Consider the following 288,358-nt stretch of genomic DNA (forward strand, 5'->3'; position numbering starts at 1 on the left):
GCATCGGAAACTACTACTGGTCTTGCAGGGAACGATCAAAGCGTAGACTGTTAGAGACATTACTCCCATGGAGGAAAGTGCGCATGGTGACTATTGTATTTAATCCCGAGGCAATTTCTGTGTTTGAACAACACTCTGACAGTTTACAGTTTCCAGAATGACTCCAGATGTGCATCGGAAACTACTACTGGTCTTGCAGGGAACGATCAAAGCGTAGACTGTTTGAGACCTTACTCCCATTGAGGAAACTGGGCATGGGGACTGTTGTATTCAATCCCGATGCTATTTCTGTGATTCATCAACACTCTGATAGTCCACAGATTACAGAATGCCCCCACATGTGCATCGGAAACTATACTGGTCCTCCAGGGAACGATAAAAATGTAAACTGTTTTAGACATTACTCCCATGGAGGAAAGTGCGCATGGTGACTGTTGTATTCATTCCCGATGCACTTTCTGTGTTTCACCAACACTCTGATAGTCCACACATTACAGAATTCACCCAGATGTGCATCGGAAACTACTACTTTTCCTCCAGGGAACAATCAAAGCGTAAACTGTTTGAGGCATTACTCCCATGGAGGAAAGTGCACATGGTGACTGTTGTATTCAATCCCGATGCAATTTCTGTGTTTGAACAACACTCTAATAGTTTACAGATATCAGAATGCCTCCAGATGTGCATCAGAAACTACTACTGGTCTTAAAGAGAATGTCAAAGCGTAGACTCTTTGAGACATTATTCCCATGAAGGAAAGTGCGCATGGTAACTGTTGATTTCAATCTCAATGCAATTTCTGTGTTTTATCAACACTCTGATAGTCCACAGATTACTGAATACCCCCAGATGTTCATCGGAAACAACTACTGGTCTTCCGGGGAACGATCGAAGCGTAAACTGTTTGGAACATTACTCCCATGGAGGAAAGTGCACTTGGAGACTGTTGTATTCAATCCCGATGCAATTTCTGTGTTTCATCAACACTCTGATAGTCCACAGATTACAGAATGACACCAGATGTGCATCAGAAACTACTACTGGTCTTCCAGGGAACGACCAAAGCGTAGACTCTTTCAGACATTACTCCCATGGAGGAAAGTGCGCATGGTGACTGTTGATTTCAATCCCAATGCAATTTCTGTGTTTCATCAACACTCTGATAGTCCACAGATTACAGAATGTCCCCAGATGTGCATCGGAAAATACACTGGTCTTCCAGGGAACGATAAAAGCGTAGACTGTTTGAGACATTACTCCCATGGAGGAAAGTGCGCATGGTGACTGTTGTATTCACTCCCGATGCAATTTCCGTGTTTCATCAACACTTTGAAGGTCCACAGATTACAGAATGCCTCCAGATGTGCATCAGAAACTACTACTGGTCTTCCAGGGAACGATCAAATCGTAGACTGTTTGAGACATTACTCCCATGGAGGAAAGTCCGCATGGTGACTGTTGTATTCAATCCCGATGCAATTTCTGTGTTTGAACGACACTCTGATAGTTTACAGATTACAGAATGTCTCCAGATGTGCATCGGAAACGACTACTGGTCTTCCAGGGCACGACCAAAGCGTAGACTGATTGAGACATTACTCATATGGAGGAAAATGCGCATGATGACTGTTGTATTCAATCCCGAGGCAATTTCTGTGTTTCTTCAACACTTTGAAGGTAAACAGATTACAGAATGCCTCCAGATGTGCATCGGGAGCTACTATTGGTCTTGCATTGAACTGTCAAAGCGTAGACTGTATGAGACATTACTCCCATTGAGGAGAGTGCGCATGGTGACTGTTGTATTCAATCCCGATGCAATATCTATGTTTCATCAACATTCTGATAGTCCACAGATTACAGAATGCCCCCAGATGTGCATCGGAAACTACACTGGTCTTCCAGGGAACGAAAAAAGCGTAAACTGTTTGAGACATTAATCATATGGAGTAAAGTGCGCATGGTGACTGTTGTATTCACTCCCGATGCAATTTCTGTGTTTCATCAACACTTTGAAGGACCACAGATTACAGAATGCCTCCAGATGTGCATCGGAAACTACCACTGGTCTTCCAGGAAACGATCAAATCGTAGACGGTTTGAGACGTTACTCCCTTGGAGGAAAGTGCGCATGGTGACTGTTGTATTCAATCCCGAGACAATTTATGTGTTTCTTCAACACTTTAATGGTCCACAGATTACAGAATGCCTCCAGATGTGCATCGGAAACTACAACTGGTCTTGCAGGGAACGATCAAAGCGTAAACTGTTTGAGACATTACTCCCATGGAGGAAAGTGAACATGGTGACTGTTGTATTCAATCCCGATGCAATTTCTGTGTTTCATCAACACTCTGATAGTCCCCAGATTACAGAAAGCCCCCATATGTGCATCGGAAACTATACTGGTCTTCCAGGGTACGATCAAAGCGTAAACTGTTTAAGACATTACTCCCATGGAGGAAAGTGCGCATGATGACTGTTGTATTCAATCCCGATGCAATCTCTGTGTTTCATCAACACTTTGAAGGTCTACAGATTACAGAATGCATCCAGATGTGCATCGGAAACTACTACTGGTCTTGCAGGGAACGATCAAAGCGTAGACTGTTTGAGACGTTAGTCCCATGGAGGAAAGTGCGCATGGGGTCTGTTGTATTCTATCCCAATGCAATTTCTGTGTTTCGTCAACACTCTGATAGTCCACACATTACAGAATGCCCCCAAATGTGCATCGGAAACTATAACTGGTTTTCCAGGGAACGATCAAAGTGTAAACTGTTTAAGACATTACTCCCATGGAGGAAAGTGCGCATGGTAACTGTTGTATTCAATCCCAAGGCAATTTCTGTGTTTCATCAACACTTTGAAGGTAAACAGTTTGCAGAATGCCTCCAGATGTGCATCGGAAACTACTACTGGTCTTGGATTGAAAGATCAAATCGTAGACTGTTTGAGACATTACTCCCATGGAGGAAAGTGCGAATGGTGACTATTGTATTCAATTCCGATGCAATTTCTGTGTTTCATCAACACTCTGATAGTCCACAGATTACTGAATGACACCAGATGTGAGTCTGAACTACTACTTGTCTTCCAGGGAACGATGAAAGCGTAGACTGTTTGAGACATTACTCCCATGGATTAAAGTGCGCATAGTGACTGTTGTATTCAATCCCGATTCAATTTCTGTGTTTCATCAACACTTTCAAGGTCCACAGATTACAGAATGACACCAGATGTGCATCGGAAACTACTACATATCTTCCAGGGAACGATCAAAACGTAAACGGTTTGAGACATTACTCCCATGGAGGAAAGTGCGCATGATGACTGTTGTATTCAATCCCGATGCAATCTCTGTGTTTCATCAACACTTTGAAGGTCTACAGATTACAGAATGCCTCCAGATGTGCATCGGAAACTATACTGGGCTTGCAGGGAACGATAAAAGCGTAAACTGTTTGAGTCATTACTCACAAGGAGGAAAGTGAGCATGGTGACTGTTGTATTCAATCCCGAGGCAATTCCTGTGTCTCATCAACACTTTGAAGGTCCACAGATTACAGAATTCCTCCATTTGTGCATCGGAAACTACTACTGGTCTTGCTGGGAACGATCAAAGCGTAGACAGTTAGAGACATTATTCCCATGGAGGAAAGTGCGCATCGTGACTGTTGTATTCAATCCGGATGCAATATCTGTTTTTCATCAACACTTCGAAGGTCCAACGATTACAGAATGCCTCCAGATGTGCATCGGCAACTACTACTGGTCTTCCAGGAAATGATCAAACCGTAGACTGTTTGAGACATTACTCCCATGGAGGAAAGTGCGCATGGTGAATGTTGTATTCAATCCCGAGGCAATATCTGTGTTTCATCAACACTTTGAAGGTCAGCAGATTACAGAATGCCTCCTGATGTGCATTGGAAACTACTACTGGTCTTGCAGGGAACGATCAAAGTGTAAACTGTTTGAGACATTACTCCCATGGAGGAAAGTGCGCATGGTGACGGTTGTATTCCATCCCGATGCAATTTCTGTGTTTGAACAACACTCTGATAGTTTACAGATTACAGAATGCCTCCAGATGTGCATCGGAAACTACTACTGGTCTTCCAGGGTACGATCAAAGCGTAAACTGTTTGAGACATTACTCCCATGGAAGAAAGTGCGCATGGTGACTGTTGTATTCAATCCCGATGCACTTTCTGTGTTTCGTCAACACTCTGATAGTCCACACATTACAGAATGCACCCAGATGTGCATCGGAATCTACTACTGGTGTTTCCAGTGAACGATCAAAGTGTAAACTGATTGTGACATTACTCCCATGGAGGAAAGTGCTCATGGTGACTGTTGTATTCAATCCCGATGGAATTTCTGTGTTTGAACAACACTCTGATAGTTTACAGATTACAGAATACCTCCAGATGTGCGTCGGAAACTACTACTAGTCTTCCAGGGCACGATCAAAGCGTAGACTGATTGAGACATTACTTCCATGGAGGAAAATGCGCATGATGACTGTTGTATTCAATCCCGAGTCAATTTCTGTGTTTCATCAACACTTTGAAGGTCCACAGATTACAGAATGACACCAGATGTGCATCGGAAACTACTACATGTCTTCCAGGGAACGATCAAAACGTAGACGGTTTGAGACATTACTCCCATGGAGGAAAGTGCGCATGGTGACTGTTTTATTCAATCCCGCGGCAATTTATGTGTTTCATCAACACCTTGAAGGTCCACAGATTACAGAATGCCTCCAGATGTGCGTCGGAAACTACTACTTGTCTTGCAGGGAACGATGAAAGCGTAGACCGTTTGAGACATTACTCCCATGGAGGAAAGTGCACATGGTGACTGTTGAATTCAATCCTGATGCAATTTCTGTGTTTCATCAACACTCTGATAGTTTACACATTACAGAATGCCCCCATATGTGCATCGGAAACTACTACTGGTCTTCCAGGGAACGATCAAAACGTAAACTGTTTGAGACATTACTCCCATGGAGGAAAGTGCGCATGGTGACTGTTGTATTCAATCCCGATGCAATTTCTGTGATTTAACAACACTCTGATAGTTTACAGATTGCAGAATGCCTCCAGACGTGCATCGGAAACTACTACTGGTCTTAAAGGGAGCGATCAAAGCGTAGACTCTTTGAGACATTAATAACATGTATGAAAGTGCGCATAGTGACTGTTGTATTCACTCCCAATGCAATTTCTGTGTTTCATCAACACTTTGAAGGTCCATAGATTACAGAATTCCTCCAGATGTGCATCGGAAACTACTACTGGTATTCCAGGAAACGATCAAAGCGTAGACTGTTTGAGACATTACTCCAATGGAGGAAAGTGCACATGGTGACTGTTGTATTCAATCCCGATGCAATTTCTGTATTTCATCAACACTTTAAAGGTCCACAGATTACAGAATGCCTCCAGATGTGCATCGGAAACTACTACTGGTCCTGCAGGGAACGATCAAATCGTAGACTGTTTGAGACATTACTCCCATGGAGGAAAGTGCGCATGGTGACTGTTGTATTCAATCCCGCGGCAATTCCTGTGTCTCATCAACACTCTGATAGTCCACAGATTACAGAATTCCTCCATTTGTGCATCGGAAACTACTACTGGTCTTGCTGGGAACGATCAAAGCGTAGACTGTTAGAGACATTATTCCCATGGAGGAAAGTGCGCATGGTGACTGTTGTATTCAATCCGGATGCAATTTCTGTGTTTCATCAACACTTCGAAGGTTTAAAGATTACAGAATGCCTCCAGATGTGCATCGGCAACTACTACTGGTCTTCCAGGAAATGTTCAAACCGTACTGTTTGAGACATTACTCCCATGGAGGAAAGTGCGCATGGTGACTGTTGTATTCAATCCCGAGGCAATATCTGTGTTTCATCAACACTTTGAAGGTCAGTAGATTACAGAATGCCTCCAGATGTGCATTGGAAACTACTACTGGTCTTGCAGGGAACGATCAAAGCGTAAACTGTTTGAGACATTACTCCCATCTAGGAAAGTTCGCATGGTGACTGTTGTATTTAATCCCCATGCAATATCTATGTTTCATCAACATTCTGATAGTCTTCAGATTACAGAATGCCCCCAGATGTGCATCGGAAACTACACTGGTCTTCCAGGGAACGATAAAAGCGTAAACTGCTCTAGACATTAATCCCATGGAGTAAAGTGCGCATGAGGACTGTTGTATTCACTCCCGAATCAATTTCTGTGTTTCATCAACTTTTTGAAGGTCCACAGATTACAGAATGCCTCCAGATGTGCATCGGAAACTACTATTGGTCTTATAGGAAACGATCAAACGCTAGACTGTTTGAGACATTACTCCCATGGAGGAAAGTGCACATGGTTACTGTTGTATTCAATCCCGAGGCAATTTCTGTGTTTCATCAACACTTTAAAGGTCCACAGATTACAGAATGCCTCCAGATGTGCATCGGAAACTACTACTGGTCTTGCAGGGAACGATCAAAGCGTAGACTGTTTGAGACATTACTCCCATGGAGGAAAGTGCGCATGGTGACTGTTGTATTCAATCCCGATGCAATTTCTGAGTGTCATCAACACTCTGATAGTCCACAGATAACAGAATGCACCCATATGTGCATCGGAAACTATACTGGTCTTCCAGGGAACGATAAAAGCGTAAACTGTTTGATACATTATTCCCATGGAGGATAGTGAGCATGGTGACTGTTGTATTCAATCCCGAGGCAATTTTTGTGTTTCATCAACACCTTAAAGGTCCAAACATTACAGAATGCCTGCAGATGTGCATCGGAAACTACTACTGGTCTTGCAGGGAGCGATCAAAGCGTAGACTGTTTGAGACGTTACTCCCATGGAGGAAAGTGCGCATGGGGTCTGTTGTATTCGATCCCGATGCAATTTCAGTGTTTCGTCAACACTCTGATAGTCCACACATTACAGAATGCCCCCAGATGTGCATCGGAAACTACTACTGGTCTTCTAGGGAACGATCAAAGCGTAAACTGTTTGACACATTACTCCCATGGAGGAAAGTGCGGATGTTGCCTGTTGTATTCAATCCCGAGGCAATTTCTGTGTTTCATCAACACTTTGAAGGTAAACAGATTACAGAATGCCTCCTGATGTGCATCGGAAACTACTACTGGCCTTAAAGGGAGCGGTCAAAGCGTAGACTGTTTGAGACATTAATCCCATGTATGAAAGTGCGCATAGTGACTGTTGTATTCAATCCCGCGGCAATTCCAGTGTTTCATCAACACTTTGAAGGTCCACAGAATACAGAATTCCTCCAGATGTGCATCGGAAACTACTACCGGTCTTGCGGGGAACGATCACAGCGTAGATTGTTAGAGACATTATTCCCATGGAGGAAAGTGCGCATGGTGACTGTTGTATTCAATCCCGATGCAATTTCTGTGTTTCATCAACACTTTGACGGTCCAAAGATTACAGAATGCCTCCAGATGTGCATCGGAAACTACTACTGGTCTTCTAGGAAACGATCAAACTGTAGACTGCTTGAGACATTACTCCCTTGTAGGAAAATGCGCATGACGACTGTTGTATTCAATCGGGAGGCAATTTCTATGTTTCGTCAACACTTTGAAGGTCCACAAATTACAGAATGCCTCCACATGTGCATCGGAAACTGTACTGGTCTTCCAGGAAACGATCAAAGCGAAGACTGTTTGAGACATTACTCAAATGGAGGAAAGTGCGCACGGTGACTGTTGTATTCAATCCCGCGGCAATTCCTGTGTTTCATCAACACTTTGAAGGTCCACAGATTACAGAATTCCTCCATTTGTGCATCGGAAACTACTACTGGTCTTGCTGGGAACGATCAAAGCGTAGACTGTTAGAGACATTATTCCCATGGAGGAAAGTGCGCATCGTGACTGTTGTATTCAATCCGGATGCAATTTTTGTGTTTCATCAACACTTCGAAGGTCCTAAGATTACAGAATGCCTCCAGATGTGCATCGGAAACTACTACTGGTCTTCCAGGAAATGATCAAACCGTAGACTGTTTGAAACATTACTCCCATGGAGGAAAGTGCGCATGGTGACTGTTGAATTCAATCCCGAGGCAATTTCTGTGTTTCATCAACACTTTGAAGGTCCGCAGATTACAGAATGCTTCCAGATGGGCATTGGAAACTACTACTGGTCTTGCAGCGAACGATCAAAGCGTAAACTGTTTGAGACTTCACTCCCATGGAGGAAAGTGCGCATGGGGACTGTTGTATTCAATCACGATGCAATTTCTGTGTTTGATCAACACTCTGATAGTTTACAAATTCCAGAATGCCTCCAGATGTGCATCGGAAACTACTACTGGCCTTAAAGGGAGCGGTCAAAGCGTAGACTGTTTGAGACATTAATCCCACGTATGAAAGTGCGCAATGTGACTGTTGTATTCACTCCCGATGCAATTTCTGTCTTTCATCAACACTTTGAAGGTCCACAGATTACAGAATGCCTCCAGATGTGCATCGGATACTACTACTGGTCTTCCAGGAAACGATCAAAGCGTAGACTGTTTGAGACATTACTCCCATGGAGGAAAGTGGGCATGGTGACTGTTGTATTCAATCCCGATGCAATTTCTGAGTTTCATCAACACTCTGATAGTCCACAGATTACAGAATGCACCCATATGTGCATCGGAAACTATACTGGTCTTTTAGGGAACGATAAAAGCGTAAACTGATGGAGACATTACTCCCATGGAGGAAAGTGAGCATGGTGACTGTTGTATTCAATCACGAGGCAATTTTTGTGTTTCATAAACACCTTAAAGGTCCACAGATTACAGAATGCCTCCAGATGTGCATCGGAAATTACTACTGGTCTTGCAGGGAACGATAAAAGCGTAAACTGTTTGAGACATTACTCCCAAGGAAGAAAGTGCGCATGGTGACTTTTGTATTCAATCCCGATGCAATTTCTGTGTTTCATCAACACTCTGATAGTCCACAGATTACAGAATGACACCAGATGTGCATCGTTAACTATACTGGTCTTCCAGGGAACGATAAAAGCGTAAACTGTTTGAGACATTACTCCCATGGAGGAAAGAGCGCATGGTGACTGTTGTATTCAATCCCGATGCACTTTCTGTGTTTCGTCAACACTCTGATAGTCCACACATTACAGAATGCACCCAGATGTGCATCGGAATCTACTACTGGTGTTTCCAGGGAACGATCAAAGTGTAAACTGTTTGAGACATTACTCCCATGGAGGAAAGTGCTCATAGTGACTGTTGTATTCAATCCCGATGCAATTTCTGTGTTTGAACAACACTCTGATAGTTTACAGATTACAGAATGCCTCCAGATGTGCATCGGAAACTACTAGTGGTCTTAAGTAGACTGTTTGATTCATTACTCCCATGGAGGAAAGTGCGCATGGTGACTGTTGTATTCGATCGCGATGCAATTTCTGTGTTTCATCAACACTCTGTTAGTCCACAGAATACAGTGTGCCCCCAGATGTGCATCGGAAACTATACTGGACTTCCAGGAAACGATCAAAGCGTAGACTGTTTGAGACATTTCTCCCATGGAGGTAAGAGCGCATGGTGACTGTGGTATTCAATCCCGCGGCATTTCCTGTGTTTAATCAACACTTTGAAGGTCCACAGATTACAGAATTCCTCCAGATGTGCATCGGAAACTACTACTGGCCTTGCGGGGAACGATCAAAGCGTAGACTGTTAGAGACATTATTCCCATGGAGGAAAGTGCGCATGGTGACTGTTGTATTCAATCACGATGCAATTTCTGTGTTTCATCAACACTTTGAAGGTCCAAAGATTACAGAATGCCTCCAGATGTGCATCGGAAACTACTACTGGTCTTCTAGGAAACGATCAAACCGTAGACTATTTGAGACATTACTCCAATGTAGGAAAATGCGCATGACGACTGTTGTATTCAATCACTAGGCAATTTCTATGTTTCGTCAACACTTTTAAGGTCAACAGATTACAGAATGCTTCCAGATGTGCATCGGAAACTGTACTGGTCTTCCAGGAAACGATCAAAGCTAAGGCTGTTTGAGACATTACTCCCATGGAGGAAAGGGCGCACGGTGACTGTTGTATTCAATCCCGCGGCAATTCCTGTGTTTCATCAACACTTTGAAACTCCACATATTACAGAACTCCTCCATTTGTGCATCGGAAACTACTACTGGTCTTGCTGGGAACGATCAAAGCGTAGACTGTTAGAGACATTATTCCCATGGAGGAAAGTGCGCATCGTGACTGTTGTATTCAATCCGGATGCAATTTCTGTGTTTCATCAACACTTCGAAGGTCCTAAGATTACAGAATGCCTCCAGATGTGCATCGGAAACTACTACTGGTCTTCCAGGAAATGATCAAACCGTAGACTGTTTGAGACATTACTCCCATGGAGGAAAGTGCGCATGGTGACTGTTGAATTCAATCCCGAGGCAATTTCTGTGTTTCATCAACACTTTGAAGGTCCGCAGATTACAGAATGCTTCCAGATGGGCATTGGAAACTACTACTGGTCTTGCAGCGAACGATCAAAGCGTAAACTGTTTGAGACTTCACTCCCATGGAGGAAAGTGCGCATGGTGACTGTTGTATTCAATCACGATGCAATTTCTGTGTTTGATCAACACTCTGATAGTTTACAAATTCCAGAATGCATCCAGATGTGCATCGGAAACTACTACTGGCCTTAAAGGGAGCGGTCAATGCGTAGACTGTTTGAGACATTAATCCCATGTATGAAAGTGCGCAATGTGACTGTTGTATTCACTCCCGATGCAATTTCTGTGTTTCATCAACACTTTGAAGGTCCACAGATTACAGAATGCCTCCAGATGTGCATCGGAAACTACTACTGGTCTTCCAGGAAACGATCAAAGCGTAGACTGTTTGAGACATTACTCCCATGGAGGAAAGTGAACATGGTGACTGTTGTATTCAATCCCGATGCAATTTCTGAGTTTCATCAACACTCTGATAGTCCACAGATTACAGAATGCACCCATATGTGCATCGGAAACTATACTGGTCTTCCAGGGAACGATAAAAGCGTAATCTGATGGAGACATTACTCCCATGGATGAAAGTGAGCATGGTGACTGTTGTATTCAATCACGAGGCAATTTTTGTGTTTAATAAACACCTTAAAGGTCCACAGATTACAGAATTCCTCCAGATGTGCATCAGAAACTACTACTGGTCTTGCAGGGAACGATCAAAGCGTAGACTGTTTGAGACATTACTCCCAAGGAAGAAAGTGAGCATGGTGACTGTTGTATTCAATCCCGATGCACTTTCTGTGTTTCGTCAACACTCTGATAGTCCACACATTACAGAATGCACCCAGATGTGCATCGGAATCTACTACTGGTGTGTCCAGGGAACGATCAAAGTGTAAACTGTTTTAGACATTACTCCCATGGAGGAAAGTGCTCATGGTGACTGTTGTATTCAATACCGTTGCAATTTCTGTGTTTGAACAACACTCTGATAGTTTACAGATTACAGAATGCCTCCAGATGTGCATCGGAAACTACTAGTGGTCTTAGGTAGACTGTTTGAGGCATTACTCCCATGGAGGAAAGTGCGCATGGTGACTGTTGTATTCGATCGCGATGCAATTTCTGTGTTTCATCAACACTCTGTTAGTCCACAGAATACAGTGTGCCCCCAGATGTGCATCGGAAACTATACTGGACTTCCAGGAAACGATCAAAGCGTAGACTGTTTGAGACATTCCTCCCATGGAGGTAAGAGCGCATGGTGACTGTGGTATTCAATCCCGCGGCATTTCCTGTGTTTAATCAACACTTTGAAGGTCCACAGATTACAGAATTCCTCCAGATGTGCATCGGAAACTACTACTGGCCTTGCGGGGAACGATCAAAGCGTAGACTGTTAGAGACATTATTCCCATGGAGGAAAGTGCGCATGGTGACTGTTGTATTCAATCACGATGCAATTTCTGTGTTTCATCAACACTTTGAAGGTCCAAAGATTACAGAATGCCTCCAGATGTGCATCGGAAACTACTACTGGTCTTCTAGGAAACGATCAAACCGTAGACTGCTTGAGACATTACTCCAATGTAGGAAAATGCGCATGACGACTGTTGTATTCAATCACTAGGCAATTTCTATGTTTCGTCAACACTTTTAAGGTCCACAGATTACAGAATGCCTCCAGATGTGCATCGGAAACTGTACTGGTCTTCCAGGAAACGATCAAAGCTAAGACTGTTTGAGACATTACTCCCATGGAGGAAAGGGCGCACGGTGACTGTTGTATTCAATCCCGCGGCAATTCCTGTGTTTCATCAACACTTTGAAGGTCCACATATTACAGAACTCCTCCATTTGTGCATCGGAAACTACTACTGGTCTTGCTGGGAACGATCAAAGCGTAGACTGTTAGAGACATTATTCCCATGGAGGAAAGTGCGCATCGTGACTGTTGTATTCAATCCGGATGCAATTTCTGTGTTTCATTAACACTTCGAAGGTCCTAAGATTACAGAATGCCTCCAGATGTGCATCGGAAACTACTACTGGTCTTCCAGGAAATGATCAAACCGTAGACTGTTTGAGACATTACTCCCATGGAGGAAAGTGCGCATGGTGACTGTTGAATTCAATCCCGAGGCAATTTCTGTGTTTCATCAACACTTTGAAGGTCCGCAGATTACAGAATGCTTCCAGATGGGCATTGGAAACTACTACTGGTCTTGCAGCGAACGATCAAAGCGTAAACTGTTTGAGACTTCACTCCCATGGAGGAAAGTGCGCATGGTGACTGTTGTATTCAATCACGATGCAATTTCTGTGTTTGATCAACACTCTGATAGTTTACAAATTCCAGAATGCCTCCAGATGTGCATCGGAAACTACTACTGGCCTTAAAGGGAGCGGTCAATGCGTAGACTGTTTGAGACATTAATCCCATGTATGAAAGTGCGCAATGTGACTGTTGTATTCACTCCCGATGCAATTTCTGTGTTTCATCAACACTTTGAAGGTCCACAGATTACAGAATGCCTCCAGATGTGCATCGGAAACTACTACTGGTCTTCCAGGAAACGATCAAAGCGTAGACTGTTTGAGACATTACTCCCATGGAGGAAAGTGAACATGGTGACTATTGTATTCAATCCCGATGCAATTTCTGAGTTTCATCAACACTCTGATAGTCCACAGATTACAGAATGCACCCATATGTGCATCGGAAACTATACTGGTCTTCCAGGGAACGATAAAAGCGTAAACTGATGGAGACATTACTCCCATGGAGGAAAGTGAGCATGGTGACTGTTGTATTCAATCACGAGGCAATTTTTGTGTTTAATAAACACCTTAAAGGTCCACAGATTACAGAATGCCTCCAGATGTGCATCAGAAACTACTACTGGTCTTGCAGGGAACGATCAAAGCGTAGACTGTTTGAGACATTACTCCCAAGGAAGAAAGTGCGCATGGTGACAGTTGTATTCAATCCCGATGCAATTTCTGTGTTTCATCAAAACTCTGATAGTCCCCAGATTACAGAATGACACCAGATGTGCATCGTAAACTATACTGGTCTTCCAGGGAACGATAAAAGCGTAAACTGTTTGAGACATTACTCCCATGGAGGAAAGTGCGCATGGTGACTGTTGTATTCAATCCCGATGCACTTTCTGTGTTTCGTCAACACTCTGATAGTCCACACATTACAGAATGCACCCAGATGTGCATCGGAATCTACTACTGGTGTGTCCAGAGAACGATCAAAGTGTAAACTGTTTTAGACATTACTCCCATGGAGGAAAGTGCTCATGGTGACTGTTGTATTCAATCCCGTTGCAATTTCTGTGTTTGAACAACACTCTGATAGTTTACAGATTACAGAATGCCTCCAGATGTGCATCGGAAACTACTAGTGGTCTTAGGTAGACTGTTTGAGGCATTACTCCCAAGGAGGAAAGTGCGCATGGTGACTGTTGTATTCGATCGCGATGCAATTTCTGTGTTTCATCAACACTCTGTTAGTCCACAGATTACAGTGTGCCCCCAGATGTGCATCGGAAACTATACTGGTCTTCCAGGAAACGATCAAAGCGTAGACTGTTTGACATTTCTCCCATGGAGGTAAGAGCGCATGGTGACTGTTGTATTCAATCCCGCGGCATTTCCTGTGTTTAATCAACACTTTGAAGGTCCACAGATTACAGAATTCCTCCAGATGTGCATCGGAAACTACTACTGGCCTTGCGGGGAACGATCAAAGCGTAGACTGTTAGAGACATTATTCCCATGGAGGAAAGTGCGCATGGTGACTGTTGTATTCAATCACGATGCAATTTCTGTGTTTCATCAACACTTTGAAGGTCCAAAGATTACAGAATGCCTCCAGATGTGCATCGGAAACTACTACTGGTCTTCTAGGAAACGATCAAACCGTAGACTGCTTGAGACATTACTCCAATGTAGGAAAATGCGCATGACGACTGTTGTATTCAATCACTATTCAATTTCTATGTTTCGTCAACACTTTTAAGGTCCACAGATTACAGAATGCCTCCAGATGTGCATCGGAAACTGTACTGGTCTTCCAGGAAACGATCAAAGCTAAGACTGTTTGAGACATTACTCCCATGGAGGAAAGGGAGCACGGTGACTGTTGTATTCAATCCCGCGGCAATTCCTGTGTTTCATCAACACTTTGAAGGTCCACATATTACAGAATTCCTCCATTTGTGCATCGGAAACTAATACTGGTCTTGCTGGGAACGATCAAAGCGTAGACTGTTAGAGACATTATTCCCATGGAGGAAAGTGCGCATCGTGACTGTTGTATTCAATCCGGATGCAATTTCTGTGTTTCATGAACACTTCGAAGGTCCTAAGATTACAGAATGCCTCCAGATGTGCATCGGAAACTACTACTGGTCTTCCAGGAAATGATCAAACCGTAGACTGTTTGAGACATTACTCCCATGGAGGGAAGTGCGCATGGTGACTGTTGTATTAAATCCCGATGCAAATTCTGTGTTTGATCAACCCTCTGTTAGTTTACAGATTCCAGAATGCCTCCAGATGTGCATCGGAAACTACTACTGGTCTTGCGGGGAACGATCAAAGCGTAGACTGTTAGAGGCACTATTCCCATGGAGGAAAGTGCGCATGGTGACTGTTGAATTCAATCCCGATGCAATTTCTGTGTTTCATCAACACTTTGAAGGTCCGCAGATTACAGAATGCTTCCAGATGTACATCGGAAACTACTACTGGGCTTGCAGGGAACGATTAAAGCGTAGACTGTTTGAGACATTACTCCCATGGAGGAAAGTGCGCATGGTGACTGTTGTATTCAATCCCGATGCAATATCTGTGTTTCATCAACACTGTGATAGTCCAGAGATTACAGAATGTCCCCAGATGTGCATCGGAAACTACACTGGTCTTCCAGGGAACGATAAAAGCGTAAACTGTTTGAGACATTACTCCCAAGTAGTAGAGTGCGCATGGTGACTGTTGTATTCACTCCCGATGCTATTTCTGTGTTTCATCAACACTTTGAACGTCCACAGATTACAGAATGCCTCAGGATGTGCATCAGAAACTTCTACTGGTCTTGCAGGGAACGATCAAAGCGTAGACTGTTTGAGACATTACTCCCATGGAGGAAAGTGCGCATGGTGACTGTTGTATTCAATCCCGATGCAATTTCTGTGTTTGAACAACACTCTGATAGTTTACAGATTACAGAATGCCTCCAGATGTGCGTCTGAAACTACTACTGGTTTTAAAGGGAACGAACAAAGCGTAGACTGTTTGAGACATTAATCCCATGGAGGAAAATGCGCATGATGACTGTTGTATTCAATCCAGAGGCACTTTCTATGTTTCACCAACACTTTGAAGGTCCATAGGTTACTGAATGCCTCCAGATGTGCATCGGAAACTACTAGTGGTCTTAAGTAGACTGATTGAGTCATTACTCCCATGGAGGAAAGTGCGCATGGTGACTGTTGTATTCACTCCCGATGCTATTTCTGTGTTTCATCAACACTTTGAAGGTCCACAGTTTACAGAATGACACCAGATGTGCATCGGAAACTACTACTGGTCTTCCATGGAACTATCAAAGCGTAAACTGTTTGAGACATTACTCCCATGGAGAAAAGTGCGCATGGTGACTGTTGTATTCAATCCCGATGCAATTTCTGTGTTTCGTCAACACTCTGATAGACCACACATTACAGAATGCACCCAGATGTTCATCAGAAACAAATACTGGTCTTCCAGGGAACGATCAAAGCGTAAACTGTTTGAGACATTACTCCCATGGAGGAAAGTGCACATGGTGACTGTTGTATTCAATCCCGATGCAATTTCTGCGTTTCATCAACACTGTGCTAGTCCACAGATTACAGAATGACACCAGATGTGCATCGGAAACTACTACTGGTCTTCCAGAGAATGATCAAAGCGTAGACTCTTTGAGACATCACTCCCATGGAGGAAAGTGCGCATGGTGACTGTTGTATTCAATCCCGATGCATTTTCTGTGTTTGATCAACACTCTGATAGTTTACAGATTCCAGAATGCCTCCAGATGTGCATCGGAAACTACTACTGGCCTTAAAGGGAGCGGTCAAAGCGTAGACTGTTTGAGACATTAATCCCATGTATGAAAGTGCGCATTGTGACTGTTGTATTCACTGCCGATGCAATTTCTGTGTTTCATCAACACTTTGAAGGTCCACAGATTACAGAATGCCTCCAGATGTGCATCGGAAACTACTACTGGTCTTCCAGGAAACGATCAAAGCGTAGACTGTTTGAGACATTACTCCCATGGAGGAAAGTGCACATGGTGACTGTTGTATTCAATCCCGATGCAATTTCTGTGTTTCATCAACACTTTAAAGGTCCACAGATTACAGAATGCCTCCAGATGTGCATCGGAAACTACTACTGGTCTTGCAGGGAACGATCAAAGCGTAGACTGTTTGAGACATTACTCCCATGGAGGAAAGTGCGCATGGTGACTGTTGTATTCAATCCCGATGCAATTTCTGAGTTTCATCAACACTCTGATAGTACACAGATTACAGAATGCACCCATATGTGCATCGGAAACTATACTGGTCTTCCAGGGAACGATAAAAGCGTAAACTGATGGAGACATTACTCCCATGGAGGAAAGTGAGCATGGTGACTGTTGTATTCAATCACGAGGCAATTTTTGTGTTTTATAAACACCTTAAAGGTATACAGATTACAGAATGCCTCCAGATGTGCATCGGAAACTACTACTGGTCTTGCAGGGAACGATCAAAGCGTAGACTGTTTGAGACATTACTCCCAAGGAAGAAAGTGCGCATGGTGACTGTTGTATTCAATCCCGATGCAATTTCTGTGTTTCATCAACACTCTGATAGTCCACAGATTACAGAATGACACCAGACGTGCATCGGAAAGTATACTGGTCTTGCATTAAACGATCAAAGCGTAGACTGTTTGAGACATTACTCCCAAGAATGAAAGTGTGAATGGTGACTGTTGTATTCAATCCCGATGCAATTTCTGTGTTTCATCAACACTCTGATAGTCCACAGATTACAGAATGACACCAGGTGTGAGTCCGAAACTACTACTTGTCTTCCAGGGAACGATCAAAGCGTAGACTGTTTGAGACATTACTCTCATGGAGAAAAGTGCACAAGGGGATTGTTGTATTCAATCCTGATGCAATTTCTGTGTTTCATCAACACTCTGATAGTCCACAGATTACAGAATGACACCAGATGTGCATCGTAAACTATACTGGTCTTCCAGGGAACGATAAAAGCGTAAACTGTTTGAGACATTACTCCCATGGAGGAAAGTGCGCACGGTGACTGTTGTATTCAATCCCGCGGCAATTCCTGTGTTTCATCAACACTTTGAAGGTCCGCAGATTACAGAATGCTTCCAGATGGGCATTGGAAACTACTACTGGTCTTGCGGCGAACGATCAAAGCGTAAACTGTTTGAGACATCACTCCCATGGAGGAAAGTGCGCATGGTGACTGTTGTATTCTATCCCGATGCAATTTCTGTGTTTGATCAACACTCTGATAGTTTACAGATTCCAGAATGCCTCCAGATGTGCATCGGAAACTACTACTGGCCTTAAAGGGAGCGTTTAAAGCGTAGACTGTTTGTGACATTAATCCCATGTATGAAAGTGCGCATTGTGACTGTTGTATTCACTGCCGATGCAATTTCAGTGTTTCATCAACACTTTGAAGGTCCACAGATTACAGAATGCCTCCAGATGTGCATCGGAAACTACTACTGGTCTTCCAGGAATCGATCAAAGCGTAGACTGTTTGAGACATAACTCCCATGGAGGAAAGTGCACATGGTGACTGTTGTATTCAATCCCGATGCAATTTCTGTGTTTCATCAACACTTTAAAGGTCCACAGATTACAGAATGCCTCCAGATGTGCATCGGAAACTACTACTGGTCTTGCAGATAACGATCAAAGCGTAGACTGTTTGAGACATTACTCCCATGGAGGAAAGTGCGCATGGTGACTGTTGTATTCAATCCCGATGCAATTTCTGAGTTTCATCAACACTCTGATAGTACACAGATTACAGAATGCACCCATATGTGCATCGGAAACTATACTGGTCATCCAGTAAACGATAAAAGCGTAAACTGATGGAGACATTACTCCCATGGAGGAAAGTGAGCATGGTGACTGTTGTATTCAATCACGAGGCAATTTTTGTGTTTCATAAACACTTTAAAGGTCCACAGATTACAGAATGCCTCCAGATGTGCATCGGAAACTACTACTGGTCTTGCAGGGAACGATCAAAGAGTAGACTGTTTGAGACATTACTCCCAAGGAAGAAAGTGCGCATGGTGACTGTTGTATTCAATCCCGATGCAAATTCTGTGTTTCATCAACACTCTGATAGTCCACAGATTACAGAATGACACCAGATGCGCATCTTAAACTATACTGGTCTTCCAGGGAACGATAAAAGCGTAAAATGTTTGAGACATTACTCCCATGGAGGAAAGTGCGCATGGTGACTGTTGTATTCAATCCCGATGCAATTTCTGTGTTTGATCAACACTCTGATAGTTTACAGATTCCAGAATGCCTCCAGATGTGCATCGGAAACTACTACTGGCCTTAAAGGGAGCGGTCAAAGCGTAGACTGTTTGAGACATTAATCCCATGTATGAAAGTGCGCATTGTGACTGTTGTATTCACTCCCGTTGCAATTTCTGTGTTTCATCAACACTTTGAAGGTCCACAGATTACAGAATGCCTCCAGATGTGCATCGGAAACTACTACTGGTCTTCCAGGAAACGATCAAAGCGTAGACTGTTTGAGACATTACTCCCATGGAGGAAAGTGCACATGGTGACTGTTGTATTCAATCCCGATGCAATTTCTGTGTTTCATCAACACTTTAAAGGTCCACAGATTACAGAATGCCTCCAGATGTGCATCGGAAACTACTACTGGTCTTGCAGGGAACGATTAAAGCGTAGACTGTTTGAGACATTACTCCCATGGAGGAAAGTGCGCATGGTGACTGTTGTATTCAATCCCGATGCAATTTCTGAGTTTCATCAACACTCTGATAGTCCACAGATTACAGAATGTCCCCAGATGTGCATCGGAAACTACACTGGTCTTCCAGGGAACGATAAAAGCGTAAACTGTTTGAGACATTACTCCCATGTAGGAGAGTGCGCATGGTGACTGTTGTATTCACTCCCGATGCAATTTCTGTGTTTCATCAACACTCTGATAGTCCACAGATTACAGAATGACACCAGATGTGCATCGTAAACTATACTGGTCTTCCAGGGAACGATAAAAGCGTAAACTGTTTGAGACATTACTCCCATGGAGGAAAGTGCGCATGGTGACTGTTGTATTCAATCCCGATGCACTTTCTGTGTTTCGTCAACACTCTGATAGTCCACACATTACAGAATGCACCCAGATGTGCATCGGAATCTACTACTGGTGTTTCCAGGGAACGATCAAAGTGTAAACTGTTTGAGACATTACTCCATGGAGGAAACTGCGCATGGTGAATGTTGTATTCAATCCCTATGCAATTTCTGTGTTTGATTAACACTCCGTTAGTACACAGATTACAGAATGCCCCCAGATGAGCATCGAAAACTATACTGGTCTTCCAGGGAACGATAAAAGCGTAAACTGTTTGGGACATTACTCCCATGGAGGAAAGTGCGCATGGTGACTTTTATATTCAATCCCGATTCAATTTCTGAGTTTCATCAACACTTAAAAGGTCCACAGATTACAGAATGAATCCAGATGTGCATCGGAAACTACTACTGGTCTTGCAGGGAACGATCAAATCGTACACTGTTTGAGACATTACTCCCAAGGAGGAAAGTGCGCATAGTGACTGTTGTATTCAATCCCGATGCAATTTCTGTGTTTGATCAACACTCTGATAGTCCACAGATTACAGAATGACACCAGGTGTGAGTCCGAAACTACTACTTGCCTTCCAGGGAACGATCAAAGCGTAGACTGTTTGAGACATTACTCCCATGGAGGAAAGTGCGCATGGTGACTGTTGTATTCAATCCCGATGCAATTTCTGTGTTTGATCAACACTCTGATAGTTTACAGAATCCAGAATGCCTCCAGATGTGCATCGGAAACTACTACTGGCCTTAAAGGGAGCGGTCAAAGCGTAGACTGTTTGAGACATTACTCCCATGGAGGAAAGTGCGCATGGTGACTGTTGTATTCAATCCCGATGCAATTTCTGAGTTTCATCAACACTCTGATAGTACACAGATTACAGAATGCACCCATATGTGCATCGGAAACTATACTGGTCTTCCAGGGAACGATAAAAGCGTAAACTGATGGAGACATTACTCCCATGGAGGAAAGTGAGCATGGTGACTGTTGTATTCAATCACGAGGCAATTTTTGTGTTTCATAAACACCTTAAAGGTCCACAGATTACAGAATGCCTCCAGATGTGCATCGGAAACTACTACTGGTCTTGCAGGGAACGATCAAAGCGTAGACTGTTTGAGACATTACTCCCAAGGAAGAAAGTGCGCATGGTGACTGTTGTATTCAATCCCGATGCAATTTCTGTGTTTCATCAACACTCTGATAGTCCACAGATTACAGAATGACACCAGATGTGCATCGTAAACTATACTGGTCTTCCAGGGAACGATAAAAGCGTAAACTGTTTGAGACATTACTCCCATGGAGGAAAGTGCGCATGGTGACTGTTGTATTCAATCCCGATGCACTTTCTGTGTTTCGTCAACACTCTGATAGTCCACACATTACAGAATGCACCCAGATGTGCATCGGAATCTACTACTGGTGTTTCCAGGGAACGATCAAAGTGTAAACTGTTTGAGACATTACTCCATGGAGGAAAGTTGCTCATGGTGACTGTTGTATTCAATCCCGATGCAATTTCTGTTTTTGAACAACACTCTGATAGTTTACAGATTACAGAATGCCCCAGATGTGCATCGGAAACTATACTGGTCTTCCAGGAAACGATCAAAGCGTAGACTGACATTTCTCCCATGGAGGTAAGAGCGCATGGTGACTGTTGTATTCAATCCCGCGGCATTTCCTGTGTTTAATCAACACTTTGAAGGTCCACAGATTACAGAATTCCTCCAGATGTGCATCGGAAACTACTACTGGTCTTGCAGCGAACGATCAAAGCGTAGACTGTTAGAGACATTATTCCCATGGAGGAAAGTGCGCATGGTGAATGTTGTATTCAATCCCGATGCAATGTCTGTGTTTGATTAACACTCCGTTAGTACACAGATTACAGAATGCCCCCAGATGAGCATCGAAAACTATACTGGTCTTCCAGGGAACGATAAAAGCGTAAACTGTTTGGGACATTACTCCCATGGAGGAAAGTGCGCATGGTGACTTTTATATTCAATCCCGATTCAATTTCTGAGTTTCATCAACACTTAAAAGGTCCACAGATTACAGAATGCCTCCAGATGTACATCGGAAACTACTACTGGTCTTGCAGGGAACGATCAAAGCGTACACTGTTTGAGACATTACCCCCAAGGAGGAAAGTGCGCATAGTGACTGTTGTATTCAATCCCGATGCAATTTCTGTGTTTGATCAACACTCTGATAGTTTACAGATTCCAGAATGCCTCCAGATGTGCATCGGAAACTACTACTGGCCTTAAAGGGAGCGGTCAAAGCGTAGACTGTTTGAGACATTAATCCCATGTATGAAAGTGCGCATTGTGACTGTTGTATTCACTCCCGATGCAATTTCTGTGTTTCATCAACACTTTGAAGGTCCACAGATTACAGAATGCCTCCAGATGTGCATCGGAAACTACTACTGGTCTTCCAGGAAACGATCAAAGCGTAGACTGTTTGAGACATTACTCCCATGGAGGAAAGTGCACATGGTGACTGTTGTATTCAATCCCGATGCAATTTCTGTGTTTCATCAACACTTTAAAGGTCCACAGATTACAGAATGCCTCCAGATGTGCATCGGAAACTACTACTGGTCTTGCAGGGAACGATTAAAGCGTAGACTGTTTGAGACATTACTCCCATGGAGGAAAGTGCGCATGGTGACTGTTGTATTCAATCCCGATGCAATTTCTGAGTTTCATCAACACTCTGATAGTCCACAGATTACAGAATGTCCCCAGATGGGCATCGGAAACTACACTGGTCTTCCAGGGAACGATAAAAGCGTAAACTGTTTGAGACATTACTCCCATGTAGGAGAGTGCGCATGGTGACTGTTGTATTCACTCCCGATGCAATTTCTGTGTTTCATCAACACTCTGATAGTCCACAGATTACAGGTTGACACCAGATGTGCATCGTAAACTATACTGGTCTTCCAGGGAACGATAAAAGCGTAAACTGTTTGAGACATTACTCCCATGGAGGAAAGTGCGCATGGTGACTGTTGTATTCAATCCCGATGCACTTTCTGTGTTTCGTCAACACTCTGATAGTCCACACATTACAGAATGCACCCAGATGTGCCTCGGAATCTACTACTGGTGTTTCCAGGGAACGATCAAAGTGTAAACTGTTTGAGACATTACTCCATGGAGGAAAGTGCGCATGGTGAATGTTGTATTCAATCCCTATGCAATTTCTGTGTTTGATTAACACTCCGTTAGTACACAGATTACAGAATGCCCCCAGATGAGCATCGAAAACTATACTGGTCTTCCAGGGAACGATAAAAGCGTAAACTGTTTGGGACATTACTCCCATGGAGGAAAGTGCGCATGGTGACTTTTATATTCAATCCCGATTCAATTTCTGAGTTTCATCAACACTTAAAAGGTCCACAGATTACAGAATGCCTCCAGATGTGCATCGGAAACTACTACTGGTCTTGCAGGGAACGATCAAATCGTACACTGTTTGAGACATTACTCCCAAGGAGGAAAGTGCGCATAGTGACTGTTGTATTCAATCCCGATGCAATTTCTGTGTTTGATCAACACTCTGATAGTCCACAGATTGCAGAATGCCCCCAGATGTCCATCGGAAACTATACTGGTCTTGCATTGAACGATCAAAGCGTAGACTGTTTGAGACATTACTCCCATGAAGGAAAGTGTGAATGGTGACTGTTGTATTCAATCCCGATGCAATTTCTGTGTTTCATCAACACTCTGATAGTCCACAGATTACAGAATGACACCAGGTGTGAGTCCGAAACTACTACTTGTCTTCCAGGGAACGATCAAAGCGTAGACTGTTTGAGACATTACTCCCATGGAGGAAAGTGCGCATGGTGACTGTTGTATTCAATCCCGATGCAATTTCTGTGTTTGATCAACACTCTGATAGTTTACAGAATCCAGAATGCCTCCAGATGTGCATCGGAAACTACTACTGGCCTTAAAGGGAGCGGTCAAAGCGTAGACTGTTTGAGACATTACTCCCATGGAGGAAAGTGCGCATGGTGACTGTTGTATTCAATCCCGATGCAATTTCTGAGTTTCATCAACACTCTGATAGTACACAGATTACAGAATGCACCCATATGTGCATCGGAAACTATACTGGTCTTCCAGGGAACGATAAAAGCGTAAACTGATGGAGACATTACTCCCATGGAGGAAAGTGAGCATGGTGACTGTTGTATTCAATCACGAGGCAATTTTTGTGTTTCATAAACACCTTAAAGGTCCACAGATTACAGAATGCCTCCAGATGTGCATCGGAAACTACTACTGGTCTTGCAGGGAACGATCAAAGCGTAGACTGTTTGAGACATTACTCCCAAGGAAGAAAGTGCGCATGGTGACTGTTGTATTCAATCCCGATGCAATTTCTGTGTTTCATCAACACTCTGATAGTCCACAGATTACAGAATGACACCAGATGTGCATCGTAAACTATACTGGTCTTCCAGGGAACGATAAAAGCGTAAACTGTTTGAGACATTACTCCCATGGAGGAAAGTGCGCATGGTGACTGTTGTATTCAATCCCGATGCACTTTCTGTGTTTCGTCAACACTCTGATAGTCCACACATTACAGAATGCACCCAGATGTGCATCGGAATCTACTACTGGTGTTTCCAGGGAACGATCAAAGTGTAAACTGTTTGAGACATTACTCCATGGAGGAAAGTTGCTCATGGTGACTGTTGTATTCAATCCCGATGCAATTTCTGTTTTTGAACAACACTCTGATAGTTTACAGATTACAGAATGCCCCAGATGTGCATCGGAAACTATACTGGTCTTCCAGGAAACGATCAAAGCGTAGACTGTTTGAGACATTTCTCCCATGGAGGTAAGAGCGCATGGTGACTGTTGTATTCAATCCCGCGGCATTTCCTGTGTTTAATCAACACTTTGAAGGTCCACAGATTACAGAATTCCTCCAGATGTGCATCGGAAACTACTACTGGTCTTGCGGGGAACGATCAAAGCGTAGACTGTTAGAGACATTATTCCCATGGAGGAAAGTGCGCATGGTGAATGTTGTATTCAATCCCGATGCAATGTCTGTGTTTGATTAACACTCCGTTAGTACACAGATTACAGAATGCCCCCAGATGAGCATCGAAAACTATACTGGTCTTCCAGGGAACGATAAAAGCGTAAACTGTTTGGGACATTACTCCCATGGAGGAAAGTGCGCATGGTGACTTTTATATTCAATCCCGATTCAATTTCTGAGTTTCATCAACACTTAAAAGGTCCACAGATTACAGAATGCCTCCAGATGTACATCGGAAACTACTACTGGTCTTGCAGGGAACGATCAAAGCGTACACTGTTTGAGACATTACCCCCAAGGAGGAAAGTGCGCATAGTGACTGTTGTATTCAATCCCGATGCAATTTCTGTGTTTGATCAACACTCTGATAGTCCACAGATTGCAGAATGCCCCCAGATGTGGATCGGAAACTATACTGGTCTTGCATTGAACGATCAAAGCGTAGACTGTTTGAGACATTACTCCCATGAAGGAAAGTGTGAATGGTGACTATTGTATTCAATCGCGATGCAATTTCTGTGTTTCATCAACACTCTGATGGTCCACAGATTACAGAATGACACCAGGTGTGAGTCCGAAACTACTACTTGTCTTCCACTGAACGTTCAAAGCGTAGACTGTTTGAGACATTACTCTCATGGAGAAAAGTGCACAAGGGGATTGTTGTATTCAATCCTGATGCAATTTCTGTGTTTCATCAACACTCTGTTAGTCCACAGATTACAGAATGTCACCAGATGTGCATCGTAAACTATACTGGTCTTCCAGGGAACGATAAAAGCGTAAACTGTTTGAGACATTACTCCCATGGAGGAAAGTGCGCACGGTAACTGTTGTATTCAATCCCGCGGCAATTCCTGTGTTTCATCAACACTTTGAAGGTCCGCAGATTACAGAATGCTTCCAGATGGGCATTGGTAACTACTACTGGTCTTGCAGCGAACGATCAAAGCGTAAACTGTTTGAGACATCACTCCCATGGAGGAAAGTGCGCATGGTGACTGTTGTATTCAATCCCGATGCAATTTCTGTGTTTGATCAACACTCTGATAGTTTACAGATTCCAGAATGCCTCCAGATGTGCATCGGAAACTACTACTGGCCTTAAAGGGAGCGGTCAAAGCGTAGACTGTTTGAGACATTAATCCCATGTATGAAAGTGCGCATTGTGACTGTTGTATTCACTGCCGATGCAATTTCTGTGTTTCATCAACACTTTGAAGGTCCACAGATTACAGAATGCCTCCAGATGTGCATCGGAAAGTACTACTGGTCTTCCAGGAAACGATCAAAGCGTAGACTGTTTGAGACATTACTCCCATGGAGGAAAGTGCACATGGTGACTGTTGTATTCAATCCCGATGCAAATTCTGTGTTTCATCAACACTTTAAAGGTCCACAGATTACAGAATGCCTCCAGATGTGCATCGGAAACTACTACTGGTCTTGCAGGGAACGATCAAAGCGTAGACTGTTTGAGACATTACTCCCATGGAGGAAAGTGCGCATGGTGACTGTTGTATTCAATCCCGATGCAATTTCTGAGTTTCATCAACACTCTGATAGTCCACAGATTACAGAATGTCCCCAGATGTGCATCGGAAACTACACTGGTCTTCCAGGGAACGATAAAAGCGTAAACTGTTTGAGACATTACTCCCATGTAGGAGAGTGCGCATGGTGACTGTTGTATTCACTCCCGATGCAATTTCTGTGTTTCATCAACACTCTGATAGTCCACAGATTACAGAATGACACCAGATGTGCATCGTAAACTATACTGGTCTTCCAGGGAACGATAAAAGCGTAAACTGTTTGAGACATTACTGTTGTATTCAATCCCGATGCACTTTCTGTGTTTCGTCAACTCTCTGATAGTCCACACATTACAGAATGCAACCAGATGTGCATCGGAATCTACTACTGGTGTTTCCAGGGAACGATCAAAGTGTAAACTGTTTGAGACATTACTCCATGGAGGAAAGTGCGCATGGTGAATGTTGTATTCAATCCCTATGCAATTTCTGTGTTTGATTAACACTCCGTTAGTACACAGATTACAGAATGCCCCCAGATGAGCATCGAAAACTATACTGGTCTTCCAGGGAACGATAAAAGCATAAACTGTTTGGGACATTACTCCCATGGAGGAAAATGCGCATGGTGACTTTTATATTCAATCCCGATTCAATTTCTGAGTTTCATCAACACTTAAAAGGTCCACAGATTACAGAATGCCTCCAGATGTACATCGGAAACTACTACTGGTCTTGCAGGGAACGATCAAAGCGTACACTGTTTGAGACATTACCCCCAAGGAGGAAAGTGCGCATAGTGACTGTTGTATTCAATCCCGATGCAATTTCTGTGTTTCATCAACACTCTGATAGTCCACAGATTACAGAATGACACCAGGTGTGAGTCCGAAACTACTACTTGTCTTCGAGGGAACGATCAAAGCGTAGACTGTTTGAGACATTACTCTCATGGAGAAAAGTGCACAAGGGGATTTTTGTATTCAATCCTGATGCAATTTCTGTGTTTCATCAACACTCTGATAGTCCACAGATTACAGAATGACACCAGATGTGCATCGTAAACTATACTGGTCTTCCAGGGAACGATAAAAGCGTAAACTGTTTGAGACATTACTCCCATGGAGGAAAGTGCGCACGGTGACTGTTGTATTCAATCCCGCGGCAATTCCTGTGTTTCATCAACACTTTGAAGGTCCGCAGATTACAGAATGCTTCCAGATGGGCATTGGTAACTACTACTGGTCTTGCAGCGAACGATCAAAACGTAAACTGTTTGAAACATCACTCCCATGGAGGAAAGTGCGCATGGTGACTGTTGTATTCAATCCCGATGCAATTTCTGTGTTTGATCAACACTCTGATAGTTTACAGATTCCAGAATGCCTCCAGATGTGCATCGGAAACTACTACTGGCCTTAAAGGGAGCGGTCAAAGCGTAGACTGTTTGAGACATTACTCCCATGGAGGAAAGTGCACATGGTGTCTGTTGTATTCAATCCCGATGCAAATTCTGTGTTTCATCAACACTTTAAAGGTCCACAGATTACAGAATGCCTCCAGATGTGCATCGGAAACTACTACTGGTCTTGCAGGGAACGATCAAAGCGTAGACTGTTTGAGACATTACTCCCATGGAGAATAGTGCGCATGGTGACTGTTGTATTCAATCCCGATGCAATTTCTGAGTTTCATCAACACTCTGATAGTACACAGATTACAGAATGCACCCATATGTGCATCGGAAACTATACTGGTCTTCCAGGGAACGATAAAAGCGTAAACTGATGGAGACATTACTCCCATGGAGGAAAGTGAGCATGGTGACTGTTGTATTCAATCACGAGGCAATTTTTGTGTTTCATAAACACCTTAAAGGTCCACAGATTACAGAATGCCTCCAGATGTGCATCGGAAACTACTACTGGACTTGCAGGGAACGATCAAAGCGTAGACTGTTTGAGACATTACTCCCAAGGAAGAAAGTGCGCATGGTGACTGTTGTATTCAATCCCGATGCAATTTCTGTGTTTCATCAACACTCTGATAGTCCACAGATTACAGAATGACACTAGATGTGCATCGTAAACCATACTGGTCTTCCAGGGAACGATAAAAGCGTAAACTGTTTGAGACATTACTCCCATGGAGGAAAGTGCGCATGGTGACTGTTGTATTCAATCCCGATGCACTTTCTGTGTTTCGTCAACACTCTGATAGTCCACACATTACAGAATGCACCCAGATGTGCATCGGAATCTACTACTGGTGTTTCCAGGGAACGATCAAAGTGTAAACTGTTTGAGACATTACTCCATGGAGGAAAGTGCTCATGGTGACTGTTGTATTCAATCCCAATGCAATTTCTGTGTTTGAACAACACTCTGATAGTTTACAGATTACAGAATGCCCCCAGATGTGCATCGGAAACTATACTGGTCTTCCAGGAAACGATCAAAGCGTAGACTGTTTGAGACATTTCTCCCATGGAGGTAAGAGCGCATGGTGACTGTTGTATTCAATCCCGCGGCATTTCCTGTGTTTAATCAACACTTTGAAAGTCCACAGATTACAGAATTCCTCCAGATGTGCATCGGAAACTACTACTGGTCTTGCGGGGAACGATCAAAGCGTAGACTGTTAGAGACATTATTCCCATGGAGGAAAGTGCGCATGGTGAATGTTGTATTCAATCCCGATGCAATTTCTGTGTTTGATTAACACTCCGTTAGTACACAGATTACAGAATGCCCCCAGATGAGCATCGAAAACTATACTGGTCTTCCAGGGAACGATAAAAGCGTAAACTGTTTGGGACATTACTCCCATGGAGGAAAGTGCGCATGGTGACTTTTATATTCCATCCCGATTCAATTTCTGAGTTTCATCAACACTTAAAAGGTCCACAGATTACAGAATGCCTCCAGATGTGCATCGGAAACTACTACTGGTCTTGCAGGGAACGATCAAAGCGTACACTGTTTGAGACATTACCCCCAAGGAGGAAAGTGCGCATAGTGACTGTTGTATTCAATACCGAAGCAATTTCTGTGTTTGATCAACACTCTGATAGTCCACAGATTGCAGAATGCCCCCAGATGTGCATCGGAAACTATACTGGTCTTGCATTGAACGATCAAAGCGTAGACTGTTTGAGACATTACTCCCATGAAGGAAAGTGTGAATGGTGACTGTTGTATTCAATCGCGATGCAATTTCTGTGTTTCATCAACACTCTGATAGTCCACAGATTACAGAATGACACCAGGTGTGAGTCCGAAACTACTACTTGTCTTCCAGGGAACGTTCAAAACGTAGACTGTTTGAGACATTACTCTCATGGAGAAAAGTGCACAAGGGGATTGTTGTATTCAATCCTGATGCAATTTCTGTGTTTCATCAACACTCTGTTAGTCCACAGATTACAGAATGTCACCAGATGTGCATCGTAAACTATACTGGTCTTCCAGGGAACGATAAAAGCGTAAACTGTTTGAGACATTACTCCCATGGAGGAAAGTGCGCACGGTGACTGTTGTATTCAATCCCGCGGCAATTCCTGTGTTTCATCAACACTTTGAAGGTCCGCAGATTACAGAATGCTTCCAGATGAGCATTGGTAACTACTACTGGTCTTGCAGCGAACGATCAAAGCGTAAACTGTTTGAGACATCACTCCCATGGAGGAAAGTGCGCATGGTGACTGTTGTATTCAATCCCGATGCAATTTCTGTGTTTGATCAACACTCTGATAGTTTACAGATTCCAGAATGCCTCCAGATGTGCATCGGAAACTACTACTGGCCTTAAAGGGAGCGGTCAAAACGTAGACTGTTTGAGACATTAATCCCATGTATGAAAGTGCGCATTGTGACTGTTGTATTCACTCCCGATGCAATTTCTGTGTTTCATCAACACTTTGAAGGTCCACAGATTACAGAATGCCTCCAGATGTGCATCGGAAACTACTACTGGTCTTCCAGGAAACGATCAAAGCGTAGACTGTTTGAGACATTACTCCCATGGAGGAAAGTGCATATGGTGACTGTTGTATTCAATCCCGATGCAATTTCTGTGTTTCATCAACACTTTAAAGGTCCACAGATTACAGAATGCCTCCAGATATGCATCGGAAACTACTACTGGTCTTGCAGGGAACGATCAAAGCGTAGACTGTTTGAGACATTACTCCCATGGAGGAAAGTGCGCATGGTGACTGTTGTATTCAATCCCGATGCAATTTCTGAGTTTCATCAAAACTCTGATAGTCCACAGATTACAGAATGTCCCCAGATGTGCATCGGAAACTACACTGGTCTTCCAGGGAACGATAAAAGCGTAAACTGTTTGAGACATTACTCCCATGTAGGAGAGTGCGCATGGTGACTGTTGTATTCACTCCCGATGCTATTTCTGTGTTTCATCAACACTTTGAAGGTCCACAGATTACAGAATGCCTCAGGATGTGCATCAGAAACTACTACTGGTCTTGCTGGGAACGATCAAAGCGTAGACTGTTTGAGACATTACTCCCATGGAGGAAAGTGCGCATGGTGACCGTTGTCTTCAATCCCGATGCAATTTCTGTGTTTGAACAACACTCTGATAGTTTACAGATTACAGAATGCCTCCAGATGTGCGTCTGAAACTACTACTGGTTTTAAAGGGAACGAACAAAGCGTAGACTGTTTGAGACATTACTCCCATGGAGGAAAATGCGCATGATGACTGTTGTAATCAATCCAGAGGCACTTTCTATGTTTCATCAACACTTCGAAGGTCCAGAGGTTACTGAATGCCTCCAGATGTGCATTGGAAACTACTACTGGTCTTGCAGCGAACGATCAAAGCGTAAACTGTTTGAGACATCACTCCCATGGAGGAAAGTGCGCATGGTGACTGTTGTATTCAATCACGATGCAATTTCTGTGTTTTATCAACACTCTGATAGTTTACAGATTCCAGAATGCCTCCAGATGTGCATCGGAAACTACTACTGGTCTTGCAGGAAACGATTAAAGCGTAGACTGTTTGAGACATTACTCCCATGGAGGAAAGTGCGCATGGTGACTGTTGTATTCAATCCCGATGCAATTTCTGTGTTTCATCAACACTGTGATAGTCCAGAGATTACAAAATGTCCCCAGATGTGCATCGGAAACTACACGGGTCTTCCAGGTAACGATAAAAGCGTAAACTGTTTGAGACATTACTCCCATGTAGGAGAGTGCGCATGGTGACTGTTGTATTCACTCCCGATACTATTTCTGTGTTTCATCAACACTTTGAAGGTCCACAGATTACAGAATGCCTCAGGATGTGCATCAGAATCTACTACTGGTCTTGCAGGGAACGATCAAAGCGTAGACTGTTTGAGACATTACTCCCATGGAGGAAAGTGCGCATGGTGACTGTTGTATTCAATCCCGATGCAATTTCTGTGTTTCATCAACACTCTGATAGTCCACAGATTACAGAGTGTCCCCAGATGTGCATCGGAAACTACACTGGTCTTCCAGGGAACGATAAAAGCGTAAACTGTTTGAGACATTACTCCCATGGAGGAAAGTGCGCTTGGTGACTGTTGTATTCAGTCCCGATGCAATTTCTGTGTTTCATCAACACTTTGAACGTCCACAGATTACAGAATGCCTCCAGATGTACATCAGAAACTACTACTGGTCTTCCAGGGAACGATCAAAGCGTAAACTGTTTGAGATATTACTCCCATGGAGGAAAGTTCTCATGGTGACCGTTGTATTCAATCCCGATGCAATTTCTGTGTTTGAACAACACTCTGATAGTTTACAGATTACAGAATGCCTCCAGATGTTACTGGTCTTAAAGGGAACGAACAAAGCGTAGACTGTTTGAGACATTACTCCCATGGAGGAAAATGCGCATGATGACTGTTGTATTCAATCCAGAGGCACTTTCTATGTTTCATCAACACATTGAAGGTCCACAGATTACTGAATGCCTCCAGATGTGCATCGGAAACTACTAGTGGACTTAAGTAGACTGATTGAGACATTACTCCCATGGAGGAAAGTGCACATGGTGACTGTTGTATTCAATCCCGATGTAATTTCTGTGTTTCATCAACACTCTGATAGTCCACAGTTTACAGAATGACACCAGATGTGCATCGGAAACTACTACTGGTCTTCCTGGGAACTATCAAAGCGTAAACTGATTGAGACATTACTCCCATGGAGGAAAGTGCGCATGGTGACTGTTGTATTTAATCCCGATGCAATTTTTTGTGTTTCGTCAACACTCTGATAGACCACACATTACAGAATGCACCCAGATGTTCATCAGAAACAACTACTGGTCTTCCAGGGAACGATCAAAGCGTAAACTGTTTGAGACATTACTCCCATGGAGGAAAGTGCACATGGTGACTGTTGTATTCAATCCCGATGCATTTTCTGCGTTTCATCAACACTGTGCTAGTCCACAGATTACAGAATGACACCGGATGTGCATCGGAAACTACTACTGGTCTTCCAGAGAATGATCAAATCGTAGACTCTTTGAGACATTACTCCCATGTAGGAAAGTGCGCATGGTGACTGTTGTATTCTATCCCGATGCAATTTCTGTTTTTCATCAACACTCTGATAGTCCACAGATTACAGAATGTCCCCAGATGTGCATCGGAAACTACACTGGTCTTCCAGGGAACGATAAAAGCGTAAACTGTTTGAGACATTACTCCCATGGAGGAAAGTGCGCATGGTGACTGTTGTATTCACTCCCGATGCAATTTCCGTGTTTCATCAACACTTTGAAGGTCCACAGATTACAGAATGCCTCCAGTTGTGCATCAGAAACTACTACTGGTCTCCCAGGAAACGATCAAAGCGTAGACTGTTTGAGACATTACTCCCATGGAGGAAAGTGCGCATGGTGACTTTTATATTCAATCCCGAGGCAATTTCTGAGTTTCATCAACACTTCAAAGGTCCACAGATTACAGAATGCCTACAGATGTGCGTCGGAAACTACTACTGGTCTTGCAGGGAACGATCAAAGCGTAGACTGTTTTAGACATTACTCCCAAAGAGGAAAGTTCGCATGGTGACTGTTGTATTCAATCCCGAGGCAATTTCTGTGTTTCATCAACAAATTAAAGGTCCACAGATTACAGAATGGCTCCAGATGTGCATTAGTAACTACTACTGGTTTGCAGGGAACGATCAAAGCGTAGACTGTTTGAGATATTACTCCTATGGAGGAAAGTGCGCATGGTGACTGTTGTATTCAATCCCGATGCAATTTCTGTGTTTCATCAACACTCTGTTAGTACACAGATTACAGAATGCCCATATGTGCATCGGAAACCATACTGGTCTTCCAGGGAACGATAAAAGCGTAGACTGTTTGAGACATTACTCTCATGGAGGATAGAGCACATGGTGAATGTTGTATTCAATCCCGATGCAATTTCTGTGTTTCATCAACACTCTGCTAGTCCACAGATTACAGAATGACACCAGATGTGCAACGGAAACTACTACTGGTCTACCAGGGAACGATCAAAGCGAAAACTGTATGAGACATTACTCCCATGGAAGAAAGTGCACATAGTGACTGTTGTATTCAATCCCGATGCAATTTCTGTGTTTAATCAACACTTTGAAAGTCCACAGATTACAGAATGCCCATATGTGCATCGGAAACTACTACTGGTCTTTCATTGAACGATCAAAGCGTAGACTGTTTGAGACATTACTCCCATGGAGGAAAGTGCGCATGGTGACTGTTGTATTCAATCCCGATGCAATTTCTGTGTTTGAACAACACTCTGATAGTTTACAGATTCCAGAATGCCTCCAGATGTGCATCGGAAACTACTACTGGTCTTGCAGGGAACGATCAAAGCGTACACTGTTTGAGACATTACTCCCATGGAGGAAAGTGCACATGGTGACTGTTGTATTCAATCGCGATGCAATTTCTGTGTTTCATCAACACTCTGATAGTCCACAGATTGCAGAATGCCCCCAGATGTGCATCGGAAACTATACTGGTTTACCAGGGAACGATAAAAGAGTAAACAGTTTAGGACATTACTCCCATGGAGGAAAGTGCGCATGGTGACTGTTGTAATCAATCCCGATGCAATTTCTGTGTTTGAACAACACTCTGACAGTTTACAGATTCCAGAATGCCTCCAGATGTGCATCGGAAACAACTACTGGTCTTAAAGGGAACGATCAAAGCGTAGACTGTTTGAGACATTACTCCCATGGAGGAAAATGCGCATGATGACTGTTGTATTCAATCCCGAGGCAATTTCTGTGTTTCATCAACACTTTGAAAGTCCGCAGATTACAGAATGCCTCCAGATGTACATCGGACACTACTAGTGGTCTTGCAGGGAACGATCCAAGCGTAGACTGTTAGAGACATTACTCCCATGGAGGAAAGTGCGCATGGTGACAGTTGTATTGAATCCCGATGCAATTTCTGTGTCTCATCAACACTTTGAAGGTCCACAGATTAGAGAATGCCTCCAGATGTGCATCGGAAACTTCTACTTGTCTCGCAGGGAACGATCAAAGCGTAGAGTGTTTGAGACATTACTCCCATGGAGAAAAGTGCACAAGGGGATTGTTGTATTCAATCCTGATGCAATTTCTGTGTTTCGTCAACACTCTGATAGTCCACAAATTACAGAATGCCCCCAGATGTGCATCGGAACCTACTACTTGTCTTCCAGGGAACGATCAAAGCGTAGACTGATTGAGACATTGCTCCCATGGAGGAAAATGCGCATGATGACTGTTGTATTCAATCCCGAGGCAATTTCTGTGTTTCATCAACACTTTGAAAGTCCACATATTACAGAATGCCTCCAGATGTACATCGGACACTACTAGTGGTCTTGCAGGGAACGATCCAAGCGTAGACTGTTAGAGACATTACTCCCATGGAGGAAAGTGCGCATGGTGACAGTTGTATTGAATCCCGATGCAATTTCTGTGTCTCATCAACACTTTGAAGGTCCACAGATTAGAGAATGCCTCCAGATGTGCATCGGAAACTTCTACTTGTCTTGCAGGGAACGATCAAAGCGTAGAGTGTTTGAGACATTACTCCCATGGAGAAAAGTGCACAAGGGGATTGTTGTATTCAATCCTGATGCAATTTCTGTGTTTCGTCAACACTCTGATAGTCCACAAATTACAGAATGCCCCCAGATGTGCATCGGAACCTACTACTTGTCTTCCAGGGAACGATCAAAGCGTAGACTGTTTGAGACATTACTCCCATGGAGAAAAGTGCACAAGGGGATTGTTGTATTAAATCCTGATGCAATTTCTGTGTTTCATCAACACTCTGATAGTCCAGACATTACAGAATGCCCCCAGATGAGCATCGGAAACTACTACTGGTCTTCCAGGGAACGATCAAAGCGTAAGCTGTTTGAGACATTACTACCATGGAGGAAAGTGCACATTGTGACTGTTGTATTCAATCCCTATGCAATTTCTGTGTTTCATTAACACTCTGATAGTCCACAGATTACAGAATGACACTAGATGTGCATCGGAAACTACTACTGGTCTTCCAGGGAATGATCAAAGCGTAGACTCTTTGAGACATTACTCCCATGGAGGAAAGTGCGCATGGTGAATGTTGTATTCAATACCGATGCTATTTCTGTGTTTCATCAACACTCTGATAGACCACACATTACAGAATGCCCCCAGATGTTCATCGGAAACAACTACTGTTCTTCCAGGGAACGATCAAAGCCTAAACTGTTTGAGACATTACTCCCATGGAGGAAAGTGCACATGGTGACTGTTGTATTCAATACCAAGGCTATATCTGTGTTTCATCAACACTCTGATAGTTCACAGATTACAGAATGCCCCCAGATGTGCATCGAAAACTATACTGGTCTTCCAGGGAACGATAAAAGCGTAAACTGTTTGGGACATTACTCCCATGGAGGAAAGTGCGCATGGTGACTTTGATATTCAATCCCGATTCAATTTCTGAGATTCATCAACACGTAAAAGGTCCACAGATTACAGAATGCCTCCAGATGTGCATCGGAAACTACTACTGGTCTTGCAGGGAACGATCAAAGCGTACACTGTTTGAGACATTACTCCCATGGAGGCAAGTGCACATGGTGACTGTTGTATTCAATCCCGAGGCAATTTCTGTGTTTCATCAACACTTTGAAAGTCCACAGATTACAGAATGCCTCCAGATGTGCATAGGAAACTACAACTGGTCTTTCATTGAACGATCGAAGCGTAGACTGTTTGAGACATTACTCCCATGGAGGAAAGTGTGAATGGTGACTGTTGTCTTCAATCCCGATGCAATTTCTGTGTTTCATCAACACTCTGATTGTCCACAGATTACAGAATGACACCAGGTGTGAGTCCGAAACTACTACTTGTCTTCCAGGGAACGATCAAAGCGTAGACTGTTTGAGACATTACTCTCATGGAGAAAAGTGCACAAGGGGATTGTTGTATTCAATCCCGAGGCAATTTCTGTGTTTCATCAACACTCTGCTAGTCCACAGGTTACACAATGACACCAGATGTGGATCGGAAACTACTACTGGTCTTCCAGGGAACGATCAAAGCGAAAACTGTATGAGACATTACTCCCATGGAGGAAAGTGCGCATGGTGACTGTTGTATTCAATCCCGGTGCAATTACTGTGTTTCATTAAAACCCTGATAGACCACACATTCCAGAATGCCAACAGATGTTCATCGGAAACAACTACTGGTCTTCCAGGGAACGATGAAAGCGTAAACTGTTTATGACATTACTCCCATGGAGGAAAGTGCATATGGTGACTGTTGTATTCAATCCCGATGCAATTTCTGTGTTTCATCAACACTCTGATAGTCCACAGATTACAGAACGCCCCCAGATGTTCATCGGAAACAACTACTGGTCTTCCAGGGAACGATCAAAGCGTAGACTGTTTGAGACATTACTCCCATGGAGGAAAATGCGCATGATGACTGTTGTATTCAATCCCGAGGCAATTTCTGTGTTTCATCAACACTTTGAAAGTCCACAGATTACAGAATGCCTCCAGATGTACATCGGACACTACTAGTGGTCTTGCAGGGAACGATCCAAGCGTAGACTGTTAGAGACATTACTCCCATGGAGGAAAGTGCGCATGGTGACAGTTGTATTGAATCCCGATGCAATTTCTGTGTCTCATCAACACTTTGAAGGTCCACAGATTAGAGAATGCCTCCAGATGTGCATCGGAAACTTCTACTTGTCTTGCAGGGAACGATCAAAGCGTAGAGTGTTTGAGACATTACTCCCATGGAGAAAAGTGCACAAGGGGATTGTTGTATTCTATCCTGATGCAATTTCTGTGTTTCGTCAACACTCTGATAGTCCACAAATTACAGAATGCCCCCAGATGTGCATCGGAACCTACTACTTGTCTTCCAGGGAACGATCAAAGCGTAGACTGATTGAGACATTGCTCCCATGGAGGAAAATGCGCATGATGACTGTTAAATTCAATCCCGAGGCAATTTCTGTGTTTCATCAACACTTTGGAGGTAAACAGATTATAGAATGCCTCCAGATGTGCTTCGGAAACTACTACTGGTCTTGCATTGAACGATCAAAGCGTAGACTGTTTGAGACATTACTCCCATGGAGGAAAGTGTGAATGGCGACTGTTGTATTCAATCCCGATGCAATTTCTGTGTTTCATCAACACTCTGATAGTCCACAGATTACAGAATGCCCCCAGATGTTCATCGGAAACAACTACTGGTCTTCCAGGGAACGATCAAAGCGTAAACTGTTTGAGACATTACTCCCATGAAGGAAAGTGCACATGGTGACTGTTGTATTCAATCGCGATGCAATTTCTGTGTTTCATCAACACTCTGATAGTCCACAGATTGCAGAATGCCCCCAGATGTGCATCGGAAACTATACTGGTCTACCAGGGAACGATAAAAGAGTAAACAGTTTAGGACATTACTCCCATGGAGGAAAGTGCGCATGGTGACTGTTGTAATCAATCCCGATGCAATTTCTGTGTTTGAACAACACTCTGACAGTTTACAGATTCCAGAATGCCTCCAGATGTGCATCGGAAACAACTACTGGTCTTAAAGGGAACGATCAAAGCATAGACTGTTTGAGACATTACTCCCATGGAGGAAAATGCGCATGATGACTGTTGTATTCAATCCCGAGGCAATTTCTGTGTTTCATCAACACTTTGAAAGTCCACAGATTACAGAATGCCTCCAGATGTACATCGGACACTACTAGTGGTCTTGCAGGGAACAATCCAAGCGTAGACTGTTAGAGACATTACTCCCATGGAGGAAAGTGCGCATGGTGACAGTTGTATTGAATCCCGATGCAATTTCTGTGTCTCATCAACACTTTGAAGGTCCACAGATTAGAGAATGCCTCCAGATGTGCATCGGAAACTTCTACTTGTCTTGCAGGGAACGATCAAAGCGTAGAGTGTTTGAGACATTACTCCCATGGAGAAAAGTGCACAAGGGGATTGTTGTATTCAATCCTGATGCAATTTCTGTGTTTCGTCAACACTCTGATAGTCCACAAATTACAGAATGCCCCCAGATGTGCATCGGAACCTACTACTTGTCTTCCAGGGAACGATCAAAGCGTAGACTGTTTGAGACATTACTCCCATGGAGAAAAGTGCACAAGGGGATTGTTGTATTCAATCCTGATGCAATTTCTGTGTTTCATCAACACTCTGATAGTCCAAACATTACAGAATGCCCCCAGATGAGCATCGGAAACTACTACTGGTCTTCCAGGGAACGATCAAAGTGTAAACTGTTTGAGACATTACTCCCATGGAGGAAAGTGCACATTGTGACTGTTGTATTCAATCCCTATGCAATTTCTGTGTTTCATTAACACTCTGATAGTCCACAGATTACAGAATGACACTAGATGTGCATCGGAAACTACTACTGGTCTTCTGGGAATGATCAAAGCGTAGACTCTTTGAGACATCACTCCCATGTAGGAATGTGCGCATGGTGAATGTTGTATTCAATACCGATGCTATTTCTGTGTTTCATCAACACTCTGATAGACCACACATTACAGAATGCCCCCAGATGTTCATCGGAAACAACTACTGGTCCTCCAGGGAACGATCAAAGCGCAAACTGTTTGAGACATTACTCCCATGGAGGAAAGTGCGCATGGTGACAGTTGTATTCAATCCCGATGCAATTTCTGTGTTTCATCAACACTCTGATAGACCACACATTACAGAATGCCCCCAGATGTTCATCGGAAACAACTACTGGTCTTCCAGGGAACGATCAAAGCGTAAACTGTTTGAGACATTACTCCCATGTAGGAAAGTACACATGGTGACTGTTGTATTAAATCCCGATGCCATTTCTGTGTTTCATCAACACTCTGATAGTCCACAGATTACAGAATGAAGACAGATGTTCATCGGAAACAACTACTGGTCTTCCAGGGAACGATCAAAGCGTATACTGTTTGAGACATTACTCCCATGGAGGAAAGTGCACATTGTGACTGTTGTATTCAATCCCTATGCAATTTCTGTGTTTCATTAACACTCTGATAGTCCACACATTACAGAATGACACCAGATGTGCATCGGAAACTACTACTGGTCTTCCAGGGACTGATCAAAGCGTAGACTCTTTGAGACATTACTCCCATGGAGGAAAGTGCGCATGGTGAATGTTGTATTCAATCCCGATGCAATTTCTGTGTTTCATCAACACTCTGATAGTCCACAGATTACAGAATGTCCCCAGATGTGCATCGGACACTACACTGGTCTTCCAGGGAACGATAAAAGCGTAAACTGCTTGGGACATTACTCCCAAGGAGGAAAGTGCGCATGGTGACTGTTGTATTCAATCACGATGCAATTTCTGTGTTTCATCAACACTCTGAAAGTCTAAACATTACAGAATTCCCCCAGACGTGCATCGGAAACTACTACTGGTCTTCCAGGGAACGATCAAAGCGTAAACTGTTTGAGACATTACTCCCATGGAGGAAAATGCGCATGATGACTCTTGTATTCAATCCCGAGGCAATTTCCGTGATTCATTAACACTTTGAAGATCCACAGATTACAGAATGCCTCCAGATGTGCATCAGAAACTACTACGGGTCTTCCAGGAAAAGATCAAGGCGTAGACCGTTTGAGACATTACTCCCATGGAGGAAAGTGCGCATGGTGACTTTTATATTCAATACCGAGGCAATTTCTGAGTTTCATCAACACTTTAAAGGTCCACAGATTACAGAATGCCTCCAGATGTGATTCGGAAACTACTACTGCTCTTGCAGGGAACGATCAAAGCGTAGACTGTTTGAGACATTACTCCCAAGGAGGAAAGTGCGCATGGTGAATGTTGTATTCAATCCCGATGCAATTTCTGTGTTTCATCAACACTCTGATAGTCAACAGATTACAGAATTCCCCCAGATGTGCATCGGAAACTATACTGGTCTTCCAAGGAACGATAAAAGCGTAAACTGTTTGGGACATTACTCCCATGGAGGAAAGTGCGCATGGTGACTGTTGTAATCAATCCCGATTCAAATTCTGTGTTTGAACAACACTCAGATAGTTTACAGATTCCAGAATGCCTCCAGATGTGCATCGGAAACTACTACTGGTATTAAAGGGAACGATCAAAGCGTAGACTGTTTGAGACATTACTCCCATGGAGGAAAATGTGCATGATGACTGTTGTATTCAATCGCGAGGCAATTTCTGTGTTTCATCAACACTCTGATAGTCCACACAATACAGAATGCACCCAGATGTGCTTCGGAAACTACTACTGGTCTTCCAGGGAACGATCAATGCGTAGACTGTTTGAGACATTACTCGCATGGAGGAAAGTGCACATGGTGACTGTTGTATTCAATCCTGATGCAATTTCTGTGTTTCATCAACACTCTGATAGTCCAAACATTACAGAATGCCCCCATACGTGCATCGGAAACTACTACTGGTCTTCCAGGAAACGATCAAAGCGTAAACTGTTTGAGACATTACTCCCATGGAGGAAAGTGCGCATGGTGACTGTTGTATTCAATCCCGATGCAATTTCTGTGTTTGAACAACACTCTGATAGTTTACAGATTACAGAATGCCTCCAGATGTGCATCGGAAACTACTAGTGGCCTTAAAGGGAACGATCAACGCGTAGATTGTTTGAGACATTACTCCCAAGGAGGAAAGTGCGCATGGTGACTGTTGTAGTCACTCCCGATGCAATTTCTGTGTTTCATCAACACTTTTAAGGTCCACAAATTACAGAATGCCTCCAGATGTGCATCGGAAACTACTACTGGTCTTCCAGGAAACGATGAAAGCGTAGACTGTTTGAGACATTACTCCCATGGAGGAAAGTGCGCATGGTGACTGTTGTATTCAATTCCGAAGCCATATCTGTGTTTCGTCAACACTTTAAAGGTCCACTGATAACAGAATGCCTCCAGATGTGCATCGGAAACTACTACTGGTCTTCCAGGGAACGATCAAAGCATAGACTGTTTGAGACATTACTCCCATGGAGGAAAGTGCGAATGGTGATTGTTGTATTCAATCTCGATGCAATTTCAATGTTTCATCAACACTCTGATATTCCACACATTACAGAATGCATCCAGATGTTTATCGGAAACTACTACTGGTCATCCAGGGAACGATCAAAGCGTAAACTGTTTGAGACATTACCCCCATTGAGAAAAGTGCGCATAATGATTGTTGTATTCAATCCCGATGCAATTTCTGTTTTTGAACAAGACGCTGATAGTTTACAGATTCCAGAATGCCTTCAGATGTGCATCGGAAACTACTACTGGTCTTCCAGGGAACGATCAAAACGTAGACTGTTTGAGACATTACTCCCATGGAGGAAAGTGCCCATGGTGACTGTTGTATTCAATCCCGAGGCAATTTCTGTGTTTCATCAACACCTCAAAGGTCCACAGATTACAGAATGCCTCCAGATGTGCATGGGAAACTACTACTCCCATTCCAGGGAACGATCAAATCGTAAACTGTTTGAGACATTACTCCCATAGAGTTAAGTGCACATGGTGGCTGTTGTATTCAATCACGTTGCAATTTCTGTGTTTGAACAACACTCTGACAGTTTACAGATTACAGAATGCCTCCAGATGTGCATCGGAAACTACTACTGGTCTTCCAGGGAACGATCAAAGCGTAGACTGATTGAGACATTACTCCCATGGAGGAAAATGCGCATGATGACTGTTGTTATCAATCCCGAGGCAATTTCTGTGTTTCATCTACACTTTGAAGGTAAACAGATTACAGAATGTCTCCAGATGTGCATCGGAAACTACTACTGGTCTTGCATTGAACGATCAAAGCGTAGACTGTTTGAGACAAAACTCCCATGGGGGAGAGTGCGCATGGTGACTGTTGTATTCAATCCCGATTCAATTTCTGTGTTTCATCAACACTTTGAAGGTCCACAGATTACAGAATGACACCAGATATGCATTTTAAACTACTACTTGTCTTGCAGGGAACGATCAAAGCGTAGACTGTTTGAGACATTACTCCCATGGAGGAAAATGCGCATGATGACTGTTGTATTCAATCGCGAGTCAATTTCTGTGTTTCATCAACACTTTGAAGGTCCACAGATTACAGAATGCCTCTAGATGTGCATCGGAAACTACTACCGGTCTTCCAGGAAACGATCAAAGCGTATACTGTTTGAGACATTACTCCCATGGAGAAAAGTGCGCATGGTGACTGTTGTATTCAATTCCGAGACCACATCTGTGTTTCATCAACACTTTAAAGGTCCACAAATTACAGAATGCCTCCAGATGTGCATCGGAAACTACTACTGGTCTTGCAGGGAACGATCAAAGAGTAGACTGTTTGAGACATTACTCCCATGGAGGAAAGTGCGCATGGTGACTGATGTATTCAATGCCGATGCAATTTCTGTGTTTCATCAACACTCTGATATTCCACACAATACAGAATGCACCCAGATGTGCATCGGAAACTACTACTGGTCATCCAGGGAACGATCAAAGCGTACACAGTTTGAGACATTACTCACATGGAGGAAAGTGTGCATGGTGACTGTTGTATTCAATCCCGATGCAATTTCTGTTTTTGAACAACACGCTGATAGTTTACAGATTCCAGAATGCCTCCAGATGTGCATCAGAAACTATTACTGGTCTTAAAGGGAACGATCAAAGCGTAGACTGTTTGAGACATTACTCCCATAGAGGAAAATGCGCATGATGACTGTTGTATTCATTCCCGATGCAATTTCTGTGTTTCTTCAACACTTTAAAGGTCCACAGATTACAGAATGTCTCCAGATGTGCTTCGGAATCTATTACTGGTCTGGCAGGGAACGATCAAAGCGTAGACTGTGTGAGACGTTACTCCCATGGAGGAAAGTGCGCATGGTGACTGTTGTATTCAATCCCGATGCAATTTCTGTGTTTCATCAACACTCTGATAGTCCACAGATTACAGAATGCCCCCATATGTGCATCGGAAATTATACGGGTCTTCCAGGGAACGATCAAAGCGTAGACTGTTTGAGACATTACTCCCATGGAGGAAAGTGTTTATGGTGACTGTTATATTCAATCCTGATGCAATTTCTGTGTTTCATCAACACTCTGATAGTCCACACATTACAGAATGCCGCCAGATGTGCATCGGAAACCACTACGGGTCTTCCAGAGAACGATCAAAGCGTAAACTCTTTGAGACATTACTCCCATGGAGGAAAGTGCGCATGGTGACTGTTGTATTCAATCCCGATGCACTTTCTGTGTTTCATCAACACTCTGATAGTCCACAGTTTACATAATGCCCCCATATGTGCATCGGAAACTATACGGGTCTTCCAGGGAACGATCAAATCGTAGACTGTTTGAGACATACCTCCCGTGGAGGAAACGGCGCGATATTGACTGTTGTATTCAATCCCAATGCACTTTCTGTGTTTCATCAACACACTGATGGTCCACACATTACAGAATGCCGCCAGATGTGCATCGGAAACCACTACGGGTCTTCCAGGGAACGATCAAAGCGTAGAATGTTTGAGACATTACTCCCACGGCGGAAAATGCGCATGATGACTGTTGTATTAAAGCCCGATTCAATTTCTGTGATTCATCAACACTTTGAAGGTCCACAGATTACAGAATGCCTCTAGATGTGCATCGGAAACTGTTAGTGGTCTTGCAGGGAGCAATCCAAGCGTAGACTGTTTGAGACATTACTCCCATGGAGGAAAGTGCGCATGGTGACTGTTGTATTCAATCCCGATGCAATTTCTGTTTTTGAACAACACGCTGATAGTTTACAGATTCCAGAATGCCTCCAGATGTGCATCAGAAACTATTACTGGTCTTAAAGGGAACGATCAAAGCGTAGACTGTTTGAGACATTACTCCCATGGAGGAAAATGCGCATGATGACTGTTGTATTCAATCGCGAGTCAATTTCTGTGTTTCATCAACACTTTGAAGGTCCACAGATTACAGAATGCCTCTAGATGTGCATCGGAAACTACTAGTGGTCTTGCAGGGAACGATCCAAGCGTAGACTGTTTGAGACATTGCTCCCATGGAGGAAAGTGCGCATGGTGACTGTTGTATTCAATCCCGATGCAATTTCTCTTTTTGAACAACACTCTGGTAGTTTACAGATTCTAGAATGTCCCCAGATGTGCATCGGAAACTACTACTGGACTTAAAGGGAACGATCAAAGCGTAGACTGTTTGAGACATTACTCCCACGGCGGAAAATGCGCATGATGACTGTTGTATTAAAGCCCGATTCAATTTCTGTGATTCATCAACACTTTGAAGGTCCACAGATTACAGAATGCCTCTAGATGTGCATCGGAAACTCTTAGTGGTCTTGCAGGGAACGATCCAAGCGTAGACTGTTTGAGACATTACTCCCATGGAGGAAAGTGCGCATGGTGACTGTTGTATTCAATCCCGATGCAATTTCTGTTTTTGAACAACACGCTGATAGTTTACAGATTCCAGAATGCCTCCAGATGTGCATCAGAAACTATTACTGGTCTTAAAGGGAACGATCAAAGCGTAGACTGTTTGAGACATTAATCCCAAGGAATAAAGTGCGCATGGTGACTGTTGTATTCACTCCCGGTGCAATTTCTGTGTTTCATCAACACTTTGAAGATCCACAGATTACAGAATGCCTCCAGATGTGCATCGGAAACTACTACCGGTCTTCCAGGAAACGATCAAAGCGTATACTGTTTGAGACATTACTCCAATGGAGGAAAGTGCGCATGGTGACTGTTGTATTCAATTCCGAGACCACATCTGTGTTTCATCAACACTTTAAAGGTCCACAAATTACAGAATGCCTCCAGATGTGCATCGGAACCTACTACTGGTCTTGCAGGGAACGATCAAAGAGTAGACTGTTTGAGACATTACTCCCATGGAGGAAAGTGCGCATGGTGACTGTTGTATTCAATGCCGATGCAATTTCTGTGTTTCATCAACACTCTGATATTCCACACATTACAGAATGCACCCAGATGTGCATCGGAAACTACTACTGGTCATCCAGGGAACGATCAAAGCGTACACAGTTTGAGACATTACTCCCATGGAGGAAAGTGCGCATGGTGACTGTTGTATTCAATCCCGATGCAATTTCTGTTTTTGAACAACACGCTGATAGTTTACAGAATCCAGAATGCCTCCAGATGTGCATCAGAAACTATTACTGGTCTTAAAGGGAACGATCAAAGCGTAGACTGTTTGAGACATTACTCCCATAGAGGAAAATGCGCATGATGACTGTTGTATTCATTCCCGATGCAATTTGTGTGTTTCATCAACACTCTGATAGTCCACAGATTACAGAATGCCCCCATATGTGCATCGGAAACTACTACTGGTCTTGCAGGGAACGATCAAAGCGTAGACTGTTTGAGACATTACTCCCATGGAGGAAAGCGCGCATGGTGAATGTTGTATTCCATCCCGGTGCAATTTCTGTATTTCATCAACACTCTGATAGTCCACAGTTTACATAATGCCCCCATATGTGCATCGGAAACTATACGGGTCTTCCAGGGAACGATCAAATCGTAGACTGTTTGAGACATACCTCCCGTGGAGGAAACGGCGCGATATTGACTGTTGTATTCAATCCCGATGCACTTTCTGTGTTTCATCAACACACTGATGGTCCACACATTACAGGATGCACCCAGATGTGCATCGGAAACTACTACTGGTCTTTAAAGAAACGATCAAATCGTAGACAGTTTGAGACATTACTCCCATGGAGGAAAGTGCGCATGGTGACTGTTGTATTCAATTCCGAGGCCATATCTGTGTTTCCTCAACACTTTAAAGGTCCACAGATTACAGAATGCCTCCAGATGTGATTCGGGAACTATTACTGGTCTTGCAGGGATCGATCAAAGCGTAGACTGTTTGAGACATTACTCCATGGAGGAAAGCGCGCATGGTGACTGTTGTATTCAATCCAGATGCAATTTCTCTGTTTCATCAACACTCCGATAGTCGACAGATTACAGAATGCCCCCATATGTGCATCGGAAACTATACGGGTCTTCCAGGGAACGATCAAAGCGTAGACTGTTTGAGACATACCTCTCGTGGAGGAAAGTGCGCATGGTGACTGTTGTATTCAATCCCGATGTACTTTCTGTCTTTCATCAACACACTGATAGTCCGCACATTACAGAATGCATCCAGATGTGCATCGGAAACAACTACTGGTCTTCCAGGAAACGATCAAAGCGTAGACTGTTTGAGAGATTACTCCCATGGAGGAAAGTGCGCATGGTGACTGTTGTATTCAATCCCGATGCAATTTCTGTGTTTCATCAACACTCTGATAGTCCACAGATTACAGAATGCCCCCAGATGCGCATCGGAAACTATACTGGTCTTGCAGGGAACGACGAAAGCGTAGACTGTTTAAGACATTACTCCCATGGAGGAAAGTGTTCATCGTGACTGTTATATTCAATCCTGATGCAATTTCTGTGTTTCATCAACATTCTGATGGTCCACACATTATAGAATGCCCCCAGATGTGCATCGGAAACCACTACTGGTCTTCCAGAGAACGATCAAAGCGTAAACTCTTTGAGACATTACTCCCATGGAGGAAAGTGCGCATGGTGACTGTTGTATTCCATCCCGATGCACTTTCTGTGTTTCATCAACACTCTGATAGTCTGCACATTACAGAATGCACCCAGATGTGCATCGGAAGCTACTACTGGTCTTCCAGGGAACGATCAAAGCGTAAACTGTTTGAGACATTACTCCCATGGAGGAAAGTGCGCATGGTGACTGTTGTATTCAATCCCGATGCAATTTCTGTGTTTGAACAACACTCTGATAATTTACAGATTACAGAATGCCTACAGATGTGCATCGGAAACTACTACTGGTCTTAAAGGGAACGATCAAAGCGTAGACTGTTCTAGACATTACTCCCATGGAGGAAAATGCGCATGATGATTGTTGTATTCAATCCCGAGGCTATGCTGTGTTTCAACAACACTTTGAAGGTCAACAGATTACAGAATGCCTCTAGATGTGCATCGGATACTACTAGTGGTCTTTCAGGGAACGATCCAAGCGTAGACTGTTTGAGACATTACCCCCATTGAGGTAAGTGCGAATGGGGTCTGTTGTATTCAATCCCGATGCAATTTCTCTGTTTCATCAACACTCTGATAGTCCACACATTACAGATTGCCCCCAAATGTGCATCGGAAACTACTACTCCCCTTCCAGGGAACGATCAAATCGTAGACTGATTGAGACATTACTCCCATGGAGGAAAATGCGCATGATGACTGTTGTTATCTATCCCGAGGCAATTTCTGTGTTTCATCAACACTTTGAAGGTAAACAGATTACAGAATGTCTCCAGATTTGCATCGGAAACTACAACTGGGCTTGCATTGAACGATCAAAGCGTAGACTGTTTGAGACATTACTCCCATGGAGGAAAGTGCGAATGGTGACTATTGTATTCAATCCCGATGCAATTTCTGTGTTTCATCAACACTCTGATAGTCCACAGACTACAGAACGACACCAGATGTGAGTCGGAAACTACTACTTGTCTTCCAGGGAACGATAAAAGCGTAGACTGTTTGAGACAAAACTCCCATGGAGGAAAGTGCGCACGGTGACTGTTGTATTCAATCCCGATTCAATTTCTGTGTTTCATCAACACTTTGAAGGTCCACAGATCACAGAATGACACCAGATGTTCTTTTTAAACTACTCTTTGTCTTCCAGGGAACGATCAAAGCGTAGACTGTTTGAGATATTACTCCCATGGAGGAAAATGCGCATGATGACTGTTGTATTCAATCGCGAGGCAATTTCTGTGTTTCATCAACACTTTGAAGGTCCACAGATTACAGAATGCCTCTAGATGTGCATCGGAAACTCTTAGTGGTCTTGCAGGGAACGATCCAAGCGTAGACTGTTTGAGACATTACTCCCATGGAGGAAAGTGCGTATGGTGACTGTTGTATTCAATCCCGATGCAATATCTATGTTTCATCAACATTCTGATAGTCCACAGATTACAGAATGCCCCAGATGTGCATCGGAAACCACACTGTTCTTCCAGGGAACGATAAAAGCGTAAACTGTTTGAGACATTAATCCCAAGTAATAAAGTGCGCATGGAGACTGTTGTATTCACTCCCGGTGCAATTTCTGTGTTTCATCAACACTTTGAAGGTCCACAGATTACAGAATGCCTCTAGATGTGCATCGGAAACTCTTAGTGGTCTTGCAGGGAACGATCCAAGCGTGGACTGTTTGAGACATTACTCCCATGGAGGAAAGTGCGCATGGTGACTGTTGTATTCAATTCCGAGACCACATCTGTGTTTCATCAACACTTTAAAGGTCCACAGATTACAGAATGCCTCCAGATGTGCATCGGAAACTACTACTGGTCTTGCAGGGAACGATCAAAGAGTAGACTGACGGAGACATTACTCCCTTGGAGGAAAGTGCGCATGGTGACTGATGTATTCAATGCCGATGCAATTTCTGTGTTTCATCAACACTCTGATATTCCACACAATACAGAATGCACCCAGATGTGCATCGGAAACTACTACTGGTCATCCAGGGAAGGATCAAAGCGTTAACAGTTTGAGACATTACTCCCATGGAGGAAAGTGAGCATGGTGACTGTTGTATTCAATCCCGATGCACTTTCTGTGTTTCATCAACACTCTGATAGTCTGCACATTACAGAATGCACCCAGATGTGCATCGGAAGCTACTACTGGTCTTCCAGGGAACGATCAAAGCGTAAACTGTTTGAGACATTACTCCCATGGAGGAAAGTGCGCATGGTGACTTATGTATTCAATCCCGATCCAATTTCTGTGTTTGAACAACACTCTGATAATTTACAGATTACAGAATGCCTACAGATGTGCATCGCAAACTACTACTGGTCTTAAAGGGAACGATCAAAGCGTAGGCTGTTCTAGACATTACTCCCATGGAGGAAAATGCGCATGATGACTGTTGTATTCAATTCCGAGGCAATTTCTGTGTTTCAACAACACTTTGAAGGTCAACAGATTACTGAATGCCTCCAGATGTGCAACGGATACTACTAGTGGTCTTTCAGGGAACGATCCAAGCGTAGACTGTTTGACACATTACTCCCATGGAGGAAAGTGCGCATGGTGACTGTTGTATTCAATTCCAAGACCACATCTGCGTTTCATCAACACTTTAGAGGTCCACAGATTACAGAATGCCTCTAGATGTGCAGCGGAAACTACTACTGGTCTTCCAGGGAACCATCAAATCGTAAACTGTTTGAGACATTACTCCCATAGAGTTAAGTGCACGTGGTGACTGTTGTATTCAATCACGATGCAATTTCTGTGTTTGAACAACACTTTGAAGGTAAACAGATTACAGAATGTCTCCAGATGTGCATCGGAATTTACTACTGGTCTTCCATTGAACGATCAAAGCGTAGACTGATTGAGACATTACTCCCATGGAGGAAAATGCGCATGATGACTGCTGTTATCAATCCCGAGGCAATTTCTGTGTTTCATTAACACTTTGAAGGTAAACAGATTACAGAATGTCTCCAGATGTGCATCGGACACTACTACTGGTCTTGCATTGAACGATCAAAGCGTAGACTATTTGTGACATTACTCCCATGGAGGAAAGTGAGAATGGTGACTGTTGTATTCAATGCCGATGCAATTTCTGTGTTTCATCTACACTCTGATAGTCCACAGATTACAGAAAGACACCAGAAGTGCATCGGAAACTACTACTTGTCTTCCAGGGAACGATCAAAGCGTAGACTGTTTGAGACATTACTCCCATGGAGGAAAATGCGCATGATGACTGTTGTATTCAATACCGACGCAATTTCTGTGTTTCATCAACACTTTGAAGGTCTACAGATTACAGAATGCCTCTAGATGTGCATCGGAAACTACTAGTGGTCTTGCAGGGGACGATCCAAGCATAGACTCTTTGAGACATTACTCCCATGGAGGAAATTGCGCATGAGGACTGTTGTATTCAATCCCGATGCAATATCTATGATTCATCAACATTCCGATAGTCCACAGATTACAGAATTCCCCCGGATGTGCATCGGAAACTACTACTGGTCTTGCAGGGAACGATCAAAACGTAGACTCTTTGAGACATAACTCCCATGGATTAAAGTTCGCATGGTGACTGTTGTATTCAATCCAAATGCAATTTCTGTGTTTCATCAACACTCTGATAGTCCACAGATTACAGAATGCCCCCATATGTGCATCGGAAACTATACTGGTCTTCCAGGGAACGATAAAAGCGTAAACTGTTTGAGACATTACTCCCATTGAGGAAAGTACGCATGGTGACTGTTGTATTCAATCCCGATGCACTTTCCGTGTTTCATCAACACTCTGATAGTCCACACATTACAGAATGCACCCAGATGTGCATCGGAAACTACTACTGGTCTTAAAGGGAACGATCAAAGCGTAGACTGTTTGATACATAACTCCCATGGAGGAAAGTGCGCATGGTGACAGTTGTATTCAATCCCGATGCACTTTCTGTGTTTCATCAACAATATGATAGTCCACGTATTACAGAATGCCCCCAGATGTGCATGGGAAACTACACTGGTCATCCAGGGAACGATAAAAGCGTAAACTGTTTGAGACATTAATCCCATATAGGAAAGTGCGCATGGTGACAGTTGTATTCACTCCCGATGCAATTTCTGTGTTTCATCAACACTTTGAAGGTCCACAGATTACAGAATGCCTCCATATGTGCATCGGAAACTACTACTGGTCTTCCAGGGAACGATCAAAACGTAAACTGTTTGAGACATTACTTCCATGGATGAAAATGCGCATGATGATTGTTGTATTCAATCCTGAGGCAATTTCTGTGTTTCATCAACACTTTGAAGGTCCACAGATTACTGAATGCGTCTAGATGTGCATCGGAAACTACTAGTGGTCTTGCAGGGTACGATCAAAGCGTAGACTGTTTGAGACATTACTCCCATGGAGGAAGTGCGAATGGTGACTGTTGTATTCAATCCCGATGCAATATCTATGTTTCATCAACGTTCTGATAGTCCACAGACTACAGAATGCCCCCAGATGTGCATCGGAAACTACACTGGTCTTCCAGGGAACGATAAAAGCGTAAACTGTTTGAGACATTAATCCCATGGAGGAAAGTGCGCATGGTGTCTGTTGTATTGAATCCAAATGCAATTTCTGTGTTTCATCTACACTTTGAGGGTCCAAAGATTACAGAATGCCTCCAGATGAGCATCGGAAACTACTACTGGTCTTCCAGGAAACGATCAAACAGTAGAATGTTTGAGACATTACTCCCATGGAGGAAAGTGCGCATGGTGACTGTTGTATTCAATCCCGATGCAATATCTATGTTTCATCAACATTCTGATAGTCCCCAGATTACAGAATGCCCCCAGATGTGCATCGGAAACTACACTGGTCTTCCAGGGAACGATAAAAGCGTAAACAGTTTGAGACATTAATCATATGGAGGAAAGTGCGCATGGTGACTGTTGTATTCACTCCCGACGCAATTTCTGTGTTTCATCAACTCTTTGTAGTTCCACAGATTACAGACTGCCTCTATATGTGCATCGGAAACTACTACTGGTCTTCCAGGGAACGATCAAAGCGTAAACTCTTTGAGACATTACTCCCATGGATGAAAATGCGCATGATGATTGTTGTATTCAATCCCGAGGCAATTTCTGTGATTCATCAACACTTTGAAGGTCCACAGATTACAGAATGCCTCTAGATGTGTATCGGAAACTACTAGTGGTCTTGCAGGGTACGATCAAAGCGTAGATTGTTTGAGACATTACTCCCATGGAGGAAACTGCGCATGGTGACTGTTGTCTTCAATCCCGATGCAATATCTATGTTTCATCAACGTTCTGATAGTCCACAGATTACAGAATGCCCCCAGATGTGCATCGGAAACTACACTGGTCTTCCAGGGAACGATAAAAGCGTAAACTGTTTGAGACATTAATCCCATGGAGGAAAGTGCGCATGGTGACTATTGTATTGAATCCCAATACAATTTCTGTGTTTCATCAACACTCTGATAGTCCACACATTACAGAATGTCCCCAAATGTGTATCGGAAACTACTACTCCTCTTCCAGGGAACGATCAAATCGTAAACTGTTTGAGACATTACTCCCATAGACTTAGGTGCACATTGTGACTGTTGTATTCAATCACGATGCAATTTCTGTGTTTGAACAACACTCTGACAGTTTACAGATTACAGAATGCCTCCAGATGTGCATCGGAAACCACTACTGGTCTTCCAGGGAACGATCAAACCGTAGACTGATTGAGACATTACTCCCATGGAGGAAAATGCGCATGATGACTGTTGTTATCAATCCCGAGGCAATTTCTGTGTTTCAACAACACTTTGAAGGTCAACAGATTACTGAATGCCTCCAGATGTGCAACGGATACTACTAGTGGTCTTTCAGGGAACGATCCAAGCGTAGACTGTTTGACACATTACTCCCATGGAGGAAAGTGCGCATGGTGACTGTTGTATTCAATTCCGAGACCACATCTGCGTTTCATCAACACTTTAGAGGTCCACAGATTACAGAATGCCTCTAGATGTGCAGCGGAAACTACTACTGGTCTTCCAGGGAACGATGAAAGCGTAAATTGTTTGAGACATTTCTCCCATGGAGTAAAGTGCGCATTGTGAATGTTGTATTCAATGCCGATGCAATTTCTGTTTTTGAACAACACTCTGATAGTTTACATATTCCAGAATGCCTCCAGATGTGCATCGGAAACTACTACTGGTCTTGCAGGGAACGATCAAAGCGTAGACTGTTTGAGACATTACTCCCATGTAGGAAAGTGCGCTTGGGGTCTGTTGTATTCAATCCCGATGCAATTTCTGTGTTTCATCAACACTCTGATAGTCCACACATTACAGAATGCCCCCAAATGTGCATCGGAAACTACTACTCCTCTTCCAGGGAACCATCAAATCGTAAACTGTTTGAGACATTACTCCCATAGAGTTAAGTGCACGTGGTGACTGTTGTATTCAATCACGATGCAATTTCTGTGTTTGAACAACACTTTGTAGGTAAACAGATTACAGAATGTCTCCAGATGTGCATCGGAAACTACTACTGGTCTTCCAGGGAACGATCAAAGCGTAGACTGATTGAGACATTACTCCCATGGAGGAAAATGCGCATGATGACTGTTGTTATCGATCCCGAGGCAATTTCTGTTTTTCATTAACACTTTGAAGGTAAACAGATTACAGAATGTCTCCAGATGTGCATCGGACACTACTACTGGTCTTGCATTGAACGATCAAAGCGTAGACTATTTGTGACATTACTCCCATGGAGGAAAGTGAGAATGGTGACTGTTGTATTCAATGCCGATGCAATTTCTGTGTTTCATCTACACTCTGATAGTCCACAGATTACAGAATGACACCAGAAGTGCATCGGAAACTACTACTTGTCTTCCAGGGAACGATCAAAGCGTAGACTGTTTGAGACATTACTCCCATGGAGGAAAATGCGCATGATGACTGTTGTATTCAATACCGACGCAATTTCTGTGTTTCATCAACACTTTGAAGGTCTACAGATTACAGAATGCCTCTAGATGTGCATCGGAAACTACTAGTGGTCTTGCAGGGGACGATCCAAGCATAGACTCTTTGAGACATTACTCCCATGGAGGAAATTGCGCATGAGGACTGTTGTATTCAATCCCGATGCAATATCTATGATTCATCAACATTCTGATAGTCCACAGATTACATAATTCCCCCAGATGTGCATCGGAAACTACTACTGGTCTTGCAGGGAACGATCAAAGCGTAGACTCTTTGAGACATAACTCCCATGGATTAAAGTTCGCATGGTGACTGTTGTATTCAATCCAAATGCAATTTCTGTGTTTCATCAACACTCTGATAGTCCACAGATTACAGAATGCCCCCATATGTGCATCGGAAACTATACTGGTCTTCCAGGGAACGATAAAAGCGTAAACAGTTTGAGACATTACTCCCATTGAGGAAAGTACGCATGGTGACTGTTGTATTCAATCCCGATGCACTTTCCGTGTTTCATCAACACTCTGATAGTCCACACATTACAGAATGCACCCAGATGTGCATCGGAAACTACTACTGGTCTTAAAGGGAACGATCAAAGCGTAGACTGTTTGATACATAACTCCCATGGAGGAAAGTGCGCATGGTGACAGTTGTATTCAATCCCGATGCACTTTCTGTGTTTCATCAACAATATGATAGTCCACGTATTACAGAATGCCCCCAGATGTGCATGGGAAACTACACTGGTCATCCAGGGAACGATAAAAGCGTAAACTGTTTGAGACATTAATCCCATATAGGAAAGTGCGCATGGTGACAGTTGTATTCACTCCCGATGCAATTTCTGTGTTTCATCAACACTTTGAAGGTCCACAGATTACAGAATGCCTCCATATGTGCATCGGAAACTACTACTGGTCTTCCAGGGAACGATCAAAACGTAAACTGTTTGAGACATTACTTCCATGGATGAAAATGCGCATGATGATTGTTGTATTCAATCCTGAGGCAATTTCTGTGTTTCATCAACACTTTGAAGGTCCACAGATTACTGAATGCGTCTAGATGTGCATCGGAAACTACTAGTGGTCTTGCAGGGTACGATCAAAGCGTAGACTGTTTGAGACATTACTCCCATGGAGGAAAGTGCGAATGGTGACTGTTGTATTCAATCCCGATGCAATATCTATGTTTCATCAACGTTCTGATAGTCCACAGACTACAGAATGCCCCCAGATGTGCATCGGAAACTACACTGGTCTTCCAGGGAACGATAAAAGCGTAAACTGTTTGAGACATTAATCCCATGGAGGAAAGTGCGCATGGTGTCTGTTGTATTGAATCCAAATGCAATTTCTGTGTTTCATCTACACTTTGAGGGTCCAAAGATTACAGAATGCCTCCAGATGAGCATCGGAAACTACTACTGGTCTTCCAGGAAACGATCAAACAGTAGAATATTTGAGACATTACTCCCATGGAGGAAAGTGCGCATGGTGACTGTTGTATTCAATCCCGATGCAATATCTATGTTTCATCAACATTCTGATAGTCCCCAGATTACAGAATGCCCCCAGATGTGCATCGGAAACTACACTGGTCTTCCAGGGAACGATAAAAGCGTAAACAGTTTGAGACATTAATCATATGGAGGAAAGTGCGCATGGTGACTGTTGTATTCACTCCCGACGCAATTTCTGTGTTTCATCAACTCTTTGTAGGTCCACAGATTACAGACTGCCTCTATATGTGCATCGGAAACTACTACTGGTCTTCCAGGGAACGATCAAAGCGTAAACTCTTTGAGACATTACTCCCATGGATGAAAATGCGCATGATGATTGTTGTATTCAATCCCGAGGCAATTTCTGTGATTCATCAACACTTTGAAGGTCCACAGATTACAGAATGCCTCTAGATGTGTATCGGAAACTACTAGTGGTCTTGCAGGGTACGATCAAAGCGTAGATTGTTTGAGACATTACTCCCATGGAGGAAAGTGCGCATGGTGACTGTTGTCTTCAATCCCGATGCAATATCTATGTTTCATCAACGTTCTGATAGTCCACAGATTACAGAATGCCCCCAGATGTGCATCGGAAACTACACTGGTCTTCCAGGGAACGATAAAAGCGTAAACTGTTTGAGACATTAATCCCATGGAGGAAAGTGCGCATGGTGACTATTGTATTGAATCCCAATGCAATAGTCCACAGATTACAGAATGACACCAGATGTGCATCGGAAACTACTACTTGTCTTCCTGGGAACGATCAAAGCCTAGACTGTTTGAGACTTTACTCCCATGGAGGAAAGTGCACATGGTGAATGTTGTATTTAATCCCGATGAAATATCTATGTTTCATCAAAATTCTGATAGTCCACAGATTACAGAATGCCCCCATATGTGCATCGGAAACTAGACTGGACTTCCAGGGAACGATAAAAGCGTAAACTGTTTGAGACATTAATCCCATGGCGGAAAGTGCACATGGTGACTGTTGTATTCAATCCCGATGCACTTTCTGTGTTTCATCAACACTCAGATAGTCCGCACATTACAGAATGCACCCAGATGTGCATCGGAAGCTACTACTGGTCTTCCAGGGAACGATCAAAGCGTAAACAGTTTGAGACATTACTCCCATGGAGAAAAGTGCGTATGGTGACTGTTGTATTCAATCCTGATGCAATTTCTGTGTTTCATCAACACTCTGGTAGTCCACACATTACAGAACACCCCCAGATGTGCATCGGAAACTACTACTGGTCTTCCAGGGAACGATCAAAGCGTAAACATTACTCCCATGGAGGAAAGTGCTCATGGTGACTGTTGTATTCAATCCCGATGCACTTTCTGTGTTTCATCAACACTCAGATAGTCCGCACATTACAGAATGCACCCAGATGTGCATCGGAAGCTACTACTGGTCTTCCAGGGAATGATCAAAGCGTAAACTGTTTGAGACATTACTCCCATGGAGGATAGTGCGTATGGTGACTGTTGTATTCAATCCTGATGCAATTTCTGTGTTTCATCAACACTCTGATAGTCCACACTTTATAGAATACCCCCAGATGTGCATCGGAAACTACTACTGGTCTTCCAGGGAACGATCAAAGCGTAACCTGTTTGAGACATTACTCCCATGGAGGAAAGTGCGCATGGTGACTGTTGTATTCAATCCCGATGCAATTTCTGTGTTTGAACAACACTCTGATACTTAACAGATTACAGAATGCCTACAGATGTGCATCGGAAACTACTACTGGTCTTAAAGGGGACGATCAAAGCGTAGACTGTTTGAGACATAACTCCCATGGAGGAAAATGCGCATGATGACTGTTGTATTCAATCCAAACGAATTTTCAATGTTTCATCAACTCTTTGAAGGTCCACAGATTACAGAATGCCTCCAGATGTGCATCGGAAACTACTACTGGTCTTCCAGGGAACGATCAAAGCGTAAACTGTTTGAGACATTACTCCCATAGAGGAAAGTGCGCATTGTGACTGTTGTATTCAATCCCAATGCAATTTCTGTGTTTGAACAACACTCTGATAATTTACAGATTACAGAATGTCTCCAGATGTGCATCGGACACTACTACTGGTCTTGCATTGAACGATCAAAGCGTAGACTATTTGTGACATTACTCCCATGGAGGAAAGTGAGAATGGTGACTGTTGTATTCAATGCCGATGCAATTTCTGTGTTTCATCTACACTCTGATAGTCCACAGATTACAGAATGACACCAGAAGTGCATCGGAAACTACTACTTGTCTTCCAGGGAACGATCAAAGCGTAGACTGTTTGAGACATTACTCCCATGGAGGAAAATGCGCATGATGACTGTTGTATTCAATACCGACGCAATTTCTGTGTTTCATCAACACTTTGAAGGTCTACAGATTACAGAATGCCTCTAGATGTGCATCGGAAACTACTAGTGGTCTTGCAGGGGACGATCCAAGCATAGACTCTTTGAGACATTACTCCCATGGAGGAAATTGCGCATGAGGACTGTTGTATTCAATCCCGATGCAATATCTATGATTCATCAACATTCTGATAGTCCACAGATTACAGAATTCCCCCAGATGTGCATCGGAAACTACTACTGGTCTTGCAGGGAACGATCAAAGCGTAGACTCTTTGAGACATAACTCCCATGGATTAAAGTTCGCATGGTGACTGTTGTATTCAATCCAAATGCAATTTCTGTGTTTCATCAACACTCTGATAGTCCACAGATTACAGAATGCCCCCATATGTGCATCGGAAACTATACTGGTCTTCCAGGGAACGATAAAAGCGTAAACTGTTTGAGACATTACTCCCATTGAGGAAAGTACGCATGGTGACTGTTGTATTCAATCCCGATGCACTTTCCGTGTTTCATCAACACTCTGATAGTCCACACATTACAGAATGCACCCAGATGTGCATCGGAAACTACTACTGGTCTTAAAGGGAACGATCAAAGCGTAGACTGTTTGATACATAACTCCCATGGAGGAAAGTGCGCATGGTGACAGTTGTATTCAATCCCGATGCACTTTCTGTGTTTCATCAACAATATGATAGTCCACGTATTACAGAATGCCCCCAGATGTGCATGGGAAACTACACTGGTCATCCAGGGAACGATAAAAGCGTAAACTGTTTGAGACATTAATCCCATATAGGAAAGTGCGCATGGTGACAGTTGTATTCACTCCCGATGCAATTTCTGTGTTTCATCAACACTTTGAAGGTCCACAGATTACAGAATGCCTCCATATGTGCATCGGAAACTACTACTGGTCTTCCAGGGAACGATCAAAACGTAAACTGTTTGAGACATTACTTCCATGGATGAAAATGCGCATGATGATTGTTGTATTCAATCCTGAGGCAATTTCTGTGTTTCATCAACACTTTGAAGGTCCACAGATTACTGAATGCGTCTAGATGTGCATCGGAAACTACTAGTGGTCTTGCAGGGTACGATCAAAGCGTAGACTGTTTGAGACATTACTCCCATGGAGGAAAGTGCGAATGGTGACTGTTGTATTCAATCCCGATGCAATATCTATGTTTCATCAACGTTCTGATAGTCCACAGACTACAGAATGCCCCCAGATGTGCATCGGAAACTACACTGGTCTTCCAGGGAACGATAAAAGCGTAAAATGTTTGAGACATTAATCCCATGGAGGAAAGTGCGCATGGTGTCTGTTGTATTGAATCCAAATGCAATTTCTGTGTTTCATCTACACTTTGAGGGTCCAAAGATTACAGAATGCCTCCAGATGAGCATCGGAAACTACTACTGGTCTTCCAGGAAACGATCAAACAGTAGAATGTTTGAGACATTACTCCCATGGAGGAAAGTGCGCATGGTGACTGTTGTATTCAATCCCGATGCAATATCTATGTTTCATCAACATTCTGATAGTCCCCAGATTACAGAATGCCCCCAGATGTGCATCGGAAACTACACTGGTCTTCCAGGGAACGATAAAAGCGTAAACAGTTTGAGACATTAATCATATGGAGGAAAGTGCGCATGGTGACTGTTGTATTCACTCCCGACGCAATTTCTGTGTTTCATCAACTCTTTGTAGGTCCACAGATTACAGACTGCCTCTATATGTGCATCGGAAACTACTACTGGTCTTCCAGGGAACGATCAAAGCGTAAACTCTTTGAGACATTACTCCCATGGATGAAAATGCGCATGATGATTGTTGTATTCAATCCCGAGGCAATTTCTGTGATTCATCAACACTTTGAAGGTCCACAGATTACAGAATGCCTCTAGATGTGTATCGGAAACTACTAGTGGTCTTGCAGGGTACGATCAAAGCGTAGATTGTTTGAGACATTACTCCCATGGAGGAAAGTGCGCATGGTGACTGTTGTCTTCAATCCCGATGCAATATCTATGTTTCATCAACGTTCTGATAGTCCACAGATTACAGAATGCCCCCAGATGTGCATCGGAAACTACACTGGTCTTCCAGGGAACGATAAAAGCGTAAACTGTTTGAGACATTAATCCCATGGAGGAAAGTGCGCATGGTGACTATTGTATTGAATCCCAATGCAATTTCTGTGTTTCATCAACACTCTGATAGTCCACACATTACAGAATGTCCCCAAATGTGTATCGGAAACTACTACTCCTCTTCCAGGGAACGATCAAATCGTAAACTGTTTGAGACATTACTCCCATAGACTTAGGTGCACATTGTCACTGTTGTATTCAATCACGATGCAATTTCTGTGTTTGAACAACACTCTGACAGTTTACAGATTACAGAATGCCTCCAGATGTGCATCGGAAACCGCTACTGGTCTTCCAGGGAACGATCAAACCGTAGACTGATTGAGACATTACTCCCATGGAGGAAAATGCGCATGATGACTGTTGTTATCAATCCCGAGGCAATTTCTATGTTTCATCAACACTTTGAAGGTAAACAGATTACAGAATGTCTCCAGATGTGCATCGGAAACTACTATTGGTCTTGCATTGAACGATCAAAGCGTAGACTGTTTGAGACATTACTCCCATGGAGGAAAGTGCGAATGGTGACTGTTGTATTCTATCCCGATGCAATTTCTCTATTTCATCAACACATTGAAGGTCTACAGATTAAAGAATGCCTTTAGATGTGCATCGGAAGCTACTAGTGGTCTTGCAGGGGACGATCCAAGCATAGACTGTTTGAGACATTACTCCCATGGAGGAAAGTGCGCATGGTGACTGTTGTATTCAATCCCGATGCAATATCTATGATTCATCAACATTCTGATAGTCCACAGATTACAGAATGCCCCCAGATGTGCATCGGAAACTACTACTGGTCTTGCAGGGAACGATCTAAGCGTAGACTGTTTGAGACATTACTCCCATGGAGGAAATTACACATGGTGACTGTTGTATTCAATCCCGATGCACTTTCCGTGTTTCATCAACACTCTGATAGTCCACACATTACAGAATGCTCCCAGATGTGCATCGGAAACTACTACTGGTCTTAAAGGGAACGATCAAAGCGTAAACTGTTTGAGACATTACTCCCATGGAGGAAAGTGCGCATGGTGACTGTTGTATTCAATCCCGATGCAATTTCTGTTTTTGATTACTCTCTGATAGTTTACAGTTTCCAGAATGTCTCCAGATGTGCATCGGAAACTACTACTGGTCTTAAAGGGAACGATGAAAGCGTAGACTGTTTGAGACATAACTCCCATGGAGGAAAATGCGCATGATGACTGTTGTATGCAATCCAGAGGAATTTTCTATGTTTCATCAACACTTTGAAGGTCCACAGATTACAGAATGCCTCCAGATGTGCATCGGAAACTACTACTGGTTTGCAGGGAACGATCAAAGCGTAGACTGTTTGAGACATTACTCCAATGGAGGAGAGTGCGAATGGTGACTGTTGTATTCAATCCCGATGCAATATCTGTGTTTCATCATCACTCTAATAGTCCACAGATTACAGAATGACACCAGATGTGCATCGGAAACTACTACTTGTCTTCCTGGGAACGATCAAAGCGTAGACTGTTTGAGACTTTACTCCCATGGAGGAAAGTGCACATGGTGAATGTTGTATTTAATCCCGATGAAATATCTATGTTTCATCAAAATTCTGATAGTCCACAGATTACAGAATGCCCCCATATGTGCATCGGAAACTAGACTGGACTTCCAGGGAACGATAAAAGCGTAAACTGTTTGAGACATTAATCCCATGGCGGAAAGTACACATGGTGACTGTTGTATTCAATCCCAATGCACTTTCTGTGTTTCATCAACACTCAGATAGTCCGCACATTACAGAATGCACCCAGATGTGCATCGGAAGCTACTACTGGTCTTCCAGGGAACGATCAAAGCGTAAACAGTTTGATACATTACTCCCATGGAGAAAAGTGCGTATGGTGACTGTTGTATTCAATCCTGATGCAATTTCTGTGTTTCATCAACACTCTGGTAGTCCACACATTACAGAACACCCCCAGATGTGCATCGGAAACTACTACTGGTCTTCCAGGGAACGATCAAAGCGTAAACATTACTCCCATGGAGGAAAGTGCTCATGGTGACTGTTGTATTCAATCCCGATGCACTTTCTGTGTTTCATCAACACTCAGATAGTCCGCACATTACAGAATGCACCCAGATGTGCATCGGAAGCTACTACTGGTCTTCCAGGGAACGATCAAAGCGTAAACTGTTTGAGACATTACTCCCATGGAGGATAGTGCGTATGGTGACTGTTGTATTCAATCCTGATGCAATTTCTGTGTTTCATCAACACTCTGATAGTCCACACTTTATAGAATACCCCCAGATGTGCATCGGAAACTACTACTGGTCTTCCAGGGAACGATCAAAGCGTAACCTGTTTGAGACATTACTCCCATGGAGGAAAGTGCGCATGGTGACTGTTGTATTCAATCCCGATGCAATTTCTGTGTTTGAACAACACTCTGATACTTAACAGATTACAGAATGCCTACAGATGTGCATCGGAAACTACTACTGGTCTTAAAGGGGACGATCAAAGCGTAGACTGTTTGAGACATAACTCCCATGGAGGAAAATGCGCATGATGACTGTTGTATTCAATCCAAACGAATTTTCAATGTTTCATCAACTCTTTGAAGGTCCACAGATTACAGAATGCCTCCAGATGTGCATCGGAAACTACTACTGGTCTTCCAGGGAACGATCAAAGCGTAAACTGTTTGAGACATTACTCCCATAGAGGAAAGTGCGCATTGTGACTGTTGTATTCAATCCCGATGCAATTTCTGTGTTTGAACAACACTCTGATAATTTACAGATTACAGAATGCCTACAGATGTGCATCGGAAACTACAACTGGTCTTAAAGGGAACGATCAAAGCGTAGACTCTTTGAGACATTACTCCCATGGAGGAAAATGCGCATGATAACTGTTGTATTCAATCCCGAGGCAATTTCTGTGTTTCATCAACACTTTGAAGGTCCACAGATTACAGAATGAATCTAGATGTGCATCGGAAACTACTAGTGGTCTTGCAGGGAACGATCCAAGCGTAGACTGTTTGAGACATTACTCCCATGGAGGAAAGTGCGCATGGTGACTGTTGTATTCAATCCCGATGCAACATCTATGTTTCATCAACATTCTGATAGTCCACAGATTACAGAATGCCCCCAGATGTGCATCGGAAACTACACTGGTCTTCCAGGGAACGATAAAAGCGTAAACTGTTTGAGACATTAATCCCATGGAGGAAAGTGCACATGGTGCCTGTTGTATTCACTCCCGATGCAATTTCTGTGTTTCATCAACACTTTGAAGTTCCACAGATTACAGAATGCCTCCATATGTGCATCCAGGGAACGATCAAAGCGTAAACTGTTTGAGACATTACTCCCATGGATGAAAATCCGCATGATGACTGTTGTATTCAATCCCGAGGCAATTTCTGTGTTTCATCAACACTTTGAAGGTTCACAGATTACAGAATGCCTCTAGATGTGCATCGGAAACTACTAGGGGTCTTGCAGGGTACGATCCAAGCGTAGACTGTTTGAGACATTACTCCCATGGAGGAAAGTTCTCATGGTGACTGTTGTATTCAATCCCGATGCAATATCTATGTTTCATCAACGTTCAGATAGTCCACAGATTGCAGAATGCCCCCAGATGTGCATCGGAAACTACACTGGTCTTCCAGGGAACGATAAAAGCGTAAACTGTTTGAGACATTAATCCCATGAAGGAAAGTGCGCATGGTGACTGTTGTATTGAATCTTAATGCAATTTCTGTGTTTCATCTACACTTTGAGGGTCCAAAGATTACAGAATGCCTCCAGATGAGCATCGGAAACTACTACTGGTCTTCCGGGAAACGATCAAACCGTAGACTGTTTGAGACATTACTCCCATGGAGGAAAGTACGCATGGTGACTGTTGTATTCAATCCCGATGCACTTTCCCTGTTTCATCAACACTCTGATAGTCCACACATTACAGAATGCACCCAGATGTGCATCGGAAACTACTTCTGGTCTTGCAGGGAACGATCTAAGCGTAGACTGTTTGAGACATTACTCCCATGTAGGAAAGTGCGCATGGGGTCCGTTGTATTCAATCCCGATGGAATTTCTGTGTTTCATCAACACTCTGATACTCCACACATTACAGAATGCCCCCAAATGTGCATCGGAAACTACTTCTCCTCTTCCAGGGAACGATCAAATCGTAAACTGTTTGAGACATTACTCCCATAGAGTTAGGTGCACATGGTGGCTGTTGTATTCAATCCCGATTCAATTTCTGTGTTTCATCAACACTTTGAAGGTCCACAGAGTACAGAATGACACCAGATGTGCATCGGAAACTACTACTTGTCTTCCAGGGAACGATCAAAGCGTAGACTGTTTGAGACATTACTCCCATGGAGGAAAATGTGCAAGATGACTGTTGTATTCAATCCCGAGGCAATTTCTGTGTTTCATCAACACTTTGAAGGTCTACAGATTACAGAATGCCTCTAGATGTGCATCGGAAACTACTAGTGGTCTTGAAGGGAACGATCCAAGCGTAGACTGTTTGTGACATAACTCCATGGGGGGAAGTGCGCATGGTGACTGTTGTATTCAATCCCGATGCAATTTCTTTGTTTCATCAACACTCTGAAAGTCCACAGATTACAGAATGCCCCCATATGTGCATCGGAAACTATACTGGTCTTCCAGGGAGCGATAAAAGCGTAAACTGTTTGAGACATTACTCCCATGGAGGAAAGTACGCACGGTGACTGTTGTATTCAATCCCGATGCACTTTCCGTGTTTCATCAACACTCTGATAGTCCACAAATTACAGAATGCGCCCAGATGTGCATCGGAAACTGCTACTGGTCTTCCAGGGAATGATCAAAGCGTAAACTGTTTGAGGCATTACTCCCATGGAGGAAAGTGCGCATGGTGACTGTTGTATTCAATCCTGTGGCAATTTCTGTGTTTCTTCAACACTTTGACGGTCCACAGATTACAGAATGCCTCCAGATATGCCTCGGAAACTACTACTGGTCTTCCAGGGAACGATCAAAGCCTAGACTGTTTGAGACATTACTCCCATGGAGGAAAGTGCGCATGGTGACTGTTGTATTCAATCCCGACGCAATTTCTGTTTTTTAACAACACTCTGATCGTTTACAGATTCCAGAATGTTTCCAGATGTGCATCGGAAACTACTACTGTTCTTAAAGGGAACGATCACAGCGTAGACTGTTTGAGACATAACTCCCATGAAGGAAAATGCGCATGATAACTGTTGTATTCAATCCAGAGGAAGTTTCTGTGTTTCATCAACACTTTGAAGGTCTACTAATTACAGAATGCCTCCAGATGTGCATCGGAAACTACTACTGGTCTTGCAGGGAACGATCAAAGCGTAGACTGTTTGAGACATTACTCCCATGGAGGAAAGTGCGAATGGTGACTGTTGTATTCAATCCCGATGCAAATTCTGTGTTTCATCATCACTCTGATAGTCCACAGATTACAGAATGACACCAGATGTACATCGGAAACTACTACTTATCTTCCCGGGAACGATCAAAGCGTAGACTGTTTGAGACATCACTCCCATGGAGGAAAGTGCGCATGGTGAATGTTGTATTCAATCCAGATGAAATATCTATGTTTCATCAACATTCTGATAGTCCACAAATTACAGAATGCCCCCAGATGTGCATCGGAAACTACACTGGCATTCCAGGGAACGATAAAAGCGTAAACTGTTTGAGACATTAATCCAATGGAGGAAAGTGGGCATGGTGGCTGTTGTATTCCATCCCGAGGCAATTTCTGTGTTTCATCAACACTTTAAAGGTCCGCAGTTTACAGAATGCCTCGCGATGTGCATCGGAAACTACTACTGGTCTTGCAGGGAACGATCAAAGCGTAGACTGTTTGAGACATTACTCCCAAGGAGGAAAGTGCGCAAGGTGACTGTTGTATTCAATCCCGATGCAATTTCTGTGTTTCATCAACACTCTGATAGTCCACAGATTACAGAATGCCCCCATATGTGCATCGGAAACTATACTGGTCTTCCAGGGAACGATAGAAGCGTAAACTGTTTGAGACATTACTCCCATGGAGCAAAGTGCGCATGGTGAATGTTGTATTCAATCCCGATGCAATTTCTGTGTTTGAACAACACTCTGATAGTTTACAGATTACAGAATGCCTCCAGATGTGCATCGGAAACTACTACTGGTCTTCCAGGGAACGATCAAAGCGTAGACTGATTGAGACATTACTCCTATGAAGGAAAATGCGCATGATGACTGTTGTATTCAATCCCGATGCAATTTCTGTGTTTCATCAACACTCTGAAAGTCCACAGATATCAGAATGGCACCAGATGTGAGTCGTAAACTACTACTTGTCTTCCAGGGAACGATCAAAGCGTAAAATATTTGAGACATTACTCCCATGGAGGAAAGTGCGCATGGTGACTGTTGTATACACTCAAGATGCAATTTCTGTGTTTCATCAACACTTTGAAGGTCCACATATTACAGAATGCCTCCAGATGTGCATCGGAAGCTACTACTGGTCTTCGAGGAAACGATCAAAGCGTAGACTGTTTGAGACTATACTCCCATTGAGGAAAGTGCGCATGTTGACTGTTGTATTCAATCCCGAGGCAATTTCTGTGTTTCATCAACACTTTAAAGGTCCACAGAATACAGAATGCCTCCAGATGTGCATCGGAAACTATTAATGGTATTGCAGGGAACGACCAAATAGTAGACTGTTTGAGACATTACTCCCATGGAGGAAAGTGCTCATGGTGACTCTTGCATTCAATCCCGATGCACTTTCTGTGTTTCGTCAACACTCTGATAGTCCACACATTACAGAATGCCTCCAGATGTGCATCGGAAACTACTACTGATCTTAAAGGGAACGATCAAAGCGTAGACTGTTTGAGACATTACTCACATGGAGGAAGATGCGCATGATGACTGTTGTATTCAATCCCGAGGCAATTTCTGTGTTTCATCAACAATCTGATAGTCCACACATTACAGAATGCACCCAGATATGCATCGGAAACTACTACTGGTCTTCCAGGGAAAGATCAAAGCGTAAACTGTTTGAGACATTACTCCCATGGAGGAAAGTGCGCATGGTGACTGTTGTATTCAATCCCGATGCAATTTCTGTTTTTGAATAACACTCTGATAATTTACAGATTCCAGAATGCCTCCAGATGTGCATCGGAAACTACTACTGGTCTTAAAGGGAACGATCAAAGCATAGACTGTTTGAGACATTACTCCCATGGAGGAAATTGCGCATGATGACTGTTGTATTCAATCCCGAGGCAATTTCTGTGTTTCATCAACACTTTGATGGTCCACAAATTACGGAGTGCTTCCAGATGTCCATCGGAAGCTACTACACTTATTGCAGGGAACGATCAAAGCGTAGACTGTTTGAGACATTACTCCCATGGAGGAAAGAGCGCATGGGGTCTGTTGTATTCAATACCAATGCAATTTCTATTTTTCATAAACACTCTGATAGTCCACACATTACAGAATGCCCCAAGTTGTGCATCGGAAACTATACTGGTCTTCCAGGGAACGATAGAAGCGTAAACTGTTTGAGACATTAATCCAATGGAGGTAAGTGCGCATGGTGGCAGTTGTATTCATTCCCGAGGCAATTTCTGTGTTTCATCAACACTTTAAAGGTCCACAGTTTACAGAATGCCTCGCAATGTGCGTCGGAAACTACTACTGGTCTTGCAGGGAACGATCAAAGCGTAGACCGTTTGAGACATTACTCCCATGGAGGAAAGTGCGCATGGTGACTGTTGTATTCAATCCCGATGCAATTTGTGTGTTTCATCAACACTCTGATAGTCCACAGATTACAGAATGCCACATATGTGCATCGGAAACTATACTGGTCTTCCAGGGAACGATAGAAGCGTAAACTGTTTGAGACATTACTCCCATGGAGCAAAGTGCGCATGGTGAATGTTGTATTCATTCCCGATGCACTTTCTGTGTTTCATATACAATCTGATAGTCCACACATTACAGAATGCACCCAGATGTGCATCGGAAACTACTACTGGTCTTCCAGGGAAAGATCAAAGCGTAAACTGTCTGAGACATTACTCCCATGGAGGAAAATGCGCATGATGACTGTTGTATTCAATCCCGATGCAATTTCTGTGTTTCATCAACACTCGGATAGTCCACACATTACAGAATGCCCCCAGATGTGCATCGGAAACTACTACTGATCTTAAAGGGAACGATCAAAGCGTAGACTGTTTGAGACATTACTCACATGGAGGAAAATGCGCATGATGACTGTTGTATTCAATCCCGAGGCAATTTCTGTGTATCATCAACACTTTGAAGGTCCACAGATATCAGAATGACACCAGATGTGAGTCGTAAACTACTACTTGTCTTCCAGGGAACGATCAAAGCGTAGACAGTTTGAGACATTACTCCCATGGTGGAAAGTGCGCATGGTGACTGTAGTATTCACTCCCGATGCAATATCTGTGTTTCATCAACACTTTGAAGGTGTACAGATTTCAGAATGCCTCCAGATGTGCATCGGAAACTACTACTGGTCTTCGAGGAAACGATCAAAGCGTAGACTGTTTGAGACATTACTCCCATGGAGGAAAGTGCGCATGGTGACTGGTGTATTCAATCCCGAGGCAATTTCTGTGTTTCATCAACACTTTAAAGGTCCACAGAATACAGAATGCCTCCAGATGTGCATCGGAAACTACTACTGGTCTTGCAGGGAACGATCAAAGCGTAGACTGTTTGAGACATTACTCCCATGGAGGAAAGTGCTCATGGTGACCGTTGTATTCAATCCCGATGCAATTTCTGTGTTTCATCAACACTCTGATAGACCACAGATTTCTGAATGCCCCCATATGTGCATCGGAAACTATACAGGTCTTCCAGGGAACGATAAAAGCGTAAACTGTTTGAGAAATTACTCCCATGCAAGGGAAGTGCGCATGGTGACTTTTGTATTCAATCCCTATGCACTTTCTGTGTTTCATCAACACTCTGATAGTCCACACAGTACAGAATGCCTCCAGATGTGCATCGGAAACTACTACTTATCATAAAGGGAACGATCAAAGCGTAGACTGTTTGAGACATTACTCACATGGAGGAAAATGCGCATGATGACTCTTGTATTCAATCCCGAGGCAATTTCTGTGTTTCATCAACACTTTGATGGTCCACAGATTACGGAATGCTTCCAGATGTTCATCGGCAGCTACTACTGGTATTGCAGGGAACGATCAAAGCGTAGACTGTTTGAGACATTACTCCCATGGAGGAAAGAGCGCATGGCGGTCTGTTGTATTCAATACCGATGCAATTTCTGTTTTTCATAAACAATCTGATAGTCCACACATTACAGAATGCCCCCAGATGTGCATCGGAAACTACTACTGGTCTTCCTTTGAACGATCAAATCGTAAACTGTTTGAGACATTACTCCCATGTAGGAAAGTGCGCATGGTGACTGTTGTATTCAATCCCGATGCAATTTCTGTGTTTGAACAACACTCTGATAGTTTACAGATTACAGAATGCCTCCAGATGTGCATCGGAAACTACTACTGGTCGTCCAGGGAACGATCAAAGCGTAGACTGATTGAGACATTACTCCCATGGAGGAAAGTGCGCATGGTGACTGTTGTATTCACTCCCGATGCCATTTCTGTGTTTCATCAACACTTTGAAGGTCCACATATTACAGAATGAGTCCAGAAGTGCATCGGAAACTACTACTGGTCTTCGAGGAAACGATCAAAGCTTAGACTGTTTGAGACATTACTCCCATGGAGGAAAGTGCGCATGGTGACTGTTGTATTCTATCCCGAGGCAATTTCTGTGTTTCATCAACACTTTAAAGGTCCACAGAATACAGTATGCCTACAGATGTGCATCGGAAACTACTACTGGTATTGCAGGGAACGATCAAAGAGTAGACTGTTTGAGACATTACTCCCATGGAGGAAAGTGCGAATGATGACTGTTGTATTCAATCCCGATGCAAATTCTGTGTTTCATCATCACTCTGATAGTAAACAGATTACAGAATGACACCAGATGTGCATCGGAAACTACTACTTGTCTGCCAGGGAACGATCAAAGCGTAGACTGTTTGAGACATTACTCCCATGGAGGAAAGTGCGCATGGTGAATGTTGTATTCAATCCCGATGAAGTATCTATGTTTCATCAACATTCTGATAGTCCACAGATTACAGAATGCCCCCAGATGTGCATCGGAAACTACACTGGCCTTCCAGGGAATGATAAAAGCGTAAACTGTTTGAGACATTAATCCAATGGAGGAAAGTGCGCATGGTGGCTGTTGTATTCAATCCCGAGGCAATTTCTGTGTTTCATCAACACTTTAATGGTACACAGTTTACAGAATGCCTCGCGATGTGCATCGGAAACTACTACTGGTCTTGCAGGGAACGATCAAAGCGTAGACTGTTTGAGACATTACTCCCATGGAGGAAAGTGCGCATGGTGACTGTTGAATTCAATCCCGATGCAATTTCTGTGTTTCATCAACACTCTGATAGTCCACAGATTACAGAATGCCCCCATATGTGCATCGGAAACTATACTGGTCTTCCAGGGAACGATAGAAGCGTAAACTGTTTGAGACATTACTCCCATGGAGCAAAGTGCGCATGGTGAATGTTGTATTCATTCCCGATGCACTTTCTGTGTTTCATCAACAATCTGATAGTCCACACATTACAGAATGCACCCAGATGTGCATCGGAAACTACTACTGGTCTTCCAGGGAACGATCAAAGCGTAAACTGTTTGAGACATTACTCCCATGGAGGAAAGTGCGCATGGTGACTGTTGTATTCAATCCCGATGCAATTTCCGTGTTTGAACAACACTCTGATAGTTTACAGATTACAGAATGCCTCCAGATTTGCATCGGAAACTACTACTGGTCTTCCACGGAGCGATCAAAGCGTAGACTGATTGAGACATTACTCCCATGGAGGAAAGTGCGCATGATGACTGTTGGCAATATCTGTGTTTCATCAACACTTTGAAGGTAAACAGATTACAGAATGCCTCCAGATGTGCATCGGAAACTACTACTGGTCTTGCATTGAACGATCAAAGCGTAGACTGTTTGAGACATTACTCCCATGGAGGAAAATGCGAATGGTGACTGTTGTATTCAATCCCGATGCAATTTCTGTGTTTCATCAACACTCTGATAGTCCACAGATTACAGAATGACACCAGATGTGAGTCGGAAACTACTACTTGTCTTCCAATGAACGATCAAAGCCTAGACTCTTTGAGACATTACTCCCATGGAGGAAAGTGCGCATGGTGCCTGTTGTATTCAATCCCGATTCAATTTCTGTGTTTCATCAACACTTAGAAGGTCCACAGATTACAGAATGACACCAGATGTTCATCGGAAACTACTACTGGTCTTGCAGGGAACGATCAAAGCGTAGACTGTTTGAGACATTACTCCCGTGGAGGAAAGTGCGCATGGTGACTGTTGTATTCAATCCCGATGCAATTTCTGTGTTTCATCAACACTCTGATAGTCCACAGATTACAGAATGCCCCCATATGTGCATCGGAAACTATACTGGTCTTCCAGGGAACGATAGTAGCCTAAACTGTTTGAGACATTACTCCCATGGAGCAAAGTGCGCATGGTGAATGTTGTATTCATTCCCGATGCACTTTCTGTGTTTCATCAACAATCTGATAGTCCACACATTACAGAATGCACCCAGATGTGCATCGGAAACTACTACTGGTCTTCCAGGGAAAGATCAAAGCGTAAACTGTTTGAGACATTACTCCCATGGAGGAAAGTGCGCATGGTGACTGTTGTATTCAATCCCGATGCAATCTCTGTGTTTGAACAACACTCTGATAGTCTACAGATTACAGAATGCCTCCAGATGTGCATCGGAAACTACTACTGGTCTTCCAGGGAACGATCAAAACGTAGACTGATTGAGACATTACTCCCATGGAGGAAAATGCGCATGATGACTGTTGTATTCCATTCCGAGGCCATTTCTGTGTTTCATCAACACTTTGAAGGTAAACAGATTACAGAATGCCTCCAGATGTGCATCGGAAACTACTACTGGTCTTGCATTGAACGATCAAAGCGTAGACTGTTTGAGACATTAGTCCCATGGAGGAAACTGCGAATGGTGACTGTTGTATTCAATCCCGATGCAATTTCTGTGTTTCATCAACACTCTGAAAGTCCACAGATATCAGAATGACACCAGATGGGAGCCGAAAACTACTACTTGTTTTCCAGGGAACGATCAGAGCGTAGACAGTTTGAGACATTACTCCCATGGAGGGAAGTGCGCATGGTGACTGTTGTATCCAATCCCGCGGCAATTTCTGTGTTTCATCAACACTTTGAAGGTAAACAGATTACAGAATGCCTCCAGATGTGCATCGGAAACTACTACTGGTCTTGCAGGCAACGATCAAAGCGTAGACTGTTTGAGACATTACTCCCATGGAGGAAAGTGCGCATGGTGACTGTTGTATTCAATCCCGATTCAATTTCTGTGTTTCATCAACACTCTGATAGTCCACAGATTACAGAATGACACCAGATGTGCATCGGAAACTACTACTTGCCTTCCAGGAAACGATCAAGAGGTAGACTGATTGAGACATTACTCTAATGGAGGAATGTGCGCATGGTGACTGTTGTATTCAATTCCGATTCAATTTCTGTGTTTCATCAACACTTTGAAGGTCCACAGATTACATAATGCCTCCAGGTGTGCATCGGAAACTACTACTGGTCCTCCAGGAAACGATCAAAGCGTAGACTGTTTGAGACATTACTCCCATGAAGGAAAGTGCGCATGGTGACTGTTGTATTCAATCCCGCGGCAATTTCTGTGTTTCATCAACACTTTGAAGGTAAACAGATTACAGAATGCCTCCAGATGTGCATCGGAAACTACTACTGGTCTTGCAGGGAATGATGAAAGCGTAGATTGTTTGAGACATTACTCCCATGGAGGAAAGTGAACACGGTGACTGTTGTATTCAATCCTGATGCAATTTCTGTGTTCCATCAACACTCTGATAGTCCACAGATTACAGAATGCCCCCAGATGTGCATTGGAAACTGCTACTGGTCTTCCAGGGAACGATCAAATAGTAAGCATTTTGAATCATTACTCCCAAGGAGGAAAGTGCGCATGGTGACTGTTGTATTCAATCCCGATGCATTTTCTGTGTTTCATCAACACTCTGATAGTCCACAGATTATAGAATGTCCACAGATGTGCATCGGAAAATTTTACTGGTCTTCCAGGGAACGATCAAAGCGTAAACTGTTTGAGACATTACTCCCATGGAAGAAAGTGCGCATGGTGACTGTTGCATTCAATCCCGATGCAATTTCTGTGTTTGAACAATACACTGATAGTTTACAGATTACAGAATGCCTCCTGATGTGAATCGGAAACGACTACTGGTCTTCCAGGGAACGATCAAAGCGTAGACTGATTGAGACATTACTCCCATGGAGGAAAATGCGCATGACGACTGTTTTATTCAATCCCGAGGCAATTTCTGTGTTTCATCAACACTTTGAAGGTCCACAGATTACAGAATGCCTCCAGATGTGCATCGGAAACTTCTAGTGGTCTTGCAGGGAACGATCCAAGAGTAGACTGTTAGAGACATTACTCCCATGGAGGAAAGTGTGCATGGTGACTGTTGTTCTGAATCCCGATGCAATTTCTGTGTTTCATAAACATTTTGAAGGTCCACAGATTACAGAATGCCTCCAGATGTGCGTCGGAAACTACTACTGGTCTTCCAGGGAACGATCAAAGCGTAGACTGATTGAGACATTACTCCCATGGAGAAAAATGCGCATGATGACTGTTGTATTCAATTCCGAGACAATTTCTGTGTTTCATCAACACTTTGAAGGTAAACAGATTACAGAATGCCTCCAGATGTGCATCGGATACTACCACTAGTCTTGCATTGAACGATCAAAGCGTAGACTGTTTGAGACATTACTCCCATGGAGGAAACTGCGAATGGTGACAGTTGTATTCAATCCCGATGCAATTTCTGTGTTTCATCAACACTCTGAAAGTCCACAGATATCAGAATGACACCAGATGTGAGTCGTAAACTACTACTTGTCTTCCAGGGAACGATCAAAGCGTAGACAGTTTGAGGCATTACTCCCATGGAGGAAAGTGCACATGGTGACTGTTGTATTCACTCCCGATGGAATTTCTGTGTTTCATCAACACTCTGATAGACCACAGATTACTGAATGCCCCCATATGTGCATCGGAAGCAATACAGGTCTTCCAGGGAACGATAGAAGCGTAAACTGTTTGAGAAATTACTCCCATGCTGGGAAGTGCGCATGGTGACTGTTGTATTCAATCCCGATGCACTTTCTGTGTTTCATCAACACTCTGATAGTCCACACATTACAGAATGCCTCCAGATGTGCATCGGAAACTACTACTGATCTTAAAGGGAACGATCAAAGCGTAGACTGTTTGAGACATTACTCACATGGAGGAGAATGCGCATGATGAGTGTTGTATTCAATCCTGAGGCAATTTCTGTGTTTCATCAACACTTTAAGGTCCACAGATTACAGAATGCCTCCATATGTGCATCGGAAACTACTACTGGTCTTCCAGGGGACGATCAAAGCGTAGACTGATTGAAAGGTTACTCCCATGGAGGAAAGTGCACATGGGGTGTGTTGTATTCAATCCCGATGCAATTTCTGTGTTTGAACAACACTCTGATAGTTTACAGATTAGAGAATGCCTCCAGATGTGCATCGGAAACTACTACTGGACTTCCAGGGAACGATCAAAGCGTAGACTGATTGAGACATTACTCCCATGGTGGAAAATGCGCATTATGACTGTTGTATTCAATCCCGAGGCAATTTCTGTGTTTCATCAACACTTTGAAGGTAGACACATTACAGAATGCCTCCAGATGTGCATCGGAAACTACTACTGGTCTTGCATTGAACGATCAAAGCGTAGACTGTTTGAGACATTACTCCCATGGAGGAAAATGCGAATGGTGACTGTTGTATTCAATCCCGATGCAATTTCTGTGTTTCATCAACACTCTGATAGTCCACAGATTACAGAATGACACCAGATGTGAGTCGGAAACTACTACTTGTCTTCCAATGAACGATCAAAGCGTTGACTCTTTGAGACATTACTCCCATGGAGGAAAGTGCGCATGGTGACTGTTGTATTCAATCCCGATTCAATTTCTGTGTTTCATCAACACTTAGAAGGTCCACAGATTACAGAATGACACCAGATGTTCATCGGAAACTACTACTGGTCTTGCATTGAACGATCAAAGCGTAGACTGTTTGAGACATTACTCCCATGGAGGAAAGTGCGCATGGTGACTGTTGTATTCAATCCCGATGCAATTTCTGTGTTTCATCAACACTCAGATAGTCCACAGATTACAGAATGCCCCCATATGTGCATCGGAAACTATACTGGTCTTCCAGGGAACGATAGTAGCCTAAACTGTTTGAGACATTACTCCCATGGAGCAAAGTGCGCATGGTGAATGTTGTATTCATTCCCGATGCACTTTCTGTGTTTCATCAACAATCTGATAGTCCACACATTACAGAATGAGCCCAGATGTGCATCGGAAACTACTACTGGTCTTCCAGGGAAAGATCAAAGCGTAAACTGTTTGAGACCTTACTCATATGGAGGAAAATGCGCATGATGACTGTTGTATTCAATCCCGAGGCAATTTCTGTGTATCATCAACACTTTGAAGGTCCACAGATTACAGATCGCCTCCAGATGTGCATCGGAAACTATTACTGGTTTTGCAGTGAACGTTCAAAGCGTAGACTGTTTGAGACATTACCCCCATGGAGGAAAGTGCGAATGGTGACTGTTGTATTCAATCGCGATGCAATTTCTGTGTTACATCAACACTCTGATAGTCCACAGATTACAGAATGAAACCAGATGTGCATCGAAAACTACTACTTGTCTTCCAGGGAACGATCAAAGCGTAGACTGTTTGAGACATTACTCTCATGCAAGAAAGTGCGCATGGTGACTGTTGTATTCAATCCCGATTCAATTTCTGAGTTTCATCAACACTTTGAAAGTCCACAGTTTACAGAATGCCTCCAGATGTGCATCGGAAACTACTACTGGTCTTGCAGGGAACGATCAAAGCGTAGACTGTATGAGACATTACTCCCATGGAGGAAAGTGCGCATGGTGACTGTTGTATTCAATCCCGATGCAGTTTCAGTGTTTCATCAACACTCTGATGGTCCACACATTACAGAATGTCCCCAGATGTGCATCGGAAACTACTACTCGTCTTCAAGGGAACGATCAAAGCGTAAACTGTTTGAGACATTACTCCCATGGAGGAAAGTGCGCATGGTGACTGTTGTACTCAATCATTATACAATTTCTGTGTTTCATCAGCACTCTGATGGTCCACACATTACAGAATGCCCCCAGATGTTCGGCGGAAACTACTACTGGTCTTCCAGGGAATGATCAAAGCGTAAACTGTTTGAGACATTAGTCCCATGGAGGAAAGTGCGCATGGTGACTGTTGTATTCAATTTCGATGCAATTTCTGTGTTTCATCAACACTCTGATAGTCCACAGATTACAGAATGACACCAGATGTGCGTCGGAAACTACTACTTGCCTTCCAGGGAACGATCAAGACGTAGACTGATTGAGACATTACTCCCATGGAGGAATGTGCGCATGGTGACTGTTGTATTCAATCCCGATTCAATTTCTGTGTTTCATCAACACTTTGAAGGTCCACAGATTACAAAATGCCTCCAGATGTGCATCGGAAACTACTACTTGCCTTCCAGGAAACGATCAAGAGGTAGACTGATTGAGACATTACTCTAATGGAGGAATGTGCGCATGGTGACTGTTGTATTCAATTCCGATTCAATTTCTGTGTTTCATCAACACATTGAAGGTCCACAGATTACATAATGCCTCCAGGTGTGCATCGGAAACTACTACTGGTCCTCCAGGAAACGATCAAAGCGTAGACTGTTTGAGACATTACTCCCATGAAGGAAAGTGCGCATTGTGACTGTTGTATTCAATCCCGCGGCAATTTCTGTGTTTCATCAACACTTTGAAGGTAAACAGATTACAGAATGCCTCCAGATGTGCATCGGAAACTACTACTGGTCTTGCAGGGAATGATGAAAGCGTAGATTGTTTGAGACATTACTCCCATGGAGGAAAGTGAACACGGTGACTGTTGTATTCAATCCTGATGCAATTTCTGTGTTCCATCAACACTCTGATAGTCCACAGATTACAGAATGCCCCCAGATGTGCATTGGAAACTGCTACTGGTCTTCCAGGGAACGATCAAATAGTAAGCATTTTGAATCATTACTCCCAAGGAGGAAAGTGCGCATGGTGACTGTTGTATTCAATCCCGATGCATTTTCTGTGTTTCATCAACACTCTGATAGTCCACAGATTATAGAATGTCCACAGATGTGCATCGGAAAATACTACTGGTCTTCCAGGGAACGATCAAAGCGTAAACTGTTTGAGACATTACTCCCATGGAAGAAAGTGCGCATGGTGACTGTTGCATTCAATCCCGATGCAATTTCTGTGTTTGAACAATACTCTGATAGTTTACAGATTACAGAATGCCTCCTGATGTGAATCGGAAACGACTACTGGCCTTCCAGGGAACGATCAAAGCGTAGACTGTTTGAGACATTACTCCCATGGAGGAAAATGCGCATGACGACTGTTTTATTCAACCCCGAGGCAATTTCTGTGTTTCATCAACACTTTGATGGTCCACAGATTACAGAATGCCTCCAGATGTGCATCGGAAACTTCTAGTGGTCTTGCAGGGAACGATCCAAGAGTAGACTGTTAGAGACATTACTCCCATGGAGGAAAGTGTGCATGGTGACTGTTGTTCTGAATCCCGATGCAATTTCTGTGTTTCATAAACATTTTGAAGGTCCACAGATTACAGAATGCCTCCAGATGTGCATCGGAAACTACTACTGGTCTTCCAGGGAACGATCAAAGCGTAGACTGATTGAGACATTACTCCCATGGAGGAAAATGCGCATGATGACTGTTGTATTCAATTCCGAGACAATTTCTGTGTTTCATCAACACTTTGAAGGTAAACAGATTACAGAATGCCTCCAGATGTGCATCGGAAACTACCACTAGTCTTGCATTGAACGATCAAAGCGTAGACTGTTTGAGACATTTCTCCCATGGAGGAAACTGCGAATGGTGACTGTTGTATTCAATCCCGATGCAATTTCTGTGTTTCATCAACACTCTGAAAGTCCACAGATATGAGAATGACACCAGATGTGAGTCGTAAACTACTACTTGTCTTCCAGGGAACGATCAAAGCGTAGATAGTTTGAGGCATTACTCCCATGGAGGAAAGTGCACATGGTGACTGTTGTATTCACTCCCGATGGAATTTCTGTGTTTCATCAACACTCTGATAGACCACAGATTACTGAATGCCCCCATATGTGCATCGGAAACTATACAGGTCTTCCAGGGAACGATGAAAGCGTAAACTGTTTGAGAAAGTACTCCCATGCAGGGAGGTGCGCATGGTGACTTTTGTATTCAATCCCGAAGCACATTCTGTGTTTCATCAACACTCTGATAGTCCACACATTACAGAATGCCTCCAGATGTGCATCGGAAACTACTACTGATCTTAAAGGGAACGATCAAAGCGTAGACTGTTTGAGACATTACTCACATGGAGGAAAATGCGCATGATGACTGTTGTATTCAATCCCGAGGCAATTTCTGTGTATCATCAACACTTTGAAGATCCACAGATTACAGACTTCCTCCAGATGTGCATCGGAAACTACTACTGGTCTTCCAGGGAACGATCAAAGCGTAGACTGTATGAGACATTACTCCCATGGAGGAAAGTGCGCATGGTGACTGTTGTATTCAATCCCGATGCAATTTCAGTGTTTCATCAACACTCTGATAGTCCACACATTACAGAATGTCCCCAGATGTGCATCGGAAACTACTACTCGTCTTCAAGGGAACGATCAAAGCGTAAACTGTTTGAGACATTACTCCCATGGAGGAAAGTGCGCATGGTGACTGTTGTACTCAATCATTATACAATTTCTGTGTTTCATCAGCACTCTGATGGTCCACACATTACAGAATGCCCCCAGATGTTCGTCGGAAACTACTACTGGTCTTCCAGGGAATGATCAAAGCGTAAACTGTTTGAGACATTAGTCCCATGGAGGAAAGTGCGCATGGTGACTGTTGTATTCAATTTCGATGCAATTTCTGTGTTTCATCAACACTCTGATAGTCCACAGATTACAGAATGACACTAGATGTGCGTCGGAAACTACAACTTGCCTTCCAGGGAACGATCAAGACGTAGACTGATTGAGACATTACTCCCATGGAGGAATGTGCGCATGGTGACTGTTGTATTCAATCCCGATTCAATTTCTGTGTTTCATCAACACTTTGAAGGTCCACAGATTACAAAATGCCTCCAGATGTGCATCGGAAACTACTACTGGTCCTCCAGGAAACGATCAAAGCGTAGACTGTTTGAGACATTACTCCCATGGAGGAAAGTGCGCATGGTGACTGTTGTATCCAATCCCGCGGCAATTTCTGTGTTTCATCAACACTTTGAAGGTAAACAGATTACAGAATGCCTCCAGATGTGCATCGGAAACTACTACTGGTCTTGCAGGGAATGATGAAAGCGTAGATTGTTTGAGACATTACTCCCATGGAGGAAAGTGAACACGGTGACTGTTGTATTCAATCCTGATGCAATTTCTGTGTTCCATCAACACTCTGATAGTCCACAGATTACAGAATGCCCCCAGATGTGCATTGGAAACTGCTACTGGTCTTCCAGGGAACGATCAAATAGTAAGCATTTTGAATCATTACTCCCAAGGAGGAAAGTGCGCATGGTGACTGTTGTATTCAATCCCGATGCATTTTCTGTGTTTCATCAACACTCTGATAGTCCACAGATTATAGAATGTCCACAGATGTGCATCGGAAAATACTACTGGTCTTCCAGGGAACGATCAAAGCGTAAACTGTTTGAGACATTACTCCCATGGAAGAAAGTGCGCATGGTGACTGTTGCATTCAATCCCGATGCAATTTCTGTGTTTGAACAATACTCTGATAGTTTACAGATTACAGAATGCCTCCTGATGTGAATCGGAAACGACTACTGGCCTTCCAGGGAACGATCAAAGCGTAGACTGTTTGAGACATTACTCCCATGGAGGAAAATGCGCATGACGACTGTTTTATTCAATCCCGAGGCAATTTCTGTGTTTCATCAACACTTTGAAGGTCCACAGATTACAGAATGCCTCCAGATGTGCATCGGAAACTTCTAGTGGTCTTGCAGGGAACGATCCAAGAGTAGACTGTTAGAGACATTACTCCCATGGAGGAAAGTGTGCATGGTGACTGTTGTTCTGAATCCCGATGCAATTTCTGTGTTTCATATACATTTTGAAGGTCCACAGATTACAGAATGCCTCCAGATGTGCATCGGAAACTACTACTGGTCTTCCAGGGAACGATCAAAGCGTAGACTGATTGAGACATTACTCCCATGGAGGAAAATGCGCATGATGACTGTTGTATTCAATTCCGAGACAATTTCTGTGTTTCATCAACACTTTGAAGGTAAACAGATTACAGAATGCCTCCAGATGTGCATCGGAAACTACCACTAGTCTTGCATTGAACGATCAAAGCGTAGACTGTTTGAGACATTACTCCCATGGTGGAAACTGCGAATGGTGACTGTTGTATTCAATCCCGATGCAATTACTGTGTTTCATCAACACTCTGAAAGTCCACAGATATGAGAATGACACCAGATGTGAGTCGTAAACTACTACTTGTCTTCCAGGGAACTATCAAAGCGTAGATAGTTTGAGGCATTACTCCCATGGAGGAAAGTGCACATGGTGACTGTTGTATTCACTCCCGATGGAATTTCTGTGTTTCATCAACACTCTGATAGACCACAGATTACTGAATGCCCCCATATGTGCATCGGAAACTATACAGGTCTTCCAGGGAACGATGAAAGCGTAAACTGTTTGAGAAAGTACTCCCATGCAGGGAGGTGCGCATGGTGACTTTTGTATTCAGTCCAGAAGCACTTTCTGTGTTTCATCAACACTCTGATAGTCCACACATTACAGAATGCCTCCAGATGTGCATCGGAAACTACTACTGATCTTAAAGGGAACGATCAAAGCGTAGACTGTTTGAGACATTACTCACATGGAGGAAAATGCGCATGATGACTGTTGTATTCAATCCCGAGGCAATTTCTGTGTATCATCAACACTTTGAAGATCCACAGATTACAGACTGCCTCCAGATGTGCATCGGAAACTACTACTGGTCTTCCAGGGAACGATCAAATCGTAGACTGTATGAGACATTACTCCCATGGAGGAAAGTGCGCATGGTGACTATTGTATTCAATCCCGATGCAATTTCAGTGTTTCATCAACACTCTGATAGTCCACACATTACAGAATGTCCCCAGATGTGCATCGGAAACTACTACTCGTCTTCAAGGGAACGATCAAAGCGTAAACTGTTTGAGACATTACTCCCATGGAGGAAAGTGCGCATGGTGACTGTTGTACTCAATCATTATACAATTTCTGTGTTTCATCAGCACTCTGATGGTCCACACATTACAGAATGCCCCCAGATGTTCGTCGGAAACTACTACTGGTCTTCCAGGGAATGATCAAAGCGTAAACTGTTTGAGACATTAGTCCCATGGAGGAAAGTGCGCATGGTGACTGTTGTATTCAATTTCGATGCAATTTCTGTGTTTCATCAACACTCCGATTGTCCACAGATTACAGAATGACACCAGATGTGCGTCGGAAACTACTACTTGCCTTCCAGGGAACGATCAAGACGTAGACTGATTGAGACATTACTCCCATGGAGGAATGTGCGCATGGTGACTGTTGTATTCAATCCCGATTCAATTTCTGTGTTTCATCAACACTTTGAAGGTCCACAGATTACAAAATGCCTCCAGATGTGCATCGGAAACTACTACTGGTCCTCCAGGAAACGATCAAAGCGTAGACTGTTTGAGACATTACTCCCATGGAGGAAAGTGCGCATGGTGACTGTTGTATCCAATCCCGCGGCAATTTCTGTGTTTCATCAACACTTTGAAGGTAAACAGATTACAGAATGCCTCCAGATGTGCATCGGAAACTACTACTGGTCTTGCAGGCAACGATCAAAGCGTAGACTGTTTGAGACATTACTCCCATGGAGGAAAGTGCGCATGGTGACTGTTGTATTCAATCCCGATTCAATTTTTGTGTTTCATCAACACTCTGATAGTCCACAGATTACAGAATGACACCAGATGTGCATCGGAAACTACTACTTGCCTTCCAGGAAACGATCAAGAGGTAGACTGATTGAGACATTACTCTAATGGAGGAATGTGCGCATGGTGACTGTTGTATTCAATTCCGATTCAATTTCTGTGTTTCATCAACACTTTGAAGGTCCACAGATTACATAATGCCTCCAGGTGTGCATCGGAAACTACTACTGGTCCTCCAGGAAACCATCAAAGCGTAGACTGTTTGAGACATTACTCCCATGAAGGAAAGTGCGCATGGTGACTGTTGTATTCAATCCCGCGGTAATTTCTGTGTTTCATCAACACTTTGAAGGTAAACAGATTACAGAATGCCTCCAGATGTGCATCGGAAACTACTACTGGTCTTGCAGGGAATGATGAAAGCGTAGATTGTTTGAGACATTACTCCCATGGAGGAAAGTGAACACGGTGACTGTTGTATTCAATCCTGATGCAATTTCTGTGTTCCATCAACACTCTGATAGTCCACAGATTACAGAATGCCCCCAGATGTGCATTGGAAACTGCTACTGGTCTTCCAGGGAACGATCAAATAGTAAGCATTTTGAATCATTACTCCCAAGGAGGAAAGTGCGCATGGTGACTGTTGTATTCAATCCCGATGCATTTTCTGTGTTTCATCATCACTCTGATAGTCCACAGATTATAGAATGTCCACAGATGTTCATCGGAAAATACTACTGGTCTTCCAGGGAACGATCAAAGCGTAAACTGTTTGAGACATTACTCCCATGGAAGAAAGTGCGCATGGTGACTGTTGCATTCAATCCCGATGCAATTTCTGTGTTTGAACAATACTCTGATAGTTTACAGATTACAGAATGCCTCCTGATGTGAATCGGAAACGACTACTGGCCTTCCAGGAACGATCAAAGCGTAGACTGTTTGAGACATTACTCCCATGGAGGAAAATGCGCATGACGACTGTTTTATTCAATCCCGAGGCAATTTCTGTGTTTCATCAACACTCTGATGGTCCACACATTGCAGAATGCCCCCAGGTGTTCGTCGGAAACTACTACTGGTCTTCCAGGCAACGATCAAGACATAGACTGATTGAGACATTACTCCCATGGAGGAATGTGCGCATGGTGACTGTTGTATTCAATCCCGATTCAATTTCTGTGTTTCATCAACACTTTGAAGGTCCACAGATTACAAAATGCCTCCAGATGTGCATCGGAAACTACTACTGGTCCTCCAGGAAACGATCAAAGCGTAGACTGTTTGAGACATTACTCCCATGGAGGAAAGTGCGCATGTTGACTGTTGTATTCAATCCCGCGGCAATTTCTGTGTTTCATCAACACTTTGAAGGTAAACAGATTACAGAATGCCTCCAGATGAGGATCGGAAACTACTACTGGTCTTGAAGGCAACGATCAAATCGTAGACTGTTTGAGACATTACTCCCATGGAGGAAAGTGCGCATGGAGACTGTTGTATTCAATCCCTATTCAATTTCTGTGTTTCATCAATACTTGGAAGGTCCACAGATTACAGAATGCCTCCAGATGTGCATTGAAAACTACTACTGGTCTTGCAGGGAATGATGAAATCGTAGATTGTTTGAGACATTACTCGGATGGATGAAAGTGAACACGGTGACTGTTGTATTCAATCCTGATGCAATTTCTGTGTTTCATCAACACTCTGATAGTCCACAGATTACAGAATGCCCCCAGATGTGCATCGGAAACTGCTACTGGTCTTCCAGGGAACGATCAAAGCGTAAACTGTTTGAGACATTACTCCCATGGAAGAAAGTGCGCATGGTGACTGTTGCATTAAATCCCGAAGCAATTTCTGTGTTTCTTCAACACTCTGATAGTCCACAGATTATAGAATGCCTGCAGATGTGCATCGGAAGCTACTATTGGTCTTCCAGGGAACGATCAAAGCGTAGACTGTTTGAGAAATTTCTCCGATGGAGGAAAGTGCGAATGGTGACTGTTGTATTTAATCCCTATGCAATTTCTGTGTTTCATCACACATTGAAGGTCCACAGATTACAGAATGCCTCCAGATGTGCATCGGAAACTACTACTGGTCTTGCAGGGAACGATCAATACGTAGACTGTTTGAGACTTTACTCCCATGGAGGAAAGTGCGCATGGTGACTGTTGTATTCAATCCCGATCCAATTTCTGTGTTTCATCAACACTCTGATAGTCCACAAATTACAGGATGCCCACAGATGTGCATCGGAAACTACTACTGGTCTTCCAGGGAACGATCAAAGCGAAGACTGTTTGAGACACTATTCCCATGGAAGAAAGTGCGCATGGTGACTGTTGCATTCAATCCCGATGCAATTTCTGTGTTTGAACAATACTCTGATAGTTTACAGATTACAGAATACCTCGAGATGTGAATCGGAAACTACTACTGGTCTTAAAGGGAACGATCAAAGCGTAGACTGTTTGAGACATTACTCCCATGGAGGAAAATGCGCATGATGACTGTTTTATTCAATCCCGAGGCAATCTCTGTGTTTCATCAACACTTTGAAGGTCCACAGATTACAGAATGCCTCCAGATGTGCATCGGAAACTTCTAGTGGTCTTGCAGGGAACGATCCAAGAGTAGACTGTTAGAGACATTACTCCCATGGAGGAATGTGTGCATGGTGACTGTTGTACTGAATCCCGATGCAATTTCTGCGTTTCATAACAATTTGAAGGTCCACAGATTACAGAATGCCTCCAGATGTGCATCGGAAACTACTACTGGTCTTGCAGGGAACGATCAAAGCGTAGACTGTTTGAGACATTACTCGCATGGAGGAAAGAGCGAATGGTGACTGTTGTATTCAATTCCGAAGCAATTTCTGTGTTTCTTCAACACTCTGATAGTCCACAGATTACAGAATGATACCAGATGTGCATCGGAAACTACTACTTGTCTTCCAGGGAACGATCAAAGCGTAGACTGTTTGAGACATTACTCCCATAGGGGAAAATGCGCATGGTGACTGTTGTATTAAATCCCGATTCAATTTCTGTGTATCATCAACACTTTGAAGGTCCACAGATTACAGAATGCCTCCAGATGTGCATCGGAAACTACTACTGGTCTTCCAGGGAATGATCAAAGCGTAAACTGTTTGAGACATTACTCCCTTGGAGTAAAGTGCGGATGGTGACTGTTGTACTCAATCCTGATGAAATTTCTGTGTTTCATCAACACTCTGATAGTCCACACATTACAGAATGCCCCCAGATGTTCATCGGAGACTGCTACTGGTCTTCCAGGGAATGATCAAAGCGTAAACCCTTTGAGGTATTACTCCCATGGACGAAAGTGCGCATGGTGACTGTTGTATTCAATCCCGATGCATTTACTGTGTTTCATCAACACTTTAAAGGTCCACAGTTTACAGAATGCCTCGCGATGTGCATCGGAAACTACTACTGGTCTTGCAGGGAACGATCAAAGCGTAGACTGTTTGAGACATTACCCCCATGGAGGAAAGTGCGCATGGTGACTGTTGTATTCAATCGCGATGCAATTTCTGTGTTTCATCAATACTTTGAAGGTCCACAGATTACAGAATGCCTCCAGATGCGCATCGGAAACCACTACTGGTCTTGCAGGGAACGATCAAAGCGTAGACTGTTTGAGGTATTACCTCCATGGAGGAAAGTGCGCATGGCGACTGTTGTATTCAATCCTGATGCAATTTCTGTGTTTCTTCAACACTCTGATAGTCCACAGATTACAGAATGCCTCCAGATGTGCATCGGAAACCACTACTGGTCTTGCAGGGAACGATCAAAGCGGAGACTGTTTGAGGCATTACCTCCATGGAGGAAAGTGCACATGGCGACTGTTGTATTCAATCCTGATGCAATTTCTGTGTTTCATCAACACTCTGATAGTCCACAGATTACAGAATGACACCAGATGTGCATCGAAAACTACTACTTGTCTTCCAGGGAACGATCAAACCGTAGACTGTTTGAGACATTACTCCCAAGGTGGAAAGTGCGCATGGTGACTGTTGTTTTCAATTCCGATTCAATTTCTATGTTTCATCGACACTTTGAAGGTCCACAGATTACAGAATCCCTCCAGTTGTGTATCGGAAACTAAACTGGTCTTCCAGGGAACGATCAAAGCGTAAACTCTTTGAGACATTACTCCTATGGAGGAAAGTGCGCATGGTGAATGTTGTATTCAATCCCGATGCAATTACTGTGTTTCATCAACACTCTGATAGTCCACAGATTACAGAATGACACCAGATGTGCATCGGAAACTACTACTGGTCTTCCAGGGAACGATCAAAGCGTAAACTCTTTGAGACATTACTCCTATGGAGGAAAGTGCGCATGGTGAATGTTGTATTCAATCCCGATGCAATTACTGTGTTTCATCAACACTCTGATAGTCCACAGATTACAGAATGACACCAGATGTGCATCGGAAACTACTACTTGTCTTCGAGGGAACAATTAAAGCCTAGACTGTTTGAGACATTACTCCCATAGAGGAAAATGCGCATGGTGACTGTTATATTCAATCCCGATTCAATTTCTGTGTTTCATCAACACTTTGAAGGTCCACAGATTACAGACTGCCTCCAGATGTGCATCGGAAGCTACTACTGGTATTCCAGGAAACGATTAAAGCGTAGACTGTTGAGACATTACTCCCATGGAGGAAAGTGCGCATGGTGACTGTTGAAATCAATCCCGCGGCAATTTCTCTGTTTCATCAACACTTTGAAGGTCCACAGATAACAGAATGCCTCCAGATGTGCATCGGAAACTGCTACTGGTCTTGCAGGGAACGATCAAAGCGTAGACTGTTTGAGACATTACTCCCATGGGGGAAAGTGCGCATGGTGACTGTTGTATTCAATCCTGATGCAATTTCTGTGTTTCATCAACACTCTGATAGTCCACACATTACAGAATGCCCCCAGATGTGCATCGGAAACTACTACTGGTCTTCCAGGGAATGATCAAAATGTAAACTGTTTAAGACATTACTCCCATGGAGGAAAGTGCCCATGGTAACTGTTGTCCTCAATCCTGATGAAATTTCTGTGTTTCATCAACACTCTGATAGTCCAGACATTACAGAATGCCCTCAGATGTGCATCGCAAACTGCTACTGGTCTTCCAGGGAACGATCAAAGCGTAAACTCTTTGAGGTTTTACTCCCATTGACGAAAGTGCGCATGGTGACTGATGTATTCAACCCCGATGCAATTTCTGTGTTTCATCAACACTCTGATTGTCCACAGATTACAGAATGACACCAGATGTCCATCAGAAACTACTACTGATCTTCCAGGGAAACATCGAAGCGCAAACTGTTTGAGACATTACTCCCATGGTGGAAAGTGCGCATGGTGACTGTTGTATTCAATCCCGATTCAATTTCTGTGTTTCATCAACACTCTGACAGTCCACACATTACAGAATGTCCCCAGATGTGTATCGGAAACTACTACTGGTCTTCCAGGGAACGATCAAAGCGTAAACTGTTTCAGACACTACTCCCATGGAGGAAAGTGCGCATGATGACTGTTGTATTCAATCCCGATGCAATTACTGTGTTTCATCAACACTCTGATAGTCCACAGATTACAGAATGACACCAGATGTGCATGGGAAACACCTACTTGTCTTCGAGGGAACATTCAAAGCGTAGACTGTTTGAGACATTACTCAAATAGAGGAAAATGCGCATGGTGACTGTTATATTCAATCCAGATTCAATTTCTGTGTTTCATCAATACTTTGAAGGTCCACAGATTACAGACTGTCTCCAGATGTGCATCGGAAGCTACTACTGGTCCTCCAGGAAACGATTAAAGCGTAGACTGTTTGAGACATTACTCCCATGGAGAAAAGTGCGCATGGTGACTGTTGAAATCAATCCCGCGGCTATTTCTCTGTTTCATCAACACTTTGAAGGTCCACAGATAACAGAATGCCTCCAGATGTGCATCGGAAACTGCTACTGGTCTTGCAGGGAACGATCAAAGTGTAGACTGTTTGAGACATTACTCCCATGGGGGAAAGTGAGCATGGTGACTGTTGTATTCAATCCTGATGCAATTTCTGTGTTTCATCAACACTCTGATAGTCCACACATTACAGAATGCCCCCAGATGTGCATCGGAAACTACTACTGGTCTTCCAGGGAATGATCAAAATGTAAACTGTTTGAGACATTACCCCCATGGAGTAAAGTGCCCATGGTGACTGTTGTACTCAATCCTGATGAAATGTCTGTGTTTCAACAACACTCTGATAGTCCAGACATTACAGAATGCCCCCAGATGTGCATCGGAAACTGCTACTGGTCTTCCAGGGAACGATCAAAGCGTAAACTCATTGAGGTTTTACTCCCATGGACGAAAGTGCGCATGGTGACTGTTGTATTCAATCCCGATGCAATTACTGTGTTTCATCAATACTCTGATAGTCCACAGATTACAGAATGGCTCCAGAAGTGCATCGGAAACCACTACTGGTCTTGCAGTGAACGATCAAAGCGTAGACTGTTTGAGACATTACTCCCATGGAGGAAAGTGCGCATGGTGACTGTTGTATTCAATACCGATGCAATTACTGTGTTTCATCAACACTCTGATAGTCCACAGATTACAGAATGCCTCCAGATGTGCCTCGGAAACCACTACTGGTCTTCCAGGGAACGATCAAAGCGTAGACTGTTTGTGACATTACTCCCATGGAGGAATGTGCGCATGGTGACTGTTGTTTTCAATCCTGATGCAATTTCTGTGTTTCATCAACACTCTGATGGTCCACACATTACAGAATGCACCCAGATGTGCGTCGGAAACTACTACTGGTCTTCCAGGGAACGATCAAAGCGTAAACTGTTTGAGACATTACTCCCATGGAGGAAAATGCGCATGATGACTGTTGTATTCAATCCCAATGCAATTACTGTGTTTCATCAACACTCTGATAGACCACAGATGACAGAATGCCTCCAGATGTGCCTCGGAAACTACTACTAGTCTTCCAGGGAACGATCAAAGCGTAGAATGTTTAAGACATTATTCCCATGGAGGAAAGTGCGCATGGTGACTGTTGTACTCAATTCTAATTCAATTTCTGTGTTTCATCAACACTCTGATGGTCCACACATTACAGAATGCCCCCAGAGGTTCGTCAGAAACTACTACGTGTCTTCCAGGGAACGATCAAAGCGTAAACTGTTTGAGACATTACTCCCATGGAGGAAAGTGCGCATGGTGACTGTTGTATTCAATCCCGATGCAATTTCTTTGTTTCATCAACACTCTGATAGTCCACAGATTACAGAATGCCTCCATATGTGCATCCGAAACTACTACTGGACTTTCAGGGAACGATCAGAGCGTAGACTGTTTGAGACTTTACTGCCATGGAGGAATATGTCCATGATGACTGTTTTATTCAATCCCAAGGTAATTTCAGTGTTTCATGAACACTTTGAAGATAAACGGATTACAGAATGCCTCCAGATGTGCATCGGAAACTACTACTGGTCTTGCAGGCAACGATCAAAGCGTAAACTGTTTGAGACATTACTCCCATGGAGGAAAGTGCGAATGGTGACTGTTGTATTCAATCCCGATGCAATTTCTGTGTTTCATCAACACTCTGATTGTCCACAGATTACAGAATGACACCAGATGTGCATCGGAAACTACTACTGGTCTTCGAGGGAACGATCAAAGCGTAGACTGTTTGAGACATTACTCCCGTGGAGGAAAGTGCGCATGGTGACTGTTGTATTTAATCCCGATGCGATTTCTGTGTTTCATCAACACTCTGATAGTCCACAAATTACAGAATGCACACAGATGTGCATCGGAAATTACTACTGGTCTTGCAGGGAACGATCAAAGCGTAGACTGCTTGAGACATTACTCCCATGGAGGAAAGTGCGCATGGGGTCTGTTGTATTCAATCCCGATGCAATTCCTGTGTTTGAACAACACTCTGATGGTTTACAGACTACAGAATGCCTCCAGATGTGAATCGGAAACTACTTCTGGTCTTCCAGGGAACGATCAAGGCGTAGACTGTTTGAGACATTACTCCCATGGAGGAAAATGCGCGTGATGACTGTTGTATTGAATCCCGAGGCAATTTCTGTGTTTCATCAACACTTTGAAGGTAAACAGATTACAGAATGCCTCCAGATGTGCATCGGAAACTATTACTGGTGTTGCAGGGAGCGATCAAAGCGAAGACAGTTTGAGACAATACTCCCATGGAGGAAAGTGCGCATGGTGACTGTTGTATTTAATCCCGATGCAATTTCTGTGTTTCATCAACACTCTGATAGTCCACACATTAGAGAATGCACTCAGATGTGCATCGGAAACTGCTACTGGTTTTCCAGGGAACGATCAAAGCGTAAACTCTTTGAGGTTTTACTCCCATGGACGAAAATGCGCATGGTGACTGTTGTATTCAATCCCTATGCAATTACTGTGTTTCATCAACACTCTGATAGTCCACAGATTACAGAATGGCTCCAGATGTGCATCGGAAACTACTACTGGTCTTCCATTGAACGACCAAAACGTAGACTATTTGAGACATTGTTCCCATGGAGGAAAGTGCGCATCGAGACTGTTGTACTCAATCCCGATTCAATTTCTGTGTTTCATCAACACTTTGAAGGTCCACAGATTACAGAATGTCCCCAGATGTGCATCGGAAACCACTACTGGTCTTGCAGGGAACGATCAAAGCGTAGACTGTTTGAGACATTACTCCCCTGGAGGAAAGTGCGCATGGTGGCTGTTGTATTCAATACCGATGCAATTACTGTGTTTCATCAACACTCTGATAGTCCACAGATTACAGAATGCCTCCAGATGTGCCTCGGAAACTACTACTGGTCTTCCAGGGAACGATCAAACCATAGACTGTTCGTGACATTACTCCCATGGAGGAAAGTGCGCATGGTGACTGTTGTATTCAATCCTGATGCAATTTCTGTGTTTCATCAGCACTCTGATGGTCCACACATTACAGAATGCCCCCAGATGCGCGTCGGAAACTACTACTAGTCTTCCAGGGAACGATCAAAGCGTAGAATGTTTAAGACATTATTCCCATGGAGGAAAGTGCGCATGGTGACTGTTGTACTCAATTCTGATTCAATTTCTGTGTTTCATCAACACTCTGATGGTCCACACATTACAGAATGCCCCCAGAGGTTCGTCAGAAACTACTACTGGTCTTCCAGGGAACGATCAAAGCGTAAACTGTTTGAGACATTACTCCCATGGAGGAAAGTGCGCATGGTGACTGTTGTATTCAATCCCGATGCAATTTCTGTGTTTCATCACCACTCTGATAGTCCACAGATTACAGAATGCCTCCAGATGTGCATCCGAAACTACTACTGGTCTTCCAGGGAACGATCAGAGCGTAGACTGTTTGAGACATTACTGCCATGGAGGAATATGCGCATGATAACTGTTTTATTCAATCCCGAGGCAATTTCTGTGTTTCATGAACACTTTGAAGGTAAACAGATTACAGAATGCCTCTAGATGTGCATCGGAAACTACTACTGGTCTTGCAGGCAACGATCAAAGCGAACACTCTTTGAGACATTACTCCCATGGAGGAAAGTGCGAATGGTGACTGTTGTATTCAATCCCGATGCTATTTCTGTGTTTCATCAACACTCTGATAGTCCACAGATTACAGAATGACACCAGATGTGCATCGGAAACTAGTACTTGCCTTCCAGTGAACGATCAAGACGTAGACTGATTGAGACATTACTCCCATGGAGGAATGTGCGCATGGTGACTGTTGTATTCAATCCCGATTCAATTTCTGTGTTTCATCAACACTTTGAAGGTCCACAGATTACAGAATGCCTCCAGATGTGCATCGGGAACTACTATTGGTCATCCAGGAAACGATCAAAGCGTAGACTGTTTGAGACATTACTCCCATGGAGGAAAGTGCGCATGGTGACTGTTGTATTCAATCTCGCGGCAATTTCTGTGTTTAATCAACACTTTGAAGGTAAACAGGTTACAGAATGCCTCCAGATGTGCATCGGAAACTACTACTGGTCTTGCAGGCAACGATCAAAGCGTAGACTATTTGAGACATTACTCCCATGGGGGAAAGTGCGCATAGTGACTGTTGTATTCAATCCCGATTCAGTTTCTGTGTTTCATCAACACTTTGAATGTCCACAGATTACAGAATGCCTCCAGATGTGCATCGAAAACTACTACTGGTCTTGCAGGGAACTATGAAATCGTAGATTGCTTGAGACATTGATCCCATGGAGGAAAGTGCACACGGTGACTGTTGTATTCAATCCTGATGCAATTTCTGTGTTTCATCAACACTCTGATAGTCCACAGATTACAGAATGCCCCCAGATGTGTATCGGAAACTACTACTGGTCTTTCAGGGAACGTTCAAAGCGTAAACTCTTTTAGACATTACTCCTATAGAGGAAAGTGCGCATGGTGACTGTTGTATTCAATCCTGATGCAATTTCTGTGTTTCATCAACACTCAGATAGTCCACACATTACAGAATGCCCCCAGATGTGCATCGGAAACTGCTACTGGTCTTCCAGGGAACGATCAAATAGTAAGCATTTTGAATCATTACTCCCAAGGAGGAAAGTGCGCATGGTGGATGATGTATTCAATCCCGATGCAATTTCTGTGCTTCATCAACACTCTGATAGTCCACAGATTATAGAATGCCTGCAGATGAGCATCGGAAACTACTACTGGTCTTCCAGGGAACGATCAAAGCGTAGACTGTTCGAGACATTACTCCCATGGAGGAAAGTGCGCATGGTGACTGTTGTATTCAATGCCGATGCAACTTCTGTGTTTCATCAACACTCTGATAGTCCACAGATTACAGAATGACCACTTATGTGCATCGGAAACGACAACTGGTCTTTCAGGGAACGATCAAAGCGTAAACTGTTTGAGACATTACTCTAATGGAGGAAAGTGTGAATGGTGACTGTTGTATTCAATCCTGATGCAATTTCTGTGTTTCATCAACACTCTGACAGTCCACACATTACAGAATGTCCCCAGATGTGCATCGGAAACAACTACTGGTCTTCCAGGGAACGATCAAAGCGTAAACTGTTTCAGACATTGCTCCCATGGAGGAAAGTGCGCATGGTGACTGTTGTATTCAATCCCGATGCAATTTCTGTGTTTCATCAACACTTTGAAGGTAAACAGATTACAGAATGCCTCCAGATATTCATCGGAAAATACTACTGGTCCTCCAGGAAACGATCAAAGCGTACACTGTTTGAGACATTACTCCCATGGAGGAAAGTGCGGATGGTGAATGTTGTATTCAATCCCGATGCAATTTCTGTGTTTCATCAACACTCTGATATACCACAGATTACAGAATGCCTCCAGATGTGCATCGGAAACTACTACTGGTCTTGCAGGGAACGATCAAAGCGTAGACTGTTTGAGACATAACTCCCATGGAGGAAAGTGCGAATGGTGACTGTTGTATTCAATCCCGATGCAATTTCTGTGTTTCATCAACACTCTGTTAGTCCACAGATTACAGAATGGCACCAGATGTGCATCAAAAACTACTACTTGTCTTCCAGGGAACGATCAAAACGTAGACTGTTTGAGACATTACTCCCATGGAGGAAAGTGCGCATGGTGACTGTTGTATTCAATCCCGATGCAATTTCTGTGTTTCATCAACACTCTGATATACCACAGATTACAGAATGCCTCCAGATGTGCATCGGAAACTCTTACTGGTCTTCTAGGGAACGATCAAAACGTAGACTGTTTGAGATATTACTCCCATGGAGGAAAATGCGCATGATGACTGTTGTATTCAATCCCGAGGCAATTTAAGTGTTTCATGAACACTTTGAAGCTAAACAGATTACAGAATGCCTCCAGATGTGCATCGGAAACTACTACTGGTCTTGCAGGGAACGATCAAAGCGTAGACTGTTTGAGACATTACTCCCATGGAGGGGAAGTGCGCATGGTGACTGTTGTATTCAATCACAAAGCAATTTCTGTGTTACATCAACACTCTGATAGTCCACACATTACAGAATGACCGCATATGTGCATCGGAAACTACTACTGGTCTTGCAGGCAACGATCAAAGCGTAGACTATTTGAGACATTACTCCCATGGGGCAAAGTGCGCATAGTGACTGTTGCATTCAATCCCGATTCAGTTTCTGTGTTTCATCAACACTTTGAATGTCCACAGATTACAGAATGCCTCCAGATGTGCATCGAAAACTACTACTGGTCTTGCAGGGAACTATGAAATCGTAGATTGCTTGAGACATTGATCCCATGGAGGAAAGTGCACACGGTGACTGTTGTATTCAATCCTGATGCAATTTCTGTGTTTCATCAACACTCTGATAGTCCACAGATTACAGAATGCCCCCAGATGTGTATGGGAAACTACTACTGGTCTTTCAGGGAACGTTCAAAGCGTAAACTCTTTTAGACATTACTCCTATAGAGGAAAGTGCGCATGGTGACTGTTGTATTCAATCCTGATGCAATTTCTGTGTTTCATCAACACTCAGATAGTCCACACATTACAGAATGCCCCCAGATGTGCATCGGAAACTGCTACTGGTCTTCCAGGGAACGATCAAATAGTAAGCATTTTGAATCATTACTCCCAAGGAGGAAAGTGCGCATGGTGGATGATGTATTCAATCCCGATGCAATTTCTGTGCTTCATCAACACTCTGATAGTCCACAGATTATAGAATGCCTGCAGATGAGCATCGGAAACTACTACTGGTCTTCCAGGGAACGATCAAAGCGTAGACTGTTCGAGACATTACTCCCATGGAGGAAAGTGCGCATGGTGACTGTTGTATTCAATCCCGATGCAACTTCTGTGTTTCACCAACACTCTGATAGTCCACAGATTACAGAATGCCTCCAGATGTGCATCGGAAACTACTACTGGTCTTCCAGGAACGATCAAAGCGTAGACTGTTTGAGACATTACTCCCATGGAGGGAAGTGCGCATGGTGACTGTTGTATTCAATCACGAAGCAATTTCTGTGTTACATCAACACTCTGATAGTCCACACTTTACAGAATGACCACTTATGTGCATCGGAAACGACAACTGGTCTTTCAGGGAACGATCAAAGCGTAAACTGTTTGAGACATTACTCTAATGGAGGAAAGTGTGAATGGTGACTGTTGTATTCAATCCTGATGCAATTTCTGTGTTTCATCAACACTCTGACAGTCCACACATTACAGAATGTCCCCAGATGTGCATCGGAAACAACTACTGGTCTTCCAGGGAACGATCAAAGCGTAAACTGTTTCAGACATTGCTCCCATGGAGGAAAGTGCGCATGGTGACTGTTGTATTCAATCCCGATGCAATTTCTGTGTTTCATCAACACTTTGAAGGTCAACAGATTACAGAATGCCTCCAGATATTCATCGGAAAATACTACTGGTCCTCCAGGAAACGATCAAAGCGCAGACTGTTGGAGACATTACTCCCATGGAGGAAAGTGAACATGGTGACTGTTGTATTCAATCCCGTGGCAATTCATGTGTTTCATCAACACTTTGAAGGTCCACAGATTACAGAATGCCTCCAGATGTGCATCGCAAACTACTACTGGTCTTGCAGGGAACGATCAAAGCGTAGACTGTTTGAGACATTTCTCCCATGGAGGAAAGTGGGCATGGTGACTGTTGTATTCAATTCTGATGCAATTTCTGTGTTTCATCAACCCTCTGATGGTCCACACATTACAGAATGCCCCCAGATGTGCGTCGGAAACTACTAATGGTCTTCCTGGAAACGATCAAAGCGTAAACTGTTTGAGACATTACTCCCATGGAGGAAAGTGCGCATGGTGACTGTTGTATTCAATCCCGATGGAATTTCTGTGTTTCATCAACACTCTGATATACCACAGATTACAGAATGCCTCCAGATGTGCATCGGAAACTACTACTGGTCTTGCAGGGAACGATCAAAGCGTAGACTGTTTGAGACATAACTCCCATGGAGGAAAGTGCGAATGGTGACTGTTGTATTCAATCCCGATGCAATTTCTGTGTTTCATCAACACTCCGTTAGTCCACAGATTACAGAATGGCACCAGATGTGCATCAAAAACTACTACTTGTCTTCCAGGGAACGATCAAAACGTAGACTGTTTGAGACATTACTCCCATGGAGGAAAGTGCGCATGGTGACTGTTGTATTCAATCCCGATGCAATTTCTGTGTTTCATCATCACTCTGATAAACCACAGATTACAGAATGCCTCCAGATGTGCATCGGAAACTCTTACTGGTCTTCCAGGGAACGATCAAAACGTAGACTGTTTGAGATATTACTCCCATGGAGGAAAATGCGCATGATGACTGTTGTATTCAATCCCGAGGCAATTTAAGTGTTTCATGAACACTTTGAAGCTAAACAGATTACAGAATGCCTCCAGATGTGCATCGGAAACTACTACTGGTCTTGCAGGGAACGATCAAAGCGTAGACTGTTTGAGACATTACTCCCATGGAGGGGAAGTGCGCATGGTGACTGTTGTATTCAATCACAAAGCAATTTCTGTGTTACATCAACACTCTGATAGTCCACACATTACAGAATGACCGCATATGTGCATCGGAAACTACTACTGGTCTTCCAGGGAACGATCGAAGCATAAACTGTTTGAGACATTACTCTAATGGAGGAAAGTGCGCATGGCGACTGTTGTATTTAATCCTGATGCAATTTCTGTGTTTCATCAACACTCTGATAGTCCACACATTACAGAACGTCTCCAGATGTGCATCGGAAACAACTACTGTTCTTCCAGGGAAGACATTACTCCCATGGAGGAAAGTGTGCATGGTGACTGTTGTATTCAATCCTGATGCAATTTCTGTGTTTCATCAACACTCTGATGGTCCACACATTTCAGAATGGCCCCAGTTGTGCGTCGGAAACTACTACTGGTCTTCCAGGGAACGATCAAGGCGTAGACTGTTTGTGACATTACTCCCATGGAGGAAAGTGCGCATGGTGACTGTTGTATTCAATCCCGATGCAATTTCTGTGTTTCATCAACACTCTGATAGTCCACAGATTACAGAATGCCCACAGATGTGCATCGGAAGCTACTACTGGTCTTCCAGGGAACGGTCAAAGCGTAAACTATTTGAGACATTACTCCGATGGTTTAAAGTGCGCATGGTGACTGTTGTATTCAATCCTGATGCAATTTCTGTGTTTCATCAACACTCTGATAGTCCACACATTACAGAATGTCCCCAGATGTGCATCGGAAACTACTACTGGTCTTCCAGGGAACGATCAAAGCGTACACTGTTTGAGACATTACTCCCATGGAGGAAAGTGCGGATGGTGAATGTTGTATTCAATCCCGATGCAATTACTGTGTTTCATCAACACTCTGATAGTCCACAGATTACAGAATGCCTCCAGATGTGCATCGGAAACTCTTACTGGTCTTCTAGGGAACGATCAAAACGTAGACTGTTTGAGATATTACTCCCATGGAGGAAAATGCGCATGATGACTGTTGTATTCAATCCCGAGGCAATTTAAGTGTTTCATGAACACTTTGAAGCTAAACAGATTACAGAATGCCTCCAGATATTCATCGGAAAATACTACTGGTCCTCCAGGAAACGATCAAAGCGTACACTGTTTGAGACATTACTCCCATGGAGGAAAGTGCGGATGGTGAATGTTGTATTCAATCCCGATGCAATTTCTGTGTTTCATCAACACTCTGATATACCACAGATTACAGAATGCCTCCAGATGTGCATCGGAAACTACTACTGGTCTTGCAGGGAACGATCAAAGCGTAGACTGTTTGAGACATAACTCCCATGGAGGAAAGTGCGAATGGTGACTGTTGTATTCAATCCCGATGCAATTTCTGTGTTTCATCAACACTCTGTTAGTCCACAGATTACAGAATGGCACCAGATGTGCATCAAAAACTACTACTTGTCTTCCAGGGAACGATCAAAACGTAGACTGTTTGAGACATTACTCCCATGGAGGAAAGTGCGCATGGTGACTGTTGTATTCAATCCCGATGCAATTTCTGTGTTTCATCAACACTCTGATATACCACAGATTACAGAATGCCTCCAGATGTGCATCGGAAACTCTTACTGGTCTTCTAGGGAACGATCAAAACGTAGACTGTTTGAGATATTACTCCCATGGAGGAAAATGCGCATGATGACTGTTGTATTCAATCCCGAGGCAATTTAAGTGTTTCATGAACACTTTGAAGCTAAACAGATTACAGAATGCCTCCAGATGTGCATCGGAAACTACTACTGGTCTTGCAGGGAACGATCAAAGCGTAGACTGTTTGAGACATTACTCCCATGGAGGGGAAGTGCGCATGGTGACTGTTGTATTCAATCACAAAGCAATTTCTGTGTTACATCAACACTCTGATAGTCCACACATTACAGAATGACCGCATATGTGCATCGGAAACTACTACTGGTCTTGCAGGCAACGATCAAAGCGTAGACTATTTGAGACATTACTCCCATGGGGGAAAGTGCGCATAGTGACTGTTGTATTCAATCCCGATTCAGTTTCTGTGTTTCATCAACACTTTGAATGTCCACAGATTACAGAATGCCTCCAGATGTGCATCGAAAACTACTACTGGTCTTGCAGGGAACTATGAAATCGTAGATTGCTTGAGACATTGATCCCATGGAGGAAAGTGCACACGGTGACTGTTGTATTCAATCCTGATGCAATTTCTGTGTTTCATCAACACTCTGATAGTCCACAGATTACAGAATGCCCCCAGATGTGTATGGGAAACTACTACTGGTCTTTCAGGGAACGTTCAAAGCGTAAACTCTTTTAGACATTACTCCTATAGAGGAAAGTGCGCATGGTGACTGTTGTATTCAATCCTGATGCAATTTCTGTGTTTCATCAACACTCAGATAGTCCACACATTACAGAATGCCCCCAGATGTGCATCGGAAACTGCTACTGGTCTTCCAGGGAACGATCAAATAGTAAGCATTTTGAATCATTACTCCCAAGGAGGAAAGTGCGCATGGTGGATGATGTATTCAATCCCGATGCAATTTCTGTGCTTCATCAACACTCTGATAGTCCACAGATTATAGAATGCCTGCAGATGAGCATCGGAAACTACTACTGGTCTTCCAGGGAACGATCAAAGCGTAGACTGTTCGAGACATTACTCCCATGGAGGAAAGTGCGCATGGTGACTGTTGTATTCAATCCCGATGCAACTTCTGTGTTTCACCAACACTCTGATAGTCCACAGATTACAGAATGCCTCCAGATGTGCATCGGAAACTACTACTGGTCTTCCAGGAACGATCAAAGCGTAGACTGTTTGAGACATTACTCCCATGGAGGGAAGTGCGCATGGTGACTGTTGTATTCAATCACGAAGCAATTTCTGTGTTACATCAACACTCTGATAGTCCACACTTTACAGAATGACCACTTATGTGCATCGGAAACGACAACTGGTCTTTCAGGGAACGATCAAAGCGTAAACTGTTTGAGACATTACTCTAATGGAGGAAAGTGTGAATGGTGACTGTTGTATTCAATCCTGATGCAATTTCTGTGTTTCATCAACACTCTGACAGTCCACACATTACAGAATGTCCCCAGATGTGCATCGGAAACAACTACTGGTCTTCCAGGGAACGATCAAAGCGTAAACTGTTTCAGACATTGCTCCCATGGAGGAAAGTGCGCATGGTGACTGTTGTATTCAATCCCGATGCAATTTCTGTGTTTCATCAACACTTTGAAGGTCAACAGATTACAGAATGCCTCCAGATATTCATCGGAAAATACTACTGGTCCTCCAGGAAACGATCAAAGCGCAGACTGTTGGAGACATTACTCCCATGGAGGAAAGTGAACATGGTGACTGTTGTATTCAATCCCGTGGCAATTCATGTGTTTCATCAACACTTTGAAGGTCCACAGATTACAGAATGCCTCCAGATGTGCATCGCAAACTACTACTGGTCTTGCAGGGAACGATCAAAGCGTAGACTGTTTGAGACATTTCTCCCATGGAGGAAAGTGGGCATGGTGACTGTTGTATTCAATTCTGATGCAATTTCTGTGTTTCATCAACCCTCTGATGGTCCACACATTACAGAATGCCCCCAGATGTGCGTCGGAAACTACTAATGGTCTTCCTGGAAACGATCAAAGCGTAAACTGTTTGAGACATTACTCCCATGGAGGAAAGTGCGCATGGTGACTGTTGTATTCAATCCCGATGGAATTTCTGTGTTTCATCAACACTCTGATATACCACAGATTACAGAATGCCTCCAGATGTGCATCGGAAACTACTACTGGTCTTGCAGGGAACGATCAAAGCGTAGACTGTTTGAGACATAACTCCCATGGAGGAAAGTGCGAATGGTGACTGTTGTATTCAATCCCGATGCAATTTCTGTGTTTCATCAACACTCCGTTAGTCCACAGATTACAGAATGGCACCAGATGTGCATCAAAAACTACTACTTGTCTTCCAGGGAACGATCAAAACGTAGACTGTTTGAGACATTACTCCCATGGAGGAAAGTGCGCATGGTGACTGTTGTATTCAATCCCGATGCAATTTCTGTGTTTCATCATCACTCTGATAAACCACAGATTACAGAATGCCTCCAGATGTGCATCGGAAACTCTTACTGGTCTTCCAGGGAACGATCAAAACGTAGACTGTTTGAGATATTACTCCCATGGAGGAAAATGCGCATGATGACTGTTGTATTCAATCCCGAGGCAATTTAAGTGTTTCATGAACACTTTGAAGCTAAACAGATTACAGAATGCCTCCAGATGTGCATCGGAAACTACTACTGGTCTTGCAGGGAACGATCAAAGCGTAGACTGTTTGAGACATTACTCCCATGGAGGGGAAGTGCGCATGGTGACTGTTGTATTCAATCACAAAGCAATTTCTGTGTTACATCAACACTCTGATAGTCCACACATTACAGAATGACCGCATATGTGCATCGGAAACTACTACTGGTCTTCCAGGGAACGATCGAAGCATAAACTGTTTGAGACATTACTCTAATGGAGGAAAGTGCGCATGGTGACTGTTGTATTTAATCCTGATGCAATTTCTGTGTTTCATCAACACTCTGATAGTCCACACATTACAGAACGTCTCCAGATGTGCATCGGAAACAACTACTGTTCTTCCAGGGAAGACATTACTCCCATGGAGGAAAGTGTGCATGGTGACTGTTGTATTCAATCCTGATGCAATTTCTGTGTTTCATCAACACTCTGATGGTCCACACATTTCAGAATGGCCCCAGTTGTGCGTCGGAAACTACTACTGGTCTTCCAGGGAACGATCAAGGCGTAGACTGTTTGTGACATTACTCCCATGGAGGAAAGTGCGCATGGTGACTGTTGTATTCAATCCCGATGCAATTTCTGTGTTTCATCAACACTCTGATAGTCCACAGATTACAGAATGCCCACAGATGTGCATCGGAAGCTACTACTGGTCTTCCAGGGAACGGTCAAAGCGTAAACTATTTGAGACATTACTCCGATGGTTTAAAGTGCGCATGGTGACTGTTGTATTCAATCCTGATGCAATTTCTGTGTTTCATCAACACTCTGACAGTCCACACATTACAGAATGTCCCCAGATGTGCATCGGAAACTACTACTGGTCTTCCAGGGAACGATCAAAGCGTACACTGTTTGAGACATTACTCCCATGGAGGAAAGTGCGGATGGTGAATGTTGTATTCAATCCCGATGCAATTACTGTGTTTCATCAACACTCTGATAGTCCACAGATTACAGAATGCCTCCAGATGTGCATCGGAAACTCTTACTGGTCTTCTAGGGAACGATCAAAACGTAGACTGTTTGAGATATTACTCCCATGGAGGAAAATGCGCATGATGACTGTTGTATTCAATCCCGAGGCAATTTAAGTGTTTCATGAACACTTTGAAGCTAAACAGATTACAGAATGCCTCCAGATGTGCATCGGAAACTACTACTGGTCTTGCAGGGAACGATCAAAGCGTAGACTGTTTGAGACATTACTCCCATGGAGGGGAAGTGCGCATGGTGACTGTTGTATTCAATCACAAAGCAATTTCTGTGTTACATCAACACTCTGATAGTCCACACATTACAGAATGACCGCATATGTGCATCGGAAACTACTACTGGTCTTGCAGGCAACGATCAAAGCGTAGACTATTTGAGACATTACTCCCATGGGGGAAAGTGCGCATAGTGACTGTTGTATTCAATCCCGATTCAGTTTCTGTGTTTCATCAACACTTTGAATGTCCACAGATTACAGAATGCCTCCAGATGTGCATCGAAAACTACTACTGGTCTTGCAGGGAACTATGAAATCGTAGATTGCTTGAGACATTGATCCCATGGAGGAAAGTGCACACGGTGACTGTTGTATTCAATCCTGATGCAATTTCTGTGTTTCATCAACACTCTGATAGTCCACAGATTACAGAATGCCCCCAGATGTGTATGGGAAACTACTACTGGTCTTTCAGGGAACGTTCAAAGCGTAAACTCTTTTAGACATTACTCCTATAGAGGAAAGTGCGCATGGTGACTGTTGTATTCAATCCTGATGCAATTTCTGTGTTTCATCAACACTCAGATAGTCCACACATTACAGAATGCCCCCAGATGTGCATCGGAAACTGCTACTGGTCTTCCAGGGAACGATCAAATAGTAAGCATTTTGAATCATTACTCCCAAGGAGGAAAGTGCGCATGGTGGATGATGTATTCAATCCCGATGCAATTTCTGTGCTTCATCAACACTCTGATAGTCCACAGATTATAGAATGCCTGCAGATGAGCATCGGAAACTACTACTGGTCTTCCAGGGAACGATCAAAGCGTAGACTGTTCGAGACATTACTCCCATGGAGGAAAGTGCGCATGGTGACTGTTGTATTCAATCCCGATGCAACTTCTGTGTTTCATCAACACTCTGATAGTCCACAGATTACAGAATGCCTCCAGATGTGCATCGGAAACTACTACTGGTCTTCCAGGAACGATCAAAGCGTAGACTGTTTGAGACATTACTCCCATGGAGGGAAGTGCGCATGGTGACTGTTGTATTCAATCACGAAGCAATTTCTGTGTTACATCAACACTCTGATAGTCCACACTTTACAGAATGACCACTTATGTGCATCGGAAACGACAACTGGTCTTTCAGGGAACGATCAAAGCGTAAACTGTTTGAGACATTACTCTAATGGAGGAAAGTGTGAATGGTGACTGTTGTATTCAATCCTGATGCAATTTCTGTGTTTCATCAACACTCTGACAGTCCACACATTACAGAATGTCCCCAGATGTGCATCGGAAACAACTACTGGTCTTCCAGGGAACGATCAAAGCGTAAACTGTTTCAGACATTGCTCCCATGGAGGAAAGTGCGCATGGTGACTGTTGTATTCAATCCCGATGCAATTTCTGTGTTTCATCAACACTTTGAAGGTCCACAGATTACAGAATGCCTCCAGATATTCATCGGAAAATACTACTGGTCCTCCAGGAAACGATCAAAGCGCAGACTGTTGGAGACATTACTCCCATGGAGGAAAGTGAACATGGTGACTGTTGTATTCAATCCCGTGGCAATTCATGTGTTTCATCAACACTTTGAAGGTCCACAGATTAAAGAATGCCTCCAGATGTGCATCGCAAACTACTACTGGTCTTGCAGGGAACGATCAAAGCGTAGACTGTTTGAGACATTTCTCCCATGGAGGAAAGTGGGCATGGTGACTGTTGTATTCAATTCTGATGCAATTTCTGTGTTTCATCAACCCTCTGATGGTCCACACATTACAGAATGCCCCCAGATGTGCGTCGGAAACTACTAATGGTCTTCCTGGAAACGATCAAAGCGTAAACTGTTTGAGACATTACTCCCATGGAGGAAAGTGCGCATGGTGACTGTTGTATTCAATCCCGATGCAATTTCTGTGTTTCATCAACACTCTGATATACCACAGATTACAGAATGCCTCCAGATGTGCATCGGAAACTACTACTGGTCTTGCAGGGAACGATCAAAGCGTAGACTGTTTGAGACATAACTCCCATGGAGGAAAGTGCGAATGGTGACTGTTGTATTCAATCCCGATGCAATTTCTGTGTTTCATCAACACTCCGTTAGTCCACAGATTACAGAATGGCACCAGATGTGCATCAAAAACTACTACTTGTCTTCCAGGGAACGATCAAAACGTAGACTGTTTGAGACATTACTCCCATGGAGGAAAGTGCGCATGGTGACTGTTGTATTCAATCCCGATGCAATTTCTGTGTTTCATCATCACTCTGATATACCACAGATTACAGAATGCCTCCAGATGTGCATCGGAAACTCTTACTGGTCTTCCAGGGAACGATCAAAACGTAGACTGTTTGAGATATTACTCCCATGGAGGAAAATGCGCATGATGACTGTTGTATTCAATCCCGAGGCAATTTAAGTGTTTCATGAACACTTTGAAGCTAAACAGATTACAGAATGCCTCCAGATGTGCATCGGAAACTACTACTGGTCTTGCAGGGAACGATCAAAGCGTAGACTGTTTGAGACATTACTCCCATGGAGGGGAAGTGCGCATGGTGACTGTTGTATTCAATCACAAAGCAATTTCTGTGTTACATCAACACTCTGATAGTCCACACATTACAGAATGACCGCATATGTGCATCGGAAACTACTACTGGTCTTCCAGGGAACGATCGAAGCATAAACTGTTTGAGACATTACTCTAATGGAGGAAAGTGCGCATGGTGACTGTTGTATTTAATCCTGATGCAATTTCTGTGTTTCATCAACACTCTGATAGTCCACACATTACAGAATGTCTCCAGATGTGCATCGGAAACAACTACTGTTCTTCCAGGGAAGACATTACTCCCATGGAGGAAAGTGTGCATGGTGACTGTTGTATTCAATCCTGATGCAATTTCTGTGTTTCATCAACACTCTGATAGTCCACAGATTACAGAATGCCCCAGATGTGTATGGGAAACTACTACTGGTCTTTCAGGGAACGTTCAAAGCGTAAACTCTTTTAGACATTACTCCTATAGAGGAAAGTGCGCATGGTGACTGTTGTATTCAATCCTGATGCAATTTCTGTGTTTCATCAACACTCAGATAGTCCACACATTACAGAATGCCCCCAGATGTGCATCGGAAACTGCTACTGGTCTTCCAGGGAACGATCAAATAGTAAGCATTTTGAATCATTACTCCCAAGGAGGAAAGTGCGCATGGTGGATGATGTATTCAATCCCGATGCAATTTCTGTGCTTCATCAACACTCTGATAGTCCACAGATTATAGAATGCCTGCAGATGAGCATCGGAAACTACTACTGGTCTTCCAGGGAACGATCAAAGCGTAGACTGTTCGAGACATTACTCCCATGGAGGAAAGTGCGCATGGTGACTGTTGTATTCAATCCCGATGCAACTTCTGTGTTTCATCAACACTCTGATAGTCCACAGATTACAGAATGCCTCCAGATGTGCATCGGAAACTACTACTGGTCTTCCAGGAACGATCAAAGCGTAGACTGTTTGAGACATTACTCCCATGGAGGGAAGTGCGCATGGTGACTGTTGTATTCAATCACGAAGCAATTTCTGTGTTACATCAACACTCTGATAGTCCACACTTTACAGAATGACCACTTATGTGCATCGGAAACGACAACTGGTCTTTCAGGGAACGATCAAAGCGTAAACTGTTTGAGACATTACTCTAATGGAGGAAAGTGTGAATGGTGACTGTTGTATTCAATCCTGATGCAATTTCTGTGTTTCATCAACACTCTGACAGTCCACACATTACAGAATGTCCCCAGATGTGCATCGGAAACAACTACTGGTCTTCCAGGGAACGATCAAAGCGTAAACTGTTTCAGACATTGCTCCCATGGAGGAAAGTGCGCATGGTGACTGTTGTATTCAATCCCGATGCAATTTCTGTGTTTCATCAACACTTTGAAGGTCCACAGATTACAGAATGCCTCCAGATATTCATCGGAAAATACTACTGGTCCTCCAGGAAACGATCAAAGCGCAGACTGTTGGAGACATTACTCCCATGGAGGAAAGTGAACATGGTGACTGTTGTATTCAATCCCGTGGCAATTCATGTGTTTCATCAACACTTTGAAGGTCCACAGATTAAAGAATGCCTCCAGATGTGCATCGCAAACTACTACTGGTCTTGCAGGGAACGATCCAAGCGTAGACTGTTTGAGACATTTCTCCCATGGAGGAAAGTGGGCATGGTGACTGTTGTATTCAATTCTGATGCAATTTCTGTGTTTCATCAACCCTCTGATGGTCCACACATTACAGAATGCCCCCAGATGTGCGTCGGAAACTACTAATGGTCTTCCTGGAAACGATCAAAGCGTAAACTGTTTGAGACATTACTCCCATGGAGGAAAGTGCGCATGGTGACTGTTGTATTCAATCCCGATGCAATATCTGTGTTTCATCAACACTCTGATATACCACAGATTACAGAATGCCTCCAGATGTGCATCGGAAACTACTACTGGTCTTGCAGGGAACGATCAAAGCGTAGACTGTTTGAGACATAACTCCCATGGAGGAAAGTGCGAATGGTGACTGTTGTATTCAATCCCGATGCAATTTCTGTGTTTCATCAACACTCCGTTAGTCCACAGATTACAGAATGGCACCAGATGTGCATCAAAAACTACTACTTGTCTTCCAGGGAACGATCAAAACGTAGACTGTTTGAGACATTACTCCCATGGAGGAAAGTGCGCATGGTGACTGTTGTATTCAATCCCGATGCAATTTCTGTGTTTCATCATCACTCTGATATACCACAGATTACAGAATGCCTCCAGATGTGCATCGGAAACTCTTACTGGTCTTCCAGGGAACGATCAAAACGTAGACTGTTTGAGATATTACTCCCATGGAGGAAAATGCGCATGATGACTGTTGTATTCAATCCCGAGGCAATGTAAGTGTTTCATGAACACTTTGAAGCTAAACAGATTACAGAATGCCTCCAGATGTGCTTCGGAAACTACTACTGGTCTTGCAGGGAACGATCAAAGCGTAGACTGTTTGAGACATTACTCCCATGGAGGGGAAGTGCGCATGGTGACTGTTGTATTCAATCACAAAGCAATTTCTGTGTTACATCAACACTCTGATAGTCCACACATTACAGAATGACCGCATATGTGCATCGGAAACTACTACTGGTCTTCCAGGGAACGATCGAAGCATAAACTGTTTGAGACATTACTCTAATGGAGGAAAGTGCGCATGGTGACTGTTGTATTTAATCCTGATGCAATTTCTGTGTTTCATCAACACTCTGATAGTCCACACATTACAGAATGTCTCCAGATGTGCATCGGAAACAACTACTGTTCTTCCAGGGAAGACATTACTCCCATGGAGGAAAGTGTGCATGGTGACTGTTGTATTCAATCCTGATGCAATTTCTGTGTTTCATCAACACTCTGATGGTCCACACATTACAGAATGGCCCCAGTTGTGCGTCGGAAACTACTACTGGTCTTCCAGGGAACGATCAAGGCGTAGACTGTTTGTGACATTACTCCCATGGAGGAAAGTGCGCATGGTGACTGTTGTATTCAATCCCGATGCAATTTCTGTGTTTCATCAACACTCTGATAGTCCACACATTACAGAATGCCCACAGATGTGCATCGGAAGCTACTACTGGTCTTCCAGGGAACGGTCAAAGCGTAAACTGTTTGAGACATTACTCCGATGGTGGAAAGTGCGCATGGTGACTGTTGTATTCAATCCTGATGCAATTTCTGTGTTTCATCAACACTCTGATAGTCCACACATTACAGAATGTCCCCAGATGTGCATCGGAAACTACTACTGGTCTTCCAGGGAACGATCAAAGCGTACACTGTTTGAGACATTACTCCCATGGAGGAAAGTGCGGATGGTGAATGTTGTATTCAATCCCGATGCAATTACTGTGTTTCATCAACACTCTGATAGTCCACAGATTACAGAATGCCTCCAGATGTGCCTCGGAAACTACTACTGGTCTTCCAGGGAACGATCAAAGCGTAGACTGTTTGTGACATTATTCCCATGGAGGAAAGTGCGCATGGTGACTTGTGTACTCAATGCAGATGCAATTACTGTATTTCATCAACACTATGATGGTCCACACATTACAGAATGCCCCCAGATGTTCGTCGGAAACTACTACTGGTCTTCCAGGGAAAGATCAAAGCGTACACTGTTTCAGACATTACTCCCATGGAGGAAAGTGCGCATGGAGACTGTTGTATTCAATTTCGATGCAATTACTGTGTTTCATCAACACTCTGATAGTCCACAGATTACAGAATGACACCAGATGTGCATCGGAAGCTACTACTTGTCTTCCTGGGAACGATCAAAGCGTAGACTGTTTGAGACATTACTCCCATAGAGGAAAATGCGCATGGTGACTGTTGTATTCAATCCCGATTCAATATCTGTGTTTCATCAACACTTTGATGGTCCACAGATTACAGAATGCCTCCAGATGTGCATCGGAAACTACTACTGGTCCTCCAGGAAACGATTAAAGCGTAGACTGTTTGAGACATTACCCCCATGGAGGAAAGTGCGCATGGTGACTGTTGTATTCAATCCCGCGGCAATTTCTGTGTTTCGTCAACACTTTGAAGGTCCACAGATCATAGAATGCCTCCAGATGTGCATCGGAAACTACTGCTGGTCTTGCAGGGAACGATCAAAGCGTAGACTCTTTCAGACATTACTCCAATGGAGGAAAGTGCGCATGGTGACTGTTCTATTCAATCCTGATGCAATTTCTGTGTTTCATCAACACTCTGATAGTCCACAGATTACAGAATGCCTCCAGATGTGCATCGGAAACTACTACTGGTCTTCCAGGGAACGATCAAAGCGTAGACTGTTTTAGACATTACTCCCATGGAGGAAAGTGCACATGGTGACTGTTGTATTCAATCCCGATTCAAATTTTATGTTTCATCAACACTTTGAAGGTCCACAGATTACAGAATCCTTCCAGATGTGCATCGGAAACTATACTGCTCTTGCAGGGAACGATCAAAGCGTAGACTGTTTGAGACATTACTCCCATGGAGGAAAGTGCGCATGGTGACTGTTGTATTCAATCCCGATGCAATTTCTGTGTTTCATCAACACTCTGATAGTCCACACATTACAGAATGCCCCCAGATGTGCATCGGAAACTACTACTGGTCTTCCAGGGAACGATCAAAGCGTAAACTGTTTGAGACATTATTCCCATGGAGGAAAGTGCGGTTGGTGAATGTTGTATTCAATCCCGATGCAATTACTGTGTTTCATCAACACTCTGATAGTCCACAGATTACAGAATGCCTCCAGATGTGCATCGGAAACTACTACTGGTCTTGCAGGCAACGATCAAAGCGTAGACTATTTGAGACATTACTCCCATGGGGTAAAGTGCGCATAGTGACTGTTGTATTCAATCCCGATTCAGTTTCTGTGTTTCATCAACACTATGAATGTCCACAGATTACAGAATGCCTCCAGATGTGCATCGAAAACTACTACTGGTCTTGCAGGGAACTATGAAATCGTAGATTGCTTGAGACATTGAGCCCATGGAGGAAAGTGCACTCGGTGACTGTTGTATTCAATCCTGATGCAATTTCTGTGTTTCATCAACACTCTGATAGTCCACAGATTACAGAATGCCCCCAGATGTGTATCGGAAACTACTACTGGTCTTTCAGGGAACGTTCAAAGCGTAAACCCTTTTAGACATTACTCCTATAGAGGAAAGTGCGCATGGTGACTGTTGTATTCAATCCTGATGCAATTTCTGTGTTTCATCAACACTCAGATAGTCCACACATTACAGAATGCCCCCAGATGTGCATCGGAAACTGCTACTGGTCTTTCAGGGAACGATCAAATAGTAAGCATTTTGAATCATTACTCCCAAGGAGGAAAGTGCGCATGGTGGATGATGTATTCAATCCCGATGCAATTTCTGTGTTTCATCAACACTCTGATAGTCCACAGATTATAGAATGCCTGCAGATGAGCATCGGAAACTACTACTGGTCTTCCAGGGAACGATCAAAGCGTAGACTGTTCGAGACATTACTCCCATGGAGGAAAGTGCGCATGGTGACTGTTGTATTCAATCCCGATGCAATTTCTGTGTTTCATCAACACTCTGATAGTCCACAGATTACAGAATGCCTCCAGATGTGCATCGGAAACTACTACTGGTCTTCCAGGAACGATCAAAGCGTAGACTGTTTGAGACATTACTCCCATGGAGGGAAGTGCGCATGGTGACTGTTGTATTCAATCACGAAGCAATTTCTGTGTTACATCAACACTCTGATAGTCCACACTTTACAGAATGACCACAGATGTGCATCGGAAACGAAAACTGGTCTTTCAGGGAACGATCAAAGCGTAAACTGTTTGAGACATTACTCTAATGGAGGAAAGTGCGAATGGTGACTGTTGTATTCAATCCTGATGCAATTTCTGTGTTACATCAACACTCTGATAGTCCACACTTTACAGAATGACCACAGATGTGCATCGGAAACGAAAACTGGTCTTTCAGATAACGATCAAAGCGTAAACTGTTTGAGACATTACTCTAATGGAGGAAAGTGTGAATGGTGACTGTTGTATTCAATCCCGATGCAATTTCTGTGTTTCATCAACACTCTGATAGTCCACAGATTACAAAATGCCTCCAGATGTTAATCGGAAACTACTATCTGTCCTCCAGGGAACGATCAAAGCGTAGACTGTTTGGGACATTACTCCCATGAAGGAAAGTGCGCATGGTGACTGTTGTATTCAATCCCGATGCAATTTCTGTGTTTCATCAACACTCTGATACTCCACAGATTACAGAATGTCTCCAAATGTGCATCGGAAACTACTACTGGTCTTCCAGGGAACGATCAAAGCGTAGACTGTTTGAGACATTACTCCCATGGAGGAAAGTGCGCATGGTGACTGTTGTATCCAATCCCGATGCATTTTCTGTGTTTCATCAACACTCTGATAGTCCATAGATTACAGAATGCCACCAGATGAGCATCGGAAACTACTACTTGTCTTCCCGGGAACGATCAAAGCGTAGACTGTTTGAGACATTACTACAATGGAGGAAAGTGAGCATGGTGAGTGTTTTATTCAATCCGGATGCAATTACTGTGTTTCATTAACACTCTGATAGTCTACAGATTACAGAATGCCACCAGAGGTGCATCGGAAACTACTAGTCGTCTTCCAGGGAACGATCAAAGCGTAGATTGTTTGAGACATTACTCCCGTGGAGGAAAGTGGGCATGGTGACTGTTGTATTCACTCCCGATGCATTTTCTGTGTTTCATCAACACTCTGATAGTCCACAGATTACAAAATGCCTCCAGATGTGCATCGGAAACTACTACTGCTCTTCCAGGGAACAATCAAAGCGTAGACTGTTTGAGACATTACTGCCATGGAGGAAAGTGTGCATGGTGACGGTTGTATTCAATCCCAATGCAATTTGTATGTTTCATCACCCCTCTGATAGTCCACAGATTACAGAATGCCTCCAAATGTGCATCGGAAAGTACTACTTGTCTTCCAGGGAACGATCAAATCGTAAACTCTTTGAGACATTACTCCCATGGAGGAAAGTGCGCATGGTGACTGTTGTATTCAATCCCGATGCATTTTCTGTGTTTCATCAACACCCTGATAGTCCACAGATTACAGAATGCCACGAGATGTGCATCGGAAACTACTACTGGTCTTCCCGGGAACGATCAAAGCGTAAACTCTTTGAGACATTACTCCCATGGAGGAAAGTGCGAATGGTGACTGTTGTATTCAATCCCGATGCATTTTCTGTGTTTCATCAACACTCTGATAGTCCACAGATTACAGAATGCCACGAAATGTGCATCGGAAACTACTACTGGTCTTCCCGGGAACGATCAAAGTGTAGACTCTTTGAGACATTACTCCCATGGAGGAAAGTGCGCTTGGTGACTGTTGTATTCAATCCCGATGCAATTTCTGTGTTTCATCAACACTCTGATACTCAACAGATTACAGAATGCCTCCAGATGTGCAGTTGAAACTACTACTGGCCTTCCACTGAACGATCAAAGCGTAAACTGTTTGATACATTACTCCTATGGAGGGAACTGCGCATGGAGAATGTTGTATTCAATCCCAATGCAATTTCTGTGTTTCATCATCACTCTGATAGTCCACAGATTACAGAATGCCTCCAGATGTTAATCGGAAACTACTACTGGTCTTCCAGTTAACAATCAAAGCGTAGGCTGTTTGTTACATTACTCCCATGGAGGAAAGGGCGCATGGTGACTGTTGTATTCAATCACGATGCATTTACAGTGATTCATCAACAATCTGATAGACCACAGATTACAGAATGCCACGAGATGTGCATCGGAAACTACTACAGATCCCCAGGGAACGATGAAAGCGTACACTGTTTGAGACATTACTTTTATGTAAGAAACAGCGCATGGTGACTGTTGTATTGAATCCCGATGAAATTTCTGTGTTTCATCAACACTCTGATAGTCCACAGATTACAGAATGCCTCCACATAAGAATCGGAGACTACTACTGGTCTTCCAGGAAACCATCAAAGCGTAGACTGTTTGAGACATTACTTTTATGGAGGAATGTACGCATGGTGACTGTTGTATTCAATCCCGATGCAATTTCTGTGTTTCATCAACACTCTGATAGTCACAGATTACAGAATGCCTCCAGATGTTAATCGGAAACTACTACTGGTCTTCCAGGGAACGATCAAAGCGTAGACAGTTTGAGACATTACTCCCATGGAGGAAACTGCGCATGGTGACTGTTGTATTCAATCCTGATGCAATTTCTGTGCTTCATCAACACTCTGATACTCCACAGATTACAGAATGCCTCCAAATGTGCATCGGAATCTACTACTGGTCTTCCAGGGAACGATCATAGCGTAGACTGTTTAAGACATTACTCCCATGGAGGAAAGTGCGCATGGTGACTGTTGTATCCAATCCCGATGCATTTTCTGTGTTTCATCAACACTCTGATAGGCCACAGATTACAGAATACCACGAGATGTGCATCGGATACTACTACTGGTCTTCCCAGGAACGATCAAAGCGTAGACTGTTTAAGACATTACACCCGTGGAGGAAAGTGCGCATGGTGACTGTTGTATCCAATCCCGATGCATTTTCTGTGTTTCATCAACACTCTGATAGTCCACAGATTACAGAATGCCACGAGATGTGCATCGGATGCTACTACTAGTCTTCCCTTGGAACGATCAAAGCGTAGACTGTTTGAGACATTACTCCCATGGAGGAAAGTGCGCATGGTGACTGTTGTATTCAATCCCGATGCAATTTCTGTGTTTCATCAACACTCTGATACTCCACAGATTACAGAATGCCTCCAAATGTGCATCGGAAACTACTACTGGTCTTCCAGGGAACGATCAAAGCGTAGACTGTTGGAGACATTACTCCCATGGAGGAAAGTGAACATGGTGACTGTTGTATTCAATCCCGATGCAATTTCCATGTTTCATCAACACTCTGATAGTCCACAGATTACAGAATGCCTCCAGATGTGCATCGCAAACTACTACTGGTCTTGCAGGGAACGATCAAAGCGTAGACTGTTTGAGACATTTCTCCCATGGAGGAAAGTGCGCATGGTGACTGTTGTATTCAATTCTGATGCAATTTCTGTGTTTCATCAACCCTCTGATGGTCCACACATTACAGAATGCCCCCAGATGTGCGTCGGAAACTACTAATTGTCATCCTGGAAACGATCAAAGCGTAAACTGTTTGAGACATTACTCCCATGGAGGAAAGTGCGCATGGTGACTGTTGTATTCAATCCCGATGCAATTTCTGTGTTTCATCAACACTCTGATATACCACAGATTACAGAATGCCTCCAGATGTGCATCGGAAACTACTACTGGTCTTGCAGGGAACGATCAAAGCGTAGACTGTTTGAGACATAACTCCCATGGAGGAAAGTGCGCATGGTGACTGTTGTATTCAATCCCGATGCAATTTCTGTGTTTCATCAACACTCTTTTAGTCCACAGATTACAGAATGGCACCAGATGTGCATCAAAAACTACTATTTGTCTTCCAGGGAACGATCAAAACGTAGACTGTTTGAGACATTACTCCCATGGAGGAAAGTGCGCATGGTGACTGTTGTATTCAATCCCGATTCAATTTCTATGTTTCATCAACACTTTGAAGGTCTACTGATTTCAGAATCCCTCCAGATGTGCATCGGAAACTATACTGGTCTTGCAGGGAACGATCAAAACGTAGACTGTTTGAGATATTACTCCCATGGTGTAAAGTGCGCATGGTGACTGTTGTATTCAATCCTGATGCAATTTCTGTGTTTTTCATCACTCTGATAGTCCACACATTACAGAATGTCCCCAGATGTGCATCGGAGACTACTACTGGTCTTCCAGGGAACGAGCAAAGCGTAGACTGTTTGAGACATTACTCCCATGGAGGAAAGTGCGCATGGTGACTGTTGTATTCAATCCCGATGCAATTACTGTGTTTCATCAACACCCTGATAGTCCACAGATTACAGAATGACACCAGATGTGCATCGGAAACTACTACTTGTCTTCCAGGGAACGATCAAAGCGTAGACTGTTTGAGACATTACTCCCATAGAGGAAAATGCGCATGGTGGCTGTTCTATTCAATCCCGATTCAATTTCTGTGTTTCATCAACACTTTGAAGGTCCACAGATTACAGAATGCCTCCAGATGTGCATCGGAAACTACTACTGGTCCTCCAGGAAACGATTAAAGCGTAGACTGTTTGAGACATTACTCCCATGGAGGAAAGTGCGCATGGTGACTGTTGTATTCAATCCCGCAGCAATTTCTGTGTTTCGTCGATACTTTGAAGGTCCACAGACTACAGAATGCCTCCAGATGAGCATCGGAAACTACTACTGGTCTTGCAGGGAACGATCAAAGCGTAGACTCTTTCTGACATTACTCCCATGGAGGAAAGTGCGCATGGTGGCTGTTCTATTCAATCCTGATGCAATTTCTGTGTTTCATCAACACCCTGATAGTCCACACATTACAGAATGCCCATTGATGTGCATCGGAAGCTACTACTGGTCATAAAGGGAATGATCAAAGCGTAAACTGTTTGAGACATTACACCCATGGAGTAAAGTGTGCATGGTGACTGTTGTACTCAATCCTGATGAAATTTCTGTGTTTCATCAACACTTAGAAGGTCCACAGATTACAGAATGCCTCCAGATGTGCATCGAAAACTACCACTGGTCCTCCAGGAAACGATCAAAGCGTAGACTGTTTGAGACATCACTCCCATGGAGGAAAGTGCGCATGGTGACTTTTATATTCAATCCCGATGCAATTACTGTGTTTCATCAACACTTTGAAGGTCCACAGATTACAGAATGCCTCCAGATGTGCATCAGAAATCACTATTGGTCTTGCAGGGAACGATCAAAGCGTAGACTGTTTGAGACATTACTCCCATGGAGGAAAATGCGCATAGTGACTGTTGTACTCAATCCCGATGCAATCTCTGTGTTTCATCCACACTCTGATAGTCCACACATTACAGAATGACTACAGATGTGAATCGGAAACTACTACTGGTCTTCCAGGGAAAGATCAAAGCGTAAACTGTTTGAGACATTACTCTAATGGAGGAAAGTGCGCATGGTGACTGTTGTGTTCAATCCTGATGCAATTTCTGTGTTTCATCAACAGTCTGATAGTCCACACACTACAGAACGTCCCCAGATGTGCATCGGAAACTCTTACTGGTCTTCCAGGGAACGATCAAAGCGTAGACTGTTTGAGATATTACTCCCATGGAGGAAAATGCGCATGATGACTGTTGTATTCAATCCCGAGGCAATTTAAGTGTTTCATGAACACTTTGAAGCTAAACAGATTACAGAATGCCTCCAGATGTGCATCGGAAACTACTACTGGTCTTGCAGGGAACTATCAAAGCGTAGACTGTTTGAGACATTACTCCCATGGAGGGAAGTGCGCATGGTGACTGTTGTATTCAATCACAAAGCAATTTCTGTGTTACATCAACACTCTGATAGTCCACACATTACAGAATGACCGCATATGTGCATCGGAAACTACTACTGGTCTTCCAGGGAACGATCGAAGCATAAACTGTTTGAGACATTACTCTAATGGAGGAAAGTGCGCATGGTGACTGTTGTATTTAATCCTGATGCAATTTCTGTGTTTCATCAACACTCTGATAGTCCACACATTACAGAATGTCTCCAGATGTGCATCGGAAACAACTACTGTTCTTCCAGGGAAGACATTACTCCCATGGAGGAAAGTGTGCATGGTGACTGTTGTATTCAATCCTGATGCAATTTCTGTGTTTCATCAACACTCTGATGGTCCACACATTACAGAATGCCCCCAGATGTGCGTCGGAAACTACTACTGGTCTTCCAGGGAACGATCAAGGCGTAGACTGTTTGTGACATTTCTCCCATGGAGGAAAGTGCGCATGGTGACTGTTGTATTCAATCCCGATGCAATTTCTGTGTTTTCATCAACACTCTGATAGTCCACACATTACAGAATGCCCACAGATGTGCATCGGAAGCTACTACTGGTCTTCCAGGGAACGGTCAAAGCGTAAACTGTTTGAGACATTACTCCGATGGTGGAAAGTGCGCATGGTGACTGTTGTATTCAATCCTGATGCAATTTCTGTGTTTCATCAACACTCTGATAGTCCACACATTACAGAATGTCCCCAGATGTGCATCGGAAACTACTACTGGTCTTCCAGGGATCGATCAAAGCGTAAACTGTTTGAGACATTACTCCCATGGAGGAAAGTGCGGATGGTGAATGTTGTATTCAATCCCGATGCAATTACTGTGTTTCATCAACACTCTGATAGTCCACAGATTACAGAATGCCTCCAGATGTGCCTCGGAAACTACTACTGGTCTTCCAGGGAACGATCAAAGCGTAGACTGTTTGTGACATTATTCCCATGGAGGAAAGTGCGCATGGTGACTGTTGTATTCAATCCCGATGCAATTTCTGTGTTTCATCAACACTCTGATATACCACAGATTACAGAATGCCTCCAGATGTGCATCGGAAACTACTACTGGTCTTGCAGGGAACGATCAAAGCGTAGCCTGTTTGAGACATAACTCCCATGGAGGAAAGTGCGCATGGTGACTGTTGTATTCAATCCCGATTCAATTTCTGTGTTTCATCAACACTCTGTTAGTCCACAGATTACAGAATGGCACCAGATGTGCATCAAAAACTACTATTTGTCTTCCAGGGAACGATCAAAACGTAGACTGTTTGAGACATTACTCCCATGGAGGAAAGTGCGCATGGTGACTGTTGTATTCAATCCCGATTCAATTTCTATGTTTCATCAACACTTTGAAGGTCTACTGATTTCAGAATCCCTCCAGATGTGCATCGGAAACTATACTGGTCTTGCAGGGAACGATCAAAACGTAGACTGTTTGAGATATTACTCCCATGGTGTAAAGTGCGCATGGTGACTGTTGTATTCAATCCTGATGCAATTTCTGTGTTTTTCATCACTCTGATAGTCCACACATTACAGAATGTCCCCAGATGTGCATCGGAGACTACTACTGGTCTTCCAGGGAACGATCAAAGCGTAGACTGTTTGAGACATTACTCCCATGGAGGAAAGTGCGCATGGTGACTGTTGTATTCAATCCCGATGCAATTACTGTGTTTCATCAACACCCTGATAGTCCACAGATTACAGAATGACACCAGATGTGCATCGGAAACTACTACTTGTCTTCCAGGGAACGATCAAAGCGTAGACTGTTTGAGACATTACTCCCATAGAGGAAAATGCGCATGGTGGCTGTTCTATTCAATCCCGATTCAATTTCTGTGTATCATCAACACTTTGAAGGTCCACAGATTACAGAATGCCTCCAGATGTGCATCGGAAACTACTACTGGTCCTCCAGGAAACGATTAAAGCGTAGACTGTTTGAGACATTACTCCCATGGAGGAAAGTGCGCATGGTGACTGTTGTATTCAATCCCGCAGCAATTTCTGTGTTTCGTCGATACTTTGAAGGTCCACAGACTACAGAATGCCTCCAGATGAGCATCGGAAACTACTACTGGTCTTGCAGGGAACGATCAAAGCGTAGACTCTTTCTGACATTACTCCCATGGAGGAAAGTGCGCATGGTGGCTGTTCTATTCAATCCTGATGCAATTTCTGTGTTTCATCAACACCCTGATAGTCCACACATTACAGAATGCCCATTGATGTGCATCGGAAGCTACTACTGGTCATAAAGGGAATGATCAAAGCGTAAACTGTTTGAGACATTACACCCATGGAGTAAAGTGTGCATGGTGACTGTTGTACTCAATCCTGATGAAATTTCTGTGTTTCATCAACACTTAGAAGGTCCACAGATTACAGAATGCCTCCAGATGTGCATCTAAAACTACCACTGGTCCTCCAGGAAACGATCAAAGCGTAGACTGTTTGAGACATCACTCCCATGGAGGAAAGTGCTCATGGTGACTTTTATATTCAATCCCGATGCAATTACTGTGTTTCATCAACACTTTGAAGGTCCACAGATTACAGAATGCCTCCAGATGTGCATCAGAAATCACTATTGGTCTTGCAGGGAACGATCAAAGCGTAGACTGTTTGAGACATTACTCCCATGGAGGAAAATGCGCATAGTGACTGTTGTACTCAATCCCGATGCAATCTCTGTGTTTCATCCACACTCTGATAGTCCACACATTACAGAATGACTACAGATGTGCATCGGAAACTACTACTGGTCTTCCAGGGAAAGATCAAAGCGTAAACTGTTTGAGACATTACTCTAATGGAGGAAAGTGCGCATGGTGACTGTTGTGTTCAATCCTGATGCAATTTCTGTGTTTCATCAACAGTCTGATAGTCCACACACTACAGAATGTCCCCAGATGTGCATCGGAAACTCTTACTGGTCTTCCAGGGAACGATCAAAACGTAGACTGTTTGAGATATTACTCCCATGGAGGAAAATGCGCATGATGACTGTTGTATTCAATCCCGAGGCAATTTAAGTGTTTCATGAACACTTTGAAGCTAAACAGATTACAGAATGCCTCCAGATGTGCATCGGAAACTACTACTGGTCTTGCAGGGAACTATCAAAGCGTAGACTGTTTGAGACATTACTCCCATGGAGGGAAGTGCGCATGGTGACTGTTGTATTCAATCACAAAGCAATTTCTGTGTTACATCAACACTCTGATAGTCCACACATTACAGAATGACCGCATATGTGCATCGGAAACTACTACTGGTCTTCCAGGGAACGATCGAAGCATAAACTGTTTGAGACATTACTCTAATGGAGGAAAGTGCGCATGGTGACTGTTGTATTTAATCCTGATGCAATTTCTGTGTTTCATCAACACTCTGATAGTCCACACATTACAGAATGTCTCCAGATGTGCATCGGAAACAACTACTGTTCTTCCAGGGAAGACATTACTCCCATGGAGGAAAGTGTGCATGGTGACTGTTGTATTCAATCCTGATGCAATTTCTGTGTTTCATCAACACTCTGATGGTCCACACATTACAGAATGCCCCCAGATGTGCGTCGGAAACTACTACTGGTCTTCCAGGGAACGATCAAGGCGTAGACTGTTTGTGACATTTCTCCCATGGAGGAAAGTGCGCATGGTGACTGTTGTATTCAATCCCGATGCAATTTCTGTGTTTTCATCAACACTCTGATAGTCCACACATTACAGAATGCCCACAGATGTGCATCGGAAGCTACTACTGGTCTTCCAGGGAACGGTCAAAGCGTAAACTGTTTGAGACATTACTCCGATGGTGGAAAGTGCGCATGGTGACTGTTGTATTCAATCCTGATGCAATTTCTGTGTTTCATCAACACTCTGATAGTCCACACATTACAGAATGTCCCCAGATGTGCATCGGAAACTACTACTGGTCTTCCAGGGATCGATCAAAGCGTAAACTGTTTGAGACATTACTCCCATGGAGGAAAGTGCGGATGGTGAATGTTGTATTCAATCCCGATGCAATTACTGTGTTTCATCAACACTCTGATAGTCCACAGATTACAGAATGCCTCCAGATGTGCCTCGGAAACTACTACTGGTCTTCCAGGGAACGATCAAAGCGTAGACTGTTTGTGACATTATTCCCATGGAGGAAAGTGCGCATGGTGACTGGTGTACTCAATGCAGATGCAATTACTGTATTTCATCAACACTATGATGGTCCACACATTACAGAATGCCCCCAGATGTTCGTCGGAAACTACTACTGGTCTCCCAGGGAAAGATCAAAGCGTACACTGTTTCAGACATTACTCCCATGGAGGAAAGTGCGCATGGAGACTGTTGTATTCAATTTCGATGCAATTACTGTGTTTCATCAACACTCTGATAGTCCACAGATTACAGAATGACACCAGATGTGCATCGGAAGCTACTACTTGTCTTCCTGGGAACGATCAAAGCGTAGACTGTTTAGACATTACTCCCATGGAGTAAAGTGCACATGGTGACTGTTGTATTCAATCCCGATTCAAATTTTATGTTTCATCAACACTTTGAAGGTCCACAGATTACAGAATCCTTCCAGATGTGCATCGGAAACTATACTGCTCTTGCGGGGAACGATCAAAGCGTAGACTGTTTGAGACATTACTCCCATGGAGGAAAGTGCGCATGGTGACTGTTGTATTCAATCCCGATTCAATATCTGTGTTTCATCAACACTTTGATGGTCCACAGATTACAGAATGCCTCCAGATGTGCATCGGAAACTACTACTGGTCCTCCAGGAAACGATTAAATCGTAGACTGTTTGAGACATTACCCCCATGGAGGAAAGTGCGCAGGGTGACTGTTGTATTCAATCCCGCGGCAATTTCTGTGTTTCGTCAACACTTTGAAGGTCCACAGATTACAGAATGCCTCCAGATGTGCATCGGAAACTACTGCAGGTCTTGCAGGGAACGATCAAAGCGTAGACTCTTTCAGACATTACTCCAATGGAGGAAAGTGCGCATGGTGACTGTTCTATTCAATCCTGATGCAATTTCTGTGTTTCATCAACACTCTGATAGTCCACAGATTACAGAATGCCTCCAGATGTGCATCGGAAACTACTACTGGTCTTCCAGGGAACGATCAAAGCGTAGACTGTTTAGACATTACTCCCATGGAGTAAAGTGCACATGGTGACTGTTGTATTCAATCCCGATTCAAATTTTATGTTTCATCAACACTTTGAAGGTCCACAGATTACAGAATCCTTCCAGATGTGCATCGGAAACTATACTGCTCTTGCGGGGAACGATCAAAGCGTAGACTGTTTGAGACATTACTCCCATGGAGGAAAGTGCGCATGGTGACTGTTGTATTCAATCCCGATGCAATTTCTGTGTTTCATCAACAATCTGATAGTCCACAGATTACAGAATGCCTCCAGATGTGCATCGGAAACTACTACTGGTCTTCCAGGGAACGATCAAAGCGTAAACTGTTTGAGACATTATTCCCATGGAGGAAAGTGCGGATGGTGAATGTTGTATTCAATCCCGATGCAATTACTGTGTTTCATCAACACTCTGATAGTCCACAGATTACAGAATGCCTCCAGATGTGCCTCGGAAACTACTACTGGTCTTCCAGGGAACGATCAAAGCGTAGACTGTTTGTGACATTATTCCAATGGAGGAAAGTGCGCATGGTGACTGGCGTACTCAATGCAGATGCAATTACTGTGTTTCATCAACACTCTGATGGTCCACACATTACAGAATGCCCCCAGATGTTCGTCGGAAACTACTACTGGTCTTCCAGGGAATGATAAAAGCGTAAACAGTTTGAGACATTACTCCCATGGAGGAAAGTGCGCATGGTGACTGTTGTATTCAATTCCGATGCAATTACTGTGTTTCATCAACACTCTGATAGTCCCCAGATTACAGAATGACACCAGAGGTGAATCGGAAACTACTACTTGTCTTCCTGGGAACGATCAATGCGTAGCCTGTTTGAGACATTACTCCCATAGAGGAAAATGCGCATGGTGACTGTTGTATTCAATCCCGATTCAATATCTGTGTTTCATCAACACTTTGAAGGTCCACAGATTACAGAATGCCTCCAGATGTGCATCGGAAACTACTACTGGTCCTCCAGGAAACGATTAAAGCGTAGACTGTTTGAGACATTACTCCCATGGAGGAAACTGCGCATGGTGACTGTTGTATTCACTCCCGCGGCAATTTCTGTATTTCGTCGACACTTTGAAGGTCCACAGATTACAGAATGCCTCCAGATGTGCATCGGAGACTACTGCTGGTCTTGCAGGGACAGATCAAAGCGTAGACTCTTTCAGACATTACTCCCATGGAGGAAAGTGCGCATGGTGATGTTCTATTCAATCCTGATGTAATTTCTGTGTTTCATCAACACTCTGATAGTCCACAGATTAAAGAATGCCTCCAGATGTGCATCGGAAACTACTACTGGTCTTCCAGGGAACGATCAAAGCGTAGACTGTTTGAGACATTACTCCCATGAAGGAAAGTGCGCATGGTGACTGTTGTATTCAATCCCGATTCAATTCTTATGTTTCATCAACACTTTGAAGGTCCACAAATTACAGAATCCTTCCAGATGTGCATCGGAAACTATACTGCTCTTGCAGGAAACGATCAAAGCGTAGACTGTTTGAGACATTACTCCCATGGAGGAAAGTGCGAATGGTGACTGTTGTATTCAATACCGATGCAATTACTGTGTTTCATCAACACACTGATAGTCCACAGATTACAGAATGACTCCAGATGTGCATCGGAAACTACTACTGGTCTTCCAGGGATCGATCAAAGCGTAAACTGTTTGAGGTATTACTCCCATGGACGAAAGTGCGCCTGGTGACTGTTGTATTCAATCCCGATGCAATTACTGTGTTTCATCAACACTCTGATAGTCCACAGATTACAGAATGGCTCCTGATGTGCATCAGAAACTACTACTGGTCTTCCAGGGAACGATCAAAGCGTAGACTATTTGAGACATTACTCCCATGGAGGAAAGTGCGCATCGTGACTGTTGTATTCAATCTCGATTCAATTTCTGTGTTTCATTAACACTTTGAAGGTCCACAGATTACAGAATGCCTCCAGATGTGCATCGGAAAACACTCACTACTGGTCTTGCAGGGATCAATCAAAGCGTAGACTGTTTGAGACATTACTCCCCTGGAGGAAAGTGCGCATGGTGACATTTGTACTCAATCCCGATGTAATTTCTGTGTTTCATCAACACTCTGATAGTCCACACATTACAGATGGACCACAGATGTGCATCGGAAACTACTACTGGTCTTAAAGTGAAAGATCAAAGCGTAAACTGTTTGAGACATTACTCTATTGGAGGAAAGTGCGCATGGTGACTGTTGTATTCAATCCTGATGCAATTTCTGTGTTTCATCAACACTCGGATAGTCCACACATTACAGAATGCCCCAGATGTGCATCGGAAACAACTACTGGTCTTCCAGGGAACGATCAAAGCGTAAACTGTTAGAGACATTGCTCCCATTGAGGAAAGTGCACATGGTGACCGTTGTATTCAATCCCGATGCAATTACTGTGTTTCATCAACACTCTGATAGTCCAGAGTTTACAGAATGCCTCCAGGTGTGCCTCGGAAACTACTACTGGTATTCCAGGGAACGATCAAAGCGTAGACTGTTTGTGACATTACTCCCATGGAGGAAAGTGCACATGGTGACTGTTGTATTCAATCCCGATGCAATTTCTGTGTTTCATCAACACTCTGATATACCACAGATTACAGAATGCCTCCAGATGTGCATCGGAAACTACTACTGGTCTTCCAGGGAACGATCAAAGCGTAGACTGTTTGAGACATTACTCCCATGGAGGAAAATGCGCATGACGACTGTTGTATTCGATCCCGAGGCAATTTATGTGTTTCATGAACACTTTGAAGGTAAACATATTACAGAATGCCTCCAGATGTGCATCGGAAACTACTACTGGTCTTGCAGGGAACGATCAAAGCGTAGACTGTTTGAGACATTACTCCCATGGAGGAAAGTGCGAATGGTGACTGTTGTATTCAATCCCGATGCAATTTTTATGTTTCATCAACACTTTGAAAATTACAGAATCCTTCCAGATGTGCATCGGAAACTATACTGCTCTTGCAGGAAACGATCAAAGCGTAGACTGTTTGAGACATTACTCCCATGGAGGAAAGTGCGAATGGTGACTGTTGTATTCAATCCCGATGCAATTTCTGTGTTTCATCAACACTCTGATAGTCCACAGATTACAGAATGCCTCCAGATGTGCATCGGAAACTACTACTGGTCGTCCAGGGAACGATCAATGCGTAGACTCTTTGAGACATTACTCAAATGGAGGAAAGTGCGCATGGTGACTGTTGTATTCAACCCCGATGCAATTTCTGTGTTTCATCAACATTCTGATAGCCCACAGATTACAGAATGCCTCCAGATGTGCATGGAAATCCACTAATTCTCTTCCAGGGAACGATAAAAGCGTAGACAGTTTGAGACACAACTGCCATGGAGGAAAGTGCTCATGATGACTGTTGTATTCAATCCCATTGCAATTACTGTGTTTCATCAACACTCTGATAGTCCACAGATTACAGAATGCCTCCTGATGTGCCTCGGAAACTACTACTGGTCTTCCGGGGAACGATCAGGTCGTTGACTGTTTGTGACATTACTCCCATGGAGGAAAGTGCGCATGGTGACCGTTGTATTCAATCCTGATGCAATTTCTGAGTTTCATCAACACTGTAATAGTCCACACATTACAGAATGCCCCCAGATGTCCGTCGGAAACTACTACTGGTCTTCCACTGAACGATCAAAGCGTAAACCGTTTGAGACATTACTCCCATGGAGGAAAATGCGCATGATGACTGTTGTATTCAATCCCGAGGCAATTTCTGTTTCACATGAACACTTTGAAGGTAAACAGATTACAGAATGCCTCCAGATGTGCATCGGAAACTACTACTGGTCTTGCATGAACCGTCAAAGCGTTGACTGTTTGAGACATTACTCCCATGGAGGAAAGTGCGCATGGTGACTGTTGTATTCAATCCCGATTCAATTTCAGTGTTTCATCAACACTTAGAAGGTCCACAGATTACAGAATGCCTCCAGATGTGCATCGAAAACTACCACTGGTCCCCCAGGAAACGATCAAAGCGTAGACTGTTTGAGACATTAATCCCATGGAGGAAAGTGCGCATGGTGACTGTTGTATTCAATCCCGATGCAATTTCTGTGTTTCATCAACACTCTGATAGTCCACACATTACAGATGGACCACAGATGTGCATCGGAAACTACTACTGGTCTTAAAGTGAAAGATCAAAGCGTAAACTGTTTGAGACATTACTCTATTGGAGGAAAGTGCGCATGGTGACTGTTGTATTCAATCCTGATGCAATTTCTGTGTTTCATCAACACTCTGATAGTCCACACATTACAGAATGCCCCAGATGTGCATCGGAAACAACTACTGGTCTTCCAGGGAACGATCAATGCGTAAACTGTTTGAGACATTGCTCCCATTGAGGAAAGTGCACATGGTGACCGTTGTATTGAATCCCGATGCAATTACTGTGTTTCATCAACACTCTGATAGTCCACAGTTTACAGAATGCCTCCAGATGTGCCTCGGAAACTACTACTGGTATTCCAGGGAACGATCAAAGCGTAGACTGTTTGTGACATTACTCCCATGGAGGAAAGTGCACATGGTGACTGTTGTATTCAATCCCGATGCAATTTCTGTGTTTCATCAACACTCTGATATACCACAGATTACAGAATGCCTCCAGATGTGCATCGGAAACTACTACTGGTCTTCCAGGGAACGATCAAAGCGTAGACTGTTTGAGACATTACTCCCATGGAGGAAAATGCGCATGATGACTGTTGTATTCGATCCCGAGGCAATTTATGTGTTTCATGAACACTTTGAAGGTAAACAGATTACAGAATGCCTCCAGATGTGCATCGGAAACTACTACTGGTCTTGCAGGAAACGATCAAAGCGTAGACTGTTTGAGACATTACTCCCATGGAGGAAAGTGCGAATGGCGACTGTTGTATTCAATCCCGATGCAATTTCTGTGTTTCATCAACACTCTGATAGTCCACAGATTACAGAATGCCTCCAGATGTGCATCGGAAACTACTACTGGTCTTCCAGGGAACGATCAAAGCGTAGACTGTTTCAGACATTACTCCCATGGAGGAAAGTGCGAATGGTGACTGTTGTATTCAATCCCGATGCAATTTTTATGTTTCATCAACACTTTGAAGGTCCAAAAATTACAGAATCCTTCCAGATGTGCATCGGAAACTATACTGCTCTTGCAGGAAACGATAAAAGCGTAGACTGTTTGAGACATTACTCCCATGGAGGAAAGTGCGAATGGTGACTGTTGTATTCAATCCCGATGCAATATCTGTGTTTCATCAACACTCTGATAGTCCACAGATTACAGAATGCCTCCAGATGTGCATCGGAAACTACTACTGGTCGTCCAGGGAACGATCAATGCGTAGACTCTTTGAGACATTACTCAAATGGAGGAAAGTGCGCATGGTGACTGTTGTATTCAACCCCGATGCAATTTCTGTGTTTCATCAACATTCTGATAGCCCACAGATTACAGAATGCCTCCAGATGTGCATGGAAATCCACTAATTCTCTTCCAGGGAACGATAAAAGCGTAGACAGTTTGAGACACAACTGCCATGGAGGAAAGTGCTCATGATGACTGTTGTATTCAATCCCATTGCAATTACTGTGTTTCATCAACACTCTGATAGTCCACAGATTACAGAATGCCTCCAGATGTGCATCGGAAACTACTACTGGTCTACCAGGAAACGATCAAAGCGTAGACTGTTTGACACATTACTCCCATGGAGGAAAGTGCGCATGGTGACTGTTGTATTCAATCCCGATGCAATTTCTGTGTTTCATCAACACTCTCATAGTCCACACATTACAGAATGCCTCCAGATGTGCATCGGAAACCACTAATTCTCTTCCAGGGAACGATCAAAGCGTAGACAGTTTGAGACATAACTGCTATGGAGGAAAGTGCGCATGATGACTGTTGTATTCAGTCCCGATGCAATTACTGTGTTTCATCAACACTCTGATAGTCCACAGATTACAGAATGCCTCCTGATGTGCCTCGGAAACTACTACTGGTCTTCCGGGGAACGATCAAGGCGTAGACTGTTTGTGACATTACTCCCATGGAGGAAAGTGCGCATGGTGACTGTTGTATTCAATACTGATGCAATTTCTGTGTTTCATCAACACTCTAATAGTCCACACTTTTCAAAATGCCCCCAGATGTGCGTCGGTAACTACTATTGGTCTTCCACTGAACGATCAAAGCGTAAACTGTTTGAGACATTACTCCCTAGGAGGAAAATGCGCATGATGACTCTTGTATTCAATCCCGAGGCAATTTCTGTGTTTCATGAACACTTTGAAGGTAAACAGATTACAGAATGCCTCCAGATGTGCATCGGAAACTACTACTGGTCTTGCAGGCAACGTCAAAGCGTTGACTGATTGAGACATAACTGCTATGGAGGAAAGTGCGCATGATGACTGTTGTATTCAGTCCCGATGCAATTTCTGTGTTTCATCAACACTTAGAAGGTCCACAGATTACAGAATGCCTCCAGATTTGCATCGGAAACTACCACTGGTCCTCCAGGAAACGATCGAAGCGTAGACTGTTTGAGACCATACTCCCATGGAGGAAAGTGCGCATGGTGACTGTTGTATTCAATCCCGCGGCAATTTCTGTGTTTCATCAAAACTTTGAGGGTCCACAGATTACAGAATGCCTCCAGATGTGCATCCTAAACTACTACTGGTCTTCTAGTTAACGATCAAGCGTAAACTGTTTGGGACATTACTTCCATGGAGGAAAGTGCGCATTGTGACTGTTGTATTCAATCCTGATGCAATTTCTGTGTTTCATAGACACTCTGATAGACCACGCATTACAGAATGCAACCAGATGTGCGTCGGAAACTACTACTGGTCTTCCAGGAAACGATCAAAGCGTAAACTGTTTGACACATTACTCCCATGGAGGAAAGTGCACATGGTGACTGTTGTATTCAATCCCGATGCAATTTCTGTGTTTCATCAACACTCTGATAGTCCACAGATTACAGAATGCCCCCAGATGTGCATCGGAAACTACTACTGGCCTTCCAGGGAACGATCAAAACATAGACTGTTTGAGACATTACTCCCATGGAGGAAAGTCCGCATGGTGACTGTTGTACTAAATCCCGATGCAATTTCTGTGTTTAATCAACACTCTGATAGTCCACACATTACAGAATGACCACAGATGTGCATCGGAAACTACTACTGGTCTTCCAGGGAAAGATCAAAGCGTAAACTGTTTGAGACATTACTCTAATGGTGGAAAGTGCGCATGGTGACTGTTGTGTTCAATCCTGATGCAATTTCTTTGTTTCATCAACACTCTGATAGTCCACACATTACAGAATGTCCCCAGATGTGCATCCGAAACAACTACTGGTCTTCCAGGGAACGATCAAAGCGTAAACTGTTTGAGACACTGCTCCCATGGAGGAAAGTGCGCATGGTGACTGTTGTATTCAATCCCGATGCAATTACTGTGTTTCATCAACACTCTGATAGTCCACAGATTACAGAATGCCTCCAGATGTGCCTCGGAAGCTACTACTGGTATTCCAGGGAACGATCAAAGCGTAGACTGTTTGTGACATTACTCCCATGGAGGAAAGTGCACATGGTGACTGTTGTATTCAATCCTGATGCAATTTCTGTGTTTCATCAACCCTCTGATTGTCCACACATTACATAATGCCCACAGATGTGCGTCGGAAACTACTACTGGTCTTCCAGGAAACGATCAATGCGTAAACTGTTTGAGACATTACTGCCATGGAGGAAAGTGCGCATGGTGACTGTTGTATTCAATCCCGATGCAATTTCTGTGTTTCATCAACACTCTGATATACCACAGATTTCAGAATGCCTCCAGATGTGCATCGGACACTACTACCGGTCTTACAAGGATCGATCAAAGCGTAGACTGTTTGAGACATTCCTCCCATGGAGGAAAATGCGCATGATGACTGTTGTATTCAATCCCGAGGCAATTTATGTGTTTCATGAACACTTTGAAGGTAATCAGATTACAGAATGCCTCCAGATGTGCATCGGAAACTACTACTGGCCTTGCAGGGAACGATCAAAGCGTAGACTGTTTCAGACATTACTCCAATGGAGGAAAGTGCGAATGGTGACTGTTGTATTCAATCCTGATGCAATTTCTGTGTTTCATCAACACTCTGATAGTCCACAGATTACAGAATGCCACCAGATGTACATCGGAAACTACTACTGGTCTTCCAGGGAACGCTCAAAGCGTAGACTGTTTGAGACATAACTCCCTTGGAGGAAAGTGCGCATGGTGACTGTTGTATTCAATCCCGATGCAATTTCTGTGTTTCATCAACACTCTGATAGTCCACAGATTACAGAATGCCTCCAGATGTGCATCGGAAACCACTACTGGTCTTCCAGGGAACTATCAAAGCGTAGACTGTTTGAGACATTACTCCCATGGAGGAATGTGCGCATGGTGACTGTTGTATTCAATCCCGAAGCAATTTCTTTTGTTTCATCAACACTCTGATAGTGCACAGATTACAGAATGACCACAGATGTGCATCGGAAACTACTACTGGTCTTCCAGGGAACGATCAAAGCGTAACCTGTTTGAGACATTACTCTAATGGTGGAAAGTGCGCATGGTGACTGTTGTATTTAATCCTGATGCAATTTATGTGTTTCATCAACACTCTGATAGTCCACACATTACAAAATGTCTCCAGATGTGCATCGGAAACAACTACTGTTCTTCCAGGGAAGACATTACTCCCATGGTGGAAAGTGCGCATGGTCACTGTTGTATTCAATCCTGATGAAATTTCTGTGTTTCATCAACACTCTGATGGTCCACACATTACAGAATGCCCCCTGATGTGCGTCGGAAACTACTACTGGTCTTCCAGGGAACGATCAAGGCGTAGACTGTTTGTGACGTTACTCCCACGGAGGAAAGTGCGCATGGTGACTGTTGTATTCAATCCCGATGCAATTTCTGTGTTTCATCAACACTCTGATAGTCCACACATTACAGAATGCCCACAGATGTGCATCGGAAACTACTACTGGTCTTCCAGGGAACGATGAAAGCGTAAACTGTTTGAGACATTACTCCGATGGTGGAAAGTGCGCATGGTGACTGTTGTATTCAATCCTGATGCAATATCTGTGTTTCATCAACACTCTGATAGTCCACACATTACAGAATGTCCCCAGATGTGCATCGGAAACTACTACTGGCCTTCCAGGGAACGATCAAAGCGTAAACTGTTTGAGACATTACTCCCTTGGAGGAAAGTGCGCATGGTGACTGTTGTACGCAATGCTGATGCAATTACTGTATTTCATCAACATTCTGATGGTCCACACATTACAGAATGCCCCCAGATTTTCGTCGGAAGCTACTACTGGTCTTCCAGGGAACGATCAAAGCGTAAACTGTTTGAGACATTACTCCCATGGAGGAAAGTGTACATGGTGACTCTCGTATTCAATCCCGATGCAATTTCTTTGTTTCATCAACACTCTGATATTCCACAGATTACAGAATGCCTCCAGATGTGCCTTGGAAACTACTACTGGTCTTCCGGGGTACGATCAAGGCATAGACTGTTTGTGACATTACTCCCATGGAGGAAAGTGCCCCTGGTGACTGTTGTATTCAATCCTGATGCAATTTCTGTGTTTCATCACACTCTAATAGTACACACATTACAGAATGCCCCCAGATGTGCGTCAGAAACTACTACCTGTCTTCCTCTGAACGATCAAAGCGTAAACTGTTTGAGACATTACTCCCATTGAGGAAAATGCGCATGATGACTGTTGTATTCAATCCCGAGGCAATTTCTGTGTTTCATGAACACTTTGAAGGTAAACAGATTACTGAATGCCTCCAGATGTGCATCGGAAACTACTACTGGTCTTGCAGGCAAAGTCAAAGCGTTGACTGTTTGAGACATTACTCCCATGGAGGAAAGTGCGCATGGTGACTGTTTATTCAATCCCGATTCAATTTCTGTGTTTCATCAACACTTAGATGGTCCACAGATTACAGAATGCCTCCAGATGTGCATCGAAAACTACCACTGGTCCTCCAGGAAACGATCAAAGCGTAGACTGTTTGAGACATTACTCCCATGGAGGAAAGTGTGCATGGTGACTGTTGTATTCAATCCCGCCGCAATTTCTGCGTTTCATCAAAACTTAGAGGGTCCAGAGATTACAGAATGCCTCCAGATGTGCACACCCAAACTACTACTGGTCTTCCAGTTAACGATCAAGCGTAAACTGTTTGAGACATTTCTTCCATGGAGGAAAGAGTGCATGGTGACTGTTGTATTCAATCCTGATGCAATTTCTGTGTTTCATCGACACTCTGATAGACCACGCATTACAGAATGCCCCCAGATGTGCATCGGAAACTGCTACTGGTTTTCCAGGGAACGATCAAAGCGTAAACTGTTTGAGGCATTACTCCCATGGAGGAAAGTGCGCATGGTGACAGTTGTATTCAATCCCGTTGCAATTTCTGTGTTTCATCAACACTCTGATAGTCCACACATTACACAATGACACCAGATGTGCCTCAGAAACTACTACTGGTCTTCCAGGGAACGATGAAAGCGTAATCTCTTTGAGACATTACTCCCATGGAGGAAAGTGCGCATGGTGTCTGTTGTATTCAATCCCGATCTAATTTCTTTGTTTAATCAACACTAATTGGTCCGCAGATTACAGAATGCCTCCAGATGTGAATCGGAAACTACTACTGGTCTTCCAGGGTACGATCAAAGCCTAGACTGTTTCAGACATTACTCCCATGGAGTAAAGTGCACATCGTGACTGTTGTATTGAATCGCGATGCAATTTCTGTGCTTCATCAACACCTTGAAGGTCAAAAGATTACAGAATGCCTCCAGATGTGCATCGGTAACTATTACTGGTCTTCCAGGAAACGATCAAACCGTAGACTGTTTGAGACATTACTCCCATGGAGGAAAGTGAGCATGGTGACTGTTGTATTCAATCCTGATGCAATTTCTGTGTTTCATCAACACTCTGATAGTCCACACATTACAGAATGCCCCCAGATGTGCATCGGAAACTACTACTGGTCTTCCAGTTAACGATCAAAGCGTAAACTGTTTGAGACATTACTCCCATGGAGGAAAGGGCGCATGGTGACTGTTGTATTCAATCCTGATGCAATTTCTGGGTGTCATCAACACTCTGATATTCCACACAGTACTGAATGCCCCAAGATGTGCATCGGAAACTGCTACTGGTCTTCCAGGGAATGATCAAAGCGTAAACTGTTTGAGGCATTACTCCCATGGAGGAAAGTGCACATGGTGACTGTTGTATTCAATCCCGATGCAATTTCTGTGCTTGATCAACACTCTGATAGTCCACAGATTACAAAATGACACCAGATGCGCATCGGAAACTACTACTGGTCTTCCAGGGAACGATCAAAGCGTAATCTGTTTGAGACATTACTCCCATGGAGGAAAGTGCGCATGGTGACTGTTGTATTCAATCCTGATGCAATTTCTGTGTTTCGTCAACACTCTGATAGTCCACACATTACAGAATGCCCCCATATGTGCATCTGAAACTACTACTGGTCTTCCAGGGAACGATCAAAGCGTAAACTGTTTGAGACATTACTCCCATGGAGGAAAGTGCGCATGGTGACTGATGTATTCATTCCCGATGCAATAACTGTATTTCATCAACACTCTGATAGTCCACAGATTACAGAATGCCTACAGATATGCCTCGGAAACTACTACTGGTCTTCCAGGGAACGATCAAAGCCTAGACTGTTTGAGACATTACTCCCATGGAGGAAAGTGCGCATGGTGACTGTTGTATTCAATCCGGCGGCAATTCCTGTGTTTCGTCAACACTTTGAAGGTCCACAGGTTACAGAATGCCTCCAGATGTGCATGGGAAACTACTACTGGTCTTGCAAGGAACGGTCAAACCGTAGACCGTTTGAGACATTACTCCCATGGACGAAAGTGCGCATCGGTACTGTTGCATTCAATCCCGATGCAATTTCTGTGATTCATGAACACTCTGATAGTCCACAGATTACAGAATGCCTCCAGATGTGCATCGAAAACCACTACTGGTCTTCCATGGAACTATCAAAGCGTAGACTGTTTGAGACATTACTCCCATGGAGGAAAGTGCGCATGGTGACTGTTGTATTCAATCCCGAAGCAATTTTTTTTGTTTCATCAACACTCTGATAGTGCACAGATTACAGAATGACCACAGATGTGCATCGGAAACTACTACTGGTCTTCCAGGGAACGATCAAAGCGTAAACTGTTTGAGACATTACTCTAATGGTGGAAAATGCGCATGGTGACTGTTGTATTTAATCCTGATGCAATTTCTGTGTTTCAACAACACTCTGATAGTCCACACATTACAGAATGTCTCCAGATGTGCATCGGAAACAACTACTGTTCTTCCAGGGAAGACATTACTCCCATGGAGGAAAGTGCGCATGGTCACTGTTGTATTCAATCCTGATGAAATTTCTGTGTTTCATCAACACTCTGATGGTCCACACATTACAGAATGCCCCCAGATGTGCGTCGGAAACTACTACTGGTCTTCCAGGGAACGATCAAGGCGTAGACTGTTTGTGACGTTACTCCCATGGTGGAAAGTGCGCATGGTGACTGTTGTATTCAACCCCGATGCAATTTCTGCGATTCATCAACACTCTGATAGTCCACACATTACAGAATGCCCACAGATGTGCATCGGAAACTACTACTGGTCTTCCAGGGAACGATGAAAGCGTAAACTGTTTGAGACATTACTCCGATGGTGGAAAGTGCGCATGGTGACTGTTGTATTCAATCCTGATGCAATATCTGTGTTTCATCAACACTCTGATAGTCCACACATTACAGAATGTCCCCAGATGTGCATCGGAAACTACTACTGGCCTTCCAGGGAACGATCAAAGCGAAAAATGTTTGAGATATTACTCCCATGGAGGAAAGTGCGCATGGTGACTGTTGTATTCAATCCCGATGCAATTACTGTGTTTCATCAACACTCTGATAGTCCACAGATTACAGAATGCCTCCAGATGTGCCTCGGAAACTACTACTGGTCTTCCAGGGAACGATCAAAGCGTAGACTGTTTGTGACTTTATTCCCATGGAGGAAAGTGCGCATGGTGACTGTTGTACTCAATGCTGATGCAATTACTGTATTTCATCAACACTCTGATGGTCCACACATTACAGAATGCCCCCAGATTTTCGTCGGAAACTACTACTCGTCTTCCAGGGAACGATCAAAGCGTAAACTGTTTGAGACATTACTCCCATGGAGGAAAGTGCGCATGGTGACTGTTGTATTCAATCCCGATGCAATTTCTGTGTGTCATCAACACTCTGATATTCCACAGATAACAGAATGCCTCCAGATGTGCATCGGAAACCACTAATTCGCTTCCAGGGAACGATCGAAGCGTAGACAGTTTGAGACATAACTGCCATGGAGAAAAGTGCGAATGATGACTGTTGTATTCAATCCCGATGTAATTACTGTGTTTCATCAACACTCTGATAGTCCACAGATTACACAATGCCTCCTGATGTGCCTCGGAAACTACTACTGGTCTTCCGGGGAACGATCAAGGCGTAGACTGTTTGTGACATTACTCCAATGAAGGAAAGTGCGCATGGTGACTGTTGTATTCAATCCTGATGCAATTTCTGTGTTTCATCACACTCTAATAGTCCACACATTACAGAATGCCCCCAGATGTGCGTCGGAAACTACTACCGGTCTTCCTCTGAATGATCAAAGGGTAAACTGTTTGAGACATTACTCCCATGGAGGAAAATGCGCATGATGACTGTTGTATTCAATCCCGAGGCAATTTCTGTGTTTCATTAACACTTTGAAGGTAAACAGATTACTGAATGCCTCAAGATGTGCATGGGAAACTACTACTGGTCTTCCAGGCAAAGTCAAAGCGTTGACTGTTTGAGACATTACTCCCATGGAGGAAAGTGCGCATGGTGACTGTTTATTCAATCCCGATTCAATTTCTGTGTTTCATCAACACTTAGAAGGTCCACAGATTACAGAATGCCTCCAGATGTGCATCGAAAACTACCACTGGTCCTCCAGGAAACGATCAAAGCGTAGACTGTTTGAGACATTACTCCCATGGAGGAAAGTGAGCATGGTGACTGTTGTATTCAATCCCGCGGCAATTTCTGTGTTTCATCAAAACTTTGAGGGTCCAGAGACTACAGAATGCCTCCAGATGTGCATCCCAAACTACTACTGGTCCTCCAGTTAACGATCAAGCGTAAACTGTTTGAGACATTACTTCCATGGAGGAAAGTGCGCATGGTGACTTTTGTATTCAATCCTGATGCAATTTCTGTGTTTCATCAACACTCTGATGGTCCGCAGATTACAGAATGCCTCCAGATGTGAATCGGAAACTACTACTGGTCTTCCAGGGTACGATCAAAGCCTAGACTGTTTCAGACATTACTCCCATGGAGTAAAGTGCACATGGTGACTGTTGTATTGAATCGCGATGCAATTTCTGTGCTTCATCAACACTTTGAAGGTCAAAAGATTACAGAATGCATCCAGATGTGCATCGGTAACTACTACTGGTCTTCAAGGAAACGATCAAACCGTAGACTGTTTGAGACATTACTCCACATGGACGAAAGTGCGCATGTTGACTGTTGTATTCAATCCCGAGGCAATTACTGTGTTTCATCAACACTTTGAAGGTCCACAGATTACAGAATGCCTCCATATGTGCATCGGAAACTACTACTGGTCTTGCAGCTAACGATCAAAGCGTAGACTGTTTGAGACATTACTCCCATAGAGGAAAGTGCGCATGGTGTCTGTTGTATTCAATCCCGATGCAATTTCTGTGTTTCATCAACACTCTGATAGTCCACACATTACATAATGCTGCCATATGTGCATCGGAAACTACTACTGGTCTTCCAGGGAACGATCAAAGCATAAACTGTTTGAGACATTACTTCCATGGAGGAAAGCGCGCATGGTGACCATTGTATTCAATCCCGATGCAATTTCTGTGTTTGAACAACACTCTGATAGTTTACAGATTACAGAATGCCCCCAGATATGCATCTGAAACTACTACTGGTCTTCCAGGGAACGATCAGGGCGTAAACTGTTTGAGACATTACTCCCATGGAGGAAAGTGCGCATGGTGACTTTTGTATTCAATCCTGACGAAATTTCAGTGTTTCATCAACACTCTGATAGTCCACACATTACAGAATGACCACAGATGTGCATCGGAAACTACTACTGGTCTTCCTGGGAACGATCAAAGCGTAAACTGTTTGAGACATTACTCCCATGGATGAAGGAGCACATGGTGACTGTTGTATTCAAACCTGATGCAATGTCTGTGTTTCATCAACACTCTGATAGTCCACACATTACAGAATGTCAGAAGATGTGCATCGGAAACTACTACTGGTCTTCCAGGGAACGATCAAAGCGTAGACTGTGTGAGACTTTACTCCCATGGAGGAATGTGCGCATGGTGACTGTTGTATTCAATCCCCATTCAATTTCTGTGTTTCATCAACACTTTGAAGGTCGTCAGATTACAGAATGCCTCCAGATGTGCATCGGAAACTACCACTGGTCCTCCAGGAAACGATCAAAGCGTAGACTGTTTCAGACATTACTCCCATGGAGGAAAGTGCGCATGGTGACTGTTGTATTCAATCCTGTGGCAATTTCTGTGTTTCTTCAACACTTTGACGGTCCACAGATTACAGAATGCCTCCAGATGTGCATCGGAAACTACTACTGGTCTTGCAGGGAACGATCAAAGCGTAGACTGTTTGAGACATTACTCCCATGGAGGAAAGTGAGCATGGTGACTGTTGTATTCAATCCTGATGCAATTTCTGTGTGTAATCAACACTGTGATATTGCACACAGTACTGAATGCCCCAAGATGTGCATCGGAAACTGCTACTGGTCTTCCAGGGAATGATCAAAGCGTAAACTGTTTGAGGCATTACTCCCATGGAGGAAAGTGCGCATGGTGACTGTTGTATTCAATCCCGATGCAATTTCTGTGTTTGATTAACACTCTGATAGTCCACAGATTACAAAATGACACCAGATGCGCATCGGAAACTACTACTGGTCTTCCAGGGAACGATCAAAGCGTAAACTGTTTGAGACATTACTCCCATGGAGGAAAGTGAGCATGGTGACTGTTGTATTCAATCCTGATGCAATTTCTGTGTGTAATCAACACTGTGATATTCCACACAGTACTGAATGCCCCAAGATGTGCATCGGAAACTGCTACTGGTCTTCCAGGGAATGATCAAAGCGTAAACTGTTTGAGGCATTACTCCCATGGAGGAAAGTGCGCATGGTGACTGTTGTATTCAATCCTGTGGCAATTTCTGTGTTTCTTCAACACTTTGACGGTCCACAGATTACAGAATGCCTCCAGATATGCCTCGGAAACTACTACTGGTCTTCCAGGGAACGATCAAAGCCTAGACTGTTTGAGACATTACTCCCATGGAGGAAAGTGCGCATGGTGACTGTTATATTCAATCCCGATGCAATTTCTGTGTTTCATCAACTCTCTGATAGTCCACAGATTACAGAAATACCTCCAGATGTGCCTCGGAAACTACTACTGGTCTTCCAGGGAACGATCAACACTTAAACTGTTTGAGACATTACTCCCATGGAGGAAAGTGCGCATGGTGACCGTTGTATTCAATCCTGATGCAATTTCTGAGTTTCATAAACATTCTGATAGTCCACACATTACAGAATGCTCCCAGATGTGCGTCGGAAACTACTACTGGTCTTCCAGGGAACGATCGAATCGTAGACTGTTTGAGACAATACTCCCATGGAGGATAGTGTGCATGGTGACTGTTGTATTCAACCCCGATGCAATTTCTGTGATTCATCAACACTCTGATAGTCCACACATTACAGAATGCCCACAGATGTGCATCGGAAACTACTACTGGTCTTCCAGGGAACGATGAAAGCGTAAACTGTTTGAGACATTACTCCGATGGTGGAAAGTGCGCATGGTGACTGTTGTATTCAATCCTGATGCAATATCTGTGTTTCATCAACACTCTGATAGTCCACACATTACAGAATGTCCCCAGATGTGCATCGGAAACTACTACTGGCCTTCCAGGGAACGATCAAAGCGAAAAATGTTTGAGACATTACTCCCATGGAGGAAAGTGCGCATGGTGACTGTTGTATTCAATCCCGATGCAATTACTGTGTTTCATCAACACTCTGATAGTCCACAGATTACAGAATGCCTCCAGATGTGCCTCGGAAACTACTACTGGTCTTCCAGGGAACGATCAAAGCGTAGACTGTTTGTGACTTTATTCCCATGGAGGAAAGTGCGCACGGTGACTGTTGTACTCAATGCTGATGCAATTACTGTATTTCATCAACACTCTGATGGTCCACACATTACAGAATGCCCCCAGATTTTCGTCGGAAACTACTACTCGTCTTCCAGGGAACGATCAAAGCGTAAACTGTTTGAGACATTACTCCCATGGAGGAAAGTGCGCATGGTGACTGTTGTATTCAATCCCGATGCAATTTCTGTGTGTCATCAACACTCTGATATTCCACAGATAACAGAATGCCTCCAGATGTGCATCGGAAACCACTAATTCGCTTCCAGGGAACGATCGAAGCATAGACAGTTTGAGACATAACTGCCATGGAGAAAAGTGCGAATGATGACTGTTGTATTCAATCCCGATGTAATTACTGTGTTTCATCAACACTCTGATAGTCCACAGATTACACAATGCCTCCTGATGTGCCTCGGAAACTACTACTGGTCTTCCGGGGAACGATCAAGACGTAGACTGTTTGTGACATTACTCCAATGAAGGAAAGTGCGCATGGTGACTGTTGTATTCAATCCTGATGCAATTTCTGTGTTTCATCACACTCTAATAGTCCACACATTACAGAATGCCCCCAGATGTGCGTCGGAAACTACTACCGGTCTTCCTCTGAATGATCAAAGGGTAAACTGTTTGAGACATTACTCCCATGGAGGAAAATGCGCATGATGACTGTTGTATTCAATCCCGAGGCAATTTCTGTGTTTCATTAACACTTTGAAGGTAAACAGATTACTGAATGCCTCAAGATGTGCATGGGAAACTACTACTGGTCTTCCAGGCAAAGTCAAAGCGTTGACTGTTTGAGACATTACTCCCATGGAGGAAAGTGCGCATGGTGACTGTTTATTCAATCCCGATTCAATTTCTGTGTTTCATCAACACTTAGAAGGTCCACAGATTACAGAATGCCTCCAGATGTGCATCGAAAACTACCACTGGTCCTCCAGGAAACGATCAAAGCGTAGACTGTTTGAGACATTACTCCCATGGAGGAAAGTGAGCATGGTGACTGTTGTATTCAATCCCGCGGCAATTTCTGTGTTTCATCAAAACTTTGAGGGTCCAGAGACTACAGAATGCCTCCAGATGTGCATCCCAAACTACTACTGGTCCTCCAGTTAACGATCAAGCGTAAACTGTTTGAGACATTACTTCCATGGAGGAAAGTGCGCATGGTGACTTTTGTATTCAATCCTGATGCAATTTCTGTGTTTCATCAACACTCTGATGGTCCGCAGATTACAGAATGCCTCCAGATGTGAATCGGAAACTACTACTGGTCTTCCAGGGTACGATCAAAGCCTAGACTGTTTCAGACATTACTCCCATGGAGTAAAGTGCACATGGTGACTGTTGTATTGAATCGCGATGCAATTTCTGTGCTTTATCAACACTTTGAAGGTCAAAAGATTACAGAATGCATCCAGATGTGCATCGGTAACTACTACTGGTCTTCAAGGAAACGATCAAACCGTAGACTGTTTGAGACATTACTCCACATGGACGAAAGTGCGCATGTTGACTGTTGTATTCAATCCCGAGGCAATTACTGTGTTTCATCAACACTTTGAAGGTCCACAGATTACAGAATGCCTCCATATGTGCATCGGAAACTACTACTGGTCTTGCAGCTAACGATCAAAGCGTAGACTGTTTGAGACATTACTCCCATAGAGGAAAGTGCGCATGGTGTCTGTTGTATTCAATCCCGATGCAATTTCTGTGTTTCATCAACACTCTGATAGTCCACACATTACATAATGCTGCCATATGTGCATCGGAAACTACTACTGGTCTTCCAGGGAACGATCAAAGCATAAACTGTTTGAGACATTACTTCCATGGAGGAAAGCGCGCATGGTGACCATTGTATTCAATCCCGATGCAATTTCTGTGTTTGAACAACACTCTGATAGTTTACAGATTACAGAATGCCCCCAGATATGCATCTGAAACTACTACTGGTCTTCCAGGGAACGATCAGGGCGTAAACTGTTTAGACATTACTCCCATGGAGGAAAGTGCGCATGGTGACTTTTGTATTCAATCCTGACGAAATTTCAGTGTTTCATCAACACTCTGATAGTCCACACATTACAGAATGACCACAGATGTGCATCGGAAACTACTACTGGTCTTCCTGGGAACGATCAAAGCGTAAACTGTTTGAGACATTACTCCCATGGATGAAGGAGCACATGGTGACTGTTGTATTCAATCCTGATGCAATGTCTGTGTTTCATCAACACTCTGATAGTCCACACATTACAGAATGTCAGAAGATGTGCATCGGAAACTACTACTGGTCTTCCAGGGAACGATCAAAGCGTAGACTGTGTGAGACATTACTCCCATGGAGGAAAGTGAGCATGGTGACTGTTGTATTCAATCCTGATGCAATTTCTGTGTGTAATCAACACTGTGATATTCCACACAGTACTGAATGCCCCAAGATGTGCATCGGAAACTGCTACTGGTCTTCCAGGGAATGATCAAAGCGTAAACTGTTTGAGGCATTACTCCCATGGAGGAAAGTGCGCATGGTGACTGTTGTATTCAATCCTGTGGCAATTTCTGTGTTTCTTCAACACTTTGACGGTCCACAGATTACAGAATGCCTCCAGATATGCCTCGGAAACTACTACTGGTCTTCCAGGGAACGATCAAAGCCTAGACTGTTTGAGACATTACTCCCATGGAGGAAAGTGCGCATGGTGACTGTTATATTCAATCCCGATGCAATTTCTGTGTTTCATCAACTCTCTGATAGTCCACAGATTACAGAAATACCTCCAGATGTGCCTCGGAAACTACTACTGGTCTTCCAGGGAACGATCAACACTTAAACTGTTTGAGACATTACTCCCATGGAGGAAAGTGCGCATGGTGACCGTTGTATTCAATCCTGATGCAATTTCTGAGTTTCATAAACATTCTGATAGTCCACACATTACAGAATGCTCCCAGATGTGCGTCGGAAACTACTACTGGTCTTCCAGGGAACGATCGAATCGTAGACTGTTTGAGACAATACTCCCATGGAGGATAGTGTGCATGGTGACTGTTGTATTCAACCCCGATGCAATTTCTGTGATTCATCAACACTCTGATAGTCCACACATTACAGAATGCCCACAGATGTGCATCGGAAACTACTACTGGTCTTCCAGGGAACGATGAAAGCGTAAACTGTTTGAGACATTACTCCGATGGTGGAAAGTGCGCATGGTGACTGTTGTATTCAATCCTGATGCAATATCTGTGTTTCATCAACACTCTGATAGTCCACACATTACAGAATGTCCCCAGATGTGCATCGGAAACTACTACTGGCCTTCCAGGGAACGATCAAAGCGAAAAATGTTTGAGACATTACTCCCATGGAGGAAAGTGCGCATGGTGACTGTTGTATTCAATCCCGATGCAATTACTGTGTTTCATCAACACTCTGATAGTCCACAGATTACAGAATGCCTCCAGATGTGCCTCGGAAACTACTACTGGTCTTCCAGGGAACGATCAAAGCGTAGACTGTTTGTGACTTTATTCCCATGGAGGAAAGTGCGCACGGTGACTGTTGTACTCAATGCTGATGCAATTACTGTATTTCATCAACACTCTGATGGTCCACACATTACAGAATGCCCCCAGATTTTCGTCGGAAACTACTACTCGTCTTCCAGGGAACGATCAAAGCGTAAACTGTTTGAGACATTACTCCCATGGAGGAAAGTGCGCATGGTGACTGTTGTATTCAATCCCGATGCAATTTCTGTGTGTCATCAACACTCTGATATTCCACAGATAACAGAATGCCTCCAGATGTGCATCGGAAACCACTAATTCGCTTCCAGGGAACGATCGAAGCATAGACAGTTTGAGACATAACTGCCATGGAGAAAAGTGCGAATGATGACTGTTGTATTCAATCCCGATGTAATTACTGTGTTTCATCAACACTCTGATAGTCCACAGATTACACAATGCCTCCTGATGTGCCTCGGAAACTACTACTGGTCTTCCGGGGAACGATCAAGGCGTAGACTGTTTGTGACATTACTCCAATGAAGGAAAGTGCGCATGGTGACTGTTGTATTCAATCCTGATGCAATTTCTGTGTTTCATCACACTCTAATAGTCCACACATTACAGAATGCCCCCAGATGTGCGTCGGAAACTACTACCGGTCTTCCTCTGAATGATCAAAGGGTAAACTGTTTGAGACATTACTCCCATGGAGGAAAATGCGCATGATGACTGTTGTATTCAATCCCGAGGCAATTTCTGTGTTTCATTAACACTTTGAAGGTAAACAGATTACTGAATGCCTCAAGATGTGCATGGGAAACTACTACTGGTCTTCCAGGCAAAGTCAAAGCGTTGACTGTTTGAGACATTACTCCCATGGAGGAAAGTGCGCATGGTGACTGTTTATTCAATCCCGATTCAATTTCTGTGTTTCATCAACACTTAGAAGGTCCACAGATTACAGAATGCCTCCAGATGTGCATCGAAAACTACCACTGGTCCTCCAGGAAACGATCAAAGCGTAGACTGTTTGAGACATTACTCCCATGGAGGAAAGTGAGCATGGTGACTGTTGTATTCAATCCCGCGGCAATTTCTGTGTTTCATCAAAACTTTGAGGGTCCAGAGACTACAGAATGCCTCCAGATGTGCATCCCAAACTACTACTGGTCCTCCAGTTAACGATCAAGCGTAAACTGTTTGAGACATTACTTCCATGGAGGAAAGTGCGCATGGTGACTTTTGTATTCAATCCTGATGCAATTTCTGTGTTTCATCAACACTCTGATGGTCCGCAGATTACAGAATGCCTCCAGATGTGAATCGGAAACTACTACTGGTCTTCCAGGGTACGATCAAAGCCTAGACTGTTTCAGACATTACTCCCATGGAGTAAAGTGCACATGGTGACTGTTGTATTGAATCGCGATGCAATTTCTGTGCTTTATCAACACTTTGAAGGTCAAAAGATTACAGAATGCATCCAGATGTGCATCGGTAACTACTACTGGTCTTCAAGGAAACGATCAAACCGTAGACTGTTTGAGACATTACTCCACATGGACGAAAGTGCGCATGTTGACTGTTGTATTCAATCCCGAGGCAATTACTGTGTTTCATCAACACTTTGAAGGTCCACAGATTACAGAATGCCTCCATATGTGCATCGGAAACTACTACTGGTCTTGCAGCTAACGATCAAAGCGTAGACTGTTTGAGACATTACTCCCATAGAGGAAAGTGCGCATGGTGTCTGTTGTATTCAATCCCGATGCAATTTCTGTGTTTCATCAACACTCTGATAGTCCACACATTACATAATGCTGCCATATGTGCATCGGAAACTACTACTGGTCTTCCAGGGAACGATCAAAGCATAAACTGTTTGAGACATTACTTCCATGGAGGAAAGCGCGCATGGTGACCATTGTATTCAATCCCGATGCAATTTCTGTGTTTGAACAACACTCTGATAGTTTACAGATTACAGAATGCCCCCAGATATGCATCTGAAACTACTACTGGTCTTCCAGGGAACGATCAGGGCGTAAACTGTTTAGACATTACTCCCATGGAGGAAAGTGCGCATGGTGACTTTTGTATTCAATCCTGACGAAATTTCAGTGTTTCATCAACACTCTGATAGTCCACACATTACAGAATGACCACAGATGTGCATCGGAAACTACTACTGGTCTTCCTGGGAACGATCAAAGCGTAAACTGTTTGAGACATTACTCCCATGGATGAAGGAGCACATGGTGACTGTTGTATTCAATCCTGATGCAATGTCTGTGTTTCATCAACACTCTGATAGTCCACACATTACAGAATGTCAGAAGATGTGCATCGGAAACTACTACTGGTCTTCCAGGGAACGATCAAAGCGTAGACTGTGTGAGACTTTACTCCCATGGAGGAATGTTCGCATGGTGACTGTTGTATTCAATCCCCATTCAATTTCTGTGTTTCATCAACACTTTGAAGGTCGTCAGATTACAGAATGCCTCCAGATGTGCATCGGAAACTACCACTGGTCCTCCAGGAAACGATCAAAGCGTAGACTGTTTCAGACATTACTCCCATGGAGGAAAGTGCGCATGGTGACTGTTGTATTCAATCCTGTGGCAATTTCTGTGTTTCTTCAACACTTTGACGGTCCACAGATTACAGAATGCCTCCAGATGTGCATCGGAAACTACTACTGGTCTTGCAGGGAACGATCAAAGCGTAGACTGTTTGAGACATTACTCCCATGGAGGAAAGTGAGCATGGTGACTGTTGTATTCAATCCTGATGCAATTTCTGTGTGTAATCAACACTGTGATATTGCACACAGTACTGAATGCCCCAAGATGTGCATTGGAAACTGCTACTGGTCTTCCAGGGAATGATCAAAGCGTCAACTGTTTGAGGCATTACTCCCATGGAGGAAAGTGCGCATGGTGACTGTTGTATTCAATCCCGATGCAATTTCTGTGTTTGATTAACACTCTGATAGTCCACAGATTACAAAATGACACCAGATGCGCATCGGAAACTACTACTGGTCTTCCAGGGAACGATCAAAGCGTAAACTGTTTGAGACATTACTCCCATGGAGGAAAGTGAGCATGGTGACTGTTGTATTCAATCCTGATGCAATTTCTGTGTGTAATCAACACTGTGATATTCCACACAGTACTGAATGCCCCAAGATGTGCATCGGAAACTGCTACTGGTCTTCCAGGGAATGATCAAAGCGTAAACTGTTTGAGGCATTACTCCCATGGAGGAAAGTGCGCATGGTGACTGTTGTATTCAATCCTGTGGCAATTTCTGTGTTTCTTCAACACTTTGACGGTCCACAGATTACAGAATGCCTCCAGATATGCCTCGGAAACTACTACTGGTCTTCCAGGGAACGATCAAAGCCTAGACTGTTTGAGACATTACTCCCATGGAGGAAAGTGCGCATGGTGACTGTTATATTCAATCCCGATGCAATTTCTGTGTTTCATCAACTCTCTGATAGTCCACAGATTACAGAAATACCTCCAGATGTGCCTCGGAAACTACTACTGGTCTTCCAGGGAACGATCAACACTTAAACTGTTTGAGACATTACTCCCATGGAGGAAAGTGCGCATGGTGACCGTTGTATTCAATCCTGATGCAATTTCTGAGTTTCATAAACATTCTGATAGTCCACACATTACAGAATGCTCCCAGATGTGCGTCGGAAACTACTACTGGTCTTCCAGGGAACGATCGAATCGTAGACTGTTTGAGACAATACTCCCATGGAGGATAGTGTGCATGGTGACTGTTGTATTCAACCCCGATGCAATTTCTGTGATTCATCAACACTCTGATAGTCCACACATTACAGAATGCCCACAGATGTGCATCGGAAACTACTACTGGTCTTCCAGGGAACGATGAAAGCGTAAACTGTTTGAGACATTACTCCGATGGTGGAAAGTGCGCATGGTGACTGTTGTATTCAATCCTGATGCAATATCTGTGTTTCATCAACACTCTGATAGTCCACACATTACAGAATGTCCCCAGATGTGCATCGGAAACTACTACTGGCCTTCCAGGGAACGATCAAAGCGAAAAATGTTTGAGACATTACTCCCATGGAGGAAAGTGCGCATGGTGACTGTTGTATTCAATCCCGATGCAATTACTGTGTTTCATCAACACTCTGATAGTCCACAGATTACAGAATGCCTCCAGATGTGCCTCGGAAACTACTACTGGTCTTCCAGGGAACGATCAAAGCGTAGACTGTTTGTGACTTTATTCCCATGGAGGAAAGTGCGCATGGTGACTGTTGTACTCAATGCTGATGCAATTACTGTATTTCATCAACACTCTGATGGTCCACACATTACAGAATGCCCCCAGATTTTCGTCGGAAACTACTACTCGTCTTCCAGGGAACGATCAAAGCGTAAACTGTTTGAGACATTACTCCCATGGAGGAAAGTGCGCATGGTGACTGTTGTATTCAATCCCGATGCAATTTCTGTGTGTCATCAACACTCTGATATTCCACAGATAACAGAATGCCTCCAGATGTGCATCGGAAACCACTAATTCGCTTCCAGGGAACGATCGACGCGTAGACAGTTTGAGACATAACTGCCATGGAGAAAAGTGCGAATGATGACTGTTGTATTCAATCCCGATGTAATTACTGTGTTTCATCAACACTCTGATAGTCCACAGATTACACAATGCCTCCTGATGTGCCTCGGAAACTACTACTGGTCTTCCGGGGAACGATCAAGGCGTAGACTGTTTGTGACATTACTCCAATGAAGGAAAGTGCGCATGGTGACTGTTGTATTCAATCCTGATGCAATTTCTGTGTTTTATCACACTCTAATAGTCCACACATTACAGAATGCCCCCAGATGTGCGTCGGAAACTACTACCGGTCTTCCTCTGAACGATCAAAGGGTAAACTGTTTGAGACATTACTCCCATGGAGGAAAATGCGCATGATGACTGTTGTATTCAATCCCGAGGCAATTTCTGTGTTTCATGAACACTTTGAAGGTAAACAGATTACTGAATGCCTCAAGATGTGCATCGGAAACTACTACTGGTCTTCCAGGCAAAGTCAAAGCGTTGACTGTTTGAGACATTACTCCCATGGAGGAAAGTGCGCATGGTGACTGTTTATTCAATCCCGATTCAATTTCTGTGTTTCATCAACACTTAGAAGGTCCACAGATTACAGAATGCCTCCAGATGTGCATCGAAAACTACCACTGGTCCTCCAGGAAACGATCAAAGCGTAGACTGTTTGAGACATTACTCCCATGGAGGAAAGTGAGCATGGTGACTGTTGTATTCAATCCCGCGGCAATTTCTGTGTTTCATCAAAACTTTGAGGGTCCAGAGACTACAGAATGCCTCCAGATGTGCATCCCAAACTACTACTGGTCCTCCAGTTAACGATCAAGCGTAAACTGTTTGAGACATTACTTCCATGGAGGAAAGTGCGCATGGTGACTTTTGTATTCAATCCTGATGCAATTTCTGTGTTTCATCAACACTCTGATGGTCCGCAGATTACAGAATGCCTCCAGATGTGAATCGGAAACTACTACTGGTCTTCCAGGGTACGATCAAAGCCTAGACTGTTTCAGACATTACTCCCATGGAGTAAAGTGCACATGGTGACTGTTGTATTGAATCGCGATGCAATTTCTGTGCTTCATCAACACTTTGAAGGTCAAAAGATTACAGAATGCCTCCAGATGTGCATCGGTAACTACTACTGGTCTTCCAGGAAACGATCAAACCGTAGACTGTTTGAGACATTACTCCACATGGACGAAAGTGCGCATGTTGACTGTTGTATTCAATCCCGAGGCAATTACTGTGTTTCATCAACACTTTTAAGGTCCACAGATTACAGAATGCCTCCATATGTGCATCGGAAACTACTACTGGTCTTGCAGCTAACGATCAAAGCGTAGACTGTTTGAGACATTACTCCCATAGAGGAAAGTGCGCATGGTGTCTGTTGTATTCAATCCCGATGCAATTTCTGTGTTTCATCAACACTCTGATAGTCCACACATTACATAATGCTGCCATATGTGCATCGGAAACTACTACTGGTCTTCCAGGGAACGATCAAAGCATAAACTGTTTGAGACATTACTTCCATGGAGGAAAGCGCGCATGGTGACCATTGTATTCAATCCCGATGCAATTTCTGTGTTTGAACAACACTCTGATAGTTTACAGATTACAGAATGCCCCCAGATATGCATCTGAAACTACTACTGGTCTTCCAGGGAACGATCAAAGCGTAAACTGTTTGAGACATTACTCCCATGGAGGAAAGTGCGCATGGTGACTTTTGTATTCAATCCTGACGAACTTTCAGTGTTTCATCAACACTCTGATAGTCCACACATTACAGAATGACCACAGATGTGCATCGGAAACTACTACTGGTCTTCCTGGGAACGATCAAAGCGTAAACTGTTTGAGACATTACTCCCATGGATGAAGGAGCACATGGTGACTGTTGTATTCAATCCTGATGCAATGTCTGTGTTTCATCAACACTCTGATAGTCCACACATTACAGAATGTCAGAAGATGTGCATCGGAAACTACTACTGGTCTTCCAGGGAACGATCAAAAGCGTAGACTGTGTGAGACTTTACTCCCATGGAGGAATGTGCGCATGGTGACTGTTGTATTCAATCCCCATTCAATTTCTGTGTTTCATCAACACTTTGAAGGTCGTCAGATTACAGAATGCCTCCAGATGTGCATCGGAAACTACCACTGGTCCTCCAGGAAACGATCAAAGCGTAGACTGTTTCAGACATTACTCCCATGGAGGAAAGTGCGCATGGTGACTGTTGTATTCAATCCTGTGGCAATTTCTGTGTTTCTTCAACACTTTGACGGTCCACAGATTACAGAATGCCTCCAGATGTGCATCGGAAACTACTACTGGTCTTGCAGGGAACGATCAAAGCGTAGACTGTTTGAGACATTACTCCCATGGAGGAAAGTGAGCATGGTGACTGTTGTATTCAATCCTGATGCAATTTCTGTGTGTAATCAACACTGTGATATTCCACACAGTACTGAATGCCCCAAGATGTGCATCGGAAACTGCTACTGGTCTTCCAGGGAATGATCAAAGCGTAAACTGTTTGAGGCATTACTCCCATGGAGGAAAGTGCGCATGGTGACTGTTGTATTCAATCCCGATGCAATTTCTGTGTTTGATTAACACTCTGATAGTCCACAGATTACAAAATGACACCAGATGCGCATCGGAAACTACTACTGGTCTTCCAGGGAACGATCAAAGCGTAAACTGTTTGAGACATTACTCCCATGGAGGAAAGTGAGCATGGTGACTGTTGTATTCAATCCTGATGCAATTTCTGTGTGTAATCAACACTGTGATATTCCACACAGTACTGAATGCCCCAAGATGTGCATCGGAAACTGCTACTGGTCTTCCAGGGAATGATCAAAGCGTAAACTGTTTGAGGCATTACTCCCATGGAGGAAAGTGCGCATGGTGACTGTTGTATTCAATCCTGTGGCAATTTCTGTGTTTCTTCAACACTTTGACGGTCCACAGATTACAGAATGCCTCCAGATATGCCTCGGAAACTACTACTGGTCTTCCAGGGAACGATCAAAGCCTAGACTGTTTGAGACATTACTCCCATGGAGGAAAGTGCGCATGGTGACTGTTATATTCAATCCCGATGCAATTTCTGTGTTTCATCAACTCTCTGATAGTCCACAGATTACAGAAATACCTCCAGATGTGCCTCGGAAACTACTACTGGTCTTCCAGGGAACGATCAACACTTAAACTGTTTGAGACATTACTCCCATGGAGGAAAGTGCGCATGGTGACCGTTGTATTCAATCCTGATGCAATTTCTGAGTTTCATAAACATTCTGATAGTCCACACATTACAGAATGCTCCCAGATGTGCGTCGGAAACTACTACTGGTCTTCCAGGGAACGATCGAATCGTAGACTGTTTGAGACAATACTCCCATGGAGGATAGTGTGCATGCTGTCTGTTGTATTCAATCCCGATGCAATTTCTGTGTTTCATCAACACTCTGATAGACAACAGATTACAGAATGCCTCCAGATGTGCAGCGGAAACTACTACTGGTCTTATAGGGAACGATCAAAGCCTAGACTGTTTGAGACATTACTCATATGGAGGAAAGTGCGCATGGTGACTGTTGTATTCAATCCCGCGGCAATTCCTGTGTTTCATCAACACTTTGAAGATCCACAGGTTACAGAATGCCTCCAGATGTGCATCGGAAACTACTACTGGTCTTGCAGGGAACGATCAATGCGTAAACTGTTAGGGACATTACTCCCATGGAGGAAAGTGCGCAAGGTGTTTGTTGTAATCAATCCCAATGCAATTTCTGTGTTTCATCAACACTCTGATAGAACACAGATTACAGAATGACATCAGATGTGCATCGGAAACTACTACTGGTCTTCCAGGGAACGATCAAAGCCTAGACTGTTTGAGACATTACTCCCATGGAGGAAAGTGCGCATGATTACTGTTGTATTCAATCCCGCGGCAATTCCTGTGTTTCATCAACACTTTGAAGGTCCACAGGTTACAGAATGCCTCCGGATGTGCATCGGAAACTACTACTGGTCTTGCAGGGAACGATTAAAGCGTAGACTGTTAGAGACATTACTCCCATAGAGGAAAGTGCGCATGGTGTTTGTTGTAATCAATCCCGATGCAATTTCTGTGTTTCATCAAAACTCCGATAGCCCGCACATTACAGAAGGCCCCCATATGAGCATCATAAACTACTACTCGTCTTCCAGTGAACGATCAAAGCGTAAACTGTTTGAGACATTACTCCCATGTAGGAAAGTGCGCGTGGTGACTGTTGTATTAAATCCCAATGCAATTTCTGTGTTTCATCGACACTTTGAAGGTCCAAAGATTACAGAATGATTCCAGATGTGCATCGGAAACTACTACTGGTCTTCCAGGAAACGATCAAACAGTAGACTGTTTGAGACATTACTCCCATGGACGAAAGTGCGCATGGGTACTGTAGTATTCAATCCCGATGCAATTTCTGTCTTTCATCAACACTTTGAAGGTCCACAGATTCCAGGATGCCTACAGATGTGCATCGGAAACTACTACTGGTCTTGCAGGGAACGATCAAAGCGTAGACTCTTTGAGACTTTACTCCCATGGAGGAAAGTGGGCACGGTGACTGTTGTATTCAATCCCGATGCAATTTCTGTGTTTCATCAACACTCTGACAGTCCACACATTACAGAATGTCTGAAGATGTGCATCGGAAACTACTACTGGTCTTCCAGCTAACGATGAAATCGTAAAATGTTGGAGACATTACTCCCATGTACGAAAGTGCGCATGGTGAATGATGTATTCAATCCCGATGCAATAACTGAGTTTCATCAACACTCTGATAGACCACAGATTACAGAATGCCTCCAGATGTGCCTCGGAAACTACTACTGGTCTTCCAGGGAACGATCAAAGCGTAGACTGTTTGTGACATTACTCCCATGGAGGAAAGTGCGCATGGTGACTGTTGTATTCAATCCTGATGCAATTTCTGTGTTTCATCAACACTCTGATAGTCCACCCTTAACAGATGCCCCCAGATGTGCGTCGGAAATTACTACTAGTCTTCCAGGGAACGATCAAAGCGTAAACTGTTTGAGACATTACTCCCATGGAGGAAAGTGCGCATGGTGGCTGTTGTATTCAATCCTGATGCAATTTCTGTGTTTCATCAACACTCTGATAGTCCACACATTACAGAATGTCCCCAGATGTGCATCGGAAACTACTACTGGTCTTCCAGGGAACGATCAAAGCCTAGCCTGTTTAAAACATTACTCCCAGGGAGGAAACTTCGCATGGTGACTGTTGTATTCAATCCCGCGACAATTCCTCTGTTTCATCAACACTTTGAAGGTCCACAGGTTACAGAATGCCTCCAGATGTGCATCGGAAACTACTACTGGTCTTGCAGGGAACGATCAAAGCGTAGACTGTTAGAGACATTACTCCCATGGACGAAAATGCGCATGGATAATGTTTTATTCAATCCCGATGCAATTTCTGTGTTTCATCAACACTCTGATAGTCCACAGATTACAGAATGACACCAGATGTGCATCGGAGACTTCTACTTGTCTTCCAGAGAACGATCAAAGCGTAGACTGTTTGAGACATTACTCCCATGGAGGAAAGTGCGCATGGTGACTGTTGTATTCAATGCCGATGCAATTTCTGTGTTTCATCAACACTTTGAAGGTCCACAGATTACAGAATGCATCCAGATGTGCATCGCAAAATACTATTGGTCCTCCAGGAAACGATCAAAGCGTAGACTGTTTGAGACATTACTCCCATGGAGGAAAGTGGGCACGGTGACTGTTGTATTCAATCCCGATGCAATTTCTGTGTTTCATCAACACTCTGATAGTCCACACATTACAGAATGTCAGAAGATGTGCATCGGAAACTACTATTGGTCTTCCAGCTAACGATGAAATCGTAAAATGTTGGAGACATTACTCACATGTAGGAAAGTGCGCATGGTGACTGTTGTATTGAACCCTCATGCAATTCCTGTGTTTCATCAACACTCTGATAGTCCACACATTACAGATGCTCCCAGATGTGCGTCGGAAACTACTACTGGACTTCCAGGGAACGATCAATGCGTAAACTGTTTGAGACATTACTCCCATGGTGGAAAGTGCGCATGGTGACTGTTGTATTCAATCCTGATGCAATTTCTGTGTTTCATCAACACTCCGATAGTCCGCACATTACAGAATGTCCCCAGATGTGCATCGGATGCTACTACTGGTCTTCCAGGGAACGATCAAAGCGTAAACTGTTTGAGACATTACTCCCATGGAGGAAAGTGCGCATGGTGACTGTTGTATTCAATCCTGATGCAATTTCTGTGTTTCATTAACACTCTGATAGTCCACACATTACAGAATATCCCCAGATGTGCATCGGAAACTACTACTGGTCTTCCAGGGAACGATCAAAGCGTAAACCGTTTGAGACATTACTCACATGGAGGAAAGTTCGCATGGTGTCCGTTGTATTCAATCCCGATGCAATTCCTGTGTTTCATCAACACTTTGAAGGTCCACAGGTTACAGAATGCCTCCAGATGTGCATCGGAAACTACTACTGGTCTTGCAGGAAACGATCAAACCGTAGACTGTTAGAGACATTACTCCCATGGAGGAAAGTGCGCATGGTGTTTGTTGTTATCAATCCCGATGCAATTTCTGTGTTTCATCAACACTCTGATATACCACAGATTACAGAATGCCTCCAGATGTACATCGGTAACTACTACTGGTCTTCCAGGGAACGATCAAAGCCTAGACTGTTTGAGACATTACTGCCTTGGAGGAAAGTGCGCATGGTGAATTTTGTATTCAATCCCGCGGCAATACCTGTGTTTCATCAACACTTTGAAGGTCCACAGGTTAAAGAATGCCTCCAGATGTGCATCGGAAACTACTACTGGTCTTGCAGGGAACGATCAAAGCGTAGACTGTTAGAGACATTACTCCCATGGACGAAAATGCGCATGGGTACTGTTGTATTCAATGCCGATGCAATTTCTGTGTTTCATCATCACTTTGAAGGTCCACAGATTACAGAATGCATCCAGATGTGCATCGCAAAATACTATTGGTCCTCCACGAAACGATCAAAGCGTAGACTGTTTGAGACATTACTCCCATTTAGGAAAGTGCGCATGGTGACTGTTGTATTCAATCCAGCGGCAATCTTTGTGTTTCATCATCACTTTGAAGGTCCACAGATTACAGAATGCCTCCAGATGTGCATCGCAAACTACTACTGGTCTTCCAGGGAACGATTAATGCGTGGACTGTTTGTGACATTACTCCCATGGAGGAAAGTGCGCATGGTGACTGTTGTATTCAATCCTAATCCAATTTCTGTGTTTCATCAACACTCTAATAGTTTACAGATTACAGAATGCCTCCAGATGTGCATCGGAAACTACTACTGGTCCTCCAGGGAACGATCAAAGCGTAGACTGTTTGACACATTACTCCCATGGAGGAAAAAGCGCATGGTGACTGTTGTATTCGATCCAGCGGCAATTTTTGTGTTTCATCAACACTTTGAAGGTCCACAGATTACAGAATGCCTACAGATGTGCATTTGAAACTACTACTGGTCTTGCAGGGAAAGATCAAAGCGTTCACTGTTTGAGACATTACTCCCATGGAGGAAAGTGCGCATGGTGACTGTTGTATTCAATCCCTATGCAATTTCTGTGTTTCATCAACACTCTGATAGTGCACACATTAGAGAGTGTCAGAAGATGTGCATCGGAAACTACTACTGGTCTTCCAGGGAACGATCAAAGCGTAAACTGTTTGAGACATCACTCCCATTGAGGAAAGTGCGCATGGTAACATTTGTATTCAATCCTGATGCAATTTCTGTGTTTCATCAACACTCTGATAGTCCACACATTACAGAATGTGCCCAGATGGGCATCGGAAACTACTACTGGTCTTCCAGGGAACGATTAAAGCGTAAAATGTTTGAGACATTACTCCCATGGAGGAAAGTGCGCATGGTGACTGATGTATTCAATCCCGATGCAATATCTGTGTTTCATCAACACTCTGATGGTCCACAGATTACAGAATGCCTCCAGGTGTGCCTCGGAAACTACTACTGGTCTTCCAGGTAACGATCAAAGCGTAGACTGTTTGTGACATTACTCCCATGGAGGAAAGTGCGCATGGTGACTGTTGTATTCAATCCTGATGCAATTTCTGTGTATCATCAACACTCCTATAGTCCACACATTACAGAATGCCCCCAGATGTGCGTCGGAAACTACTATTGGTCTTCCAGGGAACGATCAAAGCGTAAACTGTTTTTAGACATTACTCCCATGGGGGAATGTGCGCATGGTGACTGTTGTATTCAATCCTGATAAAATTTCTGTGTTTCATCAACACTCTGATAGTCCACACATTACAGAATGTCCCCAGATGTGCATCGGAAGCTACTACTGGTCTTCCAGGGAACGATCAAAGCGTAAACTGTCTGAGACATTACTCCCATGGAGGAAAGTGCACATGGTGACTTTTGTATTCAATCCTGATGCAAATTCTGTGTTTCATTAACACTCTGATAGTCCACACATTACAGAATGTCCCGAGATGTGCATCGGAAACTACTACTGGTCTTCCAGGGAGCGATCAAAGCGTAAACTGTTTGAGACATTACTCCCATGGAGGAAAGTGCGCATGGTGACTGTTGTATTCAATCCTGATGCAATTTCTGTGTTCCATCAACACTCTAATAGTTTACAGATTACAGAATGCCTCCAGATTTGCATCGGAAACTAATACTGGTCCTCCAGGGAACGATCAAAGCGTAGACTGTTTAACACATTACTCCCATGGAGGAAAAAGCGCATGGTGACTGTTGTATTCAATGCCGATGCAATTTCTGTGTTTCATCAACACTTTGAATGTCCACAGATTACAGAATGCATCCAGATGTGCATCGCAAAATACTATTGGTCCTCCAGGAAACGATCAAATAGTAGACTGTTTGAGACATTACTCCCATTTAGGATAGTGCGCATGGTGACTGTTGTATTCAATCCAGCGGCAATTTTTCTGTTTCATCAACACTTTGAAGGTCCACAGATTACAGAATGCCTACAGATGTGCATTTGAAACTACTACTGGTCTTCCAGGGAACGATCAAAGCGTAAAATGTTTGAGACATTACTCCCATGGAGGAAAGTGCGCATGGTGACTGTTGTATTCAATCCCGGAGAAATATCTGTGTTTCATCAACACTCTGATGGTCCACAGACTACAGAATGCCTCCAGATGTGCATAACATAATACTACTGGTCCTCCAGGAAACGATCAAAGCGTAGACTGTTTGAGACATTACTCCCATGGAGGAAAGTGCGCATGGTGACTGTTGTATTCAATCCCGCGGCAATTTCTGTGTTTCATCAACACTCTGATAGGTCACACATTACAGAATGCCCCCAGGTGTGCATCGGAAACTACTACTGGTCTTCCAGGGAACGATCAAAGCGTAGACTGTTTGAGACATTACTCCCATGGAGGAAAGTGCGCATGGTGACTGTTGTATTCAATCCCGCGGCAATTTCTGTGTTTCATCAACACTCTGATAGGTCACACATTACAGAATGCCCCCAGATGTGCATCGGAAACTACTACTGGTCTTCCAGGGAACGATCAAAGCGTAGACTGTTTGAGACATTACTCCCATGGAATAAAGTGCGCATGGTGACTGTTGTATTTAATCCCGATGCAAATTATGTGTTTCATCAACACTCTGATAGTCCACACATTACAGAATGCTCCCAGATGTGCATCGGGAAGTACTACTGGTATTCCAGGGAACGATCAAAGCGTAGACTGTTTGAGACATTACTCCCATGGAGGAAAGTGCGCATGGTGACTGTTGTATTCAATCCCGCGGCAATTTCTGTGTTTCATCAACACTCTGATAGGTCACACATTACAGAATGCCCCCAGATGTGCATCGGAAACTACTACTGGTCTTCCAGGGAACGATCAAAGCGTAGACTGTTTGAGACATTACTGCCATGGAGGAAAGTGCGCATGGTGACTGCTGTATTCAATCCCGCGGCAATTTTTGTGTTTCATCAACACTTTGAAGCTCCACAGATTACAGAATGCTTCCAGATGTGCATCGCAAACTACTACTGGTCTTGCTGGGAACAAGCAAAGCGTAGACTGTTTGAGACAATACTCCCATGGAATAAACTGCGCATGGTGACTGTTGTATTTAATCCCGATGCAATTTATGTGTTTCATCAACACTCTGATAGTCCACACATTACAGAATGCCCCCAGATGTGCATCGGGAAGTACTACTGGTCTTCCAGGGAACGATCAAAGCGTAGACTGTTTGAGACATTTCTCCCATCTAGGAAAGTGCGCATGGTGACTGTTGTATTCAATCCTGATGCAATTTCTGTGTTTCATCAACACTTTGAATGTCCACAGATTACAGAATGCCTCCAGATGTGCATCGGAAACTACTACTGGTCTTGCAGGGAACCATCAAAGCGTAGACTGTTTGAGACATTACTCCCATGGAGGAAATTGCGCATGGGGTCTGTTGTATTCAATGCCGATGCAATTTATGTGGTTCATCAACACTCTGATAGTCCACACATTACAGAATGCCCCCAGATGTGCATCGGGAAGTACTACTGGTCTTCCAGGGAACGATCAAATCGTAGACTGTTTGAGACATTTCTCCCATCTAGGAAAGTGCGCATGGTGACTGTTGTATTTAATCCCGATGCAATTTCTGTGTTTCATCAACCCTCTGATAGTCCACACATTACAGAATGTCAGAAGATGTGTTGTATTCGATCCCGATTCAATTTCAGTGTTTCATCAACAATTTGAAGGTCCACAGATTACAGAATGCCTACAGATGTGCATCGGAAACTACTACTGGTCTTGCAGGGAACGATCAAAGCGTAAACTGTTTGAGAAATTACTCCCATGGAGGAATGTGCGCATGGTGACTGTTGTATTCAATCCTGATGGAATTTCAGTGTTTCTTCAACACTCTGATAGTCCACACATTACAGAATGTCCCCAGATGTGCATCGGAAGCTACTACTGGTCATCCAGGGAACGATCAAAGCGTAAACTGTTTGGGACATTACTCCCATGGAGGTAAGTGCGCATGGTGACTGTTGTATTTAATCCTGATGCAATTTCTGTGTTTCATTAACACTCTGATAGTCCACACATTACAGAATGTCCCCAGATGTTCATCGGAAACTACTACTGGTCTTCCAGGGAACGATCAAAGCGTAAACTGTTTGAGACGTTACTCCCATGGAGGAAAGTGCGCATGGTGACTGTTGTATTCAATCCTGATGCAATTTCTGTGTTTCATCAACACTCTGTTAGTCCACACATTACAGAATGCCCTCAGATGTGCGTCGGAAACTACTACTGGTCTTCCAGGGATCGATCAAACGTAGACTGTTCGAGACATTGCTCCCATGGAGGAAAGTGCGCATGGTGTCTGTTGTATTCAATCCCGAAGCAATTTCTGTGTTTCATCAACACTCTGATAGTCCACACATTACAGAATGCCCCCATATGTGCATCGGAAACTACTACTGGTCCTCCAGGGAACGTTCAAAGCGTAAACTGTTTGACACATTACTCCCATGGAGGAAAGTGCGCGTGGTGACTGTTGTATTCAATCCCGCTGCAATTTCTGTGTTTCAACAACACTCTGATAGTTTACAGATTACAGAATGCATCCAGATGTGCATCGGAAACTACTACTGGTCTTCCAGGGAACAATCAAAGCGTAGACTGTTTGAGACATTACTCCCATGGAGGAAAATGTGCATGATGACTGTTGTATTCAATCCCGAGGCAATTTCTGTGTTTCATCAACACATTGAAGGTCCAAAGATTACAGAATGCCTCCAGATTTGCATCGGAAACTACTACTGGTCTTCCAGGAAACGATCAAACCATAGACTGTTTGAGACATTACTCACATGGGCGAAAGTGCGCATGGTGACTGTTGTATTCAATCCCGATGCAATTTCTGTGTTTCATCAACACTTTGAAGGTCCACAGATTACAGAATGCCTCCAGATGTGCATAACATAATACTACTGGTCCTCCAGGAATCGATCAAAGCGTAGACTGTTTGAGACATTACTCCCATGGAGGAAAGTGCGCATGGTGACTGTTGTATTCAATCCCGCGGCAATTTCTGTGTTTCATCATCACTCTGATAGGTCACACATTACAGAATGCCCCCAGATGTGCATCGGAAACTACTACTGGTCTTCCAGGGAACGATCAAAGCGTAGACTGTTTGAGACATTACTCCCATGGAATAAAGTGCGCATGGTGACTGTTGTATTTAATCCCGATGCAATTTATGTGTTTCATCAACACTCTGATAGTCCACACATTACAGAATGCCCCCAGATGTGCATCGGGAAGTACTACTGGTATTCCAGGGAACGATCAAAGCGTAGACTGTTTGAGACATTACTCCCATGGAGGAAAGTGCGCATGGTGACTGTTGTATTCAATCCCGCGGCAATTTCTGTGTTTCATCAACACTCTGATAGGTCACACATTACAGAATGCACGCAGATGTGCATCGGGAACTACTACTGGTCTTCCAGGGAACGATCAAAGCGTAGACTGTTTGAGACATTACTGCCATGGAGGAAAGTGCGCATGGCGACTGTTGTATTCAATCCTGATGCAATTTCTGTGTTTCATCAACACTTTGAATGTCCACAGATTACAGAATGCCTCCAGATGTGCATCGGAAACTACTACTGGTCTTGCAGGGAACCATCAAAGCGTAGACTGTTTGAGACATTACTCTCATGGAGGAAAGTGCGCATGGGGTCTGTTGTATTCAATCCCGATGGAATTTCTGTTTTTCATCAACACTCTGATAGTCCACACATTACAGAATGCCCCCAGATGTGCATCGGAAACCACTACTGGTCTTCCAGGGAACGATCAAAGCGTAAACTGTTTGAGACTTTACTCCGAAGGAGGAAGGTGCGCATGGTGACTGTTGTATTCAATACTGATGCAATTTCTGTGTTTCATCAACACTCTGATAGTCCACACATTACAGAATGCCTCCAGATGTCCATCGGAAACTACTACTGTTCTTGCAGGGAACTATCAAAGCGTAGACTGTTAGAGACATTACTCCCATATAGGAAAGTGCGCATGGTGACTGTTGTATTTAATCCCGATGCAATTTATGTGTTTCATCAACACTCAGATAGTCCACACTTTACAGGATGCCCACAGATGTGCATCGGAAACTATTACTGCTCTTCCAGGGAACGATCAAAGGGTAAACTGTTTGAGACATTACTACCATGGAGGAAAGGGCGCATTTTGACTGTTGTATTCATCTTGATGCAATTTCTGTGTTTCATCAACCCTCTGATAGTCCACACATTACAGAATGTCAGAAGATGTGCATCGGAAACTACTACTGGTCTTCCAGGGAACGATCAATGCGTAGCCTGTTTGAGACATTATTCCCATGGAGGGAAGTGCGCATGGTGACTGTTGTATTCGTTCCCGATTCAATTTCAGTGTTTCATCAACAATTTGAAGGTCCATAGATTACAGAATGCCTACAGATGTGCATCGGAAACTACTACTGGTCTTGCAGGGAACGATCAAAGCGTAGACTGTTTGTGACATCACTCCCATGGAGGAAAGTGCGCATGGTGACTGTTGTATTCAATCCCGATGCAATTTCTGTGTTTCATCAACACTCTGATAGTCCACACATTACAGAATGCACCCAGATGTGCGTCTGAAACTACTACTGGTCTTCCAGGGAACGATCAAAGCGTAAACTGTTTGAGACATTACTCCCATGGAGGAAAGTGCGCATGGTGACTGTTGTATTCAATCCTGATTCAATTTCTGTGTTTCATCAACACTCTGATAGTCCACACATTACAGAATGCCCCCAGATGTGCGTCGGAAACTACTACTGCTCTTCCAGGGAAAGATCAAAGCATAGACTTTTTGAGACATTACTCCCATGGAGGAAAGTGCGCATGGTGTCTGTTATATTCAATCCCGATGCAATTTCTGTGTTTCATCAACACTCTGATAGTCGGCACATTACAGAATGCCCCCATATGTGCATCGGAAACTACTACTGGTCTTCCAGGGAATGATCAAAGCGTAAACTGTTTGAGACATTACTCCCATGGAGGAAAGTGCGCGTGGTGACTTTTGTATACAATCCCGATGACATTTCCTGTGTTTCATCAACACTCTGATAGTCCACACATTACAGAATGCCCCCAGATGTGCTTCGGAAACTACTACTAGTCTTCCAGGGAACGATCAAAGCGTAGACTATTAGAGACATTACTCCCATGGAGGAAAGTGCGCATGGTGACTGTTGTATTGAATCATGATGCAATTTCTGTGTTTCATCAACACTTTGAAGGTCCAAAGATTACAGAGTGCCTCCAGATGTGCATCGGAAACTACTGCTACCTTGCAGGGAACGATCAAAGCGTAGACTGTTTGTAACATCACTCCCATGGAGGAAAGTGCGCATGGTGACTGTTGTATTCAATCCTGATGCAATTTCTGTGTTTCATCAACACTCTGTTAGTCCACACATTACAGAATGCCCTCAGATGTGCGTCGGAAACTACTACTGGTCTTCCAGGGATCGATCAAACGTAGACTGTTCGAGACATTGCTCCCATGGAGGAAAGTGCGCATGGTGTCTGTTGTATTCAATCCCGAAGCAATTTCTGTGTTTCATCAACAGTCTGATAGTCCACACATTACAGAATGCCCCCATATGTGCATCGGAAACTACTACTGGTCCTCCAGGGAACGTTCAAAGCGTAAACTGTTTGACACATTACTCCCATGGAGGAAAGTGCGCGTGGTGACTGTTGTATTCAATCCCGCTGTAATTTCTGTGTTTCAACAACACTCTGATAGTTTACAGATTACAGAATGCCTCCAGATGTGCATCGGAAACTACTACTGGTCTTCCAGGGAACGATCAAAGCGTAGACTGTTTGAGACATTACTCCCATGGAGGAAAATGTGCATGATGACTGTTGTATTCAATCCCGAGGCAATTTCTGTGTTTCATCAACACATTGAAGGTCCAAAGATTACAGAATGCCTCCAGATGTGCATCGGAAACTACTACTGGTCTTCCAGGAAACGATCACACCATAGACTGTTTGAGACATTACTCCCATGGAATAAAGTGCGCATGGTGACTGTTGTATTTAATCCCGATGCAATTTATGTGTTTCATCAACACTCTGATAGTCCACACATTACAGAATGCCCCCAGATGTGCATCGGGAAGTACTACTGGTATTCCAGGGAACGATCAAAGCGTAGACTGTTTGAGACATTACTCCCATGGAGGAATGTGCGCATGGTGACTGTTGTATTCAATCCCGCGGCAATTTCTGTGTTTCATCAACACTCTGATAGGTCACACATTACAGAATGCCCCCAGATGTGCATCGGAAACTACTACTGGTCTTCCAGGGAACGATCAAAGCGTAGACTGTTTGAGACATTACTGCCATGGAGGAAAGTGCGCATGGTGACTGCTGTATTCAATCCCGCGGCAATTTTTGTGTTTCATCAACACTTTGAAGCTCCACAGATTACAGAATGCTTCCAGATGTGCATCGCAAACTACTACTGGTCTTGCTGGGAACGAGCAAAGCGTTGACTGTTTGAGACATTACTCCCATGGAATAAAGTGCGCATGGTGACTGTTGTATTTAATCCCGATGCAATTTATGTGTTTCATCAACACTCTGATAGTCCACACATTACAGGATGCCCCCAGATGTGCATCGGGAAGTACTACTGGTATTCCAGGGAACGATCAAAGCGTAGACTGTTTGAGACATTACTCCCATGGAGGAAAGTGCGCATGGTGACTGTTGTATTCAATCCCGCGGCGACTTCGGTGTTTCATCAACACTCTGATAGGTCACACATTACAGAATGCCCCCAGATGTGCATCCGAAACTACTACTGGTCTTCCAGGGAACGATCAAAGCGTAGACTGTTTGAGACATTTCTTCCATCTAGGAAAGTGCGCATGGTGACTGTTGTATTCAATCCTGATGCAATTTCTGTGTTTCATCAACACTTTGAATGTCCACAGATTACAGAATGCCTCCAGATGTGCATCGGAAACTACTACTGGTCTTGCAGGGAACCATCAAAGCGTATACTGTTTGAGACATTACTCCCATGGAGGAAAGTGCGCATGGGGTCTGTTGTATTCAATCTCGATGCAATTTCTCTGTTTCATCAACACTCTGATAGTCCACAGATTGCAGAATGCCTCCAGATGTGCATCGGAAACCACTACTGGTCTTCCAGGGAACGATCAAAGCGTAAACTGTTTGAGACATTACTCCGAAGGAGGAAGGTGCGCATGGTGACTGTTGTATTCAATACTGATGCAATTTCTGTGTTTCATCAACACTCTGATAGTCCACACATTACAGAATGCCCCCAGATGTGCGTCGGAAGCTACTACTGGTCATCCAGGGAACGATCAAATCGTAGACTATTTGAGACATTACTCCCATGGAGGAAAGTGCGCATGGTGACTGTTGTATTCAATCCCGCGGTAATTCCTGTGTTTCATCAACACTTTGAAGGTCCACACATTACAGAATGCCTCCAGATGTGCATCGGAAACTACTACTGTTCTTGCAGGGAACTATCAAAGCGTAGACTGTTAGAGACATTACTCCCATATAGGAAAGTGCGCATGGTGACTGTTGTATTTAATCCCGATGCAATTTATGTGTTTCATCAACACTCAGATAGTCCACACTTTACAGGATGCCCACAGATGGGCATCGGAAACTATTACTGCTCTTCCAGGGAACGATCAAAGGGTAATCTGTTTGAGACATTACTCCCATGGAGGAAAGGGCGCATTTTGACTGTTGTATTCAATCTTGATGCAATTTCTGTGTTTCATCAACCCTCTGATAGTCCACACATTACAGAATGTCAGAAGATGTGCATCGGAAACTACTACTGGTCTTCCAGGGAACGATCAATGCGTAGCCTGTTTGAGACATTACTCCCATGGAGGGAAGTGCGCATGGTGACTGTTGTATTCGATCCCGATTCAATTTCAGTGTTTCATCAACAATTTGAAGGTCCACAGATTACAGAATGCCTACAGATGTGCATCGGAAACTACTACTGGTCTTGCAGGGAACGATCAAAGCGTAGACTGTTTGTGACATCACTCCCATGGAGGAAAGTGCGAATGGTGACTGTTGTATTCAATCCTGATGCAATTTCTGTGTTTCATCAACACTCTGATAGTCCACACATTACAGAATGCACCCAGATGTGCGTCTGAAACTACTACTGGTCTTCCAGGGAACGATCAAAGCGTAAACTGTTTGAGACATTACTCCCATAAGGGAAAGTGCGCATGGTGACTGTTGTATTCAATCCTGATTCAATTTCTGTGTTTCATCAACACTCTGATAGTCCACACATTACAGAATGCCCCCAGATGTGCGTCGGAAACTTCTACTGCTCTTCCAGGGAACGATCAAAGCATAGACTTTTTGAGACATTACTCCCATGGAGGAAAGTGCGCATGGTGTCTGTTATATTCAATCCCGATGCAATTTCTGTGTTTCATCAACACTCTGATAGTCGGCACATTACAGAATGCCCCCATATGTGCATCGGAAACTACTACTGGTCTTCCAGGGAATGATCAAAGCGTAAACTGTTTGAGACATTACTCCCATGGAGGAAAGTGCGCGTGGTGACTTTTGTATACAATCCCGATGACATTTCCTGTGTTTCATCAACACTCTGATAGTCCACACATTACAGAATGCCCCCAGATGTGCTTCGGAAACTACTACTAGTCTTCCAGGGAGAGATCAAAGCGTAGACTATTAGAGACATTACTCCCATGGAGGAAAGTGCGCATGGTGACTGTTGTATTGAATCACGATGCAATTTCTGTGTTTCATCAACACTTTGATGGTCCAAAGATTACAGAGTGCCTCCAGATGTGCATCGGAAACTACTGCTATCTTGCAGGGAACGATCAAAGCGTAGACTGTTTGTAACATCACTCCCATGGAGGAAAGTGCGCATGGTGACTGTTGTATTCAATCCCGCGGCAATTTCTGTGTTTCATCAACACTCTGATAGGTCACACATTACAGAATGCCCCCAGATGTGCGTCGGAAGCTACTACTGGTCTTCCAGGGAACGATCAAATCGTAGACTGTTTGAGACATTACTCCCATGGAGGAAAGTGCGCATGGTGACAGTTGTATTCAATCCCGCGGCAATTCCTGTGTTTCATCAACACTTTGAAGGTCCACAGATTACAGAATGACTCCAGATGTGCATCGCATAATACTACTGGTCCTTCACTAAACGATCAAATCATAGACTGTTTGGGACATTACTCCCATGGAGGTAAGTGCGCATGGTGACTGTTGTATTCAATCCCGCGGCAATTCCTGTGTTTCATCAACACTTTGAAGGTCCACACATTACAGAATGCCTCCAGATGTGCATCGCAAACTACTACTGGTCTTGCAGGGGACGATCAAAGCGTAGACTGTTAGAGACATTACTCCCATGGTGGAAAGTGCGCATGGTGACTGTTGTATTTAATCCCGATGCAATTTATGTGTTTCATCAACAGTCTGATAGTCCACACTTTACAGAATGCCCACAGATGTGCATCGGAAACTACTACAGCTCTTCCAGGGAACGATCAAAGCGTAAACTGTTTGAGACATTAATCCCATGGAGGAAAGTGCGCATGGTGACTGTTGTATTCAATCCCGATGCAATTTCTGTGTTTCATCAACACTCTGATAGTCCACACATTACAGAATGCCCCCAGATGTGCTTCGGAAACTACTACTGGTCTTCCAGCGAACGATCAAAGCGTAGACTGTTAGAGACATTACTCCCATGGAGGAAAGTGCGTATGGTGACTGTTGTATTGAATCCCGATGCAATTTTTGAGTTTCATCAACACTTTGAAGGTCCAAAGATTACAGAGTGCCTCCAGATGTGCATCGGAAACATTTACTAGTCTTCCAGGAAACGATCAAACCGTAGACTGTTTGAGACAATACTCCCATGGACGAAAGTGCGCATGGTGACTGTTGTATTCAATCCCGATGCAAATTCTGTGTTTCATCAACACTCTGATAGTCCACACATTACAGAATGCCCCCAGATGTGCGTCGGAAACTACTACTTGTTTTCCAGGGAACGATCAAAGCGTAGACTGTATGAGACATTACTCCCATGGAGGAAAGTGCGCATGGTGACTGTTGTATTCAATGCCGATGCAATTTCTGTGTTTCGTCAACACTTTGAAGGTCCACAGATTACAGAATGCCTCCAGATGTGCATCGCATAATACTACTGGTCCTCCAGAAAACGGTCAAAGCGTAGACTGTTTGAGACATTACTCCCATGGAGGAAAGTGCGCATGGTGAATGTTGTATTTAATTCCGATGCAATTTATATGTTTCATCAACACTCTGATAGTCCACACATTACAGAATGCCCCCAGATGTGCTTCGGAAACTACTACTGGTCTTCCAGGGAACCATCAAAGCGTAGACTGTTAGAGACATTACTCCCATGAAGGAAAGTGCGCAGGGTGATTGTTGTATTGAGTCCCGATGCAATTTCTGTGTTTCATCAACACTTTGAAGGTCCAACGATTACAGAGTGCCTCCAGATGTGCATCTGATGCTACTACTGGTCTTCCAGGAAACGGTCAAACCGTAGACAGTTTGAGACATTACTCCCATGGAGGAAAATGCGCATGGTGACTGTTGTATTCAATCCCAATGCAAATTCTGTGTTTCATCAACACTCTGATAGTCCACAGATTACAGAATGACACCAGATGTGCATCGGAAACTACTACTTGTCTTCCAGTAAACGATCAAATCGTATACTATTTGAGACATTACTCCCATCTAGGAAAGTGCGCATGGTGACTGTTGTATTCAATCCCGATGCAATTTCTGTGTTTCAGCAACGCTTTGAAGGTCCACAGATTACTGAATGCCTCCAGATGTGCATCGGAAACTACTAACTTGTCTTCCAGGGAACGATCAAAGCGTAGACTGTTTGAGACATTACTCCCATGGAGGAAAGTGCGCATGGTGTCTGTTGTATTCAATCCCGATGCAATTTCTGTGTTTCATCAACAGTCTGATAGTCGACACATTACAGAATGCCCCCATATGTGCATCGGAAACTACTACTGGTCTTCCAGGGAAAGATCAAAGCGTAAACTGTTTGAGACATTACTCCCATGGAGGAAAGTGCGCGTGGTGACTGTTGTATTCAATCCCAATGCAAATTCTGTGTTTCATCAACACTCTGATAGTCCACAGATTACAGAATGACACCAGATGTGCATCGGAAACTACTACTTGTCTTCCAGTAAACGATCAAATCGTAGACTGTTTGAGACATTACTCCCATCTAGGAAAGTACGCATGGTGACTGTTGTATTCAATCCCGATGCAATTTTTGTGTTTCATCAACACTTTGAAGCTCCACAGATTACAGAATGCTTCCAGATGTGCATCGCAAACTACTACTGGTCTTGCTGGGAACGAGCAAAGCGTTGACTGTTTGAGACATTACTCCCATGGAATAAAGTGCGCCTGGTGACTGTTGTATTTAATCCCGATGCAATTTATGTGTTTCATCAACACTCTGATAGTCCACACATTACAGGATGCCCCCAGATGTGCATCGGGAAGTACTACTGGTATTCCAGGGAACGATCAAAGCGTAGACTGTTTGAGACATTACTCCCATGGAGGAAAGTGCGCATGGTGACTGTTGTATTCAATCCCGCGGCGATTTCGGTGTTTCATCAACACTCTGATAGGTCACACATTACAGAATGCCCCCAGATGTGCATCCGAAACTACTACTGGTCTTCCAGGGAACAATCAAAGCCTAGACTGTTTGAGACATTTCTCCCATCTAGGAAAGTGCGCATGGTGACTGTTGTATTCAATCCTGATGCAATTTCTGTGTTTCATCAACACTTTGAATGTCCACAGATTACAGAATGCCTCCAGATGTGCATCGGAAACTACTACTGGTCTTGCAGGGAACCATCAAAGCGTAGACTGTTTGAGACATTACTCCCATGGAGGAAAGTGCGCATGGGGTCTGTTGTATTCAATCCCGATGGAATTTCTGTTTTTCATCAACACTCTGATAGTCCACACATTACAGAATGCCCACAGATGTGCATCGGAAACCACTACTGGTCTTCCAGGGAACGATAAAAGCGTAAACTGTTTGAGACATTACTCCGAAGGAGGAAGGTGCGCATGGTGACTGTTGTATTCAATACTGATGCAATTTCTGTGTTTCATCAACACTCTGATAGTCCACACATTACAGAATGCCCCCAGATGTGCGTCGGAAGCTACTACTGGTCATCCAGGGAACGATCAAATCGTAGACTGTTTGAGACATTACTCCCATGGAGGAAAGTGCGCATGGTGACTGTTGTATTCAATCCCGCGGCAATTCCTGTGTTTCATCAACACTTTGAAGGTCCACACATTACAGAATGCCTCCAGATGTGCATCGGAAACTACTACTGTTCTTGCAGGGAACTATCAAAGCGTAGACTGTTAGAGACATTACTCCCATATAGGAAAGTGCGCATGGTGACTGTTGTATTTAATCCCGATGCAATTTATGTGTTTCATCAACACTCAGATAGTCCACACTTTACAGGATGCCCACAGATGTGCATCGGAAACTATTACTGCTCTTCCAGGGAACGATCAAAGGGTAAACTGTTTGAGACATTACTCCCATGGAGGAAAGGGCGCATTTTGACTGTTGTATTCAATCTTGATGCAATTTCTGTGTTTCATCAACCCTCTGATAGTCCACACATTACAGAATGTCAGAAGATGTGCATCGGAAACTACTACTGGTCTTCCAGGGAACGATCAATGCGTAGCCTGTTTGAGACATTACTCCCATGGAGGGAAGTGCACATGGTGACTGTTGTATTCGATCCCGATTCAATTTCAGTGTTTCATCAACAATTTGAAGGTCCACAGATTACAGAATGCCTACAGATGTGCATCGGAAACTACTACTGGTCTTGCAGGGAACGATCAAAGCGTAGACTGTTTGTGACATCACTCCCATGGAGGAAAGTGCGCATGGTGACTGTTGTATTCAATCCCGATGCAATTTCTGTGTTTCATCAACACTCTGATAGTCCACACATTACAGAATGCACCCAGATGTGCGTCTGAAACTACTACTGGTCTTCCAGGGAACGATCAAAGCGTAAACTGTTTGAGACATTACTCCCATGGAGGAAAGTGCGCATGGTGACTGTTGTATTCAATCCTGATTCAATTTCTGTGTTTCATCAACACTCTGATAGTCCACACATTACAGAATGCCCCCAGATGTGCGTCGGAAACTACTACTGCTCTTCCAGGGAACGATCAAAGCATAGACTTTTTGAGACATTACTCCCATGGAGGAAAGTGCGCATGGTGTCTGTTATATTCAATCCCGATGCAATTTCTGTGTTTCATCAACACTCTGATAGTCGGCACATTACAGAATGCCCCCATATGTGCATCGGAAACTACTACTGGTCTTCCAGGGAATGATCAAAGCGTAAACTGTTTGAGACATTACTCCCATGGAGGAAAGTGCGCGTGGTGACTTTTGTATACAATCCCGATGACATTTCCTGTGTTTCATCAACACTCTGATAGTCCACACATTACAGAATGCCCCCAGATGTGCTTCGGAAACTACTACTAGTCTTCCAGGGAGCGATCAAAGCGTAGACTATTAGAGACATTACTCCCATGGAGGAAAGTGCGCATGGTGACTGTTGTATTGAATCACGATGCAATTTCTGTGTTTCATCAACACTTTGATGGTCCAAAGATTACAGAGTGCCTCCAGATGTGCATCGGAAACTACTGCTATCTTGCAGGGAACGATCAAAGCGTAGACTGTTTGTAACATCACTCCCATGGAGGAAAGTGCGCATGGTGACTGTTGTATTCAATCCCGCGGCAATTTCTGTGTTTCATCAACACTCTGATAGGTCACACATTACAGAATGCCCCCAGATGTGCGTCGGAAGCTACTACTGGTCTTCCAGGGAACGATCAAATCGTAGACTGTTTGAGACATTACTCCCATGGAGGAAAGTGCGCATGGTGACAGTTGTATTCAATCCCGCGGCAATTCCTGTGTTTCATCAACACTTTGAAGGTCCACAGATTACAGAATGACTCCAGATGTGCATCGCATAATACTACTGGTCCTTCACTAAACGATCAAATCATAGACTGTTTGGGACATTACTCCCATGGAGGTAAGTGCGCATGGTGACTGTTGTATTCAATCCCGCGGCAATTCCTGTGTTTCATCAACACTTTGAAGGTCCACACATTACAGAATGCCTCCAGATGTGCATCGCAAACTACTACTGGTCTTGCAGGGGACGATCAAAGCGTAGACTGTTAGAGACATTACTCCCATGGTGGAAAGTGCGCATGGTGACTGTTGTATTTAATCCCGATGCAATTTATGTGTTTCATCAACAGTCTGATAGTCCACACTTTACAGAATGCCCACAGATGTGCATCGGAAACTACTACAGCTCTTCCAGGGAACGATCAAAGCGTAAACTGTTTGAGACATTAATCCCATGGAGGAAAGTGCGCATGGTGACTGTTGTATTCAATCCCGATGCAATTTCTGTGTTTCATCAACACTCTGATAGTCCACACATTACAGAATGCCCCCAGATGTGCTTCGGAAACTACTACTGGTCTTCCAGCGAACGATCAAAGCGTAGACTGTTAGAGACATTACTCCCATGGAGGAAAGTGCGTATGGTGACTGTTGTATTGAATCCCGATGCAATTTTTGAGTTTCATCAACACTTTGAAGGTCCAAAGATTACAGAGTGCCTCCAGATGTGCATCGGAAACATTTACTAGTCTTCCAGGAAACGATCAAACCGTAGACTGTTTGAGACAATACTCCCATGGACGAAAGTGCGTATGGTGACTGTTGTATTCAATCCCGATGCAAATTCTGTGTTTCATCAACACTCTGATAGTCCACACATTACAGAATGCCCCCAGATGTGCGTCGGAAACTACTACTTGTTTTCCAGGGAACGATCAAAGCGTAGACTGTATGAGACATTACTCCCATGGAGGAAAGTGCGCATGGTGACTGTTGTATTCAATGCCGATGCAATTTCTGTGTTTCGTCAACACTTTGAAGGTCCACAGATTACAGAATGCCTCCAGATGTGCATCGCATAATACTACTGGTCCTCCAGAAAACGGTCAAAGCGTAGACTGTTTGAGACATTACTCCCATGGAGGAAAGTGCGCATGGTGAATGTTGTATTTAATTCCGATGCAATTTATATGTTTCATCAACACTCTGATAGTCCACACATTACAGAATGCCCCCAGATGTGCTTCGGAAACTACTACTGGTCTTCCAGGGAACCATCAAAGCGTAGACTGTTAGAGACATTACTCCCATGAAGGAAAGTGCGCAGGGTGATTGTTGTATTGAGTCCCGATGCAATTTCTGTGTTTCATCAACACTTTGAAGGTCCAACGATTACAGAGTGCCTCCAGATGTGCATCTGATGCTACTACTGGTCTTCCAGGAAACGGTCAAACCGTAGACAGTTTGAGACATTACTCCCATGGAGGAAAATGCGCATGGTGACTGTTGTATTCAATCCCAATGCAAATTCTGTGTTTCATCAACACTCTGATAGTCCACAGATTACAGAATGACACCAGATGTGCATCGGAAACTACTACTTGTCTTCCAGTAAACGATCAAATCGTATACTATTTGAGACATTACTCCCATCTAGGAAAGTGCGCATGGTGACTGTTGTATTCAATCCCGATGCAATTTCTGTGTTTCAGCAACGCTTTGAAGGTCCACAGATTACTGAATGCCTCCAGATGTGCATCGGAAACTACTAACTTGTCTTCCAGGGAACGATCAAAGCGTAGACTGTTTGAGACATTACTCCCATGGAGGAAAGTGCGCATGGTGTCTGTTGTATTCAATCCCGATGCAATTTCTGTGTTTCATCAACAGTCTGATAGTCGACACATTACAGAATGCCCCCATATGTGCATCGGAAACTACTACTGGTCTTCCAGGGAAAGATCAAAGCGTAAACTGTTTGAGACATTACTCCCATGGAGGAAAGTGCGCGTGGTGACTGTTGTATTCAATCCCAATGCAAATTCTGTGTTTCATCAACACTCTGATAGTCCACAGATTACAGAATGACACCAGATGTGCATCGGAAACTACTACTTGTCTTCCAGTAAACGATCAAATCGTAGACTGTTTGAGACATTACTCCCATCTAGGAAAGTACGCATGGTGACTGTTGTATTCAATCCCGATGCAATTTTTGTGTTTCATCAACACTTTGAAGCTCCACAGATTACAGAATGCTTCCAGATGTGCATCGCAAACTACTACTGGTCTTGCTGGGAACGAGCAAAGCGTTGACTGTTTGAGACATTACTCCCATGGAATAAAGTGCGCCTGGTGACTGTTGTATTTAATCCCGATGCAATTTATGTGTTTCATCAACACTCTGATAGTCCACACATTACAGGATGCCCCCAGATGTGCATCGGGAAGTACTACTGGTATTCCAGGGAACGATCAAAGCGTAGACTGTTTGAGACATTACTCCCATGGAGGAAAGTGCGCATGGTGACTGTTGTATTCAATCCCGCGGCGATTTCGGTGTTTCATCAACACTCTGATAGGTCACACATTACAGAATGCCCCCAGATGTGCATCCGAAACTACTACTGGTCTTCCAGGGAACGATCAAAGCCTAGACTGTTTGAGACATTTCTCCCATCTAGGAAAGTGCGCATGGTGACTGTTGTATTCAATCCTGATGCAATTTCTGTGTTTCATCAACACTTTGAATGTCCACAGATTACAGAATGCCTCCAGATGTGCATCGGAAACTACTACTGGTCTTGCAGGGAACCATCAAAGCGTAGACTGTTTGAGACATTACTCCCATGGAGGAAAGTGCGCATGGGGTCTGTTGTATTCAATCCCGATGGAATTTCTGTTTTTCATCAACACTCTGATAGTCCACACATTACAGAATGCCCCCAGATGTGCATCGGAAACCACTACTGGTCTTCCAGGGAACGATAAAAGCGTAAACTGTTTGAGACATTACTCCGAAGGAGGAAGGTGCGCATGGTGACTGTTGTATTCAATACTGATGCAATTTCTGTGTTTCATCAACACTCTGATAGTCCACACATTACAGAATGCCCCCAGATGTGCGTCGGAAGCTACTACTGGTCATCCAGGGAACGATCAAATCGTAGACTGTTTGAGACATTACTCCCATGGAGGAAAGTGCGCATGGTGACTGTTGTATTCAATCCCGCGGCAATTCCTGTGTTTCATCAACACTTTGAAGGTCCACACATTACAGAATGCCTCCAGATGTGCATCGGAAACTACTACTGTTCTTGCAGGGAACTATCAAAGCGTAGACTGTTAGAGACATTACTCCCATATAGGAAAGTGCGCATGGTGACTGTTGTATTTAATCCCGATGCAATTTATGTGTTTCATCAACACTCAGATAGTCCACACTTTACAGGATGCCCACAGATGTGCATCGGAAACTATTACTGCTCTTCCAGGGAACGATCAAAGGGTAAACTGTTTGAGACATTACTCCCATGGAGGAAAGGGCGCATTTTGACTGTTGTATTCAATCTTGATGCAATTTCTGTGTTTCATCAACCCTCTGATAGTCCACACATTACAGAATGTCAGAAGATGTGCATCGGAAACTACTACTGGTCTTCCAGGGAACGATCAATGCGTAGCCTGTTTGAGACATTACTCCCATGGAGGGAAGTGCACATGGTGACTGTTGTATTCGATCCCGATTCAATTTCAGTGTTTCATCAACAATTTGAAGGTCCACAGATTACAGAATGCCTACAGATGTGCATCGGAAACTACTACTGGTCTTGCAGGGAACGATCAAAGCGTAGACTGTTTGTGACATCACTCCCATGGAGGAAAGTGCGCATGGTGACTGTTGTATTCAATCCCGATGCAATTTCTGTGTTTCATCAACACTCTGATAGTCCACACATTACAGAATGCACCCAGATGTGCGTCTGAAACTACTACTGGTCTTCCAGGGAACGATCAAAGCGTAAACTGTTTGAGACATTACTCCCATGGAGGAAAGTGCGCATGGTGACTGTTGTATTCAATCCTGATTCAATTTCTGTGTTTCATCAACACTCTGATAGTCCACACATTACAGAATGCCCCCAGATGTGCGTCGGAAACTACTACTGCTCTTCCAGGGAACGATCAAAGCATAAACTTTTTGAGACATTACTCCCATGGAGGAAAGTGCGCATGGTGTCTGTTATATTCAATCCCGATGCAATTTCTGTGTTTCATCAACACTCTGATAGTCGGCACATTACAGAATGCCCCCATATGTGCATCGGAAACTACTACTGGTCTTCCAGGGAATGATCAAAGCGTAAACTGTTTGAGACATTACTCCCATGGAGGAAAGTGCGCGTGGTGACTTTTGTATACAATCCCGATGACATTTCCTGTGTTTCATCAACACTCTGATAGTCCACACATTACAGAATGCCCCCAGATGTGCTTCGGAAACTACTACTAGTCTTCCAGGGAACGATCAAAGCGTAGACTATTAGAGACATTACTCCCATGGAGGAAAGTGCGCATGGTGACTGTTGTATTGAATCACGATGCAATTTCTGTGTTTCATCAACACTTTAAAGGTCCAAAGATTACAGAGTGCCTCAAGATGTGCATCGGAAACTACTGCTATCTTGCAGGGAACGATCAAAGCGTAGACTGTTTGTAACATCACTCCCATGGAGGAAAGTGCGCATGGTGACTGTTGTATTCAATCCCGCGGCAATTTCTGTGTTTCATCAACACTCTGATAGGTCACACATTACAGAATGCCCCCAGATGTGCGTCGGAAGCTACTACTGGTCTTCCAGGGAACGATCAAATCGTAGACTGTTTGAGACATTACTCCCATGGAGGAAAGTGCGCATGGTGACAGTTGTATTCAATCCCGCGGCAATTCCTGTGTTTCATCAACACTTTGAAGGTCCACAGATTACAGAATGACTCCAGATGTGCATCGCATAATACTACTGGTCCTCCACTAAACGATCAAATCATAGACTGTTTGGGACATTACTCCCATGGAGGTAAGTGCGCATGGTGACTGTTGTATTCAATCCCGCGGCAATTCCTGTGTTTCATCAACACTTTGAAGGTCCACACATTACAGAATGCCTCCAGATGTGCATCGCAAACTACTACTGGTCTTGCAGGGGACGATCAAAGCGTAGACTGTTAGAGACATTACTCCCATGGAGGAAAGTGCGCATGGTGACTGTTGTATTTAATCCCGATGCAATTTATGTGTTTCATCAACAGTCTGATAGTCCACACTTTACAGAATGCCCACAGATGTGCATCGGAAACTACTACAGCTCTTCCAGGGAACGATCAAAGCGTAAACTGTTTGAGACATTAATCCCATGGAGGAAAGTGCGCATGGTGACTGTTGTATTCAATCCCGATGCAATTTCTGTGTTTCATCAACACTCTGATAGTCCACACATTACAGAATGCCCCCAGATGTGCTTCGGAAACTACTACTGGTCTTCCAGCGAACGATCAAAGCGTAGACTGTTAGAGACATTACTCCCATGGAGGAAAGTGCGTATGGTGACTGTTGTATTGAATCCCGATGCAATTTTTGAGTTTCATCAACACTTTGAAGGTCCAAAGATTACAGAGTGCCTCCAGATGTGCATCGGAAACATTTACTAGTCTTCCAGGAAACGATCAAACCGTAGACTGTTTGAGACAATACTCCCATGGACGAAAGTGCGCATGGTGACTGTTGTATTCAATCCCGATGCAAATTCTGTGTTTCATCAACACTCTGATAGTCCACACATTACAGAATGCCCCCAGATGTGCGTCGGAAACTACTACTTGTTTTCCAGGGAACGATCAAAGCGTAGACTGTATGAGACATTACTCCCATGGAGGAAAGTGCGCATGGTGACTGTTGTATTCAATGCCGATGCAATTTCTGTGTTTCGTCAACACTTTGAAGGTCCACAGATTACAGAATGCCTCCAGATGTGCATCGCATAATACTACTCGTCTTCCAGAAAACGGTCAAAGCGTAGACTGTTTGAGACATTACTCCCATGGAGGAATGTGCGCATGGTGAATGTTGTATTTAATTCCGATGCAATTTATATGTTTAATCAACACTCTGATAGTCCACACATTACAGAATGCCCCCAGATGTGCTTCGGAAACTACTACTGGTCTTCCAGGGAACGATCAAAGCGTAGACTGTTAGAGACATTACTCCCATGAAGGAAAGTGCGCAGGGTGATTGTTGTATTGAGTCCCGATGCAATTTCTGTGTTTCATCAACACTTTGAAGGTCCAACGATTACAGAGTGCCTCCAGATGTGCATCTGAAGCTACTACTGGTCTTCCAGGAAACGGTCAAACCGTAGACAGTTTGAGACATTACTCCCATGGAGGAAAGTGCGCATGGTGACTGTTGTATTCAATCCCAATGCAAATTCTGTGTTTCATCAACACTCTGATAGTCCACAGATTACAGAATGACACCAGATGTGCATCGGAAACTACTACTTGTCTTCCAGTAAACGATCAAATCGTAGACTGTTTGAGACATTACTCCCATCTAGGAAAGTGCGCATGGTGACTGTTGTATTCAGTCCCGATGCAATTTCTGTGTTTCAGCAACGCTTTGAAGGTCCACAGATTACAGAATGCCTCCAGATGTGCATCGGAAACTACTAACTTGTCTTCCAGGGAACGATCAAAGCGTAGACTGTTAGAGACATTACTCCCATGGAGGAAAGTGCGCATGGTGACCGTTGTATTGAATCACGATGCAATTTCTGTGTTTCATCAACACTTTGAAGGTCCAAAGATTACAGAGTGAATCCAGATGTGCATCGGAAACTACTATTTGTCTTCCAGTGGACGATCAAAGCGTAGACTGTTTGAGACATTACTCCCATCTAGGAAAGTGCGCATGGTGACTGTTGTATTCAATCCCGATGCAATTACTGTGTTTCAGCAACACTTTGAAGGTCCACAGATTACAGAATGCCTCCAGATGTGCATCGGAAACTACTACTATCTTGCAGGGAACGATCAAAGCATAGACTGTTTGAGACATTACTCCCATGGAGGAAAGTGCGCATGGGATTTGTTGTATTCAATACCGATGCAATTTCTGTGTTTCATCAACACTCTGATAGGTCACACATTACAGAATGCCCCCAGATGTGCATCGGAAACTACTACTGGTCTTCCAGGGTACGATCAAAGCGTAAACTTTTTGAGGCATTTCTCCCATGGAGGAAAGTGCGCATGGTGACTGTTTTATTCAATCCCAATGCAAATTCTGTGTTTCATCAACACTCTGATAGTCCACAGATTACAGAATGACACCAGATGTTCATCGGAAACTACTACTTGTCTTCCAGTGGACGATCAAAGCGTGGACTGTTTGAGACATTACTCCCATCTAGGAAAGTGCGCATGGTGACTGTTGTATTCAATCCCGATGCAATTTCTGTGTTTCAGCAACACTTTGAAGGTCCACAGATTACAGAATGCCTCCAGATGTGCATCGGAAACTACTACTATCTTGCAGGGAACGATCAAAGCGTAGACTGTTTGAGACATTACTCCCATGGAGGAAAGTGCGCATGGGGTTTGTTGTATCCAATACCGATGCAATTTCTGTGTTTCATCAACACTCTGATAGGTCACACATTACAGAATGCCCCCAGATGTACATCGGAAGCTACTACTGGTCATCCGGGGAACGATCAAAGCGTAAACTGTTTGGGACATTACTCCCATGGAGGTAAGTGCGCATGGTGACTGTTGTATTTAATCCTGATGCAATTTCTGTGTTTCATTCACACCCTGATAGTCCACACATTACAGAATGTCCCCAGATGTTCATCGGAAACTACTACTGGTCTTCCAGGGAACGATCAAAGCGTAAACTGTTTGAGACATTACTCCCATGGAGGAAAGTGGGCATGGTGACTGTTGTATTCAATCCTGATGCAATTTCTGTGTTTCATCAACACTCTGTTAGTCCATACATTACAGAATGCCCTCAGATGTGCGTCGGAAACTACTACTGGTCCTCCAGGAAACGATCAAAGCGTAGACTGTTTGAGACATTACTCCCATGGAGGAAAGTGCGCATGGTGACTGTTGTATTCAATCCCGATGCAATTTCTGTGTTTCAGCAACACTTTGAAGGTCCACAGATTACAGAATGCCTCCAGATGTGCATCGGAAACTACTACTATCTTGCAGGGAACGATCAAAGCGTAGACTGTTTGAGACATTACTCCCATGGAGGAAAGTGCGCATGGTGACTGTTGTATTCAATCCCGCGGCAATTCCTGTGTTTCATCAACACTTTGAAGTTCCACACATTACAGAATGCCTCCAGATGTGCATCGCCAACTACTACTGGTCTTCCAGGGAACGATCAAATCGTAGACTGTTTGAGACGTTACTCCCATGGAGGAAAGTGCGCATGGTGACTGTTGTATTTAATCCCGATGCAATTTATGTGTTTCATCAACACTCTGATAGTCCACACTTTACAGAATGATCACAGATGTGCATCGGAAACTACTACAGCTCTTCCAGGGAACGATCAAAGCGTAAACTGTTTGAGACATTAATCCCATGGAGGAAAGTGCGCATGGTGACTGTTGTATTCAATCCCGATGCAATTTCTGTGTTTCATCAACACTTTGAAGGTCCACAGATTACGGAATGCCTCCAGACGTGCATCGCATAATACTACTGGTCCTCCAGAAAACGATCAAAGCGTAGACTGTTTGAGACATTACTCCCATGGAGGAAAGTGCGCATGGTGACTGTTGTATTTAATCCCGATGCAATTTATGTGTTTCATCAACACTCTGATAGTCCACACATTACAGAATGCCCCCAAATGCGCATCGGGATGTACTACTGGTATTCCAGGGAACGATCAAAGCGTAGACTGCTTGAGACATTACTCCCATGGAGGAAAGTGCGCATGGTGACTGTTGTATTTAATCCCGATGCAATTTATGTGTTTCATCAACAGTCTGATAGTCCACACTTTACAGAATGCCCACAGATGTGCATCGGAAACTACTACAGCTCTTCCAGGGAACGATCAAAGCGTAAACTGTTTGAGACATTAATCCCATGGAGGAAAGTGCGCATGGTGACTGTTGTATTCAATCCCGATGCAATTTCTATGTTTCATCAACACTCTGATAGTCCACACATTACAGAATGCCCCCAGATGTGCTTCGGAAACTACTACTGGTCTTCCAGCGAACGATCAAAGCGTAGACTGTTAGAGACATTACTCCCATGGAGGAAAGTGCGTATGGTGACTGTTGTATTGAATCCCGATGCAATTTTTGAGTTTCATCAACACTTTGAAGGTCCAAAGATTACAGAGTGCCTCCAGATGTGCATCGGAAACATTTACTAGTCTTCCAGGAAACGATCAAACCGTAGACTGTTTGAGACAATACTCCCATGGACGAAAGTGCGCATGGTGACTGTTGTATTCAATCCCGATGCAAATTCTGTGTTTCATCAACACTCTGATAGTCCACACATTACAGAATGCCCCCAGATGTGCGTCGGAAACTACTACTTGTTTTCCAGGGAACGATCAAAGCGTAGACTGTATGAGACATTACTCCCATGGAGGAAAGTGCGCATGGTGACTGTTGTATTCAATGCCGATGCAATTTCTGTGTTTCGTCAACACTTTGAAGGTCCACAGATTACAGAATGCCTCCAGATGTGCATCGCATAATACTACTCGTCCTCCAGAAAACGGTCAAAGCGTAGACTGTTTGAGACATTACTCCCATGGAGGAAAGTGCGCATGGTGAATGTTGTATTTAATTCCGATGCAATTTATATGTTTCATCAACACTCTGATAGTCCACACATTACAGAATGCCCCCAGATGTGCTTCGGAAACTACTACTGGTCTTCCAGGGAACGATCAAAGCGTAGACTGTTAGAGACATTACTCCCATGAAGGAAAGTGCGCAGGGTGATTGTTGTATTGAGTCCCGATGCAATTTCTGTGTTTCATCAACACTTTGAAGGTCCAACGATTACAGAGTGCCTCCAGATGTGCATCTGAAGCTACTACTGGTCTTCCAGGAAACGGTCAAACCGTAGACAGTTTGAGACATTACTCCCATGGAGGAAAGTGCGCATGGTGACTGTTGTATTCAATCCCAATGCAAATTCTGTGTTTCATCAACACTCTGATAGTCCACAGATTACAGAATGACACCAGATGTGCATCGGAAACTACTACTTGTCTTCCAGTAAACGATCAAATCGTAGACTGTTTGAGACATTACTCCCATCTAGGAAAGTGCGCATGGTGACTGTTGTATTCAATCCCGATGCAATTTCTGTGTTTCAGCAACGCTTTGAAGGTCCACAGATTACAGAATGCCTCCAGATGTGTATCGGAAACTACTAACTTGTCTTCCAGGGAACGATCAAAGCGTAGACTGTTAGAGACATTACTCCCATGGAGGAAAGTGCGCATGGTGACCGTTGTATTGAATCACGATGCAATTTCTGTGTTTCATCAACACTTTGAAGGTCCAAAGATTACAGAGTGAATCCAGATGTGCATCGGAAACTACTATTTGTCTTCCAGTGGACGATCAAAGCGTAGACTGTTTGAGACATTACTCCCATCTAGGAAAGTGCGCATGGTGACTGTTGTATTCAATCCCGATGCAATTACTGTGTTTCAGCAACACTTTGAAGGTCCACAGATTACAGAATGCCTCCAGATGTGCATCGGAAACTACTACTATCTTGCAGGGAACGATCAATGCATAGACTGTTTGAGACATTACTCCCATGGAGGAAAGTGCGCATGGGATTTGTTGTATTCAATACCGATGCAATTTCTGTGTTTCATCAACACTCTGATAGGTCACACATTACAGAATGCCCCCAGATGTGCATCGGAAACTACTACTGGTCTTCCAGGGTACGATCAAAGCGTAAACTTTTTGAGGCATTTCTCCCATGGAGGAAAGTGCGCATGGTGACTGTTTTATTCAATCCCAATGCAAATTCTGTGTTTCATCAACACTCTGATAGTCCACAGATTACAGAATGACACCAGATGTTCATCGGAAACTACTACTTGTCTTCCAGTGGACGATCAAAGCGTGGACTGTTTGAGACATTACTCCCATCTAGGAAAGTGCGCATGGTGACTGTTGTATTCAATCCCGATGCAATTTCTGTGTTTCATCAACGCTTTGAAGGTCCACAGATTACAGAATGCCTCCAGATGTGCATCGGAAACTACTACTATCTTGCAGGGAACGATCAAAGCGTAGACTGTTTGAGACATTACTCCCATGGAGGAAAGTGCGCATGGGGTTTGTTGTATCCAATACCGATGCAATTTCTGTGTTTCATCAACACTCTGATAGGTCACACATTACAGAATGCCCCCAGATGTACATCGGAAGCTACTACTGGTCATCCGGGGAACGATCAAAGCGTAAACTGTTTGGGACATTACTCCCATGGAGGTAAGTGCGCATGGTGACTGTTGTATTTAATCCTGATGCAATTTCTGTGTTTCATTAACACTCTGATAGTCCACACATTACAGAATGTCCCCAGATGTTCATCGGAAACTACTACTGGTCTTCCAGGGAACGATCAAAGCGTAAACTGTTTGAGACATTACTCCCATGGAGGAAAGTGGGCATGGTGACTGTTGTATTCAATCCTGATGCAATTTCTGTGTTTCATCAACACTCTGTTAGTCCATACATTACAGAATGCCCTCAGATGTGCGTCGGAAACTACTACTGGTCCTCCAGGAAACGATCAAAGCGTAGACTGTTTGAGACATTACTCCCATGGAGGAAAGTGCGCATGGTGACTGTTGTATTCAATCCCAATGCAATTTCTGTGTTTCAGCAACACTTTGAAGGTCCACAGATTACAGAATGCCTCCAGATGTGCATCGGAAACTACTACTATCTTGCAGGGAACGATCAAAGCGTAGACTGTTTGAGACATTACTCCCATGGAGGAAAGTGCGCATGGGGTTTGTTGTATTCAATACCGATGCAATTTCTGTGTTTCATCAACACTCTGATAGGTCACACATTACAGAATGCCCCCAGATGTGCATCTGAAACCACTACTGGTCTTCCAGAGAACGATCAAAGCGTAAACTGTTTGAGACATTACTCCAATGGAGGAAAGTGCGCATGGTGACTGTTGTATTCAATACTGATGCAATTTCTGTGTTTCTTCAACACTCTGATAGTCCACGGATTACAGAATGCCCCCAGATGTGCGTCGGTAGCTACTACTGGTCTTCCAGGGAACGATCAAATCGTAGACTGTTTGGGACATTACTCCCATGGAGGAAAGTGCGCATGGTGACTGTTGTATTCAATCCCGCGGCAATTCCTGTGTTTCATCAACACTTTGAAGGTCCACACATTACAGAATGCCTCCAGATGTGCATCGCCAACTACTACTGGTCTTCCAGGGAACGATCAAATCGTAGACTGTTTGAGACGTTACTCCCATGGAGGAAAGTGCGCATGGTGACTGTTGTATTTAATCCCGATGCAATTTATGTGTTTCATCAACACTCTGATAGTCCACACTTTACAGAATGATCACAGATGTGCATCGGAAACTACTACAGCTCTTCCAGGGAACGATCAAAGCGTAAACTGTTTGAGACATTAATCCCATGGAGGAAAGTGCGCATGGTGACTGTTGTATTCAATCCCGATGCAATTTCTGTGTTTCATCAACACTTTGAAGGTCCACAGATTACGGAATGCCTCCAGACGTGCATCGCATAATACTACTGGTCCTCCAGAAAACGATCAAAGCGTAGACTGTTTGAGACATTACTCCCATGGAGGAAAGTGCGCATGGTGACTGTTGTATTTAATCCCGATGCAATTTCTGTGTTTCATCAACACTTTGAAGGTCCACAGATTACGGAATGCCTCCAGACGTGCATCGCATAATACTACTGGTCCTCCAGAAAACGATCAAAGCGTAGACTGTTTGAGACATTACTCCCATGGAGGAAAGTGCGCATGGTGACTGTTGTATTCAATCCCAATGCAAATTCTGTGTTTCATCAACACTCTGATAGTCCACAGATTACAGAATGACACCAGATGTGCATCGGAAACTACTACTTGTCTTCCAGTGAACGATCAAAGCGTAGACTGTTTGAGACATTACTCCCATCTAGGAAAGTGCCCATGTTGACTGCTGTATTCAATCCCGATGCAATTTCTGTGTTTCAGCAACACTTTGAAGGTCCACAGATTACAGAATACCTCCAGATGTGCATCGGAAACTACTACTTGTCTTGCAGGGAACGATCATAGCGTAAACTGTTTGAGACATTACTCCCATGGAAGAAAGTGAGCATGGGGTTTATTGTATTCATTCCATATGCAATTTCTGTGTTTCATCAACACTGTGATAGTCCACACATTACAGAATGCCTCCAGATGTGCATCGGAAACCACTACTGGTCTTCCAGGGAACGATCACAGTGTAAACTGCTTGAGACATTATTCCAAAGGAGGAAAGTGCGCATGGTGACTGTTGTATTCAATACTGATGCAATTCCTGTGTTTCTTCAACACTCTGATAGTCCACACATTACAGAATGCCCCCAGATGTGCGTCGGAAGCTACTACTGGTCTTCCAGGGAACGATCAAAGCGTAGACTGTTTTAGACATTACTCCCATGGAGGAAAGTGCGCATGGTGACTGTTGTATTCAATCCCGCGGCAATTCCTGTGTTTCATCAACACTTTGAAAGTCCACAGATTACAGAATGCCTCCAGATGTGCTTCGGAAACTACTACTGGTCTTCCAGGGAACGATCAAAGCGTAGACTGTTTGAGACATTACTCCCATCTAGGAAAGTGCCCATGTTGACTGTTGTATTCAATCCCGTTGCAATGACTGTGTTTCATCAACACTTTAAAGGTCCAAAGATTACAGAGTGCCTCCAGATGTGCATTGGAAACTACTACTGGTCTTCCAGGAAACGGTCAAACTGTAGACTGTTTGAGACATTACTCCCATGGAGGAAAGTGCGCATGGTGACAGTTGTATTTAATTCCGATGCAATTTATGTGTTTCATCAACACTCTGATAGTCCACACATTACAGAATACCCCCAGATGTGCATCTGAAACCACTACTGGTCTTCCAGAGAACGATCAAAGCGTAAACTGTTTGAGACATTACTCCAATGGAGGAAAGTGCGCATGGTGACTGTTGTATTCAATACTGATACAATTTCTGTGTTTCTTCAACACTCTGATAGTCCACTCATTACATAATGCAACCAGATGTGCGTCGGTAGCTACTACTGGTCTTCCAGGGAACGATCAAATCGTAGACTGTTTGAGACATTACTCCCATGGAGGAAAGTGCGCATGGTGACTGTGGTATTCAATCCCGCGGCAATTCCTGTGTTTCATCAACACTTTGAAGGTCCACACATTACAGAATGCCTCCAGATGTGCATCGCAAACTACTACTGGTCTTGCAGGGGACGATCAAAGCGTAGACTGTTAGAGACATTACTCCCATGGAGGAAAGTGCGCATGGTGACTGTTGTATTTAATCCCGATGCAATTTATGTGTTTCATCAACACTGTGATAGTCCACACTTTACAGAATGCCAACAGATGTGCATCGGAAACTACTACAGCTCTTCCAGGGAACGATCAAAGCGTAAACTGTTTGAGACATTAATCCCATGGAGGAAAGTGCGCATGGTGACTGTTGTATTTATTTCCGATGCAATTTATGTGTTTCATCAACACTCTGATAGTCCACACATTACAGAATGCCCCCAGATGTGCAACAGGATGTACTACTGGTATTCCAGGGAACGATCAAAGCGTAGACTGTGTGAGACATTACTCCCATCGAGGAAAGTGCGCATGGTGACTGTTGTATTTAATTCCGATGCAATTTATGTATTTCATCAACACTCTGATAGTCCACACATTACAGAATGCCCCCAGATGTGCTTCGGAAACTACTACTGGTCTTCCAGGGAACGATCAAAGCGTAGACTGTTAGAGACATTACTCCCATGGAGGAAAGTGCGCAGGGTGACTGTTGTATTGAGTTCCGATGCAATTTCTGTGTTTCATCAACACTTTGAAAGTCCACAGATTACAGAATGCCCCCAGATGTGCATCGGAAACCACTACTGGTCTTCCAGAGAACGATCGAAGCGTAAACTGTTTGAGACATTACTCCAATGGAGGAAAGTGCGCATGGTGACTGTTGTATTCAATACTGATGCAATTTCTGTTTTTCTTCAACACTCTGATAGTCCACAGATTACAGAATGACACCAGATGTGCATCGGAAACTACTACTTGTCTTCGAGTGAACGATCAAACCGTAGACTGTTTGAGACATTAGTCACATCTAGGAAAGTGCGCATGGTGACTGTTGTATTCAATCCCGATGCAATTTCTGTGTTTCATCAACACTTTGAAGGTCCACAGATTACAGAATGCGTCCAGATGTGCATCGGAAACTACTACTGGTCTTGCAGGGAACGATCGAAGCGTAGACTGTTTGAGACATTACTCCAATGGAGGAAAGTGCGCATGGTGACTGTTGTATTCAATACTGATGCAATTTCTGTGTTTCATCAACACTCTGATAGTCCACACATTACAGAATGCCCCCAGATGTGCGTCGGAAGCTACTACTGGTCTTCCAGGGAACGATCAAATCGTAGACTGCTTGAGACATTACTCCCATGGAGAAAAGTGCGCATGGTGACTGTTGTATTCAATCCCGCGGCAATTCCTGTGTTTCATCAACACTTTGAAGGTCCACACATTACAGAATGCCTCCAGATGTGCATCGGAAACTACTACTGGTCTTGCAGGGCACGATCTAAGCGTAGACTGTTAGAGACATTACTCCCATGGAGGAAAGTGCGCATGGTGACTGTTGTATTTAATCCCGATGCAATTTATGTGTTTCATCAACACTCTGATAGTCCACACATTACAGAATGCCCACAGATGTGCATCGGAAACTACTACTGCTCTTCCAGGGAACGATCAAAGCGTAAACTGTTTGAGACATTACTCCCATGGAGGAAAGGGCGCATTTTGGCTGTAGTATTCAATCTTGATGCCATTTCTGTGTTTCATCAACACTCTGATAGTACACACATTACAGAATGCCATAAGATGTGCGTCGGAAGCTACTACTGGTCTTCCAGGGAACGATTAAATCGTAGACTGTTTGAGACATTACTCCTATGGAGGAGAGTGCGCATGGTGACTGTTGTATTCAATCCCGCGGCAATTCCTGTGTTTCATCAACACTTTGAAGTTCCAAACATTACAGAATGCCTCCAGATGTGCATCGGAAACTACTACTGGTCTTGCAGGGAACGATCAAAGCGTAGACTGTTAGAGACATTACTCCCATGGAGGAAAGTGCGCCTGGTGACTGTTGTATTGAATCCCGATGTAATTTCTGTGTTTCATCAACACTTTGAAGGTCCAAAGATTACATAATATCTATAGATGTGCATCGGAAAGTACTACTGGTCTTCCAGGAAACGATCGAACCGTAGACTGTTTGAGACATTACTCCCATGGAGGAAAGTGCGGATGGTGACTGTTGTATTTAATCCCGCGGCAATTTTTGTGTTACATCATCACTTTGAAGGTCCACAGATTACAGAATGCCTCCAGATGTGCATCGGAAACTACTACTGGTCCTCCAGGGAACGATCAAAGCGTAGACTGTTTGAGACATTACTCCCATGGAGGAAAGTGCGCATGGTGACTGTTGTATTCAATCCTGATGCAATTTCTGTGTTTATCAACACTCTGATAGTCCACACTTTACAGAATGCCCACAGATGTGCATCGGAAACTACTACAGCTCTTCCAGTGAACGATCAAAGCGTAAACTGTTTGAGACATTAATCCCATGGAGGAAAGTGCGCATGGTGACTGTTGTATTTAATTCCGATGCAATTTATGTGTTTCATCAACACTCTGATAGTCCACACATTACAGAATGCCCCCAGATCTGCCTCGGAAACTACTACAGCTCTTCCAGGAACGATCATAGCGTAGACTGTTTGAGACATTACTCCCATCTAGGGAAGTGCTCATGGTGACTGTTGTATTCAATACTGATGTAATTTCTGTGTTTCATCAACACTCTGATAGTCTACACATTACAGAATGCCCCCAGATGTGCGTCGGAAGCTACTACTGGTCTTCCAGGGAACGATCAAATCGTAGACTGCTTGAGACATTACTCCCATGGAGGAAAGTGCGCATGGTGACTGTTGTATTCAATCCCGCGGCAATTCCTGTGTTCCATCAACACTTTGAGGGTCCACACATTACAGAATGCCTCCAGATGTGCATCGGAAACTACTACTGGTCTTGCTGGGGACGATCAAAGCGTAGACTGTTAGAGACATTACTCCCATGGAGGAAAGTGCGCATGGCGACTGTTGTATTCAATCCCGCGGCAATTTCTGTGTTTCATCAACACTCTGATAGGTCACACATTACAGAATGCCCCCAGACGTGCATCGGAAACTACTACTGGTCTTCCAGGGAACGATCAAAGCGTAAACTGTTTGAGGCATTTCTCCCATGGAGGGAAGTGCGCATGGTGACTATTGTATTCAATCCCAATGCAAATTCTGTGTTTCATCAACACTCTGATAGTCCACAGATTACAGAATGACACCAGATGTGCATCGGAAACTACTACTTGTCTTCGAGTGAACGATCAAAGCGTAGACTGTTTGAGACATTAGTCACATCTAGGAAAGTGCGCATGGTGACTGTTGCATTCAATCCCGATGCAATTTCTGTGTTTCATCAACACTTTGAAGGGCCACAGATTACAGAATGCGTCCAGATGTGCATCGGAAACTACTACTTTTCTTGCAGGGAACGATCAAAGCGTAGAGTGTTAGAGACATTACTCCCATGGAGGAAAGTGCGCCTGGTGTCTGTTGTATTGAATCCCGATGCCATTTCTGAGTTTCATCAACACTTTGAAGGTCCAAAGATTACATAATATCTATAGATGTGCATCGGAAACTACTACTGGTCTTCCAGGAAACGATCGAACCGTAGACTGTTTGAGACATTACTCCCATGGAGGAAAGTGCGCATGGTGACTGTTGTATTCAATCCTGATGCAATTTCTGTGTTTCATCATCACTCTAATAGTCCACAAATTACAGAATGTGCCCAAATGGGCATCGGAAACTACTACTGGTCTTCCAGGGAACGATCAAAGCGTAAAAAGTTTGAGACATCACTCCCATGTAGGAAAGTGCGCATGGCGACTGTTGTATTCAATTCTGATGCAATTTCTGTGTTTATCAACACTCTGATAGTCCACACATTACAGAATGCCCCCAGATGTGCATCGGAAACAACTACTGGTCTTCCAGGGAACGATCAAAGCGTAAACTGTTTGAGACATTACTCCCATGAAGGAAAGTGCGCGTGGTGACTGTTGTATTCAATCCCGATGCAATTTCTGTGTTTGAACAACACTCTGATAGTTTACAGATTACAGAATGTCTCCAGATGTGCATCGGAAACTACTACTGGTCTTGCAGGGAACTATCAAAGCGTAGACTGTTTGAGACATCACTCCCATGGAGGAAAGTGCGCATGGTGACTGTTGTATTCAATCCCGATGCAATTTCTGTGTTTCTTCAACACTCTGATAGTGCACACATTACAGAATGTCAAGATGTGCATCGGAAACTACTACTGATCTTCCAGGAAACGATCAAAGCGTAAAATGTTTGAGACATTACTCCCATGGAGGAAAGTGCCCATGGTGTCTGTTGTATTCAATCCCGATGCAATTTCTGTGTTTCATCAACACTCTGACAGTCCACACATTACAGAATGCCCCCATATGTGCATCGGAAACTACTACTGGTCTTCCAGGGAACAATCAAAGCGTAAACTGTTTGAGACATTACTCCCATGGAGGAAAATGCGCGTGGTGACTGTTGTATTCAATCCCGATGCAATTTCTGTGTTTGAACAACACTCTGATAGTTTACAGATTACAGAATGTCTCCAGATGTGCATCGGAAACTACTACTGGTCTTCCATTGAACGATCAAAGCGTAGACTGTTTGAGACATTACTCCCATGGAGAAAAATGCGCATGATGACTATTGTATTCAATCCCAAGGCAATTTCTGTGTTTCATCAACACTTTGAAGGTCCACAGATTACAGAACGTTCCAGATGTGCATCGGAAACTACTACTGGTCTTGCAGGGAACGATCAAAGCGTAGACTGTTTGAGACATTACTCCCATGGAGGAAAGTGCGCATGGTGACTGTTGTATTAAATCCCGATGCAATTTCTGTGTTTCATCAACACTTTGAAGGTCCAAAGATTACAGAACATCTATAGATGTGCATTGGAAACTACTACAGGTCTTCCAGGAAACTATCGAACCGTAGACTGTTTGAGACATTACTCCCATGGAGGAAAGTGCGCATGGTGACTGTTGTATTCAATCCCGCGGCAATTTTTGTGTTTCATCATCACTTTGAAGGTCCACAGATTACAGAATGCCTCCAGATGTGCATCGTAAACTACTACTGGTCTTACAGGGAACGATCAATGCGTAGACTGTTTGAGACATTATTCCAATGGAGGAAAGTGCGCATGGTGACTGTTGTATTCAATACTGATGCAATTTCTGGGTTTCATCAACACTCTGATAGTCCACACATTACAGAATGCCCCCAGATGTGCGTCGGAAGCTACTACTGGTCTTCCAGGGAACGATCAAATCGTAGACTGTTTGAGACATTACTCCCATGGAGGAAAGTGCGCATGGTGACTGCTGTATTCAATCCCGCGGCAATTCCTGTGTTTCATCAACACTTTGAAGGGTCACACATTACAGAATGCCTCCAGATGTGCATCGGAAACTACTACTGGTCTTGCAGGGGACGATCAAAGCGTAGACTGTTAGAGACATTACACCCATGGAGGAAAGTGCGCATGGTGACTGTAGTATTTAATCCCCATTTAATTTATGTGTTTCATCAACACTCTGATAGTCCACACTTTACAGAATGCCCACAGATGTGCATCGGAAACTACTATTGCTCTTCCAGGGAACGATCAAAGCGTAAACTGTTTGAGACATTACTCCCATGCAGGAAAGTGCGCATTTTGACTGCAGTATTTATTCTTGATGCAATTTCTGTGTTTCATCAACACTCTGATAGTCAACACATTACATAATGTCAGAAGATGTTCATCGGAAACTACTACAGGTCTCCCATGGAACGATCAAATCGTAGACTGTTTGAGACATTACTACCATGGAGGAAAGTGCACATGGTGACTGTTGTATTCAATCCCGATGCAATTTCTGTGTTTCATCAACACTTTTAAAGTCCACAGTTTACAGAATGGCTCCGGATGTGCATCGGAAACTACTTCTGGTCTTGCAGGAAACGATCAAAGAGTAGACAGTTTGAGACATTATAACCATGGAGGAAAGCGCGCATGGTGACTGTTGTATTGAATCCCGCGGCAATTTCTGTGTTTCATTAACACTTTGAAGGTCCACAGATTACAGAATGCCTCCAGATGTGCATCGTAAACTTTTACTGGTCTTCCAGGGAACGATCAAGGCGTAAACTGTTTGAGACATTACTCCCATGGAGGAAAGTGCGCATGGTGACTGATTTATTCAATCCTGATGCAATTTCTGTGTTTCATCAACACTCTGATAGTCCACACATTACAGAATGCCCCCAGATGTGCGTCGGACGCTACTACTGGTCTTCGAGGGAACGATCAAATCGTAGACTGTTTGAGACATTACTCCCATGGAGGAAAGTGCGCATGGTGACTGTTGTATTCAATACTGATGCAATTTCTGTGTTTCATCAGCACTCTGATAGTCCACACATTACAGAATGCACCCAGATGTGCGTCGGAAGCTACTACTGGTCTTCCAGGGAACGATCAAATCGTAGACTGTTTGAGACATTACTCCCATGGAGGAAAGTGCGCATGGTGACTGTTGTATTCAATCCCGCGGCAATTCCTGTGTTTCATAAACACTTTGAAGTGCCACACATTACTGAAAGCCTCCAGATGTGCATCGGAAACTACTACTGGTCTTGCAGGGGACGATCAAAGCATAGACTGTTAGAGACATTACACCCATGGAGGAAAGTGAGCATGGTGACTGTAGTATTTAATCCCCATTTAATTTATGTGTTTCATCAACACTCTGATAGTCCACACTTTACAGAATGCCCACAGATGTGCATCGGAAACTTCTACTGCTCTTCCAGGGAACGATCAAAGCGTAAAGAGTTTGAGACATTACTCCCATTCAGGAAAGTGCGCATTTTGACTGTAGTATTCATTCTTGATGCAATTTCTGTGTTTCATCAACACTCTGATAGTCAACACATTACATAATGTCAGAAGATGTTCATCGGAAACTACTACAGGTCTCCCATGGAACGATCAAAGCGTAGACTGTTTGAGACATTACTCCCATCGAGGAAAATGCACATGGTGACTGTTGTATTCAATCCCGATGCAATTTCTGTGTTTCATCAACACTTTGAAAGTCCACAGTTTACAGAATGGCTCCAGATGTGCATCGGAAACTACTACTGGTCTTGCAGGAAACGATCAAAGCGTAGACTGTTTGAGACATTATTACCATGAAGGAAAGTGCGCATGGTGACTGTTGTATTGAATCCCGCGGCAATTTGTGTGTTTCATCAACACTTTGAAGGTCCACAGATTACAGAATGCCTCCAGATGTGCATCGTAAACTACTACTGGTCTTCCAGGGAACGATCAAGGCGTAAACTGTTTGAGACATTACTCCCATGGAGGAAAGTGCGCATGGTGACTGTTGTATTAAATCCTGATGCAATTTCTGTGTTTCATCAACACTCTGATAGTCCACACATTACAGAATGCCCCCAGATGTGCGTCGGACGCTACTACTGGTCTTCCAGGGAACGATCAAATCGTAGACTCTTTGAGACATTACTCCCATGGAGGAAAGTGCGCATGGTGACTGTTGTATTCAATCCCGCGGCAATTCCTGTGTTTCATCAACACTTTGAGGGTCCACACATTACAGAATGCCTCCAGATGTGCGTCGGAAACTACTACTGGTCTTGTAGGGAACGATCAAAGCGTAGACTTTTAGAGACATTACTCCCATGGAGGAAAGTGCGCATGGTGACTGTTGTATTGAATCCCGATGCAATTTCTGTGTTTCATCAACAGTTTCAAGGTCCAAAGATTATAGAATATCTATAGGTGTGCATCGGAAACTACTACTGGGCTTCCAGGAAACGATCGAACCGTAGACTGTTTGAGACTTTACTCCCATGGAGGAAAGTGCGCATGGTGACTGTTGTATTTAATCCCGATGCAATTTCTGTGTTTCATCAACACTATGATAGTCCACAGATTACAGAATGTCTCCAGATTTGCCTCGGAAACTACTACTGGTCTTCCAGGGAACGATCATAGCGTAGACTGTTTGTGACATTACTCCCATGGAGGAAAGTGCGGATGGAGACTGTTGTATTCAATCCTGATGCAATTTCTGTGTTTCATCAACACTCTGATAGTCCACACATACAGAATGCCCCTAGATGTGCTTCGGAAACTACTACTGGTCTTCCAGGGAACGATCAAAGCGTAGACCGTTAGAGACATTACTCACATGGAGGAAAGTGCGCATGGTGACTGTTGTATTGAATCCCGATGCAATTTCTATGTTTCATCAACACTTTGAAGAACCAAAGATTACAGAGTGCCTCCAGATGTGCATCGGAAACTACTACTGGTCTTCCGGGAAACGATCAAACCGTAGACTGCTTGAGACATTCCTCCCATGGACGAAAGTGCGCATGGTGACTGTTGTATTCAATCCCGATGCAAATTCTGTGTTTCATCAACACTCTGATAGTCCACACATTACAGAATGCCCCCAGATGTGGGTCGGAAGCTACTACTTGTCTTCCAGGGAACGATCAAAGCGTAGACTGTTTGAGACATTACTCCCATGGAGGGAAGTGCGCATGGTGACTTTTGTATTCAATGCCGATGCAATTTTTGTGTTTCATCTACACTTTGAAGGTCCACAGATTACACAATGCCTCCAGATGTGCATCACATAATACTACTGGTCGTCCAGGAAACGATCAAAGGGTAGACTGTTTGAGACATTACTCCCATGGAGGAGAGTGCGCATGGGGTCTGTTGCATTCAATCCCTTTGCAATTTCGGTGTTTCATCAACACTCTGATAGTCCACACATTACAGAATGCCCCCAGATGTGCATCGGAAACTACTACTGGTCTTCCAGGGAACAATCAAAGCGTAAACTGTTTGAAACATTACTCCCATGGAGAAAAGTGCGCATGGTGACTGTTGTATTCAATCCTGATGCAATTTCTGTGTTTCATCAACACTCTGATAGTCCATACATTACAGAATGCCCCCAGATGTGCAATGGAAACTACTACTGGCCTTCCAGGGAACGATCAAAGCGTAAACTGTTTGAGACATTACTCCCATTGAGGAAAGTGCGCATGGTGACTATTGTATTCATTCCTGATGCAATTTCTATGTTTCATCAACACTCTGATAGTCCACACATTACCGAATGCCCCCAGATGTGCATTGGAAACTACTACTGGTATTCCATGGAACGATCAAAGCGAAAACTGTTTGAGACATTACTCCGATGGCGGAAAGTGCACATGGTGACTGTTGTATTCAATCCCGATGCAATTTCTGTGTTTCATCATCACTCTGATAGTCCACAGATTGCAGAATGCCTCCAGACGTGCATCAGAAACTACTACAGGTCTCCCAAGGATAGATCAATGCGTAGACTGTTTCAGACATTACTCCCATGGAGGAAAGTGCGCATGGTGACTGTTGTATTCAATCCCGATGCTATTTCTGTGTTTCATCAACACTTTGAAGGTCCACAGATAACAGAATGCCTCCAGATGTGCATTGGAAACTACTACTGGTCTTCCAGGGAACGATCAAAGCGTAGACTCTTTGAGACATTACTCCCATGGAGGAAAGTGCACATGGTGACTGTTGTATTCAATCCCGATGCAATTTCTGTGTTTCATCAACACTCTGATAGTCCACACTTTACAGAATGCCCACAGATGTTTATCGGAAACTACTACTGCTCCTCCAGGGAACGATCAAAGCGTAAACTGCTTGAGACATTACTCCCATCGAAGAAAGGGCGCATTTTGACTGTTGTATTCAATCTTGATGCAATTTCTATGTTTCATCAACACTCTGATAGTCCACACATTACAGAATGTCAGAAGATGTGCTTCGGAAACTACTACTGGTCTTCCAGGGAACGATCAAAGCGTAGACTGTTTGATATATTACTCCCATTTAGGAAAGTGCGCATGGTGACTGTTGTATTCGATCCCGATTCATATTTCTGTGTTTCATCAACAATTTGAAGGTCCACAGATTACAGAATGCCTCCAGATGTGCATCGGAAACTTCTACTGGCCCTCCAGGAAACGATCAAAGCGTAGACTGTTTGAGACATTATTCCCATGGAGGAAAGTGCGCATGGTGACTGTTGTATTGAATCCCGCGGCAATTTCTGTGTTTGATCAACACTTTGAAGGTCCACAGATTACAGAATGCCTCCAGATGTGCATCGCAAACTACTACTGGTCTTGCAGGGAACGAGCAAAGCGTAGACTGTTTGAGACATTACTCCCATGGAGGAAAGTGCGCATGGTGACTGTTGTATTTAATCCCGATGCAATATCTGTGTTTCATCAACACTCTGATGGTCCACACATTACAGAATGCCCCCAGATGTGCATCGGGAAGTACTACTGGTATTCCAGGGAACGATCAAAGCGTAGTCTGTTTAAGACATTACTCCCATGGAGGAAAGTGCGCATGGTGACTGTTGAATTCAATCCCGCGGCAATTTCTGTGTTTCATCAACACTCTGATAGGTCACACATTACAGCATGCCCCCAGATGTGCATCGGAAACTACTACTGGTCTTCCAGGGAACGATCAAAACGTAAACTGTTTGAGACATTACTTCCATGGGGGAAAGTGCGCATGGTGAGTGTTGTATTCAATCCTGATGCAATTTCTGTGTTTCATCAACACTCTGATAGTCCACTCATTACAGAATGCCCCCAGATGTGCATCGGAAACTGCTACTGGTCTTCCAGGGAACGATCAAAGCGTAAACTGTTTGAGGCATTACTCCCATTCAGGAAATTGCGCATGGTGACTTTTGTATTCAATCCCGATGCAAATTCTGTGTTTCATCAACACTCTGATAGTCCACAGATTACAGAATGACATAACATGTGCATCGGAAACTACTACTGGCCCTCCAGGAAACGATCAATGCGTAGACTGTTTGAGACATTATTCCCATGGAAGAAAGTGCGCATGGTGACTGTTGTATTCAATCCCGATGCAATTTCTGTTTTTCATCAACACTCTGATTGTAAACAGATTACAGAATGCCTCCAGATGTGCATCGGAAACTACTACAGGTCTCCCAAGGAACGATCAAAGCGTAGACTGTTTGAGACATTACTCCCATGGAGGAAAGTGCTCATGGTGACTGTTGTATTCAATCCTGATGCAATTTCTGTGTTTCATCAACACTTTCAAGGCCCACAGATAACAGAATGCCTCCAGATGTGCGTCGGAAGCTACTACTGGTCTTGCAGGGAACGATCAAAGCGTTGACTGTTAGAGACATTACTCCCGTGGAGGAAAGAGCGCATGGCGACTGTTGTATTGAATCCCGATGCAATTTCTGTGTTTCATCAACACTTTGAAGATCTAAAGATTACAGAATGCCTATAGATGTGCTACGGAAACTACTACTGGTCTTCCAGGAAACGATCTAACCATAGACTGTTTGAGACATTACTCCCATAGGAAAGTGCGCATGGTGACTGTCGTATTCAATCTCGCGGCAATTTCTGTGTTTCATCAACATTTTGAAGGTCCACAGATTAAAGAATGCCTCCAGATGTACATTGCTAACTACTACTGGTCTTGCAGGGAACGATCAATGCGTAGACTGTGTGTGACATTATTCCCATGGAGGAAAGTGCGCATGGTGACTGTTGTATTCAATCCCGATGCAATTTCTGTGTTTATTCAACACTCTGATAGTCCATACATTACAGAATGCCCCCAGATGTGCAATGGAAACTACTACTGGCCTTCCAGGGAACGATCAAAGCGTAAACTGTTTGAGACATTACTCCCATTGAGGAAAGTGCGAATAGTGACTATTGTCTTCATTCCTGATGCAATTTCTATGTTTCATTAACACTCTGATAGTCCACACATTACCTAATGCCCCCAGATGTGCATTGGAAACTACTACTGGTATTCCATGGAACGATCAAAGCGAAAACTGTTTGAGACATTACTCCCATGGCGGAAAGTGCACATGGTGACTGTTGTATTCAATCCCGATGCAATTTCTGTGTTTCATCATCACTCTGATAGTCCACAGATTGCAGAATGCCTCCAGACGTGCATCAGAAACTACTACAGGTCTCCCAAGGATAGATCAATGCGTAGACTGTTTGAGACATTACTCCCATGGCGGAAAGTGCGCATGGTGACTGTTGTATTCAATCCCGATGCAATTTCTGTGTTTCATCAACACTTTGAACGTCCACAGATAACAGAATGCCTCCAGATGTGCATTGGAAACTACTACTGGTCTTCCAGGGAACGATCAAAGCGTATACTCTTTGAGACATTACTCCCATGGAGGAAAGTGCACATGGTGACTGTTGTATTCAATCCCGATGCAATTTCTGTGTTTCATCAACACTCTGATAGTCCACACTTTACAGAATGAACACAGATGTTTATCGGAAACTACTACTGCTCATCCAGGGAACGATCAAAGCGTAAACTGCTTGAGACATTACTCCCATCGAGGAAAGGGCGCATTTTGACTGTTGTATTAAATCTTTATGCAATTTCTGTGTTTCATCAACACTCCGATAGTCCACACATTACAGAATGTGAGAAGATGTGCGTCGGAAAGTACTACTGGTCTTCCAGGGAACGATCAAAGCGTAAACTGTTTGAGACATTACTCCCATGGAGGAAAGTGCGCATGGTGACTGTTGTATTCATTCCTGATGCAATATCTATGTTTCATCAACACTCTGATAGTCCACACATTACAGAATGCCCCCAGATGTGCATCGGAAACTAGTACTGGTCTTAAAGGGAAAGATCAAAGCGTAGACTGTTTGAGACATTACTCCCATGGAGGAAAGTGCACATTGTGACTGTTGTATTCAATCCCGATGCAATTTCTGTGTTTCATAAACACTCTGATAGTCCACAGATTACAGAATGCCTCCAGATGTGTATCGGAAACTACTACAGGTCTCCCAGGAACGATCAAAGCGTAGACTGTTTGAGACATTACTCCCATGGAGGAAAGTGCGCATGGTGACTGTTGTATTCAATCCCGATGCAATTTCTGTGTTTCATCAACACTCTGATAGTCCACACATTACAGAATGCCCCCAGATGTGCATCGGAAACTACTACTGCTCCTCCAGGGAACGATCAAAGCGTAAACTGCTTGAGACATTACTCCCATCGAAGAAAGGGAGCATTTTGACTGTTGTATTCAATCTTGATGCAATTTCTATGTTTCATCAACACTCTGATAGTCCACACATTACAGAATGTCAGAAGATGTGCATCGGAAACTACTACTGGTCTTCCAGGGAACGATCAAAGCGTAGACTGTTTGATATATTACTCCCATTTAGGAAAGTGCGCATGGTGACTGTTGTATTCGATCCCGATTCATATTTCTGTGTTTCATCAACAATTTGAAGGTCCACAGATTGCAGAATGCCTCCAGATGTGCATCGGAAACTTCTACTGGCCCTCCAGGAAACGATCAAAGCGTAGAGTGTTTGAGACATTATTCCCATGGAGGAAAGTGCGAATGGTGACTGTTGTATTGAATCCCGCGGCAATTTCTGTGTTTGATCAACACTTTGAAGGTCCACAGATTACAGAATGCCTCCAGATGTGCATCGCAAACTACTACTGGTCTTGCAGGGAACGAGCAAAGCGTAGACTGTTTGAGACATTACTCCCATTGAGGAAAGTGCGCATGGTGACTGTTGTATTTAATCCCGATGCAATATCTGTGCTTCATCAACACTCTGATGGTCCACACATTACAGAATGCCCCCAGATGTGCATCGGGAAGTACTACTGGTATTCCAGGGAACGATCAAAGCGTAGACTGTTTAAGACATTACTCCCATGGAGGAAAGTGCGCATGGTGACTGTTGAATTCAATCCCGCGGCAATTTCTGTGTTTCATCAACACTCTGATAGGTCACACATTACAGCATGCCCCCAGATGTGCATCGGAAACTACTACTGGTCTTCCAGGGAACGATCAAAACGTAAACTGTTTGAGACATTACTTCCATGGGGGAAAGTGCGCATGGTGAGTGTTGTATTCAATCCTGATGCAATTTCTGTGTTTCATCAACACTCTGATAGTCCACTCATTACAGAATGCCCCCAGATGTGCATCGGAAACTGCTACTGGTCTTCCAGTCAACGATCAAAGCGTAAACTGTTTGAGGCATTACTCCCATTCAGGAAAGTGCGCATGGTGACTTTTGTATTCAATCCCGATGCAAATTCTGTGTTTCATCAACACTCTGATAGTCCACAGATTACAGAATGACATAACATGTGCATCGGAAACTACTACTGGCCCTCCAGGAAACGATCAATGCGTAGACTCTTTGAGACATTATTCCCATGGAAGAAAGTGCGCATGGTGACTGTTGTATTCAATCCCGATGCAATTTCTGTGTTTCATCAACACTCTGATTGTAAACAGATTACAGAATGCCTCCAGATGTGCATCGGAAACTACTACAGGTCTCCCAAGGAACGATCAAAGCGTAGACTGTTTGAGACATTACTCCCATGGAGGAAAGTGCTCATGGTGACCGTTGTATTCAATCCTGATGCAATTTCTGTGCTTCATCAACACTTTGAAGGCCCACAGATTACAGAATGCCTCCAGATGTGCATCGGAAACCACTACTGGTATTGCAGGGAACGATCAAAGCGTAGACTGTTTGAGACATTACTCCCATGGAGGAATGTGCGCATGGTGACTGTTGTATTCAATCCCGTTGCAATGTCTGTGTTTCATCAACACTCTGATAGTCCACACTTTACAGAATGCACACAGATGTTTATCGGAAACTACTACTGCTCATCCAGGGAACGATCAAAGCGTAAACTGTTTGAGACATTACTCCCATCGAGGAAAGGGCGCATTTTGACTGTTGTATTCAATCTTGATGCAATTTCTGTGTTTCATCAACACTCCGATAGTCGACACATTACAGAATGTGAGAAGATGTGCGTCGGAAACTACTACTGGTCTTCCAGGGAACGATCAAAGCGTAGACTGTTTGAGATATTACTCCCATGGAGGAAAGTACGCCTGGTGACTGTTGTATTCGATCCCGATTCAATTTCTGTGTTTGATCAACAATTTGAAGGTCCACAGATTACAGAATGAATCCAGATGTGCATCGGAAACTACTACTGGCCCACCAGGAAACGATCAAAGAGTAGACTGTTTGAGACATTATTCCCATGGAGGAAAGAGCGCATGGTGACTGTTGTATTGAATCCCGCGGCAATTTCTGTGTTTCATCAACACTTTGAAGGTCCACAGATTACAGAATGCCTCCAGATGTGCATCGCAAACTACTACTGGTCTTCCAGGGAACGATCAAGGCGTAAACTGTTTGAGACATTACTCCCATGGAGGAAAGTGCGCATGGTGACTGTTGTATTCAATCCTGATGCAATTTCTGTGTTTCATCAACACTCTGATAGTCCACACATTACAGAATGCCCCCAGATGTGCGTCGGAAGCTGCTACTGGTCTTCCAGGGAACGATCAAATCGTAGACTGTTTGAGACATTACTCCCATGGAGGAAAGTGCGCATGGCGACTGTTGTATTCAATCCCGCAGCAATTCCTGTGTTTCATCAACACTTTGAAGGTCCACACATTACAGAATGCCTCCAGATGTGCATCGGTAACTACTACTGGTCTTGCAAGGAACGGTCAAAGCGTAGACTGTTAGAGACATTACTCCCATGGAGGAAAGGGCGCATGGTGACTGTTGTATTGAAACCCAATGCAATTTCTGTGTTTCATCAACACTTTGAAGGTCCAAAGATTACGGAATGCCTATAGATGTGCATCGGAAACTACTACTGGGCTTCCAGGAAACTAACGAACCGTAGACTGTTTGAGACATTACTCCCATGGAGGAAAGTGCGCATGGTGACTGTTGTATTCAATCTCGCGGCAATTTCTCTGTTTCATCAACACTTTGAAGGTTCACAGATTACAGAATGCCTCCAGATGTGCATCGCAAACTACTACTGGTCTTCCAGGGAACGATCAAAGCGTAGACTGTTTAAGACATTACTCCCATGAGGGAAAGTGCACATTGTGACTGTTGTATTCAATCCCGATGCAATTTCTGTGTTTCATAAACACTCTGATAGTCCACAGATTACAGAATGCCTCCAGATGTGCATCGGAAACTACTACAGGTCTCCCAGGGAACGATCAAAGCGTTGAATGTTTGAGACATTACTCCCATGGAGGAAAGTGTGCATGGTGACTGTTGTATTCAATCCCGATGCAATTTCTGTGTTTCATCAACACTGTGATAGTCCACACTTTACAGAATGCCCACAGATGTTTATCGGAAACTACTACTGCTCTTCCAGGGAACGATCAAAACGTAAACTGCTTGAGACATTACTCCCATCGAGGGAAGGCCGCATTTTGACTGTTGTATTCAATCTTGATGCAATTTCTGTGTTTCATCAACACTCTGATAGACCACACATTACAGAATGTCAGAAGAAGGGCATCGGAAACTACTACTGGTCTTCCAGGGAACGATCAAAGCGTAGACTGTTTGAGACATTACTCCCATGGAGGAAAGTGCGCATGGTGACTGTTGAATTCATTCCCGATGCAATTTCTGTGTTTCATCAACACTCTGATAGTCCACACTTTACAGAATGCCCACAGATGTGCATCGGAAACTACTACTGCTCTTCCAGGGAACGATCAAAGCGAAAACTGTTTGAGACATTACTCCCATAGAAGAAAGGGCGCATTTTGACTGTTGTATTCAATCTTGATGCGATTTCTGTGTTTCATCAACACTCTGATAGTCCACACATTACAGAATGTCAGAAGATGTGCATCGGAAACTACTACTGGTCTTCCAGGGAACGATCAAAGCGTAGACTCTTTGAGATATTACTCCCATGGAGGAAAGAGCGCATGGTGACTGTTGTATTCGATCCCGATTCAATTTCTGTGTTTCATCAACAATTTGAAGGTCCACAGTTTACATAATGCCTCTAGATGTGCATCGGAAACTACTACTGGCCCTCCAGGAAACGATCAAAGCGTAGACTCTTTGAGACATTACTCCCATGGAGGAAAGTGCACATGGTGACTGTTGTATTCAATCCCGATGCAATCTCTGTGTTTCATCAACACCCTGATAGTCCACAGATTACAGAATGCCTCCAGATGTGCATCGGAAACTACTACAGGTCTCCCAAGGAACGATCAAAGCTTAGACTGTTTGAGACAATACTCCCATGGGGGAAAGAACGCATGGTGACTGTTGTATTCGATCCCGATTCAATTTCTGTGTTTCATCAACAATTTGAAGGTCCACAGATTACAGAATGAATCCAGATGTGCATCGCAAACTACAACTGGTCTTCCAGGGAACGATCAAGGCGTAAACTGTTTGAGACATTACTCCCATTGAGGAAAGTGCGCACGGTGACTGTTGTATTCAATCCTGATGCAATTTCTGTGTTTCATCAACACTCTCATAGTCCACACATTACAGAATGCCCCCGGATGTGAGTCGGAAGCTACTACTGGTCTTCCAGGGAACGATCAAATCGTAGACTGTTTGAGACATTACTCCCATGGAGGAAAGTGCGCATGGTGACTGTTGTATTCAATCCCGCAGCAATTCCTGTGTTTCATCAACACTTTGAAGCTCCACACATTACAGAATGCCTCCAGATGTGCATCGGTAACTACCACTGGTCTTGCAAGGAACGATCAAAGCGTAGACTGTTAGAGACATTACTCCCATGGAGGAAAGTGCGCATGGTGACTGTTGTATTGAATCCTGATGCAATTTCTGTGTTTCATCAACACTTTGAAGGTCCAAAGGTTACGGAATGCCTATAGATGTGCATCGGAAACTATTACTGGGCTTACAGGAAACGATCGAACCGTAGACTGTTTGAGACATTACTCCCATGGAGGAAAGTGCGCATGGTGACTGTTGTATTCAATCTCGCGGCAATTTCTCTGTTTCATCAACACTTTGAAGGTCCAAAGATTACAGAATGCCTATAGATGTGCATCGAAAACTACTACTGGTCTTCCAGGGAACGATCAAAACGTAAACTGTTTGAAACATTACTTCCATATGGGAAAGTGCGCATGGTGAGTGTTGTATTCAATCCTGATGCAATTTCTGTGCTTCATCAACACTCTGATAGTCCACTCATTACAGAATGCCCCCAGATGTGCATCGGAAACTGCTACTGGTCTTCCAGGGAACGATCAAAGCGTAAACTGTTTGAGGCATTAGTCCCATTCAGGAAAGTGCGCATGGTGACTTTTGTATTCAATCCCGATGCAAATTCTGTGTTTCATCAACACTCTGATAGTCCACAGATTACAGAATGACATAACATGTGCATCGGAAACTACTACTGGCCCTCCAGGAAACGATCAATGCGTAGACTCTTTGAGACATTATTCCCATGGAAGAAAGTGCGCATGGTGACTGTTGTATTCAATCCCGATGCAATTTCTGTGTTTCATCAACACTCTGATTGTAAACAGATTACAGAATGCCTCCAGATGTGCATCGGAAACTACTACAGGTCTCCCAAGGAACGATCAAAGCGTAGACTGTTTGAGACATTACTCCCATGGAGGAAAGTGCTCATGGTGACCGTTGTATTCAATCCTGATGCAATTTCTGTGCTTCATCAACACTTTGAAGGCCCACAGATTACAGAATGCCTCCAGATGTGCATCGGAAACTACTACTGGTATTGCAGGGAACGATCAAAGCGTAGACTGTTTGAGACATTACTCCCATGGAGGAATGTGCGCATGGTGACTGTTGTATTCAATCCCGTTGCAATTTCTGTCTTTCATCAACACTCTGATAGTCCACACTTTACAGAATGCACACAGATGTTTATCGGAAACTACTACTGCTCATCCAGGGAACGATCAAAGCGTAAACTGTTTGAGACATTACTCCCATCGAGGAAAGGGCGCATTTTGACTGTTGTATTCAATCTTGATGCAATTTCTGTGTTTCATCAACACTCCGATAGTCGACACATTACAGAATGTGAGAAGATGTGCGTCGGAAATTACTACTGGTCTTCCAGGGAACGATCAAAGCGTAGACTGTTTGAGATATTACTCCCATGGAGGAAAGTACGCCTGGTGACTGTTGTATTCGATCCCGATTCAATTTCTGTGTTTGATCAACAATTTGAAGGTCCACAGATTACAGAATGAATCCAGATGTGCATCGGAAACTACTACTGGCCCTCCAGGAAACGATCAAAGAGTAGACTGTTTGAGACATTATTCCCATGGAGGAAAGAGCGCATGGTGACTGTTGTATTGAATCCCGCGGCAATTTCTGTGTTTCATGAACACTTTGAAGGTCCACAGATTACAGAATGCCTCCAGATGTGCATCGCAAACTACAACTGGTCTTCCAGGGAACGATCAAGGCGTAAACTGTTTGAGACATTACTCCCATGGAGGAAAGTGCGCATGGTGACTGTTGTATTCAATCCTGATGCAATTTCTGTGTTTCATCAACACTCTGATAGTCCACACATTACAGAATGCCCCCAGATGTGCGTCGGAAGCTGCTACTGGTCTTCCAGGGAACGATCAAATCGTAGACTGTTTGAGACATTACTCCCATGGAGGAAAGTGCGCATGGCGACTGTTGTATTCAATCCCGCAGCAATTCCTGTGTTTCATCAACACTTTGAAGGTCCACACATTACAGAATGCCTCCAGATGTGCATCGGTAACTACTACTGGTCTTGCAGGGAACGAGCAAAGCGTAGACTGTTTGAGACATTACTCCCATGGAGGAAAGGGCGCATGGTGACTGTTGTATTGAAACCCAATGCAATTTCTGTGTTTCATCAACACTTTGAAGGTCCAAAGATTATGGAATGCCTATAGATGTGCATCGGAAACTACTACTGGGCTTCCAGGAAACTAACGAACCGTAGACTGTTTGAGACATTACTCCCATGGAGGAAAGTGCGCATGGTGACTGTTGTATTCAATCTCGCGGCAATTTCTCTGTTTCATCAACACTTTGAAGGTTCACAGATTACAGAATGCCTCCAGATGTGCATCGCAAACTACTACTGGTCTTCCAGGGAACGATCAAAGCGTAGACTGTTTAAGACATTACTCCCATGAGGGAAAGTGCACATTGTGACTGTTGTATTCAATCCCGATGCAATTTCTGTGTTTCATAAACACTCTGATAGTCCACAGATTACAGAATGCCTCCAGATGTGCATCGGAAACTACTACAGGTCTCCCAGGGAACGATCAAAGCGTTGAATGTTTGAGACATTACTCCCATGGAGGAAAGTGTGCATGGTGGCTGTTGTATTCAATCCCGATGCAATTTCTGTGTTTCATCAACACTGTGATAGTCCACACTTTACCGAATGCCCACAGATGTTTATCGGAAACTACTACTGCTCTTCCAGGGAACGATCAAAGCGTAAACTGCTTGAGACATTACTCCCATCGAGGGAAGGCCGCATTTTGACTGTTGTATTCAATCTTGATGCAATTTCTGTGTTTCATCAACACTCTGATAGACCACACATTACAGAATGTCAGAAGATGTGCATCGGAAACTACTACTGGTCTTCCAGGGAACGATCAAAGCGTAGACTGTTTGAGACATTACTCCCATGGAGGAAAGTGCGCATGGTGACTGTTGAATTCATTCCCGATGCAATTTCTGTGTTTCATCAACACTCTGATAGTCCACACTTTACAGAATGCCCAGAGATGTGCATCGGAAACTACTACTGCTCTTCCAGGGAACGATCAAAGCGAAAACTGTTTGAGACATTACTCCCATAGAGGAAAGGGCGCATTTTGACTGTTGTATTCAATCTTGATGCGATTTCTGTGTTTCATCAACACTCTGATAGTCCACACATTACAGAATGTCAGAAGATGTGCATCGGAAACTACTACTGGTCTTCCAGGGAACGATCAAAGCGTAGACTCTTTGAGATATTACTCCCATGGAGGAAAGAGCGCATGGTGACTGTTGTATTCGATCCCGATTCAATTTCTGTGTTTCATCAACAATTTGAAGGTCCACAGTTTACATAATGCCTCTAGATGTGCATCGGAAACTACTACTGGCAGTCCAGGAAACGATCAAAGCGTAGACTCTTTGAGACATTACTCCCATGGAGGAAAGTGCACATGGTGACTGTTGTATTCAATCCCGATGCAATCTCTGTGTTTCATCAACACCCTGATAGTCCACAGATTACAGAATGCCTCCAGATGTGCATCGGAAACTACTACAGGTCTCCCAAGGAACGATCAAAGCTCAGACTGTTTGAGACAATACTCCCATGGAGGAAAGTGCGCATGGTGACTGTTGTATTCAATCCCGATGCAATTTCTGTGTTTCATCAACACTTTGAAGATCCACAGATTACAGAATGCCTCCTGATGTGCATCGGAAACTACTACTGGTATTGCAGGGAACGATTAAATCGTAGACTGTTTGAGACATTACTCCCATGGAGGAAAGTGCTCATGGTGACTGTTGTATTCAATCCCCTTGCAATTTCTGTGTTTCATCAACACTCTGATAGTCCACGCTTTACAGAATGCACACAGATTTTTATCGGAAACTACTACTGCTCATCCAGGGAACGATCAAAGCGTAAACTGTTTGAGACATGACTACCATCGAGGAAAGGGCGCATTTTGACTGTTGTATTCAATCTTGATTCAATTTCTGTGTTTTATCAACACTCCGATTGTCCACACATTACGGAATGTGAGAAGATGTGCGTCGGAAACTACTACTGGTCTTCCAGGGAACGATCAAAGCGTAGACTGTTTGAGATATTACTCCCATGGAGGAAAGTACGCATGGTGACTGTTGTATTCGATCCCGATTAAATTTCTGTGTTTCATCAACAATTTGAAGGTCCACAGATTACAGAATGAATCCAGATGTGCATCGCAAACTACAACTGGTCTTCCAGGGAACGATCAAGGCGTAAACTGTTTGAGACACTACTCCCATGGAGGAAAGTGCGCATGGTGACTGTTGTATTCAATCCTGATGCAATTTCTGTGTTCCATCAACACTCTGATAGTCCACACATTAAAGAATGCCCCCAGATGTGCATCGGAAACTACTACTGGTCTTCCAGGGAACGATCAAAGCGTAGACTGTTTGAGACATTACTCCCATTGAGGAAAGTGCACATGGTGACTGTTGTATTCAATCCCGATGCAATTTCTGTGTTTCATCAACACTCTGATAGTCCACAGATTACAGTATGCCTCCAGATGTGCATCGGAAACTACTACAGGTCTCCCAAGGAACGATCAAAGCGTAGACTGTTTGAGACATTACTCCCATGGAGGAAATTGCGCATGGTGACTGTTGTATTCAATCCCGATGCAATTTCTGTGTTTCATCAACACTTTGAAGGTCCACAGATTACAGATGCCTCCAGATGTGCATCGGAAACTACTACTGGTATTGCAGGGAGCGATCAAAGCGTAGACTGTTTGAGTCATTACTCCCATGGAGGAAAGTGCGCATGGTGACTGTTGTATTCAATAGCGTTGCAATTTCTGTGTTTCATCAACACTCTGATAGTCCACACTTTACAGAATGCACACAGATGTTTATCGGAAACTACTACTGCACATCCAGGGAACGATCAAAGCGTAAACTGTTTGAGACATTACTCCCATCGAGGAAAGGGCGCATTTTGACTGTTGTATTCAATCTTGATGCAATTTCTGTGTTTCATCAACACTCCGATAGTCCACACATTACAGAATGTGAGAAGATGTGCGTCGGAAACTACTACTGGTCTTCCAGGGAACGATCAAATCGTAGACTGTTTGAGATATTACTCCCATGGAGGAAAGAACGCATGGTGACTGTTGTATTCGATCCCGATTCAATTTCCGTGTTTCATCAACAATTTGAAGGTCCACAGATTACAGAATGAATCCAGATGTGCATCGCAAACTACAACTGGTCTTCCAGGGAACGATCAAGGCGTAAACTGTTTGAGACATTACTCCCATTGAGGAAAGTGCGCACGGTGACTGTTGTATTCAATCCTGATGCAATTTCTGTGTTTCATCAACACTCTGATAGTCCACACATTACAGAATGCCCCCGGATGTGAGTCGGAAGCTACTACTGGTCTTCCAGGGAACGATCAAATCGTAGACTGTTTGGGACATTACTCCCATGGAGGAAAGTGCGCATGGTGACTGTTGTATTCAATCCCGCAGCAATTCCTGTGTTTCATCAACACTTTGAAGGTCCACACATTACAGAATGCCTCCAGATGTGCATCGGTAACTACTACTGGTCTTGCAAGGAACGATCAAAGCGTAGACTGTTAGAGACATTACTCCCATGGAGGAAAGTGCGCATGGTGACTGTTGTATTGAATCCCGATGCAATTTCTGTGTTTCATCAACACTTTGAAGGTCCAAAGGTTACGGAATGCCTATAGATGTGCATCGGAAACTACTACTGGTCTTCCAGGGAACGATCAAAGCGTAGACTGTTTGAGACATTACTCCCATGGAGGAAAGTGAGCATGGTGACTGTTGTATTCATTCCCGATGCAATTTCTGTGTTTCATCAACACTCTGATAGTCCACACATTACAGAATGTCGGAAGATGTGCATCGGAAACTACTACTGGTCTTCCAGGGAACGATCAAAGCGTAGACTCTTTGAGATATTACTCCCATGGAGGAAAGTGCGCATGGTGACTGTTGTATTCGATCCCGATTCAATTTCTGTGTTTCATCAACAATTTGAAGGTCCACAGATTACATAATGCAACCAGATGTGCATCGGAAACTTCTACTAGCCCTCCAGGAAACGATCAATGCGTAGACTGTTTGAGACATTATGCTTATGGAGGAAAGTGCGCATGGTGACTGTTGTATTGATTCCCGCGGCAATTTCTGTCTTTGATCAACACTTTGAAGGTCCACAGATTACAGAATGCCTCCAGGTGTGCATCGCAAACTACTACTGGTCTTGCAGGGAACGAGCAAAGCGTAGACTGTTTCAGATGTTACTCCCATGGAGGAAAGTGCGCATGGTGACTGTTGTATTTAATCCCGATGCAATATCTGTGTTTCATCAACACTCTGATAGTCCACACATTACAGAATGCCCCCAGATGTGCATCGGGAAGTACTACTGGTATTCCAGGGAACGATCAAAGCGTAGACTGTTTAAGACAATACTCCCTTGGAGGAAAGTACGCATGGTGACTTTTGTATTCAATCCCGCGGCAGTTTCTGTGTTTCAACAACACTCTGATAGGTCACACATTACAGAATGCCCCCAGATGTGCTTCGGAAACTACTACTGGTCTTCCAGGGAACGATCAAAGCGTAAACTGTTTGAGACATTACTTCCATGGGGGAAAGTGCGCATGGTGAGTGTTGTATTCAATCCTGATGGAATTTCTGTGTTTCATCAACACTCTGATAGTCCACTCATTACAGAATGCCCCCAGATGTGCATCGGAAACTGCTACTGGTCTTCCAGGGAACGATCAAAGCGTAAACTGTTTGAGGCATTACTCCCATTCAGGAAAGTGCGCATGGTGACTTTTGTATTCAATCCCGATGCAAATTCTGTTTCATTAACACTCTGATAGTCCACAGATTACAGAATGACACCAGATGTGCATCGGAAACTACTACTTGTCTTCCAGGGAACGATCAAAGCGTAGACTGTTTGAGACATTACTCCCATCTAGGAAAGTGCGCATGGTGACTGTTGTATTGAATCCCGATGCAATTTCTGTGTTTCATCAACACTTTGAAGATCCAAAGATTACAGAATGCCTATAGATGTGCATCGGAAACTACTACTGGTCTTCCAGGAAACGATCGAACCGTAGACTGTTTGAGACATTACTCCCATAGGAAAGTGCGCATGGTGACTGTTGTATTCAATCTCGCGGCAATTTCTGTGTTTCATCAACACTTTGAAGGTCCACAGATTAAAGAATGCCTCCAGATGTGCATTGCTAACTACTACTGGTTTTGCAGGGAACGATCAATGCGTAGACTGTTTGTGACATTATTCCCACGGAGGAAAGTGCGCATGGTGACTGTTGTATTCAATCCCGATGCAATTTCTGTGTTTAATCAACACTCTGACAGTCCTTACATTACAGAATGCCCACAGATGTGCAATGGAAACTACTACTGGCCTTCCAGGGAACGATCAAAGCGTAAACTGTTTGAGACATTACTCCCATTGAGGAAAGTGCGCACGGTGACCATTGTATTCATTCCTGATGCAATTTCTATGTTTCATCAACACTCTGATAGTCCACACATTACAGAATGCCTCCAGATGTGCATCGGAAACTACTACAGGTCTCCCAAGGAACGATCAAAGCGTTGACTGTTTGAGACATTACTCCCATTGAGGGAAGTGCGCATGGTGACTGTTGTATTCAATCCCGATGCAATTTCTGTGTTTCATCAACACTTTGAAGGTCCACAGATTACAGATGCCTCCAGATGTGCATCGGAAACTACTACTGGTATTGCAGGGAACGATCAAAGCGTAGACTGTTTGAGACATTACTCCCATGGTGGAAAGTGCGCATGGTGACTGTTGTATTCAATAGCGTTGCAATTTCTGAGTTTCATCAACACTCTGATAGTCCACACTTTACAGAATGCACACAGATGTTTATCGGAAACTACTACTGCTCATCCAGGGAACGATCAAAGCGTAAACTGTTTGAGACATTACTCCCATCGAGGAAAGGGCGCATTTTGACTGTTGTATTCAATCTTGATGCAATTTCAGTGTTTCATCAACACTCCGATAGTCCACACATTACAGAATGTGAGAAGATGTGCGTCGGAAACTACTACTGGTCTTCCAGGGAACGATCAAATCGTAGACTGTTTGAGATATTACTCCCATGGAGGAAAGTACGCATGGTGACTGTTGTATTCGATCCCGATTCAATTTCTGTGTTTCATCAACAATTTGAAGGTCCACAGATTACAGAATGAATCCAGATGTGCATCGCAAACTGCAACTGGTCTTCCAGGGAACGATCAAGGCGTAAACTGTTTGAGACATTACTCCCATGGAGGAAAGTGCGCACGGTGACTGTTGTATTCAATCCTGATGCAATTTCTGTGTTTCATCGACACTCTGATAGTCCACACATTTCAGAATGCCCCCGGATGTGCTTCGGAAGCTACTACTGGTCTTCCAGGGAACGATCAAATCGTAGACTGTTTGAGACATTACTCCCATGGAGGAAAGTGCGCATGGTGACTGTTGTATTCAATCCTGCAGCAATTCCTGTGTTTCATCAACACTTTGAAGGTCCACACATTACAGAATGCCTCCAGGTGTGCATCGGTAACTACTACTGGTCTTGCAGGGAACGATCAAAGCGTAGACTGTTAGAGACATTACTCCCATGGAGGAAAGTGCGCATGGTGACTGTTGTATTTAATCCCGATGCAATTTCTGTGTTTCATCAACACTTTGAAGGTCCAAAGATTACGGAATGCCTATAGATGTGCATCGGAAACTATTACTGGGCTTACAGGAAACGATCGAACCGTAGACTGTTTGAGACATTACTCCCATGGAGGAAAGTGCGCATGGTAACTGTTGTATTCAATCTCGCGGCAATTTCTCTGTTTCATGAACACTTTGAAGGTCCAAAGATTACAGAATGCCTATAGATGTGCATCGGAAACTACTACTGGTCTTCCAGGGAACGATCAAAGCGTAAACTGTTTGAGACATTACTCCCATGGAGGAAAGTGCGCATGGTGACTGTTGTATTCATTCCTGATGCAATTTCTATGTTTCATCAACACTCTGATAGTCCACACATTACAGAATGCCCCCAGATGTGCATCGGAAACTACTAGTGGTCTTCCAGGGAACGATCAAAGCGTAGACTGTTTGAGACATTACTCCCATGGAGGAAAGTGCACATTGTGACTGTTGTATTCAATCCCTATGCAATTTCTGTGTTTCATAAACACTCTGATAGTCCACAGATTACAGAATGCCTCCAGATGTGCATCGGAAACTACTACAGGTCTCCCAGGGAACGATCAAAGCGTAGACTGTTTGAGACATTACTCCCATGGAGGAAAGTGCGCATGGTGACTGTTGTATTCAATCCCGATGCAATTTCTGTGTTTCATCAACACTCTGATAGTCCACACATTACAGAATGTCAGAAGATGTGCATCGGAAACTACTACTGGTCTTCCAGGGAACGATCAAAGCGTAGACTGTTTGAGACATTACTCCCATGGAGGAAAGTGAGCATGGTGACTGTTGTATTCATTCCCGATGCAATTTCTGTGTTTCATCAACACTCTGATAGTCCACACATTACAGAATGTCGGAAGATGTGCATCGGAAACTACTACTGGTCTTCCAGGGAACGATCAAAGCGTAGACTCTTTGAGATATTACTCCCATGGAGGAAAGTGCGCATGGTGACTGTTGTATTCGATCCCGATTCAATTTCTGTGTTTCATCAACAATTTTAAGGTCCACAGATTACAGAATGCAACCAGATGTGCATCGGAAACTTCTACTAGCCCTCCAGGAAACGATCAATGCGTAGACTGTTTGAGACATTATGCTTATGGAGGAAAGTGCGCATGGTGACTGTTGTATTGATTCCCGCGGCAATTTCTGTGTTTGATCAACACTTTGAAGATCCAAAGATTACAGAATGCCTATAGATGTGCATCGGAAACTACTACTGGTCTTCCAGGAAACGATCGAACCGTAGACTGTTTGAGACATTACTCCCATAGGAAAGTGCGCATGGTGACTGTTGTATTCAATCTCGCGGCAATTTCTGTGTTTCATCAACACTTTGAAGGTCCACAGATTACAGATGCCTCCAGATGTGCATCGGAAACTACTACTGGTATTCCAGGGAACGATCAAAGCGTAGACTGTTTAAGACAATACTCCCTTGGAGGAAAGTACGCATGGTGACTTTTGTATTCAATCCCGCGGCAGTTTCTGTGTTTCATCAACACTCTGATAGGTCACACATTACAGAATGCCCCCAGATGTGCTTCGGAAACTACTACTGGTCTTCCAGGGAACGATCAAAGCGTAAACTGTTTGAGACATTACTTCCATGGGGGAAAGTGCGCATGGTGAGTGTTGTATTCAATCCTGATGGAATTTCTGTGTTTCATCAACACTCTGATAGTCCACTCATTACAGAATGCAACCAGATGTGCATCGGAAACTGCTACTGGTCTTCCAGGGAACGATCAAACCGTAAACTGTTTGAGGCATTACTCCCATTCAGGAAAGTGCGCATGGTGACTTTTGTATTCAATCCCGATGCAAATTCTGTGTTTCATCAACACTCTGATAGTCCACAGATTACAGAATGACACCAGATGTGCATCGGAAACTACTACTTGTCTTCCAGGGAACGATCAAAGCGTAGACTGTTTGAGACATTACTCCCATCTAGGAAAGTGCGCATGGTGAGTGTTGTATTGAATCCCGATGCAATTTCTGTGTTTCATCAACACTTTGAAGATCCAAAGATTACAGAATGCCTATAGATGTGCATCGGAAACTACTACTGGTCTTCCAGGAAACGATCGAACCGTAGACTGTTTGAGACATTACTCCCATAGGAAAGTGCGCATGGTGACTGTTGTATTCAATCTCGCGGCAATTTCTGTGTTTCATCAACACTTTGAAGGTCCACAGATTACAGATGCCTCCAGATGTGCATCGGAAACTACTACTGGTATTGCAGGGAACGATTAAAGCGTAGACTGTTTGAGACATTACTCCCATGGTGGAAAGTGCGCATGGTGACTGTTGTATTCAATAGCGTTGCAATTTCTGAGTTTCATCAACACTCTGATAGTCCACACTTTACAGAATGCACACAGATGTTTATCGGAAACTACTACTGCTCATCCAGGGAACGATCAAAGCGTAAACTGTTTGAGACATTACTCCCATCGAGGAAAGGGCGCATTTTGACTGTTGTATTCAATCTTGATGCAATTTCAGTGTTTCATCAACACTCCGATAGTCCACACATTACAGAATGTGAGAAGATGTGCGTCGGAAACTACTACTGGTCTTCCAGGGAACGATCAAATCGTAGACTGTTTGAGATATTACTCCCATGGAGGAAAGTACGCATGGTGACTGTTGTATTCGATCCCGATTCAATTTCTGTGTTTCATCAACAATTTGAAGGTCCACAGATTACAGAATGAATCCAGATGTGCATCGCAAACTGCAACTGGTCTTCCAGGGAACGATCAAGGCGTAAACTGTTTGAGACATTACTCCCATGGAGGAAAGTGCGCACGGTGACTGTTGTATTCAATCCTGATGCAATTTCTGTGTTTCATCGACACTCTGATAGTCCACACATTTCAGAATGCCCCCGGATGTGCTTCGGAAGCTACTACTGGTCTTCCAGGGAACGATCAAATCGTAGACTGTTTGAGACATTACTCCCATGGAGGAAAGTGCGCATGGTGACTGTTGTATTCAATCCTGCAGCAATTCCTGTGTTTCATCAACACTTTGAAGGTCCACACATTACAGAATGCCTCCAGGTGTGCATCGGTAACTACTACTGGTCTTGCAGGGAACGATCAAAGCGTATACTGTTAGAGACATTACTCCCATGGAGGAAAGTGCGCATGGTGACTGTTGTATTGAATCCCGATGCAATTTCTGTGTTTCATCAACAATTTGAAGGTCCAAAGATTACGGAATGCCTATAGATGTGCATCGGAAACTATAACTGGGCTTACAGGAAACGATCGAACCGTAGACTGTTTGAGACATTACTCCCATGGAGGAAAGTGCGCATGGTAACTGTTGTATTCAATCTCGCGGCAATTTCTCTGTTTCATGAACACTTTGAAGGTCCAAAGATTACAGAATGCCTATAGATGTGCATCGGAAACTACTACTGGTCTTCCAGGGAACGATCAAAGCGTAAACTGTTTGAGACATTACTCCCATGGAGGAAAGTGCGCATGGTGACTGTTGTATTCATTCCTGATGCAATTTCTATGTTTCATCAACACTCTGATAGTCCACACATTACAGAATGCCCCCAGATGTGCATCGGAAACTACTACTGGTCTTCCAGGGAACGATCAAAGCGTAGACTGTTTGAGACATTACTCCCATGGAGGAAAGTGCACATTGTGACTGTTGTATTCAATCCCTATGCAATTTCTGTGTTTCATAAACACTCTGATAGTCCACAGATTACAGAATGCCTCCAGATGTGCATCGGAAACTACTACAGGTCTCCCAGGAAACGATCAAAGCGTAGACTGTTTGAGACATTACTCCCATGGAGGAAAGTGCGCATGGTGACTGTTGTATTCAATCCCGATGCAATTTCTGTGTTTCATCAACACTTTGATAGTCCACACATTACAGAATGTCAGAAGATGTGCATCGGAAACTACTACTGGTCTTCCAGGGAACGATCAAAGCGTAGACTGTTTGAGACATTACTCCCATGGAGGAAAGTGAGCATGGTGACTGTTGTATTCATTCCCGATGCAATTTCTGTGTTTTATCAACACTCTGATAGTCCACACATTACAGAATGCCCCCAGATGTGCATCGGAAACTACTACTGGTCTTCCAGGGAACGATCAAAGCGTAAACTGTTTGAAACATTACTTCCATGGGGGAAAGTGCGCATGGTGAGTGTTGTATTCAATCCTGATGCAATTTCTGTGTTTCATCAACACTCTGATAGTCCACTCATTACAGAATGCCCCCAGATGTGCATCGGAAACTGCTACTGGTCTTCCAGGGAACGATCAAAGCGTAAACTGTTTGAGGCATTACTCCCATTCAGGAAAGTGCGCATGGTGACTTTTGTATTCAATCCCGATGCAAATTCTGTGTTTCATCAACACTTTGATAGTCCTCAGATTACAGAATGACACCAGATGTGCATCGGAAACTACAACTTGTCTTCCAGGGAACGATCAAAGCGTAGACTTATTGAGACATTACTCCCATCTAGGAAAGTGCGCATGGTGACTGTTGTATTGAATCCCGATGCAATTTCTGTGTTTCATCAACACTTTGAAGATCCAAAGATTACAGAATGCCTATAGATGTGCATCGGAAACTACTACTGGTCTTCCAGGAAACGATCGAACCGTAGACTGTTTGAGACATTACTCCCATAGGAAAGTGCGCATGGTGACTGTTGTATTCAATCTCGCGGCAATTTCTGTGTTTCATCAACACTTTGAAGGTTCACAGATTAAAGAATGCCTCCAGATGTGCATTGCTAACTACTACTGGTTTTGCAGGGAACGATCAATGCGTAGACTGTTTGTGACATTATTCCCATTGAGGAAAGTGCGCATGGTGACTGTTGTATTCAATCCCGATGCAATTTGTGTGTTTAATCAACACTCTGATAGTCCATACATTACAGAATGCCCACAGATGTGCAATGGAAACTACTACTGGCCTTCCAGGGAACGATCAAAGCGTAAACTGTTTGAGACATTACTCCCATTGAGGAAAGTGCGCATGGTGACTATTGTATTCATTCCTGATGCAATTTCTATGTTTCATAAACACTCTGATAGTCCACAGATTACAGAATGCCTCCAGATGTGCATCGGAAACTACTACAGGTCTCCCAGGAAACGATCAAAGCGTAGACTGTTTGAGACATTACTCCCATTGAGGAAGGTGCGCATGGTGACTGTTGTATTCAATCCCGATATAATTTCTGTGTTTCATCAACACTCTGATAGTCCACACTTTACAGAATGCCCCCAGATGTGCATCGGAAACTACTACTGGTCTTCCAGGGAACGATCAAAACGTAAACTGTTTGAGACATTACTCCCATGGAGGAAAGGGCGCATTTTGTCTGTTGTATTCAATCTTGATGCGATTTCTGTGTTTCATCAACACTCTGATAGTCCACACATTACAGAATGTCAGAAGATGTGCATCGGAAACTACTACTGGTCTTCCAGGCAACGATCAAAGCGTAGACCCTTTGAGATATTACTCTCATGGAGGAAAGTGAGCATGGTGACTGTTGTATTCGATCCCGATTCAATTTCTGTGTTTCATCAACAATTTGAAGGTCCACAGATTACAGAATGCCTCCAGATGTGCATCGGAAACTACTACAGGTCTCCCAAGGAACGATCAAAGCGTAGACTGTTTGAGACATTACTCCCATTAAGGAAAGTGAGCATGGTGACTGTTGTATTCAATCCCGATGCAATTTCTGTGTTTCATCTAGACTCTGATAGTCCACAGATTACAGAATGCCTCCAGATGTGCATCGGAAACTACTACAGGTCTCCCAAGGAACGATCAAAGCGTAGACTGTTTGAGACATTACTCCCATTAAGGAAAGTGCGCATGGTGACTGTTGTATTAAATCCTGATGCAATTTCTGTGTTTCATCAACACTTTGAAGGTCCACAGATTACAGAATGCCTCCAGATGTGCATCGGAAACTACTACTGGTACTGCAGGGAACGATCAAAGCGTAGACTGTTTGAGACATTACTCCCATGGACGAAAGTGCGCATGGTGACTTGTATTCAATCCCGTTGCAATTTCTGTGTTTCATCAACACTCTGATAGTCCACACTTTACAGAATGCACACAGATGTGCATCGGAAACTACTACTGCTCTTCCAGGGAACGATCAAAGCGTAGACTGTTTGAGACATTACTCCCATGGAGGAAAGAGCGCATGGTGACTGTTGTATTCATTCCTGATGCAATTTCTGTGTTTCATCAACACTCTGATAGTCCACACTTTACAGAGTGCCCACAGATGTGCATCGGAAACTACTACAGGTCTTCCAGGGAACGATCAAAGCGTAAACTGTTTGAGACATTACTCCCATGGAGGAAAGGGCGCATTTTGACTGTTGTATTCAATCTTGATGCGATTTCTGTGTTTCATCAACACTCTGATTGTCCACAGATTACAGAATGCCTCCAGATGTGCATCGGAAATTACTACTGGTGTTCCAGGGAACGATCAAAGCGTAGACTGTTTGAGACATTACTCCTATGGAAGAAAGTGTGCATGGTGACTCTTGTATTCAATCCCGATGCAATTACGGTTTTATCAACACTCTGATAGTCCACAGATTAAAGAATGCCTCCAGATGTGCATCGGAAACTACTACTGGTCTACCAGGAAACGATCAATGCGTAGACTGTTTGAGACATTATTCCCATGGTGGAAAGTGCGCATGGTAACTGTTGTATTGAATCCCGCGGCAATTTCTGTGTTTCATCAAAACTTTGAAGGTCCACAGATTACAGAATGCCTCCAGATGTGCATCGCAAACTACTACTGGTCTTGCAGGGAACGAGCAAAGCGTAGACTGTTTCAGATGTTACTCCCATGGAGGAAAGTGCGCACGGTGACTGTTGTATTTAATCCCGATGCAATATCTGTGTTTCATCAACACTCTGATAGTCCACAAATTACAGAATGCCTCCAGATGTGCATCGCAAACTACAACTGGTCTTCCAGGGAACGATCAAGGCGTAAACTGTTTGAGACATTACTCCCATGGATTAAAGTGCGCATGGTGACTGTTGTATTCAATCCTGATGCAATTTCTGTGTTTCATCAACACTCTGATAGTCCACACATTACAGAATGCCCCCAGATGTGCGTCGGAAGCTACTACTGGTCTTCCAGGGAACGATCAAATCGTAGACTGTTTGAGACATTACTCCCATGGAGGAAAGTGCGCATGGTGACTGTTGTATTCAATCCCGCAGCAATTCCTGTGTTTCATCAACACTTTGAAGGTCCACACATTACAGAATGCCTCCAGATGTGCATCGGTAACTACTACTGGTCTTGCAGGGAACGGTCAAATCGTAGACTGTTAGAGACATTACTCCCATGGAGGAAAGTGCGCATGGTGACTGTTGTATTGAATCCCGATGCAATTTCTGTGTTTCATCAACACTTTGAAGGTCCAAAGATTACGGAATGCCTATATATGTGCATCGGAAACTACTACTGGTCTTCCAGGAAACGATCGAACCGTAGACTGTTTGAGACATTACTCCCATGGAGGAAAGTGCGCATGGTGACTGTTGTATTCAATCTCGCGGCAATTTCTGTGTTTCATCAACACTTTGAAGGTTCACAGATTAAAGAATGCCTCCAGATGTGCATTGCTAACTACTACTGGTTTTGCAGGGAACGATCAATGCGTAGACTGTTTGTGACATTATTCCCATTGAGGAAAGTGCGCATGGTGACTTGTATTCAATCCCGTTGCAATTTCTGTGTTTCATCAACACTCTGATAGTCCACACTTTACAGAATGCACACAGATGTGCATCGGAAACTACTACTGCTCTTCCAGGGAACGATCAAAGCGTAGACTGTTTGAGACATTACTCCCATGGAGGAAAGAGCGCATGGTGACTGTTGTATTCATTCCTGATGCAATTTCTGTGTTTCATCAACACTCTGATAGTCCACACTTTACAGAGTGCCCACAGATGTGCATCGGAAACTACTACAGGTCTTCCAGGGAACGATCAAAGCGTAAACTGTTTGAGACATTACTCCCATGGAGGAAAGGGCGCATTTTGACTGTTGTATTCAATCTTGATGCGATTTCTGTGTTTCATCAACACTCTGATTGTCCACAGATTACAGAATGCCTCCAGATGTGCATCGGAAATTACTACTGGTGTTCCAGGGAACGATCAAAGCGTAGACTGTTTGAGACATTACTCCTATGGAAGAAAGTGTGCATGGTGACTCTTGTATTCAATCCCGATGCAATTACGGTTTTATCAACACTCTGATAGTCCACAGATTAAAGAATGCCTCCAGATGTGCATCGGAAACTACTACTGGTCTACCAGGAAACGATCAATGCGTAGACTGTTTGAGACATTATTCCCATGGTGGAAAGTGCGCATGGTAACTGTTGTATTGAATCCCGCGGCAATTTCTGTGTTTCATCAAAACTTTGAAGGTCCACAGATTACAGAATGCCTCCAGATGTGCATCGCAAACTACTACTGGTCTTGCAGGGAACGAGCAAAGCGTAGACTGTTTCAGATGTTACTCCCATGGAGGAAAGTGCGCACGGTGACTGTTGTATTTAATCCCGATGCAATATCTGTGTTTCATCAACACTCTGATAGTCCACAAATTACAGAATGCCTCCAGATGTGCATCGCAAACTACAACTGGTCTTCCAGGGAACGATCAAGGCGTAAACTGTTTGAGACATTACTCCCATGGATTAAAGTGCGCATGGTGACTGTTGTATTCAATCCTGATGCAATTTCTGTGTTTCATCAACACTCTGATAGTCCACACATTACAGAATGCCCCCAGATGTGCGTCGGAAGCTACTACTGGTCTTCCAGGGAACGATCAAATCGTAGACTGTTTGAGACATTACTCCCATGGAGGAAAGTGCGCATGGTGACTGTTGTATTCAATCCCGCAGCAATTCCTGTGTTTCATCAACACTTTGAAGGTCCACACATTACAGAATGCCTCCAGATGTGCATCGGTAACTACTACTGGTCTTGCAGGGAACGGTCAAATCGTAGACTGTTAGAGACATTACTCCCATGGAGGAAAGTGCGCATGGTGACTGTTGTATTGAATCCCGATGCAATTTCTGTGTTTCATCAACACTTTGAAGGTCCAAAGATTACGGAATGCCTATATATGTGCATCGGAAACTACTACTGGTCTTCCAGGAAACGATCGAACCGTAGACTGTTTGAGACATTACTCCCATGGAGGAAAGTGCGCATGGTGACTGTTGTATTCAATCTCGCGGCAATTTCTGTGTTTCATCAACACTTTGAAGGTTCACAGATTAAAGAATGCCTCCAGATGTGCATTGCTAACTACTACTGGTTTTGCAGGGAACGATCAATGCGTAGACTGTTTGTGACATTATTCCCATTGAGGAAAGTGCGCATGGTGACTGTTGTATTCAATCCCGATGCAATTTGTGTGTTTAATCAACACTCTGATAGTCCATACATTACAGAATGCCCACAGATGTGCAATGGAAACTACTACTGGCCTTCCAGGGAACGATCAAAGCGTAAACTGTTTGAGACATTACTCCCATTGAGGAAAGTGCGCATGGTGACTATTGTATTCATTCCTGATGCAATTTCTATGTTTCATAAACACTCTGATAGTCCACAGATTACAGAATGCCTCCAGATGTGCATCGGAAACTACTACAGGTCTCCCAGGAAACGATCAAAGCGTAGACTGTTTGAGACATTACTCCCATTGAGGAAGGTGCGCATGGTGACTGTTTTATTCAATCCCGATATAATTTCTGTGTTTCATCAACACTCTGATAGTCCACACTTTACAGAATGCCCCCAGATGTGCATCGGAAACTACTACTGGTCTTCCAGGGAACGATCAAAACGTAAACTGTTTGAGACATTACTCCCATGGAGGAAAGGGCGCATTTTGTCTGTTGTATTCAATCTTGATGCGATTTCTGTGTTTCATCAACACTCTGATAGTCCACACATTACAGAATGTCAGAAGATGTGCATCGGAAACTACTACTGGTCTTCCAGGCAACGATCAAAGCGTAGACTCTTTGAGATATTACTCTCATGGAGGAAAGTGAGCATGGTGACTGTTGTATTCGATCCCGATTCAATTTCTGTGTTTCATCAACAATTGGAAGGTCCACAGATTACAGAATGCCTCCAGATGTGCATCGGAAACTACTACAGGTCTCCCAAGGAACGATCAAAGCGTAGACTGTTTGAGACATTACTCCCATTAAGGAAAGTGGGCATGGTGACTGTTGTATTCAATCCCGATGCAATTTCTGTGTTTCATCTAGACTCTGATAGTCCACAGATTACAGAATGCCTCCAGATGTGCATCGGAAACTACTACAGGTCTCCCAAGGAACGATCAAAGCGTAGACTGTTTGAGACATTACTCCCATTAAGGAAAGTGCGCATGGTGACTGTTGTATTAAATCCCGATGCAATTTCTGTGTTTCATCAACACTTTGAAGGTCCACAGATTACAGAATGCCTCCAGATGTGCATCGGAAACTACTACTGGTACTGCAGGGAACGATCAAAGCGTAGACTGTTTGAGACATTACTCCCATGGACGAAAGTGCGCATGGTGACTTGTATTCAATCCCGTTGCAATTTCTGTGTTTCATCAACACTCTGATAGTCCACACTTTACAGAATGCACACAGATGTGCATCGGAAACTACTACTGCTCTTCCAGGGAACGATCAAAGCGTAGACTGTTTGAGACATTACTCCCATGGAGGAAAGAGCGCATGGTGACTGTTGTATTCATTCCTGATGCAATTTCTGTGTTTCATCAACACTCTGATAGTCCACACTTTACAGAGTGCCCACAGATGTGCATCGGAAACTACTACAGGTCTTCCAGGGAACGATCAAAGCGTAAACTGTTTGAGACATTACTCCCATGGAGGAAAGGGCGCATTTTGACTGTTGTATTCAATCTTGATGCGATTTCTGTGTTTCATCAACACTCTGATTGTCCACAGATTACAGAATGCCTCCAGATGTGCATCGGAAATTACTACTGGTGTTCCAGGGAACGATCAAAGCGTAGACTGTTTGAGACATTACTCCTATGGAAGAAAGTGTGCATGGTGACTCTTGTATTCAATCCCGATGCAATTACGGTTTTATCAACACTCTGATAGTCCACAGATTAAAGAATGCCTCCAGATGTGCATCGGAAACTACTACTGGTCTACCAGGAAACGATCAATGCGTAGACTGTTTGAGACATTATTCCCATGGTGGAAAGTGCGCATGGTAACTGTTGTATTGAATCCCGCGGCAATTTCTGTGTTTCATCAAAACTTTGAAGGTCCACAGATTACAGAATGCCTCCAGATGTGCATCGCAAACTACTACTGGTCTTGCAGGGAACGAGCAAAGCGTAGACTGTTTCAGATGTTACTCCCATGGAGGAAAGTGCGCACGGTGACTGTTGTATTTAATCCCGATGCAATATCTGTGTTTCATCAACACTCTGATAGTCCACAAATTACAGAATGCCTCCAGATGTGCATCGCAAACTACAACTGGTCTTCCAGGGAACGATCAAGGCGTAAACTGTTTGAGACATTACTCCCATGGATTAAAGTGCGCATGGTGACTGTTGTATTCAATCCTGATGCAATTTCTGTGTTTCATCAACACTCTGATAGTCCACACATTACAGAATGCCCCCAGATGTGCGTCGGAAGCTACTACTGGTCTTCCAGGGAACGATCAAATCGTAGACTGTTTGAGACATTACTCCCATGGAGGAAAGTGCGCATGGTGACTGTTGTATTCAATCCCGCAGCAATTCCTGTGTTTCATCAACACTTTGAAGGTCCACACATTACAGAATGCCTCCAGATGTGCATCGGTAACTACTACTGGTCTTGCAGGGAACGGTCAAATCGTAGACTGTTAGAGACATTACTCCCATGGAGGAAAGTGCGCATGGTGACTGTTGTATTGAATCCCGATGCAATTTCTGTGTTTCATCAACACTTTGAAGGTCCAAAGATTACGGAATGCCTATATATGTGCATCGGAAACTACTACTGGTCTTCCAGGAAACGATCGAACCGTAGACTGTTTGAGACATTACTCCCATGGAGGAAAGTGCGCATGGTGACTGTTGTATTCAATCTCGCGGCAATTTCTGTGTTTCATCAACACTTTGAAGGTTCACAGATTAAAGAATGCCTCCAGATGTGCATTGCTAACTACTACTGGTTTTGCAGGGAACGATCAATGCGTAGACTGTTTGTGACATTATTCCCATTGAGGAAAGTGCGCATGGTGACTGTTGTATTCAATCCCGATGCAATTTGTGTGTTTAATCAACACTCTGATAGTCCATACATTACAGAATGCCCACAGATGTGCAATGGAAACTACTACTGGCCTTCCAGGGAACGATCAAAGCGTAAACTGTTTGAGACATTACTCCCATTGAGGAAAGTGCGCATGGTGACTATTGTATTCATTCCTGATGCAATTTCTATGTTTCATAAACACTCTGATAGTCCACAGATTACAGAATGCCTCCAGATGTGCATCGGAAACTACTACAGGTCTCCCAGGAAACGATCAAAGCGTAGACTGTTTGAGACATTACTCCCATTGAGGAAGGTGCGCATGGTGACTGTTTTATTCAATCCCGATATAATTTCTGTGTTTCATCAACACTCTGATAGTCCACACTTTACAGAATGCCCCCAGATGTGCATCGGAAACTACTACTGGTCTTCCAGGGAACGATCAAAACGTAAACTGTTTGAGACATTACTCCCATGGAGGAAAGGGCGCATTTTGTCTGTTGTATTCAATCTTGATGCGATTTCTGTGTTTCATCAACACTCTGATAGTCCACACATTACAGAATGTCAGAAGATGTGCATCGGAAACTACTACTGGTCTTCCAGGCAACGATCAAAGCGTAGACTCTTTGAGATATTACTCTCATGGAGGAAAGTGAGCATGGTGACTGTTGTATTCGATCCCGATTCAATTTCTGTGTTTCATCAACAATTGGAAGGTCCACAGATTACAGAATGCCTCCAGATGTGCATCGGAAACTACTACAGGTCTCCCAAGGAACGATCAAAGCGTAGACTGTTTGAGACATTACTCCCATTAAGGAAAGTGGGCATGGTGACTGTTGTATTCAATCCCGATGCAATTTCTGTGTTTCATCTAGACTCTGATAGTCCACAGATTACAGAATGCCTCCAGATGTGCATCGGAAACTACTACAGGTCTCCCAAGGAACGATCAAAGCGTAGACTGTTTGAGACATTACTCCCATTAAGGAAAGTGCGCATGGTGACTGTTGTATTAAATCCCGATGCAATTTCTGTGTTTCATCAACACTTTGAAGGTCCACAGATTACAGAATGCCTCCAGATGTGCATCGGAAACTACTACTGGTACTGCAGGGAACGATCAAAGCGTAGACTGTTTGAGACATTACTCCCATGGACGAAAGTGCGCATGGTGACTTGTATTCAATCCCGTTGCAATTTCTGTGTTTCATCAACACTCTGATAGTCCACACTTTACAGAATGCACACAGATGTGCATCGGAAACTACTACTGCTCTTCCAGGGAACGATCAAAGCGTAGACTGTTTGAGACATTACTCCCATGGAGGAAAGAGCGCATGGTGACTGTTGTATTCATTCCTGATGCAATTTCTGTGTTTCATCAACACTCTGATAGTCCACACTTTACAGAGTGCCCACAGATGTGCATCGGAAACTACTACAGGTCTTCCAGGGAACGATCAAAGCGTAAACTGTTTGAGACATTACTCCCATGGAGGAAAGGGCGCATTTTGACTGTTGTATTCAATCTTGATGCGATTTCTGTGTTTCATCAACACTCTGATTGTCCACAGATTACAGAATGCCTCCAGATGTGCATCGGAAATTACTACTGGTGTTCCAGGGAACGATCAAAGCGTAGACTGTTTGAGACATTACTCCTATGGAAGAAAGTGTGCATGGTGACTCTTGTATTCAATCCCGATGCAATTACGGTTTTATCAACACTCTGATAGTCCACAGATTAAAGAATGCCTCCAGATGTGCATCGGAAACTACTACTGGTCTACCAGGAAACGATCAATGCGTAGACTGTTTGAGACATTATTCCCATGGTGGAAAGTGCGCATGGTAACTGTTGTATTGAATCCCGCGGCAATTTCTGTGTTTCATCAAAACTTTGAAGGTCCACAGATTACAGAATGCCTCCAGATGTGCATCGCAAACTACTACTGGTCTTGCAGGGAACGAGCAAAGCGTAGACTGTTTCAGATGTTACTCCCATGGAGGAAAGTGCGCACGGTGACTGTTGTATTTAATCCCGATGCAATATCTGTGTTTCATCAACACTCTGATAGTCCACAAATTACAGAATGCCTCCAGATGTGCATCGCAAACTACAACTGGTCTTCCAGGGAACGATCAAGGCGTAAACTGTTTGAGACATTACTCCCATGGAGGAAAGTGCGCATGGTGACTGTTGTATTCAATCCTGATGCAATTTCTGTGTTTCATCAACACTCTGATAGTCCACACATTACAGAATGCCCCCAGATGTGCGTCGGAAGCTACTACTGGTCTTCCAGGGAACGATCAAATCGTAGACTGTTTGAGACATTACTCCCATGGAGGAAAGTGCGCATGGTGACTGTTGTATTCAATCCCGCAGCAATTCCTGTGTTTCATCAACACTTTGAAGGTCCACACATTACAGAATGCCTCCAGATGTGCATCGGTAACTACTACTGGTCTTGCAGGGAACGGTCAAATCGTAGACTGTTAGAGACATTACTCCCATGGAGGAAAGTGCGCATGGTGACTGTTGTATTGAATCCCGATGCAATTTCTGTGTTTCATCAACACTTTGAAGGTCCAAAGATTACGGAATGCCTATATATGTGCATCGGAAACTACTACTGGTCTTCCAGGAAACGATCGAACCGTAGACTGTTTGAGACATTACTCCCATGGAGGAAAGTGCGCATGGTGACTGTTGTATTCAATCTCGCGGCAATTTCCTGGTTCATCAACACTTTGAAGGTCCACAGATTACAGAATGCCTATAGATGTGCATAGGAAACTACTACTGGTCTTCCAGGGAACGATCAAAGCGTAAACTGTTTGAGACATTACTCCCATGGTGGAAAGTGCGCATGGTGACTGTTGTATTCATTCCTGATGCTATTTCTATGTTTCATCAACACTCTGATAGTCCACATATTACAGAATGCCCCCAGATGTGCGTCGGAAACTACTACTGGTCTTCCAGGGAACGATCAAAGCGTAGACTGTTTAAGACATTACTCCCATGGAGGAAAGTGCACATTGTGACTGTTGTATTCAATCCCGATGCAATTTCTGTGTTTCATAAACACTCTGATAGTCCATAGAATACAGTATGCCTCCAGATGTGCATCGGAAACTACTACAGGTCTCCCAGGGAACAATCAAAGCGTAGAATGTTTGAGACATTACTCCCATGGAGGAAAGTGCGCATGGTGACTTTTGTATTCAATCCCGCGGCAGTTTCTGTGTTTCATCAACACTCTGATAGGTCACACATTACAGAATGCCCCCAGATGTGCATCGGAAACTACTACTGGTCTTCCAGGGAACGATCAAAGCGTAAACTGTTTGAAACATTACTTCCATGGGGGAAAGTGCGCATGGTGAGTGTTGTATTCAATCCTGATGCAATTTCTGTGTTTCATCAACACTCTGATAGTCCACTCATTACAGAATGCTCCCAGATGTGCATCGGAAACTGCTACTGGTCTTCCAGGGAACGATCAAAGCGTAAACTGTTTGAGGCATTACTCCCATTCAGGAAAGTGCGCATGGTGACTTTTGTATTCAATCCCGATGCAAATTCTGTGTTTCATCAACACTTTGATAGTCCACAGATTACAGAATGACACCAGATGTGCATCGGAAACTACTACTTGTCTTCCAGGGAACGATCAAAGCGTAGACTGATTGAGACATTACTACCATCTAGGAAAGTGCGCATGGTGACTGTTGTATTGAATCCCGATGCAATTTCTGTGTTTCATCAACACTTTGAAGATCCAAAGATTACAGAATGCCTATAGATGTGCATCGGAAACTACTACTGGTCTTCCAGGAAACGATCGAACCGTAGACTGTTTGAGACATTACTCCCATAGGAAAGTGCGCATGGTGAATGTTGTATTCAATCTCGCGGCAATTTCTGTGTTTCATCAACACTTTGAAGGTCCACAGATTAAAGAATGCCTCCAGATGTGCATTGCTAACTACTACTGGTTTTGCAGGGAACGATCAATGCGTAGACTGTTTGTGACATTATTCCCATGGAGGAAAGTGCGCATGGTGACTGTTGTATTCAATCCCGATGCAATTTGTGTGTTTAATCAACACTCTGATAGTCCATACATTACAGAATGCCCACAGATGTGCAATGGAAACTACTACTGGCCTTCCAGGGAACGATCAAAGCGTAAACTGTTTGAGACATTACTCCCATTGAGGAAAGTGCGCATGGTGACTATTGTACTCATTCCTGATGCAATTTCTATGTTTCATAAACACTCTGATAGTCCACAGATTACAGAATGCCTCCAGATGTGCATCGGAAACTACTACAGGTCTCCCAGGAAACGATCAAAGCGTAGACTGTTTGAGACAATACTCCCATTGAGGAAGGTGCGCATGGTGACTGTTGTATTCAATCCCGATATAATTTCTGTGTTTCATCAACACTCTGATAGTCCACACTTTACAGAATGCCCCCAGATGTGCATCGGAAACTACTACTGGTCTTCCAGGGAACGATCAAAACGTAAACTGTTTGAGACATTACTCCCATGGAGGAAAGGGCGCATTTTGTCTGTTGTATTCAATCTTGATGCGATTTCTGTGTTTCATCAACACTCTGATAGTCCACACATTACAGAATGTCAGAAGATGTGCATCGGAAACTACTACTGGTCTTCCAGGCAACGATCAAAGCGTAGACTCTTTGAGATATTACTCTCATGGAGGAAAGTACGCATGGTGACTGTTGTATTCGATCCCGATTCAATTTCTGTGTTTCATCTAGACTCTGATTGTCCACAGATTACAGAATGCCTCCAGATGTGCATCGGAAACTACTACAGGTCTCCCAAGGAACGATCAAGGCGTAGACTGTTTGAGACATTACTCCTATTAAGGAAAGTGGGCATGGTGACTGTTGTATTCAATCCCGATGCAATTTCTGTGTTTCATCTAGACTCTGATTGTCCACAGATTACAGAATGCCTCCAGATGTGCATCGGAAACTACTACAGGTCTCCCAAGGAACGATCAAAGCGTAGACTGTTTGAGACATTACTCCCATTAAGGAAAGTGCGCATGGTGACTGTTGTATTAAATCCCGATGCAATTTCTGTGTTTCATCAATACTTTGAAGGTCCACAGATTACAGAATGCCTCCAGATGTGCATCGGAAACTACTACTGGTACTGCAGGGAACGATCAAAGCGTAGACTGTTTGAGACATTACTCCCATGGACGAAAGTGCGCATGGTGACTTGTATTCAATCCCGTTGCAATTTCTGTGTTTCATCAACACTCTGATAGTCCACACTTTACAGAATGCACACAGATGTGCATCGGAAACTACTACTGCTCTTCCAGGGAACGATCAAAGCGTAGACTGTTTGAGACATTACTCCCATGGAGGAAAGAGCGCATGGTGACTGTTGTATTCAATCCTGATGCAATTTCTGTGTTTCATCAACACTCTGATAGTCCACACTTTACAGAGTGCCCACAGATGTGCATCGGAAACTACTACTGCTCTTCCAGGGAACGATCAAAGCGTAAACTGTTTGAGACATTACTCCCATGGAGGAAAGGGCGCATTTTGACTGTTGTATTCAATCTTGATGCGATTTCTGTGTTTCATCAACACTCTGATTGTCCACAGATTACAGAATGCCTCCAGATGTGCATCGGAAATTACTACTGGTGTTCCAGGGAACGATCAAAGCGTAGACTGTTTGAGACTTTACTCCTATGGAAGAAAGTGTGCATGGTGACTCTTGTATTCAATCCCGATGCAATTATGGTTTTATCAACACTCTGATAGTCCACAGATTAAAGAATGCCTCCAGATGTGCATCGGAAACTACTACTGGTCTACCAGGAAACGATCAATGCGTAGACTGTTTGAGACATTATTCCCATGGAGGAAAGTGCGCATGGTAACGGTTGTATTGAATCCCGCGGCAATTTCTGTGTTTCATCAACACTTTGAAGGTCCACAGATTACAGAATGCCTCCAGATGTGCATCGCAAACTACTACTGGTCTTCCAGGGAACGATCAAGGCGTAAACTGTTTGAGACATTACTCCCATGGGGGAAAGTGCGCATGGTGACTGTTGTATTCTATCACGATGCAATTTCTGTGTTTAATCAACACTCTGATAGTCCACACATTACAGAATGCCACCAGATGTGCATCGGAAACTACTACTGGTCTTCCCGGGACCGATCAAAGCGTAGACAATTTGAGACATTACTCCCATCGAGGAAAGTGCACATGGTGACTGTTGTATTCAATCCCGATGCAATTTCTGTGTTTCATCAACACTCTGATAGTCCACAGATTACAAAATTCCCTCAGATGTGCATCGGAAACTACTACAGGTCTCCCAAGGAACGATCAAAGCGTAGACTGTTTGAGACATTACTCCCATGGAGGAAAGTGCGCATGGTGACTGTTGTATTCAATCCTGATGCAATTTCTGTGTTTCATCAACATTTTGAAGGTCCACAGATTACAGAATGCCTCCAGATGTGCATCGGAAACTACTACTGGTATTGCAGGGAACGATCAAAGCGTAGACTGTTTGAGACATTACTCTCATGGAGGAATGTGCTCATGGTGACTGTTGTATTCAATCCCGTTGCAATTTCTGTGTTTCATCAAACACTCTGATAGTCCACACTTTACAGAATGCACACAGTTGTTTTTTCGGAAACTACTACTGCTCATGCAGGGAACGATCAAAGCGTAAACTGTTTGAGACATTAATCCCATCGAGGAAAGGGCGCATTTTGACTGTTGTATTCAATCTTGATGCAATTTCTGTGTTTCATCAACACTCCGATAGTCCACACATTACAGAATGTGAGAAGATGTGCGTCGGAAACTACTACTGGTCTTCCAGGGAACGATCAAAGTGTAGACTGTTTGAGATATTACTCCCATGGAGGAATGTACGCATGGTGACTGTTGTATTCGATCCCGATTCAATTTCTGTGTTTCATCAACAATTTGAAGGTCCACAGATTACAGAATGAATCCAGATGTGCATCGGAAACTACTACTGGCCCTCCAGGAAACGATCAAAGCGTAGACTGTTTGAGACATTATTCCCATGGAGGAAAGAGCGCATGTTGACTGTTGTATTGAATCCCGCTTCAATTTCTGTGTTTCATCAACACTTTGAAGGCCCACAGATTACAGAATGCCTCCAGATGTGCATCGAAAACTACAACTGGTCTTCCAGGGAACGATCAAGGCGTAAACTGTTTGAGACATTACTCCCATGGAGGAAAGTGCGCATGGTGACTGTTGTATTCAATCCTGATGCAATTTCTGTGTTTCATCAGCACTCTGATAGTCCACACATTACAGAATGCCCCCAGATGTGCGTCTGAAGCTACTACTGGTCTTCCAGGGAACGATCAAATCGTAGACTGTTTGAGACATTACTCCCATGGAGGAAAGTGCTCATGGTGACTGTTGTATTCAATCCCGCAGCAATTCCTGTGTTTCATCAACACTTTGAAGGTCCACACATTACAGAATGCCTCCAGATGTGCATCGGTAACTACTACTGGTCTTGCAGGGAACGGTCAAATCGTAGACTGTTAGAGACATTACTCCCATGGAGGAAAGTGCGCATGGTGACTGTTGTATTGAATCCCGATGCAATTTCTGTGTTTCATCAACACTTTGAAGGTCCAAAGATTACGGAATGCCTATATATGTGCATCGGAAACTACTACTGGTCTTCCAGGAAACGATCGAACCGTAGACTGTTTGAGACATTACTCCCATGGAGGAAAGTGCGCATGGTGACTGTTGTATTCAATCTCGCGGCAATTTCTCTGTTTCATCAACACTTTGAAGGTCCACAGATTACAGAATGCCTATAGATGTGCATCGGAAACTACTACTGGTCTTCCAGGGAACGATCAAAGCGTAAACTGTTTGAGACATTACTCCCATGGTGGAAAGTGCGCATGGTGACTGTTGTATTCATTCCTGATGCTATTTCTATGTTTCATCAACACTCTGATAGTCCACATATTACAGAATGCCCCCAGATGTGCATCGGAAACTACTACTGGTCTTCCAGGGAACGATCAAAGCGTAGACTGTTTAAGACATTACTCCCATGGAGGAAAGTGCACATTGTGACTGTTGTATTCAATCCCGATGCAATTTCTGTGTTTCATAAACACTCTGATAGTCCATAGATTACAGAATGCCTCCAGATGTGCATCGGAAACTACTACAGGTCTCCCAGGGAACAATCAAAGCGTAGAATGTTTGAGACATTACTCCCATGGAGGAAAGTGCGCATGGTGACTGTTGTATTCAATCCCGACGCAATTTCTGTGTTTCATCAACACTGTGATAGTCCACACTTTACAGAATGCCCACAGATGTTTATCGGAAACTACTACTGCTCTTCCAGGGAACGATCAAAGCGTAAACTGCTTGAGACATTACTCCCATCGAGGAAAGGCCGCATTTTGACTGTTGTATTCAATCTTGATGCAATTTCTGTGTTTCATCAACACTCTGATAGTCCACACATTACAGAATGTCAGACGATGTGCATCGGAAACTACTACTGGTCTTCCAGGGAACGATCAAAGCGTAGACTCTTTGAGACATTACTCCCAAGGAGGAAAGTTCGCATGGTGACTGTGGTATTCGATCCCGATTCAATTTCTGTGTTTCATCAACAATTTGAAGGTCCACTGTTTACAGAATGCCTCTAGATGTACATCGGAAACTACTACTGGCCCTACAGGAAACGATCACAGCGTAGACTGTTTGAGACATTATTCCCATGGAGGAAAGTGCGCATGGTGACTCTTGTATTGAATCCCGCGGCATTTTCTGTGTTTCTTCAACACTTTGAAGGTCCAAAGATTACAGAATGCCTCCAGATGTGCATCGGAAACTACTACAGGTCTCCCAAGAAACGATCAAAGCGTAGACTGTTTGAGACATTACTCCCATTAAGGAAAGTGGGCATGGTGACTGTTGTATTCAATCCCGATGCAATTTCTGTGTTTCATCTAGACTCTGATAGTCCACAGATTACAGAATGCCTCCAGATGTGCATCGGAAACTACTACAGGTCTCCCAAGGAACGATCAAAGCGTAGACTGTTTGAGACATTACTCCCATTAAGGAAAGTGCGCATGGTGACTGTTGTATTAAATCCCGATGCAATTTCTGTGTTTCATCAACACTTTGAAGGTCCACAGATTACAGAATGCCTCCAGATGTGCATCGGAAACTACTACTGGTACTGCAGGGAACGATCAAAGCGTAGACTGTTTGAGACATTACTCCCATGGACGAAAGTGCGCATGGTGACTTGTGTTCAATCCCGTTGCAATTTCTGTGTTTCATCAACACTCTGATAGTCCACACTTTACAGAATGCACACAGATGTGCATCGGAAACTACTACTGCTCTTCCAGGGAACGATCAAAGCGTAGACTGTTTGAGACATTACTCCTATGGAGGAAAGAGCGCATGGTGACTGTTGTATTCAATCCTGATGCAATTTCTGTGTTTCATCAACACTCTGATAGTCCACACTTTACAGAGTGCCCACAGATGTGCATCGGAAACTACTACTGCTCTTCCAGGGAACGATCAAAGCGTAAACTGTTTGAGACATTACTCCTATGGAGGAAAGGGCGCATTTTGACTGTTGTATTCAATCTTGATGCGATTTCTGTGTTTCATCAACACTCTGATTGTCCACAGATTACAGAATGCCTCCAGATGTGCATCGGAAATTACTACTGGTGTTCCAGGGAACGATCAAAGCGTAGACTGTTTGAGACATTACTCCTATGGAAGAAAGTGTGCATGGTGACTCTTGTATTCAATCCCGATGCAATTATGGTTTTATCAACACTCTGATAGTCCACAGATTAAAGAATGCCTCCAGATGTGCATCGGAAACTACTACTGGTCTACCAGGAAACGATCAATGCGTAGACTGTTTGAGACATTATTCCCATGGAGGAAAGTGCGCATGGTAACGGTTGTATTGAATCCCGCGACAATTTCTGTGTTTCATCAACACTTTGAAGGTCCACAGATTACAGAATGCCTCCAGATGTGCATCGCAAACTACTACTGGTCTTCCAGGGAACGATCAAGGCGTAAACTGTTTGAGACATTACTCCCATGGGGGAAAGTGCGCTTGGTGACTGTTGTATTCAATCACGATGCAATTTCTGTGTTTAATCAACACTCTGATAGTCCACACATTACAGAATGCCACCAGATGTGCATCGGAAACTACTACTGGTCTTCCCGGGAACGATCAAAGCGTAGACAATTTGAGACATTACTCCCATCGAGGAAAGTGCACATGGTGACTGTTGTATTCAATCCCGATGCAATTTCTGTGTTTCATCAACACTCTGATAGTCCACAGATTACAAAATTCCCTCAGATGTGCATCGGAAACTACTACAGGTCTCCCAAGCAACGATCAAAGTGTAGACTGTTTGAGACATTACTCCCATGGAGGAAAGTGCGCATGGTGACTGTTGTATTCAATCCTGATGCAATTTCTGTGTTTCATCAACACTTTGAAGGTCCACAGATTACAGAATGCCTCCAGATGTGCATCGGAAACTACTACTGGTCTTGCAGGGAACGGTCAAATCGTAGACTGTTAGAGACATTACTCCCATGGAGGAAAGTGCGCATGGTGACTGTTGTATTGAATCCCGATGCAATTTCTGTGTTTCATCAACACTTTGAAGGTCCAAAGATTACGGAATGCCTATATATGTGCATCGGAAACTACTACTGGTCTTCCAGGAAACGATCGAACCGTAGACTGTTTGAGACATTACTCCCATGGAGGAAAGTGCGCATGGTGACTGTTGTATTCAATCTCGCGGCAATTTCTCTGTTTCATCAACACTTTGAAGGTCCACAGATTACAGAATGCCTATAGATGTGCATCGGAAACTACTACTGGTCTTCCAGGGAACGATCAAAGCGTAAACTGTTTGAGACATTACTCCCATGGTGGAAAGTGCGCATGGTGACTGTTGTATTCATTCCTGATGCTATTTCTATGTTTCATCAACACTCTGATAGTCCACATATTACAGAATGCCCCCAGATGTGCATCGGAAACTACTACTGGTCTTCCAGAGAACGATCAAAGCGTAGACTGTTTAAGACATTACTCCCATGGAGGAAAGTGCACATTGTGACTGTTGTATTCAATCCCGATGCAATTTCTGTGTTTCATAAACACTCTGATAGGCCATAGATTACAGAATGCCTCCAGATGTGCATCGGAAACTACTACAGGTCTCCCAGGGAACAATCAAAGCGTAGAATGTTTGAGACATTACTCCCATGGAGGAAAGTGCGCATGGTGACTGTTGTATTCAATCCCGACGCAATTTCTGTGTTTCATCAACACTGTGATAGTCCACACTTTACAGAATGCCCACAGATGTTTATCGGAAACTACTACTGCTCTTCCAGGGAACGATCAAAGCGTAAACTGCTTGAGACATTACTACCATCGAGGAAAGGCCGCATTTTGACTGTTGTATTAAATCTTGATGCAATTTCTGTGTTTCATCAACACTCTGATAGTCCACACATTACAGAATGTCAGAAGATGTGCATCGGAAACTACTACTGGTCTTCCAGGGAACGATCAAAGCGTAGACTCTTTGAGACATTACTCCCATGGAGGAAAGTGCACATGGTGACTGTTGTATTCATTCCCGATGCAATTTCTGTGTTTCATCAACACTCTGATAGTCCACACTTTACAGAATGCGAACAGATGTGCATTGGAAACTACTACTGCTCTACCAGGGAACGATCAAAGCGTAAACTGTTTGAGACATTACTCCCATAGAGGAAAAGGCGCATTTTGACTGTTGTATTCAATCTTGATGCGATTTCTGTGTTTCATCAACACTCTGATAGTCCACACATTAGAGAATGTCAGAAGATGTGCATCGGAAATTACTACTGGTCTTCCAGGGAACGATCAAAGCGTAGACTCTTTGAGATATTAATCCCAAGGAGGAAAGTTCGCATGGTGACTGTGGTATTCGATCCCGATTCAATTTCTGTGTTTCATCAACAATTTGAAGGTCCACAGTTTACAGAATGCCTCTAGATGTGCATCGGAAACTACTACTGGCCCTACAGGAAACGATCACAGCGTAGACTGTTTGAGACATTATTCCCATGGAGGAAAGTGCGCATGGTGACTCTTGTATTGAATCCCGCGGCAATTTCTGTGTTTCTTCAACACTTTGAAGGTCCACAGATTACAGAATGCCTCCAGATGTGCATCGGAAACTACTACAGGTCTCCCAAGGAACGATCAAAGCGTAGACTGTTTGAGACATTACTCCCATTAAGGAAAGTGGGCATGGTGACTGTTGTATTCAATCCCGATGCAATTTCTGTGTTTCATCTAGACTCTGATAGTCCACAGATTACAGAATGCCTCCAGATGTGCATCGGAAACTACTACAGGTCTCCCAAGGAACGATCAAAGCGTAGACTGTTTGAGACATTACTCCCATTAAGGAAAGTGCGCATGGTGACTGTTGTATTAAATCCCGATGCAATTTCTGTGTTTCATCAACACTTTGAAGGTCCACAGATTACAGAATGCCTCCAGATGTGCATCGGAAACTACTACTGGTACTGCAGGGAACGATCAAAGCGTAGACTGTTTGAGACATTACTCCCATGGACGAAAGTGCGCATGGTGACTTGTATTCAATCCCGTTGCAATTTCTGTGTTTCATCAACACTCTGATAGTCCACACTTTACAGAATGCACACAGATGTGCATCGGAAACTACTACTGCACTTCCAGGGAACGATCAAAGCGTAGACTGTTTGAGACATTACTCCCATGGAGGAAAGAGCGCATGGTGACTGTTGTATTCAATCCTGATGCAATTTCTGTGTTTCATCAACACTCTGATAGTCCACACTTTACTGAGTGCCCACAGATGTGCATCGGAAACTACTACTGCTCATCCAGGGAACGATCAAAGCGTAAACTGTTTGAGACATTACTCCCATGGAGGAAAGGGCGCATTTTGACTGTTGTATTCAATCTTGATGCGATTTCTGTGTTTCATCAACACTCTGATTGTCCACAGATTACAAAATGCCTCCAGATGTGGATCGGAAATTACTACTGGTGTTCCAGGGAACGATCAAATCGTAGACTGTTTGAGACATTACTCCTATGGAAGAAAGTGTGCATGGTGACTCTTGTATTCAATCCCGATGCAATTATGGTTTTATCAACACTCTGATAGTCCACAGATTAAAGAATGCCTCCAGATGTGCATCGGAAACTACTACTGGTCTACCAGGAAACGATCAATGCGTAGACTGTTTGAGACATTATTCCCATGGAGGAAAGTGCGCATGGTAACGGTTGTATTGAATCCCACGGCAATTTCTGTGTTTCATCAACACTTTGAAGGTCCACAGATTACAGAATGCCTCCAGATGTGCATCGCAAACTACTACTGAACTTCCAGGGAACGGTCAAGGCGTAAACTGTTTGAGACATTACTCCCAATGGGGAAAGTGCGCATGGTGACTGTTGTATTCAATCACGATGCAATTTCTGTGTTTAATCAACACTCTGATAGTCCACGCATTACAGAATGCCACCAGATGTGCATCGGAAACTACTACTGGTCTTCCCGGGAACGATCAAAGCGTAGACAATTTGAGACATTACTCCCATCGAGGAAAGTGCACATGGTGACTGTTGTATTCAATCCCGATGCAATTTCTGTGTTTCATCAACACTCTGATAGTCCACAGATTACAAAATTCCCTCAGATGTGCATCGGAAACTATTACAGGTCTCCCAAGGAACGATCAAAGCGTAGACTGTTTGAGACATTACTCCCATGGAGGAAAGTGCGCATGGTGACTGTTGTATTCAATCCTGATGCAATTTCTGTGTTTCATCAACACTTTGAAGGTCCACAGATTACAGAATGCCTCCAGATGTGCATCGAAAACTACAACTGGTCTTCCAGGGAACGATCAAGGCGTAAACTGTTTGAGACATTACTCCCATGGAGGAAAGTGCGCATGGTGACTGTTGTATTCAATCCTGATGCAATTTCTGTGTTTCATCAGCACTCTGATAGTCCACACATTACAGAATGCCCCCAGATGTGCGTCTGAAGCTACTACTGGTCTTCCAGGGAACGATCAAATCGTAGACTGTTTGAGACATTACTCCCATGGAGGAAAGTGCTCATGGTGACTGTTGTATTCAATCCCGCAGCAATTCCTGTGTTTCATCAACACTTTGAAGGTCCACACATTACAGAATGCCTCCAGATGTGCATCGGTAACTACTACTGGTCTTGCAGGGAACGGTCAAATCGTAGACTGTTAGAGACATTACTCCCATGGAGGAAAGTGCGCATGGTGACTGTTGTATTGAATCCCGATGCAATTTCTGTGTTTCATCAACACTTTGAAGGTCCAAAGATTACGGAATGCCTATATATGTGCATCGGAAACTACTACTGGTCTTCCAGGAAACGATCGAACCGTAGACTGTTTGAGACATTACTCCCATGGAGGAAAGTGCGCATGGTGACTGTTGTATTCAATCTCGCGGCAATTTCTCTGTTTCATCAACACTTTGAAGGTCCACAGATTACAGAATGCCTATAGATGTGCATCGGAAACTACTACTGGTCTTCCAGGGAACGATCAAAGCGTAAACTGTTTGAGACATTACTCCCATGGTGGAAAGTGCGCATGGTGACTGTTGTATTCATTCCTGATGCTATTTCTATGTTTCATCAACACTCTGATAGTCCACATATTACAGAATGCCCCCAGATGTGCATCGGAAACTACTACTGGTCTTCCAGGGAACGATCAAAGCGTAGACTGTTTAAGACATTACTCCCATGGAGGAAAGTGCACATTGTGACTGTTGTATTCAATCCCGATGCAATTTCTGTGTTTCATAAACACCCTGATAGTCCATAGATTACAGAATGCCTCCAGATGTGCATCGGAAACTACTACAGGTCTCCCAGGGAACAATCAAAGCGTAGAATGTTTGAGACATTACTCCCATGGAGGAAAGTGCGCATGGTGACTGTTGTATTCAATCCCGACGCAATTTCTGTGTTTCATCAACACTGTGATAGTCCACACTTTACAGAATGCCCACAGATGTTTATCGGAAACTACTACTGCTCTTCCAGGGAACGATCAAAGCGTAAACTGCTTGAGACATTACTCCCATCGAGGAAAGGCCGCATTTTGACTGTTGTATTCAATCTTGATGCAATTTCTGTGTTTCATCAACACTCTGATAGTCCACACATTACAAAATGTCAGACGATGTGCATCGGAAACTACTACTGGTCTTCCAGGGAACGATCAAAGCGTAGACTCTTTGAGACATTACTCCCAAGGAGGAAAGTTCGCATGGTGACTGTGGTATTCGATCCCGATTCAATTTCTGTGTTTCATCAACAATTTGAAGGTCCACTGTTTACAGAATGCCTCTAGATGTACATCGGAAACTACTACTGGCCCTACAGGAAACGATCACAGCGTAGACTGTTTGAGACATTATTCCCATGGAGGAAAGTGCGCATGGTGACTCTTGTATTGAATCCCGCGGCATTTTCTGTGTTTCTTCAACACTTTGAAGGTCCACAGATTACAGAATGCCTCCAGATGTGCATCGGAAACTACTACAGGTCTCCCAAGAAACGATCAAAGCGTAGACTGTTTGAGACATTACTCCCATTAAGGAAAGTGGGCATGGTGACTGTTGTATTCAATCCCGATGCAATTTCTGTGTTTCATCTAGACTCTGATAGTCCACAGATTACAGAATGCCTCCAGATGTGCATCGGAAACTACTACAGGTCTCCCAAGGAACGATCAAAGCGTAGACTGTTTGAGACATTACTCCCATTAAGGAAAGTGCGCATGGTGACTGTTGTATTAAATCCCGATGCAATTTCTGTGTTTCATCAACACTTTGAAGGTCCACAGATTACAGAATGCCTCCAGATGTGCATCGGAAACTACTACTGGTACTGCAGGGAACGATCAAAGCGTAGACTGTTTGAGACATTACTCCCATGGACGAAAGTGCGCATGGTGACTTGTGTTCAATCCCGTTGCAATTTCTGTGTTTCATCAACACTCTGATAGTCCACACTTTACAGAATGCACACAGATGTGCATCGGAAACTACTACTGCTCTTCCAGGGAACGATCAAAGCGTAGACTGTTTGAGACATTACTCCTATGGAGGAAAGAGCGCATGGTGACTGTTGTATTCAATCCTGATGCAATTTCTGTGTTTCATCAACACTCTGATAGTCCACACTTTACAGAGTGCCCACAGATGTGCATCGGAAACTACTACTGCTCTTCCAGGGAACGATCAAAGCGTAAACTGTTTGAGACATTACTCCCATGGAGGAAAGGGCGCATTTTGACTGTTGTATTCAATCTTGATGCGATTTCTGTGTTTCATCAACACTCTGATTGTCCACAGATTACAGAATGCCTCCAGATGTGCATCGGAAATTACTACTGGTGTTCCAGGGAACGATCAAAGCGTAGACTGTTTGAGACATTACTCCTATGGAAGAAAGTGTGCATGGTGACTCTTGTATTCAATCCCGATGCAATTATGGTTTTATCAACACTCTGATAGTCCACAGATTAAAGAATGCCTCCAGATGTGCATCGGATACTACTACTGGTCTACCAGGAAACGATCAATGCGTAGACTGTTTGAGACATTATTCCCATGGAGGAAAGTGCGCATGGTAACGGTTGTATTGAATCCCGCGGCAATTTCTGTGTTTCATCAACACTTTGAAGGTCCACAGATTACAGAATGCCTCCAGATGTGCATCGCAAACTACTACTGGTCTTCCAGGGAACGATCAAGGCGTAAACTGTTTGAGACATTACTCCCATGGGGGAAAGTGCGCTTGGTGACTGTTGTATTCAATCACGATGCAATTTCTGTGTTTAATCAACACTCTGATAGTCCACACATTACAGAATGCCACCAGATGTGCATCGGAAACTACTACTGGTCTTCCCGGGAACGATCAAAGCGTAGACAATTTGAGACATTACTCCCATCGAGGAAAGTGCACATGGTGACTGTTGTATTCAATCCCGATGCAATTTCTGTGTTTCATCAACACTCTGATAGTCCACAGATTACAAAATTCCCTCAGATGTGCATCGGAAACTACTACAGGTCTCCCAAGCAACGATCAAAGTGTAGACTGTTTGAGACATTACTCCCATGGAGGAAAGTGCGCATGGTGACTGTTGTATTCAATCCTGATGCAATTTCTGTGTTTCATCAACACTTTGAAGGTCCACAGATTACAGAATGCCTCCAGATGTGCATCGGAAACTACTACTGGTCTTGCAGGGAACGGTCAAATCGTAGACTGTTAGAGACATTACTCCCATGGAGGAAAGTGCGCATGGTGACTGTTGTATTGAATCCCGATGCAATTTCTGTGTTTCATCAACACTTTGAAGGTCCAAAGATTACGGAATGCCTATATATGTGCATCGGAAACTACTACTGGTCTTCCAGGAAACGATCGAACCGTAGACTGTTTGAGACATTACTCCCATGGAGGAAAGTGCGCATGGTGACTGTTGTATTCAATCTCGCGGCAATTTCTCTGTTTCATCAACACTTTGAAGGTCCACAGATTACAGAATGCCTATAGATGTGCATCGGAAACTACTACTGGTCTTCCAGGGAACGATCAAAGCGTAAACTGTTTGAGACATTACTCCCATGGTGGAAAGTGCGCATGGTGACTGTTGTATTCATTCCTGATGCTATTTCTATGTTTCATCAACACTCTGATAGTCCACATATTACAGAATGCCCCCAGATGTGCATCGGAAACTACTACTGGTCTTCCAGAGAACGATCAAAGCGTAGACTGTTTAAGACATTACTCCCATGGAGGAAAGTGCACATTGTGACTGTTGTATTCAATCCCGATGCAATTTCTGTGTTTCATAAACACTCTGATAGGCCATAGATTACAGAATGCCTCCAGATGTGCATCGGAAACTACTACAGGTCTCCCAGGGAACAATCAAAGCGTAGAATGTTTGAGACATTACTCCCATGGAGGAAAGTGCGCATGGTGACTGTTGTATTCAATCCCGACGCAATTTCTGTGTTTCATCAACACTGTGATAGTCCACACTTTACAGAATGCCCACAGATGTTTATCGGAAACTACTACTGCTCTTCCAGGGAACGATCAAAGCGTAAACTGCTTGAGACATTACTACCATCGAGGAAAGGCCGCATTTTGACTGTTGTATTAAATCTTGATGCAATTTCTGTGTTTCATCAACACTCTGATAGTCCACACATTACAGAATGTCAGAAGATGTGCATCGGAAACTACTACTGGTCTTCCAGGGAACGATCAAAGCGTAGACTCTTTGAGACATTACTCCCATGGAGGAAAGTGCGCATGGTGACTGTTGTATTCATTCCCGATGCAATTTCTGTGTTTCATCAACACTCTGATAGTCCACACTTTACAGAATGCGAACAGATGTGCATTGGAAACTACTACTGCTCTACCAGGGAACGATCAAAGCGTAAACTGTTTGAGACATTACTCCCATAGAGGAAAAGGCGCATTTTGACTGTTGTATTCAATCTTGATGCGATTTCTGTGTTTCATCAACACTCTGATAGTCCACACATTAGAGAATGTCAGAAGATGTGCATCGGAAATTACTACTGGTCTTCCAGGGAACGATCAAAGCGTAGACTCTTTGAGATATTAATCCCAAGGAGGAAAGTTCGCATGGTGACTGTGGTATTCGATCCCGATTCAATTTCTGTGTTTCATCAACAATTTGAAGGTCCACAGTTTACAGAATGCCTCTAGATGTGCATCGGAAACTACTACTGGCCCTACAGGAAACGATCACAGCGTAGACTGTTTGAGACATTATTCCCATGGAGGAAAGTGCGCATGGTGACTCTTGTATTGAATCCCGCGGCAATTTCTGTGTTTCTTCAACACTTTGAAGGTCCACAGATTACAGAATGCCTCCAGATGTGCATCGGAAACTACTACAGGTCTCCCAAGGAACGATCAAAGCGTAGACTGTTTGAGACATTACTCCCATTAAGGAAAGTGGGCATGGTGACTGTTGTATTCAATCCCGATGCAATTTCTGTGTTTCATCTAGACTCTGATAGTCCACAGATTACAGAATGCCTCCAGATGTGCATCGGAAACTACTACAGGTCTCCCAAGGAACGATCAAAGCGTAGACTGTTTGAGACATTACTCCCATTAAGGAAAGTGCGCATGGTGACTGTTGTATTAAATCCCGATGCAATTTCTGTGTTTCATCAACACTTTGAAGGTCCACAGATTACAGAATGCCTCCAGATGTGCATCGGAAACTACTACTGGTACTGCAGGGAACGATCAAAGCGTAGACTGTTTGAGACATTACTCCCATGGACGAAAGTGCGCATGGTGACTTGTATTCAATCCCGTTGCAATTTCTGTGTTTCATCAACACTCTGATAGTCCACACTTTACAGAATGCACACAGATGTGCATCGGAAACTACTACTGCTCTTCCAGGGAACGATCAAAGCGTAGACTGTTTGAGACATTACTCCCATGGAGGAAAGAGCGCATGGTGACTGTTGTATTCAATCCTGATGCAATTTCTGTGTTTCATCAACACTCTGATAGTCCACACTTTACTGAGTGCCCACAGATGTGCATCGGAAACTACTACTGCTCATCCAGGGAACGATCAAAGCGTAAACTGTTTGAGACATTACTCCCATGGAGGAAAGGGCGCATTTTGACTGTTGTATTCAATCTTGATGCGATTTCTGTGTTTCATCAACACTCTGATTGTCCACAGATTACAGAATGCCTCCAGATGTGGATCGGAAATTACTACTGGTGTTCCAGGGAACGATCAAATCGTAGACTGTTTGAGACATTACTCCTATGGAAGAAAGTGTGCATGGTGACTCTTGTATTCAATCCCGATGCAATTATGGTTTTATCAACACTCTGATAGTCCACAGATTAAAGAATGCCTCCAGATGTGCATCGGAAACTACTACTGGTCTACCAGGAAACGATCAATGCGTAGACTGTTTGAGACATTATTCCCATGGAGGAAAGTGCGCATGGTAACGGTTGTATTGAATCCCACGGCAATTTCTGTGTTTCATCAACACTTTGAAGGTCCACAGATTACAGAATGCCTCCAGATGTGCATCGCAAACTACTACTGAACTTCCAGGGAACGGTCAAGGCGTAAACTGTTTGAGACATTACTCCCAATGGGGAAAGTGCGCATGGTGACTGTTGTATTCAATCACGATGCAATTTCTGTGTTTAATCAACACTCTGATAGTCCACGCATTACAGAATGCCACCAGATGTGCATCGGAAACTACTACTGGTCTTCCCGGGAACGATCAAAGCGTAGACAATTTGAGACATTACTCCCATCGAGGAAAGTGCACATGGTGACTGTTGTATTCAATCCCGATGCAATTTCTGTGTTTCATCAACACTCTGATAGTCCACAGATTACAAAATTCCCTCAGATGTGCATCGGAAACTATTACAGGTCTCCCAAGGAACGATCAAAGCGTAGACTGTTTGAGACATTACTCCCATGGAGGAAAGTGCGCATGGTGACTGTTGTATTCAATCCTGATGCAATTTCTGTGTTTCATCAACACTTTGAAGGTCCACAGATTACAGAATGCCTCCAGATGTGCATCGGAAACTACTACTGGTAATGCAGGGAACGATCAAAGCGTAGACTGTTTGAGACATTACTCTCATGGAGGAATGTGCTCATGGTGACTCTTGTATTCAATCCCGTTGCAATTTCTGTGTTTCATCAAACACTCTGATAGTCCACACTTTACAGAATGCACACAGTTGTTTTTTCGGAAACTACTACTGCTCATGCAGGGAACGATCAAAGCGTAAACTGTTTGAGACATTAATCCCATCGAGGAAAGGGCGCATTTTGACTGTTGTATTCAATCTTGATGCAATTTCTGTGTTTCATCAACACTCCGATAGTCCACACATTACAGAATGTGAGAAGATGTGCGTCGGAAACTACTACTGGTCTTCCAGGGAACGATCAAAGTGTAGACTGTTTGAGATATTACTCCCATGGAGGAAAGTACGCATGGTGACTGTTGTATTCGATCCCGATTCCATTTCTGTGTTTCATCAACAATTTGAAGGTCCACAGATTACAGAATGAATCCAGATGTGCATCGGAAACTACTACTGGCCCTCCAGGAAACGATCAAAGCGTAGACTGTTTGAGACATTATTCCCATGGAGGAAAGAGCGCATGTTGACTGTTGTATTGAATCCCGCTTCAATTTCTGTGTTTCATCAACACTTTGAAGGCCCACAGATTACAGAATGCCTCCAGATGTGCATCGAAAACTACAACTGGTCTTCCAGGGAACAATCAAGGCGTAAACTGTTTGAGACATTACTCCCATGGAGGAAAGTGCGCATGGTGACTGTTGTATTCAATCCTGATGCAATTTCTGTGTTTCATCAACACTCTGATAGTCCACACATTACAGAATGCCCCCAGATGTGCGTCTGAAGCTACTACTGGTCTTCCAGGGAACGATCAAATCGTAGACTGTTTGAGACATTACTCCCATGGAGGAAAGTGCTCATGGTGACTGTTGTATTCAATCCCGCAGCAATTCCTGTGTTTCATCAACACTTTGAAGGTCCACACATTACAGAATGCCTCCAGATGTGCATCGGTAACTACTACTGGTCTTGCAGGGAACGGTCAAATCGTAGACTGTTAGAGACATTACTCCCATGGAGGAAAGTGCGCATGGTGACTGTTGTATTGAATCCCGATGCAATTTCTGTGTTTCATCAACACTTTGAAGGTCCAAAGATTACGGAATGCCTATATATGTGCATCGGAAACTACTACTGGTCTTCCAGGAAACGATCGAACCGTAGACTGTTTGAGACATTACTCCCATGGAGGAAAGTGCGCATGGTGACTGTTGTATTCATTCTCGCGGCAATTTCTCTGTTTCATCAACACTTTGAAGGTCCACAGATTACAGAATGCCTATAGATGTGCATCGGAAACTACTACTGGTCTTCCAGGGAACGATCAAAGCGTAAACTGTTTGAGACATTACTCCCATGGTGGAAAGTGCGCATGGTGACTGTTGTATTCATTCCTGATGCTATTTCTATGTTTCATCAACACTCTGATAGTCCACATATTACAGAATGCCCCCAGATGTGCATCGGAAACTACTACTGGTCTTCCAGGGAACGATCAAAGCGTAGACTGTTTAAGACATTACTCCCATGGAGGAAAGTGCACATTGTGACTGTTGTATTCAATCCCGATGCAATTTCTGTGTTTCATAAACACTCTGATAGTCCATAGATTACAGAATGCCTCCAGATGTGCATCGGAAACTACTACAGGTCTCCCAGGGAACAATCAAAGCGTAGAATGTTTGAGACATTACTCCCATGGAGGAAAGTGCGCATGGTGACTGTTGTATTCAATCCCGACGCAATTTCTGTGTTTCATCAACACTGTGATAGTCCACACTTTACAGAATGCCCACAGATGTTTATCGGAAACTACTACTGCTCTTCCAGGGAACGATCAAAGCGTAAACTGCTTGAGACATTACTCCCATCGAGGAAAGGGCGCATTTTGACTGTTGTATTCAATCTTGATGCAATTTCTGTGTTTCATCAACACTCTGATAGTCCACACATTACAGAATGTCAGAAGATGTGCATCGGAAACTACTACTGGTCTTCCAGGGAACGATCAAAGCGTAGACTCTTTGAGACATTACTCCCATGGAGGAAAGTGCGCATGGTGACTGTTGTATTCATTCCCGATGCAATTTCTGTGTTTCATCAACACTCTGATAGTCCACACTTTACAGAATGCGAACAGATGTGCATTGGAAACTACTACTGCTCTTCCAGGGAACGATCAAAGCGTAAACTGTTTGGGACATTACTCCCATAGAGGAAAAGGCGCATTTTGACTGTTGTATTCAATCTTGATGCGATTTCTGTGTTTCATCAACACTCTGATAGTCCACACATTAGAGAATGTCAGAAGATGTGCATCGGAAATTACTACTGGTCTTCCAGGGAACGATCAAAGCGTAGACTCTTTGAGATATTAATCCCAAGGAGGAAAGTTCGCATGGTGACTATGGTATTCGATCCCGATTCAATTTCTGTGTTTCATCAACAATTTGAAGGTCCACAGTTTACAGAATGCCTCTAGATGTGCATCGGAAACTACTACTGGCCCTACAGGAAACGATCAAAGCGTAGACTGTTTGAGACATTATTCCCATGGAGGAAAGTGCGCATGGTGACTCTTGTATTGAATCCCGCGGCAATTTCTGTGTTTCATCAACACTTTGAAGGTCCACAGATTACAGAATGCCTCCAGATGTGCATCGCAAACTACTACTGGTCTTCCAGGGAACGATCAAGGCGTAAACTGTTTGAGACATTACTCCCATGGAGGAAAGTGCGCATGGTGACTGTTGTATTCAATCACGATGCAATTTCTGTGTTTAATCAACACTCTGATAGTCCACACATTACAGAATGCCAGAAGATGTGCATCGGAAACTACTACTGGTCTTCCAGGGAACGATCAAAGCGTAGACTCTTTGAGACATTACTCCCATGGAGGTAAGTGCACATGTCGATAGTTGTATTCAATCCCGATGCAATTACTGTGTTTCATCAACACTCTGATAGTCCACAGACTACAGAATGCCTCCAGATGTGCATCGGAAACTACTACAGGTCTCCCAAGGAACGATCAAAGCGTAGACTGTTTGAGACATTACTCCCATGGAGGAAAGTGCGCATGGAGACTGTTGTATTCAGTCCCGATGCAATTTCTGTGTTTCATCAACACTTCGTAGGTCCACAGATTACAGAATGCCTCCAGATGTGCATCGGAAACTACTACTGGTATCGCAGGGAACGATCAAAGCGTAGACTGTTTGAGACATTACTCTCATGGAGGAATGTGCTCATGGTGACTGTTGTATTCAATCCCGTTGCAATTTCTGTGTTTCATCAAATACTCTGATAGTCCACACTTTACAGAATGCACACAGTTGTTTTTTCGGAAACTACTACTGCTCATGCAGGGAACGATCAAAGCGTAGACTGTTTGAGACATTATTCCCATGGAGGAAAGAGCGCATGTTGACTGTTGTATTGAATCCCGCTTCAATTTCTGTGTTTCATCAACACTTTGAAGGCCCACAGATTACAGAATGCCTCCAGATGTGCATCGAAAACTACAACTGGTCTTCCAGGGAACGATCAAGGCGTAAACTGTTTGAGACATTACTCCCTTGGAGGAAAGTGCGCATGGTGACTGTTGTATTCAATCCTGATGCAATTTCTGTGTTTCATCAACACTCTGATAGTCCACACATTACAGAATGCCCCCAGATGTGCGTCGGAAGCTACTACTGGTCTTCCAGGGAACGATCAAATCGTAGACTGTTTGAGACATTACTCCCATGGAGGAAAGTGCTCATTGTGACTGTTGTATTCAATCCCGCAGCAATTCCTGTGTTTCAACAACACTTTGAAGGTCCACACATTACAGAATGCCTCCAGATGTGCATCGGTAACTACTACTGGTCTTGCAGGGAACGGTCAAATCGTAGACTGTTAGAGACATTACTCCCATGGAGGAAAGTGCGCATGGTGACTGTTGTATTGAATCCCGATGCAATTTCTGTGTTTCATCAACACTTTGAAGGTCCAAAGATTACGGAATGCCTATATATGTGCATCGGAAACTACTACTGGTCTTCCAGGAAACGATCGAACCGTAGACTGTTTGAGACATTACTCCCATGGAGGGAAGTGCGCATGGTGACTGTTGTAATCAATCTCGCGGCAATTTCTCTGTTTCATCAACACTTTGAAGGTCCACAGATTACAGAATGCCTATAGATGTGCATCGGAAACTACTACTGCTCTTCCAGGACACGATCAAGGCGTAAACTGTTTGAGACATTACTCCCATGGAGGAAAGTGCGCATGGTGACTGTTGTATTCAATCACGATGCAATTTCTGTGTTTAATCAACACTCTGATAGTCCACACATAACAGAATGCCAGAAGATGTGCATCGGAAACTACTACTGGTCTTCCAGGGAACGATCAAAGCGTAGACTCTTTGAGACATTACTCCCATGGAGGTAAGTGCACATGTCGATAGTTGTATTCAATCCCGATGCAATTACTGTGTTTCATCAACACTCTGATAGTCCACAGACTACAGAATGCCTCCAGATGTGCATCGGAAACTACTACAGGTCTCCCAAGGAACGATAAAAGCGTAGACTGTTTGAGACATTACTCCCATGGAGGAAAGTGCGCATGGAGACTGTTGTATTCAATCCCAATGCAATTTCTGTGTTTCATCAACACTTCGTAGGTCCACAGATTACAGAATGCCTCCAGATGTGCATCGGAAACTACTACTGGTATTGCAGGGAACGATCAAAGCGTAGACTGTTTGAGACATTACTCCCATGGAGGAAAGTGCGCATGGTGACTGTTGTATTCAATCCCGTTGCATTTCTGTGCTTCATCAACACTCTGATAGTCCACACTTTACAGAATGCACACAGATGTTTATCGGAAACTACTACTGCTCATCCAGGGAACGATCAAAGCGTAAACTGTTTGAGACATTACTCCCATCGAGGAAAGGGCGCATTTTGACTGTTGCATTCAATCTTGATGCAATTTCTGTGTTTCATCAACACTCCGATAGTCCACACATTACAGAATGTGAGAAGATGTGCGTCGGAAACTACTACTGGTCTTCCAGGGAACGATCAAAGCGTAAACTGTTTGAGACATTACTCCCATGGAGGAAAGTGCGCATGGTGAATGTTGTATTCAATCCTGATGCCATTTCTGTGTTTCATCAACACTTTGAAGGTCCACAGATTACAGAATGCCTCCAGATGTGCGTCGGAAGCTACTACTGGTCTTCCAGGGAACGATCAAATCGTAGACTGTTTGAGACATTACTCCCATGGAGGAAAGTGCTCATTGTGACTGTTGTATTCAATCCCGCAGCAATTCCTGTGTTTCATCAACACTTTGAAGGTCCACACATTACAGAATGCCTCCAGATGTGCATCGGTAACTACTACTGGTCTTGCAGGGAACGGTCAAATCGTAGACTGTTAGAGACATTACTCCCATGGAGGAAAGTGCGCATGGTGACTGTTGTATTGAATCCCGATGCAATTTCTGTGTTTCATCAACACTTTGAAGGTCCAAAGATTACGGAATGCCTATATATGTGCATCGGAAACTACTACTGGTCTTCCAGGAAACGATCGAACCGTAGACTGTTTGAGACATTACTCCCATGGAGGAAAGTGCGCATGGTGACTGTTGTAATCAATCTCGCGGCAATTTCTCTGTTTCATCAACACTTTGAAGGTCCACAGATTACAGAATGCCTATAGATGTGCATCGGAAACTACTACTGGTCTTCCAGGGAACGATCAAAGCGTAAACTGTTTGAGACATTACTCCCATGGTGGAAAGTGCGCATGGTGACTGTTGTATTCATTCCTGATGCTATTTCTATGTTTCATCAACACTCTGATAGTCCACATATTACAGAATGCCCCCAGATGTGCATCGGAAACTACTACTGGTCTTCCAGGGAACGATCAAAGCGTAGACTGTTTAAGACATTACTCCCATGGAGGAAAGTGCACATTGTGACTGTTGTATTCAATCCCGATGCAATTTCTGTGTTTCATAAACACTCTGATAGTCCATAGATTACAGAATGCCTCCAGATGTGCATCGGAAACTACTACAGGTCTCCCAGGGAACAATCAAAGCGTAGAATGTTTGAGACATTACTCCCATGGAGGAAAGTGCGCATGGTGACTGTTGTATTCAATCCCGACGCAATTTCTGTGTTTCATCAACACTGTGATAGTCCACACTTTACAGAATGCCCACAGATGTTTATCGGAAACTACTACTGCTCTTCCAGGGAACGATCAAAGCGTAAACTGCTTGAGACATTACTCCCATCGAGGAAAGGCCGCATTTTGACTGTTGTATTCAATCTTGATGCAATTTCTGTGTTTCATCAACACTCTGATAGTCCACACATTACAGAATGTCAGAAGATGTGCATCGGAAACTACTACTGGTCTTCCAGGGAACGATCAAAGCGTAGACTCTTTGAGACATTACTCCCATGGAGGAAAGTGCGCATGGTGACTGTTGTATTCATTCCCGATGCAATTTCTGTGTTTCATCAACACTCTGATAGTCCACACTTTACAGAATGCGAACAGATGTGCATTGGAAACTACTACTGCTCTTCCAGGGAACGATCAAAGCGTAAACTGTTTGAGACATTACTCCCATAGAGGAAAAGGCGCATTTTGACTGTTGTATTCAATCTTGATGCGATTTCTGTGTTTCATCAACACTCTGATAGTCCACACATTAGAGAATGTCAGAAGATGTGCATCGGAAATTACTACTGGTCTTCCAGGGAACGATCAAAGCGTAGACTCTTTGAGATATTAATCCCAAGGAGGAAAGTTCGCATGGTGACTGTGGTATTCGATCCCGATTCAATTTCTGTGTTTCATCAACAATTTGAAGGTCCACAGTTTACAGAATGCCTCTAGATGTGCATCGGAAACTACTACTGGCCCTACAGGAAACGATCACAGCGTAGATTGTTTGAGACATTATTCCCATGGATCAAAGTGCGCATGGTGACTCTTGTATTGAATCCCGCGCCAATTTCTGTGTTTCATCAACACTTTTAAGGTCCACAGATTACAGAATGCCTCCAGATGTGCATCGCAAACTACTACTGGTCTTCCAGGGAACGATCAAGGCGTAAACTGTTTGAGACATTACTCCCATGGAGGAAAGTGCGCATGGTGACTGTTGTATTCAATCACGATGCAATTTCTGTGTTTAATCAACACTCTGATAGTCCACACATAACAGAATGCCAGAAGATGTGCATCGGAAACTACTACTGGTCTTCCAGGGAACGATCAAAGCGTAGACTCTTTGAGACATTACTCCCATGGAGGTAAGTGCACATGTCGATAGTTGTATTCAATCCCGATGCAATTACTGTGTTTCATCAACACTCTGATAGTCCACAGACTACAGAATGCCTCCAGATGTGCATCGGAAACTACTACAGGTCTCCCAAGGAACGATAAAAGCGTAGACTGTTTGAGACATTACTCCCATGGAGGAAAGTGCGCATGGAGACTGTTGTATTCAATCCCAATGCAATTTCTGTGTTTCATCAACACTTCGTAGGTCCACAGATTACAGAATGCCTCCAGATGTGCATCGGAAACTACTACTGGTATTGCAGGGAACGATCAAAGCGTAGACTGTTTGAGACATTACTCCCATGGAGGAAAGTGCGCATGGTGACTGTTGTATTCAATCCCGTTGCATTTCTGTGCTTCATCAACACTCTGATAGTCCACACTTTACAGAATGCACACAGATGTTTATCGGAAACTACTACTGCTCATCCAGGGAACGATCAAAGCGTAAACTGTTTGAGACATTACTCCCATCGAGGAAAGGGCGCATTTTGACTGTTGCATTCAATCTTGATGCAATTTCTGTGTTTCATCAACACTCCGATAGTCCACACATTACAGAATGTGAGAAGATGTGCGTCGGAAACTACTACTGGTCTTTCAGGGAACGATCAAAGCGTAAACTGTTTGAGACATTACTCCCATGGAGGAAAGTGCGCATGGTGAATGTTGTATTCAATCCTGATGCCATTTCTGTGTTTCATCAACACTTTGAAGGTCCACAGATTACAGAATGCCTCCAGATGTGCGTCGGAAGCTACTACTGGTCTTCCAGGGAACGATCAAATCGTAGACTGTTTGAGACATTACTCCCATGGAGGAAAGTGCTCATTGTGACTGTTGTATTCAATCCCGCAGCAATTCCTGTGTTTCATCAACACTTTGAAGGTCCACACATTACAGAATGCCTCCAGATGTGCATCGGTAACTACTACTGGTCTTGCAGGGAACGGTCAAATCGTAGACTGTTAGAGACATTACTCCCATGGAGGAAAGTGCGCATGGTGACCGTTGTATTGAATCCCGATGCAATTTCTGTGTTTCATCAACACTTTGAAGGTCCAAAGATTACGGAATGCCTATATATGTGCATCGGAAACTACTACTGGTCTTCCAGGAAACGATCGAACCGTAGACTGTTTGAGACATTACTCCCATGGAGGAAAGTGCGCATGGTGACTGTTGTAATCAATCTCGCGGCAATTTCTCTGTTTCATCAACACTTTGAAGGTCCACAGATTACAGAATGCCTATAGATGTGCATCGGAAACTACTACTGGTCTTCCAGGGAACGATCAAAGCGTAAACTGTTTGAGACATTACTCCCATGGTGGAAAGTGCGCATGGTGACTGTTGTATTCATTCCTGATGCTATTTCTATGTTTCATCAACACTCTGATAGTCCACATATTACAGAATGCCCCCAGATGTGCATCGGAAACTACTACTGGTCTTCCAGGGAACGATCAAAGCGTAGACTGTTTAAGACATTACTCCCATGGAGGAAAGTGCACATTGTGACTGTTGTATTCAATCCCGATGCAATTTCTGTGTTTCATAAACACTCTGATAGTCCATAGATTACAGAATGCCTCCAGATGTGCATCGGAAACTACTACAGGTCTCCCAGGGAACAATCAAAGCGTAGAATGTTTGAGACATTACTCCCATGGAGGAAAGTGCGCATGGTGACTGTTGTATTCAATCCCGACGCAATTTCTGTGTTTCATCAACACTGTGATAGTCCACACTTTACAGAATGCCCACAGATGTTTATCGGAAACTACTACTGCTCTTCCAGGGAACGATCAAAGCGTAAACTGCTTGAGACATTACTCCCATCGAGGAAAGGCCGCATTTTGACTGTTGTATTCAATCTTGATGCAATTTCTGTGTTTCATCAACACTCTGATAGTCCACACATTACAGAATGTCAGAAGATGTGCATCGGAAACTACTACTGGTCTTCCAGGGAACGATCAAAGCGTAGACTCTTTGAGACATTACTCCCATGGAGGAAAGTGCGCATGGTGACTGTTGTATTCATTCCCGATGCAATTTCTGTGTTTCATCAACACTCTGATAGTCCACACTTTACAGAATGCGAACAGATGTGCATTGGAAACTACTACTGCTCTTCCAGGGAACGATCAAAGCGTAAACTGTTTGAGACATTACTCCCATAGAGGAAAAAGGCGCATTTTGACTGTTGTATTCAATCTTGATGCGATTTCTGTGTTTCATCAACACTCTGATAGTCCACACATTAGAGAATGTCAGAAGATGTGCATCGGAAATTACTACTGGTCTTCCAGGGAACGATCAAAGCGTAGACTCTTTGAGATATTAATCCCAAGGAGGAAAGTTCGCATGGTGACTGTGGTATTCGATCCCGATTCAATTTCTGTGTTTCATCAACAATTTGAAGGTCCACAGTTTACAGAATGCCTCTAGATGTGCATCGGAAACTACTACTGGCCCTACAGGAAACGATCACAGCGTAGACTGTTTGAGACATTATTCCCATGGAGGAAAGTGCGCATGGTGACTCTTGTATTGAATCCCGCGCCAATTTCTGTGTTTCATCAACACTTTTAAGGTCCACAGATTACAGAATGCCTCCAGATGTGCATCGCAAACTACTACTGGTCTTCCAGGGAACGATCAAGGCGTAAACTGTTTGAGACATTACTCCCATGGAGGAAAGTGCGCATGGTGACTGTTGTATTCAATCACGATGCAATTTCTGTGTTTAATCAACACTCTGATAGTCCACACATAACAGAATGCCAGAAGATGTGCATCGGAAACTACTACTGGTCTTCCAGGGAACGATCAAAGCGTAGACTCTTTGAGACATTACTCCCATGGAGGTAAGTGCACATGTCGATAGTTGTATTCAATCCCGATGCAATTACTGTGTTTCATCAACACTCTGATAGTCCACAGACTACAGAATGCCTCCAGATGTGCATCGGAAACTACTACAGGTCTCCCAAGGAACGATAAAAGCGTAGACTGTTTGAGACATTACTCCCATGGAGGAAAGTGCGCATGGAGACTGTTGTATTCAATCCCAATGCAATTTCTGTGTTTCATCAACACTTCGTAGGTCCACAGATTACAGAATGCCTCCAGATGTGCATCGGAAACTACTACTGGTATTGCAGGGAACGATCAAAGCGTAGACTGTTTGAGACATTACTCCCATGGAGGAAAGTGCGCATGGTGACTGTTGCATTCAATCCCGTTGCATTTCTGTGCTTCATCAACACTCTGATAGTCCACACTTTACAGAATGCACACAGATGTTTATCGGAAACTACTACTGCTCATCCAGGGAACGATCAAAGCGTAAACTGTTTGAGACATTACTCCCATCGAGGAAAGGGCGCATTTTGACTGTTGCATTCAATCTTGATGCAATTTCTGTGTTTCATCAACACTCCGATAGTCCACACATTACAGAATGTGAGAAGATGTGCGTCGGAAACTACTACTGGTCTTCCAGGGAACGATCAAAGCGTAAACTGTTTGAGACATTACTCCCATGGAGGAAAGTGCGCATGGTGAATGTTGTATTCAATCCTGATGCCATTTCTGTGTTTCATCAACACTTTGAAGGTCCACAGATTACAGAATGCCTCCAGATGTGCATCGCAAACTACAACTGGTCTTCCAGGGAACGATCAAATCGTAGACTGTTTGAGACATTACTCCCATGGAGGAAAGTGCGCATGGTGACTGTTGTATTCAATCCCGCAACAATTCCTGTGTTTCATCAACACTTTTAAGGTCCACACATTACAGAATGCCTCCAGATGTGCATCGGTAACTACTACTGGTCTTGCAGGGAACGGTCAAAGCGTAGACTGTTAGAGACATTACTCCCATGGAGGAAAGTGCGCATGGTGACTTTTGTATTGAATCCCGATGCAATTTCTGTGTTTCATCAACACTTTGAAGGTCCTAAGATTACGGAATATCTATAGATGTGCATCGAAAACTACTACTGGTCTTCCAGGAAACGATCGAACCGTAGACTGTTTGAGACATTACTCCCATGGAGGAAAGTGCGCATGGTGACTGTTGTATTCAATCTCGCGGCAATTTCTCTGTTTCATCAACACTTTGAAGGTCCACAAATTACAGAATGCCTATAGATGTGCATCATAAACTACTACTAGTCTTCCAGGGAACGATCAAAGCGTAAACTGTTTGAGACATTACTCCCATGGGGGACAGTGCGCATGGTGACTGTTGTATTCATTCCTGATGCAATTTCTATGTTTCATCAACACTCTGATAGTCCACACATTACAGAATGCCCCCAGATGTGCATCGGAAACTACTACTGGTCTTCCAGGGAACGATCAAACCGTAGACTGTTTAAGACATTACTCCAATGGAGGAAAGTGCACATTGTGACTGTTGTATTCAGTCCCGAAGCAATTTCTGTGTTTCATAAACACTCTGATAGTCCATAGATTACAGAATGCCTCCAGATGTGCGTCGGAAACTACTTCAGGTCTCCCAGGGAACGATCAAAGCGTAGAATGTTTGAGACATTACTCCCATGGAGGAAAGTGCGCACGGTGACTGTTGTATTCAATCCCGATGCAATTTCTGTGTTTCATCAACACTGTGATAGTGCACACTTTACAGAATGCCCACAGATGTTTATCGGAAACTACTACTGCTCTTCCAGGGAACGATCAAATCGTAAACTGCTTGAGACATTACTCCCATCGAGGAAAGGCCGCATTTTGACTGTTGTATTCAATCTTGATGCAATTTCTGTGTTTCATCAACACTCTGATAGTCCACACATTACAGAATTTCAGAAGATGTGCATCGGAAACTACTACTGGTCTTCCAGGGAACGATCAAAGCGTAGACTGTTTGAGACATTACTCCCATGGAGGAAAGTGCGCATGGTGACTGTTGTATTCATTTCCGATGCAATTTCTGTGTTTCATCAACACTGTGATAGTCCACACTTTACAGAATGCGAACAGATGTGCATCGGAAACTACTACTGCTCTTCCAGGGAACGATCAAAGCGTAAACTGTTTGAGACATTACTCCCATAGAGGAAAGGGCGCATTTTGACTGTTGTATTCAATCTTGATGCGATTTTTGTGTTTCATCAACACTCTGATAGTCCACACATTAGAGAATGTCAGAAGATGTGCATCGGAAACTACTACTGGTCTTCCAGGGAACGATCAAAGCGTAGACTCTTTGAGATATTACTCCCATGGAGGAAAGTGCGCATGGTGACTGTTGTATTCGATCCCGATTCAATTTCTGTGTTTCATCAACAATTTGAAGGTCCACAGTTTACAGAATGCCTCCAGATGTGCATCGCAAACTACTACTGGCCCTCGAGGAAACGATCAAAGCGTAGACTGTTTGAGACATTTTTCCCATGGAGGAAAGTGCGCATGGTGACTCTTGTATTTAATCCCGCGGCAATTTCTGTGTTTCATCAACACTTTGAAGGTCCACAGATTACAGAATGCCTCCAGATGTGCATCCCAAACTACTACTGGTCTTCCAGGGAACGATCAAGGCCTAAACTGCTTGAGACATTACTCCCATGGAGGAAAGTGCGCATGGTGACTGTTGTATTCAATCCCGATGCAATTTCTGTGTTTCATCAACACTTCGAAAGTCCACAGATTACAGAATGCCTCCAGATGTGCATCGGAAACTACTACTGGTATTGCAGGGAACGATCAAAGCGTAGACTGTTTGAGACATTACTCCCATGGAGGAAAGTGCGCATGGTGACTGTTGTATTCAATCCCGATGCAATTTCTGTGTTTCATCAACACTTCGAAGGTCCACAGATTACAGAATGCCTCCAGATGTGCGTCGGAAACTACTACTGGTATTGCAGGGAACGATCAAAGCGTAGACTGTTTGAGACATTACTCCCATGGAGGAAAGTGCGCATGGTGACTGTTGTATTGAATCCCGATGCAATTTCTGTGTTTCATCAACACTTTGAAGGTCCAAAGATTACGGAATGCCTATAGATGTGCATCGGAAACTACTACTGGTCTTCCAGGAAACGATCGAACCGTAGACTGTTTGAGACATTACTCCCATGGAGGAAAGTGCGCATGGTGACTGTTGTATTCAATCTCGCAGCAATTTCTCTGTTTCATCAACACTTTGAAGGTCCACAGATTACAGAATGCCTATAGATGTGCATCATAAACTACTACTGGTCTTCCAGGGAACGATCAAAGCGTAAACTGTTTGAGACATTACTCCCATGGGGGAAAGTGCGCATGGTGACTGTTGTATTCATTCCTGATGCAATTTCTATGTTTCATCAACACTCTGATAGTCCACACATTACAGAATGCCCCCAGATGTGCATCGGAAATTACTACTGGTCTTCCAGGGAACGATCAAACCGTAGACTGTTTAAGACATTACTCCCATTGAGGAAAGTGCACATTGTGACTGTTGTATTCAATCCCGATGCAATTTCTGTGTTTCATAAACACTCTGATAGTCCAAAGATTACAGAATGCCTCCAGATGTGCGTCGGAAACTACTACAGGTCTCCCAGGGAACGATCAAAGCGTAGAATGTTTGAGACATTACTCCCATGGAGGAAAGTGCGCATGGTGACTGTTGTATTCAATCCCGATGCAATTTCTGTGTTTCATCAACACTGTGATAGTGCACACTTTACAGAATGATCACAGATGTTTATCGGAAACTACTACTGCTCTTCCCGGGAACGACCAAATCGTAAACTGCTTGAGACATTACTCCCATCGAGGAAAGGCCGCATTTTGACTGTTGTATTCAATCTTGATGCAATTTCTGTGTTTCATCAACACTCTGATAGTCCACACATTACAGAATGTCAGAAGATGTGCATCGGAAACTACTACTGGTCTTCCAGGGAACGATCAAAGCGTAGACTGTTTGAGACATTACTCCCATGGAGGAAAGTGCGCATGGTGACTGTTGTATTCGATCCCGATTCAATTCCTGTGTTTCATCAACAATTTGAAGGTCCACAGTTTACAGAATGCCTCTAGATGTGCATCGGAAACTACTACTGGCCCTCGAGGAAACGATCAAAGCGTAGACTGTTTGAGACATTATTCCCATGGAGGAAAGTGCGCATGGTGACTCTTGTATTGAATCCCGCGGCAATTTCTGTGTTTCATCAACACTTTGAAGGTCCACAGATTACAGAACGCCTCCAGATGTGCATCGCAAACTACTACTGGTCTCCCAAGGAACGATCAAAGCGTAGACTGTTTGAGACATTACTCCCATGGAGGAAAGTGCGCATGGTGACTGTTGTATTCAATCCCGATGCAATTTCTGTGTTTAATTAACACTCTGATAGTCCACACATTACAGAATGCCAGCAGATGTGCATCGGAAACTACTACTGGTCTTCCAGGGAACGATCAAATCGTAGACTCTTTGAGACATTACTCCCATGGAGGAAAGTGCACATGGTGATTGTTGTATTCAATCCCGATGCAATTTCTGTGTTTCATCAACACTCTGATAGTCCACAGATTACAGAATGCCTCCAGATGTGCATCGGAAACTACTACAGGTCTCCCAAGGAACGATCAAAGCGTAGACTGTTTGAGACATTACTCCCATGGAGGAAAGTGCGCATGGTGACTGTTGTATTCAATCCCGATGCAATTTCTGTGTTTCATCAACACTTCGAAGGTCCACAGATTACAGAATGCCTCCAGATGTGCATCGGAAACTACTACTGGTATTTCAGGGAAAGATCAAAGCGTAGACTGTTTGAGACATTACTCCCATGGAGGAAAGTGCGCATGGTGACTGTTGTATTCAATCCCGATGCAATTTCTGTGTTTCATCAACACTTCGAAGGTCCACAGATTACAGAATGCCTCCAGATGTGCATCGGAAACTACTACTGGTATTGCAGGGAACGATCAAAGCGTAGACTGTTTGAGACATTACTCCCATCGAGGAAAGGGCGCATTTTGACTGTTTTATTCAATCTTGATGCAATTTCTGTGTTTCATCAACACTCCGATAGTCCACACATTACAGAATGTGAGAAGATGTGCGTCGGAAACTACTACTGGTCTTCCAGGGAACGATCAAATCGTAGACTGTTTGAGATATTACTCCCATGGAGGAAAGTGCGCATGGTGACTGTTGTATTCGATCCCGATTTAATTTCTGTGTTTCATCAACAATTTGAAGGTCCACAGATTACAGAATGAATCCAGATGTGTATCGCAAACTACAACTGGTCTTCCAGGGATCGATCAAGGCGTAAACTGTTTGAGACATTACACCTCTGGAGGAAAGTGCGCATGGTGACTGTTGTATTCAATCCTGATGCCATTTCTGTGTTTCATCAACACTTTGAAGGTCCACAGATTACAGAATGCCTCCAGATGTGCATCGCAAACTACAACTGGTCTTCCAGGGAACGATCAAATCGTAGACTGTTTGAGACATTACTCCCATGGAGGAAAGTGCGCATGGTGACTGTTGTATTCAATCATGCAGCAATTCCTGTGTTTCATTAACACTTTGAAGGTCCACACATTACAGAATGCCTCCAGATGTGCATCGGTAACTACTACTGGTCTTGCAGGGAACGGTCAAAGCGTAGACTGTTAGAGACATTACTCCCATGGAGGAAAGTGCGCATGGTGACTGTTGTATTGAATCCCGATGCAATTTCTGTGTTTCATCAACACTTTGAAGGTCCAAAGATTACGGAATGCCTAAAGATGTGCATCGGAAACTACTACTGGTCTTCCAGGAAACGATCGAACCGTAGACTGTTTAAGACATTACTCCCATGGAGGAAAGTGCCCATGGTGACTGTTGTATTCAATCTCGCGTCAATTTCTCTGTTTCATCAACACTTTGAAGGTCCACAGATTACAGAATGCCTATAGATGTGCTTCGGAAACTACTACTGGTCTTCCAGGGAACGATCAAAGCGTAAACTGTTTGAGACATTACTCCCATGGGGGAAAGTGCGCATGGTGACTGTTGTATTCATTCCTGATGCAATTTCTATGTTTCATCAACACTCTGATAGTCCACACATTACAGAATGCCCCCAGATGTGCATCGGAAACTACTACTGGTCTTCCAGGGAACGATCAAACCGTAGACTGTTTAAGACATTACTCCCATTGAGGAAAGTGCACATTGTGACTGTTGTATTCAATCCCGATGCAATTTCTGTGTTTCATAAACACTCTGATAGTCCAAAGATTACAGAATGCCTCCAGATGTGCGTCGGAAACTACTACAGGTCTCCCAGGGAACGATCAAAGCGTAGAATGTTTGAGACATTACTCCCATGGAGGAAAGTGCGCATGGTGACTGTTGTATTCAATCCCGATGCAATTTCTGTGTTTCATCAACACTGTGATAGTGCACACTTTACAGAATGATCACAGATGTTTATCGGAAACTACTACTGCTCTTCCCGGGAACGACCAAATCGTAAACTGCTTGAGACATTACTCCCATCGAGGAAAGGCCGCATTTTGACTGTTGTATTCAATCTTGATGCAATTTCTGTGTTTCATCAACACTCTGATAGTCCACACATTACAGAATGTCAGAAGATGTGCATCGGAAACTACTACTGGTCTTCCAGGGAACGATCAAAGCGTAGACTGTTTGAGACATTACTCCCATGGAGGAAAGTGCGCATGGTGACTGTTGTATTCGATCCCGATTCAATTCCTGTGTTTCATCAACAATTTGAAGGTCCACAGTTTACAGAATGCCTCTAGATGTGCATCGGAAACTACTACTGGCCCTCGAGGAAACGATCAAAGCGTAGACTGTTTGAGACATTATTCCCATGGAGGAAAGTGCGCATGGTGACTCTTGTATTGAATCCCGCGGCAATTTCTGTGTTTCATCAACACTTTGAAGGTCCACAGATTACAGAATGCCTCCAGATGTGCATCGCAAACTACTACTGGTCTCCCAAGGAACGATCAAAGCGTAGACTGTTTGAGACATTACTCCCATGGAGGAAAGTGCGCATGGTGACTGTTGTATTCAATCCCGATGCAATTTCTGTGTTTAATTAACACTCTGATAGTCCACACATTACAGAATGCCAGCAGATGTGCATCGGAAACTACTACTGGTCTTCCAGGGAACGATCAAATCGTAGACTCTTTGAGACATTACTCCCATGGAGGAAAGTGCACATGGTGATTGTTGTATTCAATCCCGATGCAATTTCTGTGTTTCATCAACACTCTGATAGTCCACAGATTACAGAATGCCTCCAGATGTGCATCGGAAACTACTACAGGTCTCCCAAGGAACGATCGAAGCGTAGACTGTTTGAGACATTACTCCCATGGAGGAAAGTGCGCATGGTGACTGTTGTATTCAATCCCGATGCAATTTCTGTGTTTCATCAACACTTCGAAGGTCCACAGATTACAGAATGCCTCCTGATGTTCATCGGAAACTACTACTGGTATTTCAGGGAAAGATCAAAGCGTAGACTGTTTGAGACATTACTCCCATGGAGGAAAGTGCGCATGGTGACTGTTGTATTCAATCCCGATGCAATTTCTGTGTTTCATCAACACTTCGAAGGTCCACAGATTACAGAATGCCTCCAGATGTGCATCGGAAACTACTACTGGTATTGCAGGGAACGATCAAAGCGTAGACTGTTTGAGACATTACTCCCATCGAGGAAAGGGCGCATTTTGACTGTTTTATTCAATCTTGATGCAATTTCTGTGTTTCATCAACACTCCGATAGTCCACACATTACAGAATGTGAGAAGATGTGCGTCGGAAACTACTACTGGTCTTCCAGGGAACGATCAAATCGTAGACTGTTTGAGATATTACTCCCATGGAGGAAAGTGCGCATGGTGACTGTTGTATTCGATCCCGATTTAATTTCTGTGTTTCATCAACAATTTGAAGGTCCACAGATTACAGAATGAATCCAGATATGTATCGCAAACTACAACTGGTCTTCCAGGGATCGATCAAGGCGTAAACTGTTTGAGACATTACACCTCTGGAGGAAAGTGCGCATGGTGACTGTTGTATTGAATCCCGATGCAATTTCTGTGTTTCATCAACACTTTGAAGGTCCAAAGATTACGGAATGCCTAAAGATGTGCATCGGAAACTACTACTGGTCTTCCAGGAAACGATCGAACCGTAGACTGTTTAAGACATTACTCCCATGGAGGAAAGTGCCCATGGTGACTGTTGTATTCAATCTCGCGTCAATTTCTCTGTTTCATCAACACTTTGAAGGTCCACAGATTACAGAATGCCTATAGATGTGCTTCGGAAACTACTACTGGTCTTCCAGGGAACGATCAAAGCGTAAACTGTTTGAGACATTACTCCCATGGAGGAAAGTGCGCATGGTGACTGTTGTATTCATTCCTGATGCAATTTCTATGTTTCATCAACACTCTGATAGTCCACACATTACAGAATGCCCCCAGATGTGCATCGGAAACTACTACTGGTCTTCCGGGGAACGATCAAAGCGTAGACTGTTTAAGACATTACTCCCATGGAGGAAAGTACACATTGTGACTGTTGTATTCAATCCCGATGAAATTTCTGTGTTTCATAAACACTCTGATAGTCCATAAATTACAGAATGCCTCCAGATGTGCATCGGAAACTACTACAGGTCTCCCAGGGAACGATCAAAGCGTAGAATGTTTGAGACATTACTCCCATGGAGGAAAGTGCGCATGGTGACTGTTGTATTCATTTCCGATGCAATTTCTGTGTTTCATCAACACTCTGATAGTCCACACTTTACAGAATGCTAACAGATGTGCATCGGAAACTACTACTTCTCTTCCAGGGAACGATCAAAGCGTGAACTGTTTGAGACATTACTCCCATAGAGGAAAGGGCGCATTTTGACTGTTGTATTCAATCTTGATGCGATTTCTGTGTTTCATCAACACTCTGATAGTCCACACATTAGAGAATGTCAGAAGATGTGCATCGGAAACTACTACTGGTCTTCCAGGGAACGATCAAAGCGTAGACTCTTTGAGATATTACTCCCATGGAGGAAAGTGCGCATGGTGACTGTTGTATTCGATCCCGATTCAATTTCTGTGTTTCATCAACAATTTGAAGGTCCACAGTTTACAGAATGCCTCTAGATGTGCATGGGAAACTACTACTGGCCCTCGAGGAAACGATCAAGGCGTAGACTGTTTGAGACATTATTCCCATGGAGGAAAGTGCGCATGGTGACTCTTGTATTGAATCCCGCGCAATTTCTGTGTTTCATCAACACTTTGAAGGTCCACAGATTACAGAATGCCTCCAGATGTGCATCGCAAACTACTACTGGTCTTCCAGGGAACGATCAAGGCGTAAACTGTTTGAGACATTACTCCCATGGAGGAAAGTGCGCATGGTGACTGTTGTATTCAATCACGATGCAATTTCTGTGTTTAATTAACACTCTGATAGTCCACACATTACAGAATGCCAGCAGATGTGCATCGGAAACTTCTACTGGTCTTCCAGGGAACGATCAAACGTAGACTCTTTGAGACATTACTCCCATTTAGGAAAGTGCACATGGTGATTGTTGTATTCAATCCCGATGCAATTTCTGTGTTTCATCAAAACTCTGATAGTCCACAGATTACAGAATCCCTCCAGATGGGCATCGGAAACTACTACAGGTCTCCCAAGGAAAGATCAAAGCGTAGACTGTTTGAGACATTACTCCCATGGAGGAAAGTGCGCATGGTGACTGTTGTAATCAATCCCGATGCAATATCTGTGTTTCATCAACACTTCGAAGGTCCACAGATTACAGAATGCCTCCAGATGTGCATCGGAAACTACTACTGGTATTGCAGGGAACGATTAAAGCGTAGACTGTTTGAGACATTACTCCCATGGAGGAAAGTGCGCATGGTGACTGTTGTATTCAATCCCGTTGCAATTTCTGTGTTTCATCAACACTCTGATAGTCCACACTTTACAGAATGCACACAGATGTTTATCGGAAACTACTACTGCTCATCCAGGGAACGATCAAAGCGTAAACTGTTTGAGACATTACTCCCATCGAGGAAAGGGCGCATTTTGACTGTTGTATTCAATCTTGATGCAATTTCTGTGTTTCATCAACACTCCGATAGTCCACACATTACAGAATGTGAGAAGATGTGCGTCGGAAACTACTACTGGTCTTCCAGGGAACGAGCAAAGCGTAGACTGTTTGAGATATTACTCCCATGGAGGAAAGTACGAATGGTGACTGTTGTATTCGATCCCGATTCAAATTCTGTGTTTCATCAACAATTTGAAGGTCCACAGATTACAGAATGAATCCAGATGTGTATCGCAAACTACAACTGGTCTTCCAGGGAACGATCAAGGCGTAAACTGTTTGAGACATTACTCCCATGGAGGAAAGTGCGCATGGTGACTGTTGTATTCAATCCTGATGCCATTTCTGTGTTTCATCAACACTCTGATAGTCCACACATTACAGAATGCCCCCAGATGTGCGTCGGAAGCTACTCCTGGTCTTCCAGGGAACGATCAAATCGTAGACAGTTTGAGACATTACTCCCATGGAGGGAAGTGCGCATGGTGACTGTTGTATTCAATCCCGCAGCAATTCCTGTGTTTTATCAACACTTTGAAGATCCACACATTACAGAATGCCTCCAGATGTGCATCGGTAACTACTACTGGTCTCGCAGGGAACGATCAAAGCGTAGACTGTTAGAGACATTACTCCCATGGAGGAAAGTGCGCATGGTGACTGTTGTATTGAATCCCGATGCAATTTCTGTGTTTCATCAACACTTTGAAGGTCCAAAGATTACGGAATGCCTATAGATGTGCATCGGTAACTACTACTGGGCTTCCAGGAAACGATCGAACCGTAGACTGTTTGAGACATTACTTCCATCGAGGAAAGTGCTCATGGTGACTGTTGTATTCAATCTCGCGGCAATTTCTCTGTTTCATCAACACTTTGATGGTCCACAGATTACAGAATGCCTATAAATGTGCATCGGAAACTACTACTGGTCTTCCAGGGAACGATCAAAGCGTAAACTGTTTGAGCCTTTACTCCCATGGAGGAAAGTGCGCATGGTGACTTTTGAATTCATTCCTGATGCAATTTCTATGTTTCATCAACACTCTGATAGTCCACACATTACAGAATGCCCCCAGATGTGCATCGGAAACTACTACAGGTCTCCCAGGGAACGATCAAAGCGTAGACTGTTTGAGACATTACTCCCATGGAGTAAAGTGCGCATGGTGACTGTTGTATTAAATCCCGATGCAATTTCTGTGTTTCATCAACACTCTGATAGTCCACACTTTACAGAATGGCCACCGATGTTTATCGGAAACTACTACTGCTCTTCCAAGGAACGATCAAAGCGTAAACTGCTTGAGACATTACTCCCATCGAGGAAAGGGCGCATTTTGACTGATGTATTGAATCCCGCAGCAATTTCTGTGTTTGATCAACACTTTGAAGGTCCACCGATTACAGAATGCCTCCAGATATGCATCGCAAACTACTACTGGTCTTGCAGGGAACGAGCAAAGCATAGACTGTTTGAGATATTACTCCCATGGAGGAAAGTGCGCATGGTGACTGTTGTATTTAATCCCGATGCAATATCTGTGTTTCATCAACACTCTGATAGTCCACACATTACAGAATGCCCCCAGATGTGCATCGGGAAGTACTACTGGTATTCCAGGGAACGATCAAAGCGTAGACTGTTTAAGACATTACTCCCATGGAGGAAAGTGCGCATGGTGACTGTTGTATTCAATCCCGCGGCAATTTCTGTGTTTCATCAACACTCTGATAGGTCACACATTACAGAATGCCCCCAGATGTACATCGGAAACAACTACTGGTCTTCCAGGGAACGATCAAAGCGTAAACTGTTTGAGACATTACTTCCATGGGGGAAAGAGCGCATGGTGAGTGTTGTATTCAATCCTGATGCAATTTCTGTGTTTCATCAACACTCTGATAGTCCACTCATTACAGAATGCCCCCAGATGTGCATCGGAAACTGCTACTGGTCTTCCAGGGAACGATCAAAGCGTAAACTGTTTGAAGCATTACTCCCATTCAGGAAAGTGTGCATGGTGACGTTTGTATTCAATCCCCATGCAAATTCTGTGTTTCATCAACACTCTGATTGGTCACACATTACAGAATGCCCCCAGATGTGCATGGGAAACTGCTACTGGTCTTCCAGGGAACGATCAAAGCGTATACTGTTTGAGGCATTACTCCCATTCAGGAATGTGCGCATGGTGACTTTTGTATTCAATCCCGATGCAAATTCTGTGTTTCATCAACACTCTGATAGTCCACAGATTACAGAATGACACCAGATGTGCATCGGAAACTACTACTTGTCTTCCAGGGAACGATCAAAGCCTAGACTGTTTGAGACATTACTCCCATCTAGGAAAGTGCGCATGGTGACTGTTGTATTCAATCCCGATGCAATTTCTGTGTTTCATCAACACTTTGAGGGTCCACTGATTACAGAATGCCTCCAGATGTGCATCGGAAACTACTACTGGTCTTGCAGGGAACGATCAAAGCGTAGACTGTTTGAGACATTACTCCCATGGAGGAAAGTGCGCATGGTGACTGTTGTATTCAATCCTGATGCAATTTCTGTGTTTCATCAACACTCTGATAGTCCACACTTTACAGAGTGCCCACAGATGTGCATCGGAAACTACTACTGCTCTTCCAGGGAACGATCAAAGCGTAAACTGTTTGAGACACTACTTACATGGAGGAAAGGGCGCATTTTGACTGTTGTATTCAATCTTGATGCGATTTCTGTGTTTCATCTACACTCTGATAGTCCATGCATTACAGAATGTCAGAAGATGTGCATCGAAATTTACTACTGGTCTTCCAGGGAACGATCAAAGCGTAGACTGTTTGAGACATTACTCCCATGGAGGAAAGTGCGCATGGTGACTGTTGTATTCAATCCTGATGCAATTTCCGTGTTTCATCAACACTTTGAAGGTCCACAGATTACAGAATGCCTCCAGATGTGCATCGGAAACTACTACTGGTATTGCAGGGCACGATCAAAGCGTAGACTGTTTGAGACATTACTCCCATGGAGGAAAGTGCGCATGGTGACTGTTGTAATCAATCCCGATGCAATATCTGTGTTTCATCAACACTTCGAAGGTCCACAGATTACAGAATGCCTCCAGATGTGCATCGGAAACTACTACTGGTATTGCAGGGAACGATTAAAGCGTAGACTGTTTGAGACATTACTCCCATGGAGGAAAGTGCGCATGGTGACTGTTGTATTCAATCCCGTTGCAATTTCTGTGTTTCATCAACACTCTGATAGTCCACACTTTACAGAATGCACACAGATGTTTATCGGAAACTACTACTGCTCATCCAGGGAACGATCAAAGCGTAAACTGTTTGAGACATTACTCCCATCGAGGAAAGGGCGCATTTTGACTGTTGTATTCAATCTTGATGCAATTTCTGTGTTTCATCAACACTCCGATAGTCCACACATTACAGAATGTGAGAAGATGTGCGTCGGAAACTACTACTGGTCTTCCAGGGAACGAGCAAAGCGTAGACTGTTTGAGATATTACTCCCATGGAGGAAAGTACGAATGGTGACTGTTGTATTCGATCCCGATTCAAATTCTGTGTTTCATCAACAATTTGAAGGTCCACAGATTACAGAATGAATCCAGATGTGTATCGCAAACTACAACTGGTCTTCCAGGGAACGATCAAGGCGTAAACTGTTTGAGACATTACTCCCATGGAGGAAAGTGCGCATGGTGACTGTTGTATTCAATCCTGATGCCATTTCTGTGTTTCATCAACACTCTGATAGTCCACACATTACAGAATGCCCCCAGATGTGCGTCGGAAGCTACTCCTGGTCTTCCAGGGAACGATCAAATCGTAGACAGTTTGAGACATTACTCCCATGGAGGGAAGTGCGCATGGTGACTGTTGTATTCAATCCCGCAGCAATTCCTGTGTTTTATCAACACTTTGAAGATCCACACATTACAGAATGCCTCCAGATGTGCATCGGTAACTACTACTGGTCTCGCAGGGAACGATCAAAGCGTAGACTGTTAGAGACATTACTCCCATGGAGGAAAGTGCGCATGGTGACTGTTGTATTGAATCCCGATGCAATTTCTGTGTTTCATCAACACTTTGAAGGTCCAAAGATTACGGAATGCCTATAGATGTGCATCGGTAACTACTACTGGGCTTCCAGGAAACGATCGAACCGTAGACTGTTTGAGACATTACTTCCATCGAGGAAAGTGCTCATGGTGACTGTTGTATTCAATCTCGCGGCAATTTCTCTGTTTCATCAACACTTTGATGGTCCACAGATTACAGAATGCCTATAAATGTGCATCGGAAACTACTACTGGTCTTCCAGGGAACGATCAAAGCGTAAACTGTTTGAGCCTTTACTCCCATGGAGGAAAGTGCGCATGGTGACTTTTGAATTCATTCCTGATGCAATTTCTATGTTTCATCAACACTCTGATAGTCCACACATTACAGAATGCCCCCAGATGTGCATCGGAAACTACTACAGGTCTCCCAGGGAACGATCAAAGCGTAGACTGTTTGAGACATTACTCCCATGGAGTAAAGTGCGCATGGTGACTGTTGTATTAAATCCCGATGCAATTTCTGTGTTTCATCAACACTCTGATAGTCCACACTTTACAGAATGGCCACCGATGTTTATCGGAAACTACTACTGCTCTTCCAAGGAACGATCAAAGCGTAAACTGCTTGAGACATTACTCCCATCGAGGAAAGGGCGCATTTTGACTGATGTATTGAATCCCGCAGCAATTTCTGTGTTTGATCAACACTTTGAAGGTCCACCGATTACAGAATGCCTCCAGATATGCATCGCAAACTACTACTGGTCTTGCAGGGAACGAGCAAAGCATAGACTGTTTGAGATATTACTCCCATGGAGGAAAGTGCGCATGGTGACTGTTGTATTTAATCCCGATGCAATATCTGTGTTTCATCAACACTCTGATAGTCCACACATTACAGAATGCCCCCAGATGTGCATCGGGAAGTACTACTGGTATTCCAGGGAACGATCAAAGCGTAGACTGTTTAAGACATTACTCCCATGGAGGAAAGTGCGCATGGTGACTGTTGTATTCAATCCCGCGGCAATTTCTGTGTTTCATCAACACTCTGATAGGTCACACATTACAGAATGCCCCCAGATGTACATCGGAAACAACTACTGGTCTTCCAGGGAACGATCAAAGCGTAAACTGTTTGAGACATTACTTCCATGGGGGAAAGAGCGCATGGTGAGTGTTGTATTCAATCCTGATGCAATTTCTGTGTTTCATCAACACTCTGATAGTCCACTCATTACAGAATGCCCCCAGATGTGCATCGGAAACTGCTACTGGTCTTCCAGGGAACGATCAAAGCGTGAACTGTTTGAGGCATTACTCCCATTCAGGAAAGTGCGCATGGTGACTTTTGTATTCAATCCCGATGCAAATTCTGTGTTTCATCAACACTCTGATAGGACACATTACAGAATGCCCCCAGATGTGCATCGGGAAGTACTACGGGTATTCCAGGGAACGATCAAAGCGTAGACTGTTTAAGACATTACTCCCATATAGGAAAGTGCGCATGGTGACTGTTGTATTCAATCCCGCGGCGATTTCTGTGTTTCATCAACACTCTGATAGTCCACTCATTACAGAATGCCCCCAGATGTGCATCGGAAACTGCTACTGGTCTTCCAGGGAACGATCAAAGCGTAAACTGTTTGAAGCATTACTCCCATTCAGGAAAGTGTGCATGGTGACGTTTGTATTCAATCCCCATGCAAATTCTGTGTTTCATCAACACTCTGATTGGTCACACATTACAGAATGCCCCCAGATGTGCATGGGAAACTGCTACTGGTCTTCCAGGGAACGATCAAAGCGTATACTGTTTGAGGCATTACTCCCATTCAGGAATGTGCGCATGGTGACTTTTGTATTCAATCCCGATGCAAATTCTGTGTTTCATCAACACTCTGATAGTCCACAGATTACAGAATGACACCAGATGTGCATCGGAAACTACTACTTGTCTTCCAGGGAACGATCAAAGCCTAGACTGTTTGAGACATTACTCCCATCTAGGAAAGTGCGCATGGTGACTGTTGTATTCAATCCCGATGCAATTTCTGTGTTTCATCAACACTTTGAGGGTCCACTGATTACAGAATGCCTCCAGATGTGCATCGGAAACTACTACTGGTCTTGCAGGGAACGATCAAAGCGTAGACTGTTTGAGACATTACTCCCATGGAGGAAAGTGCGCATGGTGACTGTTGTATTCAATCCTGATGCAATTTCTGTGTTTCATCAACACTCTGATAGTCCACACTTTACAGAGTGCCCACAGATGTGCATCGGAAACTACTACTGCTCTTCCAGGGAACGATCAAAGCGTAAACTGTTTGAGACACTACTTACATGGAGGAAAGGGCGCATTTTGACTGTTGTATTCAATCTTGATGCGATTTCTGTGTTTCATCTACACTCTGATAGTCCATGCATTACAGAATGTCAGAAGATGTGCATCGAAATTTACTACTGGTCTTCCAGGGAACGATCAAAGCGTAGACTGTTTGAGACATTACTCCCATGGAGGAAAGTGCGCATGGTGACTGTTGTATTCAATCCTGATGCAATTTCCGTGTTTCATCAACACTTTGAAGGTCCACAGATTACAGAATGCCTCCAGATGTGCATCGGAAACTACTACTGGTATTGCAGGGCACGATCAAAGCGTAGACTGTTTGAGACATTACTCCCATGGAGGAATGTGCGCATGGTGACTGTTGTATTCAATCCCGTTGCAATTTCTGTGTTTCATCAACACTCTGATAGTCCACACTTTACAGAATGCACACAGATGCTTATCGGAAACTACTACTGCTCATCCAGGGAACGATCAAAGCGTAAACTGTTTGAGACATTACTATCATCGAGGAAAGGGCGCATTTTGACTGTTGTATTCAATCTTGATGCAATTTCTGTGTTTCATCAACACTCCGATAGTCCACACATTACAGAATGTGAGAAGATGTGCGTCGGAAACTACTACTGGTCTTCCAGGGAACGATCAAAGCGTAGACTGTTTGAGATATTACTCCCATGGAGGAAAGAACGCATGGTGACTGCTGTATTCGATCCCGATACAATTTCTGTGTTTCGTCAACTATTTGAAGGTCCACAGATTACAGAATGAATCCAGATGTGCATCGCAAACTACAACTGGTCTTCCAGGGAACGATGAAGGCGTAAACTGTTTGAGACATTACTACCATGGAGGAAAGTGCGCATGGAGACTGTTGTATTCAATTCTGATGCCATTTCTGTGTTTCATCAACACTCTGATAGTCCACACATTACAGAATGCCCCCAGATGTGCGTCGGAAGCTACTACTGGTCTTCCAGGGAACGATCAAATCGTAGACTGTTTGAGACATTACTCCCATGGAGGAAAGTGCGCATGGTGACTGTTGTACTCAATCCCGCAGCAATTCCTGTGTTTCATCAACACTTTGAAGGTCCACACATTACAGAATGCCTCCAGATGTGCATCGGTAACTACTACTGGTCTTGCAGGGAACGATCAAAGCGTAGACTGTTAGAGACATTACTCCCATGGAGGAAAGTGCGCATGGTGACTGTTGTATTGAATCCCGATGCAATTTCTGTGATTCATCAACACTTTGAAGGTCCAAAGATTACGGAATGCCTATAGATGTGCATCGGAATCTACTACTGGTCTTTCAGGGATCGATCAAAGGGTAGACCCTTTGAGACATTACTCCCATGGAGGAAAGTGCACATGGTGACTGTTGTATTCAATCCCGATGCAATTTCTGTGTTTCAACATCACTTTGAAGGTCCACAGATTACAGAATGCCTCCAGATGTGCATCGGAAACTACTACTGGTCTTCCAGGGAACGATCAAATCGTAGACTGTTTGAGACATTACTCCCATGGAGGAAAGTGCGCATGGTGACTGTTGTATTCAATCCCTATGCAATTTCTGTGTTTCATAAACACTCTGATAGTCCACAGATTACAGAGTGTCTCCAGTTGTGCATCGAAAACTACTACAGGTCTTCCAGGGAACGATCCAAGCGTAAACTGTTTGAGACATTACTTCCATGGGGCAAAGTGCGAATGGTGAGTGTTGTTTTCAATCCTGATGCAATTTCTGTGTTTCATCAACACTCTGATAGTCCACTCATTACAGAATGCCCCCAGATGTGCATCGGAAACTGCTTATGGTCTTCCAGGGAACGGTCAAAGCGTAAACTGTTTGAGGCATTACTCCCATTCAGGAAAGTGCGCATGGTGACTGTTGTATTCAATCCCGATGCAATTTCTGTGTTTCATCAACACTTTGAAGGTCCACAGATTACAGAATGCCTCCAGATGTGCGTCGGAAACTACTACTGGTCTTGCAGGGAACGATCAAACGTAGACTGTTTGAGACATTACTCCCATGGAGGAAAGTACGCATGGGGTCTGTTGTATTCAATCCCGATGCAATTTCTGTGTTTCATCAACACTCTGATAGTCCACACATTACAGAATGCCCCCAGATGTGCATCGGAAACTACTACTGGTCTTCCAGGGAACGATCAAACCGTAAACTGGTTGAGACATTACTCCCATGGAGGAAAGTGCGCATGGTGACTGTTGTATTCATTCGTGATGCAATTTCTATGTTTCATCAACACTCTGATAGTCCACACATTACAGAATGCCCCAGATGTGCATCGGAAACTACTACTGGTCTTCCAGGGAACGATCAAAGCGTAGACTGTTTGAGACATTACTCCCATGGAGGAAAATGCGCATGGTGACTGTTGTATTCATTCCTGATGCAATTTCTATGTTTCATCAACACTCTGATAGTCCACACATTACAGAATGCCCCCAGATGTGCATCGGAAACTACTAGTGGTCTTCCAGGGAACGATCAAAGCGTAGACTGTTTGAGACATTACTCCCATGGAGGAAAGTGCACATTGTGACTGTTGTATTCAATCCCGATGCAATTCCTGTGTTTCATAAACACTCTGATAGTCCACACATTACAGAATGCCCCCAGATGTGCATCGGAAACTACTACTGGTCTTGCAGGGAACGATCAAAGCGTAGACTGTTTGAGACATTACTCCCATGGAGGAAAGTGCGCATGGTGACTGTTGTATTCGATCCCGATTCAATTTCTGTGTTTCATCAACAATTTGAAGGTCGACAGATTACAGAATGCCTCCAGATGTGCATCGGAAACTTCTACTGGCCCTCCAGGAAACGATCAAAGCGTAGACTGTATGAGACATTATGCCCATGGAGGAAAGTGCGCATGGTGACTGTTGTATTGAATCCCGCGGCAATTTCTGTGTTTGATCAACACTTTGAAGGTCCACTAATTACAGAATGCCTCCAGATGTGCATCGCAAACTACTACTGGTCTTGCAGGGAACGAGCAAAGCGTAGACTGTATGAGACATTACTCCCATGGAGGAAAGTGCGCATGGTGACTGTTGTATTGAATCCCGATGCAATTTCTGTGTTTCATCAACACTTTGAAGGTCCAAAGATTACGGAATGCCTATAGATGTGCATCGGAAACTACTACTGGTCTCCCAGGGAACGATCAAAGGGTAGACCCTTTGAGACATTACTCCCATGGAGGAAAGTGCGCATGGTGACTGTTGTATTCAATCCCGATGCAATTTCTGTGTTTCATCAACACTCTGATAGTCCACAGATTACAGAATGCCTCCAGATGTGCATCGGAAACTACTACAGGTCTCCCAAGGAACGATCAAAGCGTAGACTGTTTGAGACATTACTCCCATGGAGGAAAGTGCGCATGGTGACTGTTGTATTCAATCCCGATGCAATTTCTGTGTTTCATCAACACTTTGAAGGTCCACAGATTACAGAATGCCTCCAGATGTGCATCGGAAACTACTACTGGTATTGCAGGGAACGATCAAAGCGTAGACTGTTTGAGACATTACTCCCATGGAGGAAAGTGCGCATGGTGACTGTTGTATTCAATCCCGTTGCAATTTCTGTATTTCATCAACACTCTGATAGTCCACACTTTACAGAATGCACACAGATGTTTATCGGAAACTACTACTGCTCATCCAGGGAACGACCAAAGCGTAAACAGTTTGAGACATTACTCCCATCGAGGAAAGGGCGCATTTTGACTGTTGTATTCAATCTTGATGCAATTTCTGTGTTTCATCAACACTCCGATAGTCTACACATTACAGAATGTTGGAAGATGTGCGTCGGAAACTACTACTGGTCTTCCAGGGAACGATCAAAGCGTAGACTGTTTGAGATATTACTCCCATTTAGGAAATTACGCATGGTGACTGTTGTATTCGATCCCGATTCAATTTCTGTGTTTCATCAACTATTTGAAGGTCCACAGATTACAGAATGAATCCAGATGTGCATCGCAAACTACAACTGGTCTTCCAGGGAACGATCAAGCCGTAAACTGTTTGAGACATTACTCCCATGGAGGAAAGTGCGCATGGTGACCGTTGTATTCGATCCTGATGCCATTTCTGTGTTTCATCAACACTCTGATAGTCCACACATTACAGAATGCCCCCAGATGTGCGTCGGAAGCTACTACTGGTCTTCCAGGGAACGATCAAATCGTAGACTGTTTGAGACATTACTCCCATGGAGGAACGTGCGCATGGTGACTGTTGTATTCAATCCCGATGCAATTTCTGTGTTTCATAAACACTCGGATTGTCCACAGATTACAGAATGCCTCCAGATGTGCATCGGAAACTACTACAGGTCTTCCAGGGAACGATCAAAGCGTAAACTGTTTGAGACTTAATTTCCATGGGGGAAAGTGCGAATGGTGAGTGTTGTTTTCAATCCTGATGCAATTTCTGTGTTTCATCAACACTCTGATAGTCCACTCATTACAGAATGCCCCCAGATGTGCATCGGAAACTGCTTATGGTCTTCCAGGGAACGGTCAAAGCGTAAACTGTTTGAGGCATTACTCCCATTCAGGAAAGTGCGCATGGTGACTGTTGTATTCAATCCCGATGCAATTTCTGTGTTTCATCCACACTTTGAAGGTCCACAGATTACAGAATGCCTCCAGATGTGCATTGCAAACTACTACTGGTCTTGCAGGGAACGATCAATGCGTAGAATGTTTGAAACATTACTCCCATGGAGGAAAGTGCGCATGGTGACTATTGTATTCAATCCCGATGCAATTTCTGTGTTTCATCAACACTCTGATAGTCCACACATTACAGAATGCCCCCAGATGTGCATCGGAAACTACTTTGGTCTTCCAGGGAACGATCAAACCGTAAACTGGTTGAGACATTACTCCCATGGAGGAAAGTGCGCATGGTGACTGTTGTATTCATTCCTGATGCAATTTCTATGTTTCATCAACACTCTGCTAGTCCACACATTACAGAATGCCACCAGATGTTCATCGGAAACTACTACTGGTCTTCCAGGGAACGATCAAAGCGTAGACTGTTTGAGACATTACTCCCATGGAGGAAAATGCGCATGGTGACTGTTGTATTCATTACTGATGCAATTTCTATGTTTCATCAACACTCTGATAGTCCACACATTACAGAATGCCCCCAGATGTGCATCGGAAACTACTACTGGTCTTCCAGGGAACGATCAAAGCGTAGACTGTTTGAGACATTACTCCCATGGAGGAAAGTGCACATTGTGACTGTTGTATTCAATCCCGATGCAATTTCGGTGTTTCATAAACACTCTGATAGTCCACACATTACAGAATGCCCCCAGATGTGCATCGGAAACTACTACTGGTCTTGCAGGGAACGATCAAAGCGTAGACTGTTTGAGACATTACTCCCATGGAGGAAAGTGCGCATGGTGACTGTTGTATTCGATCCCGATTCAATTTCTGTGTTTCATCAACAATTTGAAGGTCGACAGATTACAGAATGCCTCCAGATGTGCATCGGAAACTTCTACTGGCCCTCCAGGAAACGATCAAAGCGTAGACTGTTTGAGACATTATGCCCATGGAGGAAAGTGCGCATGGTGACTGTTGTATTGAATCCCGCGGCAATTTCTGTGTTTGATCAACACTTTGAAGGTCCACAAATTACAGAATGCCCCCAGATGTGCATCGCAAACTACTACTGGTCTTGCAGGGAACGAGCAAAGCGTAGACTGTTTGAGACATTACTCCCATGGAGGAAAGTGCGCATGGTGACTTTTGTATTCAATCCCGCGGCAATTTCTGTGTTTCATCAACAGTCTGATAGGTCGCACATTACAGAATGACCCCAGATGTGCATCGGAAACTACTACTGGTCTTCCAGGGAACGATCAAAGCGTAAAAAGTTTGAGACATTACTTCCATGGGGGAAAGTGCGCATGGTGAGTGTTGTATTCAATCCTGATGCAATTTCTGTGTTTCATCAACACTCTGATAGTCAACTCATTACAGAATGCCCCCAGATGTGCATCGGAAACTGCTACTGGTCTTCCAGGGAACGATCAAAGCGTAAACTGTTTGAGGCATTACTCCCATTCAGGAAAGTGCGCATGGTGACTTTTGTATTCAATCCCGATGCAAATTCTGTGTGTTTCATCTACACTCTGATAGTCCACACATTACAGAATGCCCTCAGATGTGAATCGGAAACTACTACTGGTCTTCCAGGGAACGATCAAAGCGTAAACTGTTTGACACATTACTTCCATGGAGGAAAGTGCGCATGGTGACTGTTGTATTCAATCCTGATGCAATTTCGGTTTTTCATCAACACTCTGATAGTCCACACATTACAGAATTCCCCCAGATGTGCGTCGGAAGCTACTACTAGTCTTCCAGGGAACGATCAAATCGTAGACTGTTTGAGACATTACTCCCATGGAGGAAAGTGCGCATGGTGTCTGTAGTATTCAATCCCGCGGCAATTCCTGTGTTTCATCAACACTTTGAAGGTCCACACATTACAGAATGCCTCCAGATGTGCATCGGAAACTACTACCGGTCTTTCAGGGGACGATCAAAGCGTAGACTGTTAGAGATATTACTCCCATGGAGGAAAGTGCGCATGGTGACTGTTGTATTGAATCCAGATGCAATTTCTGTGTTTCATCAACACTTTGAAGGTCCAAAGATTACAGAAAGCCCATAGATGTGCATCGGCAACTAATACTGGTCTTCCAGGAAACGATCGAACCGTAGACTGTTTGAGACATTACTCCCGTGGAGGAAGGTTCGCATGGTGACTGTTGTATTCGATCCCGATTCAATATCTGTGTTTCATCAACAATTTGAAGATCCACAGATTACAGAATGCCTCCAGATGTGCATTGCAGACTACTACTGGTCTTGCAGAGAACGATCAATGCGTAGACTGTTTGAGACATTACTCCCATGGAGGGAAGTGCACATTTTGACTGTTGTATTCAATCCCGATGCAATTTCTGTGTTTCATAAACACTCTGATAGTCCACACATTACAGAATGCCCCCAGATGTGCATCGGAAACTACTACTGGTCTTCCAGGGAACGATCAAAGCGTAGACTGTTTTAGACATTACTCCCATGGAGGAAAGTGCGCATGGTGACTGTTGTATTCGATCCCGATTCAATTTCTGTGTTTCATCAACAATTTGAAGGTCCACAGATTACAGAATGCCTCCAGATGTGCATCGGAAACATCTACTGGCCCTCCAGGAAACTATCAAACCGCAGACTGTTTGAGACATTATGCCCATGGAGGAAAGTGCGCATGGTGACTGTTGTATTGAATCCCGCGGCAATTTCTGTGTTTGATCAACACTTTGAAGGTCCACAAATTACAGAATGCCTCCAGATGTGCATCGCAAACTACTACTGGTCTTGCAGGGATCGAGCAAAGCGTAGACTGTTTGAGACATTACTCCCATGGAGGAAAGTGCGCATGGTGACTTTTGTATTCAATCCCGCGGCAATTTCTGTGTTTCATCAACAGTCTGATAGGTCGCATATTACAGAATGCCCCCAGATGTGCATCGGAAACTACTACTGGTCTTCCAGGGAACGATCAAAGCGTAAAAAGTTTGAGACATTACTTCCATGGGGGAAAGTGAGCATGGTGAGTGTTGTATTCAATCCTGATGCAATTTCTGTGTTTCATCAACACTCTGATAGTCAACTCATTACAGAATGACCCCAGATGTGCATCGGAAACTGCTACTGGTCTTCCAGGGAACTATCAAAGCGTAAACTGTTTGAGGCATTACTACCATTCAGGTGCGCATGGTGACTTTTGTATTCAATCCCGATGCAAATTCTGTGTTTCATCAACACTCTGATAGTCCACACATTACAGAAAGCCGCCAGATGGGCGTCGGAAGCTACTACTGGTCTTCCAGGGAACGATCAAATCGTAGACTGTTTGAGACATTACTCCCATGGAGGAAAGTGCGCATGGTGTCTGTAGTATTCAATCCCGCGGCAATTCCTGTGTTTCATTAACACTTTGAAGGTCCACACATTACAGAATGCCTCCAGATGTGCATCGGAAACTACTCCCGGTCTTTCAGGGAACGATCAAAGCGTAGACTGTTAGAGATATTACTCCCATGGAGGAAAGTGCGCATGGAAACTGTTGTATTGAATCCAGATGCAATTTCTATGTTTCATCAACACTCTGATAGTCCACACATTACAGAATGCCCCCAGATGTGCATCGGAAACCACTACTGGTCTTCCAGGGAACGATCAAAGCGTAGACTGTTTGAGACATTACTCCCATGGAGGAAAGTGCACATTGTGACTGTTGTATTCAATCCCGATGCAATTTCTGTGTTTCATAAACACTCTGATAGTCCACAGATTACAGAACGCCTCCAGATGTGCATCGGAAACTACTACAGGTCTCCCAGGTAACGATCAAAGCGTAGACGGTTTGAGACATTACTCCCATGGAGGAAAGTGCGCATGGTGACTGTTGTATTCGATCCCGATTCAATATCTGTGTTTCATCAACAATTTGAAGATCCACAGATTACAGAATGCCTCCAGATGTGCATTGCAAACTACTACTGGTCTTGCAGGGAACGATCAATGCGTAGACTGTTTGAAACATTACTCCCATGGAGGAAAGTGCGCATGGTGACTGTTGTATTCATTCCTGATGCAATTTCTATGTTTCATCAACACTCTGATAGTCCACACATTACAGAATGCCCCCAGATGTGCATCGGAAACTACTACTGGTCTTCCAGGGAACGATCAAAGCGTAGACTCTTTGTGACATTACTTCCATGGAGGAAAGTGCGCATGGTGACTGTTGTATTCAATCCTGATGCAATTTCTGTGTTTCATCAACACTCTGATAGTCAACTCATTACAGAATGACCCCAGATGTGCATCGGAAACTACTACTGGTCTTCCAGGGAACGATCAAAGCGTAGACTGTTTGAGACATTACTCCCATGGAGGAAAGTGCACATTGTGACTGTTGTATTCGATCCCGAATCAATTTCTGTGTTTCATCAACAATTTGAAGGTCCACAGATTACAGAATGCCTCCAGATGTGCATCGGAAACTTCTACTGGCCCTCCAGGAAACTATCAAACCGCAGACTGTTTGAGACATTATGCCCATGGAGGAAAGTGCGCATGGTGACTGTTGTATTGAATCCCGCGGCAATTTCTGTGTTTGATCAACACTTTGAAGGTCCACAAATTACAGAATGCCTCCAGATGTGCATCGCAAACTACTACTGGTCTTGCAGGGAACGAGCAAAGCGTAGACTGTTTGAGACATTACTCCCATGGAGGAAAGTGCGCATGGAGACTTTTGTATTCAATCCCGCGGCAATTTCTGTGTTTCATCAACAGTCTGATAGGTCGCACATTACAGAATGCCCCCAGATGTGCATCGGAAACTACTACTGGTCTTCCAGGGAACGATCAAAGCGTAAAAAGTTTGAGACATTACTTCCATGGGGGAAAGTGCGCATGGTGAGTGTTGTATTCAATCCTGATGCAATTTCTGTGTTTCATCAACACTCTGATAGTCAACTCATTACAGAATGACCCCAGATGTGCATCGGAAACTGCTACTGGTCTTCCAGGGAACGATCAAAGCGTAAACTGTTTGAGGCATTACTACCATTCAGGAAAGTGCGCATGGTGACTTTTGTATTCAATCCCGATGCAAATTCTGTGTTTCATCAACACTCTGATAGTCCACACATTACAGAAAGCCGCCAGATGTGCGTCGGAAGCTACTACTGGTCTTCCAGGGAACGATCAAATCGTAGACTGTTTGAGACATTACTCCCATGGAGGAAAGTGCGCATGGTGTCTGTAGTATTCAATCCCGCGGCAATTCCTGTGTTTCATCAACACTTTGAAGGTCCACACATTACAGAATGCCTCCAGATGTGCATCGGAAACTACTCCCGGTCTTTCAGGGAACGATCAAAGCGTAGACTGTTAGAGATATTACTCCCATGGAGGAAAGTGCGCATGGAAACTGTTGTATTGAATCCAGATGCAATTTCTATGTTTCATCAACACTCTGATAGTCCACACATTACAGAATGCCCCCAGATGTGCATCGGAAACTACTACTGGTCTTCCAGGGAACGATCAAAGCGTAGACTGTTTGAGACATTACTCCCATGGAGGAAAGTGCACATTGTGACTGTTGTATTCAATCCCGATGCAATTTCTGTGTTTCATAAACACTCTGATAGTCCACAGATTACAGAATGCCTCCAGATGTGCATCGGAAACTACTACAGGTCTCCCAGGTAACGATCAAAGCGTAGACGGTTTGAGACATTACTCCCATGGAGGAAAGTGCGCATGGTGACTGTTGTATTCGATCCCGATTCAATATCTGTGTTTCATCAACAATTTGAAGATCCACAGATTACAGAATGCCTCCAGATGTGCATTGCAAACTACTACTGGTCTTGCAGGGAACGATCAATGCGTAGACTGTTTGAAACATTACTCCCATGGAGGAAAGTGCGCATGGTGACTGTTGTATTCATTCCTGATGCAATTTCTATGTTTCATCAACACTCTGATAGTCCACACATTACAGAATGCCCCCAGATGTGCATCGGAAACTACTACTGGTCTTCCAGGGAACGATCAAAGCGTAGACTCTTTGTGACATTACTTCCATGGAGGAAAGTGCGCATGGTGACTGTTGTATTCAATCCTGATGCAATTTCTGTGTTTCATCAACACTCTGATAGTCAACTCATTACAGAATGACCCCAGATGTGCATCGGAAACTACTACTGGTCTTCCAGGGAACGATCAAAGCGTAGACTGTTTGAGACATTACTCCCATGGAGGAAAGTGCACATTGTGACTGTTGTATTCAATCCCGATGCAATTTCTGTGTTTCATAAACACTCTGATAGTCCACAGATTACAGAATGCCTCCAGATGTGCATCGGAAACTACTACAGGTCTCCCAGGTAACGATCAATGCGTAGACTGTTTGAGACATTACTCCAATGGAGGAAAGTGCGCATGGTGTCTGTTGTATTCAATCCCGATGCAATTTTTGTGTTTCATCAACACTCTGATAGTCCACACTTTACAGAATGCCCACAGATGTTTATCGGAAACTACTACTGCTCTTCCAGGGAACGATCAAAGCGTAAACTGCTTGAGACATGACTCCCATCGAGGAAAGGACGCGTTTTGACTGTTGTATTCAATCTTGATGCAATTTCTGTGTTTCATCAACACTCTGATAGTCCACACGTTACAGAATGTCAGAAGATGTGCATCGGAAACTACTACTGGTCTTCCAGGGAACGATCAAAGCGTAGACTGTTTGAGATAATACTTCCATGGTGGAAAGTGCGCATGGTGACTGTTGTATTCGATCCCGATTCAATTTCTGTGTTTCATCAACAATTTGAAGGTCCACAGATTACAGAATGCCTCCAGATGTGCATCGGAAACTTACTCTGGCCCTCCAGGAAACGATCAAAGCGTAGACTGTTTGAGACATTATGCCCATGGAGGAAAGTGCGCATGTTGACTGTTGTATTGAATCCCGTGGCAGTTTCTTTGTTTGATCAACACTTTGAAGGTCCACAATTTACAGAATGCCTCCAGATGTGCATCGCAAACTACTACTGGTCTTGCAGGGAACGAGCAAAGCGTAGACTGTTTGAGACATTACTCCCATGGAGGAAAGTGCGCATGGTGACTGTTGTATTTAATCCCGATGCAATATCTGTGTTTCATCAACACTCTGATAGTCCACACATTCCAGAATGCCCCCAGATGTGCATCGGAAACTACTACTGGTCTTCCAGGGAACGATCAAAGCGTAAAACGTTTGAGACATTACTTCCATGGGGGAAAGTGCGCATGGTGAGTGTTGTATTCAATCCTGATGCAATTTCTGTGTTTCATCAACACTCTGATAGTCAACTCATTACAGAATGCCCCCAGATGTGCATCGGAAACTGCTACTGGTCTTCCAGGGAACGATCAAAGCGTAAACTGTTTGAGGCATTACTCCCATTCAGGAAAGTGCGCATGGTAACTTTTGTATTCAATCCCGATGCAAATTCTGTGTTTCATCAACACTCTGATAGTCCACAGATTACAGAATGACACAAGATGTGCATCGGAAACTACTACTTGTCTTCCAGGGAACGATCAAAGCGTTGACTGTTTGAGACATTACTCCCATCTAGGAAAGTGCGCATGGTGACTGTTGTATTCAATCCCGATGCAATTTCTGTGTTTCATCAACACTTTGAAGGTCCACAGATTACAGAATGCCTCCAGATGTACATCGGAAACTACTACTGGTTATGCAGGGAACGGTCAAAGCGTAGACTCTTTGAGACATTACTCCTATGGTGGAAAGTGCGCATGGGGTCTGTTGTATTCAATCCAAATGCAATTTCTGTGTTTCATCAACACTCTGATAGTCCACACATTACAGAATGCCCCCAGATGTGCATCGGAAACTACTACTGGTCTTCCAGGGAACGATCAAAGCGTAAACTCTTTGACACATTACTTCCATGGAGGAAAGTGCGCATGGTGACTGTTGTATTCAATCCTGATGCAATTTCTGTGTTTCATCAACACTCTGATAGTCCACACATTACAGAATGCCCCCAGATGTGCGTCGGAAGCTACTACTGGTCTTCCAGTGAACGATCAAATCGTAGACTGTTTGAGACATTACTCCCATGGAGGAAAGTGCGCATGGTGACTGTTGTATTCAATCCCGCAGCAATTCCTGTGTTTCATTAACACTTTGAAGGTCCACACATTACAGAATGCCTCCAGATGTGCATCGGTATCTACTACTGGTCTTGCAGGGAACGGTAAAAGCGTAGACTGTTAGAGACATTACTCCCATGGAGGAAAGTGCGCATGGTGACTGTTGTATTGAATCCCGATGCAATTTCTGTGTTTCATCAACACTTTGAAGGTCCAAAGATTACGGAATGCCTATAGATGTGCATCGGAAACTACTACTGGTCTTCCAGGAAACGATCGAACCGTAGACTGTTTGAGACATTACTCCCATGGAGGAAAGTGCCCATGGTGACTGTTGTATTCAATCTCGCAGCAATTTCTCTGTTTCATCAACACTTTGAAGGTCCACAGATTACAGAATGCCTATAGATGTGCTTCGGAAACTACTACTGATCTTCCAGGGAACGATCAAAGCGTAAACTGTTTGAGACATTACTCCCATGGAGGAAAGTGCGCATGGTGACTGTTGTATTCGTTCCTGATGCAATTTCTATGTTTCATCAACACTCTGATAGTCCACACATTACAGAATGCCTCCAGATGTGCATCGGTAACTACTACTGGTCTTGCAGGGAACGGTCAAAACGTAGACTGTTAGAGACATTAATCCCATGGAGGAAAGTGCGCATGGTGTCTGTAGTATTCAATCCCGCGGCAATTCCTGTGTTTCATCAACACTTTGAAAGTCCACACATTACCGAATGCCTCCAGATGTGCATCGGAAACTACTACCGTTCTTTCAGGGAACGATCTAAGCGTAGACTGTTAGAGATATTACTCCCATGGATTAAAGTGCGCATGGTGACTGTTGTATTGAATCCAGATGCAATATCTGTGTTTTATCAACACTTTGAAAGTCCAAAGATTACAGAAAGCACATAGATGTGCATCGGAAATTACTACTGGTCTTCCAGGAAACGATCGAAACGTAGACTGTTTGAGACATTACTCCCGTGGAGGAAAGTGCGCATGGTGACTGTTGTATTCGATCCCGATTCAATATCTGTGTTTCATCAACAACTTGAAGATCCACAGATTACAGAATGCCTCCAGATGTGCATCGGAAACTACTACTGGTGTTGCAATGAACGATCAAAGCGTAGACTGTTTGAGACATTACTCCCATGGAGGAAAGTGCGCATGGTGACTGTTGTATTCAATCCCGATGCAATTTCTGTGTTTCATCAACACTCTGATAGTCCACACATTACAGAATGCCCCCAGATGATCATCGGACACTACTACATGTCTTCCAGTGAATAATCAAAGCGTAGACTCTTTGAGACATTAGTCCCATGGAGGAAAGTGCGCATGGTGACTGTTGTATTCAATTCCGTTGCAATTTCTGTGTTTCATCACCACTCTGATAGTCCACACATTACAGAATGACACCAGATGTGCATCGGAAACTACTACTTGTCTTCCAGGGAACGATCAAAGCGTAGACTTCTTTGAGACATTACTCCCATA

Source organism: Schistocerca gregaria, unplaced genomic scaffold, assembly GCF_023897955.1.
Source record: "Schistocerca gregaria isolate iqSchGreg1 unplaced genomic scaffold, iqSchGreg1.2 ptg000066l, whole genome shotgun sequence".
NCBI lineage: Eukaryota > Metazoa > Arthropoda > Insecta > Orthoptera > Acrididae > Schistocerca > Schistocerca gregaria.